Source organism: Nilaparvata lugens, chromosome 2, assembly GCF_014356525.2.
Source record: "Nilaparvata lugens isolate BPH chromosome 2, ASM1435652v1, whole genome shotgun sequence".
Taxonomy (NCBI): Eukaryota; Metazoa; Arthropoda; class Insecta; order Hemiptera; family Delphacidae; genus Nilaparvata; species Nilaparvata lugens.
In genome coordinates this window covers 47,914,599-48,202,956 of record NC_052505.1, presented here as the reverse complement: position 1 = coordinate 48,202,956, position 288,358 = coordinate 47,914,599, and the positions used below count along the sequence as shown (strand labels likewise).

The 288,358-nt window shown below is 34.6% G+C and overlaps 8 protein-coding genes across 17 annotated transcripts in view; 3 read left to right on the top strand and 5 right to left on the bottom strand.

The window, feature by feature from the left end:
- The window catches only part of LOC111058669 (N-sulphoglucosamine sulphohydrolase), a gene marked incomplete at its 3' end in the record, with an annotated part of 82,818 nt that extends 20,056 nt beyond the window's left edge, over positions 1-62,762 (bottom strand). The window contains 7 exon segments of the mRNA XM_039421359.1: positions 22,390-22,569; positions 35,522-35,641; positions 42,538-42,776; positions 49,058-49,208; positions 49,944-50,080; positions 56,344-56,473; positions 62,027-62,762. Coding sequence (XP_039277293.1) covers positions 22,390-22,569; positions 35,522-35,641; positions 42,538-42,776; positions 49,058-49,208; positions 49,944-50,080; positions 56,344-56,473; positions 62,027-62,162 — 1,093 coding nt within the window.
- LOC120349911 lies at positions 33,757-34,817 on the bottom strand. Its single transcript, XM_039421358.1, has 2 exons — positions 33,984-34,817; positions 33,757-33,813 (listed from the first exon to the last, which is right to left on the bottom strand). The coding sequence occupies exons 1-2, from the start codon at positions 34,670-34,672 to the stop codon at positions 33,765-33,767; spliced, it is 738 nt and encodes a 245-aa protein (XP_039277292.1). The 5' UTR covers positions 34,673-34,817; the 3' UTR covers positions 33,757-33,764.
- Positions 62,763-94,877: 32,115 nt separating the features above from the next.
- LOC111049516 (probable tyrosyl-DNA phosphodiesterase) lies at positions 94,878-148,597 on the bottom strand. Of its 2 annotated transcripts, none has more exons than XM_022335603.2 (12): positions 148,171-148,597; positions 134,962-135,094; positions 134,089-134,347; positions 132,486-132,664; positions 131,842-131,944; positions 131,176-131,295; positions 129,811-129,906; positions 124,152-124,322; positions 113,397-113,658; positions 97,128-97,243; positions 96,195-96,402; positions 94,878-95,086 (listed from the first exon to the last, which is right to left on the bottom strand). In XM_022335603.2, the coding sequence occupies exons 2-12, from the start codon at positions 135,080-135,082 to the stop codon at positions 94,949-94,951; spliced, it is 1,773 nt and encodes a 590-aa protein (XP_022191295.2). In that variant the 5' UTR covers positions 135,083-135,094; positions 148,171-148,597; the 3' UTR covers positions 94,878-94,948. The 2 variants fall into 2 exon arrangements, with proteins under 2 accessions (XP_022191295.2, XP_022191296.2); XM_022335604.2 differs by lacking the exon at positions 148,171-148,597 and adding an exon at positions 138,855-138,993 and having other exon boundaries at positions 94,883-95,086.
- Positions 136,140-141,663, top strand: LOC111049512 (low choriolytic enzyme-like). Its single transcript, XM_022335593.2, has 4 exons — positions 136,140-136,401; positions 138,952-139,172; positions 140,118-140,302; positions 141,040-141,663. The coding sequence occupies exons 1-4, from the start codon at positions 136,246-136,248 to the stop codon at positions 141,414-141,416; spliced, it is 939 nt and encodes a 312-aa protein (XP_022191285.1). The 5' UTR covers positions 136,140-136,245; the 3' UTR covers positions 141,417-141,663.
- Positions 148,598-152,460: 3,863 nt separating the features above from the next.
- On the top strand, positions 152,461-195,334 carry LOC111049517 (cilia- and flagella-associated protein 57). The gene is made up of 17 exons (XM_039420106.1): positions 152,461-152,880; positions 165,835-166,105; positions 167,864-168,129; positions 170,772-170,945; positions 172,164-172,338; positions 174,882-175,086; positions 176,558-176,792; positions 180,648-180,867; positions 182,021-182,338; positions 183,046-183,230; positions 183,760-183,859; positions 186,595-186,776; positions 188,294-188,588; positions 188,968-189,183; positions 190,808-190,990; positions 192,172-192,366; positions 195,111-195,334. Exons 1-17 carry the CDS (start codon positions 152,651-152,653, stop codon positions 195,234-195,236), a joined length of 3,576 nt encoding a protein of 1,191 aa, XP_039276040.1. The 5' UTR covers positions 152,461-152,650; the 3' UTR covers positions 195,237-195,334.
- Positions 195,335-195,443: 109 nt separating this feature from the next.
- On the bottom strand, positions 195,444-227,773 carry LOC111056024 (odorant receptor 2a). Of its 6 annotated transcripts, none has more exons than XM_039421353.1 (6): positions 227,462-227,773; positions 226,780-226,902; positions 198,813-198,912; positions 197,730-197,831; positions 196,393-196,596; positions 195,444-195,612 (listed from the first exon to the last, which is right to left on the bottom strand). In XM_039421353.1, the coding sequence occupies exons 2-6, from the start codon at positions 226,812-226,814 to the stop codon at positions 195,559-195,561; spliced, it is 495 nt and encodes a 164-aa protein (XP_039277287.1). In that variant the 5' UTR covers positions 226,815-226,902; positions 227,462-227,773; the 3' UTR covers positions 195,444-195,558. The 6 variants fall into 6 exon arrangements, 5 of the variants coding, with proteins under 5 accessions (XP_039277287.1, XP_039277290.1, XP_039277291.1 ...); XM_039421356.1 differs by having other exon boundaries at positions 196,393-196,548; positions 227,462-227,690; XM_039421357.1 differs by lacking the exons at positions 226,780-226,902; positions 227,462-227,773 and adding an exon at positions 213,636-213,882 and having other exon boundaries at positions 196,393-196,548.
- Positions 227,774-239,284: 11,511 nt separating this feature from the next.
- Positions 239,285-260,571, bottom strand: LOC111056026 (gastrula zinc finger protein XlCGF26.1). Of its 4 annotated transcripts, XM_039421351.1 has the most exons (9): positions 260,499-260,571; positions 255,432-255,525; positions 254,080-254,241; positions 251,339-252,623; positions 248,385-249,192; positions 242,341-242,440; positions 241,283-241,384; positions 240,592-240,747; positions 239,314-239,560 (listed from the first exon to the last, which is right to left on the bottom strand). In XM_039421351.1, exons 2-5 carry the CDS (start codon positions 255,483-255,485, stop codon positions 249,179-249,181), a joined length of 1,515 nt encoding a protein of 504 aa, XP_039277285.1. In that variant the 5' UTR covers positions 255,486-255,525; positions 260,499-260,571; the 3' UTR covers positions 239,314-239,560; positions 240,592-240,747; positions 241,283-241,384; positions 242,341-242,440; positions 248,385-249,178. The 4 variants fall into 4 exon arrangements, with proteins under 4 accessions (XP_039277282.1, XP_039277285.1, XP_039277283.1 ...); XM_039421348.1 differs by lacking the exons at positions 248,385-249,192; positions 260,499-260,571 and having other exon boundaries at positions 239,285-239,560; XM_039421349.1 differs by lacking the exons at positions 240,592-240,747; positions 248,385-249,192; positions 260,499-260,571 and having other exon boundaries at positions 239,321-239,560.
- The window catches only part of LOC120349631 (protein SAND-like), a 119,766-nt gene continuing 86,310 nt past the window's right edge, over positions 254,903-288,358 (top strand). Inside the window, exons 1-3 of the mRNA XM_039420105.1 lie at positions 254,903-254,919; positions 287,967-288,142; positions 288,285-288,358. The exon at positions 288,285-288,358 is cut by the window's right edge and continues 124 nt beyond it. Of these exons, the coding sequence (XP_039276039.1) occupies positions 288,018-288,142; positions 288,285-288,358 (199 nt within the window). The 5' untranslated portion in view covers positions 254,903-254,919; positions 287,967-288,017. The remainder of the gene's footprint in view (positions 254,920-287,966; positions 288,143-288,284) is intronic.

Here is a 288,358-nt window from a genome sequence, read left to right as displayed (position 1 = left end):
ATCCTCCATCAACTTCCTATGTTCAATGTAATCCTTTCTAACTCCAATACCTCATCCACCAATACTTTCACCAAATCCACCCACACTCAACAGTTCCTACACTTTAAGAGTTGCCATCCCTACCACATCAAAAGATCCCTCTCACAAGGCCAGAAATTTTCAGTGATCCCCACCATCTTGACCAGTACCTTAAATAACTTCACCAATCCCTCCTGAAATGTGACTATCCTGAAAGGTTGTTACAGAGACAAATCTCCTCCACAACTGGCACTAATCCAACCACAAAAAATTCCCAAATCCCACAAACTCCAAAGCTCTGTACCACCTACTTCCCTGGAATTGAAAACCTCAAACCTGTCCTTAAATATCTGTTCCATGTCGTCTCCTCCAATCCCTCTACCAAACACCTTTTCCAGCAACCACCCACCCTCATTTATAAGCAACCTCCCAACCTCAAGAAAATTCTCAGTAAGAACAAATCACTCACCTCTGATGAAATCCCAACTCCACCTTGCAAACGCCACCGCTGTAAAACCTGTCCTATCACTGATTCTTCCATCTCCTTTACCAGTCCTATCACCAACTACACCCACCAAATCCATCAATCCAGTAATTGCATCTCCAAAAATTGCATCTGCCTCCTTTCCTGCAACTTCTGTCCTGCCTTCTACATAGGTGAAACCACCACTGCCCTAAACCTCCAGATCAACAATCACAGGGCTTCCTTCAAAAATAATACTTCCCTACCCATCCCTACCCATGGCTCTGAGCACAACAAGAACTTTGACCATTGCTTCAAAGTCAAAGTCCTTGCCACCCTCCCTCCCACAGCCCCCTCCATAGATGTCAAGACAAAAGAATTGGCTTTTATTTGGGTGCTTGGAGCTGCTTCCAGTCCTGATCTCAACAGACAGCAATAGTACCATAGCTAACAACTCTACACCAACTGTTTAATTAAATTGAAATAAATTTCATCATACATAATAAATGTCACGGCTATCGAATATTATATTAAATGTTCAATAAAAATGAAAAATAAATTTCATTCAAGTTCAATTCTACAATTATTCCTTTCTCCAATTTTAGTCCAATTCTTTTTTGATTTCTAATTTAAAATCTTCTCTTTTCTATCAATTCATGAGCTACACCTTTCCTTATTCATAACCGACCCAAATCTTAAATATCCCGTTTGTAACCGCCCCCTAAATACACCATAATGTCCCCTGAATCTGTACCCTTTTTCTCTCCATCTATCTGCACCACGTAATCTGTGGTCTCTGCTGCTACAATTGACTCTCCGTGCATAATCTGTGGTCACACGACCGTTGGATTCAAAACTGCAGTCTGCTCGGTTGAGGAAGGAGACTCAGTCTCCGAAAATTTCCCCATTTCTAATGTAAGCTTCTAAGTGTTTTCAATCTATTTATGTCTTGTGTCTCCTGTTATATATATATATAACAGGAGAATAAATTCTACAAGAAAACCAGGCTCCCAAGTAGCAGTAGCTGCTGTCTTTTTCCAGCCTACATCCTTTATAGTAGAATTTATAATTGTTTCTTGTAGCCCTACTGAAGGAGACTACTCTTGTCTTTGCTGTGTTGACCTTGAGTTCAGCTTTCTGACAGTAATCCTCTAAACATGTTATTTTATTTCTGAGGTCAACAGCACTGTCAGCAAGAATTACTATATCGTCCGCATAAGCCAGCATCATAACGTCATTATTCGTATCTACTTGTAATCCATGGAGCCCTCTTTCCCGAAAATATGTCTCAATATCGGATAGGAACAAGGAAAAGAGCAATGGTGATAATGAATCCCCATCCAAAATTCAATCCCCATCTCGCTTCGCTTGCCTGCATTTTTCATTTGAGCATTTTTATCATATGTTAGGACAATCCAGTCGGGGGTCCAGACTAAACATCTGGCTAAACGGATATGGCGAGCAAAGCGAGCCTGACGGCTAGTAATATAATATTCCCAGGATTGAAGTAGCAGTGCCCAATCAATTTTTCCGCGATAAATGCATTTAAATCTTGGTTTGGTTAAATTTTGGTTAAATCAACTTGGTGCCAACCTAACAAAGTCAACTCAACTTAATGCCACTCTGACGAAATTATTAATTTAGTTGCCAGTTAACAACTGTTTCGAAGAGGTACTCTATCTAGATTATAGTTCTATAGTAACATATGATATGGAAATTTCAATTATAATTAAGAGATTGGGAGAAGAAGAATATAAATGCTAAAAAACGAACTTTAAACCCTTAAAAACAACCCTTAGAGTTAAAATATTGCCAAAAGATTTCTTAGTGTGCCTCTAAAGGGCCAACTGAACATACCTACCAAATTTGAACGTTTTTGGTATGGTAGATTTTTAGTTATGCGAGTGAGTGAGTGAGTGAGTCAGTCCATCAGTCAGTGAGTGAGTGCCATTTCGCTTTTATATAAATATATAGAAAACTTCAGAAATATTGGATTAGTGATGTAAAATAGGTCAGGAATCGTTTTTGTTCAGTGCATTTTTTTAAAATTGACTCATTTTAAAGATAAATTTAATTTGTGACTAAATGAGTATTTTCATTGAAAACCTTTACTTTTTTGTTTACAACTCATCTGTTCAATAACTATTGAATGGAATTTTTTTTTTGGGCATGTATATTTATTGATTCTTCTCTGAACCGTTGTTATGTATATTTTTTATAAAAAATTTTTGTTTTCCTAATAATGGGTAATTTCTTTGATCAAGTTTGTGAATTTCGAACGCAAAACATGAAAAAGTTGGTAATCGACAAACTTTTTTATGAGTGGAATAAACTACACATATGCATCATATGAAATAATCATAACATCCCAAATTTATTTTCTGTGAAAGAATTACTGAAATTGATTAAAGGGTTCTCGAGGTATAAAAGATAAATAAATATGTTGCTCAATTATTAAACTGGAATTCTTTCTCCGTGCAGCTCACATAATAGCCTATCTATCAGTTGGATAGGCTATGCATGGAAGAAATAATATTTAATGGCTTCCGCTGTTAGCTTTTCAGTACTAAAGTATTAGTCATCAATGTAAAGAAATCCCGTTTATAAATAAAAGTATGTTTACTTAGTAATTACGCATTTTCTTTGAATAGAGGTCGCTGCACGGCTTCCAGCTCAGTTCAGTTCATGAAACGAGCGAGTGCACATTGAATTAGCGCAGTTCAAATTAAATTTCTTATATTACCTATATAACAGATTATTAGTTTTAGTTACTGTCTAGTTTTTTTATAACAATGTCGGGCATTAGAAAGAGTGGTCAAACAGTGCATAGTGAAGCGCGTAATATCATTAGACATGTTATTGAGAAATGTGATGAGGATAAGAATTCTATACCAATTCCACATTCACAAGCAACAAAACGAGCAGCAAATTAGTGTGGTGTATCAGAGAGATTGATTAAAAAAATAAGTAGTGAAACTAAGTGTTTAGCAGAGCCAGAATCGTCTAAACTATCGACGCCAGGAAAAACAAGACCACACTCCAAGAATTCCATTTCCAGTATAGACAGTTTTGATCTGAACGTGATTAGGAACACTATAAATGAATTTTACCTTATCAAGAAAACTGTACCCTCTATTAGAAATTTATTACCATTCTTGAAAGATAAAATCAATTTCAAATGGGGCAGAGAGACATTACGTGTAATTATAAAAAACTTGGATGTAGATGGGTGAAATGCCAATCAAAACGGAAAATATTAGTTGAACGTCCCCATATTGTTTTTTGGAGGTCCGAATACCTTAGAAGAATCAGAAATTTCCGTGATAAGAAAAGAGACATTTTTTATATGGATGAAACTTAGGTTGATAGCAATATGATCTTTCAAAAATGTTGGCAAGATCATGAAATTACAGGATGCTTGAAAGATTCGGCATCATCCAAAAGGTACATATTGCTACATGTTGGCTCTGAAAATGGGTTTCTTCCTGGGTCATTGCTACTTTTTCGGGCGGGGTCAGCAACAGGGGATCATCATGGTCAAATGAATGGGGATAATTTCATGAAGTGGGTGAGAGAAGCTCATTGCTAATCTTCCTCCTCATTCAGTATTAGTAATGGATAATGCCCCTTATCACTGCATTCAAAAAGAAAAACCCCCATCCAAGTATGCCAACAAAAATGAAATGATAAACTGGTTGACGGGGAAAAATATCCATTTTGAGCAATCAATGAGGAAAGGCGAGCTCTATTCTTTGATTGAAAAAAATAAGCCAAATCAAAAAGTGTACCATGTTGACAGTCTATTAAAAGAACATGGCCATACAGTATTGAGACTTCCCCCCTATATGTGCGAATTGAATCCCATTGAACTAGCTTGGGCAAAAGTAAAACGCGAGGTAAGGGCAATGAATGTTACAGGGGAGTTTACAGTGAACTATTTGAAAGACGTAATTTTTAATGCTGTAACTAAAGTTAGCGCGGCTGACTGGGAAGGCTACATGGAACATGTTAAAAAATTAGAAGCAAATTACTGGGAGAAGGATGGGCTAATGGAAAGTGTTGTTGACAAATTTATCATTTCTTTGGAAGGATTAGAGGAAGAATGTTCTGATGATTCTGAGGCTGAAATTTCGAATGAAAGTGAAACATCAGAGGATAGTGACTTGGGCTGTGCAGAGTTGGTCAATGTTTAGGCCTAACTTAAAGATACACAATGTGGGTGAGTGATTGAAGTTATATTAAAAAATATTTCAATGTTGATTCAAATACATGAATATTGTATAACATCCAACTCATTTCTAGTGTGATTTTATCCGTTAGAAAATTATATCTTGGCAACTACCATAGATGCATGATCTATCCAATACTCAACTATGTGTACTTTATGACATGAGAGCTAAATTATTTTCAATCTATTTTGAAAACGCTTCAGTTGATTTTGACAATTCTTTCACAGAAAATAAATTTAGGATGTTATAATTATTTCATACGATGCATGTGTGAAGTTTATTCTAACTATAAAAAAGTTTGTCGATTACTAACTTTTTCGTGTTTTACAATCAAAATTCATTAACTTGATCCAAGAAATGTCCCATTCTTAAGAAAACCAACATTTTTTTCTAAAGTATAGTTATATCATCGGCTTAAAGAAGAATCAAGGATTATGCATGCCAAAAAAAATTATTCCGTTCAGTAGTTATTGAGCAGAAGAGTTGTAAACAAAAAAATACGGGGTTTCAATGAAAATAACTAATTTGACAAAAATGAAATTTATCTTTAAAATGAGTGAATTTATCAAAAAAAGATACTGAACAAAAACGATTTCTGACCTGTTTTACATCACTAATTCAATATTTATGAAGTTTTTGGAGATATTTTTTATTTTATGACTGATGTTTTTAGGACGGTTCGAAAAAGCTAGTACAGCCTAAGATTGCTCCACTCCGCCGGGGGCATTCTTTCGCTGGTCAAACAGTAGAAATGATAGGCAATAAATTGAAAGTTGACAGTCAACTCTTATCTCTGGAAGAGCTTGATAATCGAGGAGAAACTAGTTCAAAGAGATGCAGAAGTGAAGAGACATCCCCAAGGAACCAGGAAGATAACAACATCCAAGGCAAACAGCCGATAAAAAAAGGGAAAGAGAACAGCAGGACAAGATAGTTTAGATAGATTTGTAACAAAAGGTGTGCTTTTATAGGAGAGCTTCAAGAAGAAAGAATTGGAGAACTACACGAAGAGAGGATTGGAGAGGAGCCATAGCAGCCAAGGGCGGAAGACAGGTCGGAATTCTTTAAACGGTCGGAAAAATTTAAACGAAATAAGAAAAAAATTATGAAATCAATTTATATGGGAGCTTTGAATGTGAGATTCGTTTGCGGTGAGGGTAGAATGAAAGAGCTCGAAGAAGCCTTAGCAGAGCATGAGTGGGACATTTTAGGATTGGCAGAAGTACGAAGAAGTTACGAGATCATAGAAGAAAGAAATAGCAGTCATCTTTTATGTAATTCAGCGGCCACTCATGGACATAGAGGAACGGGCTTGATCATCAAATGAGGTCACAGAATTCCGTGGTGTTAATGATAGACTGGCTCTTCTAAGACTGGAAAAAGACAATGTGAAGCTTCTTATAATACAAGTTCATGCTCCAACATCGGACAGCACAGAGGAGGATTTGGATCTTTTCTACGACACACTCGTGGGACTGATGCAACTGAAGAGAGTGAGAGAGAAACTCATCGTAATTGGTGATTTCAACGCCAGAATAGGAAGGAGAAGTGAGGGTGAGAGTAGAGCACTCGGGCCTTACGGAGTTGGAGTCAGAAACGAGAGAGGAGATAAGCTCCTGGAGTTTGCTTCCTGCAATAATTTGAAAATAATGAATACCTTCTTCGAGGGTCAACTGGTAGACAAATGGACATGGCAGCCACCCATTGGAAATGTACATGAGATCGATTTTTCATGGTAGAGAACTCTTATAATTTTATAAGAGAGTTGAAAGTGCTCAGTGGGCTGAAGTTTGATTCTGATCACAGACTCCTTATGGCAAAAATACTTCTTCCAAAGAGAAGGTTCTATATAAAGAAAAAACAAATAAAGACGAATACACTAAATGAAGAAGAGTTTGTCGGGAATCTGGAACAGGAGTTGAATAATAGGAGAGTTTTGGATAACAAGTCAATCGAAGAGATCTACGAAGGAACTGTTAAATCCATTGAAGAGGCAGCAAGGAAAACAAACAGAGTGAACCAACAGGGCGCAGGACAAAGACGAATAACTATCAGAAGAAACAAAACGAATGATAGAAGAAAGAGAGCGGTTGAATAGAATCATTAACAAGACAGTAGAACAAAAAGATGAACATCAACAGCTTAGGAAGGAAGTAAGAAAACGAATAAGAGACGAAATCAAGAATTATGAGGAACGTATCATGAGCACAATAATGAATTCTACAGAATCGACGAAAAGTGTTCAAAAGCTCATAAGTACCGTAAAGAAGAGGTGGATCCCAAAACTAGAGACAGAAGAAGGAACAATATCGGATAGATGGGGAATAGTAGAACAGGTATCAGCATTCTATGAGGAGCTATATGAAGAGAGAAATGACGAAGGACAAGAGGAGGAAACAAACGTCACAGAGCATATAGCAGATCATCAAGTACCAGATATATTACAAGAAGAAATAAGACATGCTATTAAACGCTTGAAAAAGAACGAAGCTCCAGATGACGGTATTCTATACCGGTATAATAAGAGAGAGTGGGGTTGTGTTTGTTCTTTGTTCGCATCAAAACATGTCAACTTGTGGATTGCATACCGGAAAAACGGGAATGATTTAGATCCCCAAATTTTGAACATAGATTCTAAAAATATCAATCTCGTGCACCTGGGAGCCCAAATTTCAATTTTCCTTCTAGATTTTTCAGAATTAATGTTCAAACTTCATAAATGGTACATACAATTTCATAAAAAAATCACCAGATCATATGGTCAAAATTAAAAAAGGAACATCTGTTTTCTATTATTGCTTTCTACCTGATACCACTTAACCTCAATAATATTGTTTTGATCTTCTTCTTCTCTATACTTATAAAAGGCTAAGCCCCGACAGACTGAAATCACACCACAGCCCAAACTACTGAGCCTAAGAACTTGAAATTTTGCACGATTGTTTATGGTAGCCTGAAAACATCCACTAAGAAAGGATTTTTAGAAATTTGCCCCCCTGATGGAGCTGGGGCCCCCCCCCCCAAAATTTTGTACTTTTTAACCGCTCATTGCACAGCAAAGTCATGAGGAACTTTTTTGTTCAGCTACGAAAAAAAATTAGATCTATGCAGAAAAATTTCGATCAGGAGCACAGGGGGGTCCAGGAGAGGGCATTTTTCGAAAATTTTGATGTAAAATCACACTACAGCTCAAACTAATTGTCCTACAGACTTGAAACTTTGCACAAATATTCTTCAAACATGCTAGACGCGCACTAAGAACGGATTTTGAGATATTTTGCCTCTAAGGGTTTCAAAGGATGAAAAAGGATCCTATTAAGTAAGGTTATGAACATGGTAAGGTGAGTGCCATATGGAAATGAGATAATATTTATTTATTGACATATGATATTCTAATATATGTTGTAATCATTGAAAATAACAAAATAATATGATAGAAATTCGAAAAAGAACATCTGTTCTATTATTGCTTCCTACCTAATTCCACTCAACCTCAATAATATTGTTCTGATAATTGAAAAAAATATTTTTAATAATATTATTATTATTGATATAATAAAAGTATTGTTTTATTAATTAATTATTATCATTAATATAATAATAGTATTGTTTTGGTAATCAATAAATATTTTCATTTTCACAAACTCTGTATAATTTATAATGGTGAATGTGAAACAGCTGCATCAAAGAAATTATCTCAAAAACATATGTTTAGGAAAACCATAGTTTTGAACTTCGTTTTCCTGATGCAATGTATAAGCCTACACGTGGCATGTAGGTATTATTAATTTTCCTACAGATACCCTGAAAAGTGACCATTTGTGCACTGATTGCAGGCTGCAAAGAATCACTTTTCCGCACTAGTGCGCAAAGTGAGTACTTTGCGTACTCCAGATTTGCAGCATGACAACGCAAAATAGTTAGTAGGTTATATGGAGCACCAGTGCAGCAAAATCAAAATCAAGTTGGTAACAGTGAGTGGGCTGCTATAGTGAGCAGAGGTGCAACGAAGCACAACGCGCTAATTATTAAGTAGATATTATAACCAAGGACAACGACAGCACAGTGCCACCACAGCACACACCACACAGCCGCCTCGCCATTCAAACACTACTACATTATTCAGGCAATTTTACCCATAATTACCCACTTTTCATATTCAATGGTAACTGTAGGAAAAATTTAATGTGAAATACGTGCGCAAAGTTTGTTTGCTGCACTCAAGAAACCATTCCGCCCTCGCCTACGGCTCGGGCGTAAACGTTTCTTTCGATGCAGCAAACTGTCACTTTGCGCACTAGTTGCACAAATAACTATTTTCAGCTAGAACAGTTTTTTGAGACTGCTAGATAAACGTTTACAACAGTTTTATCAATGCTGTATCGGCAATATGAAAACGCATGCAGTTAATATGTCTTTAAATAAAGGTTTTGTATCTACATGATAATTATTCTCTATCATTTTTATTTAATTAAAATTTCAAAATTATTCAAGCCTTGATAGAATGATTGACTCACTGTACAGTCAGTCAAAAATTTTAATATTGAAATGAGGGGTATTTTGGCAAGCTGAACAAAAACGTAAGGTCCTATGCACCTTTTTGATATTATTTCTTCAAATGAAAAATGAGTTTTGTGGGTTGTCAAAACTCCCCCTGAAAGAGAACTATTCATTTTATCCTATCTTTTAGTAAAATAACAATGATTTCTGCATTGAATAACATCTATCTTGCCAACAAGAATCGAACTCTTTGTGAATTTAGATATGACCTACACTTTAGATTTATATAATTCTATTAATAAATTCATGGAAATTGAAGAACTTTTTCCAGTTAGTTGATGAAATTGATTATCAATTGAGAAAATGATTATAATTTTATCAATACAGAGTTAGTTGAATGAATTGTCGATATACTGAGTTTTTGGTCAACAATAATTCAATATTGGTATTTATCCAATCATTATTTTTTTCAGAAGTTATTTCATTTGAATTAGAAAATATTTATAAGCTCCTATTAATTTATCAATCGTAACAATGAATTCTTCAAAACATGAATTTAATCAAATAAAAAATTGCTGATACTTCGCATGTTTTCCATTTATGATGGATAGCCAAAATATTGTGGAGTGAACTGCACGGCGAATTGTAATCATATGTCTGTGAAATGGATTAATAAATAATTATTATCAGCCCCCCCCCTTTAAAAATTTCTGTTCAGAAACCATCCCCAATATTCACACAACATATTCCCAAAGTTTCATGCCGTTATGTCAAGAAGTTTTCAAGTCTACAGAGAACAAACAAACATACAAACAAACTATTTAGCTGATATTAGCATTAAAAATTAGATTCTAATTTTTGAGGTTAGTTTTCGATCTTCTTTGCTGACACTGTTGACAGAACATTTTTATGGCGCATGCATAATGAATAGTCACCGTTTCAATAACATAACCTCACTTTTTTGTCATTTGTTTAGAATAATAATTTTAATAACATCACTGTCGGATAAATTACAGTGTTGCCGGATTGTGAAACCGTTAAAATCTTGGTTAGTTAACCGGAAAACTTAATAGGAATTAAAAACTAACCGATCTTTGTGGAACAGAAATGAATCAGTAAAACTAGCGCTGATATGTTAATCGACATTAATTTCCATATTTAACAGACGTACGTGCAACTGGCCCATAGTTTTGAAACTTCGTTTTCCTGATGCAATGTTTAGGCCTACACGTGGCATGCATTATTAATTTTTCTACTAGAACAGCTTTTTGAGACAAAGTGCTAAATAAACGTCTACAGTTTCATCAATGCTGTATCGGCAATATGAAAACGCATGCAGTTAATATGTCTTTGAATAAAGGTGTTGTTATTTACATAAAGAAATTATATTCTTCCATTTTTATTTAATTAAAATTTCAAAATTATTCGAGCCCTGATAGAATGACTGACTCACTGTACAGTCAGTCGAAAATTTTAATATTGGAATGAGGGGTATTTTGGCAAGCTGAGCAAAAAAATAAGGTCATATGCACCTTCTCGTTATATCTTCAAATGAAAAATGAGTTTTGTGGGTTGTCAAAACTCCCTCTGAAAGGGAAACTATTCAACTTATTTTATCTTTTAGTAAAATAACAATGATCATCCATCCATCTATCATCTTCTATACTATAATAAAGGAAAGAACTGGATTATACACGTATACAGGTGTAAAGTGGTATAGGAAAATTATGTTTGACGCATCATCACGTCTGAACTACTGGACTGATTTACTTGAAATGCTGCTTATAAATTCTTAATCAACCGAGGATTCTTATAGGCCTATTTTCAATTCTTCTGGATTTCATTAGGTCGTTTTAAAATAGACCCTTGCGAAGCACGGGTTACCTGCTAGTTACAAATGGAGTTATAATTTCCGCAATCGATGTGCTACTTCGACCATTGAAACAACTATTCAATAAAATTATGGTGGAGAGGACAGTGCCTACAGATTGGAGGAGAAGTAAAATGATAATTCTGTTCAAAAAAGGTTCTCGTACAGATATAAGAAACTACAGGCCTATTACTTTGACATCAACCATCTACAAAATATTCGCATCAGTAATAAAAAACCGAGTATTAAGCAAGATCTACGAAAATCACCCCACAGAACAGGCTGGATTTAGACCTGGATACTCGACAGCTGACCAATTACAAGCCGCCAATCAACTCATCGAAAAAAGCATAGAGTATAAGATCCCTATACCTTGGATTTGGACTTTCATAAAGCATTTGATAGTATCAACCACGGTCAAATATGGAAGGCATTGAAAGAATCGGGCATAGAGAGAGACTATAGACTTGCTATATTGAGATATTGAGAAGTTTGTACACAAATAATGAGGTCTATATCGAGCTTCAGCAAAATGGAAGGATCATCAAGGTGGAAAGAGGTTTAAAACAGGGGTGCCCACTCTCACCAATTATTTTTAATTGCTGTTTGGAATATGTTTTTAGAAGACTGAGTTGGGAAAACAGAGGATTATGTGTGAATGGATATCAGCTGTCAAACCTAAGATTCGCAGATGACGTTATGTTGATTGGATAAAATGCTGAAGAGATGAGAGAAATGTTCAACGAACTCATAGATGCAAGTGAACGAATGGGTTTGAATCTGAATGCAAATAAGACAAGAGTTATGACCAACTCCAGCAAGAAGAGGATTGAGGTCACTGCTGAGTCGATAGGCTATGTGGATGAATGAATATCTGGGTCAACTTCTATCTTTTGAGAATCGAACAGGAAAGGAGATAAAGCAGAGAATAAACAGAGGATGGAAGAAGTATTGGATCCTGAGGAAAATATTTAAAGGAGACTTCTCGAATGAATTAAAAGCGAAAGCTCTCAGAAAATGTGTCTATCCATCACTGTTGTATGGGGCTCAAACTTGGACACTGACAGCTGAACTTGACAGAAGATTAGAGACAACTGAGACAAAAATGTCAAGAAGTATACTCGGGCTTTGACTGCAACAGAGAGTTAGAAACACGGAAATTTTGAAAATGATCAATGTGAAGTATCTGCAACGGGAAGCTCATCTAATCAAGTGGAGATGGGCCGGTCACGTGGCAAGGATGGGAGCTGACAGATGGGCGAAGACATGCACAGAATGGATACCACGGGACAGGACCAGAGGAAGGGGACGACCAGCACTTCGGTGGAGGGATGAACTTTCACAACGAGTTGGAGATTTGTGGCTGACCGAAGCTAGAGACAGGAGAAGATGGGCAAAAATTATTGACAGACTCTGAATTGAAAAGTGGAAAATATTATAATTTAAATTAATGTGAAATTGTATTTGTTGCCAACCACATATATACCTGATAAGAGAGGCTTTTGTTCTTTCAAGAATGTAAATGTAAATAAAGCTATTATTATTATTATTATTATTATTATTATTATTATTATTATTATATTATTATTATTATTATTATTATATTATTATTATTACAACCCCTGTTACATCTAAACCCTGCTTGATGTTCTGGTAGGAGATTACAGCTTTCCACCCACTCCAACAGCCGATGACCTATTGCTGAAGTAAACGTTTTCATTATACTATTAATTGAAGCAATACATCTCTAATTTTTAGGATCTTTTACATCTCCCTTCTTAAACAATTGAAATATTATAATTTTAGCCCACTCTACAGGAGTTTTCTCTTCTCTAATAATACTATTGAAAAGCCCCTTCAAATAATCTATCCCCTTGTTGGTAAAGCCTTATAGAATTCATTTAGAATACCATCCTCGCCCGGTGCTTTATTATTTTTAAGATTCTTAATTACTGCAATAATCTCTTCTCTACTGAAATCTACGTCCAAAAAAGGATGTTTTGCGTCTGAAAAATTAAATTCCACAAATTCTCCTTCTAATTTATATTTTTCACGGAAGTGATTGACCCATATCTCTGTCTCTATATTATTACACCTTGGTTTCCTTATCTTGAAGATAACCAAAATTCCTTACTCGACCTACCGTTAGATAATCTATCTCTCCATTCATTCTGATAAGCTACCTTCTTCTGTCGAATGAATTCTTTGTAGCTTTTCTTCTCTGAAATGAAATTATTCAATATAGTTTCGTTGAAGTTGCTCCTTTTCAGCTCTCTACATTCCCTATCATACCACGGCTGATTGGTGCTGTACTTAAAACTGTTTTCGCCACACTGCACAGAAAGCAGCTGTTTTCCAGTCCCTACGTAGATCTGAAATACCTTGTTTGCAGACGACGTAAGAAAAGGGTTTCTTTTCCGGGCTAGGCCAGAAAGTTGTCTCTTTCCGGCCGCTCATGGAAGTAGTTAATAAGTCATCCGCTAGATCGGGCGAGTGGCCACTTTCATCATCAGCTGAAGTAGCCATGATTTCAGTTCCAGTTTCGAATCAAACTAATTCGCTTCGCAACCAGTTTTATTCAATTATTTATTGTTGATTAGTGCATTCCGAATTTTCAAAAATGCTTGAAGATGACTGTGGTATTCCAAGTGAAATTTTAAAAGAATCTGAAATCCTGACTGCAAATCTTCTACCACTAAAATCAAGAGATAGGTACGATAGCTTAACGAGTATTCTTTATTTTGTATTCTTTATTTATTTTGTCAGCAATACCTGTAGTGTGGCGAAAAATATCGTTCGCACCACGGGCAAAAATGTTTTTCCAGCTCTCAATCTTTTCTAGTCCTCGGCCTACGGCCTCGGACTTGAAAACCGATTTCGAGCTGGAAAAATCTCATTTTCTGCTCTAGGTGCGAAATATACTATTTCTTTATCATACCTCATTGATGGGCGCAATTCTTTATTGTTGATATCAAAGTTTTGTCGAGTATATTGCAGTTAAATTCTAACTCAAGGGGGAGAAATTCTTCTATTAAATTACAGTACTGTATTTTTCTATCTCCTATCCATTTTAGTTTAGTTTTGAATGCTCTTTCTAGCTCTATTGTCCTATTTATAGTGGTTGCTTTTTCAATTTCTATCATTATCGCCATGTGATCGGATGTTAATAATAATTCGTCTGTGATTGACATATCTATGCTGATATCGGCTAGTTGTCTATTAACCCAGATGAGATCTATAGTGCCGTTACCTCTATTACTTAAATAAGTGAATTGAGCCTTGAGTGAATTTATACCTTTTAGTATTAATGATACAACTTTCTATTTTATCAAATTGGAACAGCATAGTGTACATTTTTCATTTCAGCCTGTAACTGTAAAGAAAGCATTTGACACTATTTTAAAATTGAGTAAAAGTAAAGCTGCGTTTAGACCGGAGTTAATAACACAAGTTTTCAACATTTTTGTTATCACCTGATGTTAATTACAAAAGTCACTAACATCATATTGAGCTGCGTTTATACCGGAGTTAATAACACGAGTTATTAACAAAAGTTATCAACTTGACTGAATCGACAAAAATTTCTCTTAACAAAAGTTAATAACTCGTGTTTTTAACAGAAAATTCTTTTTTATTAACAAGATTTATATTATCCATCGAGAGTCGGTAAAGATCAAAGGAAATGTGGTATGTTAATAACAAAAGCCTCTTTTATCGCATCAACTTTTGTTAATAACATCTTCCCCGCAAACCCCTCGCCCAGCATCCCTACCCTACATCTACAGCTGTTCCCTAATAACTACATCTGCAGACGAAACACGTGACAAAGTTATTAACTTTTGTTGTTAAAAAAACAAGCAGCCAAAAAGAAATGTTATTAACATAAGTTACCAACTTTTGTTATCAACTCTGGTGTGAACGCCCTATAATTTGTTTACATTAGATCAGATGAAGATAATTATGTAAATGATCACACCTGTTTCAATTTGAAGTATTTTGAAGACAATTTTTTGCTTTTTATTCCGGCTGTTATATCATATTATGAATAGTCTCGTTAAATGAAATCATATTGGTAACAAGATCTTGTTAATAACAATGAATTTTCTGTTAAAAACACATTTTGTTAATAACTCTGTGATATTAACTTTGTTTTTTAATTATATAGACTATATTACATGTATATTGAGGTGACATTTGTAATGTATTTATGATGTGTATTGTTTGATGAAATGTTTATGACCTGTGTTAATATTGTATTATATATGATGCATAACATGAAAAATAAAATTGAATTGAATTGAACTCGTGTTGTTAACAAAAAGTTATTAACTTGACTGAATCGTCAAAAAATTTTCTTGACAAAAGTTAATAACTCATGTTTCTAACAGAAAATTCCTTGTTATTAACAAGATCTTATTATCAATATGATTGACTTCCATATGATTTCATTTATCGAGACTCCTTGATTATTTTGAATTCTATTCTGTATTAATTTTTCTTTTTGTTTGTAAATCATTCTATCAATAGTTTTGGTATTATAACCATTTGTTATTGCAATATATTTTATTATTTTCTTCTCTTTTCTGTAATTATCTTTTGACATGGGAACATTTATTAGCCTGTATATCATTGAATTGAAAGTTGAAGTTTTTTGTTGCCAAGGATGATTTGAATCTCTAGGAATTATACAATCTGTATGTGTGGGTTTTCTATAAATGCTAAAATCATGTTTGTTATCTTTCATACTAATTGTTAAATCAAGAAAATTTATTTCATGCTCTTGAGCTTCCATCATAAATTTTATAGAAGGTGATATTGAATTTAACTTTCAACTTTCAATTCAATGATATACAGGCTAATAGATATTCCCATGTCAAAAGATAATTACAGAAAAGAGAAGAAAATAATAAAATATATTGTAATAACAAATGGATATAATACCAAAACTATTGATAGAATGATTTAGAAACAAAAAGAAAAATTAATACAGAATAGAATTCAAAATAATCAAGGAAATGTAGGAAATGAAGAATATATTTGTGTTCCATATAACACAATATTTAATAAAACTATAAGAAAAACCTTTACAAAAAATAAATTCTTTCTAGGTTATAGGACAACAAATAATGCATTCGAACTGATAAAAAAGAAATAAAATTTAAATGTACAGCAAGATAAGTTTAGAAAATCTGGAATCTATGAACTTAAATGTAGTGATTGTGACAAATTCTATATCGGACAAACGGGTAGAAATTTCCATATCAGGTTTCGAGAACATATCCAAGCACTAAAATCTAAAAATCATACACAAAAGTCAGAATTTGCTGAACACTTGATAGATTCAGGCCATAAATTTACAGATATAAATTCAATATGAAAATACTAAATTATGGTAATAAAAGTCGAAAACTGAATGTCAAAGAAGAATTTCATATTTTATAAAGTAGCAAAATTAAACAGAGATAAAATAATAAACTTAATCCAATTAGACACCAATAACCCCATTTTTGATAGAATCATGCGAATTTAAACCCAAAAATTTACAGTCCTAGTTCATAAAACATATGAATACACTAACATATGATCAAAATATGAATCTTTTTTTAAGCAGTATTTATTTATTTACTTCATATCACTTGAAAATGGCATAAATGTTCGAAACATGTTGTGATAAAATATTTCTAAAAGGGTACTGAGATTTTTATTTTTCTTTATATTTATATTACAAGTAGCCCTATACAGAAAAGAGATAATAACATTTTCTGGCTGTTAGTTTTGTTATCAACAAAAGTTAATAACTTTGTCACATGTTTTGTCTGCAGCTGTAGTTATTAGGGAACAGCTGTAGTTGTAGGGTAGGGAAGCTGGGCGAGGGGGTTGCGGGGAAGATAGTAACCTGTTATTAACAAAAGTTACCGACTCTCGATGGATAACATAAATCTTGTTAATAAAAAGGAATTTTCTGTTGAAAACACGAGTTATCATCAACTTTTTTCAAGAGAATTTTTTGTCGATTCAGTCAAGTTGACAACTTTTTATTAATAACTCTTGTTATCAACTCTGGTGTAAACACAACTCAACATGATGTTATTAACTTTTGTAATTAACATCAGTTGATAACAAAAATGTTAAAAACTTGCGTTATTAACTCCGGTTTAAACGCAGCTTTAGTGTCTGGATATCTATTATTTAAATGCTTCAATTAAAAAAATCTGGTGTGGCGAACTCACACAACTTTCCATGCCCTTATAAAAATCTACATTATACTCGTAGGTACATTATTGTAATATCATTCTGAGAAATTCTCATGAACGTTCAAATAACGATAATTTTTACGTTTGCAAAAACCGCCTCATTGTGTGTCTCCAGCTTAAGGCTAGTTTCACACACATTCGGTTCGGTTTAGCTTGCTTTCTGTTCGTTTTTGGCCGATTCCGATAAGTGTGAAATGATAATTCGGTACCAAATAGTAACCGCATAGCACTGAACGTTCCCTCGACATGAATAGGTTTTATCATTATTATTCGAATTCGTTGCTAGGAAACAGCAAACAAAAACAAAGTCTTTCACACATGCTCGGTTTTTTAACAGGCTTCAGATACAATTTGAACGAAAAATTCCAAATGGAAAAGATTGAGCATGTAAATCTCTACAATTAATTATGTCTATAGTGAGGTCCATGTTATAATGGCAGTATAGGATTGACAATAGTGTTGCTATCATTGTCTATCATGCAACAAAGCAGATAGCTTTATGTCTATCTTTGCAATGTTGTCAGTTTGCCAGAATTATTTCATTTTCGCTTTTGACAGTGACTGTACAGATGTAAACAAAAAATTCTCAGCCACCATGTTTTTCCTTCACTCTATCAAAATACTTCAGTACTTGAGTCATATAATTAATACAGCTGTTTGTAATATCAATAAAGCTCTGCAGCCTTCAACACTGAACCAACAGAAGTGACCAAGTCATCCATGAACATATCCTGGGGTATCCTCGCCTTGGCCGCTGGAAAACTGTCTCTATACTCCTCTACAAGATATTGAACGCTGCAAAGTGCTAAATATGGAGAGCATGAAACACCAAACACAACACAATCAAGATCATAACTCTTGATTGGACCATCCGGCAAAAACCTCCACAATACATGCTGATAAGGACGACAGGATTCCTCCACTAAAATCTGTTGATACATCAGTTTAATGTCAGCAGTTAGTGCTATTCGAAACAAACGAAAATTTACTTACAGTACAAAAATGTCAGTCTGCAATTTGGGTCCAGGATGGAGAGCCTGGTTCAACAACAAACAGGATAACGATTTGGAACCAGCATCAAACATTAGTCTGATGGGTGTAGTAGTACTGCTTGGCTTCACTATGTCGTGGTGAGGAATATAGTAGCCACCTCGATATTCCTGATCCACCACCAACGATTTGTGAACCTGCCGTAGGTAATCCATCAATATTTCATGATAGGAAATACAAATATTGCCGTCGCACTCCAGTCGCTTTTCTAAACTCAGCAGTCTGCTTGGCAACAGCTTACAAATCTCCCAAGCAGCTGGGCTGCTCTGCGAATGACAGTGCGACCACAAAACGGTCAAAGTCGACACAATGCACAGACTTCTTCAAATTTTCTCCACACACAAATTCTTCTGGTTTCAGTTGACAGCTTGGCACAGGGCACAATTACAACTCCCAAAACCGTTCGACGAGCCAGTCCAACAATGGACTACAAACTGAAGAACTACAAATTGCCATGAAACAATTTGACACATTCTTTGTTGAAGTGAGAATCGGTGCTCTTCTCATCAGAATGTGACCAAAAACACTATTAACCATTATCAATTCATACTTGGACCAGGACTCCCACAAAGAAAGTGTGGAGCCAACTCAGCACCAATGATACCATCTACTCCATTGGGAAGAAAAAAACCTGTCATCCGCCAGTGTGAGATTCTCCAGATGATGATGCTTGGATTTGTGAATTTCACAAGAAGGCAATTTTTCAATGATTTTATTCACAACTGCAGCATCCATTGAAAATTTGACTGCAGGATCTAATTTGGACTGAATCGAAATAAAGGTACGACCTTGAACATCACTCATCTCACCACCAAACCCACAAACCACTGTTTTCAAGGGCATAAATGGAAGTCACAGACACCTACACGATTTTGCCACAACTAAGTGAAACTTACTGCCTGTGTCGACCAAGATCTGGAAAAAAAATAATGTTTGATGAGATACCCAAAACTGGGCGCACTGAGCCTTACCATGACAACTTTTACTCAGAGGATCCACATCAAGACAACGAAAAAATCAAAACTTTAATCAAACAATAGCCTTCCCAAGGAGTCATTTTCAAGAAACTAACACAATCTACTAACCGGTGACCCGGTTTTGAGCTTTTCAGACAGGGGGAATTTTTACTAAATGCATTCTGAGATGAATAATTTGACTTACCCATAAACACTTTCGATTTATTATCCTGTTTGTGTTTCAAATAACTAGATTCAGTTGGTTTCTCATCAGAAGGAAGAGTCTTTACTTGTTTCTCAATAAAGCTGACAAAATCGTCATATGTCGGCATCTCCTTGTCTCAGACAGTCAATTCAAAATTCCGAAAAGAACTAGGATTTCTTGTTCATTATAGAGAAAAATAGAATCTGACAAATCAGCAAAACCATCTAAAATTGCAATACAACTAGCTTTAGTTTCAGATTTTATAGCCCGAAATTCAAAAATCTGTTTGAGGTAGGCTTCTATTTGTGCCCTAGGGTTATTATAACGCTCCAATAATGCCTTCCAAATTACTTGGTAGTTATTGGCCAATGGAGGGAGATGACGACAATATGAGATGTTTGCCCACCAAGTCTGCTCACAATATATTGAACATTCTGCTGTTCATTCAGATTTTTGTTGTCATGCACCAAGGTTTTAAAAAGTTCATAAGACTGACCATTGCGTTTGATTTCCATCAAATTTTGGAAGATCTATTTCCGGCAATACCAACTCTGAGACGACGACAGACTGAGAACTAGTTGCCTGTTCTGAAAATGGTGACTGAGCCACCAAATCAGCCGCCTCTTTGTTGCGGCTACTTCAATATACTGTAACTAATCCAAGTGTGAATCATTGAAAGATACCACGCATTCATCATCAAGTTCTAACTCAAGTTCATTGAGTACTAACCCTGTCTTCTCATAGTCAGACACTGTTTGAGGCACACGATGATACAATACCAAGAACTGATCAGCATTTATTCATACACAATTTACTTTTGGATCAGAAATATCTTTTGACAAATCATATGTTCTTTGTAATCTTGCATACAATTGTTGCAATTTAGCGCGATGCACTCTGATCTGCTTTTCTAATTTTTCACTCATTTTGAACTCACACGACAATAGATCCAAATACAAATCAAAAAACAAACAAGAATGAGTTTAAATATAATATTCACTCATACACAAAAGGCCCAAACAATAAAAATAAACGAAAGAGAGTGAGCTTAAAAAATAAATTGGATGAAAAAACAATAGCCAACAAGTATCAAAGTTACAAACATAGTTATGCCTGCAACGAAACTGCACAATTCTAACAAGACAAATTCGAACAAATTACTACTAAATTTCCTGAAAATAGAAACCATGAGTTTAATTTCAACCAAATAGCAAATACAAATAACAAGAGGCTTGCTTCTAGAACCAAGCTTCAAAACAAAACAACTTCAGCAACGACCAGACCAGTTCTGGACATGCTTACAAAGACAAATAACGAAAAAATTAATGTTTTATGTGTGTGAAAAACAAATTACAAATTTATGCGGCCGCGGTTAGAACATAAGAAATGTGCTACACAGATCTGATAGCAGAGAATGAACTAGTTAAATATTCAAGTACTAATGTTTTGTAAAACAGTTGAGAATGACCTAATTTTGATTGATTCAAGAGTTGTGAATGAATTAAGAAAAAATGTATAAATAGCAGAGAGCAACACTCACCGGTTATTTCCTCTGAAATCTGTACTTAGCCTTTTAGAAATTATTTATTAAGGTGTAAGGTGCAAATTAGGAAGGATAGAAATTGGACTGCAGGCGGGTTGCTGTAATTTCCTAGGCTTTTGCAATTTTCGTCTAGAGAATTTTCTTCTTCCATCCACAACTCCAATATTATGGGGCTATTTCAATACGAAGAATTATCAGACGCTGACTTTACAAACTTTTTACACACATTAAACATTGAATACAAATAGTTTTTGAGTTGATGAAAACATGATGAGAACAATATTACATGTCGGGCCCGATTTTCTCACAAAACAACAAGCCAGCTGGGGGAGAAAGAATTGGAAGAGCACACACTGCGCAGGATCCAACAGCGCTCCTCTCGGCAGAAAGTCATAACAGACTCAGCCATCTTCTGCGATGCCAAGTTCAAAAAAAAAAAAAATGGCGCGAACAATGGTTTTTTATGAATTCCAATGATTCAGCATAAAACCTATATCCATTTCATTTGTACTGATTGCAAAATTTTACATTGAATAATTATTTGTTGAAATCAAAGTTCAATCATAATGAAAACAACTTCCTTCAAAAAATAATTTATAGTAATACGTTTTGAGGGAAAAAATTAAGAACAAGAAAAAATTGGAAGAATCAGGATTCGATATGAGAAACATTCGCGCCGAAGCCAAGTGCTCTACCACTAAACCACGGCTTGGCTCAAAATTGAATTATTTTCAACTCAAAATTCAATAGACGTCTTGTAACAATGTTGTAACCTCCATCAAATTTTCCTTAAACTAATTTTGATACACTTGAACATTAATTCTGAAAAATCTAAGAGGAAAATTGAAATTTGGGCTTCGAAGTGCACGAAATTGATATTTTTAGAATCTATGTGCAAAATTCGTAATCTAAATCATTCCCGTTCTTCTGGTATGCAATCCACAAGTTGACATGTTTTGATGCGAACAAACAAACACAACAAAAAACAAACAATCTCTTATTACAACAATCTCAAACAAAACAATTCTCTTATTATATAGAAAACATATTTTATCATTTGTATAATATATTATTATTCCAAGGGATATTGCATTATTGTATCAATGTTGATTATGGTTGTGACCTTATGACGAAGCCTATTGCAATTTGATTGTTTAATGGCAAATAAAGTATTCTTATTCTTAGAACCCCGCTGGTAGACATGGTCATGTGGGCATCATCTGCAAGGGAAAAATGTAAAGTAGGGTTTATAAAGTATCAAAACTAGTGATGAAAGTATTCAAAATAGCAATATGTCATACCTTTCTTCAGTAGAGGGAGAAGTGATTTTCCTTGTAGTGGTGACATTTTTGGACGGTATTTGATGCCAAACCAATCAAGAACAGTGGGTGTGATATCAAGTAGACTGGATAAGCTGTAGGTTACTTGATTCTGTCTTTCCGGGAATTCTTGTGTAGACATCAGCAAAGGTACTGCCATCCCTAAAATAGAATATAATATAGACGAGTTTAATTTTTGGAACAAAAATGATAAAGACTAAAAAATGTATTATTTTAGATTGAAAGCAGTGGTTCATCAAAATATTGATAGGTTTTTCAGTATTTTCATTCAAAGAATACAGATCTTGATACAAATTTCATGTAGGCCTATGCCTTTTTCCAGAATTCAGAATACCTCTTTTGAAAAAACATACATAGGGGATGACTTCTATTTGTAATTTTGTAAAAATTAGGATGAATTCCCCTTATTGGAACTTGTAAGTTTCAAGATTGTGTATATAGTAATTTGAAATGAAAATATACTTATAGGACCATGTACTGCATCCAATATACAAGGTGATAAAAGAGCAAGTAACAGTTATTAAATAACTATATAAATAATTATAATTATATAAATTTTATATGTATTAATGTGTAAAACGCGACTTTATCGCTCGAGACAAAACAGTTACCATGCGATGCGTACCAGAGTATGGTAATTTTGACAAAAGCGATAAAGAAGCTTTCTGCTCGAATTACATACACAATTTTTTCTACAACTGCAGTATTAGATTCCAAAACAATTAACAGTTTTTTTAAATTAATATTTTAAAAAATATTATTTTTAAAAATCAATGTAATAATAATAATAAAATGATTCAATTCAATTATTCTATCTAATCATAATAATTTATTTTATAATGATATATTATAAGAACGAGATAAAGCAATGGAGTTATAGTTAATTCGTCATCGCTCATGTCCATTGCTGAATTCATTGTTGAGTTGAGATGATGATAACCTTCAAATCTAGCTTACACAAAAAATGTAGCCTACTGCGCATGCACTACAGTTAGCGAGAGTAATAGCCTGTTCACATGACAGCGATTTACGCTCGGTTGTCGCGCGGTTGACCAACCGAGCGGTTGCACAAAGTAGAAGGAATCTTTCTTCTCTGTGGCGGTTGCGAGGTATAGGGAAAGACATGGTGCCGTACACATGCAACGCTTGGTTTGAGCAGTCGCCGGCGAATCGCGGCGGTTGTAGTTTCCAGTCAAACCGCTCGGTTGTCGCTCGGTTGCCGGGCGGGTTGATATACTAGAGCAGGCATGAGAGCGTACACATGTCTTCAGTCAACCGAGCTAATTTTATATTGATTGTATTTGCTTACACTTTCATGGCAAATGCATTGATTGTCAATTGATTTTTTTATTGCAAAAACAATTTTTTGGGAGTGTCCCAACCTGGGCTTAAGATCGGCCCACGATGGGACATTCCTTGCATCCCAACATCCCCACATTGGGACATTGAATTAGAAATAAGCAATTCGTTATTTTAGGTACATAATAAGTTATTTTTGGTCATTTTTAGTAAATTGAATAGCATTCTCAAAAATTGATATCTTCAGAAAAGTTTTGTTTTATTCAATCAACAATGCCATAGAGAATTTTTTCAAATTTCAAAGATTTATCTCTTACCGTATTTGAAATGTTCTGTTCCAAAAATTTAAACTTTAGGCGCTCAAAAAGTAATGATCGGAAAAAATGTTTTTCTGAGAAAACTTTTCTATTTTGATAGCTTGATGATAATAACTTTGAGAAACTTAAAAAAATATCAACAGTAGAAAGTTTAATTTCAGCCTCTGCACAGTCTTAACCGAGGGCAAACCACTCATGAATCGCTGTCATGTGTACGAGGCTGGCAAATGGAGCAATTTGCCAACCGCGCGACAACCGAGCATAAATCGCTATCATATGAACAATCAGTAAAATAAACAGCTGGCAAGCGTAGAATAGATTCTTGCTCGCTTCTCATAAAACAGCTGTTTTATTATGAGTTTTCGGTTCATTAAGAAGAACTTGACGAGCGGTTGTAGAAATAGTTATTTGTATATCTAGAGTGAAAAGTACTCTTTTTTTCTCTCTGAGGGAGAAGTTTGAAGCCCGAGGCGAAGCCGAGGGCAACAATTTTGCTGAGGGAGAAAAAACATTTTCCACTCGTGATATACACAACATTTTTCCTCCAACTACATTTTTATAAAAACTGCAAATGGAATTTTTTTTAAAACGTACGTGACCAAACAATGTGTTACAAAATAATCTAAAAAGTAAACCGCTGGGCTGGCTTGTAATCACAGTTCTCCGCCGACAGCGCTATGCGCTATCTGTCAGCAAGAAGGTCTATAAATACAGGTCATGACACAATCCCGTGATGAATTACAAAATTGCCATTTTATGGGGTTCTAGTTCACCAATTTTCAAATTTATCAGCTGTAATCATTATAGATTGAACAACATGATGTGTTATTTTGTTATATTGTTCAAGGGATATTGCTTGGCTTTGAATTGTAAAACAAATTGTTCCAACAGAATAATAATATTTAGATTCCAACTAGAGGAACTGAATTGTTGATTTTTAGATTTAATTGATCGGGAACTTGAAACTTTTTTGAAGTTGGCCTCGCATGTTTCTGTCTTGTCCGAATGCCTTATGAATCATAATCCTTGATTTACAAGAACAAGAACAATTTTTAATAATAAATCTATATAAAAAGATAGAGTAGGGTTGTGTTTGTTCGTGTGTTCGTTTGTTCGCATCAAAACATGTCAACTTGTGGATTGCATACCGGAAAAACGGGAATGATTTACATCTCCAAATTTTGCACTTAGATTCTAAAAATATCAATCTCGTGCACTAGGAAGTCCAAATTTTAATTTTCCTTCTAGATTTTTCAGAATTATTAATGTTTAATTCATTGATGGTACATTCGATTTCATTAAAAATCACCAAATCATATGGTCGAAATTAAGAAAGGAACATTTGTTTCTATATTGCTTTCTACCTGAAAAACATAGTTTTGAAACTTCTTTTTCGCCCCACTTGTATGTAATGAGCTGGTTTTCGTGCGTCATATGAAGGCCGAAAATGATTGTTTTCTGACCAGGCCGGTAAAATTTTTACGGCCCTAGGGCTGTAAAATAAACTTGAAGTCAGCTGATTCTGATTTGATGTGAACGTGTTTACAAAATGGTTCATGAAACGGAATCAGTTTATGCTTCTAGAATTGAATAAGTATTCTGCAATAAGATACTATCATTTTATTTGGATGAATAAAATACAGATAAGATATATATTATAAACTATTCAAATTCGATTTTCAGAGTAGGATAGAACTTCTAACCTAAACTTCCGAAGTCAACGACAACAAGCATTGTTGACGTTGACATTCAGATTGGCCAAATTTCAAGTGTGCTAAAACAGCTGATCAAAAAACTTTTCATTATTTGTGTTTATTATTCAAGAATCAAAACATTTATAATAATATCATCTTATTGTCATTTGGAAGAATAAATAGTATAAACTCAACCTCTTACATAATTGAACATAATCTTTTAGGTTATTTAGACAAATCAGAATAAAAAATAAAAATACTTGGACAATTTCCTGATATTCAGATTTCCTCAGATTTGCTAGAGCTATGACCTTCCTGTTTTGCTTTCGGAAGTGCTTAATAAACAATTATTCTCATATTTATATTGTTTATTTTTCTGTGTGGCGAAAAATAACGTTCTCACCATGGGCAAAATTTTTTTCCGGCTCTCAATCTTTTCTAGTCCTCGGCCTAAGGCCTCGACCGATTTCGAGCCGGAAAAGTCTCATTTTCGGCCCTAGGTGCGAAATATACTATTTCCTGATGCAATGTTTAGGCCTACACGTGGCTTGGATTATTAATTTTTCAGCTAGAAAAATTTTTGAGACAAAGTGCTAAATAAACGTCTACAGTTTCATCAATGCTGTATCGGCAATATGAAAACGCATGCAGTTAATATGTCTTTGAATGAAGGTGTTATTTACATAAAGAAATTATATTCTTCCATTTTTATTTAATTGAAATTTCAAAAATATTCGAGCCCTGATAGAATGACTGACTCACTGTACAGTCAGTCGAAAATTTTAATATTGGAATGAGGGGTATTTTGGCAAGCTGAGCAAAAAAATAAGGTCATATGCACCTTTTCGTTATATCTTCAAATGAAAAATGAGTTTTGTTGGTAGTCAAAACTCCCTCTGAAAGGGAAACTATTCAACTTATTCTATCTTTTAGTAGAATAACAATGATCATCCATCCATCTTCTATACTATAATAAAGGAAAGAACTGGATTATAAACGTAGCCTATACAGATGTAAAGTATAGGGAAATTATGTTTGACTCATTATCACGTCAGAACTACTGAACTGATTAACTTGAAATTTTGCATATAGATTCTTGCTTAACCGAGGGTGGTTATAGACCAATTTTAAATTATTCAAGATTTGATTACATCAAGTTTTCAGTTTGTCAAATTTCAAATATTTGTCATGCTTCCAGTTTGTATGGAAGCAGCAGAAGATTTCTCTAAAAAGGGAAATTATAAGATAGGTATGATTGGGGATCCTTTTCGAATAATAAAAACAGGTTTTCCGTCACACCCAAATTTTTTCCGCCATTTTGAATCCAACTTCTTTTTTTAATTGAAAGATGGTCATACTGATTTACTTGAAATGCAGCATATAAATTCTTAATCAACCGAGGATTCTTATAGGCCTATTTTGAATTCTTCTAGTTTTCATTACGTCAAGTTTTAAGAAAGACCCTTGCGAAGCACGGGTTACATGCTAGTAAAAGAATAATTGAAGCATTTATTATTGAAATTTCATTATTAAAAATTGAAAACCTGAATTCACATATTATCTGAACTAAAATATTGTTTTTAAAATGCATAATTTTGTTACGAGCAAATTGAATTAGATTGGATTTTCAAATGTAACGCCATGAAGACCCCATAAAATGGCCGCTCCATAATGTACATGAGTGTCATGACCTGTATTTATAAACCTTGGTCAGCAACAAGGTCTATAAATACAGGTCATGACACAATCCCGTGATGAATTACAAAATTGCCATTTTATGGGGTTCTAGTTCACCAATTTTCAAATTTATCAGCTGTAATCATTATAGATTGAACAACATGATGTGTTATTTTGTTATATTGTTCAAGGGATATTGCTTGGCTTTGAATTGTAAAACAAATTGTTCCAACAGAATAATAATATTTAGATTCCAACTAGAGGAACTGAATTGTTGATTTTTAGATTTAATTGATCGGGAACTTGAAACTTTTTTGAAGTTGGCCTCGCATGTTTCTGTCTTGTCCGAATGCCTTATGAATCATAATCCTTGAGTTACAAGAATAAGAACAATTTTCAATAATAAATAAATGAATAATTGAAGCATTTATTATTGAAATTTCATTATTAAAAACTTGAAAACCTGAATTCACATATTATCTGAACTAGAATATTGTTTTTAAAATGCATAATTTTGTTACGAGCAAACTGAATTGGATTTTCAAATGTACCGCCATGAAGACCCCATAAAATGGCCGCTCCATAAGGAACATAAGTGTCATGACCTGTATTTATAGACCTTTGTCAGCAAAAGTTGTAACAACAATGGCCGCCACAACTACAACTATGATGAAGTTCCCGTTTCAAATTTGATTAGTTAATGAGGGATATTCGTTGGCTGGTATTTTGAATAACATGGAATAAAAAATTATACATTTTTTTGACCGAACTAAGTGAGGTCCAAGATTCAAGTCGACGGTTTGGCATTTCTCTTAATGTTTAAATGTTTATATGTTACGCATTTACGGATATTACAAACTTCATATCACTATACTACTAGTAGTTCTGTGAACAGTAGACCTCACGCAGTATTCTCATCCACAAGTACCTGATGTCAACAGTTGACAGATGTAAACAGTTACTGTTTTAAATGTTAACAAAATTAGTGCACGTTTGAATTTGTATTCCATAATTTATGTTAATTTAAACAATGAATAGAATATATTTCTATTCCAGAATTTATATAATATTCATCCAGTTCCGTGATAATCTTTCCATCTAATGCAAATTTATTTTTTTCAATTAAGAATATTATAATTTCTTCAGCATTATTTAGTTCATTTGATTATTTTTAATCACCTATTAAATTAGTTTTTTCGTATGTGAGAATATTGATACTGATGGACACGCATAATAATACCATGACTGCAAAACGAAATATTGAAACCAAAGACCTTGAAGCTGCGATTAGACCAAATTTATTAACAAAATGTTAATAACTCAATCCTTATAGATTATAATATTAGATTGAACATAACTTATCATACACATGATGAACATGTGTGTTTGTCAACTTGCGTTCAATCTAATAGAATCTATAAGGATTAAGTTATTAACATTTTGTTAATAACTTTGGTGTAAACCCAGCTTAAAGATGCATAACTCTTCAAGGTCTTTGATTGAAACTATAGACCTTATACAAATACAGTAATAGACTGGCTTCTCCACACATCTGTGTAATCACTTGTCAGCTGATTTATGATGAATAAATCTATAGTCTGATTTTTACTCTAATATTGGCGTATGAAGGAGGCTCCTTTTTCCTTTTATATTATCCTTGAAATGCAAAATTTCCAAAAACCTTGTATATACGTCGCCGCGCAATTTAAAAAGGAACATACCTGTCAAATTTCATGAAAATCTATTACCGCGTTTCGCCGTAAATGCGCAACATTTAAACATTTAAACTTTAAGAGAAATGCCAAACCGTCGACTTGAATCTTAGACCTCACTTCGTTCGGTCAATTATGTTCCAGGGAGTGAAGTAATCACTTTAGACAGGAGGTGGGGGAAAAAAGTATTTAAGGCCACACAAGCGGCTGAAAAGACTTTTTACTTATTTTGTGTAGTTAAGAAGTTGATATTGTGGTTATTATTCATATTATTCAACTAGAAACAAGTACATCCTCACTATTGTGGATGAATATTCGAGATTTCCCTTTGCCTATCCCTGTCGAGATATGTCATCAGAAACAGTAATTCAAAATCTCAATTACTTATTCACCACATACGGCTATCCTTCATACATACACACTGATAGAGGGACCAGTTTTCTATCAAAAGATGTCAAAGATTACTTAATGTCCAAGGGTGTAGCTACCAGTTCCACAACACCTTACAACCCTCAAGGTAATGGACAGGTGGAACGCTACAATGGAATAATTTGGAAGACAATCCGTTTAGCCCTACGGTCCAGGAACATGGATACTTCTCACTGGGAAAAGGTACTCTTAGAATCACTAAGCAGCATTTGCTCGCTTCTCTGCACGACCATCAATTGCACACCTCACGAGCGAATGTTCATTCTATGACAAACTTGCCATCCTGGCTGATCAACGCCAAGGAGGCATGGATGAAGACCTTTGTAAGACGCAGTAAGCATGATCCTGAAGTTGAAAAGGTAGAAATTATTCATTTGAACCCTCATGTCGCTCAAGTAAGACTTTCTGATGGAAGATAAGTTTCTGTCAACATTCGTAGATTGGCCCCGGTAGGTTCCACTACTGGGAGGGAAGAATGATATGATAATCATATGTCATGAATCAGTTGTTTGAATTATTCTAAATCATCAGAAAGTTTGTTATTTTATCTCAGTTTATACTTATAATAATAATAATAATAATAATAATATAATAATAATAATAATAATAATAATAATGATGTTTTATTTTCAACAGCACAATATACAAAAATACAAATTCATAACACCCTAAGCTTGGCTTTCGCCGTCAGCTCGAGTTGAGATTTTTTCATTTTATCTATGATAAGAATTACAGAAAACTTTATTTAAAAGTGAACATTTAAGAGAAATTCAATATATACAAATAAATCAAACATAACAGAGAGATAAAACACTATAAAAGCAACAACAATTCACAGAAAATCTCAATAGGCTATTCCACAATATCAACAAATGCAGAAACGTTCTATTGAACATAATGCCAGTCGGAAAGTGTCTTCATTTGGTTTCAATTGACATTATACATATATGCTTACCCTACTTCAATAGTTGAAATTCTCTAATAAGAACCACCGATAATGCCAAGCCACTCTACAAAATTCAACCAGCCCCCGCCAATTTCCTCCGTTCAGAACTTCTAGGTACTCATTTTCCGAGAGAGTTGATTTACCCAACCACCTTCGTCTCCACTCACCCAACACCAAACACCGCGCCACAAAATGAAACGTGTCCTCTCTTTCACCCGCATTACACATCGAACACATTCTAATACTTCCCTCCAACCACGGTCTGTCATTCAAATTTAACAATTCTCCTCTCACTTTCATTATCCACCTGATGTCTGGCAAACCAAATTCCTCCTTTAAATAGCCATTACCCCCCAAATTCACACTTGTGAGACTCTTATATATGGTATGATGTCTGGCTGCGTTTGCTGAGATCTTAAAATCCTCAATGTTTCTCAATTTCCTTAAATTCCAAATTTTATTAACTTCACTTTTCCAATTACTCAGATTGTCCAAACTCAAATCAACATTGGCACCCAGCTCTTGCGACATATCTAACCAGCTCTTATACCAGAACACCCTCTTTTTTACAACTTGGGCTGCTAGTAGTTTAGGTAAGCGCCAATCCTGCATTTTCATTACCTTGCAAACATAATTGAAATGCAATCGGAGCGTGTATTCAAAAAGCGGCGGTTCTCCTGTTTCTAAGAATAGAATATAACTGGGTGTATTATAAGGCAGGTTGAACAATCTTTTAATGAAAAAGCGCCACAATTTTTCCACCTGTTCAAACCTACTATATCCCCACACCTGAGCAGCATACACCATGATTGCCCTTGCTACAGCTCTGTATAAAACCCACTTAGCCGACAATGGTACTTTCCTATTATTTATGAATTGCCCCCAGCCAGCATTTAGCCCTGCTTTCGCACTTCCCAATTTATTTTCAAGATGAGGAGACATTCTAAGGGTTGATGTCATAATTACTCCCAAGTACTTATATTCGTTAACTCTTTCTATCCGATTCCCGTCAAAAAACCATTCCTCCTGTCTCCCTTGCCTTCCGCCATTTTTAAATACCATTATTTTCGATTTATTCAAGTTCACTCTCAGATTCCATCGCTTGCAATAAATTTCCAGACTGAATATCATATCTTGTAGTTCTTTTTCTGTTTCAGCTAGTAACACAATATCATCCGCATACATAAGAAGTTTTATTCGTAGATTTCCCACTCTTGCTCCTCCTCCCAATTCCCCCTCCAAATCATTTAAAAAAAGTGAGAATAAGAGAGGACTCATCTGACAGCCCTGTTTTAAGCCTACTCCTGTACTGAACTCCTCCGTCAGCCCATCCTCACCCCATACTCGTGCAGTGGTTCCATTATTTCCGAAATATATATTTCTAAGCATCTTCAAAAACTTTGATGAAACCCCCATGCACGAGAGCTTGTAGAAAAGCGCTCGTCTGTCCACCGTATCGAACGCGGAAGAGAAGTCAACGTAAAAACAGAAGAGTTTACCTCGTTTTCGACTAATTTTCAACTTGGCTATTGATAATAAATTGAATATATTGTCAGCTGTGGAATATCCCTTCCTGAAACCTGCCTGATATTCGTTTAGTATTTTGTTAACGTGAACCCACTTCTCTAATCTGCTCAATAAATTACCAGCGAAAAGTTTTGCTATTGCGTCTATGAAAGATATTCCTCTGTAGCTCTCAGTCTGATTTACATCTCCTTTTTTGAGTAGAGGGAAGACTATTGATTTTTGAAAAGAATTTGGGACGTTTGCCGTTTTATAAATATTATTGAATATTACCGTTATTCTTCTCATTAACTCGTCTGGGCCATTCTTATAAAACTCATAGGGGATGCCATCCTGACCTGCTGCTTTATTATTTTTTGCCTTTCGTAAGAGGGCTTTCAACTCATCCAATTGGAAGTCGCGATCAAGAATATCATTGAAAACCAACGGCTCTGCGTACAAGACTGGGTCAGCGCTCAACGGTGGATTCAATAGCTTTTGAAAATGTTTCACCCAATTATCTGAGCTTATGCTAGTAGCCACTCGCCTAGATGGTTTCTTGAAAGATCTTATCGCCCTCCAAAATTTCTTTGTGTCATTAGCATTGTTCAACTCTCCGTAAATATCCGCATGATACGCTTCTCGTTTAGTCTGACATAGTTTCTTATAAATCTTTCTCTCCTCAATATACATATCTTTCAATGCTGCTGTGTTACACTTCCTAAATAGATTCAACAGACTAAACATTCTATCTCGAGCTCTCTTACAGTCGTTATCAAACCACCTCTGCTTAAAGTTAGCATGACCCTGACACTGTAGAAATGATGAGCTTGATGCCTTTTCTATGCAATCGCAAACTTCTTTTATCGCCATCTGATTGTCTTCATTATCGTCAGTTACTGATTCACTCAATCTTTCTGTCACCCGATCTTTAAACAAACGCTCATCACTTCTTCCCCATATTAGCTTTCTCGGCAATGGCCTACTGTTGTTATCTTTCTCATTTCTCAATTCTTCACTTCTGAGCTGCAAACGCAACGGCATATGATCTGAGTATGACTCTTCTATTATACTAAAATCGTTCACAAAACTCAACAAATCTCCTTCCACCGCAACCAAATCATTAACCGCTACTCCCATGCTACCAATAAACGTAAATTCCCCTAGCCTATCACTTGGTGTTCTCCCATTAAGAATAATCAAATTATAATCTTCGCATAGCTCTAAAAACCTACGTCCCTTATTATTTAACTCTTTATCTTTGGAAACTCTCTGCAATGAAATCCTGTCGTTATTTTCAAGTAAGCTTTTATCATTTACCACCTGCCCTATTCCAATGCGTACATTCATATCACCTATTAATACAAAATTAGAAACTGCGTTAGTGTACATATAATTAATCAAATTCAGAAACTCATTATTCCAGTTATTACAGTTCAAGTACAGAGGCAACAAGTTAATCTCTTCCTGTGAAGATATATTTATACTTATAACTAAACGATCATTTATTTTTCGAAAATCTATCTGTTTATCGCGCTTAGACAATTTATTTATACCCATCATCAACCCCCCGCTAGCCCTACCAAATTGTGATTGCCTGACTGCGCCTTCAAACCTTATATCGAAATTATGAAGAAAATTATCATAAAAACTAATATCTTTTTCTTCAACAAAAGTCTCAGCCAAAAAAATCACATCAAACCTGCCTAGAAATTTCAAAAAATTCAATTCATTTAGTTTTGATTTGAGTCCACAAATATTATAATACAAAATTTCTGTCACCTGTGGGTAAGTATCGTTTATGTTGCCTCCTAACTTCCTGACGCTTGACTGCTGACAGCGAGCCTCCTCCTATGGATTTTCTGCGCCGCTTTTCAGAATTCTTTCTATGATAGGCCTGACGTCGCGCTTCATCAGTTGACTCAGCTCTTCGACACCGTCCTCTCTTCCGCGACGAAGTCCTTCCTCCAACGACCACCAGAATGACCGCCCTTCCACCCATAGTTGATCGCCTCTCAGGAAACACTTCAATTGACTTGAGATGCTCAGTAGTTCCTTTTTCAAAAAAAGTAGCTTGCTTCTTTTTCTTCTAGTTGCCACAGAAAAGTCTTTTTGGACACTGAACCCGGTACCCTTCAACTTGTTCACATTTTTTAATATATTTTCCAAATCCTGGTCGGAGGGAATGTGAGTGATTATAGGGGCATTGTCTTTTTTTGGGCCAAGAGTATGAGCTCTGTTCACCTGCACTTGCCTGTCGCATCCAAGTACGTCTGAGCAGAATTTCTTCACTGTAACACGACAGTCCATGTCACTCTTGAATTTAAGACCCCTGAATATAAGATTATTTCGGCGAGATCGGTCTTCATAATCGTCCAGCCTACTAGTAAACTGATTATTCAGCTTCTTCAAGCGCTGAATCTCTTGTTTAAGCTGACTATTTTCCTGCTTAAGACCATTGACTAGAGCAGCTATTCCCGAAATATCGTCCTTTGTTGCCAGCACACTGAACTTCTCCTCGAACAGTTTTTTAATTGTAGCTTCAATGATTTGTACTAATTCGTCGTTCCGTGAATCACATCCCTTCTTTGGAGCTTGCATTTCCGCTTCCGGTGACTCACGTTCGCGTTTTTCACCTCTCGAATGTTTTGAAATAAATATGTCCATTCCGTTTGATTAGCACTTAGTTAAGAAAAAAATAATAATATTTAGTTAGAAACCCTCACAAACTCACTTGTTCCAACTTTTAATAAAATCTGTGGTTTTGACAATTTCTTAGTCTTGTCATTTGAAATTTGAACTTTTTACTGTTGAAATTTTTCAGTTTCTCGTTTTAGATACGATCAAGTTATCAAAATAAAACATCTTCTCAGGAGAAATATTATTATCCAATGAGCGCTTAAAGTTCACATTTTTAAATAGATCATTTCAAATTTTGTATGAGATAAATTTATGATATTTTGAGGATACATTTTTAATGGTACCGTATTGTTGATAAAAAGGAGTATTTCTTTTTAGAGAATATCAGTTTTGAAAATTTATTCCATTTTCAAAAAAGACTAAAAATAACTCAAGTTATTTTTCTTTATTCAATCTACAATTTCTTCAAGAATGTATTATTTAAATGCTATGAGTTTATCTCTTACCGATTTTGAAGTGATCTGTTTGAATTTTTACAAACTTGAGATGCTTGTATCTCAATCAGAAAGTAATAATCACAAAAAAATTATTCATGAGGAAACTTGTCCATTTCGATAACTTTATAGTATAGAAATCTATTTGAAAAATATCATCAGTAAAAAGATTTTTAGCCACTTGCACAGCCTCAAGTTTGACAGGTACTACTTATACATACTTACAGTATGTAGTTCAACATTTCCTTTCATCTGCTTGATGTTTTTCAAATTTTCATGCGAGTCGACCAAATTGGAAATAAAAGATGTGTATTGTTTCTGATTTTGAACTATAATTAATTCAACTTAATTCAAGTTGTTGGATGAGTGAAAAAATTGTTACCAGAGTCATAGAGATTGGTCCGTCCGGCCGGAAATGGAATGCCATTGTCTGATGTGTAGATGACAAGAGTGTCACTGGCATGGCCTGCGTCCTCAAGCTCTTTCAGCACCAGACCAACACCTGCACAAACCACTAATTCCATCAATATTTCAGCATTCGCATGTTAATTCATTAACATCCAAGAGGAATCATGAAGATTGTAGGTAAGAGTATAAGAGTGAGAGAATTAAATTAGAATTCATTATCATATGTGTTCACAATATTACAATATGCGTAAGAGAGTAAAAGAGAGATACAATAAAAGTAAATTAAGTTTCAAGTGGTGCTTTTTTAAATCTTGGAATAAAATTTGGTGTATATAGATATTCCATTTTTTTATTTACTGCGCATGATGCCCACATGAGTATTTTTAGCTTGTGCATGGGTAATCATTACCCATATCAACCCATTACCCATCAACGAAAGTGTGTGATATACTTTTTTCTGAGGATGATGCACACATGAGCTCTAGGCTTGTACGTGGGCAATGAGACAGATGATAATGAGAGACAAGTGAACCAACAATTTTAGGACCTACACCTAAAATTGTAAATTAAGGTGGACCACCGGTGAACTCATGAATCATATTCAGAGGAGTTGGCTCAAGCGGTAAACCACCGGTAAACTCATGAATCATATTCAGAGGAGTATTATGAGTTTACCATAAACTCATATTATGGGTTTACCACCGGTAAACTCAAGAATCATATTCAGAGGAGTTGGCTCAAGTGGTGTGTAGGTGATATGTGTTACATTGTTTCACTTAAGGTTCGTACCCACTAGAACGTATCATACCATGACCGTGCCCATGACCACATGCAAAAAAATATTCTGTGCATCATTTGATGTGTAATACACCCATTAGACCGTTCCGTCACCGGCCAAGCACGGAGCGTGCCATGCACGTCCAGGTCAACATTTGTCGGCCAGTATATTTTGTCTGTGACGAAACGCTCCTTGCATGGTACGTGATGCCTGCAAACCCCGTTGTAACGGGGCATGCGCCCCGGCGCGTGCGCATGGCACGGCGCATGCACCGCGTTGGTAACCAGTGTAGACACCATTGTGGTAAAGTACCTAGTTAGTTGCTACTTGCTAGTTGTGGTTATATCATTTTCAATTTTTCTCAACAATTCATTAAACTGGAATGACGTCATACGGAAATACGAAAAAAACTTTTCTTCATCATCCATTAGGTGCCTATATAATGTCCAATACTCCCCCTCAGTTTTCCGTTTTCTTAGAGATTTGTGAATCCAATAGCGCCTCTGAGTTCCTCTATTCTCCTCTTCCTCGTCCAAAATAATTGCAACCATTGCCAATTCTGTTAATGATAATCGCCTAATAGCCATTTATTTAAAAATAATTATGTGAACACTGATTAGAACACTATTTCACAACACCGCAAAATACGTACTTCTGTTCATCGCTACATTCTCTTGCTAACTGACGCGTTCCCAACAACTTCTGACCGGGCATCATACGCGTATCATACGCGTACCATACGCGTAATGTACTGGCATAGAACGCTGTTGATCCGTTGTAGTGGGCATAGTTGTTATTTTACGTGCCTGGCATGGTCTGACACAGTCCGTGTCTGGTACGTTCTAGTGGGTACGAACCTTATTCTGTGGAAAATATCATTATTTTTGCTAGATTATGCCCAAATGAGCGTCCTGCTCAAGTGTGAGTGAATAGATGAACATATGAACAAACAGCCTATCTGTGATACTTGGTGGGCCTCAAACCCACGACTCTTCCAACAGAAAAGTTATCCAATTGAGATACTGGTCTGCTGTGATTTAATATCAAAGGCACATTGATGTCTGAAATATACATCCGGCAAGATGTTACCATAGAAAAATATACCATATTTTCTCTGTGGTGTTATCTTCCCATAAGATACTCTCATCAAGCGAATATTTATTTATTAGTCTGTTAAGTTTATTCAATATTATTCTACTATAGCATATATCATTATATTCTGACTCTACATCTATAATGTAATACTTGATAAGGAAAATTGAATAGGCCTACACATTATACAAGAAGTAATAGTAAATTGATTAGATTCAACTTTATTAGTTGGATTTAGCTGAAATTGGACTCTGAATTTTTCACAATTATAATTATATTATTATATTATAATTACCGTACCATGAAAAATTGAATGTGTTGGCAAATAACTGACCTTGATCAAGTCGAGAAATGGTCGTGTACTGCTTAGCAATGTCGATTCGAGCGTAGGGGGTGTCTTGCACAAAGTAAGGCACTTCAACCTGATCTGGTACATAGTAAATCGGAGTCCAATCCTCAATTGTGCCCATTCCTTGCTCTCCATTTCCAAACTTCTCACAGAAATAACCAAATTCAGGATGCGTGTGCTCACATCGATGGGGATCGTGGAAAGCCACATACAAAAAGAAAGGCCTTTAATAATATTATTATTAAATATAAAATAAATTAATAGATTCATAGAGGTTGACAAATTCTTGTTTATTCTATTCATTATGAATAAATAACAGAGCATTAATAAAACATAACTATAATTTTGAAATTATAAAAATATTGAATGAAAGACAGAGGAATAGCCTGATATTATTTTCACTTAAAATTATTCACCCATAACTTATCATTGATTCAATTCATCAATAGAGTGATTCCTGTTATTTTATACTTTATTGATATAATATCTTCTATAAAATAGTTTCTAGATCCCTATAAAGTTATTCATAAAATTATGTACATTTAAATAATCCAATAAACGAACTTTTATCAATTTTTCCAGGATTTTTGAGAGATTACTTAATAGACTTATTGGTCTTTAATTACTAGGTACACAGGGATCACCTTGTTTAAATAGTGGTTTAATTATGGCTATTTTAAATTTCCTTGGAAATATTCCTGTGACGAAGCACATATTAAAATAAATGATATTGGTTTAGAAATAAGATGAGCTATGTTTTTCAGTGTTAAACTACTGATGTTATCTTCTCCAGGACTAGAGTTGCTTTTTAGTTGCTTTATCATAATTTCAACTTCGCAAGAGGTAATTGGTTTCAGGAAAAAAGAGTGCACAGGTGGTCTGTGATTTTCATCAATCTCATAATGTTTTAAACTGGAATTGCATGTTATGAGTTGAGCATTCGTTCTACCTACTGTTGCAAAATAATTATTTAGACTAGCAGCGTCAATTTTAATTTCCTTGTTATTATCTTTATCAATATCTATCGCCTGGTTTATGAGTTTCCAGAGTTTTTTTTTATCACTACCACATTCAGATATTTTATTTTTGTAGTAGTTTGTTTTAGCTGTTTCCAATGCCATGTTTAATGTGTTTCTGTACCTTTTAAACTCTTCCTTTAATGTGAGATTTGATGGATCTTTTTTTAATTTTTTATAAATTATGTCTCTTTTTAAAATTGAATTAATAAGACCAGGTATTATCCATGGTTTCAGAGGTTTCTTTTTACGAGAGATGTGTTTTTCTGTAGATGAGGATTCTATGTAATGAAATAATTTTGACACAAAACTATCAGTAAGTTCGTCGATGTTCAAATCATCAACAAATCGACTATTGTATAACCAAGACCAGTTTTCATTTAAAAGTTGTTCATTTAAGATCTTGTAGTCTATTTTTTTGGTTATAATTTTCTCATTCTCTTTTTTATTAGACTTTATTGCATTATTGTATCCCAAATGAATTGAAACAGAGAAATGATCTGTAATTGTAGTCTTAAGTATATTACCAATATTACGTCGAAATTTATTGTTAACTCTTTTAAAAAATATGTGATCCAAACAACTCTGTCCCCTGGTACTACCATTTATGATCATCTCAAATCCGTTACCATTTAATATACTCAAATAGTCTTGAACAAATTTATTTTCTTTATTAATGTCTATGTTTATATCTCCTGCTATACATACATCTATGCAGTGAGGAATATTTTTCACAAACTCTTCCAAGCTAATTAAGAAATCATTTACGTTACTATTAGGTGATCTATAAATTCCAACTATACGTAACAACGTGTTATCTATTTTTAAATCCAGACCTAAACAATTTGATTCATCTATTTTACAATCAATGACTTGAAATGAGATATCTTCTCTAACATAAATACAAATTCCATCACATTTATTCAAGGAACCAGGTTTATTTATTGCTTTGTAGCCATCCATGCTACAGCTAAAAGGCATTTCTTGCGTTATCCAAGTTTCTGATAAGATAAGAACATTAAATTTTGTTTTCATGTTATCAAGTATGTAGCAAAGTTCATTGTGGTTTCTATTCAAGCTTCTGATATTAGATGCAAACAAATTAAAGAAATTGAAAATCGCCTAATAGCCATTTATTTAAAAATAATTATGTGAACACTGATTAGAACACTATTTCACAACACCGCAAAATACGTACTTCTGTTCATCGCTACATTCTCTTGCTAACTGACGCGTTCCCAACAACTTCTGACCGGGCATCATACGCGTATCATACGCGTACCATACGCGTAATGTACTGGCATAGAACGCTGTTGATCCGTTGTAGTGGGCATAGTTGTTATTTTACGTGCCTGGCATGGTCTGACACAGTCCGTGTCTGGTACGTTCTAGTGGGTACGAACCTTATTCTGTGGAAAATATCATTATTTTTGCTAGATTATGCCCAAATGAGCGTCCTGCTCAAGTGTGAGTGAATAGATGAACACATGAACAAACAGCCTATCTGTGATACTTGGTGGGCCTCAAACCCACGACTCTTCCAACAGAAAAGTTATCCAATTGAGATACTGGTCTGCTGTGATTTTTTTTTTTTTTTAGCTTACGTCTTAAAGACTCCAGTCATGGAGTATAAGACAAGTCATGTTATTACATAATAATTCTAACACTAAGTAGTTCAACCTAGTTTAGGTTTGAAAGGAATTCTTGTACACTATAAAAAGCTTTATCAACTAAATATTTTTTCATTTGTTTTTTTGAAAATCTTCAAATCATCATTACTTTTCAAGATTTGAGGTAGCTTGTTATAAAATTTCCTACCAATATAATCTGGTTTTTGTTCAAATAACCTACTATTGTGACCCATTATATGATAATCTGCTCTGTTTCGCGTATTATACTCATGAACATCTGAATTCTGGATCACACCACTCGTCTTCACATGCATTACAACTTCATATACATACAAAGATGGCACAGTTAATACACCAAGCTTTTTAAATAAAGGCCTACAAGAGTCTAACCTATTCACTTTCTCTATACATCTGAGTGCCTTCTTTTGAATCTTAAAATTTTCGACTGACTGTACAGTGAGTCAATCATTCTATCAAGGCTTGAATAATTTTGAGATTTCAATTAAATAAAAATGGTAGAGAATAATTATCATGTAGATATCAACACATTTATTTAAACATATTATAACTACATGCGTTTTCATATTGCCGATACAGCATTGATAAAACTGTAGACGTTTATTTAGCAGTCTCAAAAAACTGTTCTAGCTGAAAAATTGATAATACATGCCACGTGTAGGCTTATACGAGTTCAAAACAACTATGGTTTTCCTAAACATATGTTTTTGAGATAATTTCTTTGATGCAGCTGTTTCAGATTCACCATTATAATAATATTATACAGAGTTTGTGAAAATAAAAATATTTATTGATTACCAAAACAATACTATTATTATATTAATGATAATAATTAATTATTAAAACAATACTTTTATTATATCAATAATAATAATAATAATATTATTAAACATATTTATCAATTATCAGAACATTATTATTGAGGTTGAGTGGAATCAGGAAGAAAGCAATGATAGAACAGATGTTCTTTTTTGAATTTCTATCATATTATTTTGTTATTTCCAATGATTACAACATATGTTAGAATATCACATGTCAATAAATAAATATTATCTCATTTCCATATGGCACTCACCTTATCATGTTCATAACCTTACTTAATAGGATCCTTTTTCATCCTTTGAAACCCTTAGAGGCAAAATATCTCAAAATCCGTTCTTAGTGCGCGTCTAGCATGTTTGAAGAATATTTGTGCAAAGTTTCAAGTCTGTAGGACAATTAGTTTGAGCTGTAGTGTGATTTTACATCAAAATTATCGAAAAATACCCTCTCCTGGACCCCCCTGTGCTCCTGATCGAATTTTTTCTGCATAGATCTAATTTTTTTTCGTAGCTGAACAAAAAAGTTCCTCATGACTTTGCTGTGCAATAAGCGGTTAAAAAGTTCAAAATTTTTGAGGGGCCCCAGCTCCCTCGGGGGGGCAAATTTCTGAAAATCATTTCTTAGTGGATGTTTACAGGCTACCATTTAGAAAACAAATCCCCAGTTGTTTAGAATTCTTATTTTTTAGGCTGTTGATTGTATTATGGATTGATTTGTTTGTCGAATTGATTGCTTCATTTAATTCTGGCCTATCAAACCTATTAGGGATAGTACTTATTATTAAGTTTGTTTTTTTGCTGAGTGGCACAATTTCCTTGATTTTTTCTGTTACTTGAGGAAGATGATTCAAGTTAGGTTCATTTATATTATTTGAGCCACCCAGTACAATTAGATGGTCATTTCCATCAAAGTCTTTAATATCAAAGGCCCATTGATGTCTGAAATATACATCCGGCAAGATGTTACCATAGAAAAATATACCATATTTTCTCTGTGGTGTTATCTTCCTATAAGATACTCTCATCAAACGAATATTTATTTATTAGTCTGTTAAGTTTATTCAATATTATTCTACTATAGCATATATCATTATATTCTGACTCTACATCTATAATGTAATACTTGATAAGGAAAATTGAATAGGCCTACACATTATACAAGAAGTAATAGTAAATTGATTAGATTCAACTTTATTAGTTGGATTTAGCTGAAATTGGACTCTGAATTTTTCACAAAGATAATTACCGTACCATGAAAAATTGAGTGTGTTGGCAAATAACTGACCTTGATCAAGTCGAGAAATGGTCGTGTACTGCTTAGCAATGTCGATTCGAGCGTAGGGGGTGTCTTGCACAAAGTAAGGCACTTCAACCTGATCTGGTACATAGTAAATCGGAGTCCAATCCTCAATTGTGCCCATTCCTTGCTCTCCATTTCCAAACTTCTCACAGAAATAACCAAATTCAGGATGCGTGTGCTCACATCGATGGGGATCGTGGAAAGCCACATACAAAAAGAAAGGCCTTTAATAATATTATTATTAAATATAAAATAAATTAATAGATTCATACAGGTTGACAAATTCTTGTTTATTCTATTCATTATGAATAAATAACAGAGCATTAATAAAACATAACTATAATTTTGAAATTATAAAAATATTGAATGAAAGACAGAGGAATAGCCTGATATTATTTTCACTTAAAATTATTCACCTTTAACTTATCATTGATTCAATTCATCAATAGAGTGATTCCTGTTATTTTATACTTTATTGATATAATATCTTCTATAAAATAGTTTCTAGATCCCTATAAAGTTATTCATAAAAACTTCGAGATCACTCATTGGAAATTCATAGAACCAATTATGCTATGTCTTTTCTCTATGTCAGTATTTACTGATGATTAGAGAATTACTGTAGAAAATAATATTGAAATTTAGAATACTGAAACAGGATTTCAGGCTTTGTCGATTCGCCTTGGGAAATTGGAATTCAAATAAACTTAAAAAATTATACTTTTTGTGTAGTTGAGAAGTTGATATTATGGTAATTATTCATATTGAATGAAAAAGACTAAGAAATTGTCAAAAAACCACTGATTTATTGATAATTAGAAAGACCGGTTTCGGTTATTACACCATTGTCAATCTCTGATAAACTAAAACTAAATACAATAGACAATTCTTCAATAGACAATGCTTGAAACTGAAGGTTATACCAAAGTATGTGGCAATAGTAACCAACAACACTTCTACTATTGCACAGAAGAGCATAAAAACCGCCCAGAAATTTTGGATTAAGAAGGAGATCAGTCACTGGTATAAAATAAGGGATAGCTTATCTTTCTACATTTATATTCTCCACATACAACTGGCAAGCAAACTGCTCAATGCTGAGTGGGATTTCCTAGACAACAAATGTAGGGAACAACTTTTTAGGAGATTGAGTGAGAAAACAGTCACTCAAAACAAAAAACTGCAGAAACTTCTCAAAGATCAACATCTGACACTAAATAATAGGCCTATCATCCAACATCAACACAAGTTTGCTGATAGGGTAGCTAATTTCTCACAAGTCCAATTTTCATCATCAGAGACAGAGTTACTAGGACGAGGTAACAAATACAGTAACAGTATTAATACTAACTAACAGATGTGCTGACATAATTCTTCAAGAAAAGACAAGGGAACTTCGACCAGAGAACACAAAAACGGCAGACATCATGAAGAATTTAAAGAAGAAGATGAAAACCAATGACCTGATGATTTTGAAAGCTGACAAAGGATGCACTACAGTAATAATGGATAAGGACGAATATCTAAGTAAGGTAAACCATTTCATTGCAGATAACAATTTTATTGAGATTAACTCCAATCCCACCACCAAAATCAATAGCTTGATTAGAAATAAGTTGACCACCACCACCAAATTATTTAACAAGAAAGAAACTAAGTATCTAACAGTTATGAATCCATATCCACCTAGACTTTTCGGTCAACCTAAATTACACAAAACTAATGTTCCTATAAGACCAGTGGTATCTTTTGTTAATTCCCCCTGCTCTAAATTAGCTCACAGACTGAATAGCACCTTTCAGTCATTAACAGGTTTTCAACCAAAGTTTAGTATTAAAAATTCATTGGAGTTGGTCAACAATATGAAACATATTCCTGTTCTATCTTCCTATAAACTTGTGTCATTTGATGTTACTAATTTATTCACTAACATTCCGGTGGGAGAAAGTCTTGAAAGAGCTGAGGAAATAATGGAAGCCTCTATAAATGATCATACACTCAGAGAAGAACTGATAGGATTGATGAAGTTATGCACTCAGCATAATTATTTCAAATTAACAATAGATTTTTTGAACAAAGAGAGGGGTTGGCAATGGGGTCACCCCTCTCACCACTCCTAGCTGAATTATTTATGGATAAGTTAGAAAGTAGAATCATTGAAAATAGTCATTTCAAAGATAAAATTGTTTACTGGTTTCGATATGATGATATTATTTGCTTATGGAAAGGAAGTAACAGACAACTAGACAATTTTCTTTCCTATCTGAATAGATTACATCAGAGTATTAAATTCACTGTAGAGGTAGAACAGGATTTTGTATTGAATTTTCTAGATTCAAGAATAGATCATAGCACTGGTTTTCACAAGTTTTCTATTGTGTGCCTGTAGCTAAACATTCAGCAGCAGTGGCGCAGTTGTGTGCCAAAGAAGATAATTTTGAATAAAATTTAGAATTTAGAAATAGGCCGACACATCTAGAAAATACCTGAGTCTATACCTAATTCATGCAGGTGAACGGGCTAGAGTCAAGAAAACTTCAATTAATCTTGCCATGCCTGATTTAATAGGTTTATAGTATAGAATAACACTACAATTTGAAATAATTGAAAAATACAAATAGCTTCAATAAACATTGGCAACTAAAATCAAACAACAGAAACAACAATTTCATGTTACTTTGGTGACATTCTTCATCTGATTCGGGGGCGCATTACTATCCCCGTTTAGATAGCAATACGTCACAAAACCAAACAATATCAGTCATCAAATAACAAATAATTAACTTCAACATAAAATTACTCAAGAAAGAAAAGCCCGTTGAACCCAAGTTTCGTCGATAGTAACCCATATAACCCATTCCATAATAATTTTGAATCCCCACTTTTGATTGACATTCTCGAATGAACCTTTGTTTCACTACACTGCACTTTCGTTGGTCTGTACGTTGCTTTATCGTCGGGGTTACAGTACCTTGTTTTTGGCGGTGAGCTTTTACCGGTTGAATTTGGCTTGACGGCGACGTCCTCTTACGTCCCTAGACCTGTCGTCTGAACGGGTGTCTTGAAGCGGTGTTACATAAAGTTGCGGAACGAAAGGGGTGGTAGTACAAGAAGTTGGTTTGGGGCCACACATGAACCGCTGTAAATAAATGTATTACAGCATTAATTTCTAACTCTTCCTACAATTCATCAAAAGCTAAAACAGGAGTTATCTATTGATTACAATTAATTAAATTCTTTCATTCTTTGAATCCTCATTTTATATAGATTTTTATCTTTAAACTACTGATTCTTTTTATCAGAATTAATGGATCTTTCTTCACAAATAATTCAAATTGAAATGATGCTAACTTATATGATATTTTTCGTTTGGTTTGCGAAATCAAATATAATTTTTCATATAGTAGCTCGGCTAGTATTGTTGGAAACTTGTGCGCCAGCCAACATTTATTTTATGTATTATTTATGAACTATAGGACGCAATCCAAGTGTAAATAACGTGCATTCGCCCAAAACTGCTCAGAACCTTAATTAAAAATGAACATTCCAGAGTTTATGATTTGATTTACCTACAAATACAAGTCCAAAAACTAGTATCAACTGAAATTATGAATTTATCACCTAATAAAACAAGACACTTTATAACACAATAAAAGAAAAAAATATTGAAAATTTCACTTTAAGGAAAGATAATGTTTGCCTTATAAGATTCACCTTTAATTAAATAAAATTAGTAGACACATAGAAAATAATTTAAATTGTATTAAAATTTGAACATTCATTAATATTAATTTCCTGGAGAAGAAAAACTTTCTTCTTCATCTATTAAGATTTCTATCATAAAAAATTTACTAAATCATTCAAAAGCCTTAATGACATAAGAAAACAGAGTCTGAAAAATATAAATTAAAAATGTCATAAACTCAATATGAACAATTCTTAAAAGTTTCATTTCAATTTAAAGGCTATCTTCCTGACTTTCAGCAATACTCTACGATAATATATCTCCAGGAACAATAACTCAAATGTAACGTAACTGAAAACTTTCTATACTTCTGTAGAAAAAAATTATAAGTATCTTCCATCACTAATAAAATCAAAAGGATTATTCTCAATCAATATTATTAACTTGAAAAATAACAGGCTTATCATCCAACATCAACACAAGTTTGCTGATAGGGTAGCTAATTTCTCACAAGTCCAATTTTCATCATCAGAGACAGAGTTACTAGGACGAGGTAACAAATACAGTAGTCATAACTATTTGGATAACCAACAACTTGAACGACTAGCATGCAGCATTGATAGCAATTGGGAAGCCTCAAAGATCAAAATACTAACTAACAGATGTGCTGACATAATTCTTCAAGAAAAGACAAGGGAACTTCGACCAGAGATCACAAAAACGGCAGACATCATGAAGAATTTAAAGAAGAAGATGAAAACCAATGACCTGATGATTTTGAAAGCTGACAAAGGATGCACTACAGTAATAATGGATAAGGACGAATATCTAAGTAAGGTAAACCATTTCATTGCAGATAACAATTTTATTGAGTTTAACTCCAATCCCACCACCAAAATCAATAGCTTGATTAGAAATAAGTTGACCACCACCACCAAATTATTTAACAAGAAAGAAACTAAGTATCTAACAGTTATGAATCCATATCCACCTAGACTTTTCGGTCAACCTAAATTACACAAAACTAATGTTCCTATAAGACCAGTGGTATCTTTTGTTAATTCCCCCTGCTCTAAATTAGCTCACAAACTGAATAGCACCTTTCGGTCATTAACAGGTTTTCAACCAAAGTTTAGTATTAAAAATTCATTGGAGTTGGTCAACAATATAAAACATATTCCTGTTCTATCTTCCTATAAACTTGTGTCATTTGATGTTACTAATTTATTCACTAACATTCCGGTGGGAGAAAGTCTTGAAAGAGCTGAGGAAATAATGGAAGCCTCTATAAATGATCATACACTCAGAGAAGAACTGATAGGATTGATGAAGTTATGCACTCAGCATAATTATTTCAAATTTAACAATAGATTTTTTGAACAAAGAGAGGGGTTGGCAATGGGGTCACCCCTCTCACCACTCCTAGCTGAATTATTTATGGATAAGTTAGAAAGTAGAATCATTGAAAATAGTCATTTCAAAGATAAAATTGTTTACTGGTTTCGATATGTTGATGATATTATTTGCTTATGGAAAGGAAGTAACAGACAACTAGACAATTTTCTTTCCTATCTGAATAGATTACATCAGAGTATTAAATTCACTGTAGAGGTAGAACAGGATTTCGTATTGAATTTTCTAGATTTAAGAATAGATCATAGCACTGGTTTTCACAAGTTTTCTATTTTCAGAAAACCAACCCATACTGATGTTATCATTCCTCTTCATTCTTGTCATCCTATTTCTCACAAACTTGCTGCTTTCAATAGCATGGTCTATAGAGCACTAACAATACCTATGAGCCATCATGATTTTGATATTGAGATCACTAAAATTAAACAGATAGCTGTCACAAATGGGTATGGTGGACAGATTATTGAGTAAAATTAATAGAAAAATTTCAATCAATTCTAGCTTTGTAGGCTCAAACTGTGAGGAGAAGACTTGGATAACAATCCCATATTTAGGCCTTGTATCTGATAAAATAGGTAGGGAATTGAAGAGGAATGGATTCCACGTTGCTTTCAAGACAAAACCGATTTTAAATAGTCTATTTAGCTGGAGTAAAGACAAAATTGATATTTGGGATAAAAGCGGGGTGTACAAACTTAAATGTGATGATTGTAATGCTTGTTATGTGGGTCAAACTGGTAGAAGTTTCAAAAGTAGAATTAAAGAACACATCAGAGATTGGAATAAACAAAATGGGGAATCTAACTTTGCAGAACATTTGATAACAAATAATCACAAGTTAACAGTTAAGGAGAATGTTGAGTTTCTGCATGTTAATAACAAAGGCCGATCTTTTAATATTCTAGAGGCTTTAGAAATAACAAGAGTAATTAAGGAAAATTCTCAGTATAGTTTAAATGACCAGATTCATTTCAACCAGTACAACACTACGAATTTAGTTTTATCATAAAATTGTAAGCATACATTAGTCAATAGTTTTTTCATTTACATATTTGTTTTATTATCTTTCACACTTGCTTTCTTGGTTCTTATTTTGTACTAAAAGTAAATTTTATTATCATGGCGATTCTGTTGCTTGAGCCGCCATTTTGTCACACCATTGAGAGGGAGGAGACTGTCTAGCTAGGCCAATGGCAGGCGTTCATGCCCTCGACCAATAGCAGTACTCGCCTACTAGTATAAATTCTGCTGCTCTTGTATTTAGTTTTAGTTTATCAGAGATTGACAATGGTGTAATAACCGAAACCGGTCTTTCTAATTATCAATAAATCAGTGGTTTTTTGACAATTTCTTAGTCTTTTTCATTCAAAAAAAAAATATAATTCGAGATAAACTTTTAAAACTTACTTGGAATTGTTTTGTGTCAGGAATTCACGCACCAAGAGTTTTATCTTTGTTATATTTCTTCCTACTTGTAGTATGCTATTATTCTCTTCTGTTTGTTCATAGTCAAACTTGTAATTTTTACTGGGACCGACATGTTTTTTACCAATGATTCCTGTAAACAGAAAAAGAAGTAAGTTAATTTATTTGTTATGACCAACAGTCAACAACAACCAATCACTATGAATTTCACTTTCTAATTTAATATTACTAGATCCTCAAGATTTATCAAGTAGAATTGATAGTTTCTTAACCACCAACCTTTAAAGGATTTATCATTCTCGAAATGGAACTTGCGACTCGAGATTTGCTCTATATTTATAAGAGATTGGATAGGCCTACTACTCCTTTCTGGAAACTAATGACATGAGGGAAAAATTGAAAATGTAAATATTAGGCTTGAATACAAAATGTTACAACTTTCAAATTAGAATAAAATGTTAAAAGGGTGAATAATTACTCATTTTCAATGACGGAATAAAAAGCATCATCAACATCAATTAAAAGATTTTCTATTGACAATATGTAAGTAGCCTAATAGTTAACTATGAACATTGTTTCAGAACCAAATAATACACTATTGAAAGGAGATCATCTTCAAGTAACTCCATCGGTTCTAGTTTTAGTTTTTAGACCCTTAATACATTGGGACATCAGGCTGGGACACCATTGATGTCTTACTGGTGTCCCGCAAGTGTTCCAACTTTCTTTACACACGGACAACATTAGTGTCTCATTGGTGTACAAGCCTGGTGTTCCAGGCATTAATACTCTCAACTCAAAGTATAATTTAATTTTATGATGATTATTAAGGTGGTTAATTTTGTGAATAATAATTATTCTAAAATACCTGTCCTGATGCCATGTTTGGATAAGATCTTTGGCAAAGAGTCAACCTTATTGAGTGAATTGAAGTTATGGTAGCCATTATGAAGACCATACATTCCATTCTCATGGTTTGGACGTCCCGTCAATAGAGCTGAGCGACTGAAAAACAAACAGTTCATCAACCGTAGGCCAATTCATTATTCAAATTAGTTCCATGGAAAAACTAATCATTTTTAAAATAACATATGAGTTATTGAAGCTTAATGTAGTATCCATAATATATTCTGATATGACGTTCTTTTTAAAACTAAATGATAAATTTACCATCCCTGTATAATCTCCATTCATTTAATGGAAAATTTATCGAAACTGGAACAATCAAAGCTAACAAATAACCTGTTGAACTTACTGGAACTATTCTAAGAATAAATCTCTCTTAATCAGTCTACTTATCGTTAGAGCCAATGAAGACAACAATAAATTTCAATAATCTATGATATTATAGAGAAAATAATTATTGGCTTATACAAGTACGGCATAGACAATACACATGATGCATCATCACGTCTGAAATACAGAACTGATTAACTTGAATTTCTAATCTATATTTCCCAAAGATTCTTAATTTACCGAGGATGAACACAGGCCTATTTTCAGTTCTTCAAGATTTCAGTTAGTCATTTAAAGTTTTCCAAGTTAACAATTCGTCAGGTTTTCAATTTTTCAAGTTTCTAGTTTGTCAAGTTTTTAGTTCATTAACTTTTCAATTTGTCAAATTTCCAGCTTGGGATTCTTTCCTTGAGTGATCATAGATAAAATAGCTTATTCAAGGTTTTATCTTCTATATTTTTGTTCTTCTATCTATATATTTTATCTATCTATAATATTATCGAAGGAAGAATTGGCTTACACATGTACAGGGTAAGAAATACACGATTTATAGTATACCGTACATGAAGTAATGAACTGATAAATTTGCAATTTTACATAAAGATTCTGAATTTATCGAGAATGGATATAGGCTTATTTTAATTTTTGTGGTCAATTAAATTTATTTAATAAATTGAAACAAATTTATTCAATTTGTTTATGAAAATGGATATATCCATTTGAGAATGGATATAGGCTTCTTTTCATGTTTGTGGTCAGTTAAATTTATTTATATTTAATAAATTGAAACAAATTTATTCAATTTGTTTATGAAAATGGATATATCCATTTGAGAATGGATATAGGCTTCTTTTCATGTTTGTGGTCAGTTAAATTTATTTATATTTAATAAATTGAAACAAATTTATTCAATTCGTTTTTCAAAGGTCACGCAACAGTAAAAGCCCAACCAAACAGAGCTTTTTCTAAGTAAATCCATGGCATAATTGGTAGCAAGCACGACTCATGAATAAAAGGCTGCGTGTTTGAGATCAAACTCTTCTTTCATGTTTCCTGGACATAAGAAGATTGCATTCAACAATACAATATTTTCCCCAGTGCAAAGCATGGTTTTCCGGTAAGTTATGAATAAGTGCTAAAACAAAAACAAACATTTGAATTGGTAGCATTGAAAAATGTCATAAATAGCTCATGAAAAAAATAGTTGACACGCTTTATGGCAGTAGAGTGCGGCAAAGTAAAAACATACTTTATGACAGTAGAGTGCGGCAAAGTACACGCTTTATGACAGTAGAGTGCGGCAAAGTAAAAACACGCTTTATGGCAGTAGAGTGCGGCAAAGTAAAAACACACTTTATGGCAGTAGAGTGCGGCAAAGTAAAAACATACTTTATGACAGTAGAGTGCGGCAAAGTACACGCTTTATGACAGTAGAGTGCGGCAAAGTAAAAACACGCTTTATGGCAGTAGAGTGCGGCAAAGTACACGCTTTATGGCAGTAGAGTGCGGCAAAGTAAAAACACGCTTTATGGCAGTAGAGTGTGGCAAAGTAAAAACACACTTTATGGCAGTAGAGTGCGGCAAATTAAAAATATATTGGCGAACCTGAATGTGGTTAGACAGATTATAGGTGGAGTTGAATACACCTCTCATTATCCAGTCTCTGTGACACAGAGCCAAAGAGCTTGATCCTTCGCAGACAGTTGGAGTTCAAATCTCAGCTTTGCATTTTTTATGAGAATTTTCAACTTCAATGAAGATTATCTATGTAATATTGACATAATAAATATCAAAAATTAATTTATAAAACTTAATATTGAAGATTAAAAATAAACTATTCTAGTTGAATTATCAATTTAAGTTTTTTATAAATAAATAATTTCATTAAATATATAATAATTCATCAAAATATAGAAAATAATCAATTACATTATATTAATAACCAATTTATTATTTAAATTGAATTGATTGATTTTAAAATAATTATATTTTTAATTGAATTAAACAACTAGAACTTTCTGTTTTCATTCTCCATGGATTGAAATTCGCTTGGTTTTGGATTGGCCCTCGTTTTTATGTGTAGCTCTATTTCCCATAAGGAACCTATAGTTTGAAACTTGAACATTGTTAACTCATCATGTAGCAATGATTGATGATTATTCAATTGTTTTAACACAATTGAAATTTGAAAAGCAAATATGGTGAGAACTATTCACCAAGAGAACAATTCAATCGTGTTTCTTTGGCACTCCTTTTGTTGTTGTAGGATCGATATTGAAGTTGACTCACTTGTCAAACTTTATTTTTCATTTTTACTTTACTTGCCCATAGGTAAGGAAAGTATTGCTTTCCGAAAAAAATTAAGGTACCCCAATTTCCAAATTTCTATACGTTTTAAGGTTCCCTGAGTCCAAAAAAGTGGTTTTTGGGTATTGGTCTGTATGTATGTATGTATGTATGTGTGTGTGTGTGTGTGTGTGTGTGTGTGTGTGTGTGTGTGTGTGTGTGTGTGTGTGTGTGTGTGTGTGTGTGTGTGGTGTGTGTGTGTGTGTGTGTGTGTGTGTGTGTGTGTGTTGTGTGTGTGTGTGTATGTGTATATATGAGTGGTATGTGCGTCTGTGTACACGATATCTCATCTCCCAATTAACGGAATGACTTGAAATTTGGAACTTAAGGTCCTTACAGTATAAGGTTCCGACACGAATAATTTCGATCAAATGCGATTCATGATGGCAGCTAAAATGGTGAAAATGTTGTCAAAAACAGGGTTTTTGCGATTTCCTCGAAAACGGCTTCAACGATTTCGATCAAATTTATACCTAAAAAAGTCATTGATAAGCTCTATCAACTGCTACAAGTCCCATATCTGTAAAAACTCCAAGAGCTCCACCCCATCTATGCAAACTTTGATTTCTGATTCCCAATTATCAGGCTTCAGATACAATTTAAACAAGAAATTTCAAGTGGAAAAGATTGAGCATAAATATTTCTACAATTAATGTTCAGTAACATTTTCACCTTAAATTGAAAATAAACTCGAAGTTCGATAAAATAAGATTATTAAATTGCAAACTGTTGGCAACTGTTGATTCTATTAAATCATTCACTATGAAGAGATAGCAGACTTTGAGTGTCTGCAGCGTTATTGTCCTGTCACCAGCTGGCTTAGATCTTTGAATAGTAGACTTGAGATGCGCGGGAACACTAGCGTCAGGTGATCAACTTTCATAACTGCAAGGAAAGTTGTGTGAGTGCGCCACACCAGATTTTTTATCTTATTATACTCAATAACAAGATCAAAAGATCTTCGCAGCCCTGGTGGAGCAATGTTGCTGAGAACTGGCAACCAATATGTGGAGGTGGTTCTAATGGTCCCAGAAATAAGTCGCATGAAATTATTCAGCTGAGTGTTGACTCTATTCACATGGGCACTATTCATCCACACAGTATTCAGCTGTTGGTATACTAGTCGTAGGCCAGTTGTTGCTGATGCACCCCTTTTTGTTCCACAGAGTTTTTGTAGAATATTATTCTTAGTTTTCAGTCTCTCAGCTATTTTTGTACAAAAGCGTGACAACCACAGCCTAACCTTACCTCCAGCATGCACCAGAAACTCTGGATGAATTCCATCAACGCCAGATTCCTTTCCACACTTGGTATTACAAAGAGCAGCATCAACCTCCTCCACTGAGAAATCACTGGACAGGTGTAAGTCCTCCACAGCCATATCTTTAAGCTCTTTCAGTCCATTCCTTACCTCTGCTGCATGATCCAAACAGCCAGAAGCCTTAGATGTTCTGACTATTTGTTCTACCACCTGATCTGGATGGATAGGGGAGCTCTGGTGCATAGTAATTCTTGCACTGCCCAGTTTCCTGACAAGACTCCAAGCCCGGCGGCTAGGATGTCTGAAGTCCATCTCCTCCATTGTCTGGGGCCATTTCTTTCCACGTGCTTCACCCAAGCTGTTAAGGAGCTCTCTTACAATCCGTTGGTCATTTTTTTTCTGAAAATGCTTGTATAGATGGTCACTTTCTCTTCTCCAGCCTGGAATATATTCCTTCCTGGAACCTCTTGGTAAATGTTTCTTTGAAATTGCGACAACAAGACCTTCAAACCTCTTGTAATTCTCAAGGGTTGGGAGAATCCAACGGATACATTTATCCAATTGTGAAGAGCCCATTCAAGTTAGCCTGCTTGAAATTCCACCTTGGCCGTTGAGTTGATTGGATAAGTGGTATTTGTAATCCAGTTTCAAAAATAATTGGTCTGTGTTGGCTGTGTGGGAAGTCAGAAAGGACCCTTCGTCTAATAGGGAAATGTTGGCCACTACTGTCCACCGAAGCAAAGCAAAGATCAGGATGGACTCTCTATTCTAATCAGCAGAGTGGAAACTTGCTCTGTCCTTAGCATCAAAAATAAGCTCTATGTCATTATCCTCTGCCCATTCAACCAGTGCTATTCCATTTGGATCATTAGCTCAATACCTCCAAGTCTCATGGTGACTTGGGTGAACATTCTTCCTGAGAACATGAGGGGACCAGGAGAGCCCTGGAGGCTTATACACATTTGTAATACTCATGTCTCCAATTTTTACAATCATCTGATGGATCCCACTGTCAATGTTCACCTCAATACAAAAACCATTTTAGATTTTATTCCTTATGTAGGTGGCTACTCCATAATTTTCAGTTTATCACCATAAGCATAGTGATAAGTAGCACCAATTACTGTAACTACGAGAATTCGTCATCTCTGGAACAGTTTCTCTTCGTCAGCTGTATACGTCTCTTGCACTAACAGCACATAAACTTTGTTCTCAGCCAGAAGCCGAGACAGATAGTCACATTTTCCTCTGCTAATACATTCGACATTAATCTGGCAGATTCGAATTATAGGCCCTAGTTTCCTTGTGTAGCTCTGAAAGCGCTGTTTCTGAAACTCATTTCTCTACTTCTTCTTGTGTTTGTGTGTGCTCAAATATTGACCAGGAGAGCAAAGCTAGTCTGGTCGCCAACCGAACTAAGACAGTGTACAACTTTTCTGGAAGTACTTTGTTCATTCATGCAATCATTACTAATCTTCTAACCAATACCATCCCCACCGCCAAGTGTTTATAAGAACACAAAAGGGTATAAAACAGATCTGTGTCCTATGGCTGATGTTATTTTGCCTGTCCGCTCTGGAGTGTGTAATAGGACATACTTAGAGCTGTTCGAACACAAAAGGTTCGATCACTACATGTAGTTGATAGCCTGGCATGTTGGAAAATGGATGCGAAAGGAAAATAAGCTCTTGAACCCCAACATGTAGTTGAGGGACCAGGGCTTGAAAGGCAAGAGCTTCACCAAGGAAGGCCAGACAGGAAAATAAAAGATGAGTAAAGAAAGAATTATACAAAGCCAAGTCAATAGAAAAACGTCAACTGAAGGAAAATGTATTAGAAAAACTGATTTAAAATACAAAAAAATACAGAAGAATTATTATGAAAGGCTATTTAGTTGATACAAGTTTAGCATATGCTTACATTATTAGAATTTTTTATAGCTGAAGTTTTTAAATCTTCTCTTATAGGCTGCCTGCCTCACCAATAAAAATTCATTAATCAAGTGTAAAACAATGTTTTATTTTTTTTATTTCCTTTCTAATATATTTTTGTTTTGCCTTTTCCATTAATTCCTGAAATTTGATCTTTTATTTTTGTAATTTCTTTTTGTACTTTGTATTAATTAGTTTCCTCTCATCTTATACTTGAAATCTTTTTAGTGTTATATTATTTTGTCAAAGTTTATTTTACTTTTGTAACTATCATTTCTGTAACTGGGCTCAAACCGAAAAAGCTACGTGTTTGGCAAGACCCTCAATTGTTTGAATTGTGAATGATATTTTGATTTAAATGAAAATATTTCGGACCATAGTCATATGAGAACTGTAGATTGAAAGTTTCAAAATTTAAAGTGATGAAACCAATAATAAGTTAGTGTTTCTGATTAAGTAATGTATGAAATCATTGCTTTGGATATTGATTTTACCTTGGTGAACAACTACTGACAGCAGTGTATGCGTTATTGAAGATCAAACTCTTTTTCGAGAGAGCATCTATGTTTGGAGTTTGACAAATTTTATTCCTGTACACTCCGAGCTCAAACCCAGCATCGTCAGCTGCAACAAATAGAAATCTATTACAATTTTCAACAGTACAGCAGAATTGGACGAATTTATGGTTTGAATCGGATAAATTATCAAGAAACAACGATGAATCAAAGTTCTTCTATCGGTATTTGGAAAAATCACCTATACCAACACTTCAGTTGGAAATATTATTGTGTGAGATGATTAAATCAGTGCTATTCCGATTTGATATTTAAATATAGATTTTACATTACTCACACCCAAGTAAAATGAATATCATTTTCATACAGTAGTCTAGCCTGTTTTTATTACATCAACCTTTAAATCAAGCATCTACTGACTTTGTTGAGTTGAAGAACTGGTTCAACAACAACATTTTGTGAGTTAATATTGGAAAAACAGTGTCTACCAGTTTTTCTACGGAACAGTCCAGGACCCAGGGACCTGATAATGCATTAATGTGGCAACTCAATATCCGGTAGCGGTCACTGTACATTCATTGAATTATGACAACACTATGAATATTTGGGAATAATATTCGATCAAACATTGAGTTGGGTGGCTCATGTACAATGACTGCGCAAACTAAATTACCATTTTTTCAGCTGGGTGATGTCCTGTTAGCTAGACACTGCAAGGCCGTTTATTGACTGAGCGAAGATAGGTCTAAGATTCAAGTCGACGGTTTTGCATTTCTCTTTATGTATTCATGTTTATATGTTCATATTTATTGTCCCGCATTAACGGGGAAACGCGCAATATATTTTCATAAAATTTGACAGGTATGCTCTTTTTTTAATTGCGCGTCGACGTAAATATACAAAGTTTTTTTTGAAATTTTGCATTTCAAGGATAATATAAAAGGAAAGGGACCCTCATTCATTCACCAATATTACCGTAATAATCAAACTAGAATTATTAATCATAAATCAGTCGTTGAGTGATTATTGATTACATGCAATGACGCATGCAATTGATAACTCAAAGTAGCATAGTATTTTCTCCCGAACTTTCTCTGCAGATATGCTTTTTCCAGAGTTGCATCTTTTGGACTGTGATTAGGATCCTGTTTTTTGTGTGGTACTAATATTGTAGTTTTATCTGCGAATAATATCACTGCCCCCCTTTCAATTTCACTGGGTAGATCGTTAACATACACTAGAAAAAGTAGTGGTGCCAGTATTGATCGTTGCGGCGGCACGCCTCTGTTTACGGTTCGCGCGGAGAGAGCATTTGTACTGTAGTAGCCTATGTTTGTTTGTTGATGGTGTTCCATATTGCTTCCGGTCCTCCAGCCACCATTGCCAGCGCCTTTCCCTTTATTTTCAGTTTTTTCAATTTTAGTTTTCGGGTCTCCCAGCTCAGTGTGTCAAATGCTTTTTGTAAATCAATAAATAGGCCAGACACTAATTGTTTTTCTTCCCATAGCCTGTTTATACTATTGCACAACTCTGCAATAGCCGTTGATGTGCTACGCCCTCTTCTAAAGCCTTGCTGTTGTACCGATACCAAATTGTTAGTTTCAAGGTATTCAATCAACTGATCGTAGACTGCCCGTTCTATAATTTTTGATGTTGTTGGGATCTTAGCAATAGGTCTATAATTTTTAGGGTCAGTCTTGTCACCTTTTTAAACTTAGGAAAGATTCTAGATATTTTTAGGCTTTTTGGAAATGCTGCCTGTTCAAAAGATGTGTTAATTATGTCTATAAATGGCTGTTTTAGTTCTTCCTCACAATATTTTATAATTTTTCCAGTGATTTCATCATGTCCTGAAGAGTTATTGGCCTTTAGCTTCTTAATTATTCTGCTCAGTTCAGCACTTGTGATGGCTCGAAATTCGCTGAGTACTACTGTTGTATTTTCTAGCCCCAAACAGTCATCAGTTGTGTCCCCCACTGACTCTATGACTCTATCGGCTGCTCAATAAATGCACAATTCAGGATGTTACAAACATGGTACGGGTCTATGATAGTGCGACCGTTGTGCTTGAGATGCACATTGTCCTTAGTAGTTGAGTATTTTTTACATCTTTCTTCATTTATGATTTTCCACAGTTCTTTCCTTTTTTCGTTGGTCTGCTGAATTTTTGCTACAATTGATCCCTTCTTCTTGTTGTTTACTTCAGCTTCATATCTCTTCTTTGTTGTCTCATAGGTGAGTTTATCAGTTTGTGAGCGTGTCAGCAGTAGTCTTTCATAGGCCTGGCTTAATCTGTTTTTGAGGTCTATGGTTCCTTCATCCCAAAAAACGTGATTTTTAGTTGATGTCATTTTCTTTGGTTCTCTTGGCATGACATCATCTATGTTCTGTCGCAGTATTCTAACAAAGTCATCATACTTAGCTTCAATAGTCCTATGGTAGTTTGTGTGTCCCCAATCTATGTGGCTCAATCTGAGTTTCAGTTTTTTCAAGTTGTGGAGTGAGTAGTTTCTGTTGAACTTATACTTAATCATATGGTTGAGCTTTCTCAATCTTATAATACAGCGTATTGATAGGTGGTCAGAGATGTGGTTATCATGTACGGAAGCTGCTATTTCGCTTGCTGGTATATTATGGTAGCAACCATCTATACTTGTAGCTGACGTTTCAGTTATTCTGGTTGCTGGAAGGTCAAATATGTCACAGCCGTGTTGAATTAAAGTATTCTTAAGGTCAATGAAGCTTGCATTTTCGGACTTTAATGTATCTATGTTTGTGTCGCCAAGAATTACTATTTTGTTTTGTTTAGCCGAGTAGTCTTGGAGTAAACGTCCCAGGTGGGTGAGGTATTCGTTTACTTCTCCGGGCTGTGGAGATCTGTATGTTCCAATTAATATTAGTTTTCGCTTTCTCAGTTGGATTTTTATTCGAGCTATTTCGACTTTTGTTCCACCGGGTGATATGTTTCTTGAGGTTTGATCTCTTCAACTGATATAAATCATTTCTATAAATCACCACTCCACCCCATAAGAGTTAAGTCTGGCAGAAATAAGTTGTAAGTGTGTATCCCGGAATGTGCGTAGTTATGAGTTCCTCCTCTCTTAGGCCACGTTCCGTTATAATAAGGATATCCGGAGTGTGTTGATGTAGCTCTATCAGCAATCTATCTACTTTTCCAAGTAGTCCTCTTTGGATGTTTATGTGATATATTTTAAGTGAATTTGACTCCTGTTTACTATTATTGTGCACTTTTCTATGGAGTGGTTTTTGTTTGTAGGGTAATCCCTCATTGGTTTTTATATCATGGGGGAAACTTGGTGTTTTCTGGTTATTGACTATTTTTTGAAGCGTGATGAGGCTATGCAATCGTTTGGGTGGGTTTGACTATTTTCAGGTGTTAGTGTTTTTCTGATGTTTTCAACCAAAATTCTAGATCCTTGTCCATTCAGATGAATTCCATCCCATTTGAGTTGTGTCTTATTTAGTTGCTGTGTATTATCTATGAATGTTACATGTAGTTGTTGGCACATGAACTGCAGCGCCTTATTTGATTCATCGGTGAATCGATCGTTGCAGTCTTCTCTGTAGGGAATAGAACAGATATGCCACTTTGTCTCAGGGTGAATCTTTTGATTGACCTCTATTGTCAGCCACAGTGGCCGCATGACATGATTTAGGGTCCTTGCATTGGGTATGTTATTTGAGCCTATGTTCAATACTACATTCTTTGGTAGGTGATTTTGGTTTTTTATGAATCTGCTGACATCCTGAATTTTACCACCATGAATTATTTTTATATCCGCCTTATGTGTTATATCTCCTTCCAATAACAAGTCATTTACATCCTTTAGCAGTGAGTCACCGATTACCAATGGGTAATCAGAGTTGTCTGTCTGGCTGGGGTTTTGTAGTTTGAGTAGTCCTCTTTGGTCTTACCTCAACTCGATCTGGTGGGCTAGGGTCATCCCCACCGTCGCACTGCTCCGCCGTCGTTCATTTATGTCATCTAGCAGGATTTTAATTATCAGGTCATAGCGTTTAGTTTGTGTGGCTTTACTATTACTACTTCTAGCTGTATGGTTACAGCGCGTACTGGTATTGCATTTCTTATGTTGATTTGTTTCAGAGTTGTCAGTATTATTCAGCAATGTGGAGATGTGGAGATCACACAGCCATGCCTGATCATCACCCGCCCCCTCCTTCATCCGGTCGTATTTCTCATCCGTTATCCTAACACATTTTGTGTAATACCACTTATTTTCATCACAGCAGCATGCTACTGCTTTGTCGTCATCGTGGACCACTTCTTCACAAACATTACACAAATATTGATTTTGTTCAGCTACACCTTTACTAGGCACAGGCATTTCCTTTTTATCGTCTTGTGATTTCTGTGTTCTATCTTGCTTTGTCATTGTTTCTAATCTACCAGTTCGGTAATTTTATTTAAAATTCCTTAATAATTAGAGTCTATAAAATAAACAAAATGTGGTTCAGCAATCAACAAAAAGCAATGCATGGGAAATTTACAGCATCGAATAATAGGAACTAAGTTAAAGGCCGATTTAGTAACAGTCTATAGATCAGTTGGGCAAGAGACACAGATAAGAATAACGTATATGAATATTATAGTTGAGGTTATAAGCTATCACTATATGGTATCACAGATTATTTGGTAAGAGCGATATTTTTATAAATGATTTCAAAGATTATTTCAAGATTAATCTTGGTATTGTCCCTCGCACCTTTCGCCAGGCCCATTCAACGGTATTAGCATGAGCCTGACTGTTGAGATCAACAAAATTTAACGAATGTTTGACTGTAGAGTGGTCATGAAGGTCTTTATCGAGGGATTGGTACACCCTCTAACAATCGCTTATAATTGTCAAGCAAGAAAAGATCTACTCTTGAATTAAATTCAAAAGTTTTACTATCCCTGGCTTCAACAAGTACGAAAAATTATTGAGTGAAGCCAAGTTCAACCAAACTTCCCCTCCCCCCACACATAACACCCATTGACCCCTCACAATATATTGTATTAAGATCTTCTAAATTTGGCCTCAACAATTTCTTTGATTTTTCTTGGACCACCCAACTTTTACGAAATTTTCTCACTAGAGAACAAGAAAATTTCTAGCTCTACAGAACAAATTGGTACAAATACATTGATGAGGAGATGCTCAATTCACCAATGATAAAGTTTTCCCACGGCAGTTTAGGAGAATAATTGTCGAATTTAGATTTTTTCAAAAACATACGTCACAATGACTCATGCATGGAGACCCCAATGTTGTTCCTAGAAAATCTTCTGCCACGCCGAAATAAAATGGTCTTCTTTTTCAAATTAAACAACTCCCCATACCTTTTACAGGTTGTCGATTTATTGAATACTTTACAATAAGTTAATACTCTTCTATTATATCTTCACTGATCCTTGCATTTGGTATGATTAGGCCTAGACCAGAAATGTCACTGTGAATGCATAAAAGACTTGTTAGCAAAGCATAGCACCACAACCAAAATTAATGCTTAGGCCTACGTCAACGCTTTTATATTATAACTGTTCATCTGAATAGCATAAATATAAATTCTATAAGTATATAACTTAGGCCTAAATTAGATTGAATTAAAGACTTATTAGGCTAGATAAAGATTATCTTACCTATAATTACTAATGTGTTGCGTAGAGGTGTTGTAGATTCGATCAATGATTGTATTGAGGTAGCAAAGAATGACAAGAGACTAACTAAAAATATAGAAAGTTTATAAAACTTTGAATAATAATATGTGGTAAACATTATAAATTTTACAATTGAAATGTCAATAACCTTTCTGAAAGTTCATGGAATAGGCTATGGAAACCGGCTTGGAAAATGAAATAAAAACAATTTTATTTCAAACTAAAGGTACACATTAACTCGATTTGTTGTCAACTCAGATGTAGTCTACTTATACATTATACAACATGGTAAGAAATAATAAATAGGTACCAGCTATCGAAAATCAAATGAACATAAATTATAGTAGGCTACGTAGACTACAGAAATTATTAATATTATTATTGTGCCACTAACCCACTTCATAAGTACCAGTAACGTAACCATATGTGAGTACCTAGTTGATCTGAGTTTATTGCAGCCTGAAAATATGAATTGTGACAAACAATTTGGTTTTCAAAAGTTATAACAACACCTCATTACAAATGGATCAAACTTGTCCGTTTGTTTTCATGTTAAAAAATTAAGGTTATGTTTAATGTTTATGTTTTAGACCACAGAATAGGTACTTAGACAGGTCAGTGAACTTTATACTAACTGGAATGGACTAGCAACACAAAAAAAGTGAGGCAGCTGGTAAAGATAGGCAACCCGCATTGCTGTGGGATTCGTCATTTTGTAACACATTGGCTCTTATGGAAAAATGCATTGCACAGTTTCAATTTTTATTTTATTTCTATATTGTATGTCTTATTCCATGGAAGCGTTATTTTTTCTTTATTAAGCAGTTCATTGTTAACTTTTTGAGAGCAAAAATAATGAAATAGGTTGAATATGAATAAAGGAAAGATTTTTTTCATTTGTGACTGCAGTAGTTTTAGTATTGTCAACTTTTCACAAGCAAGGGAATAACATTGCGCCAGATTTCAGAGAAGCGTACCATTTATTTATTTAACAAGGACAAATAGGCCTATAAACTGTCATGAAATGATAGGGAATGAAAAAACAGGCTCATAGTCCTTATTATTCCAATCCTGAGTTTTGTTCGTACACAGTCCAAAGGAGGGCTGTGTTTAATTGAAACTATGAAACACAGTCTTATGTTTATTTTGATAGGATATACTATTGTTTTTTTTTTTTGATTATATGATTTATTGTTATTGTTAAAGGAAAGATTTATGATTTATTGTTTAAGGAAATATCTTAATTTATAATAATATAGGCCTACTTACAGCAGGCTATGAATGTAGAATTATGTAGGTGTGCATTGGTGTAATTTCAAATCATGTGAGTATGGGAGTTTCAGAAATGAAGCAAATAACGAAGAAATATTTTATTATATTATATGACTATGATAAGCAAACAGTAAAATATGCTACATAATTTACCAGAGTAAAATGAACAGTTTGAAATCAGAAGGTTTCAAAAATTAATTACAATTCAGCTGATACAATCTCATATTTTTTACAATAAAAGTAGGTAAATAGAATGAATTATGTGGACTCATGATGATGCAATAACACAGAATTATTGAATATGTAATGATAGCAATATACTAGGCATTCTGATAACATTTCAAATCATGTAGCCTAAGTGTGGGAGTTTCAGAAATGATGCAAAGAAATCTATGAAGAAACATTTATATTAATTGTATTATAATTATGACCATATGATAAGCAAACAGTAAAATATGCTAAATAATTATTATAATATTGTGAATTGAACGATTATTATTTATTTGAAATGGAAAGGTTTCAAAAATTAATCACAATTCAGCTGCAATATAGATATATTTTTTCAAAATAAAAGTAGGTAGCTAAAATAAATTATGTCATCTCATGATGATAACACAGAATTATTAATCATTTGTATTTATTCTTTTTTGAATAAGGATTAATTTGTTCTTCAACTATGTTATTTTAGATGCTATAAAGTAGGCCTAAATTTTCAATTAGCATTGAAACTATCACCGTATACTAGGAATATAACCAAATTTGTTGTTTTATTTTTGGTCAAATAAACTGATCAATATAGAAAAAAGTATTGGAAATGAATGTAAAACAAAAAGGTTTCTTCAAATTAATTAATAGACTAAAAATGTTTGACTTACGGTACATGTGAAATGGTATGTCATTTCCTTTAACATGCTCATTCTTGCATCCTAATGCAACACAATACATCACCATTTCTCGGTCGTATTTTTATTCAATTCTACGCATTTTACGACAAATACATCACAATATTTAAGAGAAAAGGTTGTGATCTAATACTGATAGCCCTAATACTCATTCAAATCCGTTTTTCAACTTTAAAAATGAAAAATCGTACTCAAGAGCTGCAACAACCTGCTTAAATGTATGAGTACGAGAGAGAAGGGAATCCCACACGGTAGGCCTGTCTCACTCACTCCGCCTTACACACTTTTGGCTGTAGCCACAAAGTAGGAATAGGGCTATAGTGAATCATAATATTTCTAAGAAGATTGACAAAGATTCTGAATCCAGTTTCTCAAATCATTCAGAAGCAATGAATTGGCATAGGAAATTAGGTCATATTAGTTTCAAGAATCTTGAAAAATTATACAAAATTTCAGTAGGAGTTCCATCAAATGTATTAAATATTTGTGAAGAGGAATTTTGTAATATTTGTCCAAAAGCCAAACAAGTAAGAAAACCTTTCAATTCCATAACAAATAGAGCATCAAATTTTTTTCAAGTAATTCATTCAGATTTATCATTTATGTGGTCCTATTGATCCACAAACTCATGATGGTAAAAATTATTTTTTGACATGTGTTGATGATTTCAGTCATTTTTGTAAAGTCTATTTGTTAAGATCTAAGAATGAAACTGCTACTTATTTGAAAGAATATGTATATGAAGCTGAAGCTCATTTCAATCTCAAAGTTGCTAAAATCAGGTGTGATAATGGTGGGGAATATGTATCTAATTGCTTGAAAAATTGGTGTAAATCGCGGGGAATTGTGCTAGATTATACTATACCCTATTCACCCCAACTAAATAGAACTGCTGAACGAATGATCAGAACATTAATGGAAAAATCTGGTGTTGTCCACTCACACAACTTTCCTTGCTCATTGAACTATAAGCCTCATAATATTACGGAGCTCCTGCAATTTTCTCAGGATTGAGACTCATGTCGGTTGATAGGACTTATAAATAGCTATCCATGGTATAAATTTGAAGAAAATCGTTAGAGCCGTTTTTGAGAAAACCGTGAAAAACATGGCTTTTTAGTCATTATCCGCCATTTTTCTCAACAATATTACGGAGCTCCTGAAATTTCCACAGAAATGAGACTAATGCCAGTTGATAGGGCTTATGAATAGCTATCCATGGTATAAATTTGAAGAAAATCGTTGGAGCCGTTTTCGAGAAAACCGTGAAAAACATGTTTTTTTAGTCATTATCCGCCATTTTTCTCAAGAATATTACAGAGCTCCTGGAATTTTCCCTGGAATTATACTTATGCCAGTTGATAGGGCTTATAAATAGCTATCCATGGTATAAATTTGAAGAAAATCGTTAGAGCCATTTCCGAGAAAAACGTGAAAAACATGGTTTTTTAGTAATTATCCGCCATTTTTTCCGCCATCTTGAATTGAATTTTATTGAATTTCTTATTGTCGGGTCCTCATGGTATAAGGACATTAAGTTTAAAATTTCAAGTCGATCGGTTAATTAGGAATGGAGTTATCGTGTTCACAGACATACACACATACACACACACACACACACACACACACACACACACACACACACACACATACACACACACAGACCAATACCCAAAAATCATGTTTTTGGACTCAGGGGACCTTGAAACGTATAGAAAACTTGAAATCGGGGTACCTTAATTTTTTTTGGAAAGCAATACTTTCCTTACCTATGGTAGTAGGGCAAGGAAAGTAAAAAGCAAGAGTATTATCGTAATTACTTTCCTTGCCTTATTACCATAGGTAAGGAAAGTATTGCTTTCCAAAAAAAATTAAGGTACCCCAATTTCTAAATTTCTATACGTTTCAAGGTCCCCTGAGTCCAAAAAAACTGTTTTTTGGGTATTGGTCTGTATGTGTGTGTGTGTGTGTGTTTGTATGTGTACACGATATCTCATCTCCCAATTAACGGAATGACTTGAAATTTGGAACTTAAGGTCCTTTCACTATAAGGATCCGACACGAACAATTTCGATCAAATGCAATTCAAGATGGCGGCTAAAATGGCGAAAATGTTCTCAAAAACAGGGTTTTTCGTGATTTTCTCGGAAACGGCTCCAACGATTTTGATCAAATTCATACCTAAAATAGTCATCGATAAGCTCTATCAACTGCCACAAGTCCCATATCTGTAAAAATTTCAGGAGCTCCGCCCCATCAATGCAGATAGATTTCCAATTATCAGGCTTCAGATACAATTCAAACAAAAAAAAAATCAAGTGGAGTAGATTGAGCATGAAAATCTCTACAATTAATGTTCAGTAACATTTCCACCTAAAATTGAAAATAAGCTTTAAATTCGAGAAAATGTGATTATTCAATTGCAAATTATTGTTGATTCTATTATATCATTCACTATGCAGAGTTAGCAGACCTCATGTGTGTCTCCAGTGTTATTGCCCTGTCACCAGCTGGCTCAAATCTTTGAATAGTAGACTTGAGATGCGCGGGAACACTAGAGTCAGGTGATCAATTTTCATAACGGCAAGGAAAGTTGTGTGAGTGCGCCACACCAGATTTTTTTTATTCAAATTTACCCAAAAGTATGTGGGGAGAGGCTGTATTAACATCTGCCTATCTTATAAATCGTAGTCCAACTGTTAGTATTGATACAACACCTGCTGAAAAATGTTATGATAGAAAACCGGATTTGAGTAAATTAAACATAATTTGCTTCTAAAGTACATTCAAAAGTATTAGGTCCACTTAAAAAACTTGACAGCCGTAGCAAAGAGGCAATTTTTGTAGGATATGCCCCAAATGGTTATAGATTATGGGATCCAGTAAAAAGAAAGATTTTTATCTCGAGAGATGTTTTGTTTAATGAAAAAGAAGAAATGTTCTATTCAAATTAAACTGTAAAAGACCAAAATGAAATGCTTGTAAAATGTAGACAAAATAGAAATGATTTAGAAAATCAGAGAGAACAAGAAAATGTACAAGAAGCAGAGATGATGAATGAAAGAGAACAAGAAGCAGAGATGATGAATGGAAGAGAACAAGAAGTAGAGATGATGAATGAAAGAGAACAAGAAGCAGAGATCAGGAATGAGATGAATGAAAGAGAACAAGAAGCAGAGATGGTGAATGAGGATCAATTAGAAGAAGTGAATCAACATTATAGTTTGAGACCTGTCACGATAGTGACAGAACCGTGTCTCAAAAATAATTTAATTATAATTTTTTTTTAATAAAATACAGTACTTTCAATTATTTTAAATGTTATAAAATATAGTATAATTTAAACAAATTCATTTTCATCTTAAACTGCAGAGCAAGAGAGGAAAACGTTCTATTCAATAAAAATGTCTTAGCAAAGCTTCCACGCCATTGGCTAAGAACTTAATACAAACTCAGCAGTTGCGCTGACAAAATTTTTATTCCTAAAAAAAGACCACTCGCTTCTCGTTCAACTGCGGTATCGACCACGAGTCCAGGTTTACCCAGGAGAGTCAGTTCCATATTTTCTGTAAGTTTCTTTTTCTTTAATTTTCTTTCAAAATTCATTGTCATCCTTTTAAACAGTAATATCTCAAATAATAATAATAATATTAATAATAATAATAACAACAATAATAGAACGTTTTCCTCAACATATTTTTTTTAATAAATTTAAATTCTTAAATAAAATCAATTTCATTTTAGATAATTAAATATAAGCCAACGGTTTCATAAGAAAGGGCGTAATTGTTTAAAATAAGATTTGTTTGTTTAATCATCCGTATTACCGATTTTCAACCTTTTGTATCTTTTTAAATATTGTTCAAAATTGATAAGAATTTTGTGTCAATAAAAACTAAATTACTTTTCCAATTCTTACTTCTTCTATTTTCATCCTATTTCAAAAATTCAAACACCTTGTGTTAGTCAAAATTTTTATTATCAAAATTTCCAAGTTTTTGTGTTTTTTTTCTTTATATAAAAAAAGACACTGGTGGAGGCGTTCCTGTTCCTGTGAGGTAATTGAATGAATTGATCGAAACTCATACGATTTGGAGGAATCTGGGGATTAATTCATTCAATTATCCACAAATTTAAAAATCCTATGATTTTTGGTACCTAGTGTGCTTTACCAAACATCGAGTAGAGCCACTAACCACTAAGAAGAATACAATCGATCAGTAGGCCTACTAACGAATTGATTATTTGAATAAATCACATTAATGTGAAGAACATAAATAGATGATGAAATAACACATAACAAAACACTTATAATCTTTTCGTTAGACTGGTAATTTCTCTTTATTCTTTTATTTGTTACATATGGTGAAGGCGTCGATCGCCCATCATCCCATTTATTTGTTACAGACCAAGAAATAATATAAGACTACCTGCTAGATACAATGATGGACAAGTAATGTTAGCATTTATGCAATGCATGGAGAGTGAGGACAGAGAAAAATGGAAGGAAGCAATAAATAAAGAGAAAGTATCTTTGGAAAAGAATAATACTTGGAGTATTGTTGATGAAAAAGAAACTACGGGAAAGGAAATTTTAACAAGTAGGTGGGTATTCAAGGTAAAAGATAATGGGATATACAAGGCTAGGTTAGTTGTTAGAGGATGTCAACAGAAAGAAGGTTCAATCGATTTTAAAGATACTTTTAGTCCTGTTGTAGACAATGCATCATTAAGAATTTTGTTTTCAATTACAGCACAGGATAATTTGAAAATCCAAACATTTGATGTAAAAACTGCTTTTTTGTATGAGGAATTAGATGATGAAATTTTTATGAGAATTCCAGAAGGATTTGGTGATGAAGAAGGAAAGGTATGTAGATTGAAGAAAGCCCTTTATGGATTAAAACAAGCCCCTTCTCAATGGAATAAAAAACTAACATCTTTTCTAAAGCAAGAAGGTTTACATCAACTAAAATCTGATCAATGCATTTTCAAAGACAGTTCAAATGAACTTTATTTAGCCATACGTGTAGATGATGGAATTTTGATGAGCAAGGATGAAACTAAAATGAATAATCTATTGGAAAAATTAATGAAAAATTTTGAAATGACAGTAAATGAGAATCCAGCTAGTTATTTAGGTTTGGAAATAAGACAAAACAAAGAAGGCATTTTTGTAACACAGACAAGCTATTCTAAGAAAGTTCTTGAAAATTTTAGTATGACTGGCAGTCAATGGCGGCTCGCCGGGGGAATCAAGTACTGTCCGGCTGTACCAAAATATTCCAATACAAAATAATGTTTTTATAATAAGAATAAGTAAATAAAGTTTCCAGAATATTCATAAGGTTACGATTATTCATTGTTCAATAACTTATCATTAATCTCATTAGCTGAATCTGAATAAGGCTGGCTGTGTGTATGAAATGTGAAGCATTTTGAGGCTGGCGAGTTTTGTTGTTGTCCCATATTACTGAGATATCCGTTCTGAGCTGCATTTTGCTCAGGGGATGCCGTGTTCTATTTTGCATTACTGACCTTGGTCGCTACAGGAGTACTATACACAGTTACACACGCGTTGCCATGGAAACGATATATACATACTTATAGACTCTACATTAGTGAAGCCTATAGGTACTGCAAGACGAGCTGGGGCATCCCCTTACTACCAGCCTTGCAATATGAAAATGCAGAACATAACGTAAAAACGAGGAAGGTTTTGCAAAAATTCTATCGGTCAGGTTGGCACAATCGAAGTTTTAAAAGCGCTCGGTTGATGAACCGCATGTCTGCTGTTTACAGTATGAGGGTATCCTAAAAATCTTGAAAACAACACGGTACACATCGCGCTGATTCTTATTATTGAGAATAATTTATTCTATTGAACATTATTCTATAAATATAACGGTGTAAATGAAGTATCTGTGGAAGTAATAGTGTTAGTTACAGTTAGTGTAGTGTTATAATCTTGTAGTGTGAACAGGGCCGGCGAGAGCAATCGCGGGCCCCAGGGCTGGACCTAATCCGGGCCCCTAGGTATGGTATGCATGAAGGCGTTTTGTTTGTGTGGGGTACTGGGGGTCTAGGGATACTCCCCAGTCCCTGAGAACAATGTTGAATTACAGATAAAATAACTCATTTTGGTGTAATCTAGACCTGTTTTCACTTATTCATTCATAAATTATCTTTTCAGGCTGTTTCATATTTAAGTAAACCACAAATTTAGGCACTCATTGAAGAAATACAAAATGGTTTTAATTGAAACCTTTTCAAAAAAAATTATACAATAGAAAATTCAAATTAAAGCTCACAGATACCGTATGTAAATGTTGAATTAATTGAATAGACAATGGTATTTAAAAAAGAAAAATACAACATGTTTTGATTGGAGAAATTGATTTATTAATCCATGTACATAATTATTACATATAACTCACGTAGAGAAATTATGATTATACATAATTGATTTTTTTCCATTTTTCAAAGTAAACAACACTTTCCGTCAATTAAAGTCTTTAATCTCACCATGATTACAACAAAACTCCTCTTCTGGCTTTTCTTGACACAAATTTGTCAATTATTCTATCTACATTTGCTCATTTTACTAGGTCCATTTCCACCGCCAAAACACCTAGGCTTGACAACCTGTTTTGGCACATTGTTGAGCATAGAACGTTTTTTATTCTGTTTAATACTGAAAATGAACGTTCTGCACTGGCAACTGTGGCTGGAATTGTGGAAAAAATTCTCAAGGCAACAGTAAGATTTGGGAATAAAGATTCTAAATTGAAGAGTTTAATTTTATTGAGAAGTTCAAAGGGTAAAAGTTTTTTTCCACCAAAGTTTGCTTCATATATTTGCTTCAGACTCACCAGTTCCTCAAGAAGATCGGTTCCCAGATCCTTTTGGTGTCATTGTACTAGTTCAGCAGATTTAGTTTCGATCAGGTCATCTGGCATTTCTTTGAATGACCACAAAACAGAAAAGTTACTACACAAATCGCTGACTGACTTGAAACACACTGTCATGTCCCCAATGACACTGTCCAAAATGACATTAAAAACTTTGTTCTTAAAAGTGGTCTTTGCATAAGTTCATGTTCCGTATTGTCATCACACACCTCGTCATCCTCGTCAGCTGCTCTTTTTTGTTTCCTACTTCTTTTCTCTTCCTCTTCAAGTTGCTGCGGCCACCCTATGTTTTCAGCAACGACCAAAACTTCATTGTAGATTTTATCCCAACCATCATTCTGCAAAACTTTCAAATCTTCTATCAATTGACTTAGATTCTTTGACGCTACATCTAAGGTTTCACCACGGTTCTGTAAAACTCTGTTGACTGTGTCAATGGGTTTCAATATTTTGTACCAAACCGATGCAAGAAGAAGGCAGTTGAAGCTCTTGAAGTATTTCTTCAGTCCCCCTACGTCTCGATGACATTCTGCTGTCAAATTTAGTTTGATCACTTCCTCAAGTGCTTCTACTATTCCAGAAAGATGAGGTGCAACAGGTCTTACACTATCCACTCTTGCTGACCATCGTGTTTTTGACATGGAGTGAAGAGATCCGGGTATTCTATTTTTCAAAATATCCCACCTCTGGGGGCTTGAACTGAAAATGTTGAATAACTTTTGGACAGCCCCAAAAAAGTTATAGCCGCTGGACAGCACTCCACTGCTTGTTCACCACAAAGGTTTAAGGAGTGACAAGTGCACACAGAGTACAACAGCTTTGCTGTTGGCTGATAATATGAAAGCCTGAGCTACTTTATAGGCACCTTTTTACTCTCTCTTTCTTTCCCCTTCTCTTCCCTTCTTCTATTTTTTCTCTCTCTCTCTTTAGTTAGTTTTTCCTCTTGTTTCCTCCTCTGAATTAAAATGAATATATTAAATGATTCGGACTCTTCTTCGCACACAGGCATCATAGCCCATGTGAAGAAAATTTCCTATAATGCTTTCTATAATTTTTTGTAATGTGTATTTATAAAGAGGAATAAATTGATTTGATTTTTGATTTTAATTAACCGATTAACTTGAAATTTTTAACTCAAGGTCCTTAAACCATGAGGATCCGACAAAAAGAAATTCAATAAAATTCAATTCAAAATGGCGGATAATGGATAAAAAACCATGTTTTTCACGTTTTTCTCGAAAACGGCTCTAACGATTTTCTTCAAATTTATACCCGAGATAGCTATTTATAAGCTCTATCAACTGACATGAGTCTCATTTCTGGGAAAATTTTAGGAGCTACATAATATTCCTAAGAATGAATTTTGTTAAATTTCTATCACGATTTTCTCAAAAATAATTTGACCGATTTTTTTCAAATTCATACCCTGTATAGTTATATATCAGCTCTATTAGCTGGCATGAGTCTCTTCCCTGAGAAATTAACAGGGGGTCCACCCATCCTTGAGAAATTTACTTTGTAACCTCCTTCTCGTGCGTGAGGTAGGTAGGTATACAGTAACTATATTACCCTGGGTAATATAGTTACTGTAGGTAGGTAGAGCAGTTTATTCAAAAAAACACATGTCGATATTTTATTTGTAGAACAGCTGTTTTGACAACTTTTAAAAAATCCTCAAATTTCATAACTCAAACAAAGGAAAATGTACTCTGAACACAATCACAATAGTATAATCTCAGTTTTAATTATTTAGCCGCCAATCGGCATAATGTTATTCCCTAAATTATCCTCGTTGATGAGGCTTATAGATCAATGAGCAAGGAAAGTTGTGTGAGTGTACCACACCAGATTTTTTTTTATCTGAATAAGTTTTCACAATTGATAACTTTTATAATAAGTAAAAATTTAACTAATGCAGGTAGTCATTTTAAAGGCAAATGTTTTTCAAGAATTTAAAATTTAATTTCAAACAAATCGGTTGAACGGTTCTGTCGAAAGCGCGTTTTTAGTTCCAATGCATTGTTCAATATTGCAGTGTATTGTTCACGCAGTCAGAACAGTAGCACACGTCAGTTTACTGCCTAAGCCTAATGCATTGATTGTGAGCCTTTTTACGCGTTCTCTCTCATATTCTCTATCTCTCTCTTTCTCATTTTCTTTTCATCCAACTAGTCTCAGAGCTTTCTCTCTTCGGAGCTATAGTCAGTGACCATTCTCATGGTTATTGTTGTGGGAGTGATTGACAAAGTTTGCAATTCACAAAATATATTTCTTTGCGTAATGGTTCAATCAACAATTTTACGATTATTGTGCAATGACAAAAATGAAACAAATGAATACCTGTAGTGTGAACTTGAGTGTAGTTTTGAAACATCAAAACAATGAAGTTGAGCCCACTTCTGTCAACATTGTCCTTCTATAGCATTGTCCTTCTATAGCATTGTCCTTCTATAGCATTGTCCTTCGTCCTAACTTCTTTCCGTTTCCATTGTCATTGCAAATTCAACCCTCACTAGTCGTCACCACCTACCCATTTCACACCCGCTCATCCTTTGTCCATCACCTCCAATGTCTTTCTTCCATTCACATGACTGTAGTGAACCTTCTGTAAAACTCACTCAGGAAGTATTGTACTAATTTTGAAATCCGCGATTTGTATAATAATATTACTCATCATGTGTTTGTGAATCTATAGAACTTTATGAATACTTTATATATTATGGAATAAGTCAGAATCAAAATTCAAGACAGACAGCTGAAATCACTTGTTGACACATAAACGACAGACAGTCTGTGTGATTACTCGCAAAACACAGACACCCATCAACTGGTTTGGTGGTATCACCACACATTTTTTCTTACACAATTCCAATGTCGTACCCTTGGCCTTTACAGTCTTCTATAGGGATTTCATAGCATTTCAAAGTACTCAAGATAAGCTCAGCAATATCTTTGCCACTCTTTTTTGTGCAATCAGCAAGACATAGAGGTCGTTCTTGCACTTTGTAGGGTTCACTTTCTTCTTCGGTTTCATGCACGTATCTCAAAATAAATGCTGTCTGTTCAATGTAAGCTGAATCAGGTGATTCAAATGGAACAGAAACGGAACGATAGAACTATCCACGAAACCGCACAGAAAATTGACAGCGTGCAACAGACATAAGTAAACAAAGAAGCTAGACAGATACACTGCCGCTGGCCGCGATGACGGCTAGTGCAGTGTTGCCAATGCTGCATGCTGCTACCTCGCAGACTTGATAATACCCACCAGGCGGCCGGGCCGGACCTGCGGGCCACCACAGTACTAAAACCCCTCACCTTCAAATTTACCGTTTCTTTTCTTCTATTCTACAATAGAAGAAAAACTCAAGTTTTGCCCTACTGATTAATGCATTACAACCAACTTTATTTTTAGATAAGAAGTCTGTTAAAGGAAATATTGCCCAATCAAAAAGACCACTGATTTGTATTTTAAACCAGACCTAGGGCCCCGGATCGGGCCCCGGGGCTGTGGCCCCCCCTACCCCTCCCTGTCACCGGCCCTGAGTGTGAATACTGAATAGTAGTTATATTATGGAACCATCGATAGATTTAGTTTGTGCTCTCTTAGAGATACCATTCTTCAAGTGGACTGATAGTGACAAAAAAGACCAAAGTGAGTAACCTTCTTTATACAAAATTTCAGGCATGCTTAAAGTATAGTTTTATTTTTTCAATATTTTTCTCAAATGACTTATTTTCGACACCAAACGGAATTGGTAATAATAAGGAATTCATCTTTCAAATCCCATACTTGATAGCCTATGTCATATTAGATTTTTCATGTTATTTGGGCTTCTCCTAAATTTTCCTCCATGAGCCGCCTCTGCTGGCAGTAAATATCAAAATACACCCATAGTAAAAAATGACCAAATTGAAAAGCTTAGAATAGATTTCCCTATAGAGAGGCGGTAGGTAGTTTGCTATACTTAACTAACAAAACAAGACCTGACATGTCTTTTGCAGTCAACTATGAAAGCCGGTACTTAGATAACCCTAGTGCTAAAGATGTACAAAATGTTAAGAGAACCCTAAATGGATCAAAAGATGTTGGTTTATTTTTTCTCAGTTGTAAGTCAAACATATTGAAAGTTGAAGCATATTGTGATTCAGATTATGCTGGTGATCTAAATGATAGAAAAAGCACAAGTGGGTATGTTATATTGTTGGGAGGAGCACCAATTATTTGGAGCTCTAGAAAGCAACCAATTATTGCCTTATCCACAGCAGAAGCTGAGTATATTTCTGCTGCAGAGTGTTGTAAAGAATTAAAATATTTGAAGACTATTCTTTCATAATTGACTAACAAAACTATAAATACAGTACTTAATGTGGACAATCAAAGTGCTATCAAGCTAATTAAATCAGGTCAAATGAACAGGAAAAGTAAACATATTGATGTCAGGTATCATTTTGTGAGTGAACAATTTCATAATGGCATGTTTGAAATAAAATATTGTTGTTCAGAAAAACAGCTAGCTGACATATTTACTAAACCATTATTGAGTAAAAAATTTTCGAAGTTCAAAGATATGTTGGTAACTATGTAAAACAAGTAATACAAGTGATGACTTTCTAACAAGTAATTCTGATTAAAATCTTTATTATCATTTAAGAAATAAAAATTTAGATGTAAACTGATTTTTTGTTAAAACATTTTGACATTAAGGAGGAGTGTTGGAATATAATAATTCATGTAAAACTATATTTTGTATTATTTCTATTGTAATGTCAAAATTATTTATGTGCTTGAACAACTATGGTGGCAGCACTGTCATGTTGATTAAAACGCAGTCGGTATGTAAAATCGTTTTCTTTGTGAGTTTCCCTTGTCAACTCTTTATTCTTTAAAAGTAAAACTAAAACTTTATCATAAGAATGCATACCCGAATTTCAGACCTATATCACTCCTTTCTGTTTTCTCTAAAATATTGGAAAGGGTGGTGAGGGTACAGCTAAGTAACTTTCTTGAAGCTCACAAAATTATAGCTCCAGAGCAGTATGGATTCTTATTTATATAAATAACATAGTGAAGGTAGAATCCAGGGGGAAAATGTTCCTTTTTGCAGACGATGCAGCTGTACTGTTTGAAGGCAAAACATGGAATGGTGCTTATAGGAGAGCTAATGAGGGCCTTAACACCCTGAAAAAATGGTTTGATCAAAACTCCTTGACCTTAAATACAAACAAAACAAAAGTAATGCCTCTGCAACTCAGTAATCATAATGTTAATATAAGGGATGGATTGTCTATTGTTATTCATACATGTCCGGATCTTACTACATGCAATTGTCAGGAGCTGGAGCAGGACTCTGAGTATAGATACCTTGGTGTATACTTTGATAAGAATCTAAGATGGGATAAGCACACAACGCACCTAAAGCAAAAGCTCAGAAAAAATATATATTTATTTAAAAAGTTAAACTCCCTGCTAGATCCTCCTATTATAAGATTGGCATACTTTGCTTATGTTCAGGCACTGCTCCACAGTGGTATTGTTGTATGGGGGGGGGGTGCCTTTATGAACGTCTTGAAGCCGCTGCTGATTGTGCAGAAGGCAGTTATCAAGGCTGCGGCAGGCCATCCAAGACGTTATCCTACTGATCAGCTTTTCATGGAGTTTCAGGTTTTGGATATTCGACAGCTTTTTATCAAGGCACTACTTGTGCTTATGCATAAAAGAAGGGAAAGTCTAAATATAATTTCATCAAATCATGACCATTTCACACGTGCCTCTAGCATTAGCAACATAAGGATGCCTAGATTGACGAGTCTGGCCTCATCCCGATGCCCCTATTATATTGCTCATCGCTTGTGTTGCAACATGCCTGTTCAGTTGTCAATCTTTAACACATACAGTAATGCCGCGTACAAGAAAATTTTACTCTCTTGGCTGTTCCAAAACCTGTCATCCCTCTCGATCTTTTCAATATGGATGTCTGGAAAATTTTCAACTTATCAGGAGTACAGTGTTATCATATAGTATCTCAGGTAGGTCCACCCTTTTATTTTTTTGTTCACGTGATCTCATGATATTCATTCCATTATCAAGTTTTTAAATTATAAAGAGTGATGAAACAAGATAAAACACAAGAAAAGCTATGAAAAAAAATTCTGAATCTTCATTTTTCACAAAATAAGGATAAGATGAAGGAGTCGGACACATAATATATCATGAAACTTCGTTGAAAAACATCAATATCTGAAACTAGAGTTATCAAATTATTGTGTTACCTCTGACTCGTATGGAGAAGGCACACTTCAAATTAATATAATAAATTCTGTGAGCAAACAACGAAATCCTGATTTTTATCATGAGCATGGTTAAATCAAGAAAATTGTAATATTTTTGTAGAGTATTGAAAAGTGAAAATCTATATACAGCTATACTAAATTTATATACATAAAATCTGTATACAGCGCATGTCAAAACAATAGACAAAAATAATTGTTTCGAGCGCCATAGTGTAAACTAGCAAGAACCCGTGCTTCGAAAGGTTCTATTTTAAAACTTGACAAAATGAAAACTTGACGTAATGAAATTTTGAAGAATTGAAATAGGCCTATAACCATCCTTGGTTAATTAAGAATCTATGAGCAAAATTTCAAGTTAATTAGTCCAGTAGTTCAGACGTGATGATGCGTCAAACATTTTTTCCTATCCCGTACGTGCATAAGCCAGCTCTTTACTTTATATAATTATTATAGATATAGTTAACGACTGCAAGAGATAGGACTGTGGAACAGAATAGTGGTGAAACTATGATAGCGCCAGAAGTGTCTCAAACACAATAGTAGGTACAACATGAACTTTTTGAAAGTGATTTGAAAAAATGTTAAAACAACAGAACTGAATCCTTATCATTCTACCTTCATTTAGAGAGGCTTTTGTTTGAGCCGAATGGAAATCTATTTATAAAAAATGAATGTCTGTTTGTGTGTTTGTTTATATGTTTGTTTGTTCCCTGTAGACTTGAAAACTACTTGACATAACGGCATGAAACTATGGGAATATGTTGTGTGAATATTGGAGATGGTTTCTGAACAGAAATTTTAATAGGGAGGCTAATAATAATTATTTATTAATCCATTTTACAGACATATGTTTTCGAAATTTTCGGCCGAGCGGCTACTGAAGAACGAAAAGATGATCATGATTCAAGATCATATTGTGATAATATAATTTAGCATCTAAGGTTACCAGCTGTAATAAACATATCACCCTGTGATAATTATGGAGTACTGGTATTAAAACGGTAGTTTGGAGTTCAAGTGTAGTTGATTGGTACCAGCTGTTGATAATGGTTCCTTAGAAGACCTATACACATAATTATCACTCCCCTATCATTGAGAAACTGGAAAATGTTGAAAAAAAATATTCACCCAATGAAAGAGAGTATGAATTGTATAGTATATATGTATAGTATTCATATTGCATTCATTAATTACTGAAGAATGAAAGAATAATTTACAATTTTTTGAATTTAGCTTAGCTTATATTCATCCTTAAATGGAAAGAATATGGAATTCTGTGTGATTCATCGTACATCGCATATTTCCTGGACCATATATCGACAATCTACAGCTATGAAAACATTGAATATTTTTCTTTGAAATACTGATATAACTTTTTTTTAATTGAAAACTTTACTGATAGATATTACTACCAATTGATTGAGAAAAATATATGTTTTCGGAATAATGAATGCTGCATGACTAAGCACATAGGAAGTCCGTATTGAGATGTAAATGAACATGTTGATTGTCAGATAAATTTCATGATTCACCAAATAAAGTCAAGTGTAACATGAGATACATTGGCGGTACGAATTTCGCTGGGTAAGCTAGTTGTAAATTAAGCTTTATTATTAATAGACAACGCTGAAAAAGACAGGCTCAATCACCAGGAATACTATAAATCTATGAGGGACCAGTAAGCCATTAATTTTGAGTAGTTCAATTACTTCCATTATGGACACTGGAAACATTATGGACAATCAATACGTATGACATTTATTAGCTACCGTACAGAATAAAAAAATTTTGATTGCAGTGACCCCGACTACTGTATTATGAATAACCATTTGGATCAATATAAGGAATTACTCGCATCTCTCATCAACTCGTAATTTTTATTAACAAAAAAAATATATATATATATATTAAGTTATTTAATAAACTCACGGGTAGTACTCAAGTTTGTCTTTTTCTGGCCGTGCTACAAATAAATGTAGGTATATGTTTGACATTTTGTTTCTGTAATCTTGTTGTCTATTAAAAAATTTTCAATGTGATTTTTGATGGCAATAAAATTTGAATTTGTAAAAAAAATTATCAAAAAACTCCTAACCAAAGAAAACTTTTGTGCTCTGTTCTAATCGGAGTGTATGAGACTCCATATACAGCTGATAGAAGGCGCAAACCGAACTGGCCAAGCATACAATTCAATTCAATTCAATTCAATAATTCTTTATTGAGGTATTCAGCACACAATTATTGATGATTAGAACAATTTTTTTTAGAACAACGATGGAACAACACGTGGTAAGCTCGCGCTCTCAATCAACGCAAATCAATTCGATCAGCTAATTGATGAAATTGTTTTAAGCTTTCCAATGATTACAACATTATGTTAGAATATCATGTGTCAATTATCCATAGGAGTCAAGTTCCATATGGAGTTCACCTTACCATACGCTTACTTAATAGGATCCTTTTTCCTCCTTTGAAGTTTTTAGAGGCAAAATATCTCAAAATCCGTTCTTAGTGCGCATCTAGCATGTTTGAAGAATATTTGTGCAAAGTTTTAAGTCTGTGGGCCAATTAGTTGAGCTGTAGTGTGATTTTACATCAAAATTTTCGAAAAGTGCCCTCTCCTGAACCCCCCTGTGCTCCTGATTGGAATTTTTCTGCATAGATCTGATTTTTTTCGTACCTGAACGAAAAAGTTCCTCATGACTTTGCTATGCAATGAACGGTTAAAAAGTGAAAATTTTGGGGGCCCAGCTCCCTCAGGGGGAGGGGCAGATTTCTGAAAATCCTTTTGTAGTGCATGTTTTGAGGCTACAATAAACAATTGTGCGAAATTTCAAGTTTTTAGGCTTAGTAGTTTGGGCTGTGGTGTGATTCCAGTTTGTCGGGGCTAGCCTTTTAGATATAGGTAGAAGAAGAATTTAAAAATATTATTATCTTGATTTAATTTTAATTCCAACTATATTGAGTTTTTTCATATACCTTTAGGTCTAAGGTGTCAACGTTTTTAATCCATGTTCTTAATTTTTAATGTTATTACAACTGTTTATTTTATAAGAACCAAGAAGGACAAACAAAAAACCAATAGATTTGATAATTTTCAATGAGACTTTATTTCAGGCACGGCCCTAGGAACTTTGCCGCCCTGGGCGAGATCGGCAACTGCCGCCCCCCTTCGCAAGTATCCCGTCTAATTGTTACTCCCGGGTTCCACCCCTTCGTTGAGCGATCGCCCAACTATTGTGTCTCCGCTGTGATGCGATCGCGCCATTCGCGCACCAAAGAGTCTCAGTAAACTCTAAATAATTATATACTAGAAGTCCCAAGTGTAAATGACACATTTTAAAATTATTTTTGTTTCATAAACTGTTTTATGTTTCCGGTTACAGATATCCTATTATATTAGGCTAAGCGAGCAATTTCTGTATAAATCTGTTTATATTATTATATTTTTATATCTGGTGATTTATGTTCAACGGATCTCGAAAACAGCTCTATCGATTTTCACGAGATTTGGAACATAGTAGGTTTATGATATGAAAATATTATTGCACTAGGTCTCATCCTTGGTAAAACTCGCTGAACGACATTTAAAAGGATAATTCATCCTTTGCTGAAACAGTTGAGACTTTCGGCGTCTGTGGATAGTAAAAAGTGAGCGAGTGATTCTGTGGAAAATCAAATTATCGCATCTCCGAAATTCATAAGCTGACGTATAGCCAGCTGTTAAATATAAACACGATCATTTTAGAAAATTGTGTTCTGTTTATCAATAAAATATCGGGGCACCGAGCTTCGCTCGTTATTTCTATTTATTGATAAAAAGAACACAATTCTCTAAAATGATCGTGTTTATATTTCACAGCTGGCTATACGTCATCTTATGAATTTCGGGGATGCGATATTTTGATTTTTCACATACTCAAACGCTCACTCACTTTTTTACTATCTTCAGACGACGAAAGTTTCAGCTGTTACAGCCAAGGATGAATTATCCTTTTAATGTCGTTCAGCGAGTTTTCCCACGGATGAGACCTAGTGCAATCGAATTTTTATATCATAAACCTATCATATTCCAAATTTCCAAGAAGAGAGAATTCCAGAACCAAATTCTTCATGTAAAATTCCCTTGTGCTAGGCTACATACAGAGTGACCCAAAAACCTCGTATTTTCGGTTCATTTTCCAGTTTTCAACTATTCCCGCCAAAATCAGTGATCGGACAGAAAAACTTGCTCTCACCTTTTTTTAAGATTATAAAATTCTGAATGAAATGAGATCATTCGGAACTCTCTATCTCCAATGAGTACTGAGTCATAATTTTTCAGAAATGAATTCAATTTTAAGAAAAAAAAAATCAATTTTGATCATATTTAGTATTTGATCAACAATATATCTCGATTATTACAATCTAGATGTGAAATTCAAAATCCCTCTGGGCGTAATTTTGCGCTCTACAAACTGAGACTAGGTAGAGCGCTCTATCTCATATAGATTTCCAGGTACACCTGACAACAATGCTCCTTGTATTGTGAAAAAAACATCTAATTTTTAGCTTCAATCATCATCACCATCAATATTGTCCTCACAGTGATATTTTGCACAATGATATAAGCTCATGAGATTATGTTCTATGAGAATCACCCGTTAGATGCACTTCATTATCATTATTCCCTAGTGGAGAGGGGCGCTCAAGGATAACTCAGTACTCATTGGAGATACCGTTCCGTATGATCTCATTTAATTCAGAATATTATAATCTTAATAAAAAAAGGTGAGAGCAAATTTTTCTGTCCGATCACTGATTTTGGCGGAAATAGCTGAAAACTGGAAAATGAACCGAAAATACGAGGTTTTTGGGCCACAAGGGAATTTTGCATGAACAATTTGGTTCTGGACTTCTGTTATGTACCCAAATAATATATTAAAAAATCAGAACAACAATGTAAATCGCAAGCACCAATGTATAATAGTGACTGGACTAGTAACAAAAAATATCTGATTAAACTATTTTTATGTTCATGTTCAAAACAGGTACACAATAAAAAACAGGCTGTGGAAAGGCTGAAAATAAACTTTCTACTGGTGATATTTTTCAAAGTTAGAAAACAAGTTCGATTCGTATATTATCAAGCTATCAAAATGAAAAAGTTTTCTTAGGAGAACATTTTTTTCCAAGCATTACTTTTTGAGACATGAGCGCCTAAAGTTTAAACTTTTCAAATTCGGTACGAGATAAATCCATGAAATTCAAATGATAAATTCATCATGGTATTGTTGATTGAATAAAACAAAAATTTTCTAAAAATATCAATCTTTGAGAAAGTTATTCAATTTACTAAATTTGATCAAAAATAACATTTAGTTGAGTTTTTTTTGTAAATTGAATAACTTTCTCAAAAATTGATATTTTCAAAAAAAATTTCAAACTTTTCTTGCTTTATTCAATCAACAATACCATGAAGAATTTATCCATAAAATCTCATGGATTTATCTCTAACCAAATTTGAAATGTTCTGTCCCAAAAATTTAAACTTTAGGAGCTCATATCTCAAAAATTAATGATCGGAGAAAAATGTTTTCTCAGGAAAACTTTTCCATTTAGATAGCTTGATAATATACAAATCGAAAAACTTTGAAAAATATCACCAGTAGAAAGTCTATTTTCAGCCTCTGCACAGCCTTACGACATAGACTGCAACAGAGTATTAGGCCTACTTAACTTGTTAAGTAATTAAAACTACAATTTCCACAAGTTTGTTTTACATACCTGTTTAATTAAGTAGAACTCGTCTGACCTTTGCATGGGGAAATTCCTTCACCAATTCTTCAAGATCTGGGGATTGAACTATTTTATTTTCGCTAGACCACTCAGACGTTCCTGGGACATAGTTGATCTTAGAAAAGTTTTACATACTGCTGATATTTTCAAATATTTTTTGTATATAATTTCAATAGAATAGTGAAATAAGAGCGATATTGTTAGGTCCACATGATTTATTTGAGTCATATTGGTTTAGTTAATTCGTTCAAAAAAAATGTGGAACTGACAACATCGCTTTCATTTCACCTTGATATAGAGAAATTCCACAATATCTCTGTTCATACAGTAAAGTTTAAAAAATATTATTATCTTGATTTAATTTTAATTCCAACTATATTGAGTTTTTTCATATACCTTTAGGTCTATAAGGTGTCAACGTTTTTAATCCATGTTCTTAATTTTTAATGTTATTACAACTGTTTATTTTATAAGAACCAAGAAGGACAAACAAAAAACCAATAGATTTGATAATTTTCAATGAGACTTTATTTTATTTAATGAGAAAATGGGATTGATGGGCTCCCTGATTGTCATACTTCGGCAAGTTCGAGGATCCAGTATCTATTCTGGCAACAAGGCGTGATGGTAGAAATAAATTAACTTTTTGTCCATCTTCTCGGTCCAAAACCTGTCATCCCTCTCGATCTTTTCAATATGGATGTCTGGAAAATTTTCAACTTATCAGGAGTACAGTGTTATCATATAGTATCTCAGGTAGGTCCACCCTTTTATTTTTTTGTTCACGTGATCTCATGATATTCATTCCATTATCAAGTTTTTAAATTATAAAGAGTGATGAAACAAGATAAAACACAAGAAAAGCTATGAAAAAAAATTCTGAATCTTCATTTTTCACAAAATAAGGATAAGATGAAGGAGTCGGACACATAATATATCATGAAACTTCGTTGAAAAACATCAATATCTGAAACTAGAGTTATCAAATTATTGTGTTACCTCTGACTCGTATGGAGAAGGCACACTTCAAATTAATATAATAAATTCTGTGAGCAAACAACGAAATCTGATTTTTATCATGAGCATGGTTAAATCAAGAAAATTGTAATATTTTTGTAGAGTATTGAAAAGTGAAAATCTATATACAGCTATACTAAATTTATATACATAAAATCTGTATACAGCGCATGTCAAAACAATAGACAAAAATAATTGTTTCGAGCGCCATAGTGTAAACTAGCAAGAACCCGTGCTTCGAAAGGTTCTATTTTAAAACTTGACAAAATGAAAACTTGACGTAATGAAATTTTGAAGAATTGAGAATAGGCCTATAACCATCCTTGGTTAATTAAGAATCTATGAGCAAAATTTCAAGTTAATTAGTCCAGTAGTTCAGACGTGATGATGCGTCAAACATAATTTTCCTATCCCGTACGTGCATAAGCCAGCTCTTTACTTTATATAATTATTATAGATATAGTTAACGACTGCAAGAGATAGGACTGTGGAACAGAATAGTGGTGAAACTATGATAGCGCCAGAAGTGTCTCAAACACAATAGTAGGTACAACATGAACTTTTTGAAAGTGATTTGAAAAAATGTTAAAACAACAGAACTGAATCCTTATCATTCTACCTTCATTTAGAGAGGCTTTTGTTTGAGCCGAATGGAAATCTATTTATAAAAAATGAATGTCTGTTTGTGTGTTTGTTTATATGTTTGTTTGTTCCCTGTAGACTTGAAAACTACTTGACATAACGGCATGAAACTATGGGAATATGTTGTGTGAATATTGGAGATGGTTTCTGAACAGAAATTTTAATAGGGAGGCTAATAATAATTATTTATTAATCCATTTTACAGACATATGTTTTCGAAATTTTCGGCCGAGCGGCTACTGAAGAACGAAAAGATGATCATGATTCAAGATCATATTGTGATAATATAATTTAGCATCTAAGGTTACCAGCTGTAATAAACATATCACCCTGTGATAAATTATGGAGTACTGGTATTAAAACGGTAGTTTGGAGTTCAAGTGTAGTTGATTGGTACCAGCTGTTGATAATGGTTCCTTAGAAGACCTATACACATAATTATCACTCCCCTATCATTGAGAAACTGGAAAATGTTGAAAAAAAATATTCACCCAATGAAAGAGAGTATGAATTGTATAGTATATATGTATAGTATTCATATTGCATTCATTAATTACTGAAGAATGAAAGAATAATTTACAATTTTTTGAATTTAGCTTAGCTTATATTCATCCTTAAATGGAAAGAATATGGAATTCTGTGTGATTCATCGTACATCGCATATTTCCTGGACCATATATCGACAATCTACAGCTATGAAAACATTGAATATTTTTCTTTGAAATACTGATATAACTTTTTTTTAATTGAAAACTTTACTGATAGATATTACTACCAATTGATTGAGAAAAATAATATGTTTTCGGAATAATGAATGCTGCATGACTAAGCACATAGGAAGTCCGTATTGAGATGTAAATGAACATGTTGATTGTCAGATAAATTTCATGATTCACCAAATAAAGTCAAGTGTAACATGAGATACATTGGCGGTACGAATTTCGCTGGGTAAGCTAGTTGTAAATTAAGCTTTATTATTAATAGACAACGCTGAAAAAGACAGGCTCAATCACCAGGAATACTATAAATCTATGAGGGACCAGTAAGCCATTAATTTTGAGTAGTTCAATTACTTCCATTATGGACACTGGAAACATTATGGACAATCAATACATATGAAATTTATTAGCTACCGTACAGAATAAAAAAATTTTGATTGCAGTGACCCCGACTACTGTATTATGAATAACCATTTGGATCAAATATAAGGAATTACTCGCATCTCTCATCAACTCGTAATTTTTATTAACAAAAAAAAAATATATATATATATATTAAGTTATTTTTAATAAACTCACGGGTAGTACTCAAGTTTGTCTTTTTCTGGCCGTGCTACAAATAAATGTAGGTATATGTTTGACATTTTGTTTCTGTAATCTTGTTGTCTATTAAAAAATTTTCAATGTGATTTTTGATGGCAATAAAATTTGAAAAAAATTATCAAAAAACTCCTAACCAAAGAAAACTTTTGTGCTCTGTTCTAATCGGAGTGTATGAGACTCCATATACAGCTGATAGAAGGCGCAAACCGAACTGGCCAAGCATACAATTCAATTCAATTCAATTCAATTCAATAATTCTTTATTGAGGTATTCAGCACACAATTATTGATGATTAGAACAATTTTTTTAGAACAACGATGGAACAAACACGTGGTAAGCTCGCGCTCTCAATCAACGCAAAATCAATTCGATCAGCTAATTGATGAAATTGTTTTAAGCTTTCCAATGATTACAACATTATGTTAGAATATCATGTGTCAATTATCCATAGGAGTCAAGTTCCATATGGAGTTCACCTTACCATACGCTTACTTAATAGGATCCTTTTTCCTCCTTTGAAGTTTTTAGAGGCAAAATATCTCAAAATCCGTTCTTAGTGCGCATCTAGCATGTTTGAAGAATATTTGTGCAAAGTTTTAAGTCTGTGGGCCAATTAGTTTGAGCTGTAGTGTGATTTTACATCAAAATTTTCGAAAAGTGCCCTCTCCTGAACCCCCCTGTGCTCCTGATTGGAATTTTTCTGCATAGATCTGATTTTTTTCGTACCTGAACGAAAAAGTTCCTCATGACTTTGCTATGCAATGAACGGTTAAAAAGTGAAAATTTTGGGGGGCCCAGCTCCCTCAGGGGGAGGGGCAGATTTCTGAAAATCCTTTTGTAGTGCATGTTTTGAGGCTACAATAAACAATTGTGCGAAATTTCAAGTTTTTAGGCTTAGTAGTTTGGGCTGTGGTGTGATTCCAGTTTGTCGGGGCTAAGCCTTTTAGATATAGGTAGAAGAAGAAGAAGAAGAAGAAGTATGTTGCTTTGGCCTGTGATCTGTATAAATGTCTTGTAACACCTAAAGGTGCGTCCACACATGCCGAACCGAACCTCGAACCGCGCAGCAAACCGTGCATTCCTCCGAACATCTTGCCTTTCAACGAACATGAGCATATGTTTCATAATGTTAAAAATCAGCTGTTAATCATTCGCTGTACCGTACTCCGAACCATTCGCCGTGCCGCTTGCCTCTGTTCTAACTGTTCGCCTCACCTCACTCCGAACGCTGAACTTTTCAGCTAATCAGAGCTCTCGATTACAATTCGCCGTGCAGCTCTCTCCACAATATTTAGGCTATCCATCACAAGTGGAAAACATGCGAACATGAATACAGAAGTATGGGCAATTTTTTATTTGATTAAATTCATGTTTTGAAGAATTCATTGTTAAGAATGTTAAATTGATAGGAGCTTATAAATATTTTCTAATTCAAATGAAATAACTTCTGAAAACAGAAATAAATGATAAATTGATAGGAGCTTATAAATATTTTCTAATTCAAATGAAATAACTTCTGAAAAAAATAATGATTGGATAAATACCAATATTGAATTATTGTTGACCAAGAACTCAGTACATCGACAATTCATTCAACTAATTCTGTATTGATGAAATTATAATCATTTTCTCTATTGATAATCAATTTTATCAACTAATCATCAACTAACTGAAAAAAGTACTTCAATTTCCATGAATTTATTAATAGAATTATATAAATCTAAAGTGTAGGTCATATCTAAATTCACAAAGAGTTCGATTCTTGTTGGCAAGATAGATGTTATTCAATGCAGAAATCATTGTTATTTTACTAAAAGTTAGGATAAAATTAATAGTTCTCTTTCAGGGGGAGTTTTGACAACCCACAAAACTCATTTTTCATTTGAAGAAATAATATCAAAAAGGTGCATAGGACCTTACTTTTTTGTTCAGCTTGCCAAAATACCCCTCATTTCAATATTAAAATTTTCGACTGACTGTACAGTGAGTCAATCATTCTATCGAGGCTTGAATAAATTTGAAATTGTAATTAAATAAAAATGGTAGAGAATAATTATCATGTAGATATCAACACCTTTATTTAAAGACATATTAACTGCATGCGTTTTCATATTGCCGATACAGCATTGATAAAACTGTAGACGTTTATTTAGCAGTCTCAAAAACTGTTCTAGCTGAAAAATTAATAATACATGCCACGTGTAGGCTTATACATTGCATCAGGAGAACGAAGTTCAAAGCTATGGTTTTCCTAAACATATGTTTTTGAGATAATTTCTTTGATGCAGCTGTTTCACATTCACCATCATAAATTATACAGAGTTTGTGAAAATAAAAATATTTATTGATTACCAAAACAATACTATTATTATATTAATGATAATAATTAATTATTAAAACAATACTTTTATTATATCAATAATAATAATATTATTAAACATATTTATCAATTATTAGAACAATATTATTGAGGTTGAGTGGAATCAGGTAGAAAGCAATAATAGAACAGATGTTCTTTTTTGAATTTCTATCATATTATTTTGTTATTTCCAATGATTACAACATATGTTAGAATATCACATGTCAATAAATAAATTATCTCATTTCCATATGGCACTCACCTTACCATGTTCATAACCTTACTTAATAGTATCCTTTTTCATCCTTTGAAACCCTTAGAGGCAAAATATCTCAAAATCCGTTTTTAGTGCGCGTCTAGCATGTTTGAAGAATATTTGTGCAAAGTTTAAAGTCTGTAGGACAATTAGTTTGAGCTGTAGTGTGATTTTACATCAAAATTTTCGAAAAATGCCCTCTCCTGGACCCCCCTGTGCTCCTGATCGAAATTTTTCTGCATAGATCTAATTTTTTTCGGAGCTGAACAAAAAAGTTCCTCATGACTTTGCTGTGCAATGAGCGGTTAAAAAGTACAAAATTTTGGGGGGCCCCAGCTCCCTCAGGGGGGGCAAATTTCTGAAAATCCTTTCTTAGTGGATGTTTTCACATAAACAATTGTGTAAAATTTCAAGTTTTTAGGCTCAGTAGTTTGGGCTGTGGTGTGATTTCAGTCTGTCGGGGCTTAGCCTTTTATAAGTATAGAGAAGAAGAGATGAGATGAAATGTAGACAGCAGTATTATTCTGTTTACTATGGTGAAGGGAGTCAGCCGCGTCAGCTGTTTCCCCTTCCAAGGTGTCAACTTGAATCGCAAATACATAACAATATACATCAATGGATTTGCAATGAATGTGGCTACAATAATTATTCGTCACATTGTTCTTTAAAATTACTTGCTTCGAAGTTAATTGGAGAAAACAAAAAAAAATCAAATCGAAAAACCCCTAAATTTTTACATTATATTATTTTATCAAGGAAACTTCGATTTATTGAGGAAATGAATCCTACTAATATTGCAGTCCTTAATTTAACGAATCGAATGACATATGATAGATTTTTTTTCAGATTAATGGTTACAGAGATAATTGATTTCCAGTTTGCAGTTTACTATGGCTAAGAGCGTCGACTGTTTCCCCTTCCACGACGTTAAAACGAATCGCAAATACATAACAATATACATCAATGGATTTGCAATGACAGTGGCTACATTAATAATTCGGCTCATTTTCATTTAAAACTACTTGTTTCGAACTTAATCGAAGAAAACAAAAAAATCAAATCACAAACCCCCTAAATTTTTACATATATATTATTTTATCAAGAAAACTGTTAATTTTATTGGAAAAATGAATATAACTAATATTGTAGTCCATAATGTAACAAATCGAATGGCATATAATAGAACTGCTTCCGATCAATGGGTACAGAGATAATTGATTTTCCGTGATTACCTTCATTTTTCAACTTTGAGGGTGGCTAGGGGGGAAAGCTCCAAGGGGATTTCTTGGGACTTTTGGGAGAATGACCCTCTGGGAGGGTTCTATCGATGGTAGAAGATTCAGCTTTTATTTAATTTTCGGATTGAAAAAACCTTTATTGACTGGGCTATATTGCTTTCTACCTGATACCACTTAACCTCAATAATATTGTTTTGATAAATATTTTAAATAATAATGATAATATTTTTATTATAAATATAATAATAGTATTGTTTTGAAAATTAATAAATATTTTCATTTTCACAAACTCTGTATTATAATGATAATGATGAATGTGAAACAGCTGCATCAAAAAAATTATCTCAAAAACATCTGTTTAGAAAAAACTTTCCCTCAGTTGCACATTACATTTAATCGCGATAAAATGCTATACTTTTATTGAAATTAGCGCTAACAGATGCATTTTGGTTGCACAAAATAGAAATTTCAAGTGATAACGCTGATTAAACTAATCGACGTAAAAAAATTTAACAGGCCATTCACAGGGAATTAAATCCAACTAACGCCGATTAGGTACCTACTGATAGCTGTCTTCCAAAATTAGTTTTTGGTAAAAAACTACAGAATTCAAAGTATGAGCTAAATATATGAATGAATTTCATCCATTAATAAAATAGAAAAGAGTATTTAGCTGATATTAGCATTTAAAATTACATTCTGATTTTTGAGGTTAGTTTTCGATCTTGTTTGTTTGCAGAGAGCACGACACTGGCGACAGACAGAACATTTTTATGGCGCATGCGTAATGAATAGTCAATTGAAAACTAACCGATCTTTGTGGAACAGAAATGAATCTGTAAAACTAACGCTGATTTGTTAATCGGCGTTAATGCCCATATTTAACAGACGTACGTGCAACTGGCCCATAGTTTTGAAACTTTGTTTTCCTGATGCAATGTTTAGGCCTACATGTGGCACATGCATTATTAATTTTTCAGCTAGAACAGCTTTTTGAGACAAAGTGCTAAATAAACGTCTACAGTTTCATCAATGCTGTATCGGCAAAATGAAAACGCATGCAGTTAATATGTCTTTGAATAAATGTGTTGATATTTACATAAAGAAATTATTCTCTTTCATTTTTATTTAATCAGAGTTTCAAAATTATTCGAGCCCTGATAGAATGACTGACTCACTGTACAGTCAGTCGAAAATTTTAATATTGGAATGAGGGGTATATATTGGCAAGCTGAGAAAAAAATAAGGTCATATGCACCTTATCGTTATATCTTCAAATGAAAAATGAGTTTTGTGGGTTGTCAAAACTCTCTCTGAAAGGGAAACTATTCAACTTATTCTATCTTTTAGTAAAATAACAATGATCATCCATCCATCTATTAACTTCTATACTATAATAAAGGAAAGAACTGTATTATACACGTATACAGGTGTAAAGTATAGGAAAATTATGTTTGATGCATCATCACGTCTGAACTACTGGACTGATTAACTTGAAATTTTGCATATAGATTCTTGCTCAACCGAGGATGATAAACCTATTTTGAACTTTTCAATATTTGATTACATCAAGTTTTCAGTTTGTCAAGTTTTCAATTATCTGTCATGCTTTCAGTTGTTGTAAGGAAGCAGCAGAACATTTCTCATAAAAGGGAAATCAGAAGATAGGTATGATTGGGGATCCTTTTTGAATGATAAAAACAGGTTTTCCGTCGCACCCAAATTTCTTCTGCCATTTTGAATCCATTTTTTTTTTTAATTAAAAGATGGTCATATGATACATGATTCCGATACAGGATTTCCAGAGAAAAGGTATGGTGAAAACCGCACATCGATATCTCAAACCTTTCAAAATTTATTCTCATTTATTTCCCTTATTATAGTATAGAGGATGATAGATAGATGGATGATACATCCATCTATCTATCATCTTCTATACTATAATAAAGGAAAGAACTGGCTTAAAGACGTATACACGTGTAGAGGATAGGAAAATTATGTTTGAAGCATCATCACGTCTGAACTACTGGACTGATTTACTTGAAATGCTGCTTATAAATTCTTAATCAACCGAGAATTCGTATAGGCCTATTTTCAATTCTTCTAGATTTCATTATGTCGTTTTAAAATAGACCCTTGCGAAGCACAGGTTACCTGCTAGTGCTATATAAAAATTTATGACGCTTTACGTCGACCGAACGCCTAGTGATGACGTATAATATTATGTTTGTTAACAAAGTCGACCAAACGGTTTGTCGTAGAACCGGGTACCCACCTTGAACCAGCTGCTGACAGGACAATAACGCTTGAGGCACACGAGCTCTGCTATCTCTTCATAGTAAATGATTTAATAGAATCAACAGTTGCCAACAGCAATAATTGAATAATCAAATTTCAAGGTTATTTTCAATTTTCAAAATGTTACTAAACATTAATAGTAGATTTTCATGCTCAATCTATTCCACTTGAAATTTTTTGTTTAAATTGTATATGAAGCCTAATAAAAATCTAAAATCAAACTTTGCATAAATGGGGCGGAGCTCCTGAAATTTTTACAGATATGGGACTTGTGGCAGTTGATAGAGCTTATCAATGACTATTTTAGGTATAATAAATTTGATCAAAATCGTTGGAGCCGTTTTCGAGAAAATCGCAAAAACCCTGTTTTTGACAACATTTTCGCCATTTCAGCCGCCATCTCGAATTGCATTTGATCAAAATATTGTTCGTGTCGGATCTTACGTGTCGTGTAAGGATCATAAGTTCCAAATTTCAAGTCAATCCGTTATCGGGAGATGAGATATCGTGTACACAGACACACATATACATACAGACCAATACCCAAAAACCACTTTTTTGGACTCAGGGGACCTTGAAACGTATAGATATTTGGAAATTGGGGTACCTTAATTTTTTCAGAAAGCAATACTTTCCTTATCTATAGTAATAGGGCAAGGAAAGTAAAAATAACGAGCGAAGCTCGGTGCCCCAATATTTTGTATAAATCTAGCAACTAAAGCTGCGTTTACACCGGAGTTAATAACACAAGTTTTTAACATTTTTGTTATAAACTGATGTTAATTACAAAAGTTAATAACATCATGTTGAGTTGCGTTTACACCGGAGTTGATAACATGAGTTATTAATAAAAAGTTGTCAACTTGACTGAATAGACAAAAAATTCTCTTGAAAAAAGTTGATAACTCGTGTTTTCAACAGAAAATTCCTCGTTATTAACAAGATTTATGTTATCCATCGAGAGTTGGTAACTTTTGTTAATAACAGGTTACCATCTTCCCCGCAACCCGCTCGCTCAGCATCCCTACCCTACAACTACAGCTGTTCCCTAATAACTACAGCTGCAGACATAACACGTGACAAAGTTATTAACTTTTTTGATAACAAAACTAGCAGCCAAAAGAAAATGTTATTAACTTAAGATGAAAACTCTTGTTTGAAACTCTGGTGTAAACGCATTATAATTTATTTACATTAGATCAGATGAAGATCATTATTTTAATGATTACACACATGTTTCAATTTAAATTTGAAGACAATTTTTTGCTTTTTATTCCGGCTGTTATATCATATGAATAGTCTCGTTAAATGAAATCATATGGAAGTAAATTATATTGATAAAAAGATCTTGTTAATAACAAGGAATTTTCTGTTAGAAACTTGAGTTATTAACTTTTGTCAAGAGAAATTTTTGACGATTCAGTCAAGTTAATAAATTTTGTTAATAACTCGTGTTATTAACTCCGGTGTAAACGCAGCTTAAGACGGCCATTTTTTTTAAAGCTCAGGTCCAGTATACAGGAGGTCCTGGCTAAATTGAAACCTTGAAAATGTATTTTATAAAATTACTGATAGATAAATGCTATTATAGTATCAAATATTTATTGGACGATGAAAATGTTTTTTTTTTTGTATTATAATGTTAGTAAATAACTTATTACCGGTACTTAGTTTAATTATTTAGTTGTTACTTTAATAATAAGTTACTTGAGATTTGACGAGGTACCGGTTCTAACAGTGTATACTGTAAATATAGAATTAAATGCTGATAAATAAAATGAGATGAAATATGCTTTAATAGTTATTTGTGCAACTAGTGCGCAAAGTGACAGTTTGCTGCACCGAAAGAAACGTTTACGCCCGAGCCGTAGGCGAGGGCGGAATGGTTTCTTGAGTGCAGCAGAGGAACTTTGCGCACGTGTTTCACATTAAGTTTTTCCTACAGTTACCATTGAATATGAAAAGTGGGTAATTATGGGTAAGATTGCCTGAAATGCATCAAATGTTTTTCTGTGTAATTTTATTATTGATAAAAGCCTTAATCCTAAAATCCTAAAGTCCTCGTTGTCCTTGGTTATAATATATAATGAATAATAATTAGCTCGTTGTGCTTCGTTGCACCTCTGCTCACTATAGCAGCCCAGTCACTGTTACCAACTTCATTTTGATTTTGCTGCACTGTTGCTCCATATAACCTACTAAGTATTTTGCGTTGCCATGTTGCAAATCTGGAGTGCAGAAAAATTTTCCCGCACTAGAGCGGGAAAGTGATTCTTTGCGTTCTGTAATCAGTGCAGCAATGGCCACTTTTCAACGTAACTGTAGGAAAAATAAATTTATAAATATTTATAAAAAATATTTTAAATATTTATAAATATTATTATGAACTTGAGAAATTCAAACACGCTTTGGGTGCTGGTTGCTTGGAAAATAAACCGTACTTGGCTGCATTCTCAATAATAGTTTATGAATTCTGAGAAAATTCTTGAATTTTCTTTTCAAGGGAAGCAAGCCGTTATTCATATAGGTAAATATAATAACGTATTGTAGAAAACATAGAGGAATCTTTATTCAAAAATACAATTGCAACGAAAAAGCATTGGAGAACTATCAAATCAATGAAGATTGTCCATAAACCAGGGAACATCAGTCGATTTGTAAGGAACCAATGGTAAATCATACGGCATTGGAAATAGCGGAATTTCCTTATCACAGCCTTCATCCGATTTAATCGGAAAGTAATCTTCTTTCACCTTGAACAATCAAATGAGCCCGATTAAAAATACATTTTAGCATGAGTTGTAGCACTTTCATGAGGAGGGGGGGGGGAATTTATAATATTTATCTCAATTGTATAAAACTTATGAACATTTCATCCACTTTGCACGCAAAATTTTGGTCATACTTGATAGATTCTGTACGATAATCGAAAGCTGTACAGAGTTTGATACGGCCACATTCCATCTTGTTCGGCAAAGATACTCTTTGCACCCGAACATATTAATACATTCATATTTTATTCTCATTAAATACTGAATGGGACTATATTGGCAATGAGAGAAAACGAAAGTGTCACATAGTCACATAATAAACTATATAAATAGATAACCCTTTTATTGCATTCTTCTACACATTAACATTTTCATAGAATTGAATAAAATTTGCATAAATCATATACAATGTTCTGTATGCAATAATCAGCGTCTGCTGGGGTATCCCAGCATTGGGAAAAAATAAAAAGAAATAAACTTTAAAACTGAACTTAATGTATGTTTCCTAATCAATACAGGATTAATGAATAATCAAACTTCCGTACTGAACATATTCCAGATTTTTCCCTTCGATAATACCGCCATTTGTTTTACAAGATAGACACTGGACATTGGAGAGATCAAACCCTTTTCAAAGTCCATCTAATTACTTTTTATGTCGTTCATTATTTAAAAACATGGTGGACTTTGATCGAGTTGAGTCAGAGCAACTTTTAAATTTTATTATCAAAGAAATTACTTAAATTATATTTTGAAAAGTTGATCGTGTACAAATAACGTGATCAAACCACAAAATAACGAACCTAGAAGTCAATAAAGACTTAAACATTAGACGATAACGAATACTGTAGATGAACTTTCTTTTAAAAATACAACATGATGTTTTAAGCACTTTCAATACGAGGAATTTGTAGAACATTTTGTGAACAGTCTTAAATTTAACAAGAAATATAGAATAGTGAAATTCATGACCGGATTAAAAACATTTGAACAAACCCAGTGATGGAGTTGGATAACATGTTGATAACTCGTTCAGATGAGACATTCAATTAAGCACAATCTGCAATTACAAGCGACTTTAAATACTCACCAGGAACTTTGGAATGAACATAACTCCAGCTTCGTACGACATTGTGTAGTTCTTCATAGGTGATCTAGAGTTTCCCCAAGCAGCTTTGGACAAATTGGCACTTGTCAGGAAGAACCACGCAATTCGCTTCCGACATGGAGACACTCGACAATATGTTTTTATATGAGGCATTGATCTTGTTCTATGTTGGTGATCGCTCTTCCATTGACTGGAAAAATAAAATAGACACGATTAAAATATGATAGAGGGATAGGAAGATGGGTTATGACTTGCGTACATAAATTAAATGTTGAAAATGAACTTGGACTGTTAGTCCAATCACGAGGTATATGACCGTTTGGCAAAAACTTAATTCCGAACAATCTGAATTTTTCGTGCAATAAATCTGGAGCATTGGACAGCTTGAATACAAAAAGTTGGCATATACCTAAAGCTTTTTACAGATTGCTCCAAAAACCTAGAATTTTTTGTTCCTTTTCCAGTTTTCTGGGAGTTTCGCCAAATCGACCAATCTGCCAAGAAAACTCATTCTCACCTATGTTCAATAAAATTTCGAATAAAATGAAATCATTCTGAGCTCTCTAACTCTTTCAAGAGTTACAATTGAAAAAACATTTTCGAAAAACATATAGATTCAGAGGAATACTATATAACGAATTTGAACCTCATAATATAATATGTGCATGCGGATAATGAACGATTTCTATTCAATGTGATTGAAATGATCTATAACGAGATAACCTATTTCTAAATTTCTAGAATTTCAAAGTTGGATACATTTTTGTAACATTCTATTTTATAATTTTTTTAAATTGATTGAATTTAATTGCTGAATTTATTTAAACACTAGGAGGGCGAAATTAGGGCGCAGCCGGCCCTCTCTTACAATTAACCCTCATATTGATAAAGATGATGAATGAGATAGATACCTACCATAAATACTTATTGAGCCAGGGTTGTTTATCGTGTACACGCCTCATGTAAGGAAGACAACCTCCACCAAGGAGTGAATCGTAGCTCTGACAAACATTGTCAAAGCTCGGATAAATCTAAACACAAAAATAATATGTACGGTAAATCAATGTTTCGAGAATTTTTATTGTACCATCTCCTTGGATGCCCTATTAAACTTGCATTGTACGAGGGCCATTTTTTCAACCTACGATTAGCCATAAATATAAGAGATGAATTTTCTCACAATGATGATTATTCTTCAAAATTATTGTCATGAGTCATTTGTCAGAGCAGTGGACCTTGCCAAAAACCTGTTCATAAAATGTTGCCACCAAATGAGAAGTGGGCTATGATGTTGTTTTGGAGCTCCTCGTTAATTTCAAAGCTCTGCCCTCAAAGTCATGTCTTGAGATTGGGAAAAAGATTGGTCAAGTAAGTGGCCAAGTTAGGTACCGTACGATGCTAAAAATTATTCGCTGAAAAAGCCGTTTGGTAGCACCAGCATTGTGAGGCCGAACTGTCATGTATCACAATGATCCGCAAGTCATTTCAACTGACGTATTTAATTTTCCGACACCATTCACACACATTATAACTCATAATGTTTTATGTGTATACTTGTATCATTTTTCGGTAGATTTAAGCTGAACAATTGCTTTTTGCTTCCAAAAAACTAATAACGGTACGTTACTAGCACTTGACTCAATTGAAGCGGCCATGTTTTTGCGCCTATAACTTGACAACAATATTGACAATATCTGACCGTGCCGATTATAGAGCAGAGGACACATGATTAAGCTTTGTGAATATTATCCCTCTACCGCTTGTCTGTGTCTTATGATATATGATCGGAGAATGAAAAATTACCCTCGTAGAAAATTCAACGTTAGCTGGTCAAAATGAATTGCCTAAATGATAATTATCGTAAAACGCATAGTAGAAAGACACTGATGACAGGGTTCAGACCGTATTTATTTATGATTTTTACAAAGAAGCACTGATCGGGAGAGAAAACTAAGGATACTCCTTGTACTATTTCTCTCCCAAATTTAGATAACGTTTTAAAATTCTAAAATAGGGTTATGATTTCACTTTTCTAAAATTTAGTCTATTTTCACTGAAAATTGTAGTCTATTTATGGTAGAAGATTGATAACTTCCGTCAACTTTAAATATTAATGAGATTCGTTGAATACAAGCAGGTGCAACCCGCGCTACGCAAGGGTCTGTGAAAAAAATGATTGTTTTATAGTTCCATGGTCATAATTCGTAAAGTATGTAATATTACATTTTTTCTCGATTAAAATCGAATCTTCAATTCGAGATCTATAAAACTTGATAGTAAATATCAGAGTAATCGATATACGGACAACTTTTTGACTGAGAATTTATCGTAAATAATTGTGTTGCATATTCCATGGTATCACCGAAACAGAGTTAACAGAATTAACAGATAATATAGAGGATATATAAATTTAAAATAACAGTTTCGAAATAAAGTTTTATTGAGAACAAATGTAAAATGTAAATTCTAAACTTGTAATTTATAATTTTTTGGTGACGTGTTCATGAAGTCGTCACTGGTTTGAGGTGTGTCTACAAGGCTTTGCTCTGTACTTTGTGCTTTTCCTTCTTCTCTAAAAAATGGTGGCTGGCTACTGAAAAGTGTTTTGTGCTCTCTGAATATTTTTCTGTTTAATTGAAAATTTTAATGTTTTAAATTGAGTTTTGAACAGTTTATAGTGTTCTAATTTTGTCTATAATTGTTTCGTGTGTTTACAAGCCTATAGCCATTGTTTTCAACTATATAACTGGATAAGTATTTTAGCTTGTAATGATGCTAGGATGTTTAAGTGTGTAAGGTATTATTTTTTTAGATTTGTGTTGTATATTGCCAATATTCTTCTGAAGATTATAAGTTGGTTTGCTCTGAAAATTGGATTTCTCATTCATAGGCGACAGATCCATTCATAGTTTATCAAGAAACTACCACTTTGGAGCCGATAATTTTCCTTAGGTTAATAGGTGAAAAATGCTATCCAACCTATTTAGGAGAAATTGGTAGCACGGCAAATGTTACGCCCTGGTGTGGGACTCAAACTACAAAATATATCCCTGGTTATAAAAAATTATTGGTAGGATAGATATCTTGATAGATAGTGAATGGGAGATGCTGCTGAGTGGGAAATCGGTTCGAGAAAGTTCAGGTTCTAATGAGTAAATACTTTTTACGCAGTAGCAAGATGGAGAACAATAAAAATAATGAAGTTTTATTCAGTGAAAACATTCAGAACTTAGATGAAGAATCTCAAGATTTAGACCTAACCTTAAACAATGACTCAAACGATAGTGTAGCTGTAAGTGAAAACGTTTCAAAAGTAACAATTCATGAGGAAGTAGTAGAAATATCAAATGAAACAAGTATGGTAGGAGCTAAAAATTATCTAAATCTTATAGCGTTCTTAACACAAAAGTTTGATGAGCAAAATGCTAAGATTGATAATTTGAAACAAGATCAAAATGCTAGGTTTGATGATATGAAGCAAGAATTTGCTAGCATAAGACTAGATCAGGTTAGTACAAAGCGGGAAATTAAAGAGATAAATGATACATTAAGTAAAAATCACAAAGAAATAGGTCATCTACAGCAGAAAACTAATGATCTTGAAATATCAATGTTAGATGTAGAAAAATCAATGCAAAACAAAATCATTCAAGTTTCTGATAGGGTCAATGAGGTTAATGAAAGAGTAAATAAAAATAAGATCATAGTTGAGCAACAAAATATGACACAAAATGCTATCAATGTAGAAAATAATGAAAGTATTAAGCATGTTGAAAAAGAGGTTGTAGAATTAAACGAAAAAGTAGACAAGGAAATCAAGGTATTATCCTCTTTGAAAATAGATTGTCAAGAAAATACAGCTGCTATAACTGAGGTTAGGAAAAACATAAATAAAATTAACATGTCAACAAAACCGATGTGTAATCATACTGGTAACAATAGTAATTTCGATAGGTTTGAATTCCAAATGCAAATTGACAAAAAGAATCCAATGCATTTCTTAGTAAACTTGACCGAGTATCTTGAGAGAAATGAAATCACAAACTGGATCAAAATTAAAGGTATTTTGGAAAACAATTTTAATTCCAATTTTGCTCATCGTGATTGGTGGATTTTCATCCGTTTTGATGTAAATAACTTTGAAGAATTTAAAGAGAAATTCATTGCTAGAATGTGGTCAGACGACATTCAGTCATCTGCTAGAAATGATCTGAGATTTGGAAAATATAAGCCAAACTTATCTAAGAATCTTACTGAGTATTATATTTCTCGTTTCAACATTGCTAAGAATCTAATTCCAGCCTTAGATAAAGATACTATTTTCAAGTTTTTGAAAGGTCATTTTGATGAAACCATATCTACAGCTGCTATTATTCGTAACATTAAGACTAGTGATGAGTTTATTTGTTTATTGAATGAGTTTGACAATACTGACACTTACAAAGTAAACAGACAAACGCCCCGTGATCATAACAATGCTCAAGCTGGAGGTCAAAATAAAACAATAAGTTTTCATCAGAGTGAACATAGGGATGATAGAAATAGGTCTCAGAATTCAAATGGTGTAATGTTTCATGATAACAATAAGCAGTATCAAGGAGGTAGGAATTATTTCCAAAATCGAAGGTACCAAAATGGACCAAACAATAATGGTCATAGAGATCAAAATTTTCAGAATAATTTCAGAGATAATAGAAATCATCAACTTGTGAATTCAAATCAATCAAATTCAAATCGACCAGCTAACAACTACCAGTTAGATTTCAGCTTCCCACCGCCAGGTTATATGCCTGCTCAAACTTCAAATCAGATGAATTCAAATCGTCCAAGACAGAATGTTCCTTTAAACTAATAATGGGACGACGAAACGACAGTCCTGCTCTCCCAGTTAAGGAAAGGTCAAATTTTGATATAGCCGTAGACATGAATAAAATAAATTTTGAATCTGAAACTTCAAACAGGTCAGAAATAAGAAAGCCAGAATTAATCAGTCAAATTCATGTGCAAGAAAATAGTTGTAAGAATTTAAGTAATGAAGTAATGCCTAGTTATCAAGAAAGTCATATTAAAGCATCAAGTGTTAATATGGTACATACTCCAGAAATTCAGGTAGATGAAGCTATGAATAAATCTGAAACTGTTTGTCAAGAAAAACCATACATGGTAGGTTGTATTTTTAATGAACTATTGGAGGAACAAGAGAATACTCCACCTACTGGATATGATTTAGCAGAAATAGAAGTACAAATTTTCAATAAGAAATATCAAATGATTATTGACACTGGCTCTGAGGTAAATGTAATTAATGAGAAACTTGTTGATGAAATGAAGAAAAACAATCTCAAGTTGAACTTAGTACCAGCTCCTAATGTAAGTATAGTTGTAGCTACTGGTATGAGACATAAGAAGGTAAATAAACAGATTATGTTAGAGGTATTTTTTGATAAGTTAGAATTGCCAATAGTTTTTCTTATAGTTCAAGATTTGAATGTAGATATTTTGGTGGGTTGTGATTTCTTAAAAGATGCTGGAGCAGTTATTGATTTTAATAAAAATATGATATCATTGAAAGATTGTTGTTTTCCATTTATAAAAAAGGATACCTTGAAGTACAATAGACTTTTTCATGTTAACATAGTAAGAGACCAAGAAACGTTTGATACTTTATGGAATCAGCAGATTGATAATTTAAGATTACAGCTAAGCGATGAATCTCCTGAATTGGTAAACAAATTAATTGAAGTATTTGAAAATAACAAAGATATTTTCTCTGATAGTCCTGGATCTGCAAAAGATTATTTATGTCAACTTAAAATGAAAGATGATGTGAAATTAGATAAGAAGAGTTATCTGATTCCATATCAGTATAGAGATCAAGTTAAGAAAGAATTAAAGAAAATGTTAGATCAGAAAATCATTGAACCAGGTAGCTCTGAATATACAAGCCCTATGGTAGTAGTGAAAAAGCCAAATAATGAAATTCGATTATGTTTAGATGGAAGAGAAATAAATAAGTACATAATAAGGGATTTTACAGAAACTGAACCAATAGATAACTTAATCATTCGATTCAATAAGTGCAACTACATTAGCAGTTTTGATCTCACTCAAGGTTTCAATCAGGTAAAATTAACTGAAGATAGTAAAAAGTATGTAGCTTTCAATGTTTTTGGACAGACTTAACAATATACACATCTACCATTTGGATTGAATATTAGTGGTTCTGAATTTATCAAGTGCTTGTACAAAATGCTAGGTGAAGAGGTTTGTGAGTTTACTATTGCTTATATTGATGATCTTGCTATTTCTAGTATATCTCTTCAACAACATATCAGTCGAATTGAATTATTATTCAATAAGTTGAGGGAAAGTAATTTGAAGTTGAAACTGAATAAATCGAAATTTATTGCAGATAAGATAAAATATTTGGGTTTTATTATAAGTAAAAATGGTATTGAAGCAGATGACTCTAAGCTAAATGCTATTCAGAAATTTCCCATTCCTCAAAATTTGAAACAATTGCAGTCATTCATAGGTCTCTGTAATTTTTACAGAAAGTTTCAAAAAAATTATTCATATCTGACAAATCGTTTTAAGCATCTTCTATGCAAGAAAAATAAATTCATTTGGACTGAAAAAGATAATGATACCTTTCAAGAAATTAAAGATAGGTTCATCGACTGTGTGATCTTGAAACATCCTGATTATAACAAAAATTTCATTTTGGCCACTGATGCCAGTGATGTAGGAATTGCAGCTGAGTTATTTCAGGAAGGTGAAGATAAGGAACACTGTGTCATTGCATATGCTAGCAGAAGCTTAACAAAATCTGAATTAAATTACACAATATGTGAGAAAGAATGTTTAGCTGTATTATTTGGCTTAATGAAACTTCAAAATTATTTTGGTAATCAAAAATAGTTGTCCGTACAGATCATAAAGCCTTGACCTTTTTAAAAAAATGTAAGATAGGACATGGTCGTTTGGGAAGATGGATTCTTGCATTACAGAATTTTAATATTGAGTGGGAATTTGTAGCAGGAAAGGATAACATTGTGCCAGATATCATTTCTAGAACTGATTATGAAGGTAATTTAGAAAATCGAAATTCAAATGAATTCAAGGTATTAAATATCATTAAGAGTGATAACAAGTTAATTGAAATAGTAAAGAAAATCAAAGAATTTCAAAAAGATGATGTTTGGTTAAAAAATGTAAGAGAAAAGTTAGAGACAGGTAATTTGAATATCAAAAAATTTTTTAAAGTAAATGATGATCTTTTGTTCACTAGAAAATCTGGAAAGAATAGTTTTTGGAAAGTTTGTGTGCCTTCAGCACTGTATGAAGAATTGATAGTTGAATTTCATGAAAGATTAGGTCATGTAGGTATATAAAAAACATGCAAATTTATTGAAGAAACTTTTTACATGAAAGATTGTTACAGACTTGTTACCAAAACTATAAGATACTGTAAGTATTGTCAACTTGTAAAGACATCAAATGAAAAGAAATTATTAGAAATGCATACCATAATTTCTGAGAAAAAACATCACAAAGTGTTCATTGATGTTTATGGAGAATTACCAGGTGGCAAATACAAATGGATGTGCATTATTCATGATGGCTTTACTAAGTTTACAAAGTTGTATCTTATAGTTAAGGCTAACGCTCATAATTTAGTAAAAGTTGTTGAAAAATATGTAAATGAATTTGGTAAATTTTAATATATAATCAGTGATAATGGTACTTGTTTTCAAAGCAGATTGTGGAAAGAATCTATGGAAAGATTAGGTATAAAATATTACTACATTTCAGTTTATCATCCCCAGGCAAATCTTAGTGAAAGACCATTGAAAGAGGTAAATCGCATATTGAGAACCTACTTTCCTGTAAATAAGCAACCTACTTTCCTGTAATATTTGGTACAAGTATATTGATAAGGTTGAATTTGTCATCAACAACAATTTTCATGAATCAACTGGTCACATACCCATGGAGCTTATGATGAATCATAAATTGGCACATCTTGTTTTTAAGTATATCAAATATCCTGTAGAAAATAAGTTTGAACTTGAAGAAGAAAGTATCAGAAACAAACGAATACTGTACAGAATAAAGAATAGAGGTGTCATCAGAAGATTCAAACAGAATATGCATAATAAACCCAAGTATAAATTCAAGGTTGATGATCTGGTTGTAATTCGAAATTACATTTTGTCGAGCAAGCTGAAGAAGTTTTCTGCCAAGCTGTGTCCTAAATATCGTGGACCTTACATAGTAAGAGATGATCTCAATAAAGGGTGTTTCAAACTTGAAGAGATAAGTACAGGTAAAATTATGAGAGTCAATCAATATATGATGAAGAAATACCATCAGAAAGCACACAATGATTAGGAATCCTGTGTTATGCCGGGATTCAGAATAGCATAATCGCTACGCAGTGTATGGTAAGAGTCCATAATTGTGTCTTTTTTCTTTCCTGTAGCCTATTTTTCTTGGCCCTTAATCTTTTCAAATTTCGATTCTTTCCTGTCTTTGTGTAATGTTCAGTAAATTTCTTCTATGATGCATATCTTAACCAATCTTGTCCATAGTCATTTAAATTTGTATTTTTTCTGAAATAATTTTGGAAGTTAAAATAGTAGCTTATTTTCCTAATCTTTAAATTGTTGATAAAACTTAACTTTTCTAAAATCTATCCATTGTAGTGTAAATAATTGTTTGCTTGTGACATATTTTTTCATCATGTATCACTTATTTTGAAATGTGTGTTGTTTTAGGGAACTTATTACCCATTATTAATCTTTCTCTTCCTTGTATTATTTAGGAAATTTATTTACCCAGTTTTCTTTTTTCTCTTATTTGTATTTTTTAGGGAACTTATTTACCCATTATCCATTATCTTGATCGTCTTTGTATTGTAATCTTGAAATGTTTGTACTTATTATACAGTCTTCAAATTCTGAAATTATTTAAAAAATAAATGGTTCAATTTAGAACATGCTGAAATTTAATCTTATGTATAAATTCTTTTGTTATAATAATAAAACTTCAAAATTTTAAAGTATTAATGAATTGTGTCGCCATATATATGTGATGTTCAATATAAATGAAAGTTAACTTGAATAATAATGTTTTCATTAAATAAAAACGTCTTGTCATATTATTAATTGAAATGAGTTAAAGGTTAAAATTTCTCTAAAGTTTTTGTAATTGATGTCTTTTTCTAAATTTTAAAAAACTGTTTGTTCTATAAATTTTGATATGATTGATTATCGTTTGAAATGGATGCTGGAGTGTATGTAGAATTTTTAGTGGGGTTTGTTGATTAGAATTTTGCTGGTATGTGATTGTTTTTTGAGATGGAAACCCATTATTGCCTAAAGAAGGAATAACAGAGGTTATGACTTAGAGAGGCAGTAATGAGATAATATTTTTTGTGTTGATTACTTATGCTGATTGCCATAGATGCAAAATAATGATTAATAATGTTGATTGCCATAGATGCAAAATAATGATTAATAATGTTGATTGCCATAGATGCAGATGATTACTTATGAATTTTGATTGCCTTTGAAGCAAAATATTATTGATGTTTTGAATGATTTCTTGTTTAATGATTGATAGTAAAGTTTTGTCATGAAATGTAGTTTGTGTTTAGAACATTGAAAAGTCGAAATAAACTATCGTATCCAACAAACGATGATTAATAATATTGAATAATTTGCTTTTCATAAAATATTTGAACAGTGAATAAATGGAAATGAAATTATTTTTTTTATTGAAATTTTGTAATTGATGTCTCCAAATTTCACAATTTATGTATTGCTGACTGTATAATAAGATGTTAACAAATTTCATTTTTATATTGATTATATACTTAGAAATAATTTTCATGTGTATTAGATTGTATTGGTAGCCTAATCAAAATTTTCTTTTTAGTTTATAAGCATTTTAAGATAACAGGTACAGCGTGGACATTAACATTGAAATAATTATCACGTGAATCTCGAAATCAGCAACAAGTGAACGCCATGAAGAGTGTTAAGAACATTTGGGTGATTTTCGAACTAGTGTGACTCATTAATTGACTATCAGCGCCAATGTCGATGCCAATGCCAACGCCAATATCTACACCAATAACTGCGCCAATGTCTAAGCCAATTTCGAAGCCAATGCCTGTGCCAATGTTGATGCCAATGCCTACACCAATGCCATCGCCAATAACTATGCCGATATCTAAGCCAATGTCTGCGCCAATGTTGATGCCAATGCCTACACCAATGCCATCGCCAATAACTATGCCGATATCTAAGCCAATGTCTGCGCCAATGTTGATGCCAATGCCTACACCAATGCCATCGCCAATAACTATGCCGATATCTACACCAATGCCTGCACCAATGTTGATGCCAATGCCTACACCAATGCCATCGCCAATAACTATGCCGATATCTACACCAATGTCTGTGCCAATGTCGAAGCCAATGCCTGTGCCAATGTTGATGCCAATGCCTACACCAATGCCATCGCCAATAACTACGCCGATATCTACACCAATGTCTGCGCCAATGTCTAAGCCAATGCCTACGACAATGCTGTTGCCAATGCCTGCGCCAATGTTGATGCCAATGCCTACAACAATGCCAACACCAATCCATACGCCAATGACAATGCCAACGCCTATTGCTGACCATGTACCTAACTCAAACTTCAACACTACCACATTACCTGGAGGTAATTGCCATCCATGTTCACATTCACAACTTTGAATTCAGAACAACAGTCACAGTATCATGAAAGAATTGATTCAAAAAAATCCTCTCCTAAATTATTCCTGTATGCAGAACTCTAAACCTTGAAAGCTGAAAATATCAAAAAACCAAACCTTACCTAAATTAATCCTCACCTAAGTTAATCCTGTATGCAGCGTCTATCTCTTTTCCAAAAAACGAATTACATTGTCATTTCAAGCCTGAAATGTACATTGTATAATTATATGATACAAAATTTATGTGACTCTGTATCGAGTTTGGTATGCAGCCGTCTACTACAAACATGAGGCAATGCTAACTGAGATGTCACCTGTATCGAGTTTGATATGCATCAGTCGACTACAAGTATCAGCCCAACACTATGTGCATCCAGATCAGCCCAACACTATGAGTATTCGGATCAGCCCAACACTGATGTCATCACACTGGAGTCACACTTAACTGAAATTCATACTGAGTGCCTTAACGGACTGTTTTCCAAAATTTGCATCGATAAAATCAACTGTGTCAATAGTGAAAGAAATGAACATTTTTTGATTTATTGAAATTTTATGTGAAAATTAAATGTAACAATTCATCAATTCATTTAAAAAAAATTTTTTTGTTCATTTTTCTATCTATTAAATTTATCTGCAATTTCAAAAACCATTCTTTATATATATTAAACTTTCCATTGAGATATTTTCCTTTAAATTACAAAGCTAAATCAAAAGTAATTTTGATATTCTATATTTTGAAATATTGTTTAGAAATATATAACAAATGCTATTGATGAATTTTTATAATAATTTTCAATATTATAGGATGACATGTAATGTTTTTATAGAAAAATTGTTACTGTTCTCGAATTTAATTTCAACAATTTCCATTTGTTTCAATGTAATTTTTTCTTTAAATTTTCAAACAGTAAATTTTTTATGTCAAGAGGGGGGTATTTGTAATATTACATTTTTTCTCGATTAAAATCAAATCTTCAATTCGAGATCTATAAAACTTGATAGTAAATATCAGAGTAATCGATATACGGACAACTTTTTGACTGAGAATTTATCGTAAATAATTGTGTTGCATATTCCATGGTATCACCGAAACAGAGTTAACAGAATTAAAAGATAATATAGAGGATATATAAATTTAAAATAACAGTTTCGAAATAAAGTTTTATTGAGAACAAATGTAAAATGTAAATTCTAAACTTGTAATTTATAATTTTTTGGTGAAGTGTTCATGAAGTCGTCACTGGTTTGAGGTGTGTCTACAAGGCTTTGCTCTGTACTTTGTGCTTTTCCTTCTTCTCTAAAAAATGGTGGCTGGCTACTGAAAAGTGTTTTGTGCTCTCTGAATATTTTTCTGTTTAATTGAAAATTTTAATGTTTTAAATTGATTTTTGAACAGTTTATAGTGTTCTAATTTTGTCTATAATTGTTTTGTGTGTTTGCAAGCCTATAGCCATTGTTTTCAACTATATAACTGGATAAGTATTTTAGCTTGTAATGATGCTAGGATGTTTAAGTGTGTAAGGTATTATTTTTTTAGATTTGTGTTGTATATTGCCAATATTCTTCTGAAGATTATAAGTTGGTTTGCTCTGAAAATTGGATTTCTCATTCATAGGCGATCCATTCATAGTTTATCAAGAATCTACCACTTTGGAGCCGATAACTTTCCTTAGGTTAATAGGTGAAAAATGCTATCCAACCTATTTAGGAGAAATTGGTAGCACGGCAAGTATTATCCTATGAAATTTACAATGGAAAAATATAAAAAAATACAAAACTTATTTATTATTTTGTTAAAATTACATGAATAATTTTCATTGAAGTTGGAAATTCATAGCAAAAAAATATGGGTTCTGAGTGATTTTGAACCTTCGCATCCAGAACGGTAGCATCTCGGACACGGCTGCACTCGATGTACTCATTATTTGTTTGGGCTTTATCTTTACGTAAATAGGTAGCAAGGATTGAATAAATTTGTTTCAATTATTGAAATTGGAATGAATTGTTCAATAAAAATGAAGGTAATCCATCATTAGCGAGTTCTTACTTTTGAGTCAAGGCAAAATCGTTGTCCGTCTGTGTGTCTGTTCACCGCACATCAATACATCAAACCATTCCAAAGATATTTTCATTTAAGGATACTATAAATCAGCAGAATTCGAATGAGTACATAAAAATACGAAAGTCCATTTTTTGCTAAATATGGGAGTAGAAGTTACAATAGGTTCACTAACACTTGACAAAGTAAAATTAGATAGTTTAGATTTTATTTGATATTCAATGAACTAATTTATTTAATTTTTGTATGATTTATTAGTATCTTTAAATGTGAATATCTTTGAAACGGTTTGAGATATCGATGTGCGATTTTTGCCATTAATTTTCTCTTGAAATTCTGTATTGAAATCATGTATTACATGACCACCTTCACATAAGAGAAGATGAAGTTCGATTCAAAATGAAACTGGATTTAAATGAAGGATCCAAGATCCAAGGAGAACAAACATTTTGAAGCGACAGTATAGTTATGTGTATATCTAGAGTGAGAAGTACGACTTTTTCTCCCTGTGGGAAAAAGTTTGAAGCCCGAGGCGAAGCCGAGGGCAACAATTTTCCTGAGGGAGAAAACGTATTTTTCGCTCATGATGTACAAAACATTTTTCCTCCATCTACATTTTTTTATAGAACTGCAAATAATATCATTTTAATAACTTACGTATTGGTGACAGTGTTTCCTAACAACATAACCTAAAAACCGATCGTCTGATTGGCACTGCCGATTGCGCTATCTATCAGCAAAAGTTGTAACAATTATATCAGCTGGGCGTCTACCAAAAATGGCTGACTCCAGATCATGCGGTTCAGATTTGAATTGCAGATCAAAAATATTTGTTGGCTGGTATTTTGAATAGAATAAAATATTTTTAAAATTGTATAAATTTTTATCGTCTACTAATATTAAGAATATAATACTGTATCATACAAACATATATTTCATGAGTTGATCAAATTTCTGGTTGTGGTATTGAATTCAGTTGACTCAATGACAGACAGCTCTATTATGCTTTCTCATCTGAGCTTAGACCTTCTAACCTATTACAATGTAAGTTATAGAATAGAGATGCTTCCCATGTTATTTAAATGGAGTCACTTTTCCTCCCTAGGGAGTTTTTCTGTTTTTTACTACCGAGAGCGAAAAAGTGACACTTTAGTATTATGTTTCAGGGAGTAAAGTAAGTACTTTAGACAGTAGGTGGAGGAAAAAGTTTTTTATATGAATGGGATCCCCATGAAACCTACTGTTGAATTATCATTTTAAAATAAATATTTAGCTGTTTCCAGCTATTTTGCGGATTTCAAAGAGCAATACAAGAATCCATGAGCGAGTTCTCCAACCTAGGGGGTCACTAGTATATAGAAAATTGCAGACTTGGGCCCGGTTGCACAAAAGTATATAAACACAGATTTGAATGCCACAAGAACCATCAAAGAAGAAGCCTTCTCTTGAGGCATTAGATTACCGATAAAATTCAACCGACTTTAGTGCAACTTGTATGAGAACTTTACTCAAGAAAAAAATCATTTACAATGTCATGAAAGAGTATCCACATGAATTGGTGAATGTGGTGAAAGTAGACTTGCTCACTCTTACTCCCTTTTTAGAGAATCATCTATATTGCCTCTGCGTCATTTATACAGGGTGATTCATAATTATGGTAAAATATTTTAATACGTGATAGTGGAGGTAAAAATAAGAAAAAAAGTTCATATAAACATATATCCATAAACGCTTCAAACTTTCTTTAATGATCAGTAAACAAATAATTTTTCGCAATGAAAATTGTAGAGAATTTAATTCTGAAAAGAATTATGTAAGCTGTGTGAACTAAATTCAAATAAAAGTTGAGTAAAATGTATTCTTATGTAGTACATTACACCACAAAAATTTGCTGTTTTATGCTAATAACTCATAGGTTGTAGCTGATTGCAAATAGAACATGGATTTTAATAACAGCTGATTTATTATGTTTTAAATAAGAAGATATTTAAAAGAAATTATCAGCTAAAAATTATTTTCAGAAATATTCTAGCTCACTGTTGAACAAAAAAAAAACAAACTGTAAGTTAGGCCTACTGTAACCGCGCTGTGTTTTTTGTTTAATCTATTAACCAGTTATTTGTAATCATTCCACTTTGCTTTTGTGTTAAGTGTTAACTTTTTAAAAAATGGCAGGTAATCTTAGACATTATTCATACTCCGAATTAGCTGACATGCATTTAATGTATGGAATGGGACACTACTGTAATAGTACTGAAGCAAGACGTTTGTATCAAGAGAACTTTCCTAACCTAGTATGTCTAAGTTCAAGGTTTTTTCCACTATTCATCAAAGTCTGTCTGAAACAGATTCTTTGATATCCAAAGAGCACATTTATGCAGGCAGACCCCGATCTACTATGACTGTTGAGTTAGAAAAACAAGTTCTTAATGAAATTTATGAACATCCAGAGAAGAGCACAAGAGAATTGTCAGTGCAGTTTAATGTCAATCAATCTATTATTTGGAGGATACTAAAATAGCAACAATTACATCCATACCACCTCCAGAAAGTTCATACTCTATTGCCACGAGACTGTATTCCCCGTGCTGGTATTTGCCGATGGTTTTTAGTAAAACTTGTTTACCCAAACTTTTTAACAACCGTTTTATTTACCGACGAGGCACACTTTACAAGAACAGCTATCGTAAACGTCCACAACCAATATATTTGGGCAGCTGAGAATCCTCATGCCATCAATCCTAATCTTCCACAACATCAGTTTTCAGTAAACATTTGGGCAGAAATCATAGGAGATCATCTACTTCTGTTCGAGCTTCCTCCCAGGCTTAATGGCATAATCTACTAGTCTTTTGATATAAGATTAATGTCATTTAGATATGCTACTTTCATATAAAAAAACTTTTTACAAAAAACCAAATTTTTTATTTGCAATCAGCTACAACTTATGAGTTATTAGTTCTCTCCTCATAAAACAGCAAATTTTTGTGGTGTAATGTACTACATAAGAATACATTTTATTCAACTTTTATTTGAATTAAGTTCACACAGCTTACATAATTCTTTTCAGAATTAAATTCTCTACAATTTTTATTGCGAAAAATTATTTGTTTACTGGTCATTAAAGATAGTTATTGGGCATCAAACGTAGAAGTCTGTGTTTTTCTACTTAGATTTTTTGCATATTTCAACTTTTTTCTCAAAAACTACTCACACTACAGCTTCCAGACTAGTTTTATTCAATTTTTCAGATGTTATTTCCAGCATAAGTTTTTCAAAAACTAGTCCCCAAACAATTCAGCATCGGTGTATTTCACAAGAGGAACTGAATTCCGGGCGAAATCTTTCACCCTGTATAGCTCGCTAATAGAGCGTTTATGGATACATGTTTATATGAACTTTTTTTCTTATTTCTACCTCTACTATCACGTATTAAAATATTTTACCATAATTATGAATCACCCTGTATGTATTCAAAGTTCTTTCCATGCTCTTTAGGCTAAGTGGCAATCGAGGTGCGGATGTTGCTTATAATACAAGAGGTAATACTAGAGGGTTAATAATTCCACCCAGATCATATTGCAGTCTCTTTCAAAAGAGTTTCATTTTCTTGGGTCCTAAATTTTTCAATAGTTTGCCCGTCGAGATTAGAAATTCAATAATCTTAAATCTTAAAGATCTAAATTACACCTATGGTTGATGAATCATTTACCGGTTGAGATTAATGAGCTTTTTATCATTCTTAGATGAATCACCTTGACAGTCACTTGTTTCAATTCTTTCAGTATGTGTGTTTGTGTGTGTGTGTGTTTGTTTTTATTTTCGTAGCGTCCATGTTGAAAGCAACACATCTTGAGTTGAGGCTGATGTTATCTGTGTACACGAAACTGCAGTTCTGTGTACAAATCCAATAAATGTAAAAGTGACAAAAATAAAATTGTGTTTTTTGAATTATTGAGAAATTCCACAATATCAATTCCCATTCAACAAATTTTATCAAGCATAAAATGTTTATTGCAGTAGTATTATTATTCCGATAAACTATATTATATACTATTTTAAACCTATATTATATATATATATATACTATTTTTGAATTTATATTGTTATTCATTTATTTCAATGTAGGATCTTGTCTATTAAATTAGCTACAATTTTTAATTCTACTTTACAATATAATTTTGCTTCAGTATAGAGTTGTATTTGTAATTTGTTCAATAAAATTAGAATAAGTGATCTATCAAGTTAATCGGTGCTTAGAGAGGGATGAACCAATTTTAGCTTTCTTAAAGCTTGATTCACTTTGATTTAACTGAATAACATACATTTGATTTTAATTTGAATAACTGACCACACTGATTGAAGGTTTAGTGAGAGGGCTGAGATTGACGCCTCCACTGAGCGAGTCCCTGATCTGGCCAGCGAGCCAGTCAGTGGGCTGAGGACCGAAGCTGCCGAGCGACGAGCACTGGGCGATGATTGGCCACTTGTGCGCGTCCGGCGCCGGCTTAATGGTCGCGTGCTTCTTCAGAATGGACGCCACTTTGCCTTGCGACCACCTATTGAAGTCTGGACCAGAATGCGTGCCCGGAACCGACGCCACAAAGAACACGCTGCAAATCAACATTTGAAACTGCAATCTTTGAATACAAACTTTCAAAATAGAGCTCTGTCCGACAGAAAAGCAAGTTCTGCAGCTGGATTCAGGGAGTGTGCACAAAGAGAGCGGACATGCTTTCCGAGTTCTGCGGTCCACGATCTTTCTATTGACAGAATGGCGGCGGTCAAATGCAAGCGTTCTTGTTGCATTTCTCAATTGAAGATAAACAAGATACTATCAAACAGAGCTAGTATCTGTAGTTTTACTATCAATCTAATAATCTGATAAGCATATCTCTCTTATACTATTCAATAATTTACTTCAATTTCCATGTATTCAGTTTCCAAGAATGCGAAACTCGGAAAGCCTGAATGCTCTCTGTGTGCACACACGCCAGGTCTAGAAAATCCTATTGCATTAAATCCTATTACAAACCTCTGCATTGCAAGTACAATGGGGAAAGGTAGAGTTACTGTGAGTTGTACTTGGAGATTGATATTTTTTTCGAGATCGATATTTTGAGTGGATGATAGAAGATATAATGTGAAGATTCAATAATGTAAAATATAATGATTATTGCCATACAATAATATGATAATACAAGTGAAAACAGTGTGAATACAGTTGAAATTTCTGTTTGAATACTTTATCAATAATTAACAAAATTGATATTATTATAAATTATTATTCTCATTGAGTTATTATTATTATCATAAAATCATTATTAGTACAGGCAATGAATGCTCAAAAAAGGGTATGGAGGAAAAATTTTGGAAGACAATTTTTGACCCCGCAGTTCTGTTAAGGCTAGTGAGAAGGTAAACATATCAAAAGTCCCCACTCCTACCCCCTGTGCTAAGGTGGTGGGGGTGGTTCAAAGGTACCATTTTTTGGTTTCTCGCATATAACTCGAAAATTATGCACTTTACAGACATGACTATTCTATAAGAAATTGAAGCTTACATAATTTTCTACAATATTGATCAAACAACTTTTTTCATATCTCTTTCACTTTTCGAGATATCCGCTCTAAAAGATGTGGCATTTTTGAAAAAAACACATTTTCCTTCAATTTTTCCTCTTATAACTTTTTAAATATCGATGGGGAAAATCCATGCTGATCATGAGGTTATAGAGCATCAAATTATCTTCAATTTGATGTATAATTTTACAAGTTTACGCACATCCCCACTACTGTTTCAGAAGCTTCAGTGTTGAGTGTGAGATTTTCAGTTATGCAAAAATAGACCAATTGATAGAGGAATTTGGAAAGAATGTTTTAAAAACAATTTTTTTGCCACATCTTTTAGAGCGGATATCTCGAAAAGTGAAAGAGATATGAAAAAAGTTGTTTGAAAATTATGTAAGCTTCAATTTCTTATAGAACAGTCATGTCTGTAAAGTGCATAATTTTCGAGTTATATGCGAGAAACAAAAAAATGGTACCTTTGAACCACCCCCACCACCTTAGCACAGGGGGAAGGGGTGGGGACTTTTGATATGTTTACCTTCTCACTAGCCTAATTGAAGAGAATTTGATGCTCTATAACTTCATGATCAGCATGGATTTTTCCCATCGATATTTAAAAAGTTATAAGAGGAAAAATAGCGAAAAATTGAAGGAAAATGTGGTTACCCTGTTGCGAGAATCAATAAGAGAATCCTTCTTTCATCTAAAATAAAATTCTTGGGTAACTAAGTATTATAGAAATGTATTTGAATGTAACTTGGAATAGGCCTACAGCTAGGTGTAGTTCGGCTCCTATAATGTCCCAATTTTCATGTAGGGAAAACGCCTTTCCGGATACAATGCTCTATGACAGTGACGAAACTGTATAATTGATTTATTAATCCAGTTCTATTCAGCAAGCAATTTTTGATTGCATGGTGAATCTGAGACACGATTGTAACGATTTGATTGAATTTGGATTATAAATATCTCTCAAATATAATCTACCTTTCAATTCCCGTAGCGAAGCACGGGTGCCCTGCCGGTTAATGATAAAAAATTAATGAAAAACGTGATAAATTGTAAAGGCATAGGCTAATATTGATTACTTCTATAACTTGTAGTGTAACAAGAAATCTGCTAACCTTATAGTGATTTAATGATTATTATATGCAATCGAAAAAATCCTCAATTTTGATTATTTTTGAGTACTTGCGAAGCATTTTATTAATTTGAGGGCGCTGAATCCGAATCTGAAATCACAATTTCTCTATTTTCATTTTTCCGCAATTTAAGTTTCCGATGAACTACTGGAGATCGTCTGCCGTCTGAAGACAGCGCTACACATGATTTGGGACCGATTAATGATTTTCAGACCGTCTGCCGGTCTGCTGACTTGAACCACAGACAACAGACTGTTTGTGCCTCCGGGAACACTATTTTGGTCTGGTCTTGAAGTGTGTAGCGCTGTCTTCAGACGGCAGACGTTCTCCAGTAGGTCATCGGAAACTTAAATTGCGGTAAAATGAAAATAGAGAAATTGTGATTTCAGATTCGGATACCCTCAAGAATGGCTCCCATTGAAGCAGCAGTGCATAATCAAGTTTTTGCTCAATAAATGTATTTTAAGCTCTTTAGTTTCTACCAAATGAAGTGACAACTCATATCTTGTTTAGAAACCATCCTCAACTCAGGCCAACCTGATAGAATTAGACTGTTAATCAATTAAGTTGCCAAATTCAACCGTAACAACTGTTACGAGAAGGTACTCTCTCTAGATTATAGTTCTACTAAGATATAGTATGGACATTTGAATTATTATATTTAAGAGATTGGAAGAATAAAAATATACATGCTAAAAGATGAACTTCAAACCCTTAAAAACCATCCTTAGAGTAGAAATATCGCCAAAAGATTTCTTAGTGGGCACCTAGGACCTATGAGAAAGCTATACTCCAAGCTTTCTTGCAATCTATCCAGTAGTTTTTCAGAAATCGTGATCAGTGAGTGAATGAGTAAGTCAGTGAGTCAGATAAGAATTTTATACGTTGAGCCACAAATGGCGACCACGTGCTCTCCTAAAGTTGAAGAATTGTAGATATCTGTTATTTGTTGTAACACATGCTCTGAACATATTGTATTGTAAGAATATGAACGCTCGAAGAGCTAGAATAATAAAAAGAACCGTTTCTCGAAACTATTGAGAATGCATTTGAATAGCCTACCTAGCCAGATGAAAGGGCTCATTATTCTTTTCAAAATAGTTTGAAACAAAATCATTCTTTCATAGAAACTTGCTAACAGCATTCCTAACGTCAGTCACAGACACGTTTCACGTTTACAATAGAAACCACATGGCCCACTGTATATATCTATAGCATAAGTTGATGGCAGGTAAATGAAGATTGTGAATAGCAATATAGATATATAGTTAGGAGAGAGGTAAATATAGATATGTAGTTTACAATGTAACCACGTGGTTAGCATATGCTACAATTTTACCACGTGGTCAGCATATGAATATTATTGAAGCAATTATTTGATGATCAATTATTTGAATGGTGATCACATAAAACCATAAACATGAACCGAGTACATTTTTATAAAAACTAGGGCGTGAAGTAGATTAGGCTATATGTATAAAGTATTCAACAAATATAATGTTATACAATAAATTATAATTTAATAATTATTATAAGCTAATTAAGTTAGTTGAATCCGAATTCATAGGCTAAGGGCAAATTTGTGAATAGAATAAATTAGGTATATTTGATTGAAACATGTTGACAATGAGTATAAGAAACCTGCTTAATTAAGTAGTAATTAATTGGTATCTCATTAATTTGATTTATTCAACTCAATTGTAATGATGTACTGTATGACATTGTATTTTGTTCATTTCATGTATTTATTATTGAAGTATTTGCCATATCAGATTTATAAGATTGATCACTGTATTAATCAAATTCGATGAGAATGTATTCAATTGTCAGTATCCAAACTTTAGAGTTTAAATATTGATAAAATATATGATATCATTTGTTTTAATAATGAAGGGGAGCCATAGTTAAAAATGATATAACATTATAACATTATAGTAAATTTAAATTGATATTTGAATTCAATTTGTAAGCAGAATATTAGCTGATGAGTTTGAGGGTAGGCGGAGCTAGAGGGCGAAGGGTGATGAGGGGTGGAAAATCGTGGTTCTAGTATATAAACAGGCAGACCCTGTCTTGCGAGTTAGTTGCTGTGAGTTGCTGTGAGTCTCTCTTAGTCTCTTGGATTTTGGACAGTGTAGGAGTGAGTTTTTGGTTTCAGACTTCAATTATCCTATAGGGAATTGACTGAGCCAGGTAAAGATTGTATTTAGAATTTTCAATTTTCCTCATTTCAAATCCACACCACCCCACCCTAAAAAGCCCAAATAAGTATATCAAATTTTATAGCATTATAGTAAAGAGCAAACTTAATTATTACTTATTTTTAAATTCATATCTAAAGACACAATCTTAATTAATTTCTTGAAGCTTACAGTTGAAATTCACTTCTAAGCACAAATAATAGTTTTTTAAAGCAAGGCTCCCCTAATCATATTCATTCTTTAAAATTTATCAATTCTCTTATTTTTGACTATAATCATATTTTAACTAGAGTTGTTCAATATTTTGATTTAATAACTTATTTTTCAAGTAACCTGATAAAAGTAATAAGAACTGTTTGTTAAATTTTGTTGTATAAGATTAAACTTGAACTGTAGCACTTTCAAAAACTCAATAATCTTGTATATTTTGAATCATTACTATACTTAAATCAATTTTTTAAATTCATATAAAATTAAAGTTCAATAATAAATTCATAATTAACCTTTGTTTTGCCTTTCACTTCGTACATTCCCTTACACACGACCCTGATCTATCTCTTTTTATCTTTTTCTTCTATACTATTATTAGTTCAGTGAGTGAAGTTACAGTAAAGTAATAATTATTTTATCAATTCATAGTAATTGATTGGCGCCGGGCAAAATACCGTATAGAGTGAGGGAGTTCGAAACCCACTCTAAACAAAGACCGACCGTGGAAAGAGTTCAACGTATAGATTTCATATAAATGTTCTAGCCATTTTGAATAGTGAACTCTAAGGAATATTGAACTCTAAGAAATAGTGAACTCTAAAGAATAGTGAACTCATAAGGTATTCTACTTTATGCTTGTCTGATCTGAGGTCTGGTCTTGGAGTGTGTAGAGCCGTCCCAAACGGATTGCTGTTTGTCAAACGGTGTTGGTCTGAGGTCTGGTCTGGAAGTGTGTAGGGGCATAAGCATTGTAGCCTATACTATGTTGATTATTCTTTAATAATACTTACTACTCATATCATTCAAACATCAGGCCTGGCGCTTGTATTTTTTATAAACTAATTTCCACTTTTGTCAAATTATGCATCACATTTAAATATCAAGTATGACTTTTATATTCTTTCTGATTTAGTTTTCTTTTAAATCAAGATACCATATTTTTTGAATTATTCAGCAAGCTTGTTACTCATAATTTTGGATTATTCCATTTTTTCCAATTAAATGTCAATTCATCAAACATTGTATTTTTTATTACTATCTAGTAGCTTACTGCTCAAATCGTATATTTTCAAAATTGTATTTGAATTATTATGCTTTCTAATTCTAATTGAATCTATAGAAATCTTTTTTCAGATATAGCCAAAGTCACTACAACCTTTTTGAGTAATTTTCAAATATTGTTACAACCTATTTTTATTATTAATTTATATCTGTTAACAATTCATGCCTTTTATTTTGATCGATCCAATTCCAAGTATTTTAGCTAAGCTTACTTTATACTATATTTCCCTTTGTCATAACAATTTTATTTCAGGGTCCCACAGCCCCCAATAGTGGGTGGTCCTCTTATTTTTTCTCGCTACTTCGAGGGAGATTTCTATGGTAGTGTTTCCCACCTTCAAATTTATTAATTTATAGTCCCGCTCTGAGATTTGCCTTGAAACATTACACCCACCATCAAATCACCTTTGTGTATGAGATATTAAGCCGTTCTCGGACTTTTCACCCACCCTGTAGAATATTATTCGATGAAATTGAAGTTCAAAAGTAACGAAAACAACTTCCTTCGAAAAATCATTTATAAAATTATTATACGCTTGGAGTGAAAAAATAAGAACAAAAAAAAATAGTGGAAGATTCGGGATTCGATCCGAGAATACTCGCGCCGAAGCCGAGTACTCTACCGCTAGACCACGGCTGCGTCCAAAATATCATGTCTTGTACTAACGTTATAACTTCCTCACTTATAAACAAACACTTTTTACAATATGTTAGCTATGCTGTATAAATTGTCATGTCCCATGAATGAAATTTGAACATTAATTCTTAAAAATCTAGAAGGAAAATTGAAATTTGGACTTCCAGGTGCACGTGATTGATATTTTTAGAATCTATGTGCAAAATTTGGAGATCTAAATCATTCTTGTTTTTACGGTATGCAATCCACAAGTTGACATGTATTGTCATGAATTGTTAAATTAATTGTGAATCAATTTAATGAATTGTTAAATGTTATTAGAGTTTTATTTTAAGATTGACATTTTATGTTATTCTGTTATTTATCTGTGACGTTTTTCAACTGTATTACATTGTCTTTGTTATACTTTTGTTGAAAATAAAATATTATTATTATTATTAATACGCCAAGAGGAGATGTCACCAGCTGTCCCCACCACAGCCTGAGATTGACCCACCAGGTAAGATTTGAGCCATACCAATATAGAGAGACAGAGTTCAACTTTTCCAACAGTATAAGATGATTTACATACTGTACCAAAAGAGCACTAGCAGTCAACTTCTTGTCCAGTACAGCCCAAATGTCATCAGTTATCTTAAGCAGTACTTGTACTATGATGTGGTCTGAATCCAGATTGAAACTTGGCGAAGAAATTGAAAGAGACAGATATTCAACCACCTGCCTATGAACTATCTCCTCATTTTCTTTGGATATTGAACAGAGAATATTGATTGGGCGGAAATCATTGAGAGCTGATGCGTTTTTCGTTTTAGGAATAGGTTTAATCAATGAAAACTTACATAAGTCAGGAAAAACACTCAATTGCAGAGAAAAGTTGAAGATGTGGGTGATTGTCGGAAGCAGAATGGGAAGTAGCTTTTTGTAGAAAAGAATCTGAATACCATCCACCCCTTTAGCGTTTTTATTTACATTGAGGATAATATGAGATACTACTACCGGATAAACATAGGAGAAAAAACATTGAGGGATAGATGAGAACCCTGTTTTTCAATCAACTGGTCCAGATCTATGTAATAAGAGAGAGTAGGGTTGTGTTTTTTCGCATCAAAACATGTCAACTGTTGTGAATACCGTTTTTGAGCTGCAACCGGTCTCCCGACAGGAGCTGACCAAGGTCATCATGAGCTTGAAAGGTCGATCGGCTCCTGGATGCGATGGTATTCCCACTAGAGTAATTCAACATAACATTGACTCACTTGTAATTCCTATTTGTCACATTGTAAACCTAAGCATTAGCGCAGGCCTCTTCCCTTGTGCTTTGAAAACGGCAAGGGTGATTCCCATTCACAAAACAGGTCCAAAAGGCACATTCTCTAATTACAGACCAATTTCGTTGTTAGCTACCCTGTCCAAAATAATTGAGAAATGTGTGAAATTACAGCTTTCAAAATATTTAAATGAAAATAATTTGATCTCTGCCAGCCAGTATGGGTTTCAAAAGTCTAAAAACACATCTGATACACTTTTCAATTTAACCAGGCTCATTTCAAATAGTATCAAGATCAAGAAAAAAGTACTGATAACGTTTCTAGACCTGGAAAAGCTTTTGATACCGTTCATAGGGCAATCCTGATAAATAAGCTTGAACTATTAGGAATAAAAAATAATACATTGAAATGGTTTAAAAGTTACCTCAATAATAGACTGCAGTATGTTTCTATAAATTATGTAGAAAGTGACAAAGAGTATGTTGATTATGGTGTAGTTCAGGGAAGTACTCTTGGTCCTTTGCTCTTCCTGATCTACATCAACAATCTATCAAAACTGGATGTGGGTGGCGAGTTGTTCCTATTTGCCGATGACACAGCGATAGTGCCTACCGGAAGCACTTGGGAGGAGGCCTATGAAACTGCTTCAATCGACTTGGCAAAAATTAAAAGATGGTTTGACCATAACTGCCTTACGGTTAATGTGACAAAAACCAAGTTTATGCCCATTGTTTTACGTAATCAAACAGACCCAGGCCATTTAGTTCTGAAAATGCATTCCTGTGATACTCCAATGTCTAGTGATGTGACTGTGGCAGGATTGAAAGAGTTGATCAGTATACTTACCTGGGAGTGGTTCTGGATGGCAAGATGAGTTGGGTGCAACATGTTCAGTGTGTTAAGAGAAGGCTCACAAAATTGCTTTATGCTTTCTCAGAGCTGAGCCATGTGTTGAGCATAGAGCAATGCAAAACAGTATACTTTGCCTACGTTCAATCCATCGTGCAATATGGAATTCTTGCTTGGGGAGGGGCTTCCTCCACTGTTATGGAACCTTTAGCAGTTACTCAAAGGTCAATAATTAAAACAATTTTGAAAAAAGACAATAGATACCCAACAATCCTTTTATTCATAGAGTTTCCAGTATTAAATATAAGACAGCTTTTCATTAAATCTTTATTAATTCATATAAAAAATACAAAACAGAAATCCTAGGAGAAATTATCAACTACAACTATCCCACGCGTTTCAGATCAAATTATAACTTTGAAATTCCACAGCTGGCACATGGCTCAGAACTAACAAATCCCTCATATCTGGCTCATGTCTTATATAGGAATATCCCAGAGGAGATTAAGGAGGCGGAGACACTCAGTTTGCTGGTGTACAGGAAGAGGGTGGATAGGTGGCTATACCGTATTGGCTGGGAGATGGCCGAACGATTGCTCCAATCCCGTTATGCACAGTGATCAACCATCCGTAACCTAAACATTAGTTTGAAACTTTCATTTCTTCTTCTTCTTCTTAAGGTGCCTGTCCGTTTCGAACGTTGGCGATCATATTGGCTATGATGACTTTGTTAGTTGCGCTCCGGAACAATTGAATGGAGGTTTTTCCAAACCAGGCTCTCAGGTTGGCCAGCCAGGATATTCTTCTTCGACCTGGGGCTCTCCTGCCTTCTATTTTGCCCTGCAGTATGGTCTGCAATAGCTCATATCTGCCCCTATTGCGCATTATGTGGCCCAAGTATTGCAACTTCCTGAATTTTATGATGTTAACCAGTTCTGGGGCCATATTCATCCTCCTCAACACCTCCTGATTGGTAATTCTATCAGTCCATGGTATCCTCAGGATTCTCCTATACAGCCATAACTCAAATGCTTGGAGCTTTGCTACTGTGCTTTGCTTTAGAGTCCATGATTCAACACCATACAACAGTACTGAATACACATAGCACTTCAGTAATCGAATCTTCATATGCAAGGTGAGGTCATGGCTCTTGAAAACAGACCCCATTGTTATGAAAGCACTTTGGCTTTTGCAATCCGACACCGGATCTCCTGAGAATTATCCCATGACTCATTAATCATAGTTCCAAGGTAGGTGTATTGTGTGACCCTATCAATTTTCGTCTGACCAATGTACAGCTCCGCTCCTTGGATGTCATCTTTGACTATTCATATATATATATATATATATATATATATATATTATATATATATATATATATATATATATACTATTTCATTTTTTTCCACCTTCCCTTTAAAAAAAATTCTCTTTCTCTTGTCTTTTCTCATGCATTTCTTGGATTTTCCTGGAATTTCAGACATGACCTAACGACTGCTTTTTAGGCAGCCGGGACCGACGGCTTAACGTGTCCATCCGAAACACGGGAGTGGCCCGAGATAAATATCTTGCCCGGGCCGGGATTTGAACCCGGGCCTCTGAATCATGAAGCCAGCATCTGATCCACTCGACTACGGCCACTCCTTGTACAGATTTTATTTATACTCAATAGTTTTTTTCATAAAAGTATTCAGTTTGGGATAGAACAATACTTTGAATTGAAAAAATATTGTTTCAATCTATAACAATTTAATAATTCCATTTAACTGGAATAAGTGAATATTTGAATTTACTTAAATTGAATAAGTAAGTTTGAGTTTCTTTTCAAGTTTTAAAATTTCCAATTATTAATACAGTATTTTTCAGTTATCAGTAATGATTTAGTGAAGTATTCTTATTTAATTTGGTTTTGAACTTTTCGAGATTGTAAATTCCTAGTTTATAAATATTTTGGACTCAAAATTGGACAACATAACATATTTTTGTACAATTTCTATCTAAATTTGGGAAAGGAATAGTTTTGGGCTTTAAGCCTGTTGTTCCTTTCCCAATCATTCATAGTTGAGAATGATATTGTAAGTATAAATGTATCAATAGATAAATAATTATTTACAAAATTACTTCAACGTTGAAGATTATTAGAGAATTATTGATAATGTCAACTCACTTGACACTGGAGAAATCAGTAGATCTGACTTGGTCGATCCAAACTTGTAGCTCGGGCTTCTGATACCTGCTGAGATAGTCGAGCAGATCCTTCTTGAATGCAGTGGGCGAATCACCTGCCCCGGTGTCAGCGTTCTCCGGCAACCGGGGACACCTCGGACTAATCCACATCCTGTTAACCCAAAATTGAATTGATTATTATTCAACAGATGGAAATATATTAGAAATTGCATTTGTTCAAATGCTAATTAATGAATAATTATTAAACGAAAATCTCAATCAAATTATGTAAGTCACCCCGAAACTTCTGCTACTACAAATATTGACAACAGGTTTAACAGCTAGATGGAAATTCGATGAGCGCTACTATACAAAAATTAATTTCCGGGCTGACAAATATTTTTTATTTGCGCTAATCGAATTTCCATCTAGCTGTTAACACTGTTGTCAATATTTGCAGTAGCAGAAGTCATCGGGGTGATTTGCAGCAATTGGGATTTTCTTTCAATAATAATTATTGACTATTTATTCTCTGTTTTGAAAAAATGCTCAGTAACATAAACAGTTCTAATGTTCTTATACAAAATTCAACTCCTAGTTCTAATAAATGAAAAATTAATGCCAAACACTTCTAATTACTGCCAGGATTTGAATTATTTCAAAAGTAGGCCTAATGGATATCTTTTTTGGACATACTGGTTCGTTTCTTGTATTTTTATGTGGCTGGTGATGCCAACTAGACTCTTGATAGGGCAATGAACTGGATAATGATTTCATTCATTTTTTCAAGTGCTGGGTCATACATTAATTTATAATAACTGACAATACTGCTGACTACTGAACGAATATTAAAAAAAATAGAACCGTATTGAACAATCTAGAGAATGAATTCAATTTGGCTTAAAATATAAAACTTTGTAACATCTAAATGATAAAATAGAGATGTTACTACATAATGAAATGAGTAAGATATCATGAGTTCAGAACTATAAGTGATTTAAAACCTATAACTAATTGTTAGTGGAGCTGACCTCAAGCGGTCTCCTGTCCAACGGGAGTAGCAAATTCTAGTAGACTAGAGGATTCTAGGAGAATCTCTAGGGGATTTTAAAGCAAATTCTAGGAGATTCTCTAGGGAGTAGAGATTCTAGTAATCCTCAATCAGATCTGAATGATTGAATATCACGCTAAAAGATGGGCCAAGTGATTGTAGATTTTAGATACGGTATGACGGGTGGTGGAAAACGTAATTGACTTGAGAACAGGTAGAAAATTAAAATTAATTGGTGTAGAAATAAAGTCAGAAACATAGGGTCTGTTTCATAGAGATTCTAGTTACCAACCAAGGCTACAAACGAATTCTAGTGATGACAAGTTATGAGTTACAGACGGCTCTCTTAAACATATGACTAACAAGTCCAGTTAACTACTTTACATGTATTTTTCCGTGGTTGCGGTGCCTTTTAGTAACATAATTAGTATCAATATTTGTCCAACATTTGGAAATAATTTTTAAAGCATAATTATTGTCAACAACAGAAAATTTAAAATGATGCTTTTTAAAATTATTATTTCTGCTTTAAGAATAGGATAATCTAATTGACCGAGCGAAGTGAGGTCTAAGATTCAAGTCGCCGGTTTGACATTTCTCTTAATGTTTAAATGTTTATATGTTTTATGTTGCGCATTTACGGCGAAACGCGGTAATAGATTTTCATGAAATTTGCCAGTTATGTTCCTTTTTAAATTGCGCGTCGACGTATATACAAGGTTTTTGGAAATTTTGCAATTCAAGGATAATATAAAAGGAAAAAAGAGCCTCCTTCATACGCCAATATTACCGTAAAAATCAGACTATAGAATTATTCATCATAAATCAGCTGTCTAGTGGACTATAATACTACCCGTTCAAAAACATCGAACATCTTGAGAATATATCTTTCCATTAACGTTAGTAGACAGTTGACTATAATACTACCCGTTCAAAAACATCGAACATCTTGAAAATTGTATCTTTCCATCAACGTTGTAAACAGTTGCAGCCAGACCTGATAACAGCTCTCACACTCACATTCCGGGACGACACGTCACGGTACGATATAGGACAGAAAGCTCTATGTTTATTTAGAATTTTTTCTAGACATTTTTAATTGATAAATTATTTATTAATTTTTGAGAAAACATAACAACAGGTCAATGTAACTCACTGAGCGCGAGGTCTCAGGTTCACAGAACTACTAGTAGGGTGCTACATTGACACATTATATTGGGGAATCCTGTTAGGCCTATTGGTTGAAAGCTAAGACAAAGTATAGAATATGTTTGGTTTGTTCAAGCTCGGTCAAGACATTTGACATGGCTAAATCAGGTACGATTTATAACGAGTACACTGAAACATATAATTTCTATTGGAATAGTTACAATATAATTCCAGGTCACATTTTTAAATGGTACCCAGCTTGACCTTGTTCAAATGTTTTGACTGTGCTCGGTGAAACCAGGCAATAGACTGACGAATTAACTGTCTAACACATGGAATAAAGAAGGATAATACACTATTTATGACATGAAGACAGATCGAGAACAGTTGAAATTGGATGTCAGTTACAAGGAAATCAAACAAATCAGTTTCACATCAGTAAAATACAATAGATGGAAAACGTAGTGATGGGTCAAAATACATGAGAATGACAAATGCGCCTAGAACAAACTATAATAAATAAAGTTAATAGTTGAGCACTAGGCCTATGTCACTTACCCTTGAACTCTATTATCCCAATCGGATTCCACCAAGTTTCCAGTACTGACTATAACACGAAGACTTTCATCACAGTAGCACATTATCATCATTTTCCTAAAAAAAATCGCAAGTTGGTGATGGTTGAAAAAAATTGAATTTAAAAAGGGTTTCTCAAAAATTCTGAGTACAATACATTATGGAGTCGTATATTGTAATAATATAAATTGATATTGTAATATCACAGAGTGATCTGTGCGTGGTCTAGTGGATATAGTGCTTGCTTAGCAGCCTAGAGGTCACGGGTTCAAACCAAAATATGAACAAAAGCTTTTTTTAGCCAGGTCATTCCCGTGTTATGTATCGAATAGGCATGTTAAACTGTCAGTCCCGGCTGAAGTATGACAGTCGTAAGGCCCATTGACGGTTTTAATGATATATTCAGGTGAGGTGAGACCTACCCGTGAGGGACTTCTGGCCAACAAAAAGATATACGAATTCAATTTATTTATCCTGTTATATTAAGCGAGCAATTTCTGTATATCTGTTTATATTTTTACATCTGGTTATTTATGTTCAACGGATCTCAAAACGGCTCTAACGATTTTCACGAAATTTGGAATATAGTAGGTTTATGATATAAAAATTCGATTGCACTAGGTCTCATCCGTGAGAAAACTTGCTGAAGGTCATGAAAAGGATAATTCATCCTTGGAAAAACAGATGATAATTTCGTCGTCTGTCGATAACAGAAGATGCTTGTGCCTGTGTGGGAGATCAGCTGTGTAATCAATTAGCTTACCGTATCTCGCGAGAAATTTAGAAATTTCAATTGACTCGATCAGAATAATCTGATTTGTTGACATGAGATAGTATATATCATAATATTCAAAGTTATTCATTATTTTACAGTTCTAAGTGATTAGTGAGTGTTATTCAATTTGGTATATAAAGGATCTAAATTAGAACTTTTATGTTTTCATATATTTGGACTGAAAATTTGACCTGAACTCAAATGTATAAAACACATAACCTACTTTTTGGAATATTTATAGTGTATTAATCAAAATTCGGGGAAGAAACAGTTTTGGGCTGTGCCTGTTAATCCTTCCCCAATCATTTTAAAGAATTTAGTTCTGTTTATCAATAAATAAATAACTAGCGAAGCTCGGGGCCCCGATATTTCATATTAAAAATACATAATCATACGATGATTGGGTATCGAGAAAGACAGGTTTAGCCATTACTATTTCATTCCAGAGTTCTGATTGAAACTGATGAATTGAGGATTGAAACAGTAAAGCACTCAATTTATTATAATTATTCATTTGCATCCTTGAAAGTATCTATAGATAAATCTATACTAAGAAGTAATTAGTAAACTCACGTGTGATGCTTCCCAAAAGGTGACGGACATGACACCTTGACGCAATTAACAAACGGTGGGCACATACCATTTTTTATATACTCATCTCCTTCTTCATACACCAATGTTAATGGTTTTCCTCTGTTGAAAGAAGAGAGATCAATTACCATAATAGTATTTACAAAACTCATTCAAAATTGAATACAATGATAAGGAAGCATTATTATATTGGAAAGACTGATTGATGCTTTATTACCAACATTACTTCACATTCTTATTAGAGATTTCAGATCTGACAAAATTATTCTGAAATTATTCTAAGTAGGTTACCTAATAGTCTTTGAGCAAAAAATTGTTGAATTTTCATCTACTATGGATTCAAGTGAAACTAAAAAAGGTAACCTACGAATACATGATTATTTGAACATATCGAGGAGGAGGTCCTATGCGCACTGTTATGTCACCACCACTTATGTTATCACCCAACCCTAACATATGTTTACCTATACAGTTCACATGCAGATGTCACCATTCTGCATATTCAAGAATCCTGAGAGTTTTTGAAATTATCTAACAGTTTCATGTTTGTTCCAAACAATAAATTTATTGTCAAACAAAGTATTTCAACTAACTAATCCACAGTGATTCTGAGACATTGCTTTTTCTACTGTGTTTTGCAGAAGAATAATTTACTGACCTATGACCCATGATACAGTATTGTGCCAGCAACCAACCCAGTTCGACCATAAAGTTGATTTGTAAAGAAGATTTCAAATCACCTAGTCTGGGATCCAGCAACTCTGTAAGAAACAATTGAAATATATATTGAAATTAACTAGACAAAGACAAGCATTGTAGACATAAAAAATTCATAGAATAATTAATAGAAAAGATGTTGAGAAGAAGAATCAGGAAGGTGTTATCAATTTTATGTTGTGCATGAAATATTTTTAGAATATTGAATAAAACAAGAAGGAGGAAAAATGTTTCGTGAAAGGTGCTGCAAATTTAGACTCTTCATTCAAATTTAGATTCATAGGAATTACAGTATAACATTTCTAATCGTACACAAAAAATTGAGTTCAAGAGCAGATGAGGAAAGTTCTTCAGAAACGGGTTTTATTCGTGTAAGCTACAAACTCAATATACTTGACATGGCTAAATCAGGTACGATTTATAACGAGTACACTGAAACATATAATTTCTATTGGAATAGTTACAATATAATTCCAGGTCACATTTTTAAATGGTACCCAGCTTGACCTTGTTCAAATGTTTTGACTGTGCTCGGTGAAACCAGGCAATAGACTGACGAATTAACTGTCTAACACATGGAATAAAGAAGGATAATACACTATTTATGACATGAAGACAGATCGAGAACAGTTGAAATTGGATGTCAGTTACAAGGAAATCAAACAAATCAGTTTCACATCAGTAAAATACAATAGATGGAAAACGTAGTGATGGGTCAAAATACATGAGAATGACAAATGCGCCTAGAACAAACTATAATAAATATAGTTAATAGTTGAGCACTAGGCCTATGTCACTTACCCTTGAACTCTATTATCCCAATCGGATTCCACCAAGTTTCCAGTACTGACTATAACACGAAGACTTTCATCACAGTAGCACATTATCATCATTTTCCTAAAAAAAATCGCAAGTTGGTGATGGTTGAAAAAATTTGAATTTAAAAAGGGTTTCTCAAAAATTCTGAGTACAATACATTATGGAGTCGTATATTGTAATAATATAAATTGATATTGTAATATCACAGAGTGATCTGTGCGTGGTCTAGTGGATATAGTGCTTGCTTAGCAGCCTAGAGGTCACGGGTTCAAACCAAAATATGAACAAAAGCTTTTTTTAGCCAGGTCATTCCCGTGTTATGTATCGAATAGGCATGTTAAACTGTCAGTCCCGGCTGAAGTATGACAGTCGTAAGGCCCATTGACGGTTTTAATGATATATTCAGGTGAGGTGAGACCTACCCGTGAGGGACTTCTCGCCAACAAAAAGATATACGAATTCAATTTATTTATCCTGTTATATTAAGCGAGCAATTTCTGTATATCTGTTTATATTTTTACATCTGGTTATTTATGTTCAACGGATCTCAAAAACGGCTCTAACGATTTTCACGAAATTTGGAATATAGTAGGTTTATGATATAAAAATTCGATTGCACTAGGTCTCATCCGTGAGAAAACTTGCTGAAGGTCATGAAAAGGATAATTCATCCTTGGAAAAACAGATGATAATTTCGTCGTCTGTCGATAACAGAAGATGCTTGTGCCTGTGTGGGAGATCAGCTGTGTAATCAATTAGCTTACCGTATCTCGCGAGAAATTTAGAAATTTCAATTGACTCGATCAGAATAATCTGATTTGTTGACATGAGATAGTATATATCATAATATTCAAAGTTATTCATTATTTTACAGTTCTAAGTGATTAGTGAGTGTTATTCAATTTGGTATATAAAGGATCTAAATTAGAACTTTTATGTTTTCATATATTTGGACTGAAAATTTGACCTGAACTCAAATGTATAAAACACATAACCTACTTTTTGGAATATTTATAGTGTATTAATCAAAATTCGGGGAAGAAACAGTTTTGGGCTGTGCCTGTTAATCCTTCCCCAATCATTTTAAAGAATTTAGTTCTGTTTATCAATAAATAAATAACTAGCGAAGCTCGGGGCCCCGATATTTCATATTAAAAATACATAATCATACGATGATTGGGTATCGAAAGACAGGTTTAGCCATTACTATTTCATTCCAGAGTTCTGATTGAAACTGATGAATTGAGGATTGAAACAGTAAAGCACTCAATTTATTATAATTATTCATTTGCATCCTTGAAAGTATCTATAGATAAATCTATACTAAGAAGTAATTAGTAAACTCACGTGTGATGCTTCCCAAAAGGTGACGGACATGACACCTTGACGCAATTAACAAACGGTGGGCACATACCATTTTTTATATACTCATCTCCTTCTTCATACACCAATGTTAATGGTTTTCCTCTGTTGAAAGAAGAGAGATCAATTACCATAATAGTATTTACAAAACTCATTCAAAATTGAATACAATGATAAGGAAGCATTATTATATTGGAAAGACTGATTGATGCTTTATTACCAACATTACTTCACATTCTTATTAGAGATTTTAGATCTGACAGAAATTATTCTAAGTAGGTTACCTAATAGTCTTTGAGCAAAAAATTGTTGAATTTTCATCTACTATGGATTCAAGTGAAACTAAAAAAGGTAACCTACGAATACATGATTATTTGAACATATCGAGGAGGAGGTCCTATGCGCACTGTTATGTCACCACCACTTATGTTATCACCCAACCCTAACATATGTTTACCTATACAGTTCACATGCAGATGTCACCATTCTGCATATTCAAGAATCCTGAGAGTTTTTGAAATTACCTAACAGTTTCATGTTTGTTCCAAACAATAAATTTATTGTCAAACAAAGTATTTCAACTAACTAATCCACAGTGATTCTGAGACATTGCTTTTTCTACTGTGTTTTGCAGAAGAATAATTTACTGACCTATGACCCATGATACAGTATTGTGCCAGCAACCAACCCAGTTCGACCATAAAGTTGATTTGTAAAGAAGATTTCAAATCACCTAGTCTGGGATCCAGCAACTCTGTAAGAAACAATTGAAATATATATTGAAATTAACTAGACAAAGACAAGCATTGTAGACATAAAAAATTCATAGAATAATTAATAGAAAAGATGTTGAGAAGAAGAATCAGGAAGGTGTTATCAATTTTATGTTGTGCATGAAATATTTTTAGAATATTGAATAAAACAAGAAGGAGGAAAAATGTTTCGTGAAAGGTGCTGCAAATTTAGACTCTTCATTCAAATTTAGATTCATAGGAATTACAGTATAACATTTCTAATCGTACACAAAAAATTGAGTTCAAGAGCAGATGAGGAAAGTTCTTCAGAAACGGGTTTTATTCGTGTAAGCTACAAACTCAATATACTTGATAGCGTTTAAATCTACTTTAAATAGCGAGATCAACAAAATGGTGAACTACCTTTGCTGTTTATGATTCAAGAATCTAATGAAAAACCTTAGATAAAGAAATTGAAACTATTGATTTGTTGAAACCAGCGAGCATGAAATCCTTTAGAAAATAATTCTTACAATACAGAATAGCAATTAGTTGACAAACCTGGAAACTGGATTGATAGATCGTCTTTGTGCGTGGGCTTAGAATCTGAAATGGCTGATAGAAACACATAATAAGGAGCAGCTTTTTTCCACTTATCAGCAATATTTGTGTTCACACGATCCAATACGATCCTACGATAATTTTCTTCTTGCTGCTTATTGGATGAAGCTCGTGCATTTCTAAAAATTGAGAAGAAATATCACTGCATAGAAAAATGTTGAATACAGTAAGGCTCAACTCACACTACCTAGACTTAAATCGAACGACTCCAGTCAAGGATACTCCAGTCTCTTGACATTACGACTTTTTTGCTCATTGCAACTACTTCAGTTCCATGCTACTCCATTTTCTAACCTTACTTTATTAAAAATATGAGATCTAATTAGTTACTACTTAGCATGTAACAAATTGTTATGAATGTATTTATTGCCTTATCTAATTCTTATCTAAAACGATAAAACATAACTTTCATCAAACATAACCCCACTTTCATTAAAAATGCACGGTACTAGGCAACTCAAGTCGAGGCTCGACCAACATGTCGAGTCAACACTCGACTCAGTCTCACAGTCGCGAGATCGCGGAGACTAGAATCGACTGGTCTGAGTAACACCATTTGAAAACACATGCTGCATCAACAAGAGACTAGAGTCGCAGTCTCTTTTCGCGACTTGAGTCGCGTAAATGTGAGTTGAGCAAGTCTAAAAACCAATCTACTGAATACCAACTGAATGAGAGGTATGAAATTCATTCATCAATCAGAATTCACTATTGAATAATTGGTGTGAAATTATAACTGAACAGTAACTTATTTTTATTCTTTTTACTTTACCATAGGTAAGGTAAGTATTGATTTCTATCACGATTTTCTCAAAAATGACTTGACCGATTTTTTTCAAATACATACCAGTATGTATAAATAAATAGTTACTATTACTATTAATATTAATAGTTTAGTTACTATCAATAGTTTATAATTACTATTATAAATAAATAGTTATATATCAGCTCTATTAACTGGCATGAGTCTCGTCCCTGAGAAAATAACAGGGGGTCCACCCCATCCTTGAGAAACTTAGCCTACTTCTCGTGCGTGGGGTAGGTAGGTAGAGCAGTTTATTCAAAAGAACACAATCATGTCGATATTTTATTTGTAGAACAGCTGTTTTGACAACTTTTAAAAAATCCTCAAATTTCATAATTCAAACAAAGGAAAATGTACTCTGAACACAATAACAATAGTATAATCGTAGTTTTAATTATTTAGCCGCCAATCGGCATAATGTTATTCCCCTAAATTATCCTCGTTTAAGAATGAGGCTTATAGATGAATGAGCAAGGAAAGTTGTGTGAGTGTACCACACCAGATTTTTCAACTAGTTTATTTACAAAGACGTGAAAAAGTGAAATAACCATTCAGCAACTAATTTATGATATGATTTTTTACAAATTATTATTACACCGAACACTTTAGTGAACATTATAATCTATGATAAAAACCAAATATAGATAACTTGGGGATTGATTAGTGTATTAGAAAGCAATACAAAAAAGTTACCTATCTCAAGAGAAAAAAATATATTAGTTGCAAAGAGTAACTCACATATTTGATGTCGATGGCGATGGAGATGATGCAGATGCCTGTGATTTAACACTACTGTTCTGCTGTTTTCTTGCGTCATTTTCTTTTTTACTATCCGAAGAGTTGCTATTACTTGGTTTGCTGGGAGCCACGTTACCAGTTTTCTTAATCTGTTTGATGAAACCTACTTGTAGTTCCAGAATTCTCCTACTTATTTTCTGGTTATAATCCGGAGGAAGTTTGAATTCATTCTCGGGCATTTGAGAGACTAGCTTTTCCACTGGAAATAATAGAATTAATTGATAGTATTTTCACTTAGAATCGCTTCTGTCAAAAGGTGAAAACGTATAGTCTGTATAAGTAATTGAAGGTATAGAGTGATGATTCCAAGCTTGAATAAAGAGTTTTCAGTTTGTAGACTATAGATCAAGGAATTTATTAAAAAATTATATTCTATTGACACTATCATTGTGCAGTATTTGATTTAACTACTGGGTACAATGATTTGGAGTGAAACAATCAAGAAAGGATGCATTCAGTTGTGTAAATAGCTACGAAAATGAGAATACTCAGTGAACAATTTGAATTATTATTAATTCACTTTAGAGTCATGTTATACGGATAAAAACAATGCACGCATCGCCTTTATTGGTTAAGTAAAAGTAAATTCGTATGGATTTTGTTGATAGAGAATCCCTTGCGGGAAAGTACCACCTCGCCTAAATGAATAATTTAAGCCGTCAATGGCTCAAAATTACGACTGTTATACTTCTGTCGGGACCAACATTTCAACGTGACCATCCGATAACACGGGAATGTCCTGGCTGAAAGCTTTTTGTGATAAGAGGGTGATTAATAGATCTTTTAAAAATTTATTGGAAAGTTATCACTCACAGTGTGAATGACTGAACTCTTGGAAGTGACTCGGATTTTGCCGATAACATAGTTCCTTGTATTCACATTCTACCAGTAATTTAGCTTTTTTAGGATTAGGTCCATCGCTCCTGCTGCTCATCCTGATTTATATCTGAAACATAATGATTATTAATATTAAAGCTTGAAATTGATCACTTTTTACACTTTGCATTCTGGTTACTTTATGAATTCATACCAAATCTAGTTCCAACATTAACTTACATTGTTAGAAACCTAGGCTACTCATTGGCTTTCACGACCGGTTGGGAATTCCTGATTTTTTTAGAAGTTCAAATGGAAAAAACTAACAGACTACAAAAATGAGTCCTCTTAGACAAGTGTTCATGAAAACAGAGGAAAATGTAAAACATTGATTTACATCGGAAAGAACTTTTCAAAATTGAATAGTATTAGAATGTGAGTTGATTGCAGATAGTAGAAAATACCGTCTTTTCTAGTTCGAGAATTGCTATTCAGAGACTAAACCTAATTATAAGTATTGTGAACAAACTTATTACAGTTATTTCAAAGTTTGTGTAGATAGTTTTTAGCCCAGTGGGGAACCAACAAGTAAGATATTACTAACGTTGTTTGTAAATTACAGTATATTTCTTCCTTCAAATACTCCAGAACAATGGTTTTAATAAATATTACATTCAGGATTAAATTTGCATAGATAATACGAAATTATTCTTGAAATGTAGTTTTGTGCTTGAATCAACTGATTTTCAATCGACGTCTAATGTTTGACAGACCTTAAATATTAAAATGATCCTTCTTAACTCCAATATTTATTAAGGGAATTCATGAAGCTAATTTTCCAATTCCTAGTAACATTTGCTACAATGTTGAGTGAGAAAATGTTGATAGTTACGACTAAATTGTGTATAATTAAATAACTAAATTGTGTGTAATAATATCAATAATAGGGTCATTAGTGAGCTTGGGAGAAGTGAAATCATCAACAAAGGGACATAGAAGTGTCTGTATGATACAGATCGATTCATCTCAAACTCATTAGTAAATTAATAAAACAGGCCTGACTTTTATCATGGAACAATCATTTTATATCATTTTAATAGTGCAGAGCGTTTTGAAAATTACAAAGAAAATTAAAATCTACTGCGCCATTTCTAGGTATCTTATCACGACAGTCAGTCGTTAGCTTAGTTGCATCAAAATCCAGAGATCACATAAGAGTACCAGGGTTTAGAAATTGGTAGTTCTGCATTAGACTTCAAGTGAGTGTTGTATGTTCTAAGAATGGCGTTCGACGTTAGGAAATTGAATCACATTGTGATTGCGGTCGTTGGTCTAGTTATTGTTTTGAACAAGCTGAGTGAGGGGTTACCCATTGACCATCCACCATATGAACAAGACGGACTTTTCGAAGGAGACATCATTCTGATGCCACATCAGGTAAATTAGGTACGATTAAACAAACTTCATCGGAATAACGATTTTCTGGATAACACTTCTATGTTTTGTAATTCAAGTTAAAAACCTTTGTTCCCTTCCTCATAGGGAAAATTATTAATTAAAAATAGAATTGCGATGTCCACATCAGAATTTATCACATTAATATTATTAACAAACATCAAACTAAGTTCAATAGAGAAATCATTTATACGGTAACTGATAAAGAGATACAGGTACTGTGCATCTATCAATGCGATCAACGGATCGTTGAGAGAAAAATATTAAATAATATAAGGCTTCCATTAATTTATCTTCAAATTATCATCGATTGATATGAATTTGAGGTAACAAATTATTGGTGTTCGGAAGCCAAAGATACTGTTGCCTTTGTTTAAACAAAATTGGTTAAACTGAGAGTTTACAAAATTTTCAATGATTTTTTAGGGACCGGGTCTTATAAATGTTTGTTAATGTGAGATTTATTTATTTATTAATAGAGACAACAGGTAGAAACCCATTTTGCCTCCTTCAAATGATAAAATAGTTTTCAACATAATACAATTTATTATCTACTACTGTTAGTCCAGTCACTATACACATTGGTGCTTGCAATTTATATTGTAGTTCTGATTTTTTAATATATTGTTTGGATACGTCCAGAACAAATTTTTCATGCGAAATTTCCTTGTGGCCCAAAAACTAGATTCAGGTTGGCCCAGAAACCTAGTACTTTCGGTTAATTTTCCAGTTTTCAGCTATTTCTGCCAAATCCAGTAATCGAACAGAAAAATTATTGTAGCTTCTGTTTTTTTATTAGATTATGCAATTCTGAATACAATGAGATCATTCGAAACTCTCTCTCTATCTTCAATAAGTACTGAGTTATAATTTTTCAAAAACGAGCAAAATTACAAGAAAAAATCAATTTTGATAAATTTTAGTTTTCAATCAACAATATCTTGTTGCCATTTAAGTGTATAAGTCAAAATGCATCAGGGCATAATTTTGTGCGTTCTATCGTAGAGCGTTCTATCTCATATAGATTTCCTAATTTTTTGCTTCAATCATCATCACCAACTACATTATTATCAAATAGAGATTTCGCACAATAATATAAGTTGATAAGATCAAGTTCTATGATAATCACCCGTCAAATGCACTTAATTTAATGAAGAGGCGTGCATATATAAGGACACCTCAAGGATCTAAATTTCAAACATTCATAACTTTGGACTCAATGATCGGATCTCATCGCTCATTCTTATCAGCTCGTCAAGGCGTTTCAAAATCATGCATCATTAAGTGAAATTCGGACGAAAAATGAAAAATTTATTGTTCAATGTACTTGAGCAGTATTTCAATACACAAAAAATAACCAATTTCTATATTCAAAGCTTCGTATCTTGTGAAATACTTCCAAATTCCAAATCTTATATGGATGTAAAAAAGAATATCCTCGAATAAGTAAGGATGTAAAAGTTGGTGATTATGATTGAAGCAAAAACTAGGTGTTTTTCAAAACACAAGGAACATTGTTGACAGGTGTACCTGGAAATCTATGAGATAGAGCGCTCTACCTGATCTCAGATTGTAGAGCACAAAATTACGCCCAGAGGGGTTTAGACTTATACATTTAAATGGCAACAATATATTGTTGATTAAAAACTAAAATTCATCAAAATTAATTTTTTTTTATTTTACTCACTTTTGAAAAATTATAACTCTGTACTTATTGAAGATAGAGAGTTCCGAATGAACTCATTTTATTCAGAATTTAATAATCTAATAAAGAAGCAGGAGCGAAGTTTTCTGTCCGATCACTGAAATAGCTGGAAACTGGAAAATGAACCGAAAGTACAATGTTTTTGAGTCATCCCAAGGTTTATGTACTAAAACAATATAGTCAAAAACCAGAACTACAATATAAATTGCAAGCACACCCCATTTTTTATGTCTATATTGACTGGACTAAGTAGTTGAAGATCGTGGATAAACCTTCTACTTGCCTTTCTGCCATTCACTTAACATCTACTACTCACACTATTTTTTCATACACAATGCAACGTTTTAGATGACGTTCATCCACTACTTGAATATTACCTTCAAAGTAATCCACTATTGAAGGATCTTTATAAATTTTTCTAAAAACAATTTGCTGGACATTACGAGACAGCTAGTACAGTGCTAAACTTTTGGTAACATGCTACTTTTTTAGGAAATCAGTGATTTTGAGTTTTGTTTGGGTTGTACTATTGAAATCTGATCAAATTTGAATAATTCTCAAATTGCCATTAAAATGGACTGATAGAAACATATATTTTTGTTTATTAGTGCTGTAAAAGTATTATTATGGAGGAGAAGCTCTGATTACAATGGAACATGGGTTTGAAACAGTTTTGTCACAAGGCTGTTATACTGTTTGAATGATGTTTTTGAAACTGAAATACTTGTACCTGATGTATCTTCTTCCATACATGATTGGAAGAGCAGTCTGTCTAAGTCAATAGACTGTGTTGATTTATGACAATGAATTTAATCGTGATTGTTAAGATTAGTGGCCTGAAGAACCTAGTGAACAACAAGGCTCAGCTATGGCCGAACAAGACACTGTACTACACGTATACCGAAAGCGAGTTCAGCCCTGAACAGAGACAGCAGGTGGAGAGCGCCATCCAAGACCTGCGTCACAACACGTGTGTCCAGTTTGTGAAGAGGAGTGCCAGCGACCCTGCCGGAACAACTTACATTAATTTCCGTAACACAGGATTCGGGTGAGCCATCATCAATCACTACATTAATACAGCTAACTATAAAATATTAATAGGGAAGAAACAAGTATAATAATAGGAATATCGGTCTTTGAGCCGATAAGAAGACTGCTCAGTTCCTTAGTAATACCTCAAACATTTGAGTGATTAGACGCATGTAGAAGACCAGGGACCAGTACTATTCTTGCGGCCTCTATCCGAGAGAGAATTGGGAGGATTCAATCTAATAGAGGATAAGCTTTTCATTAGTGAATCTGGAAGATATCAATATAAGTGACTTTAAGATATCAATAAGTGACTTTCTTTTCATTAATTCAATGGTCATAAATATGATGTAGTAGAGGTAGCCATCTACTGTACAATAAGTTATTTTTTTTAATATAATATAAATATTTTAAATGTCTCCCTTCCATTTGAATATATTAAATTCTTAAGTTTCTCATGACATTTTGCAGAATATTGACTAGTATTAAATCAAATTCGTACCGATCTCGTTGTTTTGAAGCTGAGATAGTTCTTACTTCAGAGTTCTGAATCAATCAGTGTGGATTGTCGCTCCATAAAAACCAATAAAACACAAGAAGAGTTGCTATGAACGCTGTGAAAGTTTCTTTTCCAGGCGGCGTCATATCCCGAAACAGGGATCCATTGGGAAATTGAATTTCCTTGAATGAAATACAACTTAATTTTGCAATTAAAATGAGAATGTTGTTTATTGTTATACTGAAGCAGAAAGAAAATCTCTACAGTTTAGTATGGCTACTTCTATTTTAAGGTCGTCTAAGGGAGGCAGACTTGTGAGAATTTTTGTTTCCGAAATATTTGACAAATTCTTCCTGCCATTCAAATTCAGTCTTAAAAAGAGTATTTTTTATTTTGAAGATGCAATTTATGGTTGATTGAATGATTATTGTTTGGGTTTGATGGAAAATTGAGTGAATGTTGTAGGTGTGCTTCAGTAGTGGGCTACCACCCGATCGGCGTGGGTCTGGATATGTTCCTGGGAGGACTGAGGTGTCACACGCACGGCACCATCCAACACGAGCTGCTGCACTCGCTCGGATTCTGGCACGAGCACACGCGACCCGATCGAGATAGTCATGTTGACATTCGTTGGGAAAATATTGTACCAGGTGAGCGGTTAATTGTAATCTAATAGCAAGACAAAAAATGGTATTTCGAAAGAGTCTATCAAGTCTTATTATCAATAGTTTGATAGAGTGACCATAATGGAGAGGTCACGGAGGTCCATTCCTAGCCGACCAGGACATTATTCTTTGACTATTCCCCAGAAGTATTCATAGTGGTCAAGATAAATGTTATCTTATCATAGATACTCGGAAAATTAAATTATTTTTTTTTCTTAATGAATGCGACAAATAGAAAATCCATCACTAAGCATTGTTTGGAGGAATTTCAAGGCAAATTCGACACTTTTAAAGGACTGTTTTTATAACAACCAATTGAAATACTTGAGTATATCAATACCGTAGTGTAAATGTACTTCTCAAAGTAAGAAAACTACTCAAATTGTCAGATTCAATCTTACCAGGTGTTTCTACATACACCAATCCCATTCAAGTCCATCCCAGTCCCCCATACCCTGATCGTGAAAGGGGCGTTTAAAAATTTTCGGATACAACGGGTAAAATAGATGTTACACTGAAACGTGAAGCTACTTGGATTCATCATAATTAATTCATTATTGAGAATTTAGTTGCAATTGTGATTGCGAAATCACAATTGTCAAGTGATTGCGACAATTTCAAGTAATTTGATTCAATATAGATATTCACTACAACATACACCAATACACTAACACATAAATTAATAACATTCGAAGTGGCTTATTGTTAATTATTGGTTCCAGGTCGAGAGTTTAATTTCAAAAAACGCGATCTCTCCGATACGCAATACGAAGGAATGCCATACGACTATGGGAGTGTGATGCATTATCGATCACAAGCTTTTTCAAGAGACCGCGTCAGTCCGACAATTGTCCCCTTCGACAAGGAAGCGAGCATTATGATGGGCCAGAGAATTCGATTCAGCAACGTCGACATCGCCAAACTGAACCGCCTCTACAACTGCCCAACAGGAATCTACTATCTGGGAGACAATCTAGTCGAACAGGAAGCTGTCATTGGCAATCTCTTCTTGAACCTGCGAAACACGAATACGACTGATACGAATAACGTGGAAAAACTTGTGACCGAAGGCATCAAACATTTAAAAAAGTTGCCGTAATCAGGTAACCATGAGATGAGTAATCAAAAAGAAGGAACAGTCGATTCAAAGCTAATTCACTTTGGAGATCGATATTATATATTCTTTCCTAAAAGAATTCAACTAGCATAGTGGATTACAAAGTTGAAACACATTTTTAAGATCAGAGTTTTTATCCTCATTCACACTTGCATTTTATCTATGTAAAAATCTTTATTACTTAATATTTACTTATAAATTTGATTTGATTTTCAATTCGGAAGAAAAACGTTTGTTATCTTATTTTTAAAGCTTCCACGCCCATATGTGTTAATGACATGAATGCATGACTGTGTTATTCCTGAATAACTATTACAAGCAGATTATGGTAAACGGTCTACTCATGATTCACAATTGATTTGACGGCCCACATTCCTAAGGTGTATTCCATAAAAAATTGAAATTGACTAAAATGATGGATATTTAATTTGGATAAGTTTTATTGCAGTTTGTATTGATAAAAGCAACATAGGTGCTTTCTTCATAAATTTAAAAGAAGAACCCTGTAGCATGATGAATAATCATTGAAATATTTCCTCAGGTGATAAATAATAGTAATATAATAATAAATAAAGGGTATTTGAATTGGGATCTAATGGGATTGTTTCGACAAATTTTCAAATCTATTCCAATGGGCTTTCAATTCTGTTACGACACAACTTTGATATTTCAGTAAGGGAAACAATAGAAATCAAGTGTTGGGTAACAACTCAAGATAAAGATCATTTTGACAATCTTCTATTGAATTAATCACATTAAATGTGATGTGATTTGCATCAGGAGAGGATTTTATCTATGTAAATAAATGATTTTGAAAGAAAATTGCTTGAGTTTTTTTCTCTATTTATTAAGTTAACCCCACAAATGAACGTGAGTAAAAGTGAGTATCAAACAAGAACAACACTTCTAGGATATTGGTACTCAATCTTCAAATCCTACATAATATACAGGAATGAAATTCTCCTCCTCGAAGAAGCAAACTCGATCCAATTCAAATTGGTAATATAGTGCCTCAGGGTTTGTTGTCTAGGCTGGGTATACGACTCATACTGGGAGATGACATGGACATACTTCTGCAGGTGGAGGATGAAAACTAGTCAGCATCCAAATATATTCTTCAGAATCATGGTCTATACATCAGAAACCGTGAACCGACTCATGGTAGCTACTGCTTGGACACAATTGCAACATCCTTGAACAACTACGAGTATGAATTAGTGATATTTAGTTCTCGATAATAAGTCAACCAATAAATAGTAAAATAGAGAAAATTATTAAAATAAATTTTTTATTGCCAAAATAAATCATAATTATTAATTATGAACCTGCGCATGGAGCTGATGGGTGATTTTAGTGCAGCACCTGGTATTGGACCAATTAATTACATTAGGGAGCACCGATCTTTGTCTTCGGGGCTCTTAATGGTGCTGACTGCAACAGTGTTTTGACTTACTATCAGCCAGAGGTGACATTTGGTTCTTTCTTTCACACTTTTATGAATATGTTTGAAGGAAATGTAAAAACCATAGCTTCATGAGAACAAGTTAGAATTCATGGGCGGTCTGACGAGATTCACAATGATAAATCCTGGTATACCCAGGCTGGCATAGATCAGAAATTTGGTTGTTGCATTGCATGATAGGGTTGGGTTGAGTAATGATGTGGATATATTGGGCTGAGATAGATGCTGCATGAAGACAATAGAATAGAATGACTGCCTTTTTTGGACTAGGAGGGCAAAGTTAGGGCGCAGTCGGCCCTCTCTTACACTTAACCCTCCCTCCATAGGTGATTCCATTCCATTCCAGCCCATTCGGTGACGAAGAACTGGTAACATGAACAGAATTGAACCTACAGAAAACTCATGTGAAGCTGTCTGGGACCTAGTGAATCAGATTACACCAGGTAAACTCAACTTATTTTTTTATTGGACAAGTGAAATAAATTTCTGAGTCTATGTGAGCTACAATGCTACTGTTCACAGTAGCAACCAATTGAAATTTGGAAGGTGGCGGAAAATCAGGGTATTAGATGTTGTCCGTGTTATATACAGTTTCAAGAACTCCCACAGTCTAGACATCTGTATCACAGTTGGTGTGATAAAGTCTATTGCAGATAGGATTTCTGTGCCTGGCATTTTACCTGATGTCATGGATTGCTGTACATGGCATTTTACCTGATTTAATGAACTTTTCCCGATTCTCGAAAACGATCCGTCTTCAAAAAAAGGAACCCTGAGTCTATGAACATCTATAGAGCTATATAAATTATTCGGGGTTTGGTTGAAGGAGTCCTAAAGGGCGTTGAAATCCTACTGAAGAAGCAGACTAACTATGAGAGAAATCACCTGTTCTTTGATGCACAGTATGGTGTTAGAAGTAAATATGGTCTACGGTTAAAACTGTCTAATTAATTAATTGGAGCTCTACCAATGAAGCCTTTGAGAATGATGTTGTGAATCTGAGCAAGGCTTTTGAGGGTGAGGGATTCCCGTGGAATCCTCGTCGAGATCTTGACTGCAGCTCTACTTGACTGGACGGAAGCAAATTTTTCCCATTAAAATTACTCTCTCGCGGTCCATACATTACAGCTGGATCATGACGTGCAGCAGAGATTGGTTATGAGTATCCTGCTCTGTCTGCTGATGATTAACGACCTTGGCTTCCTTGGACCTGTGCAGACACCACAATCTATGGATGTGACAATGATCATGGATGTGACAAAGTTATTCATCGTGGTGGTGGAGTGGCAGTCTTCGTGAGGAATGAAATCGGGGTGAAGCAAATTGACTTGAGTCAGTTTTGTGTAGAACTCGATCTGGAAGTAGCAGGTGTCGAACTGATTGAGATGTCAACTGTTGTACTGAGCATCTACCGATCTCCAAATGGAAGTATTGAGGGTTTTTTCCATGATCTGGATGCCTGTCTGTCGTTTTTCCAGAGTGTATCCAAGCACATTATAATAGGAGGTGACTTCAACATACCTGTTAACTTTGAAGAACCATCTACAAGAGCGTTTAATAATCTGCTGGCTGCTCATGGACCACGGATTGTTTCGCAGATACCAACCAGAGGAAACCGATGTCTAGACACCGTGGGAACTAACCTGGATATGCAAAAAGTTCAAGTTCGGGTTACTGAGCCTCTTGTTGCTGACCATAGTGCAGTGATCATCAAAGCTGACATTGAAATAGTGAATGACTCTACGAAATTTCCTGATTGGTTCTGTCATTATACCAGAGGGGTAAGGAAAATAATTGAAAGCTCTCTCCCTAGCTTCAGAGAGGCAGTATCTGAAGTGAACTGGATGAGTGAGCTTCTAGATAAAGGTCCTGAGGAGACTTTTGATGCTTTTTTCAAAAAGATAGATTACATCTTCAACATTTTCTTTCCTCTAAAGATTTTGAAGGGATATACCAAGCAGCAGAGAAGATCTTGCAACAGGCCAAAGTCAAAAATATGGTTTACCCCTGAACTATCCAGACTCAAAGATCTGGTACTGACTCTTAAAGACAACTATGCATTGTCAAACTGCCCTCAAGTGAAGGATAAGATTTATCAAGCCTATTCCAGGGCAAAGTCAGATTATAAATGCAAGATTGACAAAGCCAAGAAATTGGCCAATATGCAAGAAATTGAGAATGCACCTAATCCATGCAAAGCAGCTTGGAATCTTGTAAATAGGAATAGAGGTCAGCTAAAGTCACTTGCTCTGCTAGTCCTGACGAGTTTAATAGTGTGCTCTTGCAAAACATTGACCATATTGTTGCATCTACACCAACCACTAATATGAATCCAATGGAGAACTTGGACAGAAGTGAGGCCAGATTATTGCAGTGGTATGACGTTTCCCCTAGTCACATTGTTAAAATGGTCAATGGTTTCCGAAATTCTCAAAGCCAGGATATTTATGGCATGACAATCATAGTGTTGAAGTCCATCATTGATGTCATTGCAGCCCCATTATCTTGTGCTATCAATGAATGTCTTCATGCTGAAGTTTTTCCTCAGTTGTTGAAGATGGCTCGCACAGTTCCTGTCTACAAGAAAGGTGATCCCACACTCATTGATAGCTTCAGGCCTATTTCAATAGTACCAGTATTTGCCAAGGTCTTTGAGACTGTGATGAAGGAACAGATTGTAGTATTCTTTGAGTCCAACAGGCTGTTCTCCGATCTGCAGCATGGTTTTAGAAGGAACAAGTCTACATTGACTGCTGTGACCGAATTAGTTGAGCAGGTTCAGAGGGGCTTTGAGGAAAGAAATGCTGTGTCTCTGATCATGTGTGACCTGAGTAAGGCCTTTGACTGTGTGTCACATGAGATTGTTCTTGGTAAGATGGAGCACTATGGTGTTAGAGATGCTGTTCTCCAGACTGCAAAATCTTATCTTGAAAACAGATGGCAGGTCGTTTCTCTGGGAGGAGCTAAGTCCCAGGCATCGCCCATCAGACATGGTGTTCCACAGGGCTCTGTTTTGGGTCCCTTGCTGTTTTTGATTGCCATAAATGACTTGAACCTAGAAGGGAGGGCTCTAAAATTTGCAGATGACACCACTATAATCTCTTCTGGTCGGAATCCAACTCAGTCTCTACAGGTGGCAGAAGTCGTGTTTGGAGAAGCTAGGATGTGGCTGAAAACAAATAAGCTCCAATTGAATCTTGGTAAGACACAGAGGTTGCTCTGTTCATTGGCACAACATAGCCCTGATCATCACGGTGTGTCCCTCCTTGGATTTATCATCGATCCTAAACTCAAATGGAATTGTCACATTGAGGGACTGTGTAAGAGGCTGGCAAGAGTGACCTATCTACTACGGAAGCTGACACAGCTGGTGAGCAGACCCTACCTGATTGTTGTCTACTATGCCCTCTTCCACAGCATCCTGCGCTATGGGCTGCAGCTTTGGGCATGCATCTGATTGCCAAAAAGTTTTAATAATGCAGAAGAGAGCTGTCCGCATCATCACCTCTAGTGGGTACCTTGAACACTGCAGACCGCTCTTCAAGTCTACTGGAATAATGACTATATTTAATTATTATATATATATATATATATTTAAGTGCCCTTTATGTCAAGGTAAATTTTGACAAGTACAACTTGAGGAGAGACTCACATAGTCATAACACTCGGAATGGTTGCATGATTGACATTCCTTATTCCCGACTAAGTAGGACAAGAGACTCATTTCCTACTGTGGCACTAAAAATCTTTAACAAGCTCCCTAGATGGTTAACAGCCTTGAGTACTCAGGCCTTCAAGGCTAAGCTCAAGTGTTGGCTTAAGGAAAACCCTTTCTATGGGTTACATGAGTTCTTTGAAGTGACCATGCAATCTTGATAACTCAAGTTTATACTCATGACTAACTTCAAGAAAAGTTATATTCTTATTATGTTGACACAACCTACCCGGCTCCGCTGGTCTTGGTGAAGGTAAAGTGTATAAGTGTGTATCCACAATCTATTCAAGCCAAGGGGGCGGATGATAGAACAAGCAGGACTACATGATTATTGTGCTTCTATTGGAGATTTTTTTAATTTTCGGAACAAAATATTTCAAATGAATATTTATTTTACAGTTTTGAATACTAAGTAGAAGGAATTTTGTTATCAATCCGGATCTTAATCTTCCTAAATTCAAAATTAATTCTTTCAAGTGTTTGTGTTTTGTTTCAATTAGTGAAGAATTAGAAAGTCGCACATAACCTTTATTTGGACAATTTATTTTATGAAATTGGGATGAAAAGAAGTTTTGGACTGTAGTCTGTTTCTTTGTCCTTAAGTTGATTGTAAATGATAAATAAACTTAATTAACGAGGGTGGGTCACATTAAATAAGTTGCCCCATGATGGCTGGAGCTGATGTCTGACTGAATTTTTCAATCTTAAATATGAATGTCAGGTCCCACGATTTAAACCAGAGATTGAAATATTACAAGGCTGATTTGATAGCAATAGCACGCAATAGGCCTATATAGGTTGTAGGCCTAGATATAAATATAAATTCCAAGGTAAATGTATAGCTTGTATTTTTGTATAGGCCTATGATAATAGTGAGGTTCAAGTTATAATGACAGTATTTGATTGACATTGGTGTTGCTATCCTTCCTTGTCTATCATTCGACAAAGCAAATAGCGCTATTCTTTTCTACCTTTGGAACGTTGTCAGATTGTTTTTAACAATGTAGAAGTATAATTAAATAACAAGAATAGCCTAACAGTCAGTATTTTATCAAATACACTGGTAACAGCTATATTCTATAGAAAGCATTGGCAGTGCAGAGAATTGACAACGCAGTTTTCATATCTTTCTCTACTGCTATTATAATGTGGACTTCACTATAGAATCTCAATTATCATATACATGAAACAATTACAATAACATTCAATATTAATTCAGATCACATAGGGTATTGTTTTCCTGTTAGTGCATTAAAAATATTCAACAGGATGCCAGTAAGTCTCCGTGTGCAGGAAGTAAAGATATTTGAGGGTGCTTTGGGCAAATCTTGTGAACCTGCCACTTTACTCCCTGAATGAGGAGGCAAACCGGAGTTTTCTAAGTTTACTCCAACTGCCATCCTTCTCGATCTTGTGTTTCTATAAATAAAGTTTGACCAAATGACCCAATCTATCCAGCAAGTGCTGGTCATGGATGTAGAAAAATACCAAATAATACTGAATTCTCAAAACTTTAAATATAACCTAAAAATTTTTCTTACAAGGTAAAATGTAATTACCGTATTGAAAAGTTGAATTCGGTACTGTGAATTGAAATCTTCAACTAAACTTTATTCTTAGGTATTGTTTCGCTCAAAATGTAGAGAATTTTACAAATAGATTAAACTTTGACACGTTTGAACCGAATTAATGGTTTTGTTCCATGTCCACAGTCCACAACCACAACCACAAGTGACCACACCACAGCCCACAACACAAAATTCCCGTGCATGGCGGGATGCGGGATGGCGGCGTCCAACTGATAAAACAGCTGTTACAGTGATTTTGGTAATCAGCTGAATGCTGATTTAACTCAAGAAATCCTAGAACAATATAGGAAGAATTTAAATAATCACATTGATTAATATGACGAAAAAAAATATGAATATCATAAATAGTAATTTAGAATATATGATTCGATTTCACGGGGTTGCAGAGTATCGCCAGGCCTTAAAACCATCACAACCAAAAAAATTGAGAGGAATTGGGCTATTTCGTCAAACTGAAACGACGACAAACTAGGTCGCTTCAAGCACACGACAAGCTTGGTTTACTCGCGGAAATCCACGCTTTCTAAAAATAATCAATATAAATAATAATTTAATTCCAATCTTATTATATTAAAGCTGCATAGAAAAAAATTCACAGCGATTGTCACGAGGAATCAACCTCAAAATCAGTTAGGGAACGTACTGGAGGCTATGGGAAAACCTCCAAATCACTAAAATATAACACCCCTGGCCCCCGAGAGACCACCAAATCTGTTGCATTCTACACTGGAAACTATGGGAAAACCTCCAGACCTTCCAAATTTTCCCTCCCGTCACCCCTGTACTCGCCCAAATATTTGGGACACATTTGAATTTGTTTCCCACTAAAAGTTTATCACATACTTATTTGTTCAGATCCCGGAGATAAGCCTATAGCCATAGCTAAATTTCAACCAAATTCAAATGAAGACCTGGGAAATTGAGTTTTCATCGAAAATTTGAAGTTTTCCCAAATATGAGAAATTATAAGCCAAAACTATAAGATCACTGTGAAAACTGAACACCAAATCTGTTGCATTCTACACTGGAGGCTATGGGAAAACCTCCAGACCTTCCAAATTTTCCCTCCCGTCACCCCTGTACTCGCCCAAATATTTGGGACACATTTGAATTTGTTTCCCACTAAAAGTTTATCACATACTTATTTGTTCAGATCCCGGAGATAAGCCTATAGCCATAGCTAAATTTCAACCAAATTCAAATGAAGACCAAGGAAATGAGTTTTCATCGAAAATTTGAAGTTTTCCCAAATATGAGAAATTATAAGCCAAAACTATAAGATCACTGTGAAAACTGAACACCAAATCTGTTGCATTCTACACTGGAGGCTATGGGAAAACCTCCAGACCTTCAAAATTTTTCCCCCCATCACCCCTGTGTTCGCCCAAATATTTGGGACACATTTAAATTTATTTCCCACTAAAAGTTTATCACATACTTATTTGTTCAGATCCCGGAGATAAGCCTATGGCCATAGCTAAATTTCAACCAAATTCAAATGGCAACCCGGGAAATTGATTTTTCATCGAAAATTTGAAGTTTTACAAAAATATGAAAAATTATCAGCCAAAACTATAAGATCACTGTGAAAACTGAATACCAAATCTGTTGCATGCTACACTGGAGGCTACAGGAAAACCTCCAGACCTTCCAAATTTTTCCCCCCGGCACCACTGTACATGCCCAAATATTTGGGACACATTCAAATTTGTTCCCCACAAGAAATTTATTACAAGCATTTTTGTTCAGCTCCCAGAGATAAGCTCATAACCATAGCTAAATTTCAACCAAATTGCAATGGCGACCCGGGAAATTGAGTTTCCATCGAAAATTTGAAGTTTTTCCAAATACAAAAAATTCTTAGCCAAAACTATAAGAGCGCTGTGAATACTAAATACCAAATTTGTTGCATACTACACTGGAGGCTACGGGAAAACCTCCAGACCTTCCAAGTTCTTTTCCCTGGCACCCCTGTACTCGCCCAAATATTTGGGACACATTTAAATTGGTTTCCCACAAAAATTTTTTATGAGCTTTTTTGTTCAGCTCCTAGAGATAAGCTTATAACCATAGCTGAATTCCAACCAAATTCAGGTGACCTGTGAAATTTAGTTCTCATCAAAAATTTGAAGTTTTCCTAAATACAAAAAATTCTCAGCCAAAACTATAAGATCACGGTGAAAACTGAACACCAAATATGTTGCATACTACACTGGAGGATTCGGGAAAACCTCCAGACCAACCAAATCCCCCCCCCCCCCGGCACCCCTTTACAAGCCCAAATATTTGGGACACTTTTAAATTTGTTTCCCACAAAAATTTATTACGAGCTTTTTTGTTCAGCTCCTGGAGATAAGCCTATGGCCATAGCTCTATTTCAACCAAATTCAGGTGACCTGTGAAATTTAGTTCTCATCAAAAATTTGAAGTTTTCCTAAATACAAAAAATTCTCAGCCAAAACTATAAGATCACGGTGAAAACTGAACACCAAATATGTTGCATACTACACTGGAGGATTCGGGAAAACCTCCAGACCAACCAAATCCCCCCCCCCCCCGGCACCCCTTTACAAGCCCAAATATTTGGGACACTTTTAAATTTGTTTCCCACAAAAATTTATTACGAGCTTTTTTGTTCAGCTCCTGGAGATAAGCCTATGGCCATAGCTCTATTTCAACCAAATTCAAATATTGACCTGGGAAATTGAGTTTTCATCAAAAATATGAAGTTTTCCCAAATATTAAAAATTCTCAGCCAAAACTATAAGATAGCTGTGAAAACTGAACACCAAATCTGTTGCATACTACACTGAAGGTTACGGGAAAACCTCCAGACCTTCCAAATTTCCCCGGCACCCCTGTACTCATCCAAATATTTGGGACACATTTAAATTTGTTTCCCGCAAAAAAATTATCATCACCTTTATTGTTCAGCTCGCCAAGTTAAGTGGATAGCCATAGCTAAATTTCAACTAAATTGAAATGGTGACCCGGGAAATTAAGATTTTATGGAGACTTCCATTCTTCTCAACTTTATTAGGGTCAGTAGCCTTTGCTGACTTCACACTCTTGAGTTTCCACTGTGGCTACTGTTACAGTAACCCTATATCCATTCCGCTTTCCGGTAAAGTTATGACCTTGTTTGTGCATGTGCCAACAAACTTCGTTTGTCACTGCATTCATTAACACAACTATGTGCAAATGTTTACAGTCATGAAAGGCAATTGGTCGGCGAAGTCCGCCTACCAGCCAGAGCGCCAAGTGCGGAGGCTGCTATCCAATGCTATACAGTCATAAAAGACGATTGGGCGGACGAAGTCTGACTACTGGCGGGAGTGCGATGCGCGGAGGCTGCTATTCAACCCTATACAGTCATAAAAAGCGATTGGGCGGGTGAAGCCCGCCTCCCAGACGGAACGCGAAGCACGGAGGCTGCTATCCAACCCTTTACAGTAATAAAAGGTGATTGGGTGGGCGAAGCCCGCCTCTCAGCCAGAGCGCGAAGCGCGGAGGATGCTATCCAACTCTGTACAGTCATAAAAGGCGATTGGGCGGGCAAAGGGTGGAGGCTGCTAACTCACCCTACTGGGATTGCAGGGGGGCAAAACCCCCTGCTGAGCGTGAAGCGCGAGTATGATATTAACGTTTGTATAAGTAATAAATAGTATTCCATTTTATTAATCATATTCAACTATCAATTTCGAGTAACTGGTCAAGCAGTCAACGGTTCGGTCAATAGAATTTTTCTATTGAGTGGAGCCAGGATGATGATCATTAATAATTGTTAGAATTACTATAAAATAGATAACCCAAATCGACCACCTTCTCTGATCTGAGCCTATAAATATCTTAGTTCGGTTTCCATCACAGTTAGATACTAGAAGGAGATTTAAGAAAAAATTATATCAACATTATGTTTTTATAAATTTGATTCCCTGAATAAGATTGAATTCCTTAATATAAGAACATTACTAAAACTAGTGATAACTCCTATAATGAACACTTTTAATAGGCCTATATACTTTTCAGCCTTCTTCATGTTACTACAAACTAAGAGGAATACAGGTTCATTGCTGCCAAAAAATAATACTGTAGATGTAAATTAGGATTAGACCCAGTTTGTCTTTCTCTGTTCCACTTTGGTCGCGTCCGTGATAACTGACCATTTTGTTGTGAGTGGCGGCTTTCAGCGCAAGCGGAACTCCGGCGACCCAATCTCACCGTTCAATATTTTCAAATGTTTGCAGCCCTGTTCAATGCAATCACGTGCAATCATGAAGCGCAGTGGCTACAGTTCGTTGCTATGCTAAATTCCGCAGGCCTACAGATTGTGTGGATAAAATGAGTTATAGAATAGAATATTGCTTTACCGTATACTTGTCAATTTAATTCCTCCGTTATACTTATTTATTGATAATATCTTCTTTTCTAAGTCCTGCTTTGGTGCACAATGACAGAATCAACAGCAACTGCTCCTACTATTCCACAACTTCAACCACATTTATTTCTGGGATTAAACAACACAATCAAAGGAAACGCTACATTTATTACTGATGACGATATTTTATATCCTGCTGGTGGTGTACTGGTCATTCACAATTACCTTTCGAGGACTCAAAGATACATTAAACTACCTCGTCATTTAAATACTATCAGTATGTTGGTGGTGAGCCCAAACAAGTGAGTACCGGTACCTACTAACTACCTAATCTATGGTTTTATGTAGCCTACTTACTTGCATACTTCTAATATTCCCCACAAGAAGCTTTGCAGCCGTGGTTGTCATTTGTCTTACCTGATTATCTGGAGGTCAGACATCCGACTCTCCAACTCTTTCATGGATTAGTGTGCTTTCTAAAGAAGATGGCTTTCTAATGTTTTATTAACCCTTGGACTACCAACCTTCTTCACATACACGGAATACCAACTGGGGTAACTGGGTCACCCCAACAAGATTTCTGTTTTATATCTTTATTCTATATTTTTTCCATTAATTCATCTATGAAATGCATTACAAAAGCTTTTAATATAATTAAAAATAAATTTCTTTTGTTGAAAATATGTTTTCAATCAAAAACCGACAGGACAAAAAAATTGAGCATTCTATCAAATAGATGTAGGGGAAATGTTGTCAAATAATTAAATTATGGCTATAGAGAAGCAATTTTTTCAAATTTAGATTTCAAGTGATCATTATGAATCAGGTTTGGCGAAAAATGATAATTGGACATTAAATTTATATCTTATGCATTCCGATAATAGATGGAATATACCAAAAAATTGCATGACATGGAATACCAAGCGGGGTAATAGAGTTACCCCAAGGATAAATCTGCTAATAATTGAAAAAATAAGAGGAATGAAATGATTTTATGAGAAAAAACAACTAAAGTGATATGTTTTTAACAAGTACTCAAGGTTTCAATGAAATACAACAACATTATCTACAAAAAAATGGGGAAAATGTGGGTTGGGGTAGTCCAATTACCCCGCTTGGTAGTGGAAGGGTTACAGTTCACAAGATTCCTGAACCTTTGTATCTTCCAAGGGGAGCTTGTTAGAAAGTTCTTGGTACCTTACGCTAAGATTATCTGACTTTCAATTTGTACATTTCTTATTGTAGCCTAGTATTGTGCTGATGAATAATTTCTCTGGATGTTGGACGACACATCCAGAGGACTTTATTTAAGAACATTACATACGGTAATTTTATATATTCTGAATAATAACATTTAGAATTGAAAGTTTTCAAATATGATACCTCACTAAGTTATATAGGGGAAGCCGGGGTAATAAGAGAAAAAAGGGGTAATAAGAGAACCACTAATTTGTATCTCTAAATCTAATAAGAGTAGAAGAATGAAAAAAATCATGCAATAAGTGGGCCAAATGGTGAATCTGAACAATTAATTTGGAAGCTCTACGATTTTTCAAATATGTAAAAAAATAATTCTCTTATTACCCCACTGATTTCTCTTAATACCCCAGGTGGGGTAATAATAGATGAGGTTGTAATTTTCTCATTTGAAAGTATTCAGAAGTTTGTGGGGTATCAAAAGAAACCTTATAATAGGACAAGCTTTGGGAGAAAAATTTATAGAAAAATACATATTTGTTAAAAAGTTATTAAAAATCAAATATTAATCCGCGGAAATTAGTGTGGAAAATTACACAAATAAGGATTTCTTAAATTGTAAATAAGCTAGAACACCCCAATTTCAGTTTTTGTCATCTTAAGACATCAATGAAAACCAATCGTGGTAAAAAAAATATAGTAGCTCAACTCACCTTTTTTTTATTAGTTGGTTTTAAAGCAAGTTGGGCACTTTTTCAGTCTTTAAAAGTTCAACCTAAGAACCACTTACCACTTATTCTCACATAATAAAAGTTTTTTAATGTTTCTTAGCTACATATATCCACTCTACTAACACTGTAACTGTTGATAGTTTATAAAAATATTATTTAATAATTTGTTTAATGTTTTTCAACTTTTTTTTAACGCGTGAAGGATCAAAACTCAAAACGAAACCAATTTTAAACTTGAATATTCTTATAGAAACAAAATGTCTTTAAATAACTTAACCTATTTACAGTTTTGGACTAATCATTAATTTAGGCTTTCACTTTATTCTTCATGGTTTTGTATTTTTTATCAATTAAATTGATTTCGTGTCTTTTAGTAAAAGGGTCCTGATCCAAGAAGTTTAACTGGTCCATGAAAAATAAAATGATTCTTCACAATTTCGGTTTCTTCCCTGCCTTGAGGTGGTCAGTAAAACTGCTCCAGATTTTTCTTCAAAAATTTCAATTTTGAGGAATCTTCATCATGAAAGTCCACTAGCTTTGCCAAGTACCATGTTTCGTCATAATACACTGTGTAATACTTTTCAAGTAAAAGACTGACCTTTTCACTCTGGGCATTTTCATTGTCACTTTCTTCAGAAGTAAATTCATTCCATTCAGATGAACTGTCTTTCAGCTCTATTTCGCTACATTCTTGTTCGGAATCTGAGCTCGTAACTATAGTTTTCAACTTCTTCTTATTTTCGATCACGGGCACTCCTTTTTTGGGCAATAGCTTTTCACTTTTAGTTCTTATTCCTCCTTTACTCTTCCGCATTTCAGTTTCCAATTGATCTTGTTGTTGTTCTTCCATTTACTTGATAGCTTCATCGGATGTTATTATTGATCCTACATCAAATGTCAATCTTTTTCTTTTGATTGGTTGTGTCCTTAGTTTCACTCAGCTCTTCTCTCATGAACATTTCAAAAGGGGATACTTTAGATGGTGTTCTTTTACTTGGTGTAGGCATGTTTTTAGTTAGGCCTATTGTTTTTTTAGGTGTTTTTTTGTTTTTTATCGGCTGGTTTTTCTGGTACATAATCTAGTAGGCCTACAGGTTTGTGGATGAAATCAGGCACATTGGTCGTTTTTGATGTAGACGGACCTGGCTGTGGCTCGGGAGTTGTCGTAGGTAGTTCTGTATCAATCTGAGATCCTGAGATTACTGTGCTACATCTTTCATCTGTGGTCGCTTGTATTTTTTCATTATTCTTCTTGTATTCAACGAACCTCTTCAACTTAATCTGATCATAAGCTGTTGTAGGGAACTTTTCTGGATTGACTGGTAGAAGGCCAGTAGATTCGAATCCGGAGCGCAAGTTTTTTGGCTTGAACGATTCCTCCCAAACAACAGCAAGTTTTTTAGCAAACTCTTCATTTGGTAATGGTATTCCAGCATGTTCTCTGCTGTACTCTATCATTAACTGGTTCCAATAATTTTTGATTGGCTTGAAAACTGTCTTATCCAAAGGTTGCATGAAATGTGTTAAATTTGGAGGCAACCGGACTAATACAACATTATTCTTCACAGCGGTTTTTGCTAACTCCAGGCTTGTATGAAATGCTGCACCATCATACAACAAAATAACTTTCTTATTGCCTCTGATGTCTTCTGCTGGTATTTCCTTCAAAAAAACGTTTTTGAACCTGTGTTCAAAAATACCTCCCTCCATCCAGCCTTTCTTTTGGGCTGTGTAACATGTTCCTGGGTAGGCATCTGTTTTGGGGATCCAGGAGCTCCAGACATATTTGCCTGAAAAAAACAATAAGAGGTGGTAGTTTTTTCCACCAGCAGATCCACAAGCAAGAACAGTTGTATTTTTTCCTGATCCTGGTATGTTTTTTGAAATTCTTTTTGTCGCTTTTCCTGCAACCACTTTTATTTCTTTTAAGTCATGGTTAAAACCAGTTTCATCACAATTATAAATTAAGTGTGAATCTTTCTCTGGGTCAATATCAGCTTCTTTTAGGATGTTTTCCCAATCTTCATAAAACTTGTGAACTGTAAATGGATCTGCTCCTTTTTGGCGATGGGCAGGTAATAGTTCACCTTTTCTAATTGATAGATGGGGATGTCTTTTCAGAAAATTGTTGAACCAATCATTTCCTGGACTACTATTCTTCCAGTAAGATTGTCCAATGTTATTAGTCCTTACATACTCACTGACAAGTTTTAATACTTCAGATCTTGTTAGACCTTCGCCACAGGAGCTTAATGTCTGCAGGTAAGTAGCTATGGCTGCTTCATCCTCAGCGGACAGGGCGGTTTTCCTACCTCCTTTTATATTTATTATTCCCTCCTCTTTAGAATGTTTTCCCAGAGTGGAAAGTGGAACTCCATACGTTTGAGAAGCCAGTTTAAAAGTGTTAGTCCTTGATTTTTCACTGCTGTTAGGGCCTTTTGCATAGCTTCACTGCTGTAGGTTACCCTCGGTTTTCCTTTTGGTACATAATTTATTGGCATTTTTATGAAAAAATTTAATAACTTTCACTAGATAAATGTTCTTCAACATGTACTTTTATAACTTTTAACTATGAAAAATCAACCGAACAGAGCAGAAACCTGTAAAATAAAAAAACACGTATGAAATGAGTTCATCAGCATATTCTCTTATTACCCCACCGTCATAAACACTGTGGGGTAATAAGAGAATTGGTAATAATTATTTTTCAAATAAATTAACCCAGCTGATGACTCCTTTCTTATCTTCTTTATAATCCTGGAAACAAAAAAAAATTAGCATCAATTTTTTTAACAACTCTTTACTGATAAAAGTATATATATATATATATAATATATATATATATATATATATATATATATATATATATATATATATATATATATATATATATATAATTATATGAGAGGCTTACCGAACAAGCAATATGATAAGCAATATGGTGATGACTTAACATGAAGATTGGCAACTTTATTTAATAATCCAATGTTCAAACTACTAAAAACTATTTTTTTTTAAATTTTTATGGCTTTTATTTATTTTTTTATGATTTTTTTCTCTTATTACCCCAGCTTCCCCTAAATTATATGTGTCGAGGTTATCATCAAATTAATACAAATACTGTATATATGCTATTTAGCGTATGGCAGTTTTGTTATAATTTAAAAAAAATTACACTATAAGAGCACGTTGAGGGTTGAAATGTACTGAATTTCATGGGGACTGGCTACAGTGTTGTTAGCCTCACCCAGGTAGGCACGTCTCTCATATTCAAATATGACGTGGTGCACTGTCTGCTCCATCGCCCCACAGTCACATTGTGGGGAGTCTGCAAGTCCCCATTTGAAAAATTATGCATTGCATCTCCCATGTCTAGACCGAATTCTGTTCATATATATGTTATTTCATTACGCTTAAACGTTTTTTATTCAGGAAAAGTCAGGGGGGGGGTGCTGAAGTAGCTCCACCAACCAAACTTGGAACAGAACACAAAAGGAAAATTAAAATTATTGCATTAAATGTTCAGTGTCTTAGAACTAAACTTGATTTGACAGTACCCTTTTGGACTCAGCAAAGCCGGACATTCTGTGTATTACAGAGCATTGGTTGAGAGATGAAGAAGCAGCTTTCTACGAAAATATAGGAATATTGAGCTCTCCATCATTTACAGTAGAAGCATTCATAAAAATTGAGGTGCTGCTATATATATGAACAGAAATATTAAATACCGGGTAGTTGATGTTTCAAAATTCTCTGATGAACTCACTATGAAACTTGCAGTGGTGGAATTGCAGGATTAACCTATCATGGCTGTATCCATGTACCGTTCACCTAATGGAGATTTTGATAGGTTCATATTGCTCCTGGATGAATTCCTATCATTTGCAACATGCAGAAAAAACCACAATATAATCATCGGAGGTGACTTCAACATACACTTGGAAACACCCTCTAAGGAAAGAGACATCCTAGTCAATCTACTGCGCGGTCATTACATGTTTGTGGGAAACGTATCCCCTACAAGAGGTGAGGCTTGCCTGGATAGTTTCATTACGGACTTGGACTCATGGGGAAACTCAACACGTGTGGTTGATCCTATGGTATCAGATCACAGTGCAGTTATTCTACAGGTGGATATCCATAGGGCAGCTGCCCCCTCAACACAAGCCGCATGTAGTGTAGTAAACTACACTTGCTATGTCAGAACAGTGAGGGAAGAGAATTTACCACTACTTTGTAGGAAACTTGAGGATGTAAACTGGCTAGCCGTCTTCAGTCTTACAAAGAAAGAATTCAAGTTGGATATGTTACTGGCAGGATATGTGGATTTATTCAACTCTGTGTTCCTAAAGAAATTGAAGAAAGCATCAGCTAATCAAGGAAAAGATGCTCAACCTGACAGAAATAGGCCTTGGTTTACAGATAGACTGGCAAGTGAAAAGAACCTAGCTGTTCTACTTCATCATCTGCATAAGACAGCGGTTTCACCTTCTTCTTCTTCTGGTTCCTTCTCCTATCGGAGGTTGGAAATCATCACGGCAATTTTCACTTCATTGATTGCAGCCTTGAATAGTTCCCTTGAGTTGCAGCCATACCATTCTCTTAAATTACGCAGCCAGGATATCCTTCTTCTTCCCACACTCCTCTTTCCCATGATCCTTCCTTGCAATATAAGTCTCAACAGCTCATACTTTTCACCCCTCATTACATGGCCCAAATATTGCAATTTTCTTCTCTTTATAGTTGCAACAACTTCACATTCCTTTGCCATCATTAACATTATATCCCTATTTGTCACTTTTCTTGTCCATGGTATTCTCCACATCCTTCTATAGCACCACATTTCAAATGCCTCGATGTCTTTTGAGGTTTGAATTTTTCAAAGTCCATGCTTCCATGCCGTACAGCAATGTAGAAAACACATAACAACGCATCATGCGTATTTTAAGTTCGAGTTTAATATCTCGGCTACACAGAAATCTTTTCATTTTTATGAACACCTGTCGTGCTATTTCCACTCGTCCTTTGATGTCCCTGGTCTGATCGTTCACTTCAGTAATCCATGCTCCAAGATACTTATATGATGTGACTCTCTCAATAGGTGTATTGTCCACTACAATATTAATTGGCACTCTCTGCTTTTTCGAGACGATCATGCACTTGGTTTTCTTAAGATTTAGCTTCAACCCATAGTTATTGCTGTAGTTATTCACATTTTCTAGTAATTGCTGCAACTCATTATCACTTCCCGCTATCAGAAGTGTGTCATCTGCATAGCGTAAATTATTAATAGTTACTCCATTTATGGAAAGACCAACATTTTGCTCCATTAAAGCTCCTTGACAAATGGCTTCACTGTAGACATTAAACAAGAGTGGTGAAAGGACAGACACATCCCTGACGAACACCACGACAAATCTTCATCTCCCCAGTCATCTCATTCTCAACTTTGATCTTTGCTGTTTGATTCCAGTATAAATTGGTAACTATGTTTATATCTCTACTGTCAATATTTTTACCTTTGAGAATTTCATACAGTTTGTCATGCCGTACCTTATCAAAGGCTTTTTCATAATCAATAAAACACATATAAATATCCATATTTACATCCAGGCATCTTTGCATCAATACACTTACTCCAAACAATGCTTCTCTTGTGCCAAGGCCACTTCGAAAACCCACTTTGTGGAGTTCTGTGCTGCAGTAAGAAATGGGCTGCTAGATAGGCCTCTGTATTCCCTACAGAAGTGGGATGAGGTACCTCTTTTTGGGGTGGCTGCTCTTCCACTACACGAATAACCATTTTGTGGTTATTATTTCTTCTGAAATGACACTGCCGATCTGGAAACCCCAGTCCTGGGCAAGGACCTCAAGTATCAAGTATTTATGCTTTAGCGGTATAGACTAGGTATAAAATATACTATAAAGAGTGTTCTGAAAAAAGGTGCCCATAAGTCAGAGTGTGATTCCTCAAATAAAAAGAAGAAAAAAAGTTCTGATTAACATAGGTCCGAAAATGCTTATAGTTACCAAGTTATACAGGCTGAAAGACTTCGTCTGCATTTCAGTTCCCATGATGAAACGAAGCCCTACGGGTATTTGTTGGCTGTTAATTGAGATGTACAATTTAGCGTATATAATGTAAAATGAACTAAAAAATATAATAAAACCGTTTCCAGACCTGTAGCTACTGTAGTTTTTAAGATATGTGACGAAATACGCGAAACTTGGTCCCGAAAAAAGTTCCTTCAAGGTTTGAAGCAGATGTACTATGTTAAATGTACAATAAACACAAAATATTTTCTCACAAAACTTATAGAAAATTTTATTTTGAAGAGAAAGATGTAAAATAAGTCTATAATAGACAAACGCAACCTTTAAAAAATAATCTCTAATATTACATTTGTATTATACAAAACTCGTATATATATATATATATATATATATATATATATATATATATATATAATATATATATATATATATATATATATAGCCTATGTTTTTCTATTAAACATAGAACATTTTTATTTATGTCAGTCATCTTTCTTGTTTAGAAAAAACCTTTGAAATTATGTACCACACAATGGTTGTTCACATTTGAAATATTTGAGCTACAACCCCTCATTTCTTTAAAAACTAGAACTTCAATCAGCTGCCACTTTGGATACTGATTTATGATAGAACATTTTTATTTATGTCATATTTCTTGTTTTATAAAGGAATTTTAAATGATGCACCATACAATGGGTGTTTACATTTAAAATATTCGAGTTACAACTCCTAAGTCACCCCTTTATGAGGGGTTGAAATTCAGTTGTACGTCAAAAGGCGGAGTATTCGACCAATAACTTGTGCCTAACCTTTGTGAAGGTAATAAAATAATTTTGAAGAAAATTTTTAGAATTTTAAAATAGGCCGCAACATCTAGAAAATGAATCTGAGTCTATACTATTTCAATTCATGCAGGTGAACGGGTTAGAGTCAGGAAAACTACAATAAGTTTCTGCCATGCCTGATTTAATCGCCGTTCACTATTTTAACACTACAATATTTTAAAACAAACAAAATATCAACAATACTGACACGAAAGAGAATAAGAATCATATTAAATTTAACACGTTACATTACCGTACCTTTATCCTCTGATCTGGGGGCGCATTACTATCCTTACGTTAGATATTAATACGTCACCAAACCAAATAATATCAGTTGCAAATATTGATTTCAGAACAAAACTCAAAACAGAAAAACCCAAAGAACCCAAATTTCGTCGATAACCCCATACACCAATTTCAAACCCGCACTTTGATTGTCATTTTTGTATGACCCTTTGTTTCACTACACTGCACTTTGTTGATGGTTTCCGTCGTGTTTCCTTTCGATGTTATTTTGTTATTTCGGCGTCTTCTTCTAAGAATTGAGTTGATTATGTCTGGAAGTCATCTTGCGATGCGGAACCTCCGTCTCCCGAAACGGCCTTACGAAACGGTCAATTCTGGTCAGGTATCATCCTCGGGACCTCTCACGACAGGCCTTGCTCGTGGAGTCCATGATGGTATGAAGTTGTGTCTTAAAGCTGGATTTTGAAGGGGTGAAACATGAAGTTGGTTTGGGGTCACACATGAACCGCTGTAAATAAATGTATTACAGCATTAATTTCTAACTCTTCCTACAATTCATTAAAAGCTAAAACTTGAGTTATCTATTGATTACAGATTATTTAAATTCTTTCATTCTATTTGAATCCTCATTTTATATAGATTTTTATCTTTAAACTAGGTACTGATTCTTTGTATCAGAATTAATGGATCTTCCTTCACAGATAATTCAAAAGTTCTGGTATAATTTAATAAATTAGCTTTCAGTTAAAAGCCTTAACGCCATAAGAAAACACAGCTAGAAAAAATATAAGACTTTAGCAAGTCTTAATCTCAATATGAACATAATCTTAAAAATTTCATTCCAATTTAAAGGCTATCTTCCTGACTTTCAGCAATACTCTACAATAATATATCTCCAGAAACAATAACTCAAATGTAACGTAACTGAAAACTTTCTATACTTATTTAGAAAAAAAATTATAATTATCTTCCATCACTAATAAAATCAAAAGGATTATTCTCAATCAATATTATTAACTTGAAAAATAACAGGCTTTGTTAATACATTACTCTTATGGAAGTTTCAATCAATTAAATTCCCTAAATTATATTTTAACCTTATTTTACGTACCTTAGCGGTTATTTGAAGAAACAATTATTCGTACATGATGAAGAAACACAATTAAACTTTTCAGGACATGGCACTACTAGAAAATTTAAACTTTAATAAAAATAAAACTAGCTCCTACATTAACTAATGATATAAACTTATAGACTTGCCCAAAAAGGGCGAAACATAATGACTACATCTTTACTCTCGTAGTGCTCCTAGCAAAGTGTCCCCTGAAACGTAATCTGGTCTTTCGGCTGGGGAATCGCCCCACTACTGTATTTAGAAACAGGTCTCCTATTGGGCAAAGGGATTCAATTTGACCAATCGTCGCGTGGCTTCTAGAGCCTTAGGACCAAATAGTAACCGCAAAATCGGTAGTTTGTTATAATTATTGTAATACTTGCTGTTTTCCAACTTATCGCACTCTATGTCGCGACAGGAAGGCTAAGTTTTAGAGATAATTCCATAATCTACATTCCTCGACGACTCGTAGCCACAATTTTTAAATATCTATCCTGGGAAACTCGAAGTCATGGCCGTTCATAATAGAGAGAGAAAATAATTTATTTCGCTAACTCACTTACAATAATGGCTCTAGTCTATTGCGTATTAAATTTACTATTATAACTTGGGAAAATGCCTAAATTAAAAATAGTGCTCGGCACAAACTCATCCTGAAAGTTACAGTATTATATCTACAACAGTCTTTAACTTATTGAAGTCCTATACATATGACTCACTCTGTATATATAATCTATTTTTTACATAGTAATATCCAAGATATTTCAGTGCGGTAATCGCCGACTCCAGGTTGCAAGTAGCAGTCAACTTCTTGAATATTGGTCTACAATTTCCAATGTAGTGTGCACCACTTAATTCCACTTATAATTTGCATGATTCTCTTTTGCAATAAGAATACTCTTCCTGCCTCTGTACACTTCTGCCTTTCTGATACTGTGGAAGCATCCAGAATACACTTTAAATTATACGTGCTAGGCCTCATACTTCATTTAGTCTCATCACAACATTATCGACGTTCTCCTCCCATTACAGATTTTCAGCAATATTTACTCCCAATAATTTGTAACATTTTGGCTCCGTGGCAGATATTGATTGTCAAAGCTCAATAGTGAGCTAAAGTTACGTTTTTCAACGTTGTAGAATTTTAGCACACATATTTTCTTTTGGTTTAAACTAGCTCATTTTTGGTGCACTATACTTTCATATAATTTAGGCCTTGTTGCGTTTTTTTATTGAACCATTTTTGTCTATCAAGAGGTGACACACATCGTCCGCGAACATCAAAATCTCCCCTGCCTGCACTGAAGTAGAAAGATCATTCTCAAAAAGCAGAAACAGGGATTCTCCTGTATGAATGTCCTTAGTCTTCTCAGGATTGCCTCAAGTAGACTTGTACGAAACAGGCAACTTGTATAGAATCTTGACTGGCTGGTAGACCAAGCTGCTCTCTGAGTCCTGAGTTGAATGATGTGAGGAATTTGGGAGTGAGGGGATGTAGATGCATGGAGGCTGGTAGTTCCGGAGTCTAAGGCTCACCATGGGCTTACAATAAGAATGCGCTTAAAGCTCCATACAATAAGAAGAGGAAGAAGATTACCTGGATTTTTGTAGGGTTGAAATATCAATTGGTGGTGATGAGCTGGAGGCTCTGAATGTGTCCTGTCGAGGTTCCATCCTTGGACAACTGTTCTTCTTGATATTCATCAATGACCTCAGGCTGAATGAAAGTGCTCTCTTTTTTGTGGATGACAGCACCCTTATTACTGAGGAAGTTGATGCAGATACAATAATCCAAACGTCTGCTCAACTGTTGGAGGTAGCTAGTGCCTGGATCAGACAGAACAAACTGTCATTAAATGTCAGAATGTCATAATTGTGCCCTGCACCATGAAGTGGAATCCACTAACTTCTGGAGATCACAGTGTCTTCTTTCTCTTTAGTTGCTGCGTTTCATGATGATTATCACCCAGACATGAGAGCATCACATTAACATCATATCTAACAGACTGTCAAGAGTTTTATATACTCAATGCACTAGTTATGAAGTCATATCTCTTGTGCTCTCTATTCACTAGTTACCAAGTCACGGCATATCATGGCCTCTTCCACAGCAATATCAGCTATGGTATTGTACTGCTTGTTGGTAGTCATGCAGAATGATCCTACTCTCTGAAAAATGTTCTCCACAACATAACTTATTCGCATCGGTTGGATCAATGTGCACCTATCTTCATAAAACTCAACATAACAGTCTACAGTCAATACCTATGTAGCTCCTTGCTACTGTTGAGAAGTAATTGGCTTACTTTCCAATATAAAGAGGTTGGATCCACAACCATATTACCTGATGTATATTGATATTGTTCTGCCTTGGACCATACTGGCTAAGTCCCACAGTACCTTCCCAGTTTCCCTGTTAATGCACTAATAAAGACCCTTAAGAGGATATGGGTCTTTATAGAGGATATGGGCAATTCTGTAAACAGAATAAAAAAGGTTCTAAGAGGGCGTTTCAGATTGAGTTTGTGAATGTACCTCTCTTCTCACGAAGTGAAAAGTTAATTCAGTGCTTTTTGAATTCTGAAGGATCTTCCCATCTTGACCTCAAGTAGATTGATTTTTACTCTTTACGGAATTCCAACAGCAATTGCTGTTCAAGGATTGATACTTTTTGAATTCTAAACCATCAGGAAAATGGCCAAAAAATAATGTTGAATAGAAGTTACCCCATCAAAGAAACGTTTCTCTTGAGCTATATTTCAAGAAGGTTCTAGGATCAAGCCCTATGAGTGACTAGACTATACATTCATTGAGACAACTCTGCAGTGACTGTGTTATAAAATTGAATCAATCATATGAGCATGCATGAGAAGATCACGATTGCGCACAATTTGGCAACGGGGATATTTTGTCCAAATCTCAACTTGTCTCATTCACATTATAGTGTATAATGTTTCTAAATTGAGGTAATATTCTTATCTATTCACATATTATTCACATGTTATCAGGTTCACATATTTTATTCAAATGTAAAACAATAATGAATATTTTTAGCTTGGCAATATTCTTCAAATGAATTTGTTTCTACAGGAATGTGGTTGCTGTTGTTCAGGAAGGTGATAAGCCAAGCATTCTTCTCTATGATCTTCAAACCTTGAAGAGGAAAAAGGTTTTGAATATACCGTATGAAACAACCGTTCGAAAGTTTGCCTCTGTGGCGTTCACATCAGACAATAAGTATGTGGTAGCTATTACAGCTAGTCCTGACTGGATGATGCTTTTCTTTTTATGGGAAAAGGGTAAAATTGAGACATCAACTAAAGCAAATAGTCCACCAGCTAATACAGGAGCCATAGTTCAGGTAAATTAGAACTGAAGAATCAATTTTTTTATTTAAATAGGTAATCCAAATTTAAAAATATACCCATATTCCATATTCTAAGATTTTATATAAAAAATTATGTTTATTGATGATGGATTGTTATCCATTTGCACTGAAATGCAATGTTGGAAAATGAAACTTTATAATATGAAAGAAAATTATTTTCCCAGGAAAATCAATTAAGTTGGATCGAAAAAAATATATCCTCAGTAAATAATTTTCTGTTAGGCCTAGACAAAAAAAATAACTTTCTTCACTCACTCATTCAATATTGCTGCTTAGTTGGTGAATAAAAATCCTCTCTCGGCTCTCATATAAAAGTGATGAATTGTGGAGTCCAGCACTATTTTACAATAATTCTTTATATTCACTACACCTGACTATTAACTCAATTTCTTAGCTTGTTCTTAGTAATATTATAAAATATGAAACCTATATGAATCACATTCATCCTCATATTTATTTATTCATTATACATCAATAGATACAATATAATTCCTAACTAATTTTGAATGATTGGGATGGAAATAACAGGCTTGAAGTCCAAAACTGTTGCTTTTCCTAATTTTGATAGAAGTAGTCCAAAAATAGGTTATGTCTGTAACTTCATAAGTTTTATCGAATTTTGAGTCCAAAATATATATGAACTAGGAATTTAGAATATTCTCAAAGTAGTGTAATAATACTTGGCCATGTGATTGGATTCCTATTATTCCATAAACAATTCACTTATTAAAAGTAGTCCATTCACGAGAATAGGTTTGATAGTGAGTATGCCAAATGCCTAGTTGGTTAGTGAAAAATAGATTGTTTGAGAAACAGAGCGTGTGTGCACTTTTCTTTTCCCCTTACCACTACAGAAAACTGCAACTGGTATCAGTTATCTGATACTAGATATCTGCAGTATACAGATTTCCCTGTACCACTCATTAATACATTCTCATCTGACATACGGACTTGCTATCTATGGAAGTACAACCAAGAGTAACCTTGATAAGATCACGACAAAAAAGAGCTCTCAGAATAATAATGAAGTTAAAAAGATTAGACTCTGTAAAACTTGTTTTTCCACAGTTTGGAATCTTAACAATCTATGAGCAATATATTTTTGACGTATTCATGTACTTTAAAAAATACTCGTCATCAGGATCAAGAAACGAAACACATGGCTACAACACCAGATTTGGAAGGATCGAGGAGAGGCATAGATTGGATTTCTTTAAGAGAAAATAACTTTTTATGGGGAGAAAATTTTTCAATATACTTCCTAGAGAGTTGAAGAAATAGAGGAGGTTGAATACCTTCACAAAAAATTAAAGGAATATTTGGTGGGACTATCCCTATACTCTTTGCAGGAGTATGTCAATTTGACTGTACGATTTTAGAATCTTGTTTTTTATCAAAATTGTTGACTTCTGTATGTGTAAAGGATGATTTTGTGACGATATTAAATTCTTGTTGTAATTTGACACTGTTCAGATGTATTTTGTGCATTTTGATGAATAAAGAAATTTTCAATTCAATTCAACTTTGAACATAATATTCTCGTAACTGAAGGGAATAACATACCTTGTATGCTCGTAACATACCAGGAGATTGTGTAAAATTTACTATTTGATGCTTTGTTATATTGCAATCTTATTTATATATGTTATATTGTTTACTGTTGATTGTGTAAAATGTACAATTTAATGTTCTGTGAATCAATTAGAGTAATGTTTTTGCTTGGATCGTCAGGTGGCTCCTAATCTTACCGACAACACAGTGGTCTCGCTGGTGGGTCCGGGCATTTTCAGACTGCTGGCGGTGTCCGACATGGTGTGGCGGCAATACGGATTCCAGAAGGCGGACACAATGCCCTTCTCCACCGTCTGCTGGCTCACTCCCGAGCGCGTGGTGGCCGGCACTCGAGATGGCCGCCTCGTGTTCGTCGAATTCGGCGACTTACGCGCTCTCTACCGGGCGCTGGAGGCGACAATCATCGACGTCAAAGTTAAAGACGAGTTAGTCACTTCCCTCCTCTATCCTCTACAAGCATGAATTATTATGAATATTCACTTGTACCCTTCTTTAATATTTCTTTTATATCAAGGGAACTTGTTATTATTTTCAATGATAACAAATCATAATTACGTTAATAATGTAGAATTTAATATTGATTATTGGTGTAATATCATTTTAAGGCTAGCGGCTAAAAAACAAATATTGGTGATATCCAAAATATCTTAAATATCCACTGGTAATATTTTTCAAAGTTTTTCTATTTGAAAAATTTAAACTTAAGGCGCTCATGTCTCAAAAAGTAATAATCGGTAAAAATTGCAGAGAAAATATTTTTGATAACTTGATAGTATACAAATTGAAAAACTTTGAAAACTATCACCAGTGGAAAGTTTTTTAGCCTCTCGCTCAGCTTTCAGACAGATTTCCACTCACCAGTATCAGTATCCACTTTCCAGTATCATTCTCCAACTTCAGACCAATTTCTCTTCTCGTAACTATGTCAAAATTATTGAAAAATGTGTCAAGAAACAATTATCTAAGTACCTCTCCGTGAATAATTTAATTTCTAAAAACCAATATGGGTTTCAAGAGTCCAGGAATACTTCCGACGTCCTTTTTGACTTGACCCGGTTTATATCAAATAACATAAAAATAAAAAATAAAATTTCAATTACATTTTTAGACTTGGCCAAGGCCTTTGATTCGGTTGATAGAGATAAACTAATCACCAAACTCGAGAATATTGGAATAAAAGATGATTCACTGAAATGGTTTAAAAGTTATTTCAACAATCGACAGCAGTATGTTTCCATTGATGGCACAATTAGCGAACAGAACCTGTTGAATATGGTGTGGTCCAAGGAAGTACCATTGGGCCATTACTATTCCTTATTTATATAAATAATCGTTCAAAGTTACAAATCAATGGAAAACTGTTCTTATTCGCGGACGACACAGTATTGGTGTCAACTGGAGGCACTTGGGAGAGGACCTATTGCAGTGCAACAATAGATCTTGCCAAAATAAAAAGTTGGTTCGACTACAACTGTCTAACGGTTAATGTCACCAAAACTAAATTTATGCCAATTGTAACAAGAAACCAGGCTGACCCTGGCCCAATAATGTTAAAAATGCACTCTTGTGGAAACGCAAGGATGCAGGATTGTGACTGTAGTACCATTGAACGAGTTGATAGTTACAGATACTTGGGTGTTATAATTGATTACAAGTTGAGTTGGGGGCAACATGTTCAGTGTGTCAAAAGTAGGCTCAGGAAATTATTATTCGCCTTCTCTGAGCTTAGCCAGGTGATGGGTGTGGATCAGTGTAGGAAAGTATTTTTCGCCTATGCTCAGTCGCTGATCCAGTATGGTATCCTGGCTTGGGGGAGTGTTTCCTCTACACTCTTGGAACCACTGGCAGTCACACAGATAGCAATTATTAAAACAATCTTGAAAAAAGGCCATAGATATCCGACTAGCTTGCATTTTTCAGAATTCCCGGTTCTAGATATCAGACAGATCTTCTCCAAAACATTATTAATTCACTTGCAAAAATACAAAGATCCAGATCTTAAAAATACCCAGATCTTAGGTGAAACAAATTTAAATTTCCGGTATGAAACTCGCCACAGGACCAACTATAATTATGATGTTCCACAACCGACACTTGGGTCAGATCTGTCAAATTCATTTTACCTGGCTCACATTTTAAATAGAAACTTGCCGAATGAAATAAGAGAGGCGGAGGTGTATAGTCTAGCCGTTTACCGAAGGGGTGTGGACAGGTGGCTGTATCACATTGGCTGGGAGGCAGCCGAGCTCTGCTCCGCTCACGTTATATACGATAACTATCAGAAAGCAAGAACTATCAAAGAATTAAGAATTTATCATATTGATTTTTTTCCCTCTATCAATTCATTACATTATAAAATAGATACATGACGTGGACTCACGGCCTCCTTCATTCCCTGGGATTTATTGGCCTGCACAAGAAATAAAATCAATCCTAAGTTTAGTTAATATTTTTCTTTTTATCTTTTATTTTCTAATCAAGTATTATTTCTTATTCTACTATTATTTGAATTTGTATTTAATCCATTATTATCATTATTATATTCTGAAGCTTATCTTTTCTATTATAATTATTTTATGTAGTGACTGCTTATGTTGTCTGTGGAACTCTCCTCCACACGCAGAAGTATAGTCTTTGTGGAGGAATTCCGTAATATTGAGTTTTTCACTGTAAATGTTTCACTGTAAATACTTGAAGGAATAAAAAATATTTGAATTTGAAGTGTCCGTAACAGTAAGAAAATTATTCCCCGATTCCTAACTAGCCTATTCATTCTCGCTCGGTGCGAATAGTCCCATCTGAACTCATGGGAATAATATCTTCATTGATGGGCACAAACACTGATAGGCCTACTGATATGTGGTAACCCAGCTTCAATTCTTCACTTCAGTGTTCAAGCCTTTTGAAGCTGAGTTATGCATAAAATGTGGGTTCTATACACCACAGTTCTATTGATACAAGATCAGCTCTGAGCTCTATTTCACAACTGTATTCAAATAGCTCTCAAAGTTTGTCAATAATAACATTAATAAGGATGAATTGTAACCAACTAGTGTTACTTTTACAGATCAGCAGGAGCAGGGCAGATAGTGGCAGGACAGAGCCTGTTGCAAGTAGGTTCCAAGGGTGAGGAAGGTTCCAACGAATTTGAAGTCCGTTGTCTCACTGCTTTCTCGCGTGGATTCTGCTACACCTGCACGTCAGGAATTGTCATCCTATTTGAAAAGGAATCCAATTCCAGGTAAATATTTACCACATTCCTCCCACATCGACCATAACTCAACTGTATTGAAACAGTCTAAACTATGAAAATGAAATATACTATACATATTGTACAGTATAATGCATAGTATATTATACATGTATATTTTATTGTATATTTATAACTAAATATACTATATACGAGGGTGAATCAAATGAAAACCTTAAGGGCCGGTTTCCGAGCTCGGGATTTTGCTAAGTCCTAGACTTTAAACAGCTGGAGTCAGAAAATTGGTTTTCCAAAACGGGGCGTAGTCGCAGTCATTGTAATAGTCACGTTTCAATTAAATTTCGAAAAACTAGAAAATTGAACACAAAATAAAATAAAGAGAGAATAGTGTGAAGTTTCAGCTATTTTGAATTATTTAGGAATGTCTAATTTCGTCAAGGAAAAACGTTTCCAATTATATAAATGAGAAAATAAGAACTACGACTACTGTTATAAAAGCTGCGACTACGCCCCGTTTTGGAAAGCCAATTTTCTGACTCCAGCTGTTTAAAGTCTAGGACTTTAGGACTTCCGAGCTCGGAAACCGGCCCTAAAAGTGTTATATATTATTTATTTTGACAACTAAGTGAAACCTACATTTATCATTTTGTGAGATAGTCTGTTTGAAGTGTTATGCAAGTGTTGGAAGCGCATGGATACCACGTTTGGTTGTGCCTGTGCCTGTAGCCACTCGTGCCTGTGCCTGTAGCCACTCGTGCCTGTGCCTGTAGCCACTCGTGCACCGCGGTTTTCACTTCTTCATCACTATGGAATTGCTTGCCTTTCATTGCATCTTTAAGCTCTCCGAACACATGAAAGTAACGGGGGGCGAGGTCAGGAGAAGAAGGTGGGTGGATGAGGCATTCAAATTTGATATCCTGGATAGTTTGAACGGAGAGACGGGCTGTATGTGGTCGGGCGTTGCCATGCTGTAACAACACACCTGAAGTGACAAGTCCTCGCCGTTTACTCCTGATTGCTGGCCGAAGTTGATTTTTTTAAAGATTTGAATGAGAATTAATGTTTACTGTCATTTCCCTGTCAATGCAGTGCTCCAAAATTACTCCGTTCACATAGCAGAAGAGAGTCAGAAAGAGTTTTCCTGCAGATCGCTGAGTTCAGATTTTGATTCACCCTCGTATTATTCAACTATCACAGATTCAGCATTGAAATCGTTCAAAAGCATCATATCTCATTCTTCTTCTACAGTTACAGGAAGAGAAATGTTTTCCGGATTGTAGCAAAGGACGTGAGAGATTGTTCAAGCAAAGAAATGAATGAGATACACAACCTCTCGATCAGTCCAAATGAAGAGAAGCTATTATGCACAACCAAAAGAATGCAAATCTATTTTGTTCAATTGTGGGGACAAGATATAGCTCAGGTTGCTCATTTTCTCACGTGTATCAAGTAGTTCAGTTTCACGCTTGTTCAATATGTGTAAATTCTCTTTATTTGCAATAGGCCTTTTCAAATTCAATCATTCTACAATCACCAGTAATGAAAGATAGCACTAGTGAAAGAAGTAAATAGTATACTCAACCCTCACTCCTAATGCCGTCACAAAGTGCCGTTTGTATGTGCCAGTTTGAACGGGATTTCTGATTAAACTGGATTAAATCGATATTAGGATCGGTTACACAAAAGTTATGTTTTAATCAAGATCCAATCAGAGAAAACGTTTTTGAAAAGGGTTCTTCTCTGATTGGCTCTCGTGGCATTTAATCACTTTTAAAATTTAACAGGATATTGTGCAAACAATCTTAAGTCTCGTTTGTTATAATGTGGTTGATTTTCAGTCAAACCACCAGCTGATCCAATTTCGTTCAAGCTTTCACTGTGCGAACGGCCCATAATAGAGTAGATTATATTTGCCTCATATACACCAATTTTACAATCACCAGTAAAGAAAGAAAGTAATAGTGAAAAAGTAAATAGTACACCCCTACACATAAGTATAGCATATAATTTGCATTATACAATAGACACTAACAGTGACTTCACTTTTGTTTCTGAAATTTTCACTTGAAGTTGACCTTTGTTGTAAAGCAATTACAATCTCTCTATTACACCTTGACTTTCTATTTTTTTAAATTTTGTTTGCTTATCATGTTGAATAATTTTCCTTTATTCCATCAACCTAGACAACAATTTTTTCAAGACCCTTTTGGTATGTGCACAGCTTTTCTGTATAAGCTTTGTAAGATTCGAAATATAGAATTATTCAGGTTAAATTGCTATTTTCAAAAGCTTAACATTCCCTCTGACTTGTTGGTGAATCGTAACAAACACAATGAGCAGTAATTGTGGGTGTATACACACAGACACACAGAGAGTGGTCAGGCGTTCCTAGTTCCAGCGGTCTTGAGCCTAGTTTCTTTCTAGGACACATATCAAATCTAATGGACCAGTACATCTACAGGCTCAATGGTCCATTATATTAATAAGTGTGCTAGATACCGGGGTTTCAAAAGTTACTTTACAACTTTGATGAACCATAAAAAATATTCAAAAAGGATACAGAGCTGTACTTAGTGTTGTTAGAAAGATAAACAAACACCTCAAGTTTTTATCAGAATAGTTAAAAGTACGAAATCGTGCCATAACAAGCACTGTCTTCAGTTATATCAAAACTCCACTGGACCCAAGAGTGCTACAACACCCTTTCTTCATTCAATATGAAAAAACGTAGGGATAGTGTATCTGGATCAATTGCAACAGTTTTCGACTGCAAATATCGATAAGAATGACTATCAACGAAATTCTCACTCACCGCAAGATGGTACACATCACTATCTAACTACATCCAGGCACGCTTGGGTACAAAGGTAAAAGCCATTTCAATTCAACTTGTTATGGCGCAATTTCACACAATCAGACTATTCTAATAAAAACGTGAAGGGTTTTCCTTTAAAACAACACCAAAACCAGCTCTGTAGCCTATCTTGTTTTATTGAATTTATACGAGTTTTCAAAGTTGTAACGTACCTAACTTCTTGAAAATTCTTTAAAATACAGAGTGACCACGAGAAACATTTACATTCTAGAAATATAAAAAACAATATTATTTTTTCAAGATACTATTTATTCAACTTGAGTGAAATAGTTGTGAGTATATGCCATTATTCAATTTTCGTAGAGAATATTAGGTCAGGAAGGCAGGTCCTTCTTCCCTGAGGCAATTTTCTATTCTGTTGAGGAAGCTCTTCCTCACTCGCCCCAGTATACTCTCAGTGATCAATGCCACCTCAGTAAGTATCGCCTCCTTCAAGTCATCTAAAGTGATCTTTATTCGTGGAGACATTTGGAAAAGCAAGTTTATCAACATAAACCCCGTGACATAATATTCTCTACGAAAAGTAAATGGCATGAATATATACTCACAACTATTTTAATCAAGTTGAATTGTACCTTGATTTTTTTCCAGAATAAAAATGTGTCTCGTGGTCACTCTGTATATGGAATCCATCTATATCCTCTTAAGACTGCTTTGGCCGCTGACCGCTCTTTAGGTGAACATACTCTTAGATAGTAAATATAATTCAATTATTATTAATGAATAATTATTATTAAACAAAAATCCCAATTAAATGCTTATTTCCATCTGTATTATAATTCTATTGGAGGTTTAACTGGGTGAGGGGCTACACTCTAACTTCTCCCTTCAATCAATCAATCCTGCCTTGATTATAATCGAATCCACATCAAATAAAAATATATAGTATACATTTCATAGAATAATAAATTGGAAATGGGTCAGTTTTGGGCATGAGCCTGTTGTGCCTTTCTTCATGTCAATTATTTGTATACAATGTTATAAATAAATGATTATCCAATGCACCTTTTGAATAAATTTATTAATTTCCTTATTTATACTTTGAATCATCCATTTATTTATTTAGTTGAATGAGTATATCTCGGTTTCAGTGTGAGGAAATCAGCTTTGAACTGATGGGCGAGGGCCTGCACCATGGCCCCATCACAGGCGTGTCACTGTGTGCGTGGAAGCAGGAGGCGATGACTTGTGGCTGGCTCGACCGAACTGTCTGCGTCTGGGACTACGTCAACGAAACTGTTCTCCTCAACAAAGTCTACCAGGAAGACGTCTACTGTATAACACTGCATCCCACTGGTCAGTACAATAATATTTTCGATGCGCTATTGAGATGTACAATATTAATCAACGGCTTCTCAGCATTAATATTAATAGGAAAATATTAAGTTTATACATATAGAAGCCGTATTCTACGGTTGAAATAAGTGAACTATTTGGCTTCCCGCCGATCATGCAAACCTATGTGACTGGAGGTATATGGTATACTATAATAACAATATATTATTTGTACATACATAGCCTTTAGTTAGATTGTATAATTTGTGTTACTGTTCTCCAAACCTTATTTTCTACTTGTAATTTGTGAGTTTGAAATTTCAAATAATATGACTGACCATTTAAAAATGACGTTATAAGAAATGGCTCATGTCAATTAATTAATTTATATTTATATCAGCTCAAGTGACTAATAGCATAGGGAAAATATAGCATGAGAAGATATCCGTTGTTCATGTCTCAAGCTGATTTTTTTGTTAACTCAAGCCGATCACTGTCGACTAATGTCTATTATTACTGTTTTGGCGGAGTGAGAGTGTAATGACGGCACAGTATATCTAGCGTCACATAGCTTCACGAAAAAATTTCTAGGATTATCGGCTCGAGTTAACAGTGAAATTTGGAACATAAACGCCCTATACCATGGGATATCTTCTTAAGCTATCTTTTCTCTATGTTAATATATAGCTGATAAAGAAATCTTTGTCCTATTGAATAAATTCAGTCACAGGGGTTGCATGAGGGAGTCACAATTTCATACAATTTGCAACGCCGATATTTGTTCGACTGGTGAACCCCAAAATATTCTATCCATACTTCAAGTATCCCTTTTCTTTCATTGATGTGTCTTTTATTGTTATATTGTTATGTGGAAGTCGTAATTCTGATAATAGGAATATAATATATACTGTGTAATTCCAGTCTAGACCGATATGATTTGTAATTGTATTAAATAGATAATTGAATAATATTTTCTCTATCAAAATATTTCTCTATAAATAATATTATTTATATTTTGTATCGAACAAAAATCATTATTTTGAAAATCTAAGAGAGCAGACTTTTTTTGAAACTAATAAAGAAGACTCACTTAACTGATCACGGTATAAAAATTCCATGACAAAATGGAATCTTCGGTCTACTATTGAATTTTAGGTTCAGGGGTTCCATGATTCGGTATAGGATGGGTATAGGACTATGAAGTTATAGAGTCTGTCTTGAAAATGAGTGAATATTATCGTTCAATTATTTTCATACGGCTACTTGAACGTGCTAATGCAAGGAATCACTAGCACCCTTATTATTCCATTACCGACACGACTAGTTTTGGGTATTAATCTCATTCGCAAGTGTCAAAATGAATTATTATTCTGCAGTAATGAAATTTCAATATTGGTAATCATAATAGACATAGACAAATTCATGGATCCACACAAATCAATAATAGGAATTATGTAAGCAATCTTGATAACAATTGTGTTGTATTTTGAAGGTTTGTATGCAGTGCTGGGATTCTCGGATAAGCTGAGATTTCTTCTAGTGCTAATCGACGACCTGCACGTGATTCGTGAATTTCCGATCCGCTGCTGCAACGAGGCACAGTTCAGCCGCAGTGGTCACATGTTTGCCGCCATGAACGTCTACAACATCCACGTTTACTCATCCATCACTTTCCAGCTCATCTACACTCTCAAGGGTCACAACAATAAGGTCACCTCTAATGCATTTTAAATAACATTTATCTGCGGCCATGTTATAATGTAAACATTACAATATCAATCTCATAGCAGGATTAATTTTGCAATGGTTTTTCAATACTTTACTATAATGTTAACATTATAACACGGTTTCTCATGCTAGTGACATCAACAGTAAAACACGGCTTCTGATGTAATGCCAGCTGAGCTTTAGTGTTTACAAGTTTGTGTTTCTTGAATGCTTCCAAATTTTCTTAAATAAATCAATATTATTAGTTTAAAGTGGTAATTGAGTGGAATATTTCCAATCAATTTATTAATTCAAGCCATCTAAATTCAAAATTTATAGTTTTCATTTTTATTTTGAACTAAAATTTTATAAAAATTGTACACGTGAAATTCTAGCCTTATCTTGGACTTTGTCACCTATAAATTTGGAAGAAAATTGGACAAGGGCTACCTTATTATTTTATCCACCAATGTTATTACATTAGTGTAATTTGCATTGTAAATAAATAAATGCTAGCAGCCGGTTTCAGTAAATCAAGTTTTTAGTACCGTATGTCAAGTATTCAATTCGTCAAATTCTCAGTTTATTAAGTTTTCAATTCGTCAAGATCTCAGTTTATCAAGTATTCAGTACGTAGAATTTTCATTGCGTCAAGTTTTCAATTTGACTTGTTCCCCGTATTTAAAGTTTACTATCCACTCTCTCACTCTCTCTCTCTCTCTCCTCTCTCTCTCTCTCTCTCTCTCTCTGAGTAGTTTTTCACCTATTGTTATTTCAATCTTTTCATCATAGAGACTAGTTGGTTAATGTCTAATCTTACAACAAGTGTGTCAGCAATGCGATACTTTTCTTTAGAGGTCGTAAATAAAATAGTGTGTACAACAATTTTATATGGTATTGTGACAATACATTTCGTAAGCGGGCTGGCATAGCTCGAATTGATAGATAGTGAGCGACTATCGATAAGATAAGGTGCCAGCCAGCTATTATTCCAACTCAAGCAGCTTTAATATAATAAAGATTCTCTCTCAATTATGTGATATTATAAATGTGAATGTCTATGTAGAATTATATTTTCAATAATTATTATATCCTCTTTCGGAAAAGTGTTTTTTTATGTTCCCCTCTGATCCATGATTTTATATTGTTTTGTGGAGACTATTGTTTCTATCTTTGTCAATTGAGGGTACCCTCACTTCCATAACTTTGGGGAAGTATCGGCCTTATCTCTCGTTGTAACGGTACTCTTTCCCGGCAACTTGGGAGGAGCCCGGTTGTTTTTCATTCTCCTCTCTCGTTGTCGATTGAAGTGTGCGGTTGAACTTGGCTGTGACGAATTATCGTGATGCATTAGAAAATTAAGCCGTGATGTATTACGTGCGGTGTGAAAAGACTGATTCCAAAAGCCTGAAGTACCTGCTCTACCGACTGAGGCATATCTATCCAGGGACCAAAAGCTTAAAAGCCGGTGAGTCCGCTCCTTAATTAAAATATAAGTTACAAAAATGACCCTTAGGTCGAGTCAGGTTCCACAGTATTTAGGCCTGAAGCACTCGTGAGATGTTTAAGACACGCGTTCGCTCGCATCTTAACTCTACATCCAACTCATGCGTTAAACACCTTTTCTATAAAACTGTTGTATAAACTACTATTATCGTTGAATAAGATAATCTCAACAACATGTGTTATTTGTCGTCGTGATTGCAGCCAAATGGGCTGAAAGCTCAGAAGTCCTGAGTTCGAAACCATTTTTACCCCTGGAGACTTTACTCCAATCTCTCTGTAAGTTACCAAATAGGTTCCCAAGTGGTTTATTTCTGGCTTCATAGCGTAGAGGTCCTGGGTTTGATCCCTTTTTTGACCTAGAGCTTTTCTCGGATCACTCCTATATTTTGAATGTACACGGTGAGGCCTTAGTTTCCCGCCGTCCAAGAATAATGAATTTATTCAGGTGAAACCTGGACAACTCTGACAAGCGTTCCAACCAATAAGCTCACTCGATATTATTATTTGTTGGCAAAAATGGAGCATTATTGAAATGACATAATCAAGTAAAAATATGTACCTACTCTGGGAAGAGGTTCATCTTGATTATCGTCAAGCCAGTGCTCTGAATCAGTAGACATAAGGTAGGATTGTAGCTTTTAACAAAAAGATTGTAAATTTTAACAAAAAGATATCATTTTATATACTTTTTCAAGAATTGGCACATACATTAATGTGTCCAATATTTGCCGATATATGAAGATACAACGCTATAATGTTGACCGATTGAAGTGAGGTCTAAGATTCAAGTCGACGGTTTCGCATTTCTCTTCATGTATACATACATGCGACCATGTTTGTTCTATTCGTTTCAATGTCCGAATAGGAGGTGTATGTATGTTTGTTCCGCATTTAAGTCGAAACGTGGCAATAGATTTTCATGAAATTTAACAGGAATATTTTTTTCGATGTATATGTAAGGTTTCTTGAAATTTTGCATTTCAAGGATAATATGAAATGAAAAGGAGTTTCCTTCTGAAACTCCGGGTGAAATATTACCGTAAAAATCAGACTATAGAATTATTCATAATAAATCAGCTGTCGAGTGTATTATTAATTGCAATGTCGCTTGCGATCAATAACTCAAAGGCCCGGTTGCACAAAAGCCGGTTAAATTTTAACCGTGATTAATTCTACGAGGACCAATCAGAGAAGGCATTTTTGAAAATACAGCTTTTCTGATTGGTTCTCGCGGAATTAACCACGATTAAAATTTAACCGTCTTTTGTGCAACCGGCAGAAATTATCATAGTACTTCCTCTCGACCTTTCTCTGCTTTCAACTCGAGCTGACCAGTTGCCAGTATGTCTTGTAGGAAATTAGCTTTTGGTGAAAGTAGTTGTTTACAACAGATGATTCGTATTGTCGATACGCAAACCCAAACAGTCATTAGCGGTTTTCACACCGATATCTCGCCGACACGACAGGACAGGACATAATTTACTCTGATGGAGTCAGTCTTAGAGGAGGCTATGGTTTACAACTGCGAACTGGTCTACCGTTCACAGAACTACTAGTAATATTATCTTCATCAATTAGCATAGTATTTCATTTCGTTCAATAAATAGTTTCTCGAAAGAGAATAGGAGGTGAAAAGTTATGGACCTTGGGGCGCCAAAATGCCAAATCCGACCCAGCCAATTTCTTCATATTCGTGCGGACACGATACCCTAAATGTCCTTGTTGGCTGATTAGGTTAACGTACTGATAAATCGGCCAATCGGAGGACATTGTGAACATTTTGTCGTGACGCCCAGAGATCGGCTTGTGTGAAAAAAGTTTGTAAAAGTGATAACTTATTTCAACTATCTATAATTATTGCCGAAATAATAAAATGCCAGTTCACAAAGTGTTTATTCACAGTGAATCACTTGATGTAGTTATTCATTTCCCACTCTGTAAGTTTTGTGAATCGGTCTTGCTGCTCCAAGATCCACTCTCCACACTCATAGTTTTTTCATCGTCTCTCGGCTCCCTGAACAAACTACAGTTTTTATATGTATTTCCTGTTCCTTGGCCTGTATACAGTATTATGAATTTTATATTTATTCCAAGCAAGAAAAGTCTTTATGAAAAATATTACTGTGGCAATGCAATTTTTTATGGTAATGGGATAAGCTTTCCATTGGGTGATGATTGGGATGATGAACAGGCATTTTTATAATCCTAGCTCTTTCCTTGCTTTTCTTATTTCTCTTTTTTCACTATTTTATGACTGTTTTTTGCTACATTTTGTTGAAATTAAGTAGGCCTATCATTAATATACCATTAAACCAACTTACAACAAAGTTCTGTAGCTGCATAAAAACTCCCACTTCATAATATCATAGAAATGTCCATGAATTTTCATTGGAAAATGTATTTCCCTGTTCACAGACAGCAAAAGAAGTGGACATCAGGCAAACACAGCTCGACTGCATTGTTCTGTCTCGCTCTGATCAAATGATGTTTGTTGCTGGGGACAATGGATCAGTGCTATCTGTCAGGTTTCCGTGGGTTCATCCGCCAGAGTATCAGAATTTTCAAATGCATAATCATCGAATTTTGAAGGTATTGATTTCTCTGTCCAGCTATAATCTGATCCTTCAATCTAGTTATTAAAGAACAGTAGTGAGAACCTTTCATTATCTCAAAGTTTACATAGAAATTCCACAAGAAGTCAAACTGAAGTAATCATACTATGATTCTAGAATAGAATAAATAAATTATGGAGAGCATGAAGATGCAAAGGAACTTATTAATTTATAAAAAAAAATCCGTATAGATAAAATGCATTACTAACTTAGTAAGAAATCTGATAGGTACTACTGCAATTTGGAATCAAATGTGAACAAGAGTACTTAAAGAATAGTGTCTGTAATGATTAATTGAATTTCGAATAATGATTTGATAAAAATATCAAAACAGATTCGTTGTCTTAATCAAATGTGACATCAATCATCATTACGTTAATCTTTATTACAACCTAGCATTTTCATTTTGATCATTGAAGAATATTCTTCATCGTAGACTTGATAGTTACATCGATTTACACACAAATCATCTTCGGCTTCCTCACTATGGGGGAAACCATAAGTTACAGATCAGTCATCGAAGAAATTAGCCTAATCCTCTTATTAACCGGAGTATGACCTCATGATCTCCTAAATGCAATTTTTATAGCCCTCCTTGGGTCTTGTCAATATAGAATCTATTTTAAGTTGATATTTTGTATGTAATGTCTTAGAAGTCGTCGAGTAAATGTGTCAGGGATAAGTGTAAAGATATCTTATAAATTAAAGACCCTGGAAACTATTTTTCTATCAATATGAAAATGAAAAAATCTTTATTTTGGGGAGTTAGGGCTCCTAAGTCCTCTGCACCACTCAACCTCGGAGTGTGTTTTTTTTTCAAAATATTCTCTTTCTTATGGATTCATTCTAGAATAGGAAATATCAAATGAATAGATCTAAGTTCAGAGGTAATAGTAAGAAATCAATGTTTCATCCTCCAAACAATACAATAATTTTCAATACCATAAAATATGATATATAAATGACGAATTAAATATGATAATTATCTTGTTTTGAGTTTTATCGTTTGAACTATTCCAATGTTGCTTTGTCGGTTAGAGAAAAGAAGGCTTTTCCCTCATTATCATTTCATTTTTCATCATTACGTTATTATTTCGTGTTGAATGAGAAATCTTATTTCTTGTCCGCAGATGAAATTGACTTATGACGATAAAATGCTGATAACGACTAGCACGGATGGCACCATGTGCTTGTGGAAGGTGACCGCGGTCGAGGGCAAAACCATCAACATGGACCCGAACTTCACCTTCTCCAACGAGATTCTGATCAGCAAGGACGACTTGCAGGACAAGATAAGAGCCATCAAGGACCAGACGCTGCGCATCAAGCAGCTGGACACTGAGCATGCGTACCAGACCCGGCAGATGCAGACTGCTCACAAGGATGAGGTGGATGAGTTGCAGTCGGCCTATCTCACTACCATTGAACAGCTCAAAGACAAAAATCAGGTCATTAAAACATCACTTATCATCATAGGACCGAATAGATTGCTATTTTCCACTTCTGAGAGTTTCTCTGTTCTTATTATGAGACCTAATCATTAAGATATGATTAACATACTCGATTATTATCGGACGGATTCATCTGAGTAGTTCAAAATTGTGATTATTCATTCATTTGATTTGTTAGTATTCTTAATATTAAGTATGTATAATTCCAAGTTAACTTCATAGTCCAGTCAAGGGAAGGTTATAGAGGGAATAGTTTGACTTCCACCCCGCAGTCCTGTAGGTTAGTCCCAGGGTAGTAAGGAGGTGAACATATAAAAAGTCTCAACCCCTACCTCCTGTGCTAAAGGGGGTGGGGGTGGTTTAAAAGCTCAATGGTGGTACCTTTTTTGGTTTCTTGCATATAAGTTAACTCGAAAGGTACAGACATATTGTTCTATACAAAATTAAAGCTTACATAATTCCCTACAATATTCATTCTCAAGTTCAATATTATACAGTTTCGAGTTATATGTGAAAAAAACAAATTGTACCTTTGAACCACCCCCACCTCCTTAGCACAGGGTGTAGGGGTTGGGACTCATTATATGTGTTCACCTGCTTACTACACTAAACAGAACTGCGAGGTAAAAAAGTTGTCTCCCAAACCTTTCCTTCTATACCCTTTTTTGAGCATTCATTGCCTGGACTAAAAATTATTTTTTCAGGATATGGAGACAGAGCACACAATTGAAATAAACAAGATAAACAGACAAATAGCCGACACCAAACTGGAGAATGAACAAGAAGTTGAAAAGCTCGAATCTAGTTACAATGCAAAGCTGATTGTTGAATACGATAAGTATTCTAAGCTTGAAGGCTTATTTGAATCAACGCAACAGAAGTGCAACAAGTACTGTAATATATATTACATTAGTTTTTAGAAACGTATGTCTAGACTGTAAATAGTTTTTCTGTACAGAATAATAATTGAAGTAAAGTGGATATTTTCAATTGAATTAATTTCAAGTCAAATTGAATTGAAAGAATAGTGTTATATACAAAGAAAAAGAGAAAATAATTTCAATATGGTGCTGAATAATTGTTGGTACGCAAAATTGAGTGTTAATTATTAAGATTATATTCCCAAATCAAAGTCATATTCTTGCTTAATTTGAGTGAGCTTCTCTTAACCGTTTTCGTGTGTAGAAAACATATATTATGTTGACCGTGAAGTAGATCCCGGCCTTCATTAGTGACTATGATTCACTCCAATCACTTTACTTATTGATCAATTTGATTGAATCGCTATTATTGACCGTTGATATTAAATTGTAGTTCTGTTCAATACTGTAGTACTAGAGTTGGAGGTAACTATTGAGTAGCTAATTTTGAATAAGAAGTAGTTTGAATTATTAAAGTTCCCTATGAATCGTTTGCAGAAATTACGAAGATCTGCTTGAATCAAAACGGCTGGCTCTAGAAGAGATTTCGACCAGTTATGAGAAGAAGTTGGATGAAAAACGAATGCAAATAAAAAAGGTCGGGAAATCATGAAAACTATGTAAGATGTATTTGAATAATTAGAGCTAATTTAGAAAAAATAGATTTATGAAAGATACCGGTCTCCAAGAACACCAAACTGTATATTTTTACAATAATCAGTATAGTTGCCCTGAAAACGAAATCAAGAGTAGTAGCAAAATTACCACTTATAAGAAATCACTTATAAGAAAATAATAGGAGATTCCCTAAAAATCTCAACCATAAATTTGATAGTGGAAAGAATGACAAATATGCATCTATTATACAGAGTGTCCCACCAAGGTTGTAACAGCCGTTGACCATAGATTCTACTCGACATTTCTGACAAAAAATGTTGACAGTAAACTTTTCTCCTATCGACCTTAGTTTTCGAGATATAACGATTTTTCGATATTTTCAGAATATATCCACTTCTGGTTATTAAGTTCTCAATAACTCGAAAACTACTGGTCGAATTTCAAGGGTATTGTTGAAAAGAGAAAAACATTTCAAACAAGATTGATATAATTTTATCTGTTGTTAGATATTTTGTAGTTTTTTATTAGGGCTTAAACTTGAAATAATGCTATTCTTTAATAATTCAAAGTCAAATTTCAAAGCGATTTTCTCCGGGTAATTATAGTGGTTTCAATATTTCAATAACTTCTCCATTTCATAAGCTTTCGAATGAGTATAAATTCGAAAAGGTTGAGTTCCATGATAAAGTATTCAAAACTGCTAATATCTGGAATGAACACCTTCAAAATGAGGAAATTCACAAACAGCATGCATCAAGAGGTGATCTTAAGGGTGAAATCACCTGATTATTGCATTATTTTCTATAGCCTAAATGCTATTTAAAATATTAATCATACACTTTTACAAGATCCAACAAAATTTATTTAAATAGAATTATAATTCAAAGTAGTTGAATAACACAATTAAAAAAACTGATGGGAATCATTCAGATGGTAATCAAGTTACATATCATGCTCACTGCTTAAAGGAATTCAAAATAGCCTCCATATTTATGTTTATGCAACTTCTGTTGCCGTTCATGAAGCTTCGAGTTGCCGTCTCACTTCGTTGGGCCATGTCTTCATTACTTTAAACGCCAATCGAATTCTGAGAATCAGTTCCTCCCTGGTCTCTACAGGTTCTCTATAAACATTACTTTTCACAACCCCCCAAAAGTAGAAGTCTATTGGAGTGTCTCTACAGGTTCTCTATAAACATTACTTTTCACAACCCCCCAAAAGTAGAAGTCTATTGGAGTAAGATCAGGTGTGCGTGGTGGCCAACTTACGGGTCCACCTCGGCCAATCCACCGGCCAGCGTAATTGTTATCAAGCTACCCACGGACGTTTCTAGCATAATGAGGGAGGCAGCCATCCAACTGGAGCCACATAATCTGCCTCAAGTTGAGAGGCACATCTTCCATCAATTCGTGAAGCTCATTGACCAGAAAGTCCATAATAATTTCACCATTTATTCTTGCAGGGAAAATGAAAGGTCCATGTATGTTTATTGTGGAAATTTACAGCATCAGTTCATGTGAACGTACTTTTATCTGTGATCTGTCGATAAAATGTTTGAAACACAATCTTTTGCTAAGATCCAAAGGCAAAAATGCATCCAAGAAACAGTATCAGGTTCATTCAACTCTTGAACTGGGGTATCATAGAATGGTCGAAAGTTATTCTTCTTCAATATTTTTTGGAACTATCATTCTTGAAACATCCAACATCTTAGCTGCCCGCCGGATGCTGGAACGAGGATTCTGCTCGAAATACTTTAAAATAATATTCTCAAAAGCTTCAGAAATTTAGATGGGTCTCTCGTACCTTGAAATTGATCCTAGGCCCTTACCATCTTGACATCTGTCAATCTTAAAAACGTGTTATGAGATGGGTGTTTTCGGTCAGAAAAACGTCTTCTGTATACTCTCTTTGCCTCTCTTTTATTGCATCCACACTCTCCATACACCAATAACATGCTCAAATACTCAAACAAGGTTAATTTCATGATAATAAACGCGAACACTTCTCTACTAGCCAAAGTTGATACATATCAATTATGCCAATTAACTGGAAAGCACACTGAAAACTATACTGGAAATAGGCTGAAACATACACTACTTCTTGTTATGTTATTCAGGATTTATGGTACAGGAAAAATGCAAGTTATTAAAAAAGACATATCATGTTAAAATGTTGATTAAAACTTGTGGATATTGTCAGAGAGAAATCAGGTGATTTCACCCTTAAGATCACCACTTGATGCATGCTGTTTGTGAATTTCCTCATCATTTTGAAGGTGTTCATTCCAGATATTAGCAATTTTGAACACTTTATCATGGAACTTACCTTTTCAAATTCATACTCATTCAAAAGCTAAAGAATAACATTATTTCAAGTTAAAAAAACCTAATAAAAAACTACAAAATATCTAACAACAGATAAAATTATATCAATCTTGTTTGAAATGTTTTTCTCTTTCCAACAATACCCTTTAAATTGAAATTCGACCAGTAGTTTTCGAGTTATTGAGTATTTAATGACCGGAAGTAGGCATATTCTGAAAATATCGAAAAATCTATATATCTCGAAAACTAAGTTCGATAGGAAAAAAGTTTACTGAACATTTCTTGTCAGAAATGTTGTGAAGAATCTATGGTCAACGGCTGTTACAACCTTGGTGGGACACTCTGTATAATAATTGTTCCTGTCTGGGTTGTTTGTTTTTCGTCGTAGATGATTGAGGCGATGGAGAAAAATGACTATGAGCATGAAGTGATCAAACTGCAGATGGAGAAAGATTCGGACAAGGAGATAGTCGAACTGAACAACAAATATGAGGATTATCTGAACGGTGAGCGCGACCTCAATATTCGTTTGAGAGGTGAAACTGGTGTTATGAAGAAAAAAATATTGACGTGAGTATTATTGAAAATAGTAGCTTTGATTCAATGAAATATATGATTGGTCGAAAAATTGATTGAATAGAATGGAAATATATTGTATAAGAAAGTAACCTTGTGGAGAGATTTAATTATGTAGAGAATATTCGTTGATGAATATTCAATTTATTAGATTCGCAGTGCATTTAACTCATATAAGAATTGACAGAAAACGTTTCAAATTTTCATTGAACATACACTGTCATCCTCTAGGATTGATTTATTTATGAATTGTACTTGTGTGTGTTAATTCAATTAATTATTGTATTTTTTCATTTATATCAATTGTGCCAATGGATATACGTAGCTCATGAAAAAAATGCTCTTTATCACTTATCGTTTGCTATTATATCTCGTTTCTTTAAAATTGTGATTGATATCACAGATAATTTATTGCTTTATAATAATAAGGTGTTCCAGTTTAGAATGACATAATTTTTTCTACCCTACTCAGGCCTGATCGAATACAATGCGATCATTATATTTAATGATGGATAGCTCAAAATACAAATCAAACTTGTGTAGTGTGTCTGCTATTGAAATGAAATGAAGTTTATTGATTCCTTTCACAAAAAAATAGCAAATTACAATTTAAAAAAGTAGGAACTAAGTTGACCACTCTAACCAGTATTCGTGGTCAACTTACAGAAAAAATAAAAATAATCATCATTACTAAAAAATTATTCAATTCAATTCAATTTTATTTTTCATGTTATGCATCGTATATAATACGCATAATATGCATCTAATTACATAATGGTTATAACTTGATTTTAAATTATACAAAATAAAATCCATTGATTTTTCAGTCCAGCATTAATTAAGAATCTCTTGCACTCCGTGACGTCTGCAAACCAATGTGAACAAAAATATACAACCAGTACAATTTATCTTGAATATTCAAAAAATATAGGCTACAGTCTCATTATTATTTTATATGAATGTATTAAAAAACCATTACTATTCTACGATTATATTTCTCACATGTGTTATTCACGATTCTAATTATCGAAAAGAGAAAAAAATGTATATAATGTTCAATCTGTATATTATTAGTATCTGCTTCTTTATAAACATATTCATACTTATGTCAGTGTTGCGTCAAGAAAAACTAATTCTTGGAAAGACATTAGCCAAGCTCTTAAAAGTTTTAAAAAGTACTTAATATTTTCAGATGATTTGATTTCGTATGGTAATTGATTGAAGTATTTTGGTGCTACATATTGGAACGATTGTTCGAAAATTGATTTATTGACTTTTGGTAAACGAAACATTCTTTGTGTGATTCTTCTTGTACTGTAATATAAATTCTCTTTACCAGTATTGCCAGCTCTGACATAGAATAGCTTTAAGACTTTATATACAAAAAGATGTTGTAGAGGTAATGCTCTTATGAAGGTATATTATGAAAAACATAATGGAAAGGAATATAATGGAATCATATTTTATGATTCTATTGAATTTCATAAATTCTATTGTTGATTACTTTGCAGAGCTCATAAGGACATAGAGGAGCTGAAGTATCAAGTGTTCACCTTGCAAAATGAGTTATTGCAACTGAATTCTGTAATAGAAAAAATGGAGAAGAAAAGATTACAACTCCACAAAGAAATTGCGATAAAAGACAACTCAGTGCGTGATAAAGAGGGCAGGATTCTAGAAGTTAAGGGTACGAATGACTTGCTTGAAAAGTACAGAACTGTTCTCAGTGCCAAAATCAGTGAACTCCAAGACACCCTTGAACCATCCGATAAAAGAATTGAGTCACTAAAGGATGTAATAGCCAAGGTTAGTGGGCTTTATCATAGCCACATTTCAATTTGTGGAGTTGAATTAACTTATTTATTACCGAATTTCTTCCGATGCCCAGTATCAATATACCTTTGTATATAGAAAAACTGAAAAACAATCTCTTGCAATGACTTTCTGCTTTACAAATAATTTTTCCTTCACCTACTGTCTGAAATACTTAATTTACCTACTCCCTGAAATATAATACTAAAGTGTCACTTCTTCGCCCTCGGTACTAAAAACCAGATAAACTCCCTAGGGAGTAAAAGTAACTCCATTCAAATAACATGGAAAGCATATCTATTTTAAAAACTTACATTGGAAATAGGTTATTATTTTGTTGTCATTAATATTTTTCCACCAATTTTCTTTGTAGCTAGAATCTGAAATGGAAGACATGCAGAATATGAACGCAGTGCTGAAATCACAAGGCAACGAGTTGGAAGGCATTTTGGAGAACAGAACCCGCTCTCTCAACGACGAAATAGCTTTCGGCAAAGATATTCGCACATTGCTGAAACATCTCTCGACCGACATGGCGGCAGCGTCGAGGCTTATTCAGCACCCAACCAAGCTCAAGGAAGAAATGAAGGTGAGTAGGCCTACAGCAAGCGATAATGTCACCTCCTTTCTTTTAATAGAAACTCATTGCTTATAGCCTAATAATTCAGTTAAATAGTTTTCTCTTGTCATGCTATTATCGGTTGAGAACTACGTTTCAAATTATATGTATATGGTATTCTTTCCTTCCCTGTCCTGTTGTGTTAAATTTAACAATACAATCATCATTCGCTAGCAGAAGGCATCAGTATTGGTACACCACAACAAATTGTTTCTAAAGCTTCTCAACACTATCCCACATGCTGGTAGAAGAAGTAGAACTTTGAAAGAATTTTCATCCATAGTAAAAGACTGACTATTTCAGAACCAAGAAATAGATATCTTTTTTAATTCTCTCCTGAGAACCTATCACATAACTCAGCTACAATAAAATTTATGTATGTTTCGGTCAATTTCTAATTTTTTTGTAATTAATTATTTACATTGTTTACCTTAACTCATACTTAATCAATATAGTATTATTTCATTATTATCAAACTTTATAACTTGGCTTTTGTTTTTCTAAATCATGTTTTATCATTGTTTTACACATGAATATACACTTGTACCGCAAAGGCCGTATTATACTTTGCTTAAGTTTTTAAAATAGCAACTATAGTCTGTGTAAAATGAGTTGAGACTTGGCCCTCCATCCGAAGAAATTACAGGGTTGCCAAATCGTGTAAAATTGCAACTTTCTCAAATTTCCGAATCAACGTCAGAATTGGATGTACAATATCATCCCCGATATCCTAGTAGTGCTAAAAAAGTTCCAGAGTTGAAGGTTGAAGGATTAATGGAAATTTAACTTTCATGATAAAATTGGAAATATCGCGAAGATTTGTTTTTCTTCTGAATATCACTTCTCTGAGAATCATGGGGCGTCGTAATGCGTAATCATTTTATATCAAATTAACGGAGATAATGTCTCCTTTTTATTTTAGCACTACTAGGATATCGGGGATGATATTCTACATCCAGTTTTGACGTTGAATTGGAAATTTGAGAAAGTTGCAATTTTTCACGATTTGGCAACCCTGTAATTTCTTTGGATAGGGGGCCAAGTCTTAACTTATTTTACACAGACTATATATAGTATTCAATTATGTAACTAAGATTCATGACACTGGCAGCGCCGCTACACAATTGCTGCCAGTTCAATTCTAAGAGAGAGATTATTTTTGTAAAAAAATTTGTTATGTGAAAGGAGATTAAATTTCATTCTCATTCAATTGTGGTTGATTGCACGAATCCATCATTATATTCTAATACTAGGTCATTAATTTATAAACAGACCAACTAGATTAAATTAAAAGATAGTAAGTGCATTGAGATTGATAGTGGTGAATGGATTTATTAGACGAATGGAAGTTTATGTCACATCTTCTTCTTCTTGAGTGCTAGAGGGGTATGAATCCCGTCTTACATAATATCTCAAGCATGATCAGTTGGATTGAGAGTGCTGTATTTTTTCTAGTGTTTTAAATGTTTCCTCCTGGGGTATGCTGATAGTCTCATCTTCCTGTGTTGTTGATGAGACTAGATCTTGAAGCATGTTAGATCCATTGATCGGTTCATCTTCAAATGTCAAATTGCAATATCTTGTTTTGTCGCAGAAACTGTATGAACGTTACAACCGTGCGGTTGACCTGGAGCTAGGCCGGGGCCACGACAAAGAAGCCGACCTTGAGTTTGAGCGACAGATGAAGTATCTGCAGAAGGCGGCCGGTAACATCAAGTCCCTCATCTACAAGGCTTCTGACAATGAAGACTATGAAACCAACGTGGCTCTCATCAAGGTACCGTAGTTATCCTTTATTTCAACTACTATGAACCTAAAAGTAATTGCACATTCATTCAGTCTTCCTTGCTTATTTTGAAAATGCTGCGACATAATAGATCTGTAAGTATTGGCTCAATTGAATTTTTAAATGAAGATATTCTGAACTACAAAATATTACATTTCCAAACTTTCCACTCCTTTCCAAATAATTTTCTTACTGAATACCCATGTTGAATGTTTCAGTTGGAGCTTGTACAAAATCTTGTTGGGATGAAATTTTTCATGATAAACGCGATACGAAATTCCCACACCACAAACCGCCGCGATTTAATCCAGGACCAATTCATTATATTGCATCAAACTAGAGCAATTTTAATCCCGAATCATTTCATCCTGAATCTCTAGAAGCAAATTCATATTCGCAGCTATTAATTGCAACAAAGCACTCAGCATAGACATAACTTATTAATTTAAAGCCTGATGATATAGTTGTAGTGCTACAAGTTTTTGTCAGAGGAAACTATGTACCAGAAGTGATTTCTCATAGACTATTTCTGATCGTTCGATTGTTTTGCAGAACAACACGAGTCTGATTATATAGGTGGATACACAATTTTGGGCTGTTTGTGGTACTTCTCTAGAAGTTGTGTTATTCTGTGTGATTTAATAAATTGATATATTACTTCTGTAACACCAATAATATCATCATAAACATTACATGTCTTCATTACATCATACTTACTTTTCTAACTCCTTCTACTACATCTTTATCTATATTAAATGTTAATTCGAATATATAACGTAATCTTACAGTTGTGTTGTGAGTGATGTGGTAATTTTCCATAATGAAAACACAAATTAAAATTGTCAACGACTTTTTATGGAAAAAGTGGTTGACAATTTCAATGTATATTTTCATATACCGTAGTCTTACTTATAGCACTTTATATCTAACTCCTATTCGCGGACAAAACCAGTAACCTACTGTCATTTCTGTGAGTAGTATCTTGTTCACTTGTAACTTGTCGTTCTATATTTTTGTAAATATTTTGTATGATTTTTTAGAGAATAAATTTGATATGATTTGATAATGAATCAGATTCCCATTCAACCAATGGTGACAGTATGAAGCAAACCTCACTATAGATGAAGCATGTTTTGGAAGTGATTGTGTGATAGTGTTGGATTGTTTTGCAGAGCAACATGAGCCTGATGAATGAGATGGATGACCTTCGCGTGGAGGTGGCCGTGTCGAGACAGGAGGCGCGTGACCTTGACTGCCTGTTGGGCCTTGACGAGGCTGCCATGCCACCCAGCCAGGCCAGTGCCACGCTCACTGCGGCCATCGCTCACCATGCAACCATCCACAAGCACTGTCAGGCTGACTTGCAGGTCAGTTATTATCTTGACGCATATCATAAAAGAGCTATTTCTCTGTTACAACAAGGTGAAAATAATATCGAGTGACCTGGCTGGCTCAGGTCTGGTGTCAGAGTTTTCAGGTCGCAAATGATCAATTTAAATCACAAAATTTGAAGACAGGTTGTTTCAAATCAAGAGTACAGGATCCGTCACGGGAAACGGGCGTTTTTTTTAATTGATATTACGCATGCGGTAGGAGTTGAAGGGGGGATTCAATCGTCTGAACTTGCAATTTATGCTCGTTATTGTTCAGCTTGTCAGGAGAGTCAGACTTGTCCTGCTGTTCGCCAACGTCCGAAACGGACAGCGCACTACAAGAAGAGAATTGTTCAGTTGCCATCATACCTCTCTGCAACGTGGAGCATCGCGTTTTCGTGTATGACAGTTTTGTGCGGAGTGGTGAATCAGTTGCGGAAGTTAAACTCCTCTTTTGTCGAAGGTTTAACGTTCCCCGGCATGGTGAAATTCCGAGCCGAAACACCATAAGGATGATAGTGCCCTCCGTAGTGGAGGTGATTAAATGAAAAGGCAGGACCACGTAGCACAGTTTGAACTCCGGAGAACATGGAATGTGTAAGACAGGCTATATTCACTAATATATTCACTATATTCATTATCTCTAGTTTCGGTGATCTGCATTGGCTCCCCAGTACATTTGATGTGTGGTTTCTCTTGTGGGGATTTCTAAAGTATGTTGTGTATGAAAACAATCATCGTACGTTGGGCCTACTGCGACAAGCTATAGAGCAGAAAGTCGCTCAGATCGATCGTCAACTATTGGAGAGAGTGGAAGCAAACTTCAGAGAGCGTCTCTACATTTGTCAATGTGAAAATTTCCACCATCTTAATGACAACATTTTTCGTACATAGGTTAGTCAAATTGCATGTTCTAAGAAACATATTTCTGCAAATGAATAATCTTTTAAACTTTAAAATAGAGGAGTGTTGTTCATTCGAAAAACATCCGTTTCCCGTGGCGGACCCTATATGATTGAGTTAGGAAGTTATTCTTGTGCTTTTAAGAAGCTATGTAATAGAGATAATAAGGATTGAAGTTGACTTGTTTTTCAGTTTGTTGAAACTTTTTGTACTTCAACAAGCAAGGTTTGAAGGTAATTTATTTTCAAGTGTTGACATATTGAGATAGAATGGTAGTCACAAGAAAAAGGCCATCTTGCAGCAGCGACATGAAGGTAGCGAACCATTTTCTCATGGCTAAACCATCTTTACCTCAATATGTCAAAATACTTGAAACCTTGAAGGTAACCTTCAAGCGAGTTTTCCCAGAACACAATTCTCTAAAATGATCGTGTTTATATTTCACAGCTGGCTATATGTCATCTTATGAATTTCGGGGATGCGCGATATTTTGATTTTTCAAATACTCACTCGCTCACTCACTTTTTTAAAGTCTCAACAGTTTCAGCCAAGGATGAATTATCCTTTTAATGTCGTTCAGCGAGTTTTCCCAAGGATGAGACCTTTTGCAATCGAATTTTTATATCATAAACCTACTATGTTCCAAATTTCGTGAAAATCGTTAGAACCGTTTTCGAGATCCAATGAAAATAAATAATCAGATATAATAATATAAATAAATAAGTAACCAGATATAAAAATACAGAAATCGCTCGCTTAATATAATAGGATACAGTAAACTTTCAAACCAGAGATTACAGTAAATTATCAGAGATTAAAATGTCATTCCATTACGGTACTGATCATTCTCACACATGTAAGGCTGACTTGGAAGTGGGTTGTTTCCAATAGTGTATTGACTCATTGTTTATCTGAGCTATTCATTCAACACGTTATCAGAACAAGGTTTGAAGGAAAACTTTTCCTAATATTTTGACAGATTAAGTGATCGAATTACTCTCTCAAGAAGTTATTAGAGATTTAATTCTAGGTATTAATGACCATTCGCGCAATTTTAAACAATGTGAGGCTGACTTGGAGTTTATTTGTTAACGCATTGTGTAATAGAACTATTTTTCCAACTAGATATTACAATTTTCAAGTAAATTCAAGTTGTTTTCAAGTAAATGTATGTTTAATTGGACAGTTATTCTTGTGCTGTTGTGAATCTGTCTTGACACATATGTACAATAATTGTTCTTGTGCACATGTGAATCTGGCTGGCTCTATAAATTGGTTTTGATGTTCGGAAAGGATATAGTCTATTTTTGAATTTTATTATTTTGATGATATCAAAAATATCATTTTGACAATATTGTAATTGATAATGAGGCAAGTTGTAGTCTGAGAAAATGTTTGAATTGAAGCTTTCATACAAGTTTTGTCTTCATAATCCATCTCATGATTCACGCACAAGTCTGAAGCTATTGCCTACAGTTTACTAACTGTAATGTCTTGAATGTTCCTTAGAACTTGATTCAAGTCATGTGCTGAGAAATGACATGGAGAGTAGCCCTACTGGTACGAACTGCAATGCAAATCATCGCTGATATTTCAAACATGTTGACATTTGATTTTGCAATATCATGATCAACTGTATAAAACACAAGATTCATTTTATAGTGGCACCTAAAGCATTTTTCCCGATCTCGATGAATAATTTATTATTAAAATATATAACAATCATTGTATCTATGCTTTTTCAAATATTTTTTATTCATTGGTTATGGTGGTTCATCCATTGTTTCTCAAGCTAACCATTGTTTCCCTGACTAATGAATGAAAATTTGTTACAGAAATACATCAAGAAAATAAACCTACTCAAACAGGAAATCAACTGTTATGAAGAAGCTTTTGCTGGAGCAATTTATTCTTCAACTTCCAGTTCGAGTGATGAAGAGGAGCAAGATGAATTGGAATAAGGCATCAACATTTCCAAGTATGTACTGTTCTGATGCATCAATTCATAAATCCAAACTATTCATGTATTCTCAAATAAAAATGTATTTCTTAATATAAACATTGCCATTCTTTCTTGAAACCCAGGAATAATACGAGACTGAAAGGATTGTTGACTGTGATAACAGCATAGACTAAAAAAATATTGAATTAATAAATTTACACAAATCCTTTCTTTATATGTTTATTTTCAAACTTGAGGAAGTATCGTTGTCATAATGGTTATCATTCACAAATATATTGGTTTTTATTGAATCATTTAAGAGTATAGTAACTGTCCACTCATCATTTCTTCAAACTTTTGTAAATGTTGAAGTAGGAGTATGTGCCTTTCACTATCTGTAAAAGTAAACTGATATTACATACAGATAATTACTAATAATACTATATACATATTGATGAGTTGAAGTACTTGTATAATAACTGCAAAGATTTACTAAATTATTTCTTGGAAGGAACCCAGAAACATAAATATATTTGTATAAATCTGTGTATCAGTCATACCTGGCAGTTGACCATAATCTTTTTGCCTATATGGTTAAAACCAATAAGTCGATTGTAGCTATTATCTACAGATACCTTGTTCGCCTTTATTTTTGACTGACCCTTAAGCCGTGTCCACACTGAACAAATGTTCGACTTACATGTTCGGCAAATGTGTTTGTTGAGGGGCCCAGGGACAAACATTTTTAAAAGTTTGGACAATCATTGTTTGTCAAACAAAAAATTACTGTTTCTCCAAACATTTTCAGTGTTTGCTGTAAAACATAAAAACCTGTTCTCCCCACTTACAAATATTGTGTTTGGTGACGTGTCCACACTGGTCACGGGCAAACATTTTTTGTCAAACATAATAAAATTTGTCCAAACTGTTTTAACAAATATGTATGTCGAACATTTGTTCAGTGTGGACACGGCTTTATTCTTATTATCCATCCTAATTACATTTCCGAAATATACATTATATGTTGTCAATAACCAAATCAATAAAACTCCATACTTTAAAGCTAGCCAGAAAATACGGGATTATTACTGATGAATAATGTAGAATATTGACAGTCCAACTCGTTTTATATATTGATAGAGGTTAATTTTCTGTGGACTCATTTGATAAATTACCTGAGTGAAGCAAGTCAGATCCAAAGAATACAATGTGAATGGCCTGATTTTCAAATCGACTGTAGCCCTTGTCATCATCGTCAGCAAGGATTTCTTGAACCAGTTTGGTTTATCAGTCCAAGAACACATCCACAATGCTTTTCTGAGTTTTTCTCCCTGCAAATTGGATTTCTTGATCATGGATGAAAACATGGACTTTTGCATCTAGGAATAAGATTTAAAAAAATCCGTAAAGAAAATAATTATTATTGTTGCTCGATGGTCTAACCAGTTCTATTGAATTTTATCAGTGATTTTCATTAATTTATTGTCCTCCACCCAAACTATTATTTATATTAATATTTTTATTCATTATGTTTCTTTTCTAAAATTGTCATATACAAGCTGCAATGACAGCTGGTGGAACTTATCTACAGTAAGATTAACGTTATAAAGTTAGTGAAAATGATAGGACGGCATAGTTGTCAATTTTCTTTCTTATTTTATTATTTCACCGCCTTCTACAGTAGACACATGAGATTCAAGTCATCCCGGTGTATATTATATATCAATAATTGATTCTTGTTAATAATAATAACCAATTATAACTGAAATATAGTATATTCTCCAAAAAAAATTTTTTCATGATTTAATAACAAATTTTCATTATTGAGATTAAATATTTAGCCAGTTCATAAAATTTCGACATAGTACAAATTACTACAAACAATTCGTCAACGGTGCAGGGTTGGAAAAGGAAACAGTCATACTTTGTCTAATATCAGACAGCGACATCAAACTTGTTGATAATTTGCTGACTGGAACGTGAATTTCATTATAGACGTCGTCGGGCTACGAATAACGCTTGATTTTCCCAATTCAAATTAAATTGTGTTACTTTTAATCCCTAGAAAGTAAATTAGTCAAATCAGTAAAATTCTCATCCTTGGGAAAAAATCAAATTTAGTATTTCATTGTAGTAAGTTGAGTGAAATATGAATTTAGATTGTAGGCGGAGTGAAAGATGCAAAACAGAACTTACGGTTTTAAAGTGCGAAATAAATATTACACTGTGCTTTTGGAAGTAATCATGTTTCCTGTTAATCATTGTTCGAATTCTACTTGATTGCCATTGTATTTGAGGTGCTTATAACAATACATAACCTAGGATGTGGCATTCGAATGCATTGACTGTGCAGTCCTTGGTGAGGACATGGTATAGGCCTACCTGTATACCAATACAATGTATCAGTTGGTGTATACCAATATCAATGTTATCAATGTATCATGGTATACCTGTATACCAATACAATGTATCAGTTAGTGTTGAATTATCAGAATTTGAAGCATTATATTACCTCACTAGTTACTTTTTCTCCATCCACAGATATGAAGAATACCAGAGACAGTATTATAGAATACCGAAGAAGGTATCTTACTTTGGAGAAGATGTCTGACAGCTGAAACATTAGATTTCAATTGTTATCAGTTCGAAAATATCAGAAATAATCAGTTCGTTTGAACATTATTCTACATTGGTTGTCATATTCCAATTCAACATTGTTCCGTTCCATCTCATATGAATTTCCAAACATCAAATTAATATTGAAATAATCCATGCCATACTTTAAATATAATATAGTCCGGGTCCTGTAGCTTTGCCTATCGGCGGAGGGCTACTAGACTACAATTTATACTACCCTTCAAAAGCATCGAACATTTTTGAAAATGTATCTTTCCATAAGCAACATATGTTTTTTGTATCTTCTCAAAAACAACGTGTTGCATCTGAAAAGATACACACGGAGCTGTTTGAAGCTACGTCCTTTTAGCACAACCATAGAATAAACAATCTAGTATAGAAGTTTTCACTGGCACAAAACAGCCTATCAGCTGACATTCGTTCAACATGCTCCTTCCATTGTTGGTGATACGTTGAAACTCTCTCATTCATGAAGAATCTCTGTATGTAGGGAGCTACTACCTCCAAGGAAGCTCTGTACGGAGCTTCCTCCATCTAGGGACTCTAAAGCCTGATGTTTTTGAAAAGCCATGAATATTACTCAATTACACTGTATTCGCTCTACAGTGTCAAGTCCCAACGAACCATACCTTGCCTATCTGCCGTTTCAAAGTCACAAAAAATGCAAAACTACGAGATGCGTACTGTACGTACATACTATAAATATGTGAGAATAATTTACTGAATTTGACTATTTATGAACATGATTTTGTGGTTCACTTTAAATTAGTCATAGACATTTCTCATTCAGAATAGCAATTGCTTTACTGTACACGAGGTGATATTAAAAATCGAAGAATCTTTTTTGTTTTTCACTTTCTGTTGCAGTGAATTTAATTATGTGGTAAAACTCGTAATTATAACGATATTTGCGCTGTCAATTTATTATTAATTTATATAATATATTCAAATAACTTACTTCAATAACAAAGATGAGGAAGAGACAAAGTTGGATTGCATAAACATTCATTAAGAAAACAACGAGATTTTTCAAATTGATATTGAAGAACCCCATTCGGCTGTAAAGAGACAAAATTACCAGCATAACAATTTTCTCCTGATAATTTTCAATCATATTAGCCTATTCTTTCAGATTACTCTTCTTGAAGATTCAATCAATTCCATCTTAATTATCCTCTTTCATTTTTTTTATAAATCACAATTTCACCTCTTTATAATGGCTGAGAAGTACGCTTTCTTCAAAATAGTTGAATATAATTTCTATTTATGAAAATTAGTTTGAACGCCTACGGTTTATCTCTTTTGTAACAAATCTCAAGATTTAATTTTGTAATTAGAAATATTTTCAAGCTTTATCAATCCTTACTTTGTTTATATACTAATGGTAATCTCGTACAATTTAGTAAATTACAATGCTGACATTGCATTTAGAAAATTCTTGTCAATTAGTCTCATTCTCATGGTGTAATTTGATATTTATCTTGGAAGGATTATTACCTGCAAATGAGTTGATGACTTTCAACGATTCCAGAAACGTATGATTGTAAAATGATTGTGTTGAAGAGTTGCGAATCAATATTTGAAGGTTTACGGATTTCAAGATGGTGATTCTCAATAATTGCATCCATTTCTTCGATTGAATTTCGCAACAGTTCCATCTCAGTAGTTATGCATTGGAATGACAGTGACATTGCTTTCAAATCTGTTATCCAATAGTATAGAAATACACAGTACCATACTAACAGAAACGTTTGTACTATCAAATCCATGAATAATGATCGATATTCTTCGGGGTAGTGCACATTCATCAGAAAAATAACTCTGGGCTTTCTGATGAGGTAATCCGCTCTAGGTAGTACTTTCAAACTCTGAAGATAGGGTAAAAGTCCGCATACAACAACCAATAAACAATAATATCTCTTGATAATTTTATCAGTTGTTCCAATTTTTCTCTCGCGGTTCAGTATGATTGAGTTCTGTCCTTCTGAACCCCGGCTCTTACCAATGTTTATCGATGATATGTGATTTTCCACATACTTGCAAAGCAGTGTTGTGTCCCTTCCTATCACTCTTGCAAAACTCATATAGCAGAAACAAGTTAAAATCATATCTTTGATTGTAATTAAACGTTGAATAAAGTCATGCCAACCATAATAAACAGATAACATGAGGTTCAGTTGAAGTGAAACAGTTAAAATTAAGTAGATTCCTGAAACAATTTTGGGTGGTAGAGTTAACGTTGTATATTTCCTAGAATCGTTGACAACTGAAGAGGTTGATCTCTCCATTTCCAATGTTTACTAGAAACAATATTTAGTTATTTGCTTTGGTCATCATCATGACGTTCCTGGGGAGTGCTTGCTTCAAGTACCTAGCTTTTAGGAAATGAGAAGGAGAACACTAAACGTTCCTGGGTTGAGTCGACTCCTGATCGAATGACAAACTGTAGAAATGCAATAAAAGAATGGAAATCTGCTTCATTACTGGAGCTCTCTTCAGTGTAATTAGACAGGAATTGCCACGATAATAGAGATATTGTTCGTCTTTGAATATAATTATCTTTATTTTTTGGCGAAGATTTCTAGGGTAGGAATTACTAATCATGTCAGCAATCACAGGAAATAATTGTTTTGTGATTTGAGCCAGAGGTGTAATTTATCGTCTTCTTAATTATTCATAAGTAGTCTTGATTTCTCTTCCCCATAGCGATAATTGTTACTATTCTGATCAGATTGAATCGGATTTGCAAAGAGAGCTTAATAATACTGGAAACTCTTGTAATTAGACTGTAAATAATTGTAATTATCGTCATGAAAATAGTGATTCCAATAATTATTATTCCAACTAGATAGTTCTTCTGAGAAGACTTCTTTACAAAACAGCATAGAGGAATCCATGGAAGAAAAATCTAGTGTGGCGCACTCACACAACTTTCCTTGCCGTTATGAAAATTGATCACCTGACGCTAGTGTTCTCGCGCATCTCAAGTCTACTTATAAACAAAGATCTGAGCCAGCTGGTGACAGGACAATAACGCTGGAGACATACGAGGTCTGTTATCTCTCCATAGTGAATGATTTAATAGAATCAACAGTTTGCAATTGGATAATCACATTTTCTCGAATTTCGAGCTTATTTCCAATTTTAGGTGAAAATGTTGCTGAGCATTAATTGTAGAAAGTTTCATGCTCAATCTTTTCCACTCAAAATTTTTTGTTTAAATTGTATCTGAAGCCTGATAATTGGGAATCTAAAATCAAACTTTGCATAGATGGGGCGGAGCTCCTGATTTTTTTACAGATATGGGACTTGTGGCAGTAGATACAGCTTATCAATAACTATTTCAGTCGCCATCTTGAATTGCATTTGATCGAAATTGTTCGTGTCGGATCCTTATTATTGTAAGGACCTTAAGTTCCAAATTTCAAGTCATTCCGTTGAATGGGAGATGAGATCGTGTACACAGACGCACATACACACACACACACACACACACACACACACACACACACACACACCACACACACACACACACACACACACAGACCAATGCCCAAAAACAACTTTCCTTACCTATGGTAATAGGGCAAGGAAAGTAAAAAATGCTTTCGTTATTCCATGAAGGAATCAAAATATGTCCAGCTGTAGATGGGGTAACAGCAGTCCACATAATCAGATCGGGTAAGAATTCTATTTATTTATTGAGATGAATCAAAAACTATGTGAAATGTTTTATTTAAAATAAAATATAGTTTCAATTATATTTAAAGTTTATAGTTTCAATTATATTGAAAGTTTATAGTTTCAATTAATTGGTTGAAGTGAGTTCTGGAGCCCTGTTGCTCCAATTTTTTGTATGAATTTCAGAATTAATTATGGCTGCTATTTGGGCACCTGTCTTCCTCAAGATTTCAATTCTACTCGGATTTTATCAAGCCATAGGATATTTTTCTCCCATCTCCAGCAACTTGGCTTCGGAAAGAAATAGTAATCAAAATATATCAAAATAAACGCTTGTGAAAGTTTTACAGTTTGTTATCAGTTGGTAATATTGAGAATTCTGGGAAATAAACAATAAAAGTATATGTAACTAGCAGGAACCCGTGCTTCGCAAGGATCTATTTTCAAACTTGACAAACTGAAAACTTGAAGTGATGAAATTTTGAAGAATTAAAAATAGGCCTTTAACCATCCTTAGTTAATTAAGAATCTATATGCAAAATTTCAAGTTAATTAGTCCAGTAGATCAGACGTGATGATGCGTCAAACATAATTTTTCTATCCCGTATGTGTATAAGCCAGCTCTTTACTTTATCTATATAAGTAAAAGTCGATCCTCAAATTTGGACATTCAATAACTTTCTTATGTGTGCACCGAATTTGATGATTTTTTTTAGTTGTGTTTGTTATGTTCAGGAGCAGGTTTATGGCCTATCACATTATTATGATCCGACTTCAGGACTCTTTCCTACGGTCCTTCAAAGTTTGCTTGTAATCGTTATGGGAGAAAATTTGTAATTTTTGGGAAAAATTTCATAAAAATATTGTACATCAGATTAAGCTAAGGTGTGCTTAACCTGAGGAGGCGCGGCTTGGTGTTACAAAGTGTTGATCTTAGATTGCCTTATCACACCGTTCCACGACATGCCCGATTCAGTGTGTGTGAGTTCTTCCATTCAAACCAATAAGCAAGAAACACCTGGATGCAAAATGCCACATCGCGCCTCCTCAGGTGAGCATCCAGCTAAAGTTTGTCATGAGATGCATTAACTATTTAGCGGTACGAAGTTCGCTGGGCCAGCTAGTTATTGATATAGTTAACGACTGCAAGAGATAGGACTGTGGAACAGAATAGTGGTGAAACAATGATAGCGCCAGAAGTGTCTCAAACACAATAGTAGGTACTACATGAACTTTTTGAAAGTGATTTGAAAAAAAATGTTAAAACAACAGAACTGAAAGTTGTCAACCTTATCATTACCTCCATTTAGAGAGGCTTATGTTTGAGCCGAATGTGAATCTATATTTATAAAAATGAGTGTCTGTTTGTGTGTTTGTATGTTCCCCATAGACGTGAAAACTACTTGACTCAACGGCGTGAAACTTTGGGAATATGTTGTGTGAATATTGGGGATGGTTTCTAAACAGAAATTTTAATATGGGGGCTAATCTATATATATATATATATATAAAAGCGAAATGGCACTGACTCACTCACTCACTCGCATAACTAAAAATCTACCGGACCAAAAACATTCAAATTTGGTAGGTATGTTCAGTTGGCCCTTTAGAGGCGCACTAAGAAATCTTTTGGCAATATTTTAACTCTAAGGGTTGTTTTTAAGGGTTTAAAGTTCGTATTTTAGCATGTATATTCTTCTTCTCCCAATCTCTTAATTATAATTGAAATTTCCATAACATATGTTACTATAGAACTATAATCTAGATAGAGTACCTCTTCGAAACAGTTGTTAACTGGCAACTAAATTAATAATTTTGTCAGGTTGGCATTAAGTTGAGTTGACTTTGTTAGGTTGGCACCAAGTTGAAGATTTAAATGCATTTATCGCGGAAAAATTGATTGGGCACTGCTACTTCAATCCTGGGAATATTATATTACTAGCCGTCAGGCTCGCTTCGCTCGCCATATCCGTTTAGCCAGACGTTTAGTCTGGACCCCCGACTGGATTGTTCTAACATATGATAAAAATGCTCAAATGAAAAATGCAGGCGAGCGAAGCGAGCCTGCTGATCTCATTCCTGGACGATCCAGTCGGGGGTCCAGGGGGCGGAGCCCCCTGGCTAGACGGATATGGCGAGCGAAGCGAGCCTGACGGCTAGTAATAATTATATATCAATCCATTTTACAGACCTATGTTTTCGAAATTGGCTACCGAAGAACGGAAAGATGATCATGATTCAAGATCATATTGTGATAATATGATTTAGCATCTAAAGTTACCAGCTGTTAATGTACACATCACCCTGTGATAATTTGTGTACTGGTATTAAAACGGTAGTTTGGAGTTGAAGTGTAGTTGCTTGGTACCAGCTGTAGATGATGGTTCCTTAGAGGACCTATACAAAAAATAATTATCACTCCCCATCATTGAGAAACTGGAAAATGTTGGGGGAAAAATTATTCACCTCATGTAAGAGAGTTGTTTATATTGCATTCATTAATAAAATTACTGAATAATGACAGAATAATTTACATTTTTTTCTAATTTAGCTTAGCTCATATTCATCCTAAAATGGAAGATGGAAAGAATATGGAATTCTGTGTGATTCATCGTACATCGAATATTTCCTGGACCTATTCATAAATATTTCATATTTTCTATGAATATTGACAATTAACAACTATGAAACAATGAATTCATCTGATTTAACTTATCTATTTTTTTTAATTTAACACTTTACTGATAGATATTACTACCAATTGATTGAGAATAATATGTTTTCGGAATAATGAATGCTGCATGACTAAGCACATAGGAAGTCCGTATTGAAATGTAAATGAAAATATTGATTGTCAGATGAATTTCATGATTCGCCAAATAAATTCAAGTGTGACATGAGATACATTGACTTTTTGGCGGTATGAATGTAAGTTCACCGGGTAAGCTATAGTTGTAAATAAAGCTTCATTACGGTATTAATAGGTAGTCAACGCTGAAAAAAGACAGGCTCAATTACCAAGAATACTATAAATTCTATTAGGGACCAGTAAGACATTAATTTTTAGTAGTTCAATCACTTCCATTATGGGCACTGGATACATTATGGACAATCAATACGTATGAAATTTATTAGCTACAGAATAAAAACTTTTGACTGCAGTGTCCCCGACTACTACAATATGAATAACCATTTGAATCAAATATAAGGAATTAGTTACATCTCTCATCAACTCGTACTTTTTATTCACAAAATATTATCAAAAAATAAAAATATAAGTTATATTGAATGAACTCACGGCTAGTACTCAGGTTTGTCTTTTTCTGGCCGTGCTACAAATAAATGTAGGTACGGTATATGTTTGACATTTTGTTTTTGTAATCTTGTCTATTAAGAAAGTTTTCAATTTGATTTTTGATGCCAATAAAATTTGAATTTTGAATAGAGTTATCAACAAACTCCTAATCAAAGAAAATCTCTGTGCTCTGTTCTAATCGGAATGTAATACATGATACTCCATATATACAGCTGATAGAAGGCGCAAAACGAACTGGCCAAGCATTCCATAATGGAACACACACGTGGCAAGCTCGCGCTTTCGATCAATGCAAAATTAATTCGATCAGCTGATTGATAAGATTATTTCAAGCTTTCCAATGATTACAACATTATGTTAGAATATCATGTGTCAATCTTCTCAGTTCCATATGGCGTTCACCTTCCCATGTTCATAACCTTACTTAATAGGATCCTTTTTCATCCTTTGAAACCCTTAGAGGCAAAATATCTCAAAATCCGTTCTTAGTGCGCGTCTAGCATGTTTGAAGAATATTTGTGCAAAGTTTTAAGTCTGTAGGCCGATTAGTTTGAGCTGTAGTGTGATTTTACATCAACATTTTCGAAAATGCCCTCTCCTGAACCCCCTGTGTTCCTGATCGGAATTTTTCTGCACAGACCTAATTTTTTTTCATAGCTGAACAAAAAAGCTCCTCAAGACTTTGCTGTGCAATGAGCGGTTAAGAAGTACAACATTTTTGGGGGGCCCCAGCTCCCTCAGGGGGGAAAATTTCTGAAAATCCTTTCTTAGTGGATGTCTTGAGGCTATCATAAACAATTGTGCAAAATTTCAAGTATTAGTCTCAGTAGACTGTATTAGGCTGTGGTGTGATTTCAATCTGTCGGGGCTTAGTCTTTTATAGATATAGAAGAAGAAGAATAGAAGATAGATGATAGATGGATGATATATAATTTTATGATAATAATTGTACATAATTATTGAGTGTGATTGTAACGATGGATGTGTGTAAAATTCAAAGAAAACTCAATGATTATCCTAATTCATTAAGGCTGTGTCATATCAATGCTGAGTCCCTTCCAGGTCACTCTGATGATTTCAAGGAAATGTTCTTATCATTGAGTTTTGATGTAATTGGTATTAGCGAGTCTTGGTTGAAGCATTCTTTGCCTGATTCAATCTTCGAATTGTCTGATTACAAATTATTCCGTAATGATAGGCTAGGGAAGGGTGGAGAAGATGTTGCTGTATATATACGATCTTTGCTTTCACCGAAACTGTTGCATTCTTCTCCGCAACCCTATTCCAAGTCACCAGAATTTCTCTTCATTGAGATCTCGTCGGATGATTGTAGAATTCTCATTGGTGTGGTATATCGTCCTCCTAAGGCAGGAAGACTGTCTCTTTTTGAGAATGCCTTACTGAATTATATGCACTTATATCAGGATATAATATTGCTTGGTGATTTCAATTGTGATTTATTGAAAGATGGCTTCGAAAAGAATCAACTTAAAACTTCAATCAACTCTTTGGATCTTAAGGTTGTAAATTCATTAACTCCAACTTATCTTCTTCCCAATTCAAAAACTCTTTTGGATCTGGTATTTTGAATGAAAAAGACTGAGAAATTGTCAAAAAGCCACTGATTTATTGATAATTAGAAAGACCGGTTTCGGTTATTACACCATTGTCAATCTCTGATAAACTGAAACTAAATACAAGAGCAGCAGAATTCATACTAGTAGGCGAGTACTGCTATTGGTCAAGGGCATGAACGCCTGCCATTGGCCCAGCTAGACAGTCTCCTCCCACTCAACAGTGTGACAAAATGCCAGCTTAAGCAACAGAATCGCCATGATAACAAAATTTACTTTCAGTACAAAATAAGAACCAAGAAAACAAGTGTGAAAGATAATAAAACAAATATGTAAATGGAAAAAATATTGACTAATGTATGCTTACAATTTTATGATAAAACTAAATTCTTAGTGTTGTATTGGTTGAAATGAATCTGGTCATTTAAACTATACTGGGAATTTTCCTTAATTACTCTTGTTATTTCTAAAGCCTCTAGAATACAGTATTCAAAGATCTGCCTTTGTTATTAAAATGCAGAAACTCAACATTCTCCTTAACTGTGAACTTGTGATTATTTGTTATCAAATGTTCTGCAAAGTTAGATTCCCCATTTTGTTTATTCCAATCTATGATATGTTCTTTAATTCTACTTTTGAAACTTCTACCAGTTTGACCCACATAACAAGCATTACAATCATCACATTTAAGTTTGTACACCCCACTTTTATCCCAAATATCAATTTTGTCTTTACTCCAGCTAAATAGACTATTTAAAATCGGTTTGGTCTTGAAAGCAACATGAAATCCATTTCTCTGCAATTCCCTACCTATCTTATCAGATACAAGGCCTGAATATGGAATTGTTATCCAAGTCTTTTCCTCACAGTTTGAGACTACAAAGTTAGAATTGATTGAAATTTGTCTATTAATTTTACTCAATAATCTGTCCACCATACTTTCTTCATACCCATTTGTGACAGCTATCTGTTTAATTTTAGTGATCTCAATATCAAAATCATGATGGCTCATAGGTATTGTTAGTGCTCTATAGACCATGCTATTGAAAGCAGCAAGTTTGTGAGAAATAGGATGACAAGAATGAAGAGGAATGATAACATCAGTATGGGTTGGTTTTCTGAAAATAGAAAACTTGTGAAAACCTTTCTTGAAGAATTATGTCAGCACATCTGTTAGTTAGTATTTTGTTCTTTGAGGCTTCCCAATTGCTATTAATGCTGCATGCTAGTCGTTCAAGTTGTTGGTTATCCAAAAAGCTATGACTACTGTATTTGTTACCTCTTCCTAGTAACTCTGTCTCTGAGGATCAAAATTGTACTTGTGAGAAATTAGCTACCCTATCAGCAAACTTGTGTTGATGTTGAATGATAGGCCTATTATTTAGTGTCCGATGTTGATCTTTAACAAATAGGCTACAGTAGTCATAGCTTTTTGGATAACCAACAACTTGCAGCATTGATAGCAATTGGGAAGCCTCAAAGAACAAAATACTAACTAACAGATGTGGTGACATAATTCTTCAAGAAAAGACAAGGGAACTTCGACCAGAGATTACAAAGACGGCAGATATCATGAAGAGTTTAAAGAAGAAGATGAAAACCAATGACCTGATGATTTTGAAAGCTGACAAAGGATGCACTACAGTAATAATGGATAAGGATGAATATCTAAGTAAGGTAAACCATTTCATTGCAGATAACAATTTTATTGAGATTAACTCCAATCCCACCACCAAAATCAATAGCTTGATTAGAAATAAGTTGACCACCACCACCAAATTATTCAATAAGAGAGAAACTAAGTATCTAATAGTTATGAATCCATATCCACCTAGACTTTTCGGTCAACATAAATTACACAAAACTAATGTTCCTAAAAGACCAGTGGTATCTTTTGTTAATTCCCCCTGCTCTAAATTAGCTCACAAACTGAATAGCACCTTTCGGTCATTAGCAGGTTTTCAACAAAAAATTAGTATTAAAAATTCATTGGAGCTGGTCAACAATATAAAGCATATTCCTGTTCTATCATCTCATAAACTTGTGTCATTTGATGTTACTAATTTATTTACTAACATTCCGGTGGGAGAAAGTCTTGAAAGAGCTGAGGAAATAATGAAAGCCTCTATCAATGATCATATACTCAGAGAAGAACTGATAGGATTGTTGAAGTTATGCACTCAGCATAATTATTTCAAATTTAACAATAGATTTTTTGAACAAAGAGAGGGGTTGGCAATGGGGTCACCCCTCTCACCATTCCTAGCTGAATTATTCATGGATAAGTAAGAAAGTAGAATTATGGAAAATGGTCAAATTCAAATTCAAATTTCAAATTCAAATTCAAATTCAAATTCAAATTCAAATTTATTTTGTCAATCAAAACAATTACAATTTCAAAGAAAATAGTATACATCACAGAAAATATAATCGGAAAATTCCTTAATAAACAAAAAAATGAAATAGAATTAATCATATAACATGAGCTTAGTTTATCAAGAATGTATAAATGGGAAAGTATATATATATAAATGTATACAATAATACTTATAATTTAAAAAATGATTTGACAAATTTTACTGAGCGCAAAAAAATATAAAATTTTCGTCCGCGCTCAGGAGTTAAAATAAGATAAGCCCTTATGCAGTGTTATAAAGAGTGCCCATGCAGTGTTAAAAACCCAATGACCAAAAAAAAAATGAAATTATTATCAAGAAGAAAAATAAAGAATAATAGAAACTGAGAATTTCTATTTTTAAAGGAAAAGAAAAAAGAAAAACAGCAATGAATGGTCATTTCAAAGATAAAATTGTTTACTGGTTTCAATATGTTGATGATATTATTTGCTTATGGAAAGGAAGTAACAGACAACTACACAATTTTCTTTTCTATCTGAATGGATTACATCAGAGTATAAAATTCACTGTAGAGGTAGAACAGGATTGTGTATTGAAATTTCTAGATTTAAGAATAGATCATGGCACTGGTTTTCACAAGTTTTCTATTTTCAGAAAACCAACCCATACTGATGTTATCATTCCTCTTCATTCTTGTCATCCTATTTCTCACAAACTTGCTGCTTTCAATAGCATGGTCTATGTTATGTGTGTCAAACTGGTAGAAGTTTCAAAAGTAGAATTAAAGAACATATCAGAGATTGGAATAAACAAAATGGGGAATCTAACTTTGCAGAACATTTGATAACAAATAATCACAAGTTCACAGTTAAGGAGAATGTTGAGTTTCTGCATTTTAATAGCAAAGGCAGATCTTTGAATACTGTATTCTAGAGGCTTTAGAAATAACAAGAGTAATTAAGGAAAATTCCCAGTATAGTTTAAATGACCAGATTCATTTCAACCAATACAACACTAAGAATTTAGTTTTATCATAAAATTGTAAGCATACATTAGTCAATATTTTTTCCATTTACATATTTGTTTTATTATCTTTCACACTTGTTTTCTTGGTTCTTATTTTGTACTGAAAGTAAATTTTGTTATCATGGCGATTCTGTTGCTTAAGCTGGCATTTTGTCACACTGTTGAGTGGGAGGAGACTGTCTAGCTGGGCCAATGGCAGGCGTTCATGCCCTTGACCAATAGCAGTACTCTCCTACTAGTATGAATTCTGCTGCTCTTGTATTTAGTTTTAGTTTATCAGAGATTGACAATGGTGTAATAACTGAAACTGGTCTTTCTAATTATCAATAAGTCAGTGGTTTTTCGACAATTTCTCAGTCTTTTCCATTTAATATGAAGAATTACCACAATATCAACTTCTCAACTACACAAAAAAAAAGATCTGGTATTTGTTAGTGAACCTAATTTTGTCTACCTCTTTTCTATGGGATAATGTCTGTTGTCTGGGTGCTCATCGGAATAAGAAGCAAAATATTAGCATTGATCTCCCACTAGATGAATTGAATGATTATTTTGTTGAACCCATCAACCCAACTACCCCTATTAATAATGAGGAGATAGCATAAAACCAATTAATCAACCAGTTTCTCCATGTCCTTCCAGATGAACCATTCTTTTTCTCATATGTTTACCGGCAGAAGTATCTCATATTATCCTCAATGCAAATAAAAACATTAAAGGGGTGGATGGTATTCTGATCCTTTTCTACAAAAAGCTACTTCCTATTCTGCTTCCCACAATTACCCACATCTTTAACTTTTCTCTGCAGTCGAGTGTTTTTCCTGACTTATGGAAGTGTTCATTGATCAAGCCTATCCCTAAAACTAAAAATGCATCAGCTCCCAATGATTTCTGCCCAATCAATATTCTCTGTTCGATATCCAAAGCACATGAGAAGATAGTTCATAGGCTGGTGGTTGAATATCTGTCTCGTTTCAATTTCTTTGCCAAGTTTCAATCTGGATTCAGACCTCATCATAGTACAAGCACTGCTTTGATTAAGATAACTGATGACATTCGGGCTGCACTGGACAAGAAGTTGACTGCTGGTACTCTTTTGGTACAGTTTGATTTCAGCAAAGTTTTCGATAATGTAAATCATCTTATACTGAAAAATCAATGCATTTTTTCTCTCTCTACATTGGCATGGTTCAAATCTTACCTGGTGGGTCGATCTCAGGCTGTGGTGGGGACAGCTGGTGACGTCTCCTCTTGGTGTATTATCAATCAAGGAGTCCCACAAGGCTCGGTGTTAGGTCCTCTTCTATTTTCAATTTATATTAATAATACTCCAATGATTCTCAACAATACCTCTTATCATCTATTTGCTAACGACCTGATAATTTATTCCTATTTTCAAAAATCACAGTTCACACATGTCATTGATCAAGTGAACAATGATATAGCATTGCTTGTTGAGTGGACTTCTGCTCATAGGTTGATGCTTAACCCTTCAAAAACCCGAAGTATTGTCATTGGACATCCTAGGCTGTTGAACCAATTGGACGTCCCTAGTGCACCCCCAGTGACCATAAATGATACTAATATTCCTTACTGTTCCAGTGTCAGAGTACTTGGCTTATTAATTGATTGCCCATTGAGCTGGTGGGAACAAGTTACTCATGTTTGTAATAAAGTTTTTGGGAGGAATGCATCAACTTAAAAGGATAAGAAGATTTTTGCCCAGAGCTGTTCGCACTACCCTTGTCATGTCCTTGATAATTCCATTCTTTGATTATTGCTGCATCTCTTATAACAACATAACAAATGAGTTGAATGAACGCTCATTGAACTATGCAGTCAGGTTCATATTTGATGCTAGGCGTTTCTCGCGAATCACTCCATTTGGGTTGGCTCAAATTGGATAAGTGTAGACAGTATTTTCTTCTTTGTCAAGTATATAAAATTCTGGTCATGAGGGAGGGCCCTACTTATCTAGCAGATGATTTCATCCGTCTTGTTGATGTCAATCCAGATCGCAACACGAGATCTCATTTGTGTAAGATACAAATTTTCATTTGTGGTCACAGCTGCAAGACTTTGGAATGCTATTCCTGATCATGTCATTTTTTCTGTTTTACTAAGCGTTTTCAAAAGGAGACTTTTCAAATTACTTTTGGAGGGCAACGAGTAGTTTTTTTTTCTTTTTTCTTCTCTACAGTATTTTATTTCAATATTTTTTTGTGTTGGGTTTTCCTTGAGCATGCGCGCACGCGTGTGTGCGTGTGTGTGTGTGTGTGTGTATGTATGTATGTATATCTGTTGAGAAAATTTGAGTAATTTTATTTACTTAGTATTGATAGAATTTCAGGTGTATTCTCATTTCTATTCTGTATAACAAAAAAGGTTCTACTCTTTGTTTCTAAAAGTTATCCACTCATCTACATATTTATTTTCTGTTCTGAATATGTTAATAGTTCATTTTTTTTCATTATAATGTAGTGCTAGTATGCAATGGGTCTTGCAAGTCCTGGCAATACATTGTAATTTGTGATAAAGAATCAATAAATCAGTATCTTTGAATGAGAATAACTTTTGAAAGGTTTGAGATATCATCTATAAGTTGGACTCAAAATGGCGGAAAAAATTTTGGTGCGACAGAAAACCGGGTTTTATTATTTGAATAGGACCACAATCATACCTATCTTCTAATTCTTCTTTTAAAAGAAATGTTCAGCTGCTTCCATACAACAGCTGGAAGCATGACAGATTGGAAACTTGAAAAATTGAAAACTTGATGTAATCAAATCTTGAAGAATCGAAAATAGGCCTATAACCATCTTTGGTTAATTAAGAATCTATATACAAAATTTCAAGTTAATCAAGTAGTTAGTCCATCTTAACTACTGGTCAAGTTAATCAGTCCAGTAGTTAAGATGTGATAATGTGTCAAACATAATTTTCCAATCCCTTACGTATATAAGCCAGTTCTTTCCTTTATTATAGTATAGATTATTATGTTGCTTTGTCCTGTGATCTTTATAAATGTTGTAAGAATATATTTTGAATAGTTATCAAAATCATTGAATGGAAAGAAATTATAGGTATCAAGCAAACAGCTGTATTGCTATCGCTAGATACTATGTCAACAAACTCAAGATTAGATAATAACAGTTATCCAGGCTACAGTTTGAACAGCTAAATGAAAAGGGAAATATTATTGCTATTTATTTAATAATATAAAATAATAATTTTTTGAGGTTAGGTTCTTTGGTACTTACTATTCGGTTACCTACATAATTAGAGCCATATAAACTGAGAATTAGCCAGACACCTGTGGCAAATTTAGTTGCATACAAATAATAGCATTCGCTTAAACCATGATCAGAGGGTTAGTAACAATCAATGCTTCAGAGGAAATATTTCCCAAGTTTTGGAAATATCAGTTGCAATACTTGTAAAATGCAATTCACAATAATTGAGAGTCACACTAATCAGTGAGATTGGCAATATATTACGATAATTATCAATAGAATGAATGATGGGTAAAACTTTCAGTCCCAAAGTTGCAAATAAAGAATTACTAACAAAGTTAGCACTCGATGTGAAACAAGAGTCTGCAATATGTAAAACAAATTTAAACTTGTAGAAAGACACGGTGACGCACACAAGCAGCCATTTTGAGAATGCCATGGTGGAAATGAAAATATGTAAACTGAAACAAGTGTTCAAATCTTGAAAAACTAATAATAGTTCCACAGAACCAGTCGAGATTATCCAACAATTGAAATAAACAAACAGGGCGAGGTGAAATTTTCATGAGAGATGAGAGTTCAAATGTAACTTACAAATTGTACAAGAAGGTGTATAGATACACACACAAGAGTTCACGAACACGTTGAAAAGTTGGAATTGAGATAACAAATGAACTAATTGTCCGAATTTTAAGGTTGATGGCTCCAAAGAACCGATGAAATGTCTCCAACAAATAAAACAAGCAAACAGGGCGAGGTGAAGACTATTTTCACGTATGAAGCAGAATAATTGGAGACACACACAAAGTTGATGCCAGACATGAAAATTATGAACAACAAGAAGGAAATGGGTAGCATGCAAGTGCTACCTCGATCAAGAAATCACCAATAAAATTGATGTTTAAAAATATGCAAAAATATCCGGAAGCCGAACAACAAATTGACAAATACAATAATAAAATGACAAAGGCTTCAGAACATATCCAAAAACTAAAACAAAGATAAGTATAATATGCAGAGAAATGCCCAGTATCAGGTCGGCAGTGGACCACTAGCGCTCCAGCGACAAAGATACAAACTAATGACTACCGTGCAGAGAACATGACAATTCAAAATCAAAAATCATAAAAGGGATTGTTTGAAGATGGAGAATAGTTTTAACAACAGGTAACAATGAAATCGGCCTATATGAAGTTACTTCATGTGGTTCTTTTCATGGCTTGAGCAGCATTATAACTTCAGCTACTTTCCAGATTCCTGGTACAAATCTAAGTCTAAATGAAGCATTTAGTATGTTTGTTAACTTGATGAGTGCTTTCCTTGGCAGATGCTTTAGGACTAAGCCAGTTATCAAATCAAATCCTGGAGTTTTCTTTGTATTGATAAGCTTAATTTCCTTTTTAACTTCTTCCACCGAGACACATAGAATTTCTTGATTCTCTTGCATAAAATTTTCATCAGTTTCTAAATCTTGTTCCTGTGGTCCATTATTTGGCTGGAAAACTTTAACAAGATGATCTGCGAATGTCTGTGCTTATTCTTCATTGTTTCTGGCCCATTCTTTTTTTTGCTTTCTGATAGGAGGAGCTTGTTGAATAGGTGTTTTCATTTTCCTAGATGCCTTCCAGAGCGAGTAATTAGTGTTTTTTCCTCCTGTTAAGTTGCGCAAGTAACCGTTGATCGATTCATTTTTAATAGATTGTATCTCTCTTTTCAGCTCTTGAGTTAGATTATTCAGCAATCTCTTATCTTGGGGAGAACGTGATTGTTGCCACTTTCTTCTAGCTCTTCTTTTCTCCGCAATCATTTCTCTTATTTCACTTGGGTAGTTATTTCCAGTTGTTCTTCTTCTACTTGCTTATGGAGTATTACACCATGCTGCCTGTTGTATATTGTCGGTTACAAATTTTTCCAACTGTAAAATCTGACAAAGCATTTATTGGAACGGTTCCACTTGTTACTCGTTCTGCTACTACGTAGTCATCATGTCGTCATTTTGTCTGTCTGCGCTGACCAGTGATGTCACACTCACGGTTCTTTGCCACTGCTCTAATCAAGTTGGTTTTCTATACTTTTAGTCGTGTTATTTTGCTGTTTCAATTTTAATATTTATACTATTCGATTTTTTTGGAATTTATTTTGTCTTTAGGCATCTTACTTTCTAGATATTTGTTACTTTTTCACCAAACGTTTGCAAACGTTCTACCTACATTTCAAACACATCCGGCATCTTCCTTTTTCTGACCAACATTAGCGGTTTCCGTGTCTTTTGCAATGGTTCTTAGTCGATGGTGCATTTACGCCTTCGGTCTAAACCTTTTATCCATTTTCATCGGACCTACGAAACGTTTTTAAAAGTGAGTTATTCTTCAAATTAATTTGTTTGTTCTATTCTTCAATTGTGATTCAATTATTCATCGATTGCTTCGCATATTTACTCTGATAAACCTTTGATAAACTTTGTCAAAAATTGCAACCTCGTGTCGGCGTTCATCGCTATTTATTTGATCTACAGAACGTTTTTAAAGTGTGAATTACTTCTGCAAATTAATTCATTTATTCTATTCTTCAATTGTGATTCAATTATTCATCGATTTCTTCACTCATTTACTCTGATAAACTTTATCAAAATTGCAACCTCGTGTGTGCGTTTTTTTGCTATTCATCAGATCTACAGAACGTTTTTAAAAGTGAATTATTCTTCAAATTAATTTGTTTGTTCTATTCTTCAATTGTGATTCAATTATTCATCGATTGCTTCGCATATTACTCTGATAAACTTTGTCAAAAATTACAACCTCATGTAGGCTTCAATTGCCATTCTTCTACATTTGGCTTCACCTCGTGAAACTCAAACTTTCAAGTTCATCATCTCTACCGTTTGGAAATCAATCTAAAAATTCCACAACTTGAAGGTCAGATTATTCGTTTGGAATTCTGCTCCTGTTCTCATTTCCACTGGGGGATTTGCCTGCTGTGATGGACGCTTCCACGCTTGTCATCGCATGGCCAGATCACATCATCGCTTGCTGATGTCCTGTTCCTGTGGGTATTGCGGAGTCATTGCCTGTCTGCCTGGCTGCATCTCCTCTTCAAAATTTTATTCAGGTTACGTAAATCGTTCTATTCAATTTTCATTTACGTATGTATCATAATCGTTTTATTAATGTCTATCTTGACATTCAATTCACTAAGGCCACCGACGCCTATTAATTCATTGGATTTGACAGCTACCCTTGGCTTTACAAGTGATTTTCTAAGGCCACTGATGCCTACTTATCGTTCTAATTGATGTCTGTCTTGACATTCAATTCATTGAAGGCCCATGTCGCCTGAACCTGGACATCTTTCATTGTATTTATTAGCTACCCTTAGCTCTTAAGTGTCATCTAAGGCCACTGACGCCTATTATCGTTTTATTAATGTCTATCTTGACATTCAATTCACTGAGGCCACCAACGCCTATTAATTCATTGTATTTGACAGCTACCCTTGGCTTCACAAGTGATTTTCTGAGGCCACTGACGCCTATTAATTGATCTATTAATGTCTGTCTTGACATTCAATTCACTAAGGCCATTGACGCCTATTTATTGTTTTATTAATGTTTATCTTGACATTCAATTCACTGAGGCCACCGACGCCTATTAATTCATTGTATTTATTAGCTACCCTTAGCTCTTAAGTGTCAATCTAAGGCCACTGACGCCTATTTATTGTTTTATTAATGTCTATCTTGACATTCAATTCACTGAGGCCACCGACGCCTATTAATTCATTGTATTTAACAGCTACCCTTGGCTTTACAAGTGATTTTCTAAGGCCACTGACGCCTATTTATCGTTCTATTGATGTCTATCTTGGCATTCAATTCACTAAGGCCACCGACGCCTATTAATTCATTGGATTTGACAGCTACCCTTGGCTTTACAAGTGATTTTCTGAGGCCACTGTCGCCTATTAATCGTTCTAATTGATGTCTATCTTGACATTCAATTCATTGAAGGCTGATGTCGCCTGTATTTAACCTGGACAATCTTTACATTGTATTTATTAGCTACCCTTAGCTCTTAAGTGTCAATCTGAGGCCACTGTCGCCCATTAATCGTTCTAATTGATGTCTATCTTGACACTCAATTCATTGAAGACCCATGTCGCCTATATTTAACCTGGACAATCTTCACATTGTATTTATTAGCTACCCTTAGCTCTTAAGTGATTCACTAAGGCCACTGACGCCTATATAATTGTATTCAATAGTAGCAACTATTTCATTGGATTTGACAGCTACCCTTGGCTTTACAAGTGATTTTCTAAGGCCACTGACGCCTAATTATCGTTCGATTGATGTCTATCTTGACATTCAAATCACTGAAGGCCTATGCCGCATATATTTTTATGTATTTTACTTGTTGAGCATTATTTACAGCTTATTGTCATTTTTTAATCATTAATATTGAACCTTACAGCAATAACTTTCATTATAGCACTCAATTTATATTCATTTCAGGTATCATTAATATTACCTTTTCGTTTATTGTCAGGCTTCAATGGTCATTAATGTCATTGACCTAATTTCATTTAAATTTTGTATTTCTCTAACGTTTTATCATGTTGTAATTATCCCAAGATATTTGACTCAACCTACTTACAATTGTTTTTGTATGTGGCCATCTGCCTATTATTATTTTATTGTTATTAAATCTTATCTTGTTGATTCATTTAGTCTTTTATTGGCGTACTTACCACACTTCAAGCTATCAGTATTTTTATGCACAGAATTCAAAGATTTATTTGTAGGTATTAATACCAACTATCATTCACAGTCCACTGCCCTGACCTTGGATTCTGTCATAAAAATTGGTCCTCCAGCCCGTCATCTTTGACCCAGTGTCTACCTAGGATATTGTTAATTGGGACCAATTGGATAAAATTGGTCCTCCTGCCCGTCATCTTTGACCCAGTTTACCTAGGATAATTGTTAATTTTTATTACCCATTTCTTGGTCCATTGAACCTTAGGGTTTCAGTGACCGTGTGCCTAATAGTCTAGCTTGACGCCAATGATTAGGTCCCACTCTAGAGTATATTTTATTCCATTGTACCTTTGTATGTTTATATTGTTTAATATTAAGCATTCACACACTTGTTTCAAATTTTCAGTACTGGCTGCAACTCAAAGCATGCTGCGACGTGTATGCACCAGCTATCAACTATCTTGTACCCTGAGAGACTGAACCGCACTGAACTGGTCACAGACGGCTATTGCGCATTGAGAAAACAACACATGGCAAACTACACCACCTTGCGAGCTCGCTACTTGACTCGCCACACAGCAAGCTTGATACAACTTGCCTCAAACGCACAGGCGTGCCTCTCTGCATACTGGACCAGCGCCCAAAGTTGCTTATTGGCGCAGCAATCGCATTGCTACAGTGCAGCATCGTTTCGTTCACTCAGGTTTTTCTGTTAGTTTTTAAGCATGTCCGATCATGAGGAAGATTCACTTCCTGAGCCTTCTGCTCTTTTCAATGCAAGAGACAATTTACACCAGGAAATAGATTGGTTCATAACCAGCTATAACGATTATGTTGTGGACACTGAAGCCACTTATTATCAATTATTGACTGTCAAAAACGAACTAGGTTCACTTAGAATTAAGTATGATAAAATACATGAACAGCTATGGAATTCAGAGTTGCAAGCACAAGACACTTCAACTCATTTTGAGATACTTAATAAGTTTATCTCCATTACCTCTAAGGCAAACGCTGCATTAACTGCTTTTGAAAGCAGACAACGCAACAATGAGGCCACTGCTGGTGCTTCCCAGCGGCCAACATCTCAAAACTCACATTTGGCAAATTTTCAGTTGCCTCAGATTCCGCTTCCACGCTTCAATGGGGAGCTTTCAAAATGGCAAGCATTCTCAAGTGCTTTTACCAATATTATTGGTAATCAAGATAATATTAATGACTCATTGAAATTTTTCTATCTTCGTCAATCACTCAGTGGTGAAGCTCTTGCTAGAGTGGAACACATTGAAGCTGACGAAAATGGTTTTCAGCTTGCATGGAACCTCTTAAGGGAGAGGTATGACAATAAGAGATTAATTGCTGCCAGGCACGTCACAGCAATTGAATCTCCGCCTACCATAAAGTGCAACTGTCCGCAATCATTACGGGCATTCATTGACTTTTGCAAGTCCCACATTACCGCGCTCGAAGCGCTTCAACTTGGAGTCCAAATCAAGGACTTATTGTACATGCACAAAATGTTGTTGCAGTTGGATACTGCTACTGTTCGAGAATGGGAAAAGAGTGTTGGTATACACGACATTCCCACCATTGATAAATTTTGGAATTTTTGGAATCACAATGCAAAATCATGGAAGCTGTTGCTTCAAGCTCAGCTAACCATCATCAAGGAAATGTACAGCAAAGTACATCCAACTCGGTTGGTGCTCATAGCAAGCCGAAGTTCAATCAAATCATCGAATGTTCAAGCTAGGATGCAGGTTACTACCTCTTCTATGTCACCTTGTAGTTTTTGTAATTCTGTTGGTCATTTTCCAAATCGTTGTAATGAATTATTGAAGTTGCAGGTTACTGATCGTTGGAATGCTGTCCGTGACAAAAGGTTATGTTATAATTGCCTCAAGCCTTTCGCACCCAATCATGTTTGTTCGGACAAATCGTGTACACTTTGTGGCAAGAGTCACCACACTGTTCTTCATAGGTCGTATCCTCAATCACGAGACACTCAGCCTACTTCTAAGGATAAGGTAACTTCAAATGTTATTCATTCTCAATCTTTTGCTCCCTCCAAGGGTAAGAATGCTGTTTTGAATTCCGTCATGGTTCAGAATGCGGAAACAACTAAGCAAGCTGTTTCTCATGCAGAACAGCCTCAGAAGAACTCTCATGTCACAATGAGCTCCACCTCGTCACTGTGTTTGCAACAGCAATCAACTGTCGCTTTGTTACCTACTGCCGAGGTTTTGGTTCAAACTTCTAGTGGAGAATTTATTAAAGCAACCACTCTTTTGGATTCTTGCTCTGATTGTAATTTGATGTCAACTAGGTTGGCTGAAAAATTGTCACTTGCTGCTTTGTATTCTGACACTTTGATTCATAGTGTAGGTTAGAATAAGACCAAATCATCTATTTCTCATTCAGTTTGCTTGTCTTCATCTGATCGTTCGTGGTCGGTTGAAGAAAATTGTATTGTAGTTGATAGCATATCATCTAATGTTCCTAGTGTGAACATTGATCTTTCTAAAATTTCAATTCCTGTTGAACTCAAATTAGCGGATCCATTGTTTGATCAGCCTAAGCCTGTAGATCTGTTACTTGGTGCTGGCATATTTGCATCTGTTCTTCAGCCTGGTAAATTATATCTAGCTCAAAACGCTCCCATCCTTCAGGAAACCAGTCTAGGTTGGGTCATATTTGGTTCTTTTAAAACTATTCGTCCTATTGCAGCACCTCGGTCGTGCCTCCCTGCTTCGCCTGTGGCCGCTCCCCGTAGGGTCACGTCAAATTTTCTAACTTCAAATGATGTCTCTCATCAGTTAGAGAAATCAGTTCAGGAAATCAGTTCTCAATCAGTTCAGGAAATCAGTTCTCATTCAGTTCAGGTATTAGCTACCACTTCTTCTCATAATGATGTTATCTCAGGTATAATCAATAGTTGCTCAACTTATCACAAAATCGTTCGTACAACAGCATATGTTCTATGGTTCATTCATAATTGTAGGAAACAAAATTCAGTCACTCTGCGCTTTGGTCAATTAGCTATCTCTGAAATTTCAGAAGCTGAAAATTATATCTTCAAATCCATTCAAGAAGAAGCTTTCTCTGCTGAACTTAAAGCATTGCGTCAAAATCAGGAGCTATTGCCTAATAGTTCTATTAAAGCCTTGTCACCATTCAATCATTCAGATTCTCTGCTCAGAGTTGGTGGACGTTTGCAAAATGCAAATGCTTCCTTTGATTATAAACATCAAATATTTGCCCAGCAATCACAATTCACTCGTGCATTGATTGTTGCCACATCGTCGTCTAAGTCATGCTGGTGTGCAGGCCACCATGGCCAGTGTAAGACAACGATTTTGGTTTCCCTCCACCCGTCGCACCAACAAAAGTGTATTGTGACATTGCATATTGCGTTTTCGCTTTTCGGCTCTTCATTCTGAGCAAATCATGGGTAGTTTACCAGCGGCCCGCGTTCAGGCTAATTTTCCCTTTTATAATTGTGGTTTGGATTACGCCGGTCCTATTTCCATTCGTGTAGGTGGCCCCAAATCTCATACTTTTTCTCCACCACTCTTCAGAAAAAAGACCCACTCTTCAGAAAAAAGGCAAATGGCTAAACAATTATGAAAATTTGAAGGTCGGTACGGTTGTCATCTTGAAGGATCCTGGTTCCGCGCAGTCCACTTGGAAGCTGGCGCGCATTACTGAAGTTCATCCCAGTAAGGACGACAAGGTTCGAGTTGTCACTGTTCTCACTCCCTCTGGCACCTTTAAGAGAGCTATTTCGAGTTTAGCACCTTTTCCCATTGATGAGGATTCTAGTTAATCCCCTTGCTCTTATGGTTCATGTTGTATTTTTAGGTTTCATTGTTTTTTCTCCCCTGGTTCTCACATGGGGCCCAGTTTTCAATTTCCAATTGCCTTGCCAGATTTTACATATTTCTTACTTTTTCTTATTGTGCCATACCCCCATATGACACAAGGGGCCCAGTTTATGTAAAATCTGACAAAGCATTTATTGGAACGGTTCCACTTGTTACTCGTTCCGCTACTACGTAGACATCATGTCGTCATTTTGTCTGTCTGCGCTGACCAGTGACGTCACACTCACGGTTCTTTGCCACTGCTCTAATCAAGTTGGTTTTCTATACTTTTAGTCGTGTTATTTTGCCGTTTCAATTTTAATATTTATACTATTCGATTTTTTTGGAATTTATTTTGTCTTTAGGCATCTTACTTTCTAGATATTTGTTACTTTTTCACCAAACGTTTGCAAACGTTTTACCTATGTTACAAACACATCTGGCATCTTCCTTTTTCTGACCAGCATTAGCGGTTTCCGTGTCTTTTGCAATGGTTCTTAGTCGATGGTGCATTTACGCCTTCGGTCTAAACCTTTTATCCATTTTCATCGGACCTACGAAACGTTTTTAAAAGTGAGTTATTCTTCAAATTAATTTGTTTGTTCTATTCTTCAATTGTGATTCAATTATTCATCGATTGCTTCGCATATTACTCTGATAAACTTTTCAAAAATTACAACCCATGTAGGCTTCAATTGCATTCTTCTACATTTGGCTTCACCTCGTGAAACTCAAACTTTCAAGTTCATCATCTCTACCGTTTGGAAATCAATCTAAAAATTCCACAACTTGAAGGTCAGATTATTCATTTGGAATTCTGCTCCTGTTCTCATTTCCACTGGGGGATTGCCTGCTGTGATGGACGCTTCCACGCTTGTCATCGCATGGCCAGATCACATCATCGCTTGCTGATGTCCTGTTCCTGTGGGTATTGCGGAGTCATTGCTGTCTGCCTGGCTGCATCTCCTCTTCAAAATTTATTCAGGTTACGTAATCGTTCTATTCAATTTTCATTTACGTATGTATCATAATCGTTTTATTAATGTCTATCTTGACATTCAATTCACTAAGGCCACCGACGCCTATTAATTCATTGGATTTGACAGCTACCCTTGGCTTTACAAGTGATTTTCTAAGGCCACTGACGCCTACTTATCGTTCTAATTGATGTCTGTCTTGACATTCAATTCATTGAAGGCCCATGTCGCCTGAACCTGGACAATCTTTACATTGTATTTATTAGCTACCCTTAGCTCTTAAGTGTCAATCTAAGGCCACTGACGCCTATTTATCGTTTTATTAATGTCTATCTTGACATTCAATTCACTGAGGCCACCGACGCCTATTAATTCATTGTATTTGACAGCTACCCTTGGCTTCACAATGATTTTCTGAGGCCACTGACGCCTATTAATGATCTATTAATGTCTATCTTGACATTCAATTCACTAAGGCCATTGACGCCTATTTATTGTTTTATTATGTCTATCTTGACATTCAATTCACTGAGGCCACCGACGCCTATTAATTCATTGTATTTATTAGCTACCCTAGCTCTTAGTGTCAATCTAAGGCCACTGACGCCTATTTATTTTTTTAATTAATTCTATCTTGACATTCAATTCACTGAGGCCACCGACGCCTATTAATTCATTGTATTAAACAGCTACCCTTGGCTTTACAAGTGATTTTCTAAGGCCACTGACGCCTATTTATCGTTCTATTGATGTCTATCTTGGCATTCAATTCACTAAGGCCACCGACGCCTATTAATTCATTGGATTTGACAGCTACCCTTGGCTTTACAAGTGATTTTCTGAGGCCACTGTCGCCTATTAATCGTTCTAATTGATGTCTATCTTGACATTCAATTCATTGAAGGCTGATGTCGCCTGTATTTAACCTGGACAATCTTTACATTGTATTTATTAGCTACCCTTAGCTCTTAAGTGTCAATCTGAGGCCACTGTCGCCCATTAATCGTTCTAATTGATGTCTATCTTGACACTCAATTCATTGAAGGCTCATGTCGCCTATATTTAACCTGGACAATCTTCACATTGTATTTATTAGCTACCCTTAGCTCTTAAGTGATTCCTAAGGCCACTGACACCTATATAATTGTATTCAATAGTAGAACTATTTCATGGATTTGACAGCTACCCTTGGCTTTACAAGTGATTTTCTAAGGCCACTGACGCCTAATTATCGTTCGATTGATGTCTATCTTGACATTCAAATCACTGAAGGCCTATGCCGCATATATTTTTATGTATTTTACTTGTTGAGCATTATGTACAGCTTATTGTAATTTTTTAATCATTAATATTGAACCTTACAGCAATAACTTTCATTATAGCACTCAATTTTTATTCATTTCAGGTATCATTAATACTACCTTTCCGTTTATTGTCAGGCTTCAATGGTCATTAATGTCATTGACCTAATTTCATTTAAATTTTGTATTTCTCTAATGTTTTATCATGTTGTAATTATCCCAAGATATTTGACTCAACCTACTTACAATTGTTTTTGTATGTGGCCATCTGCCTATTATTATTTTATTGTTATTAAATCTTATCTTGTTGATTCATTTAGTCTTTTATTGGCGTACTTACCACACTTCAAGCTATCAGTATTTTTATGCACAGAATTCAAAGATTTATTTGTAGGTATTAATACCAACTATCATTCACAGTCCACTGCCCTGACCTTGGATTCTGTCACCAACTCATCATCAATCTGATCTGCATTAATTAGTGGTGAATTAAGATGAATTATTCATCAATTCATTAAAAAAATTATGTTCAACATACTAAATTTTTATGCAATAACATTTAAATTTTCTATTTATTAAACTTATGTACAATTTCAATAATTATTCTTTAAATAAATTAAATTTTCTGTTCAGATAATTTCCTTGAATTATAAAGCTAAATCAAAAAATAATTTTGATATTCTATACTTTCAAATATGGTTTGGAAATATATAACGAATGATATTGATGAATTTTTATAATAATTTCCAATTATAGGATGACATGTAATGTTTGTGTAGAAAAAATTGTTCCTGTTCTCAAATTTAATTTCAACAATTTCCATTTGTTACATTGAAGATTCAATTTTAATCGAGAAAAAAAATGTAATATTACAAATACCCCCCTCTCGACATAAAAAATTTTACTGTTTGAGAATTAAAAAAAAAATAACATTATGACATGTAATGTTTGTGTAGAAAAAATTGTTCCTGTTCTCAAATTTAATTTCAACAATATCCATTTGTTATAATGTTTTTTTTTTTTTTAATTCTCAAACAGTAAAATTTTTTATGTCGAGAGGGGGGTATTTGTAATATTACATTTTTTTCTTGATTAAAATTGAATCTTCAATTTGATATTCAAAATATTAATAAAACTTGATAGCAAATATCTGTGTAATCAATATACGGACTAAACTTTTCACAGGGAATTTATCATATAGGCCTATACTAGTGTTGAACATTCCACTGAATCACTGTAACAAAGTTATATTTCTGAATAAACAAGAAAAGGTTAATTAAATTTAAAATAACTTTAAAAATAAAGTTTTATTGAATACAATAGATATAATGTTTGTAGACTTGTGTTCTTTGCTAATTGGCAATCGATGATGATGTGTCTTGGCTTCACCAGAAAGGCTTCTTGTTCTTGTCTCTCTCAAACTTTTTAATGGCTGGCTTATGTTAGGAGTGTTCGCTTCTGTTGAAATTTTCCTAAATAATTGAAATTTAAGAGAAATTTAATATTAATAATTTTTGGAGAGCTGTAGTGGAGGCGGCCAAAGCTCATATTGGGCTGTAGTGCTAAAAAAAAAATTGTAATTTAAGATGTGTTATTTGTGATCTAAATGTTTCTGTAAAGTTTATTGATGTTATTGAACATACATGAAATGTGGATTTCAATTTTTCTTTTCATTTTGTGCTGAATTTCTCGTTTAATGATGAAAGCCATAAGCCTGTTTTGAAACCTGTAAATGATAGATAAGTATTCTTAATCTTTAAGTTTTATATTTTAATTTTGATTTTGAAGTAATAATTTCTGAGTTTTTGTGAAAGCTGTTGGAATCTGTTTTGATGAACAGAACAAACATATTAGTAACCTCAATCATGTTCAATCTATGTTCAATCCATGTATGATTATTTGTTCTGGTGTGAACTGAAATTTTTGAATCATTTTTTAATAAATTATAATTTAATTTGCTCTGAACTGGATTTCTTATTCATAAGCATTAGATCCATTCATGATATATCAAGATATTAGCTCATTAGGAATCGATGACTTTCCTTAGGTGATAGGTGAATGCTATCCAACCTATTAGGATAAATTGGTAGCACGGCAATAGATTAAGAATACTTATCTATCGTTTACAGGTTTCAAAACAGGCTTATGGCTTTCAATATTAAATGAGAAATTCAGCACAAAATGAAAAGAAAAATTGAAATCTACATTCCATGTATGTTCAATAACATCAATAAACTTTACAGAAACATTTAGATCACAAATAACACATCTTAAATTTCAATTATTTAGGAAAATTTCAACAGAAGCCAACAATCCTAACATAAGCCAGCCATTAAAAAGTTTGAGACAAGAACAAGAAGCCTTTCTGGTGAAGCCCAGACACATCATCATTGATTGTCAATTAGCAAAGAACACAAGTCTACAAACATTATATCTATTGTATTCAATAAAACTTTTATTTTTAAAGTTATTTTAAATTTAATTAACCTTTTGTAGTTTAGAATTATCTGTTTATTCAGAAATATAACTTTATTACAGTGATTCAGTGGAATGTTCAACACTAGTATATATGATAAATTCCCTGTGAAAAGTTTAGTCCGTATATCGATTACACAGATATTTGCTATCAAGTTTTATTAATATTTTGAATATCGAATTGAAGATTCAATTTTAATTGAGAAAAAATGTAATATTACATAATTTACAGCATATATACAGTAAATTAACTTTATATACATAGCATATTTTATAGAAGAAGTATTCTATTTGTCTCCAAAATATAGCATGAGATGAAAGACCACCAACAATTCCAAGAACCGGCAGAACAATCATAGAAATTACCTTGAATCCTGTGTTGCATATCCATTTATTTTCATTACTTGGATGTCAAAGATCGCTAATTCAAAGAGCTAGGCTATTGTGTTGGATAGCTCTAGAATAGTGCTGACTGCTACCAACAAAAACCTAAAAACTGAAAACATTGAGCTGACAACATAGCAAATTATAATCCATATTGAATATGTGCAGGCTATTTGTCTGATTATATATACTCACTGTCCTGAGACGGTCGTGGTATGTTTCTGAAGAGGTGTCCCAAACCACAGGATGCTTCTGGACTGCACTTATTAAAACTTCAATATCTACATTAAAATCTGTTTTAGAATACGATTTTAGAAATTTCAGATACAATTCTAAGAGCTCTGTCCTCTCTAATTGCTAAGCACAGACCGAGGCACTATGTTTGTGGATGAGAAACTCTACTGTACATGCTTTGTGTTAAATAATAGAATAGTTGTTAAATAGGTAGCTAACTTGGGAATTTTGTAAATTTCTAAACATTATATCCCTCTAACCAGTATTGATATTCTAGCCAGTTTTTACTAATAATATTCAATCAGAATTTTACAAATAAGCCTATTCCAAATTCCTTACAATATTTAAAACCTATGTCTCCGGTAACTGTGTTTCACTTAAATTTGAAGTAGTGAATCTCAAATATTTCATTATCACTACAATATATTACCTGAACATAGGTGAGTCCGGTTTTGAGAGCCAAGTCATTTTTCTCGGATCGATTAGGATAGGGGTTCTTCCTCCTTTAGTATTTTTATACTACACTACTAATCCTGGAGAAAGAGAAAGAATAGAGAAAGAGAAAGAAGAATACTAGAAAAAGAGAGAGAAGAATATAAGAGAAAGAGAAAGAAGAATACTTTAGTATTATGTGTTTTTAGGTAGAAAATTCACCTAATCATAAATAATAGTTATGACATTGGAGGAAAACCTAGGCTGAGCCTGTACTATTTCTCTTCAAAAATCTTGGAAGAATGTTTATGTTGTCCAAAGGTTATGTATGATCTGAATGAAAAGAGCCTTCCTCCTTTAGTTCTTCCTCCTAAACTTAGAAATTTAGGTGGAAGATTATAGAGCAGTGGACTTTGCTAATAAATTGATTGAACAACCAAAAGAGTATTTTATTCTTGTAGTACAAGAATACTGAACAGTACTGACACAAATTTAGCACATGCTACAGCACAAGCACAATTATGACTCAATTGTGACAAACTGACTGACAATAAACTTACTTTGAATGAAGCATGCATTACCAAGAATTGTTGGATTTCAATGCAAACATCAATCTAGCCGACATTCGTAGGTTGGTATTTACCGTATATATATATATCATATCATTTCAAAAGATCTATTGTTCCAAATTAGATCGAAGCTCCTATATTTCATAATAATAATCAGAGGAAACAGAAATACAAAGTATAAATGGAGTCAACTAACAATGAGAGCATAAAAAATAATGGGAAACTACTCAGACCTCTATACTATTATTATTGAATAATAGTTCTTAGAATTTAATAATAGTACAATTATTGCTGGACTATTAGGCCAGTTTCACACAGCAGAGACCTCGCTCCTGGAATATCATATTACGGAAGATCATATTTCATATTTTGCAGCTCTCCTGTACTTTCACATGGGGATCTTACGAATAAGCCGACAGATCTAACAACTATGCCGACGTTTGCTCAAAGTATAACTCATCACTTTTTCTCAAAGTCTAACTTCCTTAAAAATATAGATTGAAGATTTCTGATTTCGGATTTGGATTCAGCAACCCAAAATTCTTCAAAGCGCAAGTCCCATTTTCAAAAATACCTGAAAACAAGGGAGTTATAGCTGTTTTTAATATAGCTTTCCATTATCATATGATTATATAGTACGTACTAAGATAATAATACTCCTGCCTCACAAAGGGACAGGCAAAGGTTTTAAGAAGTTTTTGAACACATGAGAAGTTTATACATAAACATTTTTAATTTTTAAAAGTTCTAGTTTTCCAAAAAAATATTGAACTATGAAAAGATGAATCCAAATATGAAATCATAAATCATCTCCACTCATCACCCAATAAAATAGGAGGAAAAGGAATGTTGTACAGTAAAATTCACTGAATTTCAATTGTCATTCAACAATCCAATTTATCAGGTTCAAATCGTTGAATATCACTTTAAATTCCCAGCAATTATTGACTATTTCTTTTTACAATCAGAAAAATCTATTATGAACGTACAGTATAAACATTGTGCTGATCTGAATCGATCTATGGTAATAATAGGAATTGAAAGAATAGAAAATGTCATGGCATTCCAAGTAGTGATGTCTGTGTATTAGAACTGCTGAGTTGATAATGCATACTGAAAAAAGGCATGAATAGCTCAGACCAGCCTGGCCTGTGATGAACCTGTATAAACAATTCATAGAATTCTTAGAATTCATAGGAACGGTAAAAAATCAATTTTACGAAAATCGATGTACATGTAACTGGATTTAGAAGATCAATACGATAATGTTCTCTATCACAATTTAATCATAGAAATGTTTAAGTGAAAACGTTGGGCGCAAACCTTCTGCCATGAGGAGACAAATAAATTTATAAAAAGCTTGATAGCTTGAATAGTGATCTGATATTTGTTACACGTTTTTATTCTAAGACATAATATGTCCTAGACTAATTTTTAATGTTTCTTCAATCGGCAGGAGAACTTTGGTTTTTCAAAGTTATCTTACTCCCTTATTTTGGGGTATTTTCAGAAATCAAGATAAATAACCTACCAAATTTCCTACACGAATACAGTGTAAGTTGTATTATAATAGCTAGAGTACTTATGTACTGTATAGTACAGTACCTGTTCGTTTTTACCGTATAATTATATGATAATAGAAAGCTTTATTAAAAACAGCCATAACTTCCTTGTTTTCGGATATTTTCGAAAACGGGACTTACACTTTAAAGAATTTGGGGTCGCTGAATCCAAATCCGAAATCAGAAATCTTCTATCTATATTTTTAAGGAAGTTAGACTTTGAGAAAAAAGTGATGAGTCATACTTTGACCAAACGTCGGCATAGTTGTTAGATCTTGCCTCTGCTTGCCTCGAGGGGAAAAGACGTGACAAAACGATGTTCCTGGATAGGAGTCACCATGTGAAAGACACGATTTGACTCAATGTACTTCGACAAAAAACGTGAACACTGTTCAGTGTTCAAGTTGCACGTCTCCTATCGTGTGAAAGAGGCCATAGAATGTCTTAATATCCAATAAAGCCAGAACTTCTTCAATTTTGATTATTTTCGATAGCTGCGAGGCCATTTGACTAATTCGGAGGCGCTGAATCCGAATCTGAAATCACAATTTCTCTATCATCATTTTTACGAGTTTTAGGTTTTTGAAGTAGAGAATGAAACGCGGCTTGCCCGCCGTGACGTAAAGAAAGTGGCGGCTGGCATGCGTCAGCAGAGCGTCGGCAAAGCTTGAGCGGGCGTGCGACGCTGTAATGTGCACCGCTCCGTCCGGAACCCATATACTTCTAACAACTTTTAAGGTTCGAACCCACTAGAACGTATCATACCATGACCGTGCCCGTACCGACACATGCAAAAAAATATTCTTTGCATCATTTCATATGTAATACACCCATTAGACCGTTCCGTCACCGGCCAAGCACGGAGCGTGCCATGCACGTCCAGGTCAACATTTGTCGGCCAGTATATTTTGTCTGTGACGGAACGCTCCTTGCATGGCACGTGACGCCTGCAAACCCCGTTGTAACCGCGTATGCACCGCGTTGGTAACCAGTTCACCGCTACATTCTCTTGCTAACTGACGCGTTCCCAACAACTTCTGACCGGTGTAGTATGCGGAGATCGCCCGCTATGTACAGATGTACCATAGGCGAAAGCATGAGTTAGCACAGTGCAGCTAGTGAAGAGAGAGATAGTCTATGCGGAGATGGACCATCGATGACGTCACAGTGTCATACGTCACACGCACAGTCGACTCCCTTCTCATCAATCTCTCTCATTCTAGACTGTTGCGCGCGCATTCTCACAAATGCAATCAGCATTCACGCACTCGCATTCCCACTTGAAACTTCCAGCTGATTTTTACTGAAAGAAAACCAGTTTTCGCTATGTACAGATGTACCATAGGCGAAAGCATGAGTTAGCAGAGTGCAGCTAGTGAGAGAGAGATAGTCTATGCGGAGATGGACCATCGCTTTACAGACGTCACAGTGTCATACGTCACACGCACAGTCGACTCTCTTCTCATTAATCTCTCTCATTCTAGACTGTTGCGCGCGCATTCTCACAAATGCAATCAGCATTCACGCACTATAGTGAGGTCCACGTTTTAATGGCAGTGTGTGATTTGCAATGGTGTTGCTATCAACACTTTCTTTATTACAAATAAAATATGATTAACTATTTTCAACAATAATGAACAGTTAAATTCATCAGATAAACCTGTATCAGCTGTTTGGGTGGCAAGGCTGAGATCTGGCAACCCTTTTCTCCTATCTTCCTACACTGCCATTATAACGTGGACCTCACTATAGCATTCTCACTTGAAACTTCCAGCTGATTTTTACTGAAATAAAACCAGTTGAAATGAGTACAAACATCTTGTGATGTACCCTCCCCTCTCAACAGCCACCGTTTCATAAAACTAATTTTTATTATTATTGTTCTCATTTTCTCATTCCTCCCAGATCTTTTTCTTTCAGCACACAAGTTAGAATAGAATAGAATAGAAATAATGCTTTAATCTTCAAATTTGCAACATACAATGAATGAGAAAACACACATTTATACGGCTTGATTAAACAATCGTCAGCCGGAAAGTCGGTAAAACCCAATATACTATTATTACATAAATCAAAGCTATGCAGAATGTTCTTTTAAATAGTGAAACAAAAACAGAAAAAACAACCTTAGAAACAAAATAAATCAGTAATGTTGAATTCAATAAAGTGAATATTCCATAAATTAGTTTTAATAGTAACCTACATTCTAAACAAAATCCATTAATTTCATAAAAAGAAAGCTATACTTTTTATATTATGATAATAACTGTCAGCAGTTGGGAAATCATAACATAGAATTAATATTCCCTTTCATTTCGTCTTCCTATGATGTCCTCCTGAGAATATTCGAATAACCTATATTGTATTATATTATAACACGATACTTCTACCCAACTCAGATTCAATAAATAAGTTTCAATTTATTATACTAAGTTACCAGTTGAACTCTGTGTAAGTAATCGCCTATAACGCCAGGCATCTCTACAGTTTTTAGGAGGCCAACCCTACCCAATCTCTTCCATTCATAAAAGAAACGAAATCATCCTTGATAGCTCCCCAATTCCAAACCATTTTCTTCTCCATTCTCTTAAACAAGGACATCGAGCTATGAAATGATAAATATCCTCAATTTCTTTCAGATTACACATGGAGCAAACATAATTCCCATCAGCAACCCATGGCTTGTAGTTTAAATGGATCAGTTCACCCCTTGCTTTAAGTATCCACCTCATGACCCACATTTCATAATTATAATTTTTGTCACCCAGTTCCAAATTGAGAGTTTTGTACCATGTGTGGAAACGCCCATCTTGAGCATCCCGCAAAAAAATTTCCCTATGCATCTTGTTCAAACCTGTGATTATTCTTTTAAATGAGTCATCCCAATTAACTTCGTACTCATAATTTATACCAATTTGATTACTTAATTTCTTCCACTCTTTGAACCAGAAACATTTCTTTCGAATAACTTGTTGAGCCAGGAATTTAGGGAGCCTTTCATCTTTCATTTTCATAACTCTTAGAATATAATTGTAATGGAGTCTAAGGCAATATTCGAATAGAGGTGTTAGTTGAGTTTCAATAAACAACATATAATTCGGTGTATTTATTGGAAGTGCAAAAATCTTCTTGATGAAAAGGCGCTGCAACTTTTCTACACTATCATATTGTCTAAAACCCCACACCTGTGCTCCGTAACACAATCGCCCTTGCACAAGCTTTGAACAACTTACATTTGGCTGAAAAATCTACACTACTACTATTTAAAATTCCTTTCCATGCCACATTCAATGCTAATTTTGCCTTGTCTAATTTATCACTCACTTGAGCTTCAAAATTCAAGGTTGGAGTTAGAACTACCCCCAGATATTTATACCTGTTGACACACTCTATCTGCTCATTTATATTCCATTTTCTCGCTCCTAGCCATTTTTCCCCCGTTCCTGAAAACCATTACTTTTGACTTATCTAAATTAGCTCTTAAATTACACCTTCCACAGTAACGCTCTAAATTGTTTATCATGTACTGGAGTCCCACTGGCGAGTCCGAAATCAAAGCTATGTCATCGGCATACAATAAAACCCTAATCCTCTTACCACCTATTATTTATCCTCCCCCTAATTCATCATGCAAGTCATTCATAATAGGGAAAAAAGCAACGGGCTCAACAAACAACCTTGCCTCAAGCCTGACTTCGTTTCAAAACGTTGGGAGAGACCCCCATTGGCAGTACACCATACACTAGAAGTTGTGCCTTCATTCAATGCCCTCAAAATATTCAATGTCCTTGTTGAGAGACCTAAGAGACTAAGCTTATAAAATAGTGCATTCCTATCAATTGAGTCGAACGCGGCAGAGTAATCCACAAAAAAGCAATATAGTCCTACCCCTTTTTTTCAGCCAGCCGCAGACTAATGATGGATGTTAGGGCGAATATATTATCAATGGTCGAGTACCCCTTACGAAAGCCAGCCTGAAACTCGTTCAAGATTTTATCTTCCTCCACCCAGCAGAATTAACCCTGCAAATATTTTGAAAAATGTTGATAAAAACTAATGCCTCTGAAATTAGCTACTACATCGCACTCACCCTTCTTGAAAAGGGGAAAAAATATTGACGACTTAAAGCTATGTGGGACTCTACCTGATGTAAATATAGAATTGTAGACATTCAGCAATTTGTTAGAAAGTTATCAGGTGCATTTTTATAATACTCGAATGGGATCTGATCTTCACCAGGCGCTTTATTATTTTTACTAATTTTAAAACTCTACTCAGCTCTTCCCTGCCCGTTTTCTCTATCTAATTTGTTGTCAACTATGTAAGGTTCAGCATAGAAATGAGGTAAGCTAACATTTCGGGATTCAAGATGTGTTGGAAATAGTTTACCCAGTCTTGAGGAGTTATGGCGTTATTTACAATATTATTCCTTAATTTAAATTTATTCAGTGCTTGCCAAAAGTCCCTAGAGTTTTGTGCGGCAGAAATTGAATTTATTAGAGTCTTCTCATAGCTTTTACTGAAAAGCTAAAATATCATTGAATAATCATTTTTTAAGAAAAATAAAATGAAAACTTGCAAATCAGTTTAATGTCCAGGTCAGAAGGTTGGATATTATTCAATTCTGATTATGATCTAACATAAAATTGGTGAAACTCTTATAACTATGTTAGTTTTGAATAGATTGATTTGAAACTCCATGGGTGTGTTAATTGTATGAAGGGAAACGTTCATGATTTTTTGTAGAATTTCCCTACGTTCCCTTCTCCGTCCCAAACCAAAAAAACATGGTTGTTCTGATGCTACATGCGAGAAAATTCAAAAGTCGCGCTATTCTGAGCTTCCTCTTTGCTTCGCGGCAAGGAACAGGATTGGATTAAATCGCCCGCGGAACAACACTATTGGTCTGCTCAGAAGCGCGACTTTTGAATCCTCTCTCATATACCATCAGAACTACCATAATATGTTTTCGGTTTAGGAGTGAGGATGGGACGCAGGGAAATTCTACAAAAAATCATGAACGATTCCCTTCATACTATTAACACACCCATGAAGTTTCAAATCAATCTTTCAAAACTAACAAAGTCATAAGAACTTCTCCAATTTGTTGTTAGTTTATAATCAAAATTGAATAATAACCAACTTTCTGACCTGGACATTTAACTAATTTTTGAGTTCTCATTTCATTTATGTTAAAAAAAAAGATTATTAAATTATATTTTAGCTTTTCTGAGCTTGTGATCATATTTCATATTTTGACGAGTTTCTTCATACCTATTAACACAATCAGGTATCTGATATGATACATGAAAGATTATTATATCTTATATGATATAATCTTATATGATAAAGTTCAAGAGTAATTATCATTCATTTTGTATACTCTTGTATATTTTTGTCATTGAGTATACACCTAACTGGATGAATACTTCTTGTACAAATCAATTCGTATTCCGTATAATTCAATAATATTCTAGTAATTTGAATTAGAATAAAATATTATATGAGGAACTGTCATAAGGCTGTTGGAGAATGTTTATTATAGAATGTAGTAACAGTTTGTAGTATTCAACGTTTTAATTCAAGTTCAGTATACTTTCTTGTGCATATCATTTATTATTGTGATATACTGTACGATAGGTATCGATTGAAACTTGGAATAAATTTGAATATTAGGCGGTGTATTTAAAAAAAATGATAGGCGATGTTTGGCAAAGATGAATTATTCCAAACAATATTGTGATTGTGTCGGAATGCAATAAACCTTAGCTGCAATAAACTTGTAGATCTGGGAATTTTTTTATTCTCTAACTAGTCTAATCAACCTCCTGCACACGTTATTCAGCTGTAGGTCGGTCAGAATAAATAAAATTTAAACGGCATTAAAATTTAAATATTATTGTGTTTTATGAATTCGAAAAATTGTCATAATTATTCTTTTGTAGCTCTATCTAGTCACAAATCATTGTGCAAAGTTCCTATTCCTATTAGAAAACAAATTGTAAGTTAAAAAATAACAAAATGGCAGGTGTTAGAATAACTGAGGACTTTCGGACAGTTTGAAAATTAAATAGAAAAATATGTTTTGTACCTAGGAACAATTCCCTAGAATATTGGTAGGAAGCTCGGAAACACTCTGTATATTGGCTTTGAACATCTATATGATCGGCACTCTGATATCATAAAAATTCAACTCGTCAATCAGGCCATAATGAAACATGTTCATTGAACTTGAAATTATAGTGGCGACGTAGATGATTCAGTTGGCCCTTTAGAGGCGCACTAAGAAATCTTTTGGCGATATTTCAACTCTAACTCTTTTTATTGAAAAGACTATGCTTGTACAAAGTTAAAGCTTCACAACATATTCTGAAAACGTGAAGTTTGAAGTTTCTTTCAATTTTTCTAAAATATTTCGACACCTGCGCACTACAAGTTCACAGAGCGTAGGAAGCCTGTACCTTTGGTGTTATTTTGTAGCATCATGATTCATATAAAGCATGATAATATCATTCTAGAATGATGTTTAAAAATGCATATAGAACATTGATAAACAGAAAATAGACGATAAATAAATGAATGAATTTATTTCTAGTTAAAAAATATCATAACATCCAGTAGAAATTAATTCATTAAGAAAGATATAGTAATAGTAATTCTATAATATTATAAAGTATAGAATTGGCTTACACACATATGGGATGGGAAATTCGCGAATGAGGCATTCGCGTGAGAACTACTCAACTGATTCACTTGAAATTCCCAGCAATTATTGACTATTTCTTTTTACAATCAGAAAAATCTATTATGAACATACAGTATAAACATTGTGCTGATCTGAATCGATCTATGGTAATAATAGGAATTGAAAGAATAGAAAATGTCATGGCATTCCAAGTAGTGATGTCTGTGTATTAGAACTGCTGAGTTGATAATGCATACTGAAAAAAAGTCATGAATAGCTCAGACCAGCCTGGCCTGTGATGAACCTGTATAAACAATTCATAGAATTCTTAGAATTCATAGGAACGGTAAAAAAATCAATTTTACGAAAATCGATGTACATGTAACTGGATTTAGAAGATCAATACGATAATGTTCTCTATCACAATTTAATCATAGAAATGTTTAAGTGAAAACGTTGGGCGCAAACCTTCTGCCATGAGGAGACAAATAAATTTATGAAAAGCTTGATAGCTTGAATAGTGATCTGATATTTGTTACACGTTTTTATTCTAAGACATAATATGTCTTAGACTAATTTTTAATGTTTCTTCAATCGGCAGGAGAACTTTGGTTTTTCAAAGTTATCTTACTCCCTTATTTTGGGGTATTTTCAGAAATCAAGATAAATAACCTACCAAATTTCCTACACGAATACAGTGTAAGTTGTATTATAATAGCTAGAGTACTTACGTACTGTATAGTACAGTACCTGTTCGTTTTTACCGTATAATTATATGATAATAGAAAGCTTTATTAAAAACAGCCATAACTTCCTTGTTTTCGGATATTTTCGAAAACGGGACTTACGCTTTAAAGAATTTGGGGTCGCTGAATCCAAATCCGAAATCAGAAATCTTCTATCTATATTTTTAAGGAAGTTAGACTTTGAGAAAAAAGTGATGAGTCATACTTTGACCAAACGTCGGCATAGTTGTTAGATCTTGCCTCTGCTTGCCTCGAGGGGAAAAGACGTGACAAAACGAGGTTCCTGGATAGGAGTCACCATGTGAAAGACACGATTTGACTCAATGTACTTCGACAAAAAACGTGAACACTGTTCAGTGTTCAAGTTGCACGTCTCCTATCGTGTGAAAGAGGCCATAGAATGTCTTAATATCCAATAAAGCCAGAACTTCTTCAATTTTGATTATTTTCGATAGCCGCGAGGCCATTTGACTAATTCGGAGGCGCTGAATCCGAATCTGAAATCACAATTTCTCTATCATCATTTTTACGAGTTTTAGGTTTTTGAAGTAGAGAATGAAACGCGGCTTGCCCGCCGTGACGTAAAGAAAGTGGCGGCTGGCATGCGTCAGCAGAGCGTCGGCAAAGCTTGAGCGGGCGTGCGACGCTGTAATGTGCACCGCTCCGTCCGGAACCCATATACTTCTAACAACTTTTAGAACGCCAGTGACCTAGTTGTCGCTCTGGTCGTAAAACCGCGACTAGAAATGATGCAAGTGTGCACCAGGCCTTAGTTGACTCGTCATAGTTGTGACGTCATCTCTGTTTCCTCCTCCTCTTCGAACTCAGGCACGAGGAAGGTCGGCAATCTTTTGGGAGTCGACATTCCTCACATTTCTCAGCCGGATTATATGATAATTCAGCACTGAACTATTTTTTCAGCGCAGGGCACTGAACTCGCGCACAACAATCAAAACACTGAACTCAGCACTTTAACTATTGCATACACTATTTCAACTACTCTCACTAAAAAAAAAAACTAAGTCTGCTCGCTACAGCTGCTCGATTGATACAAAAAAAATGTATAAATATTTTTTTATAATCCATGTTATTCAAAATACCAGCCAACGAATATTCCTCATTAACTAGGTAATCAAATTTGAAACAGGAACTTCATCATAGTTGTAGTTGTGGCGGCCATTGTTATTACAACTTTTGCCGACAGGTAGTGCTTAGCACTGTCGGCGGAGAACTGTGATTACAAGCCAGCCCAGCTGTTTACTTTTTAGATTATGTTGTAACACATTGTTTGGTCACGTACGTTTTTAAAAATTATTTTATTTGCAGTTTTTATAAAAATGTAGGTGGAGGAAAAATGTTGTGTATAAATCACAAGTGAAAAATGTTTTTTCTCCCTGAGGGAAAATTGTTGCCCTCGGCTTCAAACTTTTCCCTCAGGGAGAAAAAACAGTACTTTCCACTCTAGATGAATAACAGCTACCGTACGGTATAAGATACGGGTGAATGAAATTATTAGACTAAAATGTTTTAAATTCTACAAATAATGTTCTATTCCGTTTTGCTTAGCTTCTAGTAGTTGATTCCAGAGGAATTCAGTGTACAACTTTAATAAAAAGCATATTTCTTCTCCTGACATGGGTTCTATTCCTACCTTGACTGAAATAAATATTATAGCATCATATACCTCACGTCTCACACTTATGTGTCATCTTTAAGCCAGTCATGCAGAAATAGTACAACACTTTTCCCATGACTGCAGTCATTCTATGGAAATCATCGAGAGTACTTTCCACATAATGATAATCATAATTACAAAGCTGATAAGTTCGTCCTCAAGATAAACAAGAGGAGTTCATTACTGTATCTACAAAATGATATTTTGATGTCTACATATTATTTTACTGAGTGCATTGCTGGTTAGATACCGTATTTCAACGAGAAACAATCATGTTCAAGCAAGGCCAAATAATCTTGTTTGTATCATTAAGATGATTTCAAAAAAGAGAATTGATCACCGGCAGCATAAGTTATGGGCTACGGCTACAGAAAGAAACAATTAAATGCCGGACGGAATGGGAACCCATTATAACTCGCTTTTCAAAATTGCAGCATTATACAGTATACACCGGCATCACCCACCCAATAAAAGTGGCCTTTCCATGAGACTCAAAAACCACTTATAAAAGATTCTAATTTAAATTTAGCAGTTCATTGAGGGCATAAGGAGCTAGAATAAATAAAACAAATAGCGGCTTCTTATTAATGAATGATAAAATGAATATTTTATTTTTCAACCTATGAGTAAAATATGAATGTATCTAGTATTTTTTTTTAATTAAAGATTTCTCAAAGAATAATTCAACATAAATTTGACTTATGAAGTGAGTCTTTAATCTTTCATGTTTGGCTTCCTTACTATTTCAAAAAAATTCATTTGTTGATAGATATACAATTTTGTCCCTGTTATAAGCCATTATTCCGCTATTTCCGGAGACTTTTGTAGATGTTGAAATATGAGTACGTTCCTTTCACAATCTGTGAACAATCAATATGAATAACTGTGATCAAATTATGATGAATTGAATTTTCAATAAAGAATGTTTGTGATATGTGTAATTAATAGGCCTATGATATTGAAATAATAGTACCTTAAGTTAGTAGTTTTATTTTCAAGTCTCTCTTTAAACGTTTTTTTGTTACATTAACTTACACTACATTTCATACATATGTTTCGCTACACTTGACAAGCATAATCAATAAAGCTTATTATTTTAAAGTTAATAAAAACAGCGATTAGCCAATATTAATCTATACTGTACTTATTATTGTAGGCCTACGTTCAACTCCACTCACAACTCAATTATTCATTCATCGATGTACGTCCAATTCCACCTATTGGTAGACAGACTTGAAAAGATGCTCCCCACTTTCAGGGAAAATTGTGAACCACTTGAACGTTCTACTTTTATAGGTCCGTATCACATTAGGACACCAGACTGGATCGTCAAGTGTTGGAGCGAGTCGTGGGACATTAGTTCTTATTGCGCTAATTACATTCACAGAGAAGGAAGATAGGCCTACCTCACTCTTACCATATACCTTTACTAAGTGTTACATTAAAGTCGCCAGCCGGGATCACCAGCCCACCAGGTTCTTGTTAGCGGTCGGTTGGTGTCTCACTCGGGTTATTGCCAGTCCGACCACCATTCCTGGTGTCTCGGCTTCATTCACATACGACCATCACTGGTGGAGATCTGGTGTCCCGTTTGGTGACCCAGCTTGTTGGCCTCATGTAATGCAAACCTTGAACTATTATCATTATTGTTTTCATTTTTGAGCTATCATATCTATTTATAATCAATAAATTTGAATTTATGAAAACATAGTTTTTATAAAATGTTGGAAGTTGCCTGATAAGAGGTTCAACAAATTTCCAATCCAACTTCTTATCCATTATAATATGACCCGGTTTCATCCCAATTATTATTCATCCAATTTTTCATGAATGAATCACATTTGAAAATATTGCGTCACTAAATTAGTTCATGCACCAATATTATTATTACCAATGCAAAACAGCTTAGGTCCAGTGAGTATAAGTTGTAGGGCTTTATTTTCAAATCGACTGTAGCTCTTGTCATCATTGTTAGTAACGATTTCTTTAGCCAGTTTGGTTTATCAGTCCACGAACACATCCATAACGCATTTCGCAAATTCTTGCCCTGTGATAAATATATTATATTGTGATTATTTACGGATAAGTTATTTTGACCAATCATTTCTGATTATTCATGTTACCAATCATTTGAGTAGTGATTCTAAAATATTGATATTATTGTTATGTGACAATGAATAAATAAATAACAAGCTTCCCTATAATGAGATTCTTAGGTGTAAATTATTATGTATATGGCTGTTTTTGGCAGAGAGATCCTTTCGGATTTTCTGCCTTGCCGTAATACCCATTGTGAATTTTTCTTTCTCTTCACTATATTGGGTTGAAGTTTAATAACTGGAAATGTTCACTCCCACCTCCTGAATGGAATTTTTTATAGTATCAAATCCAAAAATTAGTTGTAGAAAAACATGATACATCATAAATCGTTCAAACTTTATAAATCATTAAATTATGTAATAAAATTATATTATTCTTTCATCAACTTATTACTAGAATGGACTTTCATGATGCTTGATTGGTGAACCTTCTTGGTGAATTCTATTCATTGAACTGTATCATATAAAATTGGAGCTACCGACCTCACTGGTTACCTTCTCGCCATCTCTTGAAATGAAGAATACCAGAGACAAAATGATAGAATAACGTAAAAGATCCCTCACTTTCGACAAGATGTCCGGCATCTGTGGAAATTATAAAAACACTCTTCAGGTTATAAATCAAATTATCAAAACACACTCCAGGAAAAAACTTAATTTCTGGATTGAATAGACTTTGGGTTACATTTTTTCAAATTATCTTGCAATCGTAAAGTATCTGTTAATATTGAGAAAAGGCAATTTTTTCATACTCAATATTTTATTATTTGTTCTATTTATCCTCCGATGAATTTACTCCTATATTACAAGTAGGTGGTTGTCATATAAGTAAACTAATTTTTTTCGCTCTTCATTTTCCAATATTACTGTACATTTTAGGTTTTCATAACTTAATAAAGCTTCATGAGAGATTATGCCGGTTTACAATTGCATTCATCGAAGCCTCCGTAGTTGTTGGACAAAAACTGTCTTGAAAACCGTATGTCTTTCAAGTTAGCACTTGACTTGAACTCATTCCGTTGTTTTCGACAAGAAAGAAAGAGAGAGAGAGAGAGAGAGAGAGAGAGAGAGAGAGAGAGAGAGTGAGAGGGGAAGAGTAATAAGTGTTATAAAATGCTAAATGTTCAATTCTCGATTCGTTTCTTTCACTGATTGTTCTGGTGTATTAAGAATGTTTATGTTAAGTTAACTACTCGTATTATTTGTATGTATTTCATAAATAGAGCAAATTCGAGCAAACTTATTCACCTCCAGTGTATTCTATTGTTAATAATGTTGAATGAAAAAGACCCTGCTAACTTCTCAACTACACAAAAAGTATTGTTAATAAACTGTAATTTAAATTATATATGTATGATAATAATCCAGCACATTTTCCATTAGTCACTATAATCATTTGAATGTATTATCAGAGTTTGCTTTGTTTTTTAACAGTACTGGTACCATATTAAAAAAAATCATTGATTAAAAAGTCATTGATACTCTTTATAATTCAGAGCCGTAATGACAAAACTATATCTTACTTCACTAGCTATACTCACTTCGACAATGATGACAAGGAAAAGGCAAAGCTGAATGGCATAAATATTCATCAAGAATACAATAACGTTTTTCATATTACCGTTGAAGAACTCCACCCTTCTGTAAACATAAAAAATTTAATGTATTGTCATGAGCAATAAGTTATGATGGTCCCAGGCCATAGAATTAATTTATAGAATATAATTCAATAGGTAATTCCTTAATAAAATATAATTTAATATTGGAAATTATAATTGTATCCTCTAATAACGACAAATATACAAGCCAAATCACCAGGAAGCAAATTTGTGCTGACTGGAAGAGAAGATGCTAAACATAGGGCAAAACTTCCCAATCTCCCCACCAGCCAGCAATAATATAATTATTACAGTAGATTTTCCCACTTTTCAACTTTTGGAGCTCAGTCTCACTTGTGCCTCTCCTCCTGACACCCAAAGACTCTGACTGGACAAGACTCAGACCTTCCTCTGAACCTCACCTTTCAGCCAAAGCTGACGAGATGTTCACCTTAAGGGTATCGTACTCAATTCATTAATTTTCATTGTTTTTCTTTTAGGAATTTAAAAATAAAATAAAACGTAAAGATTTTTAACAAAGAGGAGACTCCTCAATATGTTTAGTGAATCATTTTATAATTAAGTCGATTAAATTAAAACTGAACAGAAACTCTTTTTCTTTTTATAAAAACAAGATAAGTTAATCAAGACTTGTTTAGATTAATCTGGTTTAGAAATTGGAAAAATATTAACTTTCACGTTTCAAATTATATTGTTTAAATATTGTAGCCTAAAAATAAATCATGCATCTCATTTAAAATTATTTTTTCCTTTCATCTTCAGCTGAGTATCTCCTTTGTAACTTTTCTTCCCATCCGAGAAGTGGTGGAGCCCCCAATTTGCAAATTGAAACATATTGGTTACATAAAATACATTTATGAATATTTTACAAAATTAGTGACACATTAATGAATTGTAATTAAATACTCTCTATAATAACTCCTATAATAACTAAATAACGATTTATAACAAATGAAGGAGGCTTACTTTCCTATTCGTCATTGTATATTTATTTGATTGAATAATCGATAACAAATCGATAGTTGATTAAAACAAAGATGTGTTTTATAATAGTTTTCAGATTTCAATATTTTAATATTCTGATACACAGACCAGTGCACACGAAGTTACATTATGATAATAATAAAAGTAATGTCGAGTGACCTGATATCTGAGTTTTCAGGTTGATTAACTCGGAAATAAAAATCATTCAAATCATTTGAAGAATGAAACTTTCCAAAATTTGCGCCCAGACCGGGAATCGAACCCGGTACCTCTCCGCCATCGCCCACCAGGAACTTTCTGATATAGACGGTCAATATTTACATTAGCAGAAGTCCTTAGTTCTATTTATACAGCTTTGATTGGATATTTTGAAATAATTATTATAAAGTAATAATATTCCAGCAGTTGGTTAACTGCAATTTCTTAAAAAATCCTCCATCTCAGTAAAGTTTCTTTGTTGTGCATGTAAGCTATACATGAAACGGTTACATGATAATGATCATGATACTGCGTTGCACCGTTCCTTATGTGATTGCAAGCATGCTCTGCAGCTAGAACAATCCATATATTAATCTGAATTTTCGTTTAATAACTATGATTGTGTATTTTATCATTATTTCACTCCAATTTATCTTTTGAATCTCTTTCTCAATTCATATTTCTCATTACTAATTTCTCATTATTATTAATGGAATGATTATTCTCTAAGTTATTTTGTTGTATCATGTGTACGGTACGGTTATTGATCTGTTCACATAATCAAGTTTTTTATTTGAAGAGAGTGGAGATATTTTATATCGCATAATTTTCCCTTCTTTTATTATTAATTTTTGAGACTGAATTTCAATCTATGATTATGGAGAATAGACACATAAGGTAATACAAATATTATGAGACTAGTGACCTCCTGGGTTGGAGAACTCGTTCAAGAACTGTTGTACAATCTTTTATTGTAATCTTTGAAACCCACAACTTTTAGTTATACAGAGTTGATGAAAATTATGAAAACAGCTGAATATTCCTCTTACAAGAATAATTTGACAGTAGGTTTCATTAGGGATCCTATTTGAAATAAAAAAATCTGGTGTGGCGCACTCACACAACTTTCCTTGCCGTTATGAAAATTGATCACCTGACGCTAGTGTACACGCGCATCTCAAAACTACTATTCAAAGATCTGAGCCAGCTGGTGACAGCACAATAACGTTGGAAACACAAGAGATCTGCTATCTCTTCATAGTGAATGATTTAATAGAATCATGTGGCAAACAGTTTCAAGTCTTCCATTATTTTTCCGATTTTTAAAAAAGGTGAGAGCAACGTAGTAGGTAATTACAGAGGTATCAGTTTTTTAACAGCATTTTTCAAAATTTTTGCAGGGTTAATACTAAATAGACTTAATCACTGGGTGGAGGAAAATAACGTACTAAACGAGTTTCAGGCGGGATTTCGTAGGGGATACTCTACTATTGATAATATATTTTCCTTGACATCTATCGCTAGTCTTCAGTTAGCTAAAAAAAGAGGTAAATTATACTGTTTTTTCGTGGATTATTCAGCCGCATTTGACTCAATAGACAGAAAATCTCTATTATATAAGCTTAGTAATATGGACCTCTCAACAAAAATGTTGGCTATTTTGAGAGCGTTAAATGAGGATACTTCTGCTAGAGTATGGTGCAGTCAACGGTCTGGAGAGGGTGGTCTCTCACAACGTTTTCAAACTAAATCAGGATTGAGACAGGGCTGCTTAATGAGTCCCTTGCTATTTTCTTTGTTTTTAAATGATTTAAATGATGAACTGGGTGGAGGACTATTGATAAATGGTAAGAGGATTCGGGTCTTATTGTACGCTGATGACATAGCTTTGATTTCTGACTCTCCAGTAGGGCTTCAGTACATGATAAATAATTTAGAAAGGTACTGTGAAATGTGGAATTTAAAAGTAAATCTAGATAAGTCAAAAATAATGGTCTTTAGGAATGGAGGAAAACTAGCTGGGTGTGAGAAATGGACATTTAAAAATGAGCAGATTGAATGTGTAAATAGATACAAATATTTGGGGTAGTTCTTACACCAACATTGAATTTTGAAGCTCATTTGAAAGAAAAATCAGATAAGGCTAAACTTGCGGTGAATTTGGCTTGGAGAGGTCTTTTAAATAGTGATAATATAGATTTCACAGCTAAATGTAAATGGTTCAAAGCTTGCGCAGGGGCAGTTCTGTGTTACGGAGCTCAAGTATGGGGCTATAGACAGTATGATACTGTAGAAAAATTTCAGAGATTTTTCATTAAGAAAGTGTTCTCGCTTCCTATAAACACCCCAAACTACATGTTGTTTATTGAGACAGAACTGTCACCTCTTTTTGAGTACTGTCTCAGGTTGCATTACAACTATATTACAAAAGTTATGGAAATGAAAGAAGGTCGACTTCCAAGATTTCTAGTGGAAGAAGTAATAAAAAAGAGAGTCTTCTGGTTTAAAGATTGGAGAAAATTGTGTAATGATATAGGGATAAGTTATAATGACAATATTAATTGGAGTAATAAATTCAAGAAAATTCTCTCAGGCTTGGGCATAATTCACAGGGATAAATTCTTACAGGACGCACAAGCAGGCCATTTCCATTCATTGTATAGATCATTGAACCTACAACTGGGTGAGAACAATTACATAAAGAGGAATAATTGTGATTTGTGGGTGATGAGATGGGTGTTTAAAGCGAGAGGCGAGCTGATCGATTTGAACTATAAGCCATGGGTGTCAGATAGGAACTATACTTGTTCAATGTGTAATTTAAAAGAAATTGAGAACGTTTTCCACTTTGTTGGGCGATGCCCATGTTTGAAGGAATGGAGAATTAAATGGTTAGGGGCGGCGGTACTCTCTAGAGAAGTATTTATGTCTTATATGAATGGCCTAGATTGGAAGAGATTAGCTTCTTATTGTAGGGACGCTTGGAGATATAGGCGAGAACTAGTCCAGGATTTCAACTGGTAGGGTATTTTTGTCATGCTCTGGGGAAAAATATTTATCTACAATAGGTCAAATTCATGAGTCCTCTACCTTCCAGAGGTTTTATTTGAGAGCAAACATGCTCTGCAGCTAGAACAATCCATATATTAATCTGAATTTTCGTTTAATAACTATGATTGTGTATTTTATCATTATTTCACTCCAATTTATCTTTTGAATCTCTTTCTCAATTCATATTTCTCATTACTAATTTCTCATTATTATTAATGGAATGATTATTCTCTAAGTTATTTTGTTGTATCTTGTGTACGGTATTGATTTGTTCACATAAGTTGTTTATTTGAAGAGAGTGGAGATATTTTATATCGCAAAATTTTCCCTTCTATTATTATTCATTTTTCATATTTCTCATTACTAATTTCTCATTATTATTAATGGAATGATTATTCTCTAAGTTATTTTGTTGTATCATGTGTACGGTACGGTTATTGATCTGTTCACATAATCAAGTTTTTTATTTGAAGAGAGTGGAGATATTTTATATCGCATAATTTTCCCTTCTTTTATTATTAATTTTTGAGACTGAATTTCAATCTATGATTATGGAGAATAGACACATAAGGTAATACAAATATTATGAGACTAGTGACCTCCTGGGTTGGAGAACTCGTTCAAGAACTGTTGTACAATCTTTTATTGTAATCTTTGAAACCCACAACTTTTAGTTATACAGAGTTGATGAAAATTATGAAAACAGCTGAATATTCCTCTTACAAGAATAATTTGACAGTAGGTTTCATTAGGGATCCTATTTGAAATAAAAAAATCTGGTGTGGCGCACTCACACAACTTTCCTTGCCGTTATGAAAATTGATCACCTGACGCTAGTGTACACGCGCATCTCAAAACTACTATTCAAAGATCTGAGCCAGCTGGTGACAGCACAATAACGTTGGAAACACAAGAGATCTGCTATCTCTTCATAGTGAATGATTTAATAGAATCATGTGGCAAACAGTTTGCAATTGAATCACATTTTCTCAAATTTCAAGCTTATTTTTAATTTTAGGTGAAAATGTTACTATACATTAATTGAAGAGATTTTCATTCTCAATCTTTTCCACTCGAAATTTTCCGTTTAAATTATATCTGAGACCTGATAATTGGAAATCTAAAATCAAACTTTGCATAGATGGGGCGGAGCTCCTGAAATTTTTACAGATATGGGACTTGTGGCAGTTGATATAGCTTATCAATGACTATTTTAGGTATAAATTTGATCAAAATCGTTGGAGCCATTTTCGAGAAAATCGCGAAAAACCCTGTTTTTGACAACATTTTCGCCATTTCATCCGCCATCTTGAATTGCATTTGATCGAAATTGTTCGTGTCGGATCCTAGTGTAAGGACCTTAAGTTTCGAATTTCAAATCATTCCGTTAATTGGGAGATGAGATATCGTGTACACAGACGCACATACACACACACATACAGACCAATACCCAAAAACCACTTTTTTGGACTCAGGGGACCTTGAAACGTATATAAATTTACAAATTGGGGCATCTTAATTTTTTTCGGAAAGCAAAACTTTCCTTACCTATGGTAATAGGGCAAGAAAAGTAAAATCACTCTTCAGATGTTACTCTGTCGCTTAACCCTTATTTGACATTATTCATGAAAAAGTTGTAAGTCGGTGAGGTTGGCTCCATACGTGTATGTGATTTTAAACCATGCAAAACTGCTTCTTAGTTCTACCTAAAGATGCCAGCATTGATCAGAGCATGAGAAAACATTGTATCCTATATTGTACAATATGCCTGGATAGTATAGTTATATCCAATGCCTTTTAATCTCTCTTCAAAGTATTCCTCCAATATATGAGCCACCATGACAGAAAGAGAATTCCATACTTCATAAGGAAGAATTTTGAAATCAATTTGCCAAAATTTCATACATTAGATAATGTGTCGCAGTAAATACATAACTTATATATAAAATTACCTGCAAATAGATTGGTGAGTCCTGACTATTTTTGAGATGTAAGACTGTAATACAGCAGTTTCTTCGGGACTTTTAACCTGTTTCTCTGGATCGTTTTGAACAATACTTCTCTCAACAATGGCATCCATGTCTTCAATTGAGTTCCTTAGCAATTCCATCTCAGTAGTTATACATTGGAAAGATAATGACATCACTTTCATATCGGTTATCCAGTAATGAACAAAGGAGATGTACCAGAGTAGCAGTAAAGTCTGAACTGCCATTTCAAGTAGAAGAGATTTGTATTCTTCTGGGTAATGTATGCTGAGAAGAAAATGTAACTTGACATTTTTGTTTGTAAAATTGGCAATCAGTGCCGCTTTCAGACCCTTCATATAAGGGATGAGACCAGACACAATGGTCAACAGATAAAAGTACCTCTTGATAATCTTGTTTGTTGTTTGGAATCTGTGTTCGCGGTTCTCAATTATAGAATTTTGTTCTTCGGTTAAAAGCTTTTTATCGATATTGATCGATGATAGATGCTCTTCTATGTATTGACACAGCTGAATGGTGTCTCCTCCCATCAGTCTCATGAAACTCAAGGAGCAGAACAATGTCAGAATTATGTCTTTTAAAGTGATCAAACGCTGGATGAAATCGTGCCATCTGGCATAGAGAGAGAAAAATAAATTCAGTTGGAGTAGACAGGTCAAAACAAAGTAAATTTTTGAAATAATTGTTGGCGGGAGCGTTAGAATGGATTTTCTAGAATTCTTGCTGTTTTCTGTACGAGATGCTGAGCCCTCCATATATTACAATTGAACACCTGGAATACACAAATTTTGCTGAAATAAACACATAGTAAATGGAAAGTTGAATAAATCAGGTTTTTACCAGAATTTAAATATCTATTCATCTCTACAGCAGCCTATACTTTAATTATTGTACATCACATGCCTGATAAGGCTATGGAATATTTTTCTCAAAGGAATACGCAATAAAAGACAGTGCCTAAATAAAATGTTCAGATTCAGTAGCAGAGGCCCGTGAGAAAGGCTCACACGTCATAGCAACGATTAATGTCGAGTGTTCATTTCGAATAGGTACTGTATTAGGTTCATGTTCTTGTATTAGAATGAATATAGAATTAAAACACTTTAGTGACTTTTGTTGTTTGGAAAGTTCAATAGTTTTTTTAAGTTTAACTATTCCCTGAATACTAAATTGTCCAACTCCAGAAGTATCAATACAATTGAATGAATCAATAGCTTGGCCTGTAATGAATAGACTCATTTGTTTGCCATCGATTTGATGATTATATTTGAGAAAACAGTAGGCCTAAGGTATCTATTATGTGGAATGAAACACTATATTTCAGTGGGAATTCAAATTTTTATTTCAGAGAAATAAAGAAGCGAAAAGAAGTTTTGCTTTCAAATAAATGAAATGACGAATTATAAGGTAACGTATATGTATGAATTCAGAAAATGTTTACTGAATTGAAACTCATTTTTGTCAATGAAAAATTAAAAGGTCAAGCAATACTTCTTCGTTTTGCAATATGGGAACACATAGATAGAACTAGACGTATATAAACATGAAATAGAACAAACCAACTGGACCTGCCGCTTGACAACAAAAATATATTCTCCATAGTGAAAGTGAAAGTTGACTGCTATTACAATTCCCAAGATAATTAAAGTTAGTTGACAGATAGATTATTAAAACTTATTGATTCAGGGGTAAAAATGAACTCAACTTACTTGATAAAATAATCCGATATATGATAGTAGATAGAATCTACTGTTCTATACAGCAAGTGGTGTGTATCAAATGGAAATAATCCTCCCTCTATATGAAGATTTACTAATACATCAATACGATCGGGTCTCTTCAGATTAAATGCAATAGAATAAGCTAGATATATGGTTTTATCTCAGTAAATAACACTGCTCTGAATAGAAATCAAAGTTTTGATACAAAGAAATCTGACAATTGTACTCCGTGAAGACAATTGATATTGTCTCGATAGTCAGGAGAATAATCACACTCCAAAATCTGTACGGTATTTAAAAGGATAATATCAGCGAGTTCAAGCAGAATCTGCACCAAGGTAGTAATTATTGGACAATCACAGAAAATAATAGCGTCTAATTACAACCAACCCTACAATTACAATACCCTCCAACCAATCATCAAAGATTTTGATTTGTTTTCTTTTTGGGGTATAATTATTACAACTATTCGCTGCTAGATGTTGTCACTTACTGATAGGAGTCATACAATCTACAACTTTCCGACAGTCTTTCTAAAATGTTTTGTCGAAGAAGTATAAACGACAGATTAAGATTCTCAGTATACGATATCTATTTGACTTAAAATAAGAACAAAAGTCAACTCGAAAAATTGATTTTCCTCCATCTTACCACTAATTTGTCTCAATTTTCACTTACAAACTATAAGTATAATTTAAATAGAGCCATTGAAAAATATCTTTCAAACTAAAGTTCAGGTATGTATAATTAAATGCTCAAAGTAAAAAATAAAAATTATTATAAAGTAATTGAAATAATTAAAGTGGAGTATATCTTGATGCTTCATTAGCAAATATGAAGGAGTAAAAAAAATAAATTATAATTTTATTGCATTGTAATTTGAAAAATATATTTCATTTTTTGGAAGATTTGTGAATTGTACTAAGTCTTTATATGTACAAGATTTGTTGGAAATATAATTATTGTTACGAGCCCATCAATGATTATTGTGAAAACCTTGAATAGCTAAACATAAGTTTGTTTAATGACATTGAATACCCGACCAAGTAAAACAACACTATGAAGCTAAAACATAAATCTTGAAAAATTACTAAAATATAACAATGACTAGGTCTATAAGACACATTTTCCCCTATAAGTGTGTATGTATTGCACTATGACAAAAATATATTAATTTTTATACTTGGGCATTCTCACCTTCCCCACTTCGTTTGCAAAGGTGGTGTTTCAAAGCTTTTCTGGTGCTAAAAGTACCATTGCAATCAGTACAAGTATAAATCACGGCGTTGTGTAAAGTTTCTATATGTTTTCTCAGACCATCTTTCTGTTTGAATTTGTGCTCGCAGAAATGGCATTCGAATGTTCGACCGACATGAACAGAAAGGTTGTGTTGTTTGAGGTTGCCCGGCTGGCTGAAGCTGACGTTGCATTCCTCACACTGGTACTTGCGGATTCCAAGATGCACATGCGCAACATGCTGGTTGAGACGTTGCTTATCCCTGTAACTCTTGCCACAGTCCTTGCAAGGATATCTAATGCCCTGGTGGATGCACTGCAAATGCTGCTTCAGACTTTCTTTCCAGCCGAATGTAGCCCCGCATATATCACACGTATACCTCTTGCCCTCGTGAATCAGTTGTATGTGAGTTGCAAGCTTCTTCTTCTGATTGAAAGACTTGTTGCAATAGTCACATGTGAACGCCACCCCTGAATGATTTGCGACAGTATGTTGTTGCAATGCACCTTTCTGAGAAAAACTCTTAGAGCACAGCTCACAAAAATGTCTTATCTTCAAGTGGATCGATCTCATGTGTATTCTTAAATGAGGTTTACTAGTGAATGTCTTTTTACACAACCTACAATTCACACTAGATTTATCATGAATTGTTTCATTGTGCGCTTTTAATCCACTTCTCTGTGTAAAAGTGACATTGCAAACCAAGCAAACAAATCTGATACCCAAATGGTTTGTCTGGTTATGTGTGAATAGGCCGCCTTCTGATTTGAAAATCTTATCACATTGCAAGCATACAAACTGTTTGTGAACTCTTTTCAAATGCGCAGCCTTATCAGATTCTTGACAAAATTTCTCATCACAATCGTTGAACGAGCATTCAAACTTTAAATTTAGATGTACTGAATCAACGTGTTCAATAAAACTTTTGCGGCTATTGAAAGACTGCTGGCAAAAGCCGCACTCGTAGATGACGTCACAGTGCATCGACTTGATGTGCTCGCGCAAATGATTTTCGCTCTTGAATCCTTGATTGCACATGTCACATTCATACTCCACTGCCTGTCCCTCCGGCCCTAGCAACTGACCCACACAACATCCGTCCGAAAACTTTTTCAAGAACTCGCTAATATTCGTATTCAAGTTGGTTTTTCCTAAAACGAAAGTTGCACCAGGATTTAAACTGTTCTGATCCTTATGAATATTTTTCGAAGTAGTTTTTGATGAGGATCGGGAGCATCGTCTCACCTGAGAAATAGACGACATAGAAATTAATGCACAGTCCTAAGTAAAATAAATTGGTCGTAGTATATCATTCACAAACTCCGCAATTCTGATCGGAGTTTTGAAATATAATATGAACTGACAATACTGTATTGGAGTGGAATACGAGAAAACATTATTGAGATAATCAAACCAATGAGAATAGATGGGAAGCAAATGTAGAATCTTATTAGCACAAAAAATTGTATTTGTAATCTATAGCAGAGATGATAAACGTTTTAAATGTGTTACTATAAATTACGATTATTGGAAATCTTAATATTGTAATCGTATTGCAAATCGTAATAATTGTATTGTAATCATTCCTATGAGAAGATTGGATGGTGCTAATTTCAACAACAAATTTTAAATGAATACAGTAATTCAATTATCCTTCTTAGTTATAGGAATATGAATAATTTGTATGAGAATATTGGTAGTTGAGCGAGTGTAGTCAGGTCTACAGTGATGAGGTTTTAGCTTGACCGGATTTGCTTTTGTCAGAGTGTATGTTACGCATTTATTATTTATTCAAAAAATAAATTGTCATTGTCATTCATTTACCAAGAATAGATAGATAGTTAGTTTATCTATCATTTCATCGCAATGCTTTTTAGTTCTTCAAGAGCAATAAATTTGCCATAATAATACTGTACAATTAATACAATATTAGACCTACATTAGAGCATAATGGTACAAAATATGGATAGTAATCGATATTCAAGTTACTGTGTCCTAGTCTATCTCAAGTCTCTCATAATTATGCTCATGTGAATACACACACAATAATGACGTTGTGATATTACATCACAATTATGTATGTTTTTCTTATTCATCAGACGTTCCAATTTATGATGCCGGCGCTTTGCTCTCGCCGAGTTCGTACAGATGACGACGAACGCGAAAGTGTGGATAGCTACCATTCCACTGGTCGCCATCACTCCGTTTTTGACGAGTCGAGATCAAGAGAGACGAGCAAAGGCAAGTAGCTCGCTACCGCTAATCTTGGATGAAGTACACATCTTCTAGTCACATTGCAGTGTGGATGGCAAGACAAACGCGAGCCGGTCATGTTGACCAGTCGGCAAGCGACTCGGCGAGAGTGTAGCCTAGGCATTAGATAGCAAGCTCTTCCTTGGGATTATAAAACTTCACAAATTTAATGGTACAGGTCTATCTATTATTACTCAGCTGAGTTTCAATGCCAGCCGAATAATCAACTAACTCACTTAGAGGTGCGTACAAGCTTTTTCGTTACACTGCATAGAAAATGTGAAATTCCAGAACAGTTTCTAGGTTGGAAAGATACCATTTTACGAACAGTGTAAATAAAAACAGCTGATCTCTGAAATTTACATTGAGAATCTTGATTATATTTCAAAACACCAAGGGAAATGTGTGCAGATTTTTTCTATAAATATTCATTACTCATTAAACTTACGTTCTGCATTTCATTTTCAAAGTACGATATGGTCTTCTTTCTCACTCGCAAACTATCCCTCCTATTCATAATTTCATCACTGTGACTTATCTCATTGTTATTTATCCTTTCATTATTTGGTTCATTACCGTCTTGTTCGTCTTTGATTTTTAGTTCTCCAACCTAGAAGTATAATAAATCACGAATGATATTACTAAAAAAACAACAGTATAGGAAAAATCAAACAGGCATATTCACATTTGAAACACAGCTATGAGATAAAATTTAAAGCTAACCGAGAGTTCAACAACTATTCAAATCCATTTTATATATAAGTGATTTTATGATACATTCAATTCATTGATTACGTTGCAGAATTTTATTTTAGTTGTTGAAACAAATTATTATTTATCATAATGTATATTTCTACATAAGGTATCGTTTAACTAAATTATCAGTGCAAATGATTTTGTAAAGCAAATTACAGTCAACTTTGATCTATTTTATGTTAATTTTAAAAGTGAACTTTGAAGCTGTGAGAAAGTCAGCTTTAAGATACCATTAAGGGAAGTGTTGATACTTATGGATATTGGGAGAAAGTGGCTCATCATCAAAGTAAAGTGAAAACTAGGAAAGTTTCTTCTAATTGAGATTCAACATGACTGTCAATTTTAAAGACATGATTGTACATTGTAGTGTATGATTTTATTAATTGAGTAAAAGCATTTTCAATTCAATTCAATTCAACGTGACTCTGAAAGGAGAATCCTTCCAAAAAAACTTCAAGGATGCACTAGTCTGAATAAGTAAAGCGCAAAGAGCTGTTTGATTTGTTTAAATTCGCCGCTGCCGCCTTATTCAGTAAGTTACTCAATTTTGCACTTTAGTTCAAGCAGTTCTATTAAACATCCAGAATATTGCACCACCAACCACTCTTCCTTATTTCTCATTTCAACCCATTTTTCTCTTTTTGATATTAACATTAAAATAAGAATACAAATAAATCCTGCAAAAAGTTTTGGCTGAGTGAGTAGGAATAGATTCCAATTAGAACTTGGCTGGATTCCCATTCCATTCCATAGTATTTGAATCACACATCAACATCAAGGCTAATCATTCATAATTGAGAATGATATTATATGTATCAATTTATAAATAAATAAACGTGTCTTGTAAAGTAGAAATATTATTCCTATGATTTCCAATAGAACTATTCCCACTTGGACCGGCCAAGCGAATATGAATAGATCCATTGGGATTCATGGGAATAATATTTTCTCTTATATTGATATGTGGGGATCTGCCTTGATTAATAAATTTTGCTCCAGTTTTGTTTTAGTGATAATAAAATAATGATTCAAGTTAGTACGCACCACATTTTTTTCCAGCATTATTATATCAGTATCCATTGTAGGTTCTTCACCCATTCCTTTTGCTAATTCAAATCTTGTTTGACCAATCCACAATCTACAATTTAACAGAGCAAATTTTTGATTAGAAATTCAACTTGTTTTCAGTTACCGTATTTGATTAGTGTTATCTAAGTCGATAAGAAATAGCATGCTCTACATGAACAGAAAAAGGGTATTTTCAAGATTATCTATAACTGAAATTTGAGATAGCAGCAAAGGTTATAACAATATTATGATACAATATTACTAGTAGTTCTGTGAACAGTCGACCTCGCGCAGTTATAAACCGCAAACTCCTCTTATACTGTCCATCAGAGTAAATCCTGTCTGTATGTCGTGTCGGCGAGATATCGGTGTGAAAACGGCTAATGGCTGTTGGGGTTGGTGTATCAAAAATACTAACATCAAAAGCTAATCTCGTTCAAGACATATACTGGCATCAGGACAGCCCAAGTTCAAAGCAGAGAAAGTTCGAGAGACAATACTATGTTATTTCAGTTATTAATTGCATGCGCTATTGCACGATATCAAGAGTTCATTTATTTATTTACTCACAATGGAGACAACGGGTTTCCCCAAATATGTCTCCTTGACAATAAAAATTGTACAGGTAGAAATGAAAAAAGAAAAATAATGTTAAAATTAATACGAACTTATGCAATAATAAATAATACAAACAACAATAATACCACCTAATTCAAAAATAAAAAATACAAAGATTTCAAATACTTATGAAAAAAGTAAAAATAAAACAAATTGGGAATTCAAAATTTGTAAAAATTAAAGATTATAATAACAATGTGATGATATTGAATCATCATATGACTAGTGTTTTTCTTCTTATGTTTCTGTTATCAGATGTTGAACTATTTATTCTAATTTTGAATCTGTTATGAATTCATTACTGATCAATAAAGCCTAGAATGCAGAGGTTTTTCATTACAATTTATTGATCAGTAATCTAAAATCATCAAATCAATTCATCTTATCAAATACGAGTCAATCAATTTCTATTCTCTATTTCACAATTTCTATTCAACAACAAATGTATAATCTTCAAATCTTTTCTGGAAACGAAAACTGAAAATTCGCGTTACGATGGACAAATTTTTGAAACCAGACAAGTTTGATGGTGATCCGAATTCTCCAACAGCTCTACAAGAATGGAACTTCTGGCTAAAGACTTTTGAGAATTTTATCGCATCTTTTGATGAAGAAGACATCGATGATGAAAGTAAGTTGCGGTTGCTTACCAACTTTCTATCTCATTCTGTTTATCAAACAATTGCCGACAAAAATTCATATACTTCGGCTATTGACGCACTAAAATCTGCATATGTAAAACCAATAAATGAAATATTCGCTAGACATAAATTGGCAACTAGAAAACAGTCTTCAGATGAGACAATTGACCAATATAACCAAGCTTTACAACAACTGAGTAAGAATTGTGGGTTTGCAGATGTTGATTCTGAAACTCATAGGAAAACATACATTCGTGATTCATTTATCCGGGGCCTCAGCTCTCATCAGATAAGACTGAGACTTTTGGAGTTTGACAAACTAACTCTTGATGAAGCTATTGAAAAAGCACGTGCCTTGGAATCTGCCAGAAATCAATCAGCTTCTTACTCTTCTGAAATAACTCTTAATGCCACTTCAAATAATTCTTCAGAAAATTCATGTAAAGAAACAAATTTGTCAGCTGTAAAAACTGGAAGCTCAAGTTTTCAAAAATGTTATTTTTGTGGTCGTCAGCGACATAAAACACGTCAGCAGTGCCCTGCACTAAATGACTCATGCGAAAAATGCCAGAAAATAGGTCATTGGAAAAATGTCTGCAAATCTACTAAAACTTCTTCATCTTCGGCGCTTATTGCAGCCTCTACTGTTCTTGAAAATGCTACAGTACAAGCTCAGGTAAACAACATTCCTACTTCTGCTTTGATAGATACAGGAAGCTCTGAGACATTTATTTCACACTGTTTTGCTAAAAAATGTGGACTTGAAATGTACCCTACAACTGGTGCAGTGTCCATGGCTTCAACATCACTAAGAAAGAACATTTCCTTTTATTGTGTAGCTCATTTAGAATTTTTAGGTCAACATTACCCCAAAACAAAATTCAGTGTATTGCCTGATTTGTGTGCTAATGTTATTGTAGGACATGACTTACTTAATCAACACTCTGAACTTAGAGTTTCATTTGGAGGAACTAAACCCCCATTGACTATCAATTATCTGGCTCCAGCAAAGATAGAACCTCCACCACTTTTTGAGTTTTTAACTAAAGACATTAAACCTATAATTACTAAATCCCGAAAGCATTCTCTTGAAGACACTAGTTTCATGGAGAAAGAAATTGAGAAACTGCTAGCTGATGGAATTATTGAAGAAAGCAGGTCTCCCTGGAGAGCTCAAGCATTTGTAGTGAAGAACGAAAATCACAAAAAGCGAATGGTAATAGACTATTCTCAAACTATTAACCGATACACACATCTTGACGCATATCCCCTCCCTAGTCTTGAAGATATTGTTTCTAAGGTCTCAAAAAACTCTGTATTCACCACTATTGACTTGAAAAGCGCTTACCACCAGGTACCCCTACGAGAAAAAGATCGACCTTTCACTGCATTTGAGGCATGTGGCCGTTTGTATCAATTTCGAAGGCTTGCTTTTGGTCTGACAGATGGTGTACCCACTTTTCAGCGAGTCATTGATAATGTTATTAATAATGAAAAACCTCTGCATTCTAGGCTTCAACAGCTTAGGGGAGTCCGATCTCACTAGGCATCAAACCTGCAACAGTGTAGAAATCAATCTGAAAAACTTGAAAAAACGTATGCATACCTGGATGATGTGACAATATGTGGTAAGAATCAGAAGGAACATGATTTGAATCTCAAAAAATTCTTAGATGCAGTACAAAAATATAATTTTACAATCAATACAGAAAAAAGCAAATATTCACTTACTTCAATAAGCTTGCTTGGCTATAAAATTGAAAATGGGACAATTTCTCCTGACCCTGAACGTCTGAAACCATTGCTCAATCTTCCACCCCCAGATAATAGAAAGGCTCTTGAGCGAACAATTGGAATGTTTGCACACTATTCCAAATGGATATCCAATTATTCAGATAAAGCTAAACGGCTTCTTACAGCAAAGACCTTTCCTTTGACTTCTGAAGCTATAGCTGACTTCAATCAACTCAAAACTGAGATTTCTAAGGCAGTAGTTAGTACAATTGACGACTTTGAACCTTTTGTGGTTGAAACAGATGCATCTGATTTTTCAATTTCAGCTGTCCTATCACAGTGTGGACGTCCAGTAGCATTCTTTTCTCAGAAGCTGAATGATAGTGAGCGTAAACATTCATCCATTGAAAAAGAGGCTTTTGCTATTGTGTGTGCTCTTAAAAAGTGGAGACATTTCTTACTTGGAAGATTCTTCAAAATTATCACTGACCAGCGCTCTGTATCATTCATGTTTGATATGACTCATCAAAATAAAATAAAAAATGAAAAAATACAACGATGGCGATTGGAGATGTCATGCTACAATTACGAAATAATTTACAGACCAGGAAAGGACAACCAAGTAGCAGATGCACTTTCCAGAGTGTGTAATGCAACTCAAACCGATAAATTACACTCCCTACACTGTGACTTGTGTCACCCTGGAGTGACCAGAATGATTCATTGGGTAAGAACTCATAATTTACCCTATTCAGTTGAGGATGTCAGAAAAATGACTTCTTCATGTCAAACATGTAATGCCATAAAACCTCAATTTTTCAAGAAATTGAAATCTACTCTCATAAAGGCGACACATCCATTTGAAAGATTAAGCATGGACTTCAAGGGTCCTCTTCCATCAAAAACTAAAAACAAATATTTGTTGACAATAATTGATGAGTACTCTAGGTTTCCGTTTGCATACCCTTGTCCGAATATGAATTCATCAACTGTAATTCAGTGCCTTGTGAACTTGTTTACCACATTTGGTTTACCTTCTTATGTACATACTGACAATGGAACCTCTTTCAAATCCAGAGAGCTGCAGGAATTCCTTCATAATCGAGGAGTAGCCACTTCCATGTCATCACCTTATAACGCACCAGGAAATGGCCAAATCGAACGAGAAAATGGTACAATTTGGCGCACAGTGTCTCTTACATTGAAGCATAGAAATTTGGATGTATCTGATTGGGAATCTGTGCTCCCAGATTCTCTACATTCTATTCGATCCCTATTGTGCACGGCTACTAATGAGACGCCACATGATAGGATGTTCCGACACTATAGACAATCATCTAATGGTATAGCACTTCCAACCTGGCTTGCCCCTTCAAACAAAGTCCTAATGAAAGTACCTATACGAAGAAGTAAATTCGATCCATTGGTCGAGGAGGTGGATATTCTTCAAATCAACCCACAATATGCCAAGGTACGGCTTAGTGATGGAAGAGAGACAACTGTATCATTGAAAAACCTTGCCCCTCGAGGAGAAGAGAGCATTCAAGAAGATAACGATAAAAATCAAGATGATACAAATGCAGGATCAAGCCTTAGTGATCACGCAGAGCCTGAGAACAATCAAGAAAATTATCATGAAAATCAAGATGAAACAAATACAGGATTCCCCCTCAGTGATGAAGAAGAGCCTCCTGATGGCACCCTGCGAAGATCTTATAGAGAGCGCAAAATGCCTTCTTATTTGAAAGACTATTCATTGAATTCCTAAAGACGGGAAGAATGTGATGATATTGAATCATCATATGACTAGTGTTTTTCTTCTTATGTTTCTGTTATCAGATGTTGAACTATTTATTCTAATTTTGAATCTGTTATGAATTCATTACTGATCAATAAAGCCTAGAATGCAGAGGTTTTTCATTACAAACAAATAATGAACAAAAATTTTATCAATAGAATAAATAACATTTATAACTGAACGACGTCCCAAACCATAAGCACATCCACACTGATACACCAACTATTTATTATTTGATCAGATCACGCTTACACAAGATTTAATTATTATTATAACGCTTTCCGAAATTTAGCGCAAGAAAACCAGAAGACATTTAGGCGCCCAGACAAGCTGTTATATTAAGTTCTTTGCATCCTATGAAATAGTGCATAAAAATTGCATTCAATGAGGCATGCAATTTATAGTCTACACAGCTGCTTATTTTTTACCAAGTTACATTGAGATATTGAATTGCATGCGTCATGACATGCAATTTATAATCAACTCGACATGGGAAAGGAATATTCTCTATTTCAATCTCTCTGTATTTTTTGTCCAACATTGAGGTAACGGTACTGCGTACTGTTGATTGATTCATCCTAAAGATTCAATTATTTACTAGTAGTTCTGTGAACAGTAGACCTCACGCACTATTCTCATCCACAAGTACCTGATTGAAACTATAGACCTTATGGAAATACAGCAATAGACTGGCTTCTCCCCACATCTGTGTAATCACTTGTCAGCTGATTTATGATGAATAATATAGTCTGATTTTACTTTCCTTGTCCTATTACCATAGGTAAGGGAAGTATTGCTTTCCAAAAAAAATTAAGGTACCCCAATTTCCAAATTTCTATACGTTTCAAGGTCCCCTGAGTCCAAACAAGTGGTTTTTTACTCTAATATTGACGTATGAAGGATGCTCCTTTTTCCTTTTACATTATCCTTGAAATGCAAAATTTCCAAAAACCTTGTATATACGTCGACGCGCAATTTAAAAAGGAACATAACTGTCAAATTTCATGAAAATCTATTACCGCGTTTCGCCGTAAATGCGCAACTTGTAAACATTCAAACATTTAAACATTAAGAGAAATGCCAAACCGTCGACTTGAATATTAGACCTCACTTTGCTCGGTCAATAAATCATTATCAACCTTATCTATGAATAGATTTAATTTCCTCTAATCTGAGATGATAGCAACAGATCGAAGCAAATTAAAAGTTTTGATCTATCTTTATAGTGTTATTGAAATAGGTTTTATTTAAATTAAGGAGAATACCTAGATTAATAATTTTGATCATTGTATTACTCTATAAATAAGTTTCATTGAAGGGAAATATGCAAGACATATTTATCCATTACTAATAATGAACAAGGTTCAGCAAAGATGGGAGTGGCGGAGATGAGCATTCTGCGATGGATGTGTGGGGTTGCAAAAATAATAAATCACTTAATCAAAGACATTTATTTATCACTGCAAAGGGCAGAATAAGAATTTTTCTGTGTGGAAATGGTTTAGACTTTTCTGGTGGAAGAAGGGGGGGGGTGAATCCTTGCTTCTTTCTTCCAAGCCTCTAAAATTTTGTATCTATGAAAAATAATGTTCTAATAGCATTTACAAAAGTTTCCAGGTTTAATGTTATATAAATAAGTAATCATAAGTGTCATATAGGCTTACCTGAAGCTAATTTAACTGTGATTATAATAATTTAGAAATGTGTAAAAATTCCTAGATGATGTAAAGTTAGTAAAATTGAATCATTTGAAAAAAAATTATAAATATCCGACGTATATTTTTGTGTAGGCTATAACATAACATACTAAATCGATTGCAACCAAACATTTTATGACAATTTGGGCTCACAGTCTTGACTGTTATCTTCTATAGAAGGCAGTAGTAAGGCAGAGAATCGGCAACACTGTTTTCCTATCTTTCTCCACTTTACCTAAAAAAGTTTTGCAGCAGTTATAAAATTGTTAATAATAATAGCTAAATAAGACCTAAATTAAATGTGTAATTTGTAGTAGCCGAATTACATTTGTACAAGCATGTCAAAAAATAAGAAAATAGATTCTTTTCTTGTTCAATCTACAGAAGGGTACATCAATTTTAGCTTTTCCTCTTGTATTATAAGAATGCTTTTCGGCTCTTCTTGTCATTGAGTAATAATGACTTTTTATGTATAGCAAGGAGAGCAGAATGTACTGGTTAAACACTGTATAGATGCCCAGTCTGATGAAGATTGGCCGACAGTAATCAAGGCATCCTGCTAGGTCTAAAATTCTCAATGCCTTTTTTTCTTGAAGAAGCACATCCGGGCGCATATCCCCACATCTGCAGCTCATAAATAATATGGCTGTGAAAAAAGGCAAAGTACACTTCAATAAGTTACTTCCTAGAAATTAGAGGCTTTAGACGCCTGAGTAGAAATATTACCCTGGATAGCTTTAGGCAAAGCTTGTTGGTGTGGCTACCCCAGTTGAGTCTTGAATCCAGTGTAAATCCTAGTAGCTTGACCTCAGTACAATTGATGAGCTGGTTTGTACTAAGGCTACAGGTAGTCTCTTGTGTCTTGTCTTCATTTAGACTCAGCTTATTATTGGTGAACCACTGTTTGGCTAGTCCGAAAATATCTGCAGCCGCCCTCTGCGCCAACACTGGTGTTCTCCCTCTGGCAAAGATTGTGGTATCGTCGGCAAACAGTAGGATGCCTCCCAGCAGATCATAATCAGAAAAAGGAGGGGAGGAAAAGGACCAATCACTGATCCTTGTGGCACCCCATGATGAACCTGTAGTGGACCTGAGTTAGCTCCAAGGGCTCCTGAGGTAGGATCCAAGGGTGGCAAGGACCCGAACTACAACTCCATAATGCTGCAAGTTTCTCTGGCAGAATATCATGCGGGACTCACTCAAACGCCTTACTCAGGTCTGTCAGAGCCAGTGCTACTGAGTCCCCCTCTTCAAAAGAATCTAGGATGTCACCCACCAGTTTGGAAACAGCTGTGACTGTTGATTTATCGCGCCTGAAACCATGCTGCACTCTTGAAAATAGGTTATTACTCTCAAAGTGGTCTATTAGTTGAATCTTCATAAAAGCTTCTAAGATCTTGGCCAGTGCGGGAATAATAGAAATTGGCCTGTAGCTTTTCAGGTCTGTAGGGTCACACTTTTTGAAGATAGGCACTGTTCTAGCCAGTTTTAGAGTTTTAGGGCCAATGCATTCAACACCACACTAAGAGGGTGGGCAATGACATCAATAATAAATCCGTCTATATGTGGTAGGGCACTGACAATTTTTTCCACCCCCTGTATCAGGAAATTATTCAATTCATCAGGGCTTGCCCTGACACTGGGCTTCAAACTTTGCTTGCTAGGTCCTGTAATACTTTTTACTAGGTCTCTAGCAGCCTTACATTTATTATTGACCTGATTGATTGAACTAATGTTTGCCTCCCGTTTCGCAAGGTCCACCTCCTGCCTGTAGATCCTCTTTGCCTTAATGTATTGATAATGGATGTTTTTCCTCTCTTCCTCATCAAGACAAGATTTACTTCTACAATTTAGAGCCAAGGCAAAATTCCGAAGCTGAAGGAGCCCAGGAGTATACCAGTATTAGCATGACCTATTCCACCCTCTAGGTATCCTAATAATTGCGAAGTATTGCTACAACGCGGACTAGCTACAGTCGGGTATGGGTCGGGGTCAGTAGCCGTACTGACAGGTGGAGATACCGGACCTACACTTCTCCCTCTATCCTGATTCTTTATCCTCTGCTTCTTTCGCGAGATTTTTACTTTCAGGGGAAGAGTGTTTGCCCGTGCCGTTGCTGGCCGATTCGGCCCTCGGCCTTTGGAATACAGGGTGGGTGTTTAATGGATATTAAGATAACCCTATACAAGGAGACGGATCTGACTATCAGATCCCTACCAATAATTTTATTTATAAAGGTAGTACGCAATCTGAACCAACTGCGAATTGACGGCGAGCAAGCTGTACCTGCAAGCCCGGGATGTAGGTTTTCAATGGGGTTTAAGGTGAGAGCTATAGAGAATAGGGTGCAGGGTATGAGGTATACGGTATAAGGTATAGGGAACAGAGAATCAATAATAAGATTATTATTCTCTACAGCAAATAAATGTCTGCTCAATAATCCGCAATCTGAGAATTGCGCTCTAGCTCTCAGCAAGCTGGACCTGCTAGCTAAATACAGTATATCAATTTCAATTATGTGGTAATTAAAATTTAGAGAATAAGGTTTTAGGTGTAGGATTTCTGAATCGCGAGCCTGCAGCTGCGAAAGGATTTTCAGCAATTCTGAAACTGCTAAACAGGATTTCCGCGCTAATCTGATGACTGCGCGCCGGTTATTAAGGGCCAATCTGTAACTGCCCTTAAGGGTATGGGAATCACTCTCAATCATCCGAAACGCTTTTAAATAATAGTCAGTATGTCGACTATTATGAGAGGATAGAAAAGATTTTTCACAGACACAGTCTGTAGAATAATATCGGGAAGACAACAGTCTGTCGTTGTCAGGGTAGGAAAGGATTTTTCCAGGATTTTCCACAAGGAAAATATCGAGTCAGAGACTCCTAATTCAGGAAAAGATTTCAATAGACTTTTCCAAGTAATTGCCAGTCTAAGGACTACCACAAGATCGATCTCTAATTTGCAACTGAGATCACGGGAAAATTCGTGAATTTTCCACAGGTAAAGCCAGCAAATAATATTTGCTATTAAAGAGGACAGGTTTCTAAGAATTTTAGAAAGGATTCGCGGGTCTGAAAACCCGCGACTAGGACGATCTCGAATCTGGAACTGAGATCAGGAAGGATTTTAACACAGGAAGAATTAAGAGAAAGGATGCCGCAGTCTAGAAACTTCGGCGAGGAAGTCCTCAAGCTGTACCTGAGAGCTAGAAGGATTTTAGAATAGGGAAAGTGAAGAGAAAGAAAGAGAATAGACGTCGCAGTCTAGAAACTTCGACAAGAACGAACTCAAGCTGCACCTGAGTTCTCTAGGAAAGGATTGGACTTTTCCTACTTGGAATTACAGCAAGTCAGAAACTGCTAAGCGAATTTAAAATACAGGGCCACTCTATAGTATGAAAACTAAGCAAGGAAAATTTACCATAAATGATAATAATCTCTCTACAAGGACAAAAATTAATCGAGAAAACTATTCTCAAAAGGAACAGGGATTTTCCCACAAGAATAAAAATTAATTGAGAAAAACTATTCTTAAAAAGGACAGGGATTTCCCTACAAGAATAAAAATTCAATGGAGAAAAATTACTCTTTAAACTAAAGGCCACCTTACTACAGAGAAGGAAAAATATACGGACTACCAGTCCTGACATACAATTACCTGAAATGACGTGGATACTGATACGGAGAATAGCGAACCGATTCCCACTTCCCGTATTATAATTAAAAACGTCGTGAAGCGACAGAGTCGAGACTTAAAATTAAGTACTCAAAAATAATCTGCTATAAGAGCCTAGCTAAATTTCCCCACTCAACTGTTTGTAACACAAACTTGAGATCCCTTACAGGTTTCAAAACCAAGGATAACTCGTTCACCCCCAGTGATACGAATTTAGGAAAAATAACCAACAAGAAAGAAAATCCCCCAGGAAGTTCTATCTTCAAATACAGTCGGCAATTCGACATACAATATTCCATTCACTAAAATACAGAATAGAATATTAACCCTCTAGTACACCACTATTAGGAGCGCCGCTCGGAACGCAGCCGTACACGAACCCGTTCACCGAACAACTGCTCTCTCCCAGGTCTTCTTGGAGCTGCACCGGGTCGCTGAAAATTAGGAGGCCGGGGGAAAAGAGCTTCCTGACCAATGAGAGTCTGAAAAGACGATCACGCCACTGGTCATGTGACGGGGTTTTGACTCAGCTGCTCCTGATGCTAAGGGTGCAGCAAATGATGACAATGATAGTAATTGCTACACTAATTCAGGCCGGTAAACAATATTTCTATTCCAGAAATTTCATGAAGAGCGATACCAACCCGACTCGGTAGCCGCTTATCGTTTTGATGATACGGATGCTGCTGATTCATAGGGATTGGCGACGATGGTGATAATGCATATACAACTACAGAACTAACAAAATATATCCGGCAGTCGACCCTATTCTAATTCTAAAATAGAATAAATTCGCTAAATTACGCTGGACGACGGCTCTCTATCCGTCACAAAAATTCACTTTGTGACACCCCACTCCTACTAAGGAGGGGGGGGGGGTTGGCGATGAGAAGAAAATACAGCATCCGAGGTACCGGTTGACTCCTCGAAGCTGAAAAGAAGAATAATTAGTGCAGTAGGTCAGGCTTCTCAAGCCACAAGATAAGCATGACCTAACGCTGAAAAAGAAACAACCTGTTGCTCCAACTATTGTAACAGCAATTAGCAATAGACCTCATCGCTTGTTATCTCCCGATAACACCGATAACGACAGCCCCTGGCTGAAAGCAGCTGTATAATAATCTGAAAGAAAAGGAAAAGTAAAACGGCGTACCACCTGTGAAGAATGGAAAGAAAAAGGAGAAAAAGATGAAAGATGAAAAGAGAACCATTCACCCCTCATATGGAACACATTAGACATCTACCTATTTCTTTCGCTCTTCTCCATCGGCTCCTATACTGTTGACAGCTGGAATACAATGAATTGTTATCAAAATCATTCACCCCTGATCTCCTTATCTCGGATCGGGTTTTCAATTCTCCTTTCCCACTAAATTCGCTACCGCTACGGCGATTTTCAATTGAATGAGCTACACTACAACCTGAGTTAACTCTATTCAACTCGCCCCCCTCTATATGAGAAAACCGTGACAGTACATCCCGTACCACAACCTTATCCTGCCTATTCTTAATATTTGAAGCATTCCCCTGCTTCTCTATATTTTTAGGACAGGTATAAAGTTTAATAGATTCAACTCTTTTATGGAGTTTCACTTTTTTCCCGCTTACAGGAGCTTCTTCAGAGATAGGTGAAAACTTTTCAAGTTTTCTTACAGGGGATTTATCTACCTTCTCCATCCCGGAGACAACTGATAATCTATCCTCATCATCCCTACTCCTCAAGCGAATACCATGAGGCTGTAACTCTATTACAGCTCTCATATCACGGAGATTTTTCAATCCTAAAACCATTCGCGAGTTTATATTAGATGTGATAGATACCTTCCAATTATAATTTTTTCCACAAACGATAACCGGTAATATGGGCTCCCCCTCTACTCCAAGACGGTTAGCTACTTCAGAAGAGATAAATGTTTTATCTGTCGTCGTATCAATTAAGCATTGAGATCCATTCCACCTACTCCCACATGGACATAAATCCCATCTCCATCACTCTCACTCTCCCGTCTCTCGCTAGCTACTGTAGCAACTTTTGAGATACAAGACTTAGACATCTCTTCACCTTTGAGCTACCTGTTACTCCGCTATCAACTATACTAGGTTCCCACTCTACAATTCTATTACGCATTTGAATATTCATATTATGATGCTTCATAAATGACATACCCAATGACACATCGTGGGAAAGCCCCTCTACAACTACCGGTTGAAATGAAACTAAAATATTTTCTACTTTTAAATTAGTTATAATTTTTGTGGAAAAATTATTATACTTCCATTGGATAATATTTATGGTGACTACAATTTTCTTTTCTAACACACCCTACTTGCTCTAACACTTTAAGAGCTTTTCCACTAATACAGGATACCTCTACTCCCATATCTAATAGTGCAATAAATTTTTGCCCTGCAATTTCTACATCAATAAAAATGCGCTCATCCCCCAACTTGACCTCGTAGTTAAAACACGTGATGACTTCACTACAGCGATTCCTGATATCTTATTGGTTTGTGAGACACATTTACAATAATCAAAAATTTCTTTACACTTTTGACAACTAGAAATTTCGGGACAATTCGACTTCCAATGCCCTACTTTATTACAATTCCAACACTTAGGCTCTTGGATTTCTCCTACCCTATTTTCTCGCGTTTTCGACGTAGCCTTAGGTGAAAATCACTCCGTTTTTCTCCATCATTTTTCGTGTTTTTCAGAGATAACCTCCCGTTTTTCTCTTCAGCACGAATCGCCTCATACTCTCTGGTTACATCTAACAACTCATCTACATTTTTAACCCCTACACTACGAACATATAATTTATACCTCGGTAATAAATTTAAATACAATCTTTGAAGCATCCTATCCCCCTCATAACTACCTAACCGTCTCATTAAGGTAAGCAAGGCTTCGGCATACTCATCAGCCGGTTCGCCCTCCCTCTGCTTCCTTGCAATGATCTGACTCTCAAGGTCGTTACTATAAGAATGGGGATAATAACGGAGTTTAAATGCCTCTACAAAATCAGCCCACGTCCTCCACTGGGAGCGACGATTCCGCATCCAAAGTAGGGCCCCTCCCTCCATCAGCTCCGGCAGGGCTATAAGAGATTGCTCCCCAGAGATCCCATATGCGCCCTGGAGTTCCGCGAGCCTCTCGATGAAACTGGGAGCATCCGATACACCATCAAAATGTAAATTCCAACTTCTTACCTTGTCGCAGACTTCTCCCTGACTATACGTGCCTGAAGAGCGGGACAGTGCCGGCTCTGTACCTGGTTGAGAGGCAGCAGCGGTCCGGGATCGAAGGTGCTCGACCATCCTCCTCCTCAGCTCCTTCACAGTCCCCGCTGCCGACAGGCCGAGACTCTCTAGGTAGCCGACCGCTTCCTCCTTATTCAGCCGATACACCCACGACACTCTGGGGTCGGCTTCGCGTTCCGCGAGGTCCTCCCGGCGGACCGCCTGTACGACTTCATCATCCTGATGAGTAGTCTCTTCTCCGTGTACACTCATCGCGGATTGGGATTCACCTAAACCCTCTTCGCGATTTTCTTGGGCGCCAGACGTCTTAGCCCCACGATGGGAGACGTCAGTTTTATTAGCATGACCTATTCCACCCTCTAGGTTTCCTAATAATTGCGAAGTATTGCTACAACGCGGACTAGCTACAGTCGGATATGGGTCGGGGTCAGTAGCCGTACTGACAGGTGGAGATACCGGACCTACACTTCTCCCTCTATCCTGATTCTTTACCCTCTGCTTCTTTCGCGAGATTTTTACTTTCAGGGGAAGAGTGTTTGCCCGTGCCGTTGCTGGCCGATTCGGCCCTCGGCCTTTGGAATACAGGGTGGGTGTTAAGGGAGATTAAGATAACCCTATACAAGGAGACGGATCTGACTATCAGATCCCTACCAATAATTTTATTTATAAAGGTAGTACGCAATCTGAACCAACTGCGAATTGACGGCGAGCAAGCTGTACCTGCAAGCCCGGGATGTGGTTTTCAATGGGGTTTAAGGTGAGAGCTATAGAGAATAGGGTGCAGGGTATGAGGTATACGGTATAAGGTATAGGGAACAGAGAATCAATAATAAGATTATTATTCTCTACAGCAAATAAATATCTGCTCAATAATCCGCAATCTGAGAATTGCGCTCTAGCTCTCAGCAAGCTGGACCTGCTAGCTAAATACAGTATATCAATTTCAATTATGTGGTAATTAAAATTTAGAGATAAGGTTTTAGGTGTAGGATTTCTGAATCGCGAGCCTGCAGCTGCGAAAGGATTTTCAGCAATTCTGAAACTGCTAAACAGGATTTCCGCGCTAATCTGATGACTGCGCGCCGGTTATTAAGGGCCAATCTGTACTGCCCTTAAGGGTATGGGAATCACTCTCAATCGTCCGAAACGCTTTTAAATTAATAGTCAGTATGTCGACTATTATGAGAGGATAGAAAAGATTTTTCACAGACACAGTCTGTAGAATAATATCGGGAAGACAACAGTCTGTCGTTGTCAGGGTAGGAAAGGATTTTTCCAGGATTTTCCACAAGGAAAATATCGAGTCAGAGACTCCTAATTCAGGAAAAGATTTCAATAGACTTTTCCAAGTAATTGCCAGTCTAAGGACTACCACAAGATCGATCTCTAATTTGCAACTGAGATCACGGGAAAATTCGTGAATTTTCCACAGGTAAAGCCAGCAAATAATATTTGCTATTAAAGAAGACAGGTTTCTAAGAATTTTAGAAAGGATTCGCGGGTCTGAAAACCCGCGACTAGGACGATCTCGAATCTGGAACTGAGATCAGGAAGGATTTTAACACAGGAAGAATTAAGAGAAAGGATGCCGCAGTCTAGAAACTTCGGCGAGGAAGTCCTCAAGCTGTACCTGAGAGCTAGAAGGATTTTAGAATAGGGAAAGTGAAGAGAAAGAAAGAGAATGGACGTCGCAGTCTAGAAACTTCGACAAGGACGAACTCAAGCTGCACCTGAGTTCTCTAGGAAAAGGATTGGACTTTTCCTACTTGGAATTACAGCAAGTCAGAAACTGCTAAGCGAATTTAAAATACAGGGCCACTCTATAGTATGAAAACTAAGCAAGGAAAATTTACCATAAATGATAATAATCTCTCTACAAGGATAAAAATTAATCGAGAAAACTATTCTCAAAAGGAACAGGGATTTTCCCACAAGAATAAAAATTAATTGAGAAAAACTATTCTTAAAAAGGACAGGGATTTCCCTACAAGAATAAAAATTCAATGGAGAAAAATTACTCTTTAAACTAAAGGCCACCTTACTACAGAGAAGGAAAAATATACGGACTACCAGTCCTGACATACAATTACCTGAAATGACGTGGATACTGATACGGAGAATAGCGAACCGATTCCCACTTCCCGTATTATAATTAAAAACGTCGTGAAGCGACAGAGTCGAGACTTATAAATTAAGTACTCAAAAATAATCCGCTATAAGAGCCTAGCTAAATTTCCCCACTCAACTATTTGTAACACAAACTTGAGATCCCTTACAGGTTTCAAAACCAAGGATAACTCGTTCACCCCCAGTGATACGAATTTAGGAAAAATAACCAACAAGAAAGAAAATCCCCCAGGAAGTTCTATCTTCAAATACAGTCGGCAATTCGACATACAATATTCCATTCACTAAAATACAGAATAGAATATTAACCCTCTAATACACCACTATTAGGAGCGCCGCTCGGAACGCAGCCGTACACGAACCCGTTCACCGAACAACTGCTCTCTCCCAGGTCTTCTTGGAGCTGCACCGGGTCGCTGAAAATTAGGAGGCCGGGGGAAAAGAGCTTCCTGACCAATGAGAGTCTGAAAAGACGATCACGCCACTGGTCATGTGACGGGGTTTTGACTCAGCTGCTCCTGATGCTAAGGGTGCAGCAAATGATGACAATGATAGTAATTGCTACACTAATTCAGGCCGGTAAACAATATTTCTATTCCAGAAATTTCATGAAGAGCGATACCAACCCGACTCGGTAGCCGCTTATCGTTTTGATGATACGGCTGCTGCTGATTCATAGGGATTGGCGACGATGGTGATAATGCATATACAACTACAGAACTAACAAAATATATCCGGCAGTCGACCCTATTCTAATTCTAAAATAAAATAAATTCGCTAAATTACGCTGGACGACGGCTCTCTATCCGTCACAAAAATTCACTTTGTGACACCAGTCATTACTTTTTTCCCACATGTATTAGTTTTCTGGGCTCTTTTTGATTCTTGAGTTTTTTTCAGGAAAGATACTGTCAATGACGTGAGAAAATTCTTTGAAAAATGAGCTGAAAAGCTCTTCTGGGTCATCCATTGGGTCAGACAGAATTTCGGTCCAGTCTAAGTTGGCCAAGGCTGCTTTAAGTTGTGGAATCCTCTCCGGGTCAATTTTTCTAGAAGATTTAAAGTAATTGGAATGCCAAGGTACAGAATCTGAAGGTTCACTCATCGACTTCAGCCACATGTTCATTATCACAGCGTCATGATCGGAAATCATAGGATCTAGGATGTCCACTTCATAGCTCCAGGAGTCAAGAGAGGTTGCAATGGTATCCAAGTAGTTGTCACCTCTAGTTGGTGTATGACACGTGATGTACAATTCACGACTTTGCAGAAGGCACCTGAATGTGTGATATACGCTGTAGCCGCCAAGGACTATAGGCATGTTTAACTTGTTCAGGTTTGCCAAACAATTGTCCATGGCTGTGAAAAATTTGCAACATTACCATTTGGGGAACGATACACTGAGATGACAATTACATTGTATTTTTCAAGTTTCACTCCAGCAAGTTCAATGTCAAGTTCCCTACAAAACATACTCACATCAACAGGGCTAGACAATAAATCCTCTCTTAGGTAGACTGTAGTTTCTCCATTATTGTGATTTTAGCGAAAGTATCCTGCTCCAAATTTCAAATGTTCAATGGTATTGTAGAATTCAATCTCCTGGCCAAGAAGATGATACTCACTTATGCATAAAACATCTGGATATAACTTTTCAACAAAGAGAGAAACCAAATTAATTTTTGGTTTTAAGCATTGCACATTTACAAATATAATAAGAGAGAGTAGGGTTGTGTTTGTTCGTGTGTTCGTTTGTTTGCATCAAAACATGTCAACTTGTGGATTGCATACCGGAAAAACGGGAATGATTTAGATCTCCAAATTTTGCACATAGATTCTAAAAATATCAATCTCGTGCACCTGGAAGCCCAAATTTTAATTTTCCTTCTAGATTTTTCAGAATTGATGTTTAAAATTCATTAATGGTACATTCGATTTCATTAAAAAATCACCAAATCATATGGTCGAAATTAAAAAAGGAACATCTGTTTCTATATTGCTTTCTACCTGAAAAACATAGTTTTGAAACTTCGTTTTCCTGATGCAATGTTTAGGCCTACACGTGGCATGGATTATTAATTTTTCAGCTAGAACAATTTTTGAGACAAAGTGCTAAATAAACGTCTACAGTTTCATCAATGCTGTATCGGCAATATGAAAACGCATGCAGTTAATAATGTCTTTGAATGGAGGTGTTGTTATTTATAAACAAATTATATTCTTCCATTTCTATTATCCAAAATTTATTATCCACTATATCCATTATTTAATCAAAATTTCAAAATTATTCGAGCCCTGATAGAATGACTGACTCACTGTACAGTCAATCGAAAATTTTAATATTGGAATGAGGGGTATTTTGGCAAGCTGAGCAAAAAAATAAGGTCATATATGCACTTTATGAAAAATGAGTTTTGTGGGTTGTCAAAACTCCCTCTGAAAGGGAAACTATTCAACTTATTCTATCTTTTAGTAAAATAACAATGATCATCCATCCATGTATCATCTTCTATACTATAATAAAGGAAAGAACTGGATTATAAACGTAGCCTATACAGATGTAAAGTATAGGGAATTTATGTTTGACGCATTATCACGTCAGAACTACTGGACTGATTAACTTGAAATTTTGCATATAGATTCTTGCTTAACCGAGGGTGGTTATAGACCAATTTTAAATTCTTCAAGATTTGATTAAATCAAGTTTCCATTTTGTCAAGTTTTCAATTATCTGTCATGCTTCCAGATTGTATGGAAGCAGCAGAAGATTTCTCTTAAAAGGGAAATTAGAAGATAGGTATGATTGGGGATCCTTTTCGAATGATAAAAACAGGTTTTCCGTCACACCCAAATTTTTTCCGCAATTTTGAATCCAACTTCTTTTTTTAATTGAAAGGTGGTCATACTGATTTACTTGAAATGCGGCATATAAATTCTTAATCAACCGAGGATTCTTATAGGCCTATTTTGAATTCTAGATTTCATTACGTCAAGTTTTAAGAAAGACCCTTGCGAAGCACGGGTTACCTGCTAGTTTTAAAATAAATTAGGGAGTTATTATCCTCACTATTATAATGTTTATACTTTAATATGATTTTTTGGAGTATTCGTTAATAAAAGACTGTTAGACACTTGATTCCTTATTGACTTATTACTTTTAACTCACAAAAAAGACTTTACAAAACTAGACCGCCCGACTGGCTTAATACAAAGACTTCACTCCATTGCTTTTCTGACGTCATGAGCAGGATGCCCAACACTACACTGCTCCCCCCTTTAATTGACAAGACTTCAAAACTTTCAAGACTAAGACATTTTAAATAATACATGTTTATAAGACTGAAACTTCACATAAGACAATTTCCAATAAAGACGTTATCGTAAATACTAGACTATACTCATGACAGACATTCATATACTCATAATAACTGATTATATGACAAACAAAACGACATACTTGAGACATAACCGATAGTACAGTTTTTTTTTTATTGATATACAGACCAAATTGACTGACTAACTTGATTGACTTTCAACTAGACAAGACATATTAACTTATAACATAACTTATCAATATTAAACAATAAAAAGACATTACAACATTTTCGGTTGAGCAACAAATCCATAATTACCAGAAATTCGAATCAGAGTATCTATTTGGCCTTCTGATCACTCTTTGTGACCTCCTGACTTGACCATCATTATCCACTCTATTATCATTGTTATCTACCGCATTCCTTTCCTCATTATTCACACTATTTCTTTCTCCCCTTACACCCGTTTCAAGATCAATACTTGGCACTGTTGCCGCTAATGCTTTGCTCAACTTAGCATTCTCATAAAACTCCCTGAGTTGATTGACATGGACTTTGAAAACTACATTATTAGCTAGCTTGACCAAATACAAAAATTACTTATCCTCTCAACAATTCTACCTAGTTCATACTTGACACCATAACTATCATTTTTCTTATTACAATTAATCCATACAATTTGATCTCTATGATATTTTGGGACCGATTTCTTGAACACATTATTTTTAATATTCTGATTTCAATACTCCGACTTTCGGCCAAATCATCTTTGAAAGTAACAGTCTTTTTCAAATTTGTCAGTGGTACTTTTGTTTCAAAATTCAATATGACAGACATTGGTGATTTACCCGTAACAGAAGAAGGAGTACTTCTATACGCAAATAAACAATCAAACAGCAAATCATGTGGGCTTATTTGCATTTTCTTTTTAATCTTGTCCAGATAAAACTTGGACAATAGAATTTTGAAGGTTTGCACACTACGCTCTGCCAGACCATTTGATTGCGGCGAATACGGAGGTGAATAAATCAATTTAATTCCCTTCCGTTGACAAAAATCTTTCATTTCATGAGAACTAAAAGGTGGTCCATTATCACAGACCAAAGTACGTGGAAATGAAAATCTAGAAAACATTTCAGCTAATTTTGACAATACCGAGCGGAAATCACTTCTGTCTTTCAAAAGAAAACATTCTATCCATTTAGAATAGGAATCACAACATATCAAGTACTTATTAGTTTGAAAATCAAATAAATCAATGTGTACTCTTTCCCATGGACTCTTGGCAGACGGCCAAGGTTGACGGTATTGATTGTTTGACCTGTTTCTAGTTGACTGACAAATTTCGCAAGACTGAACTGTATGATAAATATCATTATCTAGACCTGGCCACCATACATATGAGCGAGCCAATAATTTAGATCGTACCACACCGGCATGACTGGAATGAATTACCCCTAATACTTTTTTTCTCAAACTTCTTGGTACGACAATGCGATCTCCAAAATAGAGACATTTATTTACCACAGATATTGAACATTGATTACTCTCAAAAACGTTCATATTAGCATCAATAGTATGTGGAAAACCATTTGTTACATATTCAATAACCTTACTCAACAACTCGTCTTTGCAAGTGTGTTCATACACTTCATCTACATCTATTAACGGCGTTGATAAATAAATGAAACAAACTTCATGCTCTTCTACACTACAAGCTGACGGTAAACGTGAAAATACATCAGCATGAGGAATCAAAACTCCTTTCTTATGTACAATTTGATAATTATATGCTGATAAAATAACAGCCCATCTCATCAGTCTGGATGAAGCCATTACTGGAATTTTCTTATTTTCTCCAAATAGAGTTTTCAATGGTAAGTGATCGCTACAAATAGTAAATTTCCTACCCCACAAATATTTATGAAACTTTTTCACTCCAAAAATAATAGCAAGCGCTTCCTTATCCAACTGTGAATAATTTCTTTGTGCTGGCGATAATGTCGCCGATTCAAAAGAAATCGGACGCTCTTCCCCATCAATAATTTGACTCAAAACAGCACCAACACCAAACGAACTGGAATCTACACATAACACTAATTCTTTACTTGGATCGTAAATCGTGAGAAGTGAAGCTTCTGACAATGCAGTTTCACACTTTGAAAATGCAACCATACAGTCTGAATTCCAAAACCATGGTTCATCTTTGCGCATTAACTTATGAAATGGTTCTAAGATATCAGGACACATATGTACAAAATTACGATAATAATTGAACATGGAAACAAAAGCTTTCAACTGTGTTAAATTCTCAGGTTGCGGCATTGCCAAAATCTTTTCAATCTTAGAAGTAGACGGTACTCTACCGTTAGCTGACAATTCAAACCCCAAAAATACTAAAGATTTGACAAAAAACTCAGACTTTTGAATATTTAACTTGACATTGTATTCTTCAAGGCGACTCAGTACCTTGTTCAAAGTTTCTTTACACGAATCAAGATCTTTACCCCCTATCAAAATATCATCCAAATAGGGAGAAACGTTATCGATTCCCACTAAAATTGACTCAATTACAGACTGAAATATCGCGCAAGCAGACGACAAACCAAAACATAAATGATTGAAGCGATACAGACCCTTTATTGTATTTACAACTAATAAATCTCTGCTTGATTCATGAACTTCTAACTGTAAATAAGCTCCAGTTAAATCCAAACGACAAAATACAGTACAACCGGTAAAATTATTGAAAATATCATCAGGAACCGGCATTGGATGTTGATCTACTTTTAAATATTTATTCAGTGTTACCTTAAAATCAGCGCACATACGGATTTTTCCATTCGGTTTAGGGACTATTACCATGGGACTGGCCCAATCAGATGTTTTCACCTTATTAATTATTCCATTTGACTCCAATCTATCCAATTCATTACCAATTTCGTCCCGCAGTGCATATTGTCACCTGGTCATATGGGACATATATATGAATCATATATTTATCTCATATTGATCAGGATTTTAGAGTTTTAATTTACGAAAGTTTAATGAACAATGTTTTTGTCTTTGAACAGTTTTGTCATCGACAGAAAGATTGTTTATTTCACTTGTTATCAAATTATTGTAGCTTCTCTTTTGTTTTTCATAACAAACGTGCTCGCTTGTGCGACTGATAAAAATATGTATTTGAAATGGCTTCATGTTTGGCATTGACTGAGTTATATATTAATACCCAAAATTTTACTTGTGGGGTGTGTGAGCTCGTTCGATAGGACTGTGAGTAAAGTCCGGCTGTTCTGGTGAAGGGGATAGATTTTGTTCTTGTTTTATAATACAGTTTTCCTGTCACAGTTCGGGCAGTTTAAAGAGAATTGTATTATTGGATAGGAAGGGATCTGAACCCACTTCATTAGATAAGTTTTTTTATTTTTCATTAATAATTAACGTCGCGTAATTCCTTAACTACAAAAAAAAGATGGAGGTTTTCAGAGCTGGCCCACGACTAAGGGGCTCGCTAATTAGGGTGGAAGAAGACTACACTCACCGAATAAAATGTGTTCGAGAAGAATTGAAATCCTATATGTTCTCGGCTCGAAAGGAAGGTCATTTTGCGGAGTTGCGCTATAACAAACTTGTAGTAAACGGTCGTAGTTATACGCTAGAGGATTTGAAAAAATCAACATCAACTTCAAGCCATAATTCGCCCAGAATAGAGCAAGAAAAAACTACAACAAATGTCGATTTTCACTCACCGCCAAAGGCTGTTCAATCAGAAGATTGTAGGGCAGCCGTGCAAGAACAACAGCCGGAGAGTCCAACACAGCAGCTGGAGGAAGCAGAGGGGCAGTCAGGGCAGCAGCGACCGCAGCCACAACAAAAAAACAGACTTGAAAGCGTGAAGCGACTTGTGAATGAATGGAATCGCGCAAGTAGCGGCTGTCCGATCGACTATGGTGCTATTCAACGCGAGGAGAGTGTGTTCACGGAGGCAACCGCATCAGGCAGAAAAAAGGCAGGCAGAAACCAATTCAAGAAAGGTGACATACGCGGCTGGATGGCTGAAGGTGCGATGACCAGGAGTAGGACCAGAGATAGACGTTCAAATAGTAACACGATATAGGATGAGGCTCAGGCAGATAAAAATCAAGATAACGGTTTATCGCATGCGCGAGGAGGTGAGTTAAACCAAAACCAAACTTTAAATTTCAAGAACTCTAGTCGGATTGATAAGGGGGCAATAGGATTAAGTGCAACTGGACTAAGTCATAGTGATAAGTCTTTTAAAATAATGTTTTGGAATTGCCAGGGTATATCTAACTATTTTAATCTAGATTCAGATCAAAAAGATTCACTGCACCAATTCTCAATAGTTTGTATGTGTGAGACATGGATGCAGTGTGAGGGTGACTCTTTAAGTATTAACGGATTCAAATGTTTATCAGAGAAAGCAGTTAGAACAGCTGATAGAGGAAGAGCTAGTGGTGGTTTATTAATGTTAATAAAAGATGAATTGATAGTAGATGTAATGGAATCCAAAAAGGAATTGATATTTGCTAGCGTTAAGGTAAACAGAGAGAAATTTTTATTATTGCAGTTATATTTCACACCAGATAAGATAAAAGAATGTCTCGATTCTCTTTCTGAATTATTTGAAAAGTGGGAGGCGTTGTTGATAAATAGCAAAGTCATAGTGGGAGGTGATTTCAATGTAAGAGTGGGAGAACTAAACAACGACGTTTCTTATCCTATCTCTGGTTCCTCTTTATCAACAGAGAGAGAGTCTTGCGACAAACTTTTAGGCAGACACAGCCGTAGACTAGTTGAGATAATGGAGAGTAATATGTTCACCCTGATTAACGGTAGATCGGTCAGCGACAGTCCAGCAAAGTACACGTTCCATAACAGTAGAGGTAGTAGTGTAATCGATCTGATATGGGTTAACAGAAACATGATTGTATACATTAGGGATATGTGGGTGTCCGACTTTGTTCTTACTTCCGACCACCTTCCAATAGTTTTAGATTTACCTCCTTATCAGGCGCATGATGGGCCAATAGAGGGATTAGAGAAAAAGTTTATAATATGGCGTGAAAACAAAAAAGTAGATTTCCACAATAATATAATAGCACTGTACAACCCGTTAGATTGGAAAGAATTAAATGTAGGCTTTATTCTCGATATAATAACAAATACAATATACTCAGCAGCTGAGAGTAGTAATATGATAAGAACAAATATAGTCACTTTCAGTTCAAGAACAAAGTATGGTATGATATGCAATGTAACAAGAGTAAAAGGAAATTGCGTGCCCTATATAGAAGAACGAAAAAACATAACTTTCAGGCTAGTCTCTTAGAAGAATATCTACTGAGGAAAAGAGAACACAAAGATTTGTTAAACCATAAGAAAACCCAATATTACGACGAATTAAAAAGAAAACTCACTGAAGTGAAAAGTAGCAAGGATTTCTGGGAAGCAGCAAAAATTTTCAGGGGAAACAACATAATGATAATAAAATTTCCTTGGAACGTTGGGTTGAATTCCTAACAACAAAATATCGAATTGATAGGAATGATTCTTTAGAGAACGTAAGTCACCTATTTCAAGACGCCCTTCACCCCTTTCTGATAGAGAATTCGATAAATGCGAATTTATGAGAGCACTTAAGATGGCAAAGAATAGAAAAGCTCCAGGAAATGATGGAATAGGTTATGAATTATACAAGGCCCTACCCACGGTTTGGATAGATACTCTGTTGATGTTCTACAATAGAATTTTCTGTGATGAGATCATTCCTTCTGAATGGACAAAAGTTAAAATGTTCTTCCTGTACAAAAAAGGAGATAGACTGAACCCGAAGAATTATAGAAGCTTAGCGTTGATCAATAGTACTTTGAAACTATTTACGGGTATGTTAGAGCGGAGATTGACATTATGGGCGGAGAGTGGAAGTGTTCTCCCCAAGTGCCAGAATGGATTTCGCAGAAGTCGCGCTTGCTCGGATAGCATTTTCACCCTCCAATCACTCATATACTGCCAGGTACATATAAGGAACAAGAAGCTATATACTTTATATGTTGATTTTGCTTCTGCGTTTGATTCTGTACCCCATTCGCTTCTGTGGTTTGAGTTAGGAAAGCTGGGGGTCAGTTCAAAGCTATTGAGAATATTAAGTGGTATTTACACTTCGGCTGCGACCATCATAGACAAGGGCAGTGAACAATCCGAGCCAATATCGGTCACAAAAGGCATTTTGCAGGGGGATTCTGTCAGTCCGCTTCTCTTTTCTCTCTATTTACATGACATTGATGATTTTTTCAGGAAAAAAAATTTAAATGGGATTAGAATGAGTGAAAGGGATGACATTCTCATGCTGCTCTTTGCAGACGATATAGTTATTTTGGCTGATTGCGAATCTGATTTGAGAAATAAACTGAAATGTCTTGCAGAATATTGCGAGTACAAAAAGCTCTCAGTCAATATAGATAAAACAAAAATAGTGCCTTTCCACAAAAGAGGATTAAGAGAAATTTATCATTCTGGCTAGGAGAAAGTAAAATAGAAATAGTCAAGCAGTACAATTACTTGGGAGTAATTTTCAGTAAAGATGGAAAGTTTCGGCAGCATAGCAGATCACTGAATCTAAAGATCAAATCAACTGGAGAATCAGTGATGAATATTCTCAGAAAAGCTAAGTCAAATGTATGGGATAGTAAGATGAAGCTTTACGATTCTGTCGTTCTACCCGCTTTGATGTACGGCTCGGAAGTATGGGGGTTCCACAACCTTGAAGTATTAGAGAGGGCTCAATTACAATTCTTAAAAAAGCTATTCTTTTTGAGCCAATGCACGCCGAGTTGGGGAGTACGTTTAGAGACAAATAGAATCAAACTAAACTTTGATGTACTTTGTAGAGGCCTGAAATTTCTTAGAAGAGTGCTGTCTATGCCTAACAATAGGTACCCTTCTATTTGTTTAAAGACACTGGCAAGCTTGGCAGCAGATGAGTCGACGGAGGCAGCTAATAAATCGGATAACTGGTTGGTTCAGATAAAAAGACATATAGCTTTGTCCGGGTATCAGTTGGAAATAGCGAATGAGCTTTCTCTTGATGGGATACTTTTTGACTCTCTGACAGATATTCTGGAGGGGTATGCAGGAGTTTTATTCCTCGAAGATCAAAGATTGGCGTTAGATTCAGGAACCTGTCCCCTTTATAGAAAAATAAATCCTCTTTTAAATCTAGGAGAGCAGCTCAGGATGAATATACCATTTGCAAAAACTAGAATTCTTACCCAGCTGCGACTAGCATCAGACAAGGGAGTATACCTGTTTAAGAATAGAGGAGTTTGGATTAACTCTACTAGAAACTGTCCTATTTGTAATTACGGGGAATTAGAAACTCTAGAACAATTTTTGTTGCGCTGCCCCATGTATAGAGGATGTAGAATACAATTTCTGGATATATATTGTCGAATATAGTGAATAATGAGGACAGGTTAATGGTATTCTACACTACAAGCTGACGGTAAACGTGAAAATACATCAGCATGAGGAATCAAAACTCCTTTCTTATGTACAATTTGATAATTATATGCTGATAAAATAACAGCCCATCTCATCAGTCTGGATGAAGCCATTACTGGAATTTTCTTATTTTCTCCAAATAGAGTTTTCAATGGTAAGTGATCGCTACAAATAGTAAATTTCCTACCCCACAAATATTTATGAAACTTTTTCACTCCAAAAATAATAGCAAGCGCTTCCTTATCCAACTGTGAATAATTTCTTTGTGCTGGCGATAATGTCGCCGATTCAAAAGAAATCGGACGCTCTTCCCCATCAATAATTTGACTCAAAACAGCACCAACACCAAACGAACTGGAATCTACACATAACACTAATTCTTTACTTGGATCGTAAATCGTGAGAAGTGAAGCTTCTGACAATGCAGTTTCACACTTTGAAAATGCAACCATACAGTCTGAATTCCAAAACCATGGTTCATCTTTGCGCATTAACTTATGAAATGGTTCTAAGATATCAGGACACATATGTACAAAATTACGATAATAATTGAACATGGAAACAAAAGCTTTCAACTGTGTTAAATTCTCAGGTTGCGGCATTGCCAAAATCTTTTCAATCTTAGAAGTAGACGGTACTCTACCGTTAGCTGACAATTCAAACCCCAAAAATACTAAAGATTTGACAAAAAACTCAGACTTTTGAATATTTAACTTGACATTGTATTCTTCAAGGCGACTCAGTACCTTGTTCAAAGTTTCTTTACACGAATCAAGATCTTTACCCCCTATCAAAATATCATCCAAATAGGGAGAAACGTTATCGATTCCCACTAAAATTGACTCAATTACAGACTGAAATATCGCGCAAGCAGACGACAAACCAAAACATAAATGATTGAAGCGATACAGACCCTTTATTGTATTTACAACTAATAAATCTCTGCTTGATTCATGAACTTCTAACTGTAAATAAGCTTCAGTTAAATCCAAACGACAAAATACAGTACAACCGGTAAAATTATTGAAAATATCATCAGGAACCGGCATTGGATGTTGATCTACTTTTAAATATTTATTCAGTGTTACCTTAAAATCAGCGCACATACGGATTTTTCCATTCGGTTTAGGGACTATTACCATGGGACTGGCCCAATCAGATGTTTTCACCTTATTAATTATTCCCTTTGACTCCAATCTATCCAATTCATTACCAATTTCGTCCCGCAGTGCATATGGTACAGTGTATGATCTGTGAAAAATAGGCTAGACGTTGTCGTCCTTCAAATTCAGACTAACCTTGAATTTCGATATGGGTTTTTCATTATCTTTGTTTGAAAACACTCTTGGATATGACTTGGCTAGCGTTTCCACAGTTTCATTTTTTGCAATAGACAAACAAAAATTATCATTTTCATTAGATTTTGGCAAAATGTTATTTGCCCAATTGGGTGCAATTACCGACAACCAATCTCTACCTAATATAGCTTGACATGAAATTTGATCGATTACAACAGCAGATAGCTTAGTATATACATCATTGTAAACAACTTCTACCTTGCATGAACCAAGGACGTGTAGCAGATTATTATTAACACCCCTTATAGCTCCGAAATAAGGCACTAATTGTGACAACAACTGGAGCTCAAATTCAAATTCAAATTCAAATTTATTTCTCAAAAAAACATACACAATTATAATAATCTAATATTATAACATCTAAAAATAATACAAGAAAAATACTATTATATATAAAATGATCCCAAAACTGCAGTATATTTTTTTTATGTCCATCTATGTTTAAGGAGTAGCCTACAAGGTAAAACCTGTGCGTAGACCTAAGTTGCAGTAATATATTTATTCAATATAAACTAAGAAATTAAACCAAAATAAGAACAAAGATTAGTGGAACTTACACACAAATATAATTTTGTAGATTAAATTAGATAAAAGTTAGTAAAACACAATAATTATTATTCTATGATAAAAAAAAAAAACAAAACATAAAAACAAGAAACAGTTGGTGCTTAGAAGATTTTTTCTTCAGTTTCATTTGATCTTATCCATTCCTCAATCTCGCAATTTAGTTTTTTGCTCCGGCTTGTATTGTCAACAAAATGAGTAGGAACAAGATTTATCATCCTCTGTGATAAGTAAGTGAATTGTCTTCTACATACATTCAAATCCATCCTGTCTTGATGGAATGTTTCTCTAATAGGACGTAAATTTAAATTCAAGTTTATTTCACAAAGAAGAAATTTATTTTTATTCTTCTTAATATATATTATCAAATTTTTTATGTACAGCTGTCGAACAGTTAGTACTTTGAATTCATTGAAAAGATCGCTTGTAGGATAAGTCTGGGTTTGCCTAGAATTGTTTTAATAATATATTTTTGAATTATGAAAAGTTTTTCAAAATGTGTGTTCAAGGCTCCACCCCAAGCTCTTATTCCATATTGTAAGACAGCTTGTGCATAAGAGAAGTAGATTAATCGAGCTATTTTCAAGTTATTTAGTTCTCTAAGTTGATGAAATTTATATATTAGAAATTTTATTTTCAAACACATGCTGTTTACATGCATCTCAGATATGGATCCAACAGTATTCCCAGGTATTTTACTCGGTCCTTTTTTCGAATTTCAGGACAAAAGCAGTGATTTGTTGATTGTTGACAATTGCAGTTTACTTGGTGTATTTTAATACTTTCTATTTTATGAGGTTGTGTTTGGGCATTGGGTGAGAAAGTCATGAATACGCGTTTAGAAGCATTTAAAGTAAGCAGATGCTCATCGAGCCATGATTGTGCTACTCTGAGACCATTTTCTGCGCTAAGGCGCACGTCCTCCCAGGAATTGCCAGTGAAAGTGAGAGCGGTATCATCAGCAAAGGATACGATTGAGCAGTTCCCAATGTCAACTTTAAGAAAATCATTAATATAAATTTGGAAAAGTATTGGTGATAAAACAGTGCCTTGAGGCAGACCATATTCAGTAAGTTTTTTATTACTTGATAAAGTATTCAGCGTAAGTAGTTGATACCGTTCAGTTAGATAACAATTGAATAGTTTGAGAGGTGAGCCTCTGATTCCAAGGTGTTCCATCTTCTCTAATAATCTTGACTGAGATACAGTGTCAAAAGCCTTTGCCAAATCTAAGAAAGTTGTTAAAGTTTTCTTTTTACTGTTGAAGTTTTCAATTATTCTTTCCAAAAAGTCGGATATTGCATCTTCTATTGATATGCCACTCTTAAATCCATACTGATTTCTATTGATAATTCTATGTTTATTCAAATAACTTACTAGTCTCTTCTTTATAATTTTCTCCATTATTTTAGCTAAATTATTTATTAAACTTATTGGGCGATAATTTGAGGGGTTTGATTTATCACCTGATTTAGCTCTTTTGCAATAGCTGAGCTTAAAATAGTAATTGAACTCCCGGTATCCACTAGAAAACGCACTGATTTGCCATTAATGATAATATTCACAAATAATGAATCACACTGACCTGATTGTGATGAATCGACTGAGACATTGACTGTGGATTTGACATAATTTACTCTTTGCTGGTCACAACATTCTGCCGTGAGACCTGTACGTTGACACTTAAAACACATCCACTTATTAGCTGGACACTTATCAGGAGAATGCCTGGAGAAACAGTGACGGCATCTTTTTCTCAGTCCCTTTTCTGACTGTTGAGAAGGCGATGGCGAGCGACCCCTGGAGACCAATGGACCTGCTCGACCCGGAGATGAACCCCTCTGTGACATGGATGACGACTGACCAGAAACCGACCAGGAACGTGCAGGAGACCCCGACCTTGGTGACGAATCCCATCGGGACCGGTACGATGACGGACGTGACGGCGACCGCTCAGGATAACCCTGCCGTGGTGACGAACCTTGCCTGGACTGGCCAGACAAGGAACATGGAGACGTAGACAATACCATAAGAGTCTCTGTAGCATCACCAGCCAAGACCAAAGTGGACTTCTCAACCAATTCCATTTCTAATACTAGACGACATGCAGTATCAAATTTCATGTCATCTGGCTCAGACAAAAGCTGACTCACCATTGACGTTTGTAGTAGGCCAGACACCAGTCTATCGCGTAAAGCCTGGTCACGAAAGCTTCCAAATTTACAGGTGGTGGCCAAGCGAGATATCGCTGAAATATAGTCGTGTAGCGACTCGCCTGCAAGCTGCTTCCGAGAATGAAATTTATATCGTTCTGGTTTTACTTTACACACTGGTTTATATCGGTTTGTCAAAGCCTGTACACACTGTTCATATGTGGCTGTTGCGATTTCGACGGGAGACAATGCTGTTTTCAACTCCGCATAGACAGACGGAGGAAGATTGACACAAAAGTGACCTTTTTTACCTCATCCTTGAAACCTTCGATGCTAAAATATAGTTCGAGACGCTCCAAAAAGGATTCAAAGTCCTCCACACTGGGTTCGAAAACTGGAGGTTTGGACATGTTGACACGAGACATGTAAGTGAGGTTAGATTATAGTCTAAACATAGTCTATGATTTCAAACACACGCGAAGAAATTTGACCAAGTCCGGAAAACATAGTGCAAAACACGATAACCGAAATCGAGACAAACATAGTTCAAACACGAATACAAAACACCGAACGAAAAACGTAACTACGACACTGTCCACGAATAAAGGCGCCAGAGTACATAACCACAAAACAGGAACAAGCGACGCACAACTTCACCATTAATTATCTCGTCGCCAAATATAATGTTTATACTTTAATATGATTTTTTGGAGTATTTGTTAATAAAAGACTGTTAGACACTTGATTCTTTATTGACTTATTACTTTTAACTCACAAAAAAGACTTTACAAAACTAGACCGCCCGACTGGCTTAATACAAAGACTTCACTCCATTGCTTTTCTGACGTCATGAGCAGGATGCCCAACACTACAACTATGAGCGTCCAGCGGTCCAGGTGAACTAATTCACATCTATTTGTTTCGGGCGTTTGGAGTTTGAATCACCTGCTTCAGGTCTTACTCTATTGAAAAACTTGGATACCAGAATGTCACTTGGCCAAAAATCAGAATCATACACCTCACTCAACAAACTGGAAGGCACTCCTACTCTGAATGATGAATACTCCTCTAGGAATTTTGCATTCAACTTCTCTACCACATAGTCAGCTTTTTTTACTATTCAGATAGTCTTTCACCTCAACATCATTTGTATCAGGCCCAAAACGAGAAACAAATAAAAACACTTTCCTACCTGCAGTCGATAATTTATGCTCACAGTATGAACTGCCTATAATAAATTTCTTTTTTGCAGCGCCCGATGAATTGCTGGCTTATTTCTAACAGTCACTGGTTTAGAAACGCTGCTTAGATTCTCCCTATTACTTTTTTATCTTGATATTTTAACTTTACAGAAACAGCATAAGTTAAGCTTCGTTGAACAGCGGCTTTTGCAGTCAAATTTTCGCTCGAGTTCATATTAGGTCTACCTATACTTTGTTTCTGAGGCCTCTCTTCACTAGGGGATACAACATCTAGGTTATATAGTCGATTTGAACTTGGGTTAATGTTAGCTAAGTTCCCTTCAACTTTTTTTTCAAATATAGTAAAATCATCAAAATTTGTAGAACTATGGTTAGCCACGTCATTATTAATAGAATTGATAGGATTGGGTGGAGGCATAAGCCCCGCCAATAGAATCAATTTGAACAATTAAATTACGACATAGCAGTCTGATATTTATGAATAAAAGCAGTCTAATTATTTATAAATATCAGACTGCTATGTCGTAATTTATTTGTTCAAAAGTGATTATTAACAAGCAGTTTGTAATGGAAACAAACATTGAAGAAGACCAATTCACTTTGCAGGCTCCTTTCATTCATAATTATTAACTTTCTGTTGAAAAACTGTTATTAATATTCGTTTCTTTTTATAGTATAAGTCACTAGGTAATAACCATTTTGATCCTACTCTGAAAGACTGACTTACTTACTTGTAAACTGAGAGAGGTACAAGTAAACTGAAAAAGTTTTACTCTTGAATTTTTTCAACACAGGCATTTCTAGTGATGTTATGCATTTATTTTTCACTTTTTCGTTTTCAGGGTGTTGGTGTCATTGGCGCCATCTCTCTTACTGAAGATGATTTTGAATCAATGGAAATTGAAGATAAGAAAAAAGCTCAGGATGAAGAAGACGATATATTGCTTGTTCCTGAGTGGAAGGAGAAGAAGAAACATATTTTTATTTTGAGCTCTGCGGGGAAGCCCATTTATTCAAGGTAGGTGAATTGACTTTCCCTTGGAATCTCAATGAGGTTTATAATAATGTACCGTATAATAAATTGTGGAATATTGTTTTTCTTTGATTATTCAAGTCCAGTTTCATAAAATATAATGCTACTGCGTTGTTTGTTTGGACAGACATGGCAGCGAAGACAGACTGGTTACTTTGTTCGGTGTTATGCAAGCTCTCGTCTCTTTCGTGCAGGATAGTC

Coding starts and splice junctions, on each gene's coding strand:
- LOC120349911 (XM_039421358.1), bottom strand. CDS start 34,672: ATGGACATATTTATTTCAAAACATTCGAGAGGTGAAAAACGCGAACGT. Junction 33,814..33,983: donor GTGGAAGGGCGGTCATTCTG/GTGGTCGTTGGA, acceptor GGAAGTTAGGAG/GCAACATAAACGATACTTAC.
- LOC111049516 (XM_022335603.2), bottom strand. CDS start 135,082: ATGAGCAGCAGGAGCGATGGACCTAATCCTAAAAAAGCTAAATTACTG. Junction 129,907..131,175: donor CCTTTTGGGAAGCATCACAC/GTGAGTTTACTA, acceptor GATTTTTTTTAG/GAAAATGATGATAATGTGCT. Junction 96,403..97,127: donor TGGCTCAATAAGTATTTATG/GTAGGTATCTAT, acceptor TTATTTTTCCAG/TCAATGGAAGAGCGATCACC.
- LOC111049512 (XM_022335593.2), top strand. CDS start 136,246: ATGGCGTTCGACGTTAGGAAATTGAATCACATTGTGATTGCGGTCGTT. Junction 136,402..138,951: donor TCATTCTGATGCCACATCAG/GTAAATTAGGTA, acceptor GTGATTGTTAAG/ATTAGTGGCCTGAAGAACCT. Junction 140,303..141,039: donor TTGGGAAAATATTGTACCAG/GTGAGCGGTTAA, acceptor TATTGGTTCCAG/GTCGAGAGTTTAATTTCAAA.
- LOC111049517 (XM_039420106.1), top strand. CDS start 152,651: ATGACAGAATCAACAGCAACTGCTCCTACTATTCCACAACTTCAACCA. Junction 182,339..183,045: donor AGCTCAAAGACAAAAATCAG/GTCATTAAAACA, acceptor TTATTTTTTCAG/GATATGGAGACAGAGCACAC. Junction 186,777..188,293: donor ATGAAGAAAAAAATATTGAC/GTGAGTATTATT, acceptor ATTACTTTGCAG/AGCTCATAAGGACATAGAGG.
- LOC111056024 (XM_039421353.1), bottom strand. CDS start 226,814: ATGAAAATAAATGGATATGCAACACAGGATTCAAG. Junction 197,832..198,812: donor TCCTCATCTTTGTTATTGAA/GTAAGTTATTTG, acceptor CTAATGTTTCAG/CTGTCAGACATCTTCTCCAA. Junction 196,597..197,729: donor GAGAAAAAGTAACTAGTGAG/GTAATATAATGC, acceptor TCTTATTCCTAG/ATGCAAAAGTCCATGTTTTC.
- LOC111056026 (XM_039421348.1), bottom strand. CDS start 255,485: ATGGGTGAAGAACCTACAATGGATACTGATATAATAATGCTGGAAAAA. Junction 254,242..255,431: donor TAATGCTGGAAAAAAATGTG/GTGCGTACTAAC, acceptor TTATACTTCTAG/GTTGGAGAACTAAAAATCAA. Junction 252,624..254,079: donor TTGAAAATGAAATGCAGAAC/GTAAGTTTAATG, acceptor TCTATTTCTCAG/GTGAGACGATGCTCCCGATC.